The following is a 223,266-nucleotide window of genomic DNA, read 5'->3' on the forward strand; positions in this document are numbered from 1 at the left end:
CAGGACCTAGTGTGGGCATAGATGAGGCACTGGGCAAGGGTTCAGAAGAAGCAGGGACCCCCTGTACCACAGACTGACCTACTGACCTCAGCACAAGGCCTGGCAGTGAGGTACTGGCACCACTTCCCTGTGCCAGCAGAGCCTGGCATGGATGCCAAGCACGGGGTGCCAGACATGGGGGTGGGCAGAGTGGGGGCCCATAGGGCCACACACAGACACAGACCTTCATACACACAGGCAAGGAAAGGCACCCACACTCACTCACTTTATACCCTGGGGGATCCAGGGAGCAGGGCAGAAATCACCCTGTCCTAGAGGCTGCCCTCACTGACTCCCCGGGTGTCCCCATTGGCCTGGCTCTTGGGGTCCCTGGGGCTGGAGAGTGGGCTGGAGTTAATGGGAGGCCTAAATGCTTCCACAGAACTTCCTCTCCACACACCCGCGCCCACACACGTACACTTGTGTGGCAGGAGGACGGGGGCGGTGGCGGGGGGGAGGGATTGTGTGTGGGGGTAGATTGTGGGGAAGGGGTTTGCTGCAAACCCAGGGCTGGAAAGTGGAAGGAAGAGGGGAATTGCGGGGCAGAGACTCCCAAGAATCTGGTCTGTCACCCTGCTCCACCTAGCCCCCAGCCCCAAATCGGTCGGTGGCCGCAGGTAGCTTAGGTGTGAGCGTGTGTGCTAGGCACCTGCGGCCGCTCAAGGCATGGTGCTTACGCCGGCGTTGGCCTAGGCTGCCGGGTGAGGGCGGGCTGGTTCCCCGAGGTGTTCTGGCAAGCACGGCTGGCCGCGGAGGTGCGGTCAATGTGAGGATGGAGGTTGCGTGTGTACTCAGGTGTCCCGAGCAAGTGTGAGCTGTGGATGTGCTCACCTGGCAGTCGTGGCTCAGCGGACCAGCGCAGGAGTGAGCGCATGGGGGGCACTAGGGCTAGACCTACCGCAGCTCTCCTGGGAACGGCCAGCGGCGAGTTGAGCAGTTGAGCAGCAACTTTGGGACTTGGTTCCGGCTTCTTCGAAAGCGGATCTGACCGCGGGGGCGGGGCAGAGGGCGGGAGGTAGAGGTGGGGGCACCTGCCCGGCAAGGGGTGCGGGCAGAGAAGTAAAGGAAAGCCCCGCCCCTTCCCCGCCTCCGTTCCGCCCTCGCCCCCGCCCCCGGGGCTCTTTAAAAGCTCGGCCCGAGGGCGAACAGAGAAAGCGAGTATCCCCTCCCGCCCCTGGCTGGTGTCCTGCTGCACCCCGCGTCCCAGCCCCGAGTCCCAGTCCCTGCTCTCCAGCCCGGTCCCTGCCCCGCCCCGCCCCGGCCGCCATGGAAAGCTGGCCCTGGCCGTCGGGCGGCGCCTGGCTGCTCGTGGCGGCCCGTGCGCTGCTGCAGCTGCTGCGCGCAGACCTACGTCTGGGCCGCCCGCTGCTGGCTGCGCTGGCGCTGCTGGCCGCGCTCGACTGGCTGTGCCAGCGCCTGCTACCCCCGCTGGCCGCACTTGCCGTGTTGGCCGCCACCGGCTGGATCGTGTTGTCCCGCCTGGCGCGCCCGCAGCGCCTGCCCGTGGCGACTCGCGCGGTGCTCATCACCGGTGAGTGCGCGGGGCGCGGAGCGCGGCGACTCCCGGTTCGAGGGCGGGACCGGACACCCAGAGGGCTCCTTGTGGGCATGCCAAGGCAACGCGGGACCCCCAGCCGAGAAGTGGGGAAGCCCCTCTTCCCTGGGTTCAGGGAGCTAGCCAAGTAGGAAGCGCAGGGCACCTCCCCAAGTCCGGGTTGACTACCTACAGCTTTGGGGAGTGTTGAAGGGAAAAGGAGGAAGGGAGTGGGCAGGTGCGCAGGGGAGACTGCTAAAGGAGCCTCCTGGAGCTTGGGGTTTATGCTATGTCCCTCTCCAAGACAGCAGTCTTCCGACAGAGGACACTGCTCTGAGGGACTTCAGAAAATCCTCACCCCTTGAACTCTGCCTAACATCCCCACGTGGGAGGTCTTGTCTCTTCCCTGGGACCAGGAGGAATAGGCTTAAATGGAGAGTTGGGACCCCCTTCTCCCAATTGACTGGGCTCCTTGGAGTTCAGAAAAGCTTGGGGTCATCATGAGGAACAGCTGGACATTCAGCCACCTCTCAGATCCCACCACCCAGACCCAAACTGTGAAGGAGTTGTCTGGAGTCTGCACTCATTATGCCACCACCATTCCTCCTGGTCCTCTGTGCCTGGGAAGGAGGTGAGGTCTTAGAGAGCTGGGCTCAGGTGCCTCTGGCCACCTTGTTGAGCTCTCTTTGTCTGGAACAAGGAATAAATATATCATCAGAAGGAGGGAAGGAGGAGCTGAGACCCAGAGTGGAGAGGGAGAGAAAGTGGGCACTACTGTATAGGACACTATTGGCTCTAGTGTCGGGGAAGGGGAGCCTGGGCTCTCCCCTAACCCCCATGGCTTTGGACAGGTGCTCAGGGTTCTCTCTCTTGCACTGGTGAGTGGCTTCTCAGAGACCTCGGTCCAGTAGGGGGCCCTGCATGATCAGAGGAAGCTGGGAAGACTTCCCAGAGGAGGCCATCCTTGAGCTGGGCCTCAGAAGATAAGTGGAGATAGGTAAGAGTGTGGAAGGTGTTTTGGATCAGACAAAGGGTGTGCAACAGAGGCTTGAAGCAGGAAAGAGCATGGCCTGAGAGGGAGGGGGCCAGCCAGTAAGCAGTCTAGCTGCTGAGATGAGGTGAGACAAGCATTTGTTTCCTTGGAAGGGGCCTTGAATGCCCAGCAAGAAGTCAGAATGTACTCAGGTGAAGGTAGCAGGAGGGTTTGAGCTTCAGTAAAGATGGTGGAGATAGAGGATGGCTCAGGTTGGGTGGGAGAGATGTGAGTTCAGGGTAGAGTGAGAAGTTTCAAGGGTCCCCAGTTTTAGTGGTCTGAGGAAGGAGAGATGACAGACCTCCTAGTATAAAAGCAAAGAGTTTCTGCCCCCAGGGACCGGACAGCTCCCTTCCTGCCTTCTGATTAGTGAGTTCCGCCTCCTCAGGATCCAGGTCATCTTCAGATACTAGTGACCCAGGCAATCTTTCCTGGGATCTCACCTCAGGTCCTTGTGCCGCTACTGTTAGACCTCCTACCCTTGATCTTGAGAGTGAGGTAAGACTGAGTCTTCCCTCAGTTCTGGTTGCAAAGTCCCGCAATGGAGGAGGGGAAGCAGACTGCCCAACCCACCCCATCTAAACATCGAGAGCTGACCTCCAAGCTTCCCAATGCCCCTAAACTCTGGGGTTTCTTCACTCACTACTGACTGCAGTACAAGTAGGTGACCAGACCCTGCCTCACTTGCTAGGAACACAGTGCCTTGAGCCTGCCAGAACTGCCACACACCCCTCCCTGGGAATGCTCCTGAGAACCCCTAGCCGAGGCTACTTGGGAAGCTCAGCCCTGGGGTCAGGGTTTGGGTGGAGTGACTGGGTGCTTTGTGTGCACATCTGTGCATTGCTGGGCAGTATGGGTCTCATGGAAGTGAGCCATTGTTGTTCACACCTCTCTGCAGGTAGGTTGGAGGTATGTGTAGGTTTCTGAGTGTGTACAGGTGAGCAAGAGGGTATGAAAGGAAAGGTGGGGGTGATTGTGTTGGGACCTCAGAGCTGAGGTTCTGGGAGGCCTTAGTTTCCCTGTGAAGGGCTTGTCTGCTCTGGAAGGGAGCTTAGGCAAGTGGGGACACACACACACACACACACGTGCGTGCGCACACACACACACACACACACACACACACACGCTCATTCCCCTCCTCCAGCCAGACTTGCCCAGGAAGTACCCCTCAGCTTGGGCTGGCTAGTGGGCTCCCAGCTACACAAAGCCCAGCTTGCAGTCCCCCAGCTTTGTTTTCTCCCTCAACAGAGAGAAGGGGGGAGCTGGTTGCGCAGAACCACTTTGTAACCTCTGATCAGCAGGACCACCATGGGGGCAGGCTCTAAAGAGCTTCCTTCCTCACTGGTCACCCCCCTCTCCACACCCCCTCTTGTTGACCACCCAAGGAGCTGGATTGGAATGGGAACAATCAAAGGAGCCGGGGTTTATTAGACCCCTACACTGGCTCTGCCTCGTGGTTTATCTCTCTGCATACCAAAACCAGGAAATTAAGCCTCCAAGAGTGGTAACTGACCTCAGATCACATTTGATGGATGTGGGAAGGGATTCTAATGCAGATCTGTTCTTGTCTTCATCCACTGTGACCCTGTCCTGGGGGCAAGTTATTTGAGGCTCAGAGAATGTCCCAGTGTTGCCATTCTCTGGAATTCCAAGGGTCAAGCATGAGGTGGGGATGGGCCTCCAGCTTGCCTCGAGCCTGGAATAGTAGAGGGTGCTGAGCTGGAAAGGAAGGTGGAGCTCAGGTGGTACAGGGCCTAGATGATGGGGACAGAGCACATTGGCTTTATCCTAAGGGCTGTGGGGAGCCTTGGAGAAGTTTCCAGAAGCAGAGGGTATTGTTATTTTGGGAAGGATCCCTTGGGCTACTTAGGCAGAGAATGGATTCAAGGAGACAAGGTGGGACAGAACGAAAAAAGGGGGCTGCTTCAGTGTCCAGGTAAGAGGAAGAACGCTGGGCAAGGGCAGTGAGAAAGGAAGGGAGGCTAGGGAGTAATATCTGCATATGCGAGCTGAGGCCTGATCTCAAGCAGACAGAAGGACATCAGGGCTGGGGCTGGTCTCAGCTGACCTACCAACAGGGTCCTGACCTTACTGTGTGCCAGCTGAGTGACTTTGGGGGAAGCAACTTAGCATTACTAGATCTCAGTTTCCTCATCTGTAAAGTGGGGATCATAAGCCACGTTTGATAGGGTCGCTATGAGGGGTCAGGGAGATGACAGCTGTGAAAGAGTTGGACCTCAGGAGCTCAGCCAGAGGGTCCAAGCCTCCCAGAGATGAGCCTAGGAAGGGAGGGCTGCTGATGCTGTGAAGTCAGGAGTCAGGAGCCTGGATCTCATCCAGGCCATGGTGACCCTGGGTTGTCTCAGGCTGAACTGGGCCATGGTGGCATTTACTGGCTGTCCATCCTTCCCTGACCAGGCTGTGACTCTGGTTTTGGCAACGCGACGGCCAAGAAGCTTGACGCCATGGGCTTCACAGTGTTGGCCACCGTGTTGGATCTGAATAGCCCTGGCGCCCTAGAGCTGCGTGCCTGCTGTTCTTCTCGTCTGCAGCTGCTGCAGATGGACCTGACCAAGCCAGCAGACATTAGCCGTGTGCTGGAGTTCACCAAGGTCCACACCGCCAGCACTGGTCAGTAAGCTCAACTTCGCCAGGAAAGGGCATGGCTGGGCAGATGTGAGGGGGCCAGGATTGGAGGTGTGCTGTGGGACTGACCCGCAGCTTCCCTCCTGGCTCCATGCCCTCAGGTCTGTGGGGCCTGGTCAACAATGCGGGCCAGAACATCTTCGTGGCGGATGCAGAGCTGTGTCCGGTGGCCACTTTCCGCACCTGCATGGAGGTGAACTTCTTTGGTGCACTAGAGATGACCAAAGGCCTCTTGCCACTGCTGCGTCGTTCGAGTGGTCGCATTGTGACCGTAAGCAGCCCAGCAGGTGAGGGTCCTCCCGCACTGGAGCAGAAAAGATGCCTCTGCTGGGCAGGGAGAGATACTGGAGTCCCTGGCCCAGGCTGAGGCATCCGCCACTCCCAATCCATCCCCAGGAGACATGCCGTTTCCATGCTTGGCTGCCTATGGGACCTCCAAAGCGGCCTTGGCATTGCTCATGGGCAATTTTAGCTGTGAACTTCTGCCCTGGGGTGTCAAGGTCAGCATCATCCAGCCTGCCTGCTTCAAGACAGGTGAGGCTCAGGGATTTGGGGGTGGGGCCTGTCGGGGGAGAGGAGGAAGGCAGGGTGGGTGTGGTCTTCTCTGGAGTGGGATTGGGTCTGAGGAATGGGCCCGACTTTGGCTGGGGGCGGGTCTCAGGTTGTGAGTTAGAGACCTGGGTCTGGGTTTGGCTTCCCTCACTGACCCCTTTCTGGCCTTGGCACTCCTTCCGCAGAGTCAGTGAAGGACGTGCACCAGTGGGAAGAGCGCAAGCAGCAGCTGCTGGCCACCCTGCCACAAGAGCTGCTGCAGGCCTATGGTGAGGACTACATCGAGCACTTGAATGGGCAGTTCCTGCACTCTCTGAGCCAGGCCCTGCCAGACCTCAGCCCGGTGGTAGATGCCATCACCGACGCACTGCTGGCGGCCCAGCCACGCCGCCGCTATTACCCAGGTCATGGCCTGGGGCTCATATACTTCATCCACTACTACCTGCCTGAGGGCCTGCGGCAGCGTTTCCTGCAGTCCTTCTTCATCAGTCCCTATGTGCCAAGAGCACTACAGGCTGGCCAGCCTGGCCTTACCTCTGCCCGGGACATAGCCCAGGACCAAGGCCCCAGACTGGACCCCTCTCCCACTGCCCAGTGAGCAGGGCACATGTAGAGCAGCTCCAGCAGAGGAGGTTCCTTGTGCCCTTGCTCCTCTTCCAGGTATTCTGACCCCCAAGGTCTGCCCTAGAGCCTGGCCCAAAGGACCCCAACCCCATGCACTGCCGATGCCACAGGCCAGGCCTGGTGAGGTGAAGGCTTTCCAGTGAACCTCTGGGCCTCTCCTGCTTCATGAGCCCAAACAGACCCTCCTGGGCACAAGGCTCCACCATGCAGCTTGCAGAACCCAGCTGGATGGGAAGTTTAGTTCAAGGCTTAACTAGAGCCTTAGCTAGGATCCTACAGACAGTGCCTCTGCTAACTAAGGCGAGATTAGGTAGGTTGGGGACCCCCTCAGGATTATTTCTTGGCACCAGTGCCTCAGTGCTGTGATTTGAAGGGTGAATCCTTTTTCTTGACTGGCTCAAGGATTAGGGCCCTGACCACCCACCCCAAACCCCCCAAGCCACAGGGAGGCTACATACTCACCTGATTGACACTTTTTGAATAAAGACAAATTTTTATTTCTCCTAGAATGGGGGAAATGCTCTGTTTGCCTAGTGACAGGCTGTGGCCGTGTGACAGACCAGAAACTGCCTGGGCAACCCCCATGGCTCAGCATGGGGGCCTGGGCACAGGACCTGGTTTACATCCAACCCCCTTCAGTGACCTTGGGCAGATCACGTATCCATAGGTTTCCTCAGCGTGAAACGGGGGTAATGACCCCAGCCCAGGGAGTTGTGGTGCTCAATGAAGCAAACAGGGAGCCCTAGGGGCCCTCTAGAGTCAGAAGCCCACTCCATGGGCCTGTTGGAGCCTCCAGCAGAGAAAGGGGCCATTTGCCACCAACCTCCCGCCCCGAGGAGCCTGGCTGCACAGGGACAAGGCCAGCCAAGGGCTGCCACCCGAGGAAGGGAGGTAGAAGGCTTAGGTGGGGGTGGGCTCAGGAGGCCTGAGGCAAGTTGGGGATCTGGGAGAGGGGCCAGGGCCCAAAGGAGACAGAAGACAGCTGGGCTTAGAGAAGTTTTTATTATCTTGGAAGGGCAGAGCTACTCCCCCATTTCCCAAGAACACACATACTTTATCCTGGCCATGGCTCTGGGGGGCCCACTGAGGGAAGAGAAGGTTCACACTCCCCCCAGGGGTTCTTGGGTTAGGGAGGGACACAAAAATGACCACATGCTTCTCAGACACGTCAGCGGCTGTAAACACAGGGCTGAGGGGGCCTCCTTGCTCTGGAGGTGGGGGCTTGGTCCATCCTTGGTGTGGGAGCAGGTGCCCAGCCCCCCTGCAGGCCCAAGAACAGTCTCGGAGAGGGTCAGGGAGGCGGGGCAGCCACGGGGACAGCATGCTCCCCCAGGGCAGGTGGGTGAGCCGTGAGCTTTGTCACAGCACACAGACACACATGTACACACGCACTAGGGAGCCTTGGTCCAGGGTGCTAGAAGATAGGGATGTAGTTATCAATCTTGGCCCGATGGCGCTGGGCGATGCACTCGGCAATCCACACAATGTTGCGACATTCCTGCTCTTTGAGCTTCACAAAGGCATAGAAAACACCAAAGTGGAACTGGTTCAGAAAGGCCAACTTGTTCAGTTTCACCTGCAGACACAGGAAGGAGTGGTGTGCAAGGGGCTGGGACCGGAGTCAGGCCTGGGCCACCAACCCCTCCCTTCGACAAGCAGGCCCAGCACTCACCTCGTGCTCGAAGAATCGGTCCTCCAGGGTCTTGTCTCCAGGGTTGCTGCCCGCACCTTCGAAAAGCAGCTTGTACTCCTGACTCAGGAGAACGGGGGCGGGGCGTGGGGGAAAGGGAAGCATGAGCACGAGGGCGCTGTTGGGTGCGGGGTGGGGATGTGGGTGCCAACAGGCCTGCCCCCGTCCCACAGTCAGGGCACTCACCGGGTAGTAGTCGGCCACGTTCTTGACCTGTTCATAGTCGTCAGCTCGAGCCAGCTGGGCCAGGCCCTCTGGGTAGAGCCGTCCACAGTGCGGGAAGAGCTTGGCACGGTCCTCCTTGGACAGCTCTGTGCCGAAGGAGTTAATGGTGATGATGAAAGCGCGGCGGTCTGCTTCAAACTGTGGGGTGCCGGAGAGAGAGAATGGGAGGGAGGCAGTAGCCAGTCAGTTATCAGGGCTTCCCCATGCCAGGCCCAGGGCACCAGCAGGTGGGACGGAGGCAGGTACTCACCTCCAGGATGGGGCACATGGCGTCGGCCGTGGTCCCACCCAGCAGGGTGCAGAACTTGTAGAAGGATTCCAGGTAGGCCTATGCAGGGCATGGAGCTCAATCAGCCTAGGCAGGGAGACTCGAGGGGGGCCTGCCAGGCTTCCCCCTCACAGTTCCTTTCTTCCCTCCCCAGCTCCTTTCATGGTTAATCCAAATATACCCATGGACTGGCCAGGGCAGCCCCCATGTCAGAGCCCCCTAAACAGCCACAGATTTTCACTGTGCATCAGCCAAGCAGCAGTAGCCTGCTGCCTCCCCCACCCAGCAGTGAGAGAGCAATTTCTGACCCACTGTCTGCCTCGTGGTGCAGTGCCCCTCACACCCTCATCCCACAGAGGATCGGGCTCAGAGAGGGGCCCTGTCTTGCCCCGGCTTCTCTGCCTGTCTTTTCTCCAAACCTCCCCTCAGCCTCAGAAAATCACATGTTGATGGGCTAGTGAAGCATGGTGACTCTTGAGAGTTTATGGAGATAGCCTGGACTGGGTGCCCCAGCCCCTCTCAGCACCCCACCTTAAAGAGCACCTCCTCCTCTTCCCATCCCCTAGGCAGTCACACAGCAGGAACCAGACTGTCAACCTAGCTCCTGCTGAGGGATGGTTATTGCCTGCGCGGACGTCAGCCCTGCAGTGTGATGGCTGAACACTTGGGCTGCCAGCGGGAACAAGCACTTGCTGCCCAGGCAAATTGGATCTGCCAGGCGTAAGCAGAAGCCAGGTCAGCCCAGGCCTCGGGTCCCTCCAAGGACTAGCTCCTGAGACCAGCCAGGCCCAGGCTTCCTTCCCTGAACCTCTTCCTGTCAAGGAAGAGGGGCAGAGTCTCATGACCTCTGGGAAGCTTCCTCTACTCAGATGCTCCGGGGTCCTAGCTGGTGGCACAGCCACAGGGACTCTGGCTCTACAGGCTTCTGAGCTGGGGGTGAGAGCTGGGGAGGCAGGGGAAGCTTTCTGTGTGGAGGTCTGCCCTCCAAGCTGCAGAGAACATTCCGCCCACTGTGTGATGTGGGCACGGGTTCCACTGGCCTAAGAGAGGAGGTGAGATGAGACCCAGGAGTCCACGAGCCCAGGCCAAGCCTGGCCAGCAGCGCTGGGCAAGCTGGGCTCAGGGGAAGACCCGAGGGGACAGAGTCACAGGAAACAAGTCTAGAACCAGTCAGGGAGTAAGCAGCTTGGAAGGGAGAGTGGACCCCAGCATACCAGAGGACTTGGGTGACAGAAACAGCTGCCAATCCTACCATGGATTAGTGGCACTAGTCTCCCCTGGGACCATCCCCAGCCATCTCCTTTCCTATGACCAGCCAACTTGGGTGTGTCCAATCTCAGGCCTGTCCCAGAGGGGACTGCAGTTCCTCTCTGTGGGGGAAGCCACCAGCTTTTGCCAAGCTGGGCTGACCCTGAAAAGACACCCCAGGGTGGTGGAGGCTGGTGGAATAGGCCCAGACTTTCTTCTGGAGGCTGAGCAGCTGAAGAAACTGGCAAGACCCCAAAGGCCCAAGTACCAAGGTCACCTTCCCACCTCCACCCTGTCCCCTGGCATCTGCCAGCCCATGTCTGCTGCACCAGCTGCCTACGGTTCCCACCCGCTACTGGGGGTCTGCCTAATCTCCCATCTGTGGCTACTGGGCTGGGACATGACCTGACGGGCGGGCCTGGCATGGCGCCCACAGCATTGGGTCGGTGTTTACAAGCGGGAGCCCAGGCAGCCCTCGCGAGTGACTCCAGCTAGAACCAGTCAGGCCCGGTGAGGGCATGGGTGAGGCCGAGGGGACAGCCTCACCCACCCCTCACCCTGCCTCAGGGCAGGGAACCCGGCAAGGAGCCAGGAGCACCGCAGGGGGGGTGAGTTGTGAACACTAACACACGAGAGCCAGCTCTCACTGCCTGCCCCCACCACCCCCCTTGCCCCATGCTCCCCATCTCCCTATTAGCAGAGGAGAGCACTTGCTTTGCAGGCAGGCTGAGCCAGGTGCAATGCGCAAGTGCTGCCCAGGGTCTAGCAAGTGACTGTGGCTTCAGGCAGCCCACTCCACTTTTCTGAGCCCTCAATCTCCTCTTACAACTGGCATACTGATGCCTACCTAGCTCCCAGAGCAGGCCCAAGGAGTACAGAAGCCAACAGCCTTCCTGCCTCTCATCTCATTCCCTCTAGTCTGTCCGCCAAACTCTGATGATACTCTGCCCTGCTGAAAATCCTTGCTGGCTGACCCTGCCCTACAGGGTAAAAGTCAAACTTCTGGCCTGGCATTCAAGGCCCTGGGCACCTGATCCTGTGCCTGACTTGATCCTTTCTTTCCAGGTCTATCTCCCACTGTCCAGCTGGAACCGGCACTTCCACAGCGAACTGCCTGCCACCTCGCTCGTGTTCCACACTGGCTTCTGCATGTGCTGGCCCTGTGCCTCCACTACTACAACCTCCAGGTGGGCCCTTCACCCACCTGCACACCCCCCTGCCCTCTGGCCCAGACCCCTGCAGCGAGACTGGAGGGCGTGGGCTCAGGCCACCACTGTCTTGGCCACCTAGTTCCAAGTAGGGAAGGAGAAGGGCCTCATTGTAAAGATCTAAGAGACAGATGTTCTCAGGTTAGGTCAGCAGGGCTGTCAGCAAGTGTTATCTACCTTCCGGGCCTGCCCACTGCTGACCCCTCAGAGGTCCTCACTATGGCCAGAGCCCAGTCTGCCCCGAACAGTCCTCACTGGTCCCTGGCCAGCACCCTTCCCTAGCTCCCAAGCCTGCTCCTAACCTCTTTGAGCCGGGGCAGTGCTGACCCAGGAATCCCAAGCCCATTCTGTTTTCAGTGGTCATCAGCTAGTGCACAGCCTGATGGGAAGCAGAAGGTGGGTAGGGTTGAAGATGGTGGCACGTGGCACCAGCCCTAGACCCGGGAAACTGAGAGGGACACAGGGACCTGGCCACACCTGGCTGGGTCCCTCTCCCACCGTGCTCAGGTGCTCCTTGCTGGCAACAGTCCAGGTGGGGTGAGCCTGAGAGTTATGGCCTGGGTGGTGGCCAGTGACCCTCCTGGATGCAGGGGGAGTGGCAATCCAGGAGCCCTAGCCATTCCTGCTGATTTTATCTGGGCCCGAGGGGTGGAAAACCTGTTCCATGCAGTCTTGCGCCAGTCACGGAAGCCAGAAAGTGAGCAGATAAGCCCCTGGGAAAGGAGCCCACGGAACTGCGTCCTGTCCCAGCACCCCAGTAAATCACCAGCCCACCATGCCCATGGCCCCACCAACCCACTTCACCACCACCACTGGGCCTGGGGGCGCTACCTTGTAGAGCGTGTTGCGGATGATCTCGATGTTCATCTCATCGAGGTCCTGCTCTGAGATGCAGTCCTGGAAAAACGCCGCTGGGGAGGAAAGACATGGTGTGAGGGGTGGGCTAGCGGACTCTCAGCCTAGGCAAGAATCCTGCTGATGTTCAACTCCCCCTGCAGGGCACAGAGGACCCCTGCCACAAGGCCCATCTGGCTGGGAAGTGGGGGATGGGGGGGCACCAACCTGGCCTAGACTATTGCCTTAGAAGTGACCGAAGCCATACTCCAGGCCGTGTATACTGACCTGAGCTTCTCTTGCCTTCTTGCTACTAAAATTGATTCACAAAGGAGGCGGCCAGCCATAACATGATCTAATCGCCTCTGGGGCAGACCCAAGCTCAGATCATGCCAAAGACAGGCTTGCATAAGAGGCTGTGACATCCTCCCTTCTCCAGGGGCAGCTGTGGATTCAGGGCCTGGCGCCCACTTCTCTGCATCTCCCAGGAGGGCCTGGGGCCCACATGTGGAAAACTCCTTTTCCTCAGAACAAGACCTGAGTACGACAGCTGGGTGAGCAGGGACCAGGGACCCAGGGAACCATTTTAGGGCTGGCATTAGAGGCCAAAGCAGAAGAGAGCCCTTTGATCCCCAGGGAGCTCATGGACTCACTGGTCTGTTTCTTCTTTAGAGATGGAGAACCTGAAGAAGCCACCGACAGCCTAGAACTAGCTCAGAGTTACCATGAGAGGTTAAGATATTGTGTAGATAAGGCCAAGCAGGTAAGGCCTATGCCTCTTACTGCAGGACCAAAGCAGCTTTGGGCCCAGTTGTACAATCCTGGCAGCTTCCTGGAGGTGGTGTCCTGGGGACTAGCGTGCTGGCTATGAGGACACTAGCTGGCGATAGCCTTAGTGCCTCTCTCCAGCCCCCATCCAAGGCAGGCAGGGGCCAATGCTGCCTAGGCGAGGCCCTTTAGGAAGCTCCCGGTTCCCCTTCCTTCCTTGGCTTCTGACACGAACTCTGCATCCTGCTGGACACTGCCTGACTTGGCCCCTGGGACCTGCTTGGTGGAGCAAGTGAAGCTGTTTGCGTCCCTCCTCTGCTTCATGGGCAGCAAGTCACTACAGCCCAGCTTAGGGCCATGGTCTGTCAGAGCTCCCAAGACTCCGAGGGACCCAGGCCCCCTGAGCTCTGCCTTCCTCTGCATTCTGAAAAATCAGCCAGATTCACGAAGTTAGATGTCTGAGTCAGGACCTGGGGGTAGTCTGCCTGGCCCAGTGAAAGCAGCAGGAAGGGAGCAGAAGGCAGGACGAAGAAAAGAGAATGGGAGGCGAATCTGACAGGAAGAAAAAGGTAAGCAGCCATGGGTGGGCCTCACCTTCTGGCTCCGGGCTGCCCCCAGGGTCCAAAAAACCCCACCCGGAGGCACTGACATTGATGCCACTGCCCGCCTCTCCCTCCTCCGCCAGGGCCGCTCACCCAGGGGCGTGTCCACCAGAATAGCATTGTAGAGCTCGGCAGGTGTCTGTGCGATGTTCACGGCTTCCATCTGCTCGAAACTGCCGAGCGGGTGGCACTTAGGCACAAGCTCGGCGATAGAGCGCTGGTGCAGCGTGCCCGTGATGAGCAGGATTACGTTGTCGATCATGTAGCTGTAACTGCGGGAGGCACACAACAGCACGGAGCCCCTGAAGTCTGGACACAATGCCATGCCCCATCCCCCACTTGGGCAGGCCGTCAACCCCTCAACTGCAAGCACCGCCTCAGGCTCCTCTCCCTGTCCAAGGGTGCTCCCTCCTTCAGCACCAGAAGCACAGGACAGACATGGCCCCTCCCTGAGGGATGTGTGTCGGGGGTACTTCATGCCCTTATGAGCGAGCAAGTGATGGGGAAGCAGGTCATTAACGACCCCCAGGGTTTTAACCAGTGTTTTGGCAGGACGTGGGAAGCATGGGTGTATGGAGGTGGGACACACAGGCCAGCTTGGGGGATGAAAGAACTGAGAGATGAAAGCATGTTCTAGGAAGAGGGAACAATGTGTGCAAAGACCTGGAGGCATTTGCTGAGTGGCAGACGCATTCGAGGAACTGAACTCTGTCAGGGCTGGCAGAGGGAGGGGAACCAGGGCGGTGCTACCAGCGCCTGGAGCCTGGAGGCGGGTCCCACGGCCCGGCTGAGGGTCCTGACTTCATCTGGAGCTTAACGGGTCATGAGCAGGATGCAAGCAAGAGCAGCACAGTCACTCTGGCTGCTGTGGGGAGATGGGGGTGGGGCGGCGGGGGGAGATGGCCAGAGAAGGGGAAGGTTGGGGAGTTGGGTAGGAAGAGGCGTGTCTAGGGAAAATCAGACAGTGGGAGGCTCCCTCTAGAGTAAGGCCGCAGGTCAGGCTGAGATGGACAGGAGCTGTCCTGTGCAGCCCACTGGGAGAACAGGGCGCTGCTTCCTCCCTTAGGGCCTGAGGCCAGCGCGAGGGATCCACCCAGATGGCCTGGAGGGGGCCCAGAGACCTGGAAGGAGCTGGGGCTCAGGTCAGTGCCCTCCGGCCCAGAAGACCGGCTCTGGACAGCACACGGGCAGCAGAGGGGGCTGGAGAGCTGGGGCCTCCCACTTCAGACTTGGCAAGGGGCTCTGCCTCCGCCCATTAAGACAAGGCCACAAAGGGGCCATGGCCCAGAGCTCTATGTAGTCACCTGCATGAGGAATGCGGTGAAGAGGAACAGAGGGCCCCAGTCAGGCTGCAGGAGCCACAACTCTCCTATGGCTTGTCATCAGTGATGAGCTTGGGGCATGAGGGGGACCGCTCCAAGGCCAGAGAGGGGCTCCCACTGAAGGGTGGAAGCTGGCCTAGAGGCTGCTGCCCTGAACGATGAGCACAGACCCCACCTAGCTGTCAGGTGGGCCACCAGCTGTCCTGTGACAGTACCTTGAGCACCCAGTGTTGAGACTGTCCAAGGTAGGAAGTGCCCCCAATTCCAAGGGAAGAAAAGGAGGAAGGTGGTGGCCTAGGCCTCAGCTCAGGGCTGGCTACTGGGGGAGCTCCCACAGGGCCTGCCAGGAAGGCGGCAGGAGGAGAAAACCACAGTTCCTGTCCCGACCTGACCCCCACCCCCCTGCTTGCTACACACTCCCCCAGCTCCCACCCAGCCCAGCGCCCTGCTATGACCTCTGCTCTCCTGGGCTTCGGGCCAGGCAGCTGCCCTCTCTCCACCCCAACCCGGCTGGGTCAGCTGCAGGATGTGTGCTGAGAAGAGACAGGCCTGCCTCCTCAAACCGGGGGCGGCAGACAGAGGCTATTCGCAGCCGCAAGGCCCAAACGGCCAGCCTTTTGTCCCTGACCTGACCCAGCTGGCAGCATGGAAGGACTTCGAAGAGAACCCGCTAGGGTTCTGTGCTGTGGTCTCCAGTCCTAGCCCGCATCGTCCCCTACCCTGCACAGCACACCTATCCTGCTGCTGCTGCCTCCAGAATCGCATGCACCCCAGGACCCACAACACTCCACTTGTGACCCATCCAGCCCCACTGATGTTCCCTAAGAGAGCCACAGAGACCCCATGCCGAACCTGACGATGCTCTTTCATGCTCTCACCAGATTTTGGACAGGCAGGTGGGGAACTCTGTACCTCTTCGAGCTGTACTATCCAACTGATCCCACACCACCAGCATCAGCAGCCCCACTGTCAGAGGATGTAAGGTGCAGAGACTGGAGGCCCCAGGCCCTGTCACCCCACGAAGCGGATGAGCACGATGTCCCTTGGCCAGTGTCTACATACCTCCTCTCATGTCCAGGTCCCCATGCCCTGACTCTACACTCCCCATCTTACCGTGTCTTCTTAGAGGACTCTCCACAAGTCAGTTTCCTTTCTCTAAACCTCCCCACTCCTTGTACCACAGGGAATTCATGTATGTTGAGCATGGGACTGGCATCAGGGCCCTCCTGACCTGGCTCGGAGGTGAGCCCCGTGGGAAGACTCCACTGTCTGGCTTTGTGGCTGTCCCTCCAGTGATGTGGAACAGGCCAGCTATGATTCACCGACAGCAGATGTGGGGGCTGGAGATATCCCACCGCCGGCTGCCCGCAGACTCCTGCTAGAAGTCCTGGCTGGGCACCAAGGGAAATGCTAAGCCAACTAAAGCCCCCTACTTCCTTCCAAAGCCCCCCTTCTATCTAGGTTAGGCCAGCCTTGGACGACCCTGCTCTGGGCCCAGCAGCTCCCTCCCCTAGGTCAATGACAAAGTTGCTATGGCAGCAGACCCTGCTTCTCTCCCCTGCCCAGTGAGAGCCAGGATCTCCTTTTCTGGGATGAAAGGAGGCAGGGCAAGGCAGAGATGCTGCTGGCCCAGCTGTCTGCTCTTCCCCCAAGGTGAAGGCTTTCAGCAAGCAGGGAAATCCTCCTCCTTGTCATAGTCTGGCTTTAGCAGCTGCGTCCCTGCTCCCAGAAAGTCACTCCCCCAGCCCTCCCCTTACTCGGCCTTAATAGGAGTGAGTGAGGTTCCAGCTGGTCAGCGTCTCCCTCCAGAGAAAGACAGCTGGGGAGTGGACAGGCGTCTGTCCGCCAGGCCAAAGAGGCCCTCTTGGGGTGGGAGTGGGGCAGTCTGTATTCTTCTGCCCAGAGGCCTTCCTTCACCCTGTGCCTTCAAAGAGTCAGCTTGGGCTGACAGAAGTCTTGGGATGGAGTTCAGAAAGCCACTTCCTCCAAGAAGTCTTCAGAGCCCCCAGCCAAGCCCTGTCCCTCTGGCGCCACCTGCTGGAGCATGATGGCTTACTCCCACGGTCTCATCACCTTGGCCTCCGGGCCAGGTCTGATGCTGGTGAGGAGGCCATGATGACTATGCACCCCAGCCAGCTCAGCCAGTTGCCCCATCTACCGCTCCGAACAGAGGCTGCTAGTAATCGTACTTGTGCTCAATCACATCTGGGTCCTATCAAGCCCTGCCCCAGTGGAAAGTGAAGCGATATCAAGCTATGGCTTCAAGCTTGGAAAGGAGACAGGCCTTACCTGTCAGGCCTGTTTCCCCTCTGCAATCAGGATGACTGTAATACAGCCCCCAGCAGAGTTGGTGAGACCCTGACCCTCAACTTATTAAAATCCTGCCCTATCCCAAGGTCCACTTGGGTCCTTCCACTCAACCTGAGCCTTCTGGGCATCACAGAGCACTTGTACCCTCTCCATCAGGCTCAGAAGAACAGTGTCAGCACTAGCTGTTGCTCAGGGCAGGAGCGAGGCCTAGTCCAGCACCCCAGCCTACAGAGACCCTGCCGTCAACTCAGGTGGTAGCTGTGGACAGTGAAGGCTGGGGGGCCAGAAGTGGGAAGCCTAGGGATACCTGATGCCTGCTGTGACCCAGCAGAGCCCAAGGCTTGAGCAATGTGACCTGGGGAGAGTGGCACGTGTGTTGACAGGCACACTGGGCATCTGAGGTCACAGTTCTGAGACAAAACTTTCCAGCTGCCCACACCTGGCTGGTGACATTGAAGCCTCTGGCACACCAGAATATGAGACCTCTCCTCCCCAAGATGGTGTGGGTCATCTAGGCTCTGCCAGTGGATGCCCTGGGCTGTAGGCAGGTGCTACCCACTGGGGATAGCCCCCTCCAGGGAGGCTCAGTTATCTAAGGTCAGAGAACTTTGAGGCCACCTGCAACTCCCCAGAGACCAAACTCCTCCCACAAGCCCCTCTTCTAGCTCCCCTTCTGGGGCCTACTCTCCTCTGGGAAGCCATCATCAGATGGCCCAGATTAAGGTCCCCTCCAAAGCTAAGAAGCCCTAATAGAGGCTCTGTCCCATGTCAGACATGCAAGTGAATGGCTGGGCCTGGAAGGAGCTGTTGGTGCAGTATCACATGTTTTCACCATGAAATTGAGCTGAATCATCTCAAAACCACACGACTGGTGATGGCATACTTCAGTGGGATGTCTCTCACTCAGGGCCTTTCCACTGAACATGAGGCAGCTGCCCCCACTCTGGCCACCCACTCTCTGAATGGCCTCTCGAACCCCATCTGTCCCTGGAGTCTTCTCAATGAGGAAGCCTCCTGTGACCCCTGGTTCCATCTGTGGCAACTGCCCACCAGCATCCCCAGAAGCTATCTGCACCACCACGGGCACCCATCCCATTGCATCCATATATCTCCCTCCCTCCTGGCACCGGCTCAGAGCTCACACTGGTCATGTGTGCTGGCTGAAGGCTGGCTGGGGTCTACAAAAGCACTGGATATTGTCTCTCATTATGGGAGGACAGAGGAAGCCTTGCCCAGCTTCTACCTGCACATCCCCAGTGACAAGGAACTCACCTGCAGAAGCCTGCCCACCATCCTGGGGCAGCTCCAAAGGCAACTAAAAGACTCTGAAGGCTGGAGTGAAGATTAACCTCTGTGCAGGTCCCAACCTCCACCCTAGCTGGGCCAGCTTTGTCTGTGGACGGCAGTGGCATTGCTCCTGCAAGCCTCTACACCCATGATGGGGTGTCTAGCTGATGCTCCCTTTTCTGGACATGTCTAGGGTATCCCTTTCCTACAAGGTAACAGAGCCAGGGGCTTCAGGCTCTAGCTGCTCGGGATGTGTACGGTTCCCTCAGCCTCCCCTCAACTCTTCTTTCAAATGCCCTTCGCCTCAGCCAAACAGCCATCTCCTCAGGGAAGCCAGTGGTGAGTCCCCAGGGTGGGGGAAGGTCCCCTGGACAGGGGAAGGCTTCTCTGTCGAAGGCTTCACCCCCTTCTGCAACACTCCTTACTCCTGGGGTGACTCAGGGTTGAGGAGGTTAAGAAGGTGGAAAGGAGGAAGAAGAGGAGGTGGAGGAGCAGCCCAGGGATGCAGGAGTTAAATCAAAGAGACACCGTGAGAGGGAGGAGACTGCTGGAAGGAGGTAAGGCGGATGTGGCTCCTAATTAAGCCTGGAGACCTTGGCCACATGAAGGTCAGTGGTGACCTTAGCCAGGGCCTTGTGGTGGAATGATGGGATGGCTGGAAGCAGGCTGGAGGCTCAGGATGGAGGAGGTGAGAGAACAGAGAGTGAATGTAAAGATTTAGGCTACACGAGATGGGCTTTTAATGGTGTGAGAGATCTGAGCTTGTTTTAGATGCTGTTGGGAAGAATTTGGAAGTGAAGAGGTGGGCCATCTACCCAGAGAGAAGGCTGAAGGCAGGAGATAGATGGTGTTTAAGATGGGGAGGTGGTCACCCCACCTTGAGGGAAGCTTGGGGAGCTACAGGGTGCTGAGTGGGGAGAGCAAGCAGCCAGCTGGGCAGGGACAGGCCAGGCCAGCTGAACTAGTGAGCGTGCCTGTCTGGCAGCAGGGAAAATCCACCAACACTGGCTTCCCCGGCTCTGCTCCCGGCAGCGGAGGTGGGGGCGGGCGCCTGCAGGCTGGAGGCTGCTGGGCTTCCTCCAGGGCTGGGGAGCTGCCAGCCGGGCGGGACCATGAGCTGGGCGGCCAAGAGAGCTGCGGATGTTGGCAGAAGAGCGCTCAAATGATGGATCAGGGAACCTCAGCTGGGGAGCGAGGACAACCAAGACAGAAGGGGTGGCGGGGAAGGAAGCGAGGTCCAGACCCTGCTGAGTCCGGAACCCATGTCCCTCAAGGGACTGAGAGTGGGCCGGAGGGCCTGAAGGCCATGGATAGAGAGGGGGTGCCTGACTCAGTGGTTTCAGGGGTGGAGCGGTTCCAGGTGGTGACATGGTCTTGGGCAGCCATCGCGGGGGTGGCTGAAATGGAGACCAGACGAGTGGGTCACTGGAGATGACGAGGTCATGAAGCGAGCAGCCATAGGCTCAAGGGGACTGACACGTGGCTGCTGAGTCCTTCCTAGGAGAGAGCAGGAGCGAGGGGATGGGACGCTGTGAGCCACAATCACCTATGAATGGAAGGGGCAGGGAAGTGACGGTCTGCCCTAGGACAGCGCTTGGCCGCTTTAAGCAAGCTCGTTGCCTGCAGCCAACCTCCAGCAAAGAGCTGGCGGCTGTGAGGCCTCAGTCACGCTCAGAGTTGTCTCCAGTTTCATGGCATGGCAGGCTGAGATCAAGTCTCTGAGGGCACCAAGACAAGCCAGGCGGCACAGGCAGGGGGCCAAGCCGGCAGCAAGATGGATGACATGTGCCCTCCGACTGCTGGCAGGAGGTCAGCCTCCTCTGGCCGGCCTAGCTGGCAAGGCCAGAACTTCACCAGGAAGCTGAGGGAGCCCTGTGCAAACAAGGCGAAGGCTGGGCTCTGGTAATAAACGCACTGCTTCCTGGTACGTCCTTTGGCCTTGGCCTTGGGGTGAAGGCCACACAGGCCCAGGCTAGGGGTTGACTGACAGGCACTGCAGTATAAGCCCCAACGCAGCAGCACGAGATCCACCCCTTCTCTGGCCTTCTGCCCAGTAGGACCATATCGGCTGTACACTGACAGAGGCAAGGGCAGTGTGATCACAGACCCAGCCAGGACAGCAGGGTGGGCCCCCGGAAGGAGGCCAGAGGCCAGGAGAGAGTCTGAGCTTGGGTGTCCCAGGCTGTGACCCCTACTGCAGGACAGGGCCCTTGCGGCAACAGCCCCTACTTGAGCAACGCATCTTGAGTAAACGGCTGCTCCTGGCTGGCGGTGGGCAGCAGACTTCCAGCCCTGTTCCTGCAAATGTAGGTGTGGCAGGTGTACAGATCCACGGGTCTGGGGGCACCACCATCAGGGAATGGTTAACTAGACAGTACACAGAAGAGTACCTGAAAGGCTTCCCACAACACAAGCATATACTCCGACGACGTGGAGTGCGCTCCTGGATGCCAGCCACCCACGCCTCTGTCCACCACCTGCGCTGGGCAACCACCTGGCATGAGCCATCTCTTTGTCCACCAGGCCCTGGCTCCTGGGCCGTGCTGGCAGAGGGGCCTCTCTACCTCCCTGTTCCTACAGGCGCACCTGGCAAGCAGAAGCTGCCTCATCCAAGGCCTCCCCAGCCTGAAGGACCCAGGGTCCTTTCCTGTCAGCTTCTCCAGGAGCTTCATGGATGTAGGCCCGCACCCAAGGGTTAGACCACAGGAAATCTTGGCAGCCAAGAAATGTCAGGACAGGGGCCTGGGCCAGAGCTCAGAAAGGCGGCCAGGTGCTCAGCACCCCCCTCACCCTGCCCCCTGCTCCCTGAGACCCAGGGCCATGGGCAGAGACGACAGATGAGCCACAGCCCAGACAGGGTCACAGGGCCTAAACGGTCCCTCCTCAAAACCTGACTCTTCAGAGCTCTGCCCATTCCCTGATCCCATCCTGGTGGGTGGGAGGTGGGACCTGTGAGTGTTCAAGGTGAATGAGAGAAAAGGCTCCTGTCACCCCTTGTCTCCATGACACCAGGGGTGCAGGGAAAGCAGCTTCACCCAGTGCGACCACATGGGACACTTGTACCACCTGACTCCCAGACAGCAGGAAGTGGCTGGTGACCCATTTTATAGGTGATGGCCTGGGCCCGGGGCTGTTGAACGACCAGCCTGGCCACTCAACCTGGGAGGACCCTGCAGGCAGAAGAAAGGCACTATAGAGGATGCTCACGTAATGAAGTCCAGGAAGCTGGCAAGCGGCTCATATGCATGGTTCCTCATGTGACGGAACTCCACCACCATCTTCTCCTTGAGCCGGTCATCGATGACGGACACTGTCAGCGGCGAAGCCTCATTGGCCAGAAAGTTGCCATAGTCAGTGCTCTGCAGGTGCAGCTTCAGGTCTGAAACCCAAGGGTGGAGGGTGAGAGCTGGCCGTTCTGAGCCTCCCCAGGATCCCAAGTCCTCGTCCCCACCCCAACTCTGGGCCCCAGCCCCTCCCCTGCTGTTGTGTCCTGCTGCTACCCTGAGCTCCCATCCCCACCTCCGCCTCCCTGTTGGCTCAGAGCCTACTCCAGGGCAGTCAGGCCAAGGCTCTGAGATGCTCCAGACCCTTGGGCCCCAAGCCAGTACACTGGGGCCCAGAGTCCAAGCACAAGTAGAAGCATTGTTCCTCCAAACAAGAAGGCCTGGGAAACCCCAACCCAAGGTGCCATTCACAACCTGCAGCCTTTGAGGCTCTCCTGCCTGGTGGGTTCCAGGGGGCCTAATTTAGTGCAGAATGAGACATGGGCCCTACCCTCCAAAGCTTCAGAGAAGCAAGCCAACATACCCTATGGCAGAAATGATGCATACGAAATTACGGACATGCCCCATGCCACGGGTAAAGTGGAGAGGGAACCAAGGCAGGGCAGAGGATGAGGGAGCACTCCAGGCTGGGCCAGGTAAAATGCAGGGACAGGAAAATGCAGAGGTAACAGCTGCAGGATGGCATGAGCAAGGAGCAGCCTAGAGGGCAAATGAGGGGTGTGAGCAGGAGGCGAGCTGGGAAGACAGACTGGCTGTGCCCGAGAAGCAGCTGGAGGCAGGCAGCCAAGCCCACAGGCTCTCCTGAGCTCTTCTGAACAGAGGTGAGGGAACAGGGACAAAGGTCAGAAGACAGGGCAGAAGGGCCCTGGGGAAGCAGACAGGTGAGTCCCAGGGGACTGTGGCAACAACCAGTCTCCCAGCTTCTGCTCGTGCCTCCCACACTGCAGTCTCTTCTCCATCCCACAGCCAGGGTGCTCTTAAAACACCAGGCAGAACCTCCCACCGCATCTGCACACCCTAACCTCAGGGCCTCTCCCTGTCCGCCTGCTAGAAAGTGAGGAGCTCTCCTCCAGTGGCCCTCTCCAGAAGCCACTCCTGCAGCCCTACCACTCTATCCCTTCACTTGGGCCACTTCTCTTTGTTAACACATCACATCCCACCTGGCACGGGGCACACAAACCACGATCGCAGGGACTCTGGGCCACTGCAGTATCGCAGAGCCAAGAACTCAGTCTGTTCTGGTGCATCTTCCCGTTCAGTAAATTACTGTGGAACAAACGGAAGACTGGGAAGAGCAGTGGTGAAGACAGCAGGAGGGTTTGCTCCTGAACGCGCAGATGCAGGACACTGCGGAGGCCACGGCAGCACCAAGGACAGTGGCTGTGTGGGCACGTGCAGGGGAGTGTGCATTAAGGCTGGACGACAGAGGCGGGCTTCTGCACGCTTTCTGTCCTCGGAGGAGACTGCCCAGAGGCATGAGAGGAAGGGCCGCGCCTGGGAACACTTCCACAAGCGCCCCTGACATGGGTCCAGCGGCCTACAGGGCCGTGCTATCCTGGGACGCTTAGTGAGGAAGGGCGAGTGGGACACATCATCACTCCACGGACTGAGGGGACCCCATCGGGAGAAGAATGCTCCCGGCCCGGAGTCAGGTGTATCAGAGGAGATGGAAGAATGCCTACGAGGGAGGTGTGGAGGTGTGGAGGGAGGGGTGCTCGCCACTGGGGTGGACTCTTGACACCTGCGTCTCTCGGTGGCCCCTGGGTGACACGCAGCACTTGTGTTCCTTTGCGGTTCCTGGGCGCGCAGAGTGAACTTTAACCTTGTGAGGCCTGCAGGGGGCCTTCCTCTGCTGCTTTTACCACTGCTTTACTAGTCACACTTTTTTCCCATGCCACCCAAAAGGGGGACAGAACTGAGGACAAGTCAGGGAAGGGAGAAGCCACCAGTCTCTGCTCTGCCCCCAAGGACCCCACACCCCTCCATCCTCGCCCCAGGCCATCTGCCTTGGCTCCACTCTTCCCGCTCCTCACTAGTCTGGCCAAGGCCCACCTATGCCTGAAAAAGGCACAGGTGAGAAGATGCTTCGCTCAGTAACACTCGACTTGTTGAGCATTAACCATCTGACTGTTACAGAAAAACTCTTAACTGAGGGGTTTCACTGTATTAGCAAAAGCCTGTATTTCTATCTCTAGTAATAGGTTTTATATGCTAGATTTCAATATGTTTGGCTCTGGATAAGTGTAGAACTTTTTTTTTTTTAAAGAAACATGGTTTACTTGCACAAAATTGGTTGGTTTTAAGAGCCTGTTAATACTCGCAAAGTGGTTTTGGTTGTTGTGAAACAAATGGTGAGTATGAACTGGTCCCTCTTACTTTCATACTGAAATGAACTCCATTTAACTTATCAAGTCATTTGCCATACGCCCTGCTTTTATCTATCAGTAAATACTATAATACTTGAAAAAACTAGTGGGCAGGGATTTCTGGCCCGAGCACAGCAGGTGCTCCAGTCCCCACTTGGGGAAGCCACAGCGTGGAGAGCGGCTGGAAGCCCAGTCCAGCATATGGTGTTCTGGGTCAGATGGTCTGGCACCACAGCTGGCGGCTAAACCTGTCCATTTATCCATGTTTATCCATCCAGCCACTGCAGCCAGCAAAGTCCTTCTCGGGCGGTTAGGGCCCCTCGTGCCAGTGGCCCCACTGTTCTCTGGGACAGTGAGTTTGGGTGCTGGAACCCAGCCCAGTCTCCTGATTCCTACCCTCCACAGCACCCAGGGGCTAGGCCTCCCACCCACACCCGCCCTGCCCCCGGGATCCCTGCTGCTGGAAGGCTTCCCCACGTGCTGTGCTGCCCCTCCACGAGAGCTGCGCAAGCTCTCTGGCAGCCTGAAACCTCTCTGCTCCAGCCTCAACTCCGCGGGGCTGCTCTGCTCCCCCACCAAGCACCCTCTCTCCTCTCCAGCTCCCACCAACTCCATTTAATGACTGGCACTGATCAGGTGGGAGGCAGTACCCCAACCCAAAGTGGGAAACAAGACCCTACCTGGAGACAGATGGGGCCCTGCTGAGTACTCAGCCCCAGGCCAGCAGCGACCTGTGTGCTGGATCTCCCAGCCATGCCCATTTATTTCGCTGTTTCGGAAAAAGGCAATCAGAGGGAACGTGACAGGTGTCCAGAATCCCAAACAAGTATAGTGGGGCGGGGGACTGGGATCAGGCCTGCTGGGTTCTCTCCACCCTGAACTCCAGTCTCCATTCCTTCCCCAACCCTTACACTTTTTACCCTTCTACCATGGCCCTTGGCCCAGATGGGCCTTTCGGATATGGACCCAGCTGCTCAGGCAGACCTTCGTTCCAGAAGAGCTGGGAGCCCCCAACTCTTACATTTTTGACCCTTCTGCAACCCACTCCAGTACTCTTGCCTGGAAAATTCCATGGACGGAGGAGCCTGATAAGATACAGTCCATGGAATCACAAAGAGTCACACATGACTGAGCAACTTCACTTCCCATTGGGAAGTGGCCCAGGATGGGCCTTTCGGATATGGACCCAGTCACTCAGGCAGACTTTTGTTCCAGAAGAGCTGGCAGGTGACAGAGAGGTGAGAAGAGCCTGGGCACGCCCCTGGAGAACCTCGGAGGCCACTTGGACACTCACTGCCCACCTGACAAAGGCCCTGCACTGGCATGACTCAAGGACAACCCCTCTGACATCACCTGTGGTGCTGGTGGTTCCCAGAGAAGACAGGGCTCTCCTCTGCACGCCCCCCGCCCCTGGGGCTTCCCGTGGTCGTTAAAGCAAACATCCTTGTGCCTTGGCTGCTGCGTTTTGCTGACACTGCACCTAGGGACTTGGCTGCTGGAAAGCAGACGGCCGGGTGGTTTCTGCTGGTGTTTGTCAGATGAGAGCAAACCCGGGAGATTCTACTGAGACTCCTGCCCAAGGCCTGAGGAATCTTCCTTACCAGGAAACTCATGTTTAAAAGCCCCCAGTGACGCTGTCAAAGGGCCACTCCAGACCACTTTCCCCAGCCAAGCCCCACTTTTCCCTGTGATCCAGGGTGAGGGGACAGCCCACCAGCCAAGGCAGCGACTTGGAGGCTGGCAAGCTAGCTGATCTTTCAGCTTGGACCACACAGGGCTCTTGAACCAGCTCTAACCCTGCTGGAGAAACCTGGCACCCAGGCCTAGTGGCTGGCAGCCCCAAGCCCCAGTCCTCAGGGCTGAGACAAGCCCATTAGAAACCATCCCCCTTGGCCCTCCGGCTTCCTGCTTTCTCTGAGGGATGTGGAGGAGGTATGACTGGGGGTGGGATCAGAGCACAGGAGGAGAGGCCTGGAACTTGTTGAGAGCTTCGTGGGAGACTCGGCCACCCAGCCCTGGCCCAGCCCCCGAGGGCAGACAAGGACGCCAGGGGCTCTGGGAAGGCCGGGGCTAACTCTGCTCTGCGCCCTGAGCTCCGCAGCCTGAAAGCCTCGGTGACAGGCCCTGAGAGCCCCAGACATGCCTGGGCTGAGGCTAGAGCAGTGTTCTGGTTAGCACAGACTCGGGGGACCACTCTGGTCTACCCACAAGCCCAGCTGTCTACCCCAAATCCTCCCATCCATGGCCCAGAACCAGGAATGTCTGGCCAGCTTGGGATCTCTCACAGCAAAAGACTTCCTCAGAGGCTGAGTTCTCATGTCCAAGAAGATGCTGCTGCTGCTGCTGCTGTCAGGAAGTTCTCTCTGAAGTCTGACTTGAAGACCTCCTCAGAGGAGGCTTATCAGCTCGGTTTCCCAGTGCCTCCAGTCTCCCTTGAAGGTCTGGGACTTGCTCCTCAGGACCCCTCAAACCCGCCCAAGACCCCCCAGACCTCCTCTGCTTCCCAGTGTTGCTGTCCCAATGTTCTGTGACCGTTCTTCCAACTCTGCCTCCCGGGGCCACCGAGGCCTCCTCACTGCTGCAGGGCTCTCTTGCTGGCCTCCTGTTCCACATCTTCACTCCCTGTTCCCAAGCCCACTCTCCACACCATCACCGGAGGGCAGTCTTCCCACTCCAACGTGTCGCTGTCACCTCTGCGAGCAGCCCCCGTGGCCCCCGAGTCTGACCTCCTCCCCCAGCCCTTGAGGCCCCACAGCTCCGGCCCAGCACTGCCTCCGCCTCCAGTGCTATTCTCCAGTGAGGGTGACCCGCCTGTGAGCTCTGCTCCAAGGAAGTGCTCCAGGGAAGTGCACAGGGTACCCGAGGGAAGCCCTGAAGTGCGGGAAACAGGGCCGCTTCCTCGGGCCCAGAGGGAGAGGCTGGGCTGGGAGGGCACACCCCCAGCATACTGAGTTGAGAGTCCTGTCCTCCCTCCTCCACAGGGCTCCCCATTCTCCCTGAGGTTGCCTGTATCAAAGACCACCATCCTTGCTCCAGCAGGGTCAGCCAAGCTCTCAGAAGGCATCCAGGCGGGCTGTAGCCCAACACCCACCTGGTGTGGTGGTTCCTCCCAGGGTCCTGCCAGACTCCTGGAGGCCCCACAGCTGCCACCTGTCCCTCCACTTCCTGCCTATTCCAACCCAGGTCCGCCAGGCCAGGACCCCTCAGAGCAGAGCCCTGGCCCCAGCTACCACCTCTGATTACCATTCTCACCCTGATTAGCAGGAGAGCATGGGGACCCCTAGCCTGTCCAAGGCTCTCTTCTCTCTGAAGGACCAAGCACGGGTTTGGCAGCCAGCTCCAGCCAGGCCTTGAGAGGTGGCAGCTGGGCAGCCCTGCCTCCCACCCGCTTCCTGAAATCTTTCCTAGATCCTGCCAGCCCTGAAAGTCATCTTTTGGCCTCACCAGGGCTTCCAGGCATGGGCAGTACATGGTGTCTCCAGTCCCTAACCTCTGCAGCTTCTCCCCACGAGCCTCAGAGAGGCAGGAAGGGAGGGTCTTGGCCCAGGCCAGTGGTTGGTCTCAGGCTGCCCCAGGGGCCCAGCAGGCACAGAGGCGGCCCTGGCACAGTCCGCAAGGCGGGGCAGCCCCCGACTCTCGACTCACCCATGGCCTCATGGCCCATGAAGGGGCCCTGCTGGCCAGCTGGCCATGGCTGAGTGTGAGAGGACAGTGTGTTCCCAGACTTCACTTCTGCTTTTCCAGAGGTCACTCAACGATGCTCTCCTGGGGAGCTCAGGGGTTTTCAGGAATTGAGGTCCGCTGAGTGAAACCAGATGTACAAATACACTCCCTAGAGCCCAGCGTGCCCATCCTGCCACTCCCTGCGAGAATGGCGGAGCCCTGGAGCCTGTTCCACCACTTCCCTGGGCCCAGGTGAAGCAGCTGTTTTGAAGGAACTGGCTCTGGGTTCTTCCTCCAGTGCTCGTTTGGCCGAGCCCTGGAGCCTGTTCCACCACTTCCCTGGGCCCAGGTGAAGCAGCTGTTTTGAAGGAACTGGCTCTGGGTTCTTCCTCCAGTGCTCGTTTGGCCCTATGAGCTCACTAATGCTGCAACTTCCAGGAGCTCAAAGCAGCGAAACTCAGACAGAAGGACAGATGTGGACAGATGGCCAGGCTGGTGGCTCAACAGAACTGTAACTCCCCCTGAGCAAATGGACTGTGTTTGGGTCTCCTCTCCAGGCTCTGGGTGTGGGGGGAGAGGGGGGAACCTCTCTTCTTCGCCTCAGCTCCAAAGCAGATGCGTGCGCTGGCTGGCTGGCTGCGCAGGGTCAGAGTGCCTCATCCGGTGCTCCCAGCGTGGGAGCCACGGCACACAAACTGTTAACCCTGCGTTTACCTGCAGCGCAGACTAAGCATTCTCTCACGCCCAGGCTCTGCCCGGGCCCATCCCAGGTTCCCTGCCAACCCCGTGAAAGTGACCAGCCCTGCATCCCAACCCTTCCTATCAAAGGCCACCTTTTCCCCCTCCTCCCTCAGATGTCAACTGGCATTCCCTATCCACTGAGGTGCCCACGGCCTCTTGCTGGCCCAGGAAAAGGTCCATAGACAACTACAGCCCCACTTCGCCAGGTCACAGGTTTCAGGACATAGTTCCTTAGGTGCCTCAGTGGGACGACGGGGAGAGACCCCAGGCTTTCAGGCCACAGTGACCTGAGTTTAAATCTTGCCCCACAGCTTGACCCTGAGCAGCTTGTAGAATCTCTGGACCCAGGCTCCTGGCTGTCACCTGGTGAAAGGTCCTGCAGTGCCAGCTTCCCAGGGTAGCCACAGAAATGGTGGCCCAGAAATGGTGTTGCCCAGAGTAAACCAAGCCCTGCACAGCAGTCTCTCTCTCTCTCTCCTGGCGGAGGTTCTCACCCAGGGCTCCCCAGCTGACGGGCCTGGCCCCAATCAGGTGGCCTGTGTTCTGACTCTGGGCCATTGCTCAGGCTGTCCCCTTTGGCATTCCACAGGGTACCCCTGCTCTTCCTTCCCATGGCCCTGACCTTTCCTGGGGGCTCTGGTGTGTCCTCTCCCCGGGGGTCCTCGGGTAACGTGGGCATGCACGCACACAGGCCCCTCTCTGCTCTCTCCTGGGGAAAGACGAACAAAGTGGGCTCAAAATCTGGGACTCCGGTCCCTAAGCCCACGTCCCACCTCGTCTATGAGTAGGATCACACAGAGCTTTGGGCAGCCCAGCCCCAGGCCCCTGGACAGAGGCTAGGACCCAGGTCTGCACCCCCGACAATATGGTGAGCTACTGCCCTGCTGCCCTCGGGAGCTGGTGCAGCCAAGGACAGCTCTTGCTCCATGGGAAGCCCCTGGGCCGGCGTGCCAGCAGTCTTGGGAAGAACCTGGAGACTACTGCTGGCACGGTCACATGCAAGTTACTGGGTTTCAGCTGGCAGGAGGCAAAGACCCTGCAGGAAAAGGACAGTGAGTCCTCCTTCCCAGGTCCCTAGACTAGCATTCTGTCTCATGCTTGGAGGCCTTTCAGTGAGGTGCAGCATTCCCAGAGGGGGGATGGGACTGAGCTGTAGCCATGGCCCAGCTGACTCTGGGGTTGCTGACACCGCCCACCCGCATATCAGATACGGAGATCTGATAAGCAGGAGTGTCACTCCCTGGTCTAGGAGGCAGCAGGATGTCTGACTCGGGTTCACCACCCTTCTCCCCGCTCCGAGACAGGTGGCAGGTGCTGGCAGAGCACATTTAATTACCCTCATGCTCTCAGGAACACCTCGTCCCTGCGGCTGGGAGAATGAAAGCATCACTCACAACTCATGAGGAAGTCAACCCATCCGACAGTCAGGAGGGTGCCAGGCGGGCGACGGTCCCACGTGCCAAAGGGAGGGGCAGAACTGGTTACGGCTGCACCCAGGGCAAGTTCCAAGAAGCTCTCCACTGACTGAGTGGAGATCCGGCTGGACAGCCCCTCACCAGGACATCCCCACCCAGGGCTCCCTGGAACTGGCACGTCCCAGGAGACACAGAGCTTGGAGGGTGGCTTCCCCTGTTGCCCTCCCCTGAGAATTAGCCAGCCCGCCTCACCCTGGGAGGCAGGGGCCACACCTCTGCTGCTGCCTGTACTTTGACCCTGAGCAGGCTCTTTCTTTTCCAGGCTCACCACCTCAGTTACAGAGCCTGCAGGCTGGAGTGGACCTGGGGCTTCTTGGCAACAGATTCTTTTTGCACCTTCCCTAAAATGTAAGTCTGCCTGGGTGCTGAATGAGAAGAGGGATAGAGGTCCGGTGTGGCCAGGTGCCAGGCAGCCCAGGAAAGGCCAGCTGTGACAGGGAGCTTCTCAAAAGCTGGCCTGTGCCCATGACAGGCTCCTGGGTCCGCTGGTCCACACCACCTGAGCAATCCTCTCTGCCCTTAGTGCTTGGCTTCTGTTCTACATGCACTGTCCTCTAGAAGAAGGACCCAAAGAAAAATTGGAGCTCACTTCAACTAGGGAAAAGCAGTTTTAAGACCCCCAGGGGCTGCTTTTCCCAGTAAAATTTAAGCCAAGTCAGGCTGGATCCTGGAGGAGCATCTTGCCAGCTCCACAGTACTTAAGAGTCCAAGTTACAGAAATACTCATGGTGCTGAGACCTAGGTCCTGTGGATGGGCTCACAGGATCAGGCCTCATCTGGGGCTGTGAGCCAGGCAGCTCTCAGCATGAAGTCTCATTCCCTGAAGCTCACAGAAACAAGACCAAGCAACCTGGGCCAGAAGCAGAGTTCACCCACTCCACACCCACATCCAGCTGAGTCAAGAAGCCTGGGCCAGGCACAAAGTGGCAGGAAGTAGCATCCACGCTGGTCCTGTCCTGCACCATGGACTCCTCACACACCTTGCTCTAGCGGCTGAGAGGACACACGCAGGAGAAACAGTAAGACACCAGACTGAGCCTGTCAGTACTCAGGCCCTGAGAGAGAGGCAATTGCCCGCTCAGGGAATCTCATAGCAGAAGTTAGGTTCAAATGATGGAAGTTGGTGGAGAAGTGGGGGTGACAGGGAGGCATGGAGCCTGGGCCAGGCCTGAGGGATAACACTCCAGGACCCTTACTTTCCCTAGGCTTTGCCACATAGCATCTGGCTTAGAGGTTAAAGTATTGAGGGTGGGGAGAAATGAGTGAGCTACAACCCATGACCAGCAGCCTTGGGCGCTGTGTGTCAGGTCATAGGTTATAGCTCACCTGTATTCCTCAACTCCCAAACCTTAATTTCCACACTGGATACCACATGGTAAGACACCTGGGGGGATGGAAAGCACCCCAGAATGAGGGTCTTTTTCACCTGACCACCCCTTCCCAAGTTGGAGGCTGGGCACCAAGAGGCACAGTACAGGTAGCCTTCAGTGAATAAGTGAAAAACTATCAAAAAATCTAGAGAGATGGGACTGGAGGAGCCAAGATAGATGTCAGGAGGCCATAAGCAAGGCCTTGAGCCTCACCTGGACCCAGTTTCCCTGGGAAGCTATGAGGGTTGGATAAGGTTACTTGCAGGGGCCCAGTCAGCTCTGATACTCTACTCTGATCAAGCCTGGATCTCAGTGACTCTCTGCAGCTCCAGTCCCTGAGGGCCACGCAGGAGCTCAGAGTGAGCCCAGTGGCCTGGCTACCCCCTGAAACAGCCCTTGCAGAGCTTACAACAGGTGTGGGGAAGGCCCGGGGCTGTGGAGCAGCGGCAGACAGGAGAGGCCAAGCTGAAGCAGCAAAGATACCACAGACGACTCCTTGGAGGGGAAAGCCCCATCCATCAGCCAAACACAAAGCCTCAGCTGAAGTCAAAGCCTAAAAACCATTGCCTGAGCGGCCAAAGGCGGGGACAAGCCTGGTCCAGCGCCAGGCCAGGGTTGGCCAGGAAAGTGGGGCCTGGTCCTCAGTGGGGGCTGTTCCTCCATACATCCCTTTACCTGCCTTAAGTCTGCCCACCCCCAGGACCACCCACACTCACATGGTGGTAGGGGGAGGGTGGGCAGCTGCACCCTAGGCCCTGGAGCTGCAGAGTGAGCTACAGGGTGCTGGGTGCAGATAGGCAGAGCAGGCGCCAGGCCCAGCCCACGTGGCCCTTCAGGGCCTTGATTTTCCTGCCTCTAAAAGAGGAGGAAGGCCATTATTCCCATGCAGAGTAGATTTTTTTTTTTTTAATCATCTAAGGAGTGGGTATTGGCTGAGGCAGAAGCCACAGAGGCCAATGGAAAGACTACTCCAAACTGGGGTGCAAGGTGGAAAGTTGTCGACTACCTGACAACCTGACTGTGTGTACCTATACCCTATAGAGCCTGGGGTGCCTGATTTGGTCTCTCCCAGAGTCACCCTACACACATGTCTCTGTATGTAGCACATGCATCCCGACATGCCCCGCCCCTCAAAGTGCTGAAGAAGGCTGGGAGGAGAGGAGTCTGTCCTGAGGATGTATTTTCCATCTCCTGGAGGGAAGAGAGTAGCGGAACCAGAGTGGAGGCCACCCAGGGAAGGATGGTGCTTCTGGGAGCCTGGGGAGCATGGCCTTGACTCCTGGCAAGCTCAAGCTCCTACCTGGTGCCCCCAAGACCCTTGGTTCATAGCTGGCACACTGCACTGAAGCTGCTGCTCCAACTCTGAGGACTGCCAGTGTGACCCAGGTGGAGGTAAATGAAGACAACTTGGAGATCAAGCCTGCAGCAGTCTGCACTGGGCACTATGGTGAACAGCATCCCAGGAGAATTCCCTGGCCTTCCTCTTCCTTACCCAGGAAGCAGGGGTACAGGGAGGTGAGGGTGGGAAGAGATGGACAGACAGGAGACACTGAGCCACAAGCCCTGTATAACCTGGGAAGGCTGACTGGGAACTTGGGTGAGGGATGTAGGGCCCAGGGCAGAGTCCCAAGGGACAGTGGCTTAAGGCAGATGCTACACAGAGAAGCAGAGGAGATGCACCAGTGGGTCCAGCCACACCCCCTTCCCTGGCCCTCAGACAGCTGAATGGTCCTGGTGCACCCCCTTGTGGCCAAAGGGAGGATGGTACTGTCAGCAGTCCAGAGCTCGGCTCTGGCTCCCTGGATTGTAACAGCCTTGGACTCCAGGTACGTATTTCCCTTGGGTTAAATGGGGGAAAAGGCTGCAGGCACCTGCAGAGCCAAATGGAACAAGAATAGGACTGGGGTGGACGTAAGTCAAGAAAGCCAGAATGTGCCTGAATCTGATCATGAGGGACTAGTCTGGTTTGCATCAGTGAAATAAGTGACCTTCTGAGGGGTAAGAGTGAAGAGGGTGCAGAGGAAGCCTGGGCATGTTCAGCCCTCTACACGCTTGTCCTCCAGTTCCCCTAGACCCTCCCAAGGCTCCAAATCCCTTAATTCAGCTCTCTGCTCCCTGTATCTAATGCCTAATAATATATCCCTTTTCAAAAAGTGCTTAATGACACAAAAGCAGAACAATCTACAACATGGTGTGCTCCTCCCCCATACCTCACATCCTAGCCCCCTGCCAAAACCAATAAACAGTGGTCTCTCAACCAACCACACAAATACCTACTGAGCACTCTGGCTAGGCACTGTGCTGTCGAGAACTAACAACATGCAAGTGATTTGTTTCATTTTACAGATGAGCAAACCAGCTTCAAGGCATTAAATCACAATGGACAGGGTCACATGGTTGGCCAGAAAGGGAGCCACAGTCTCCTGCTGCCTGGCCTCACACACAACTTAAGAAAGGTCCTGGTGACCCAGAGAGGGCCTAGGGTCCTAACCCTGAGCAGGCACAGGTGATTTACAAGAGAGACCATTACATCATGTGCTCACACCTGTTCATTCTTGATGTCAACCCTCCTAACAAGCTGGAGCGTGTCTGAAAGCTGAGCCCAAAGCACAAGAACAGCTACAAGTAGGAAAAGATGTCTAGTGTGCTATAGTCTACACCGCTGACCACATGGGGCCAGGGGCAAACCACTGGAGGCAGACCTGGGCCCTCAGAGACTGTGGCTTGGTCCCATTTCATTTAACGTCTAATGGCCGTAATTCGAGAGAAGCTCTGCTATGTTCAGTGCAGGCTGCTACGAAAGCAAGAAAGCAAGACTAATACATTCCAGAAGGGGGTTATGCAAGATGTTTAAAATCTGGATCTTTACTTCTCTGCCATCCAGAAACCTTGGTCACCCTGGAAGTCTCATCTTCAAGGGTCCTGAATGGCTGACATTTGCTTGTGCTGAGGTCACTTCAAAAGGCCCTGAGGTTCAGACACTGGCTCCACCTCAGAAACCAGGCCCAAGAAATCAGTGAGAAAACTGAGGGACAAGAGTGTTATCACCCACCAGAGCAAGTTCTAACATGAACTCCCAGGGCAGGGCTTCTGAAACAAAGGTTATCAGTTCCTGTGTGGACTGTCCTGACCATAAACAGCTTCCCAGATAAAATCAAGCTACAGTATACACCAGTACAAGGTATAATCAGTGAAGAGAAAACAAGAAGTGTATGGGGGGTTGGGGGAAGGCGACAAGGGGAAAAGAGAAAAATGGACAGGTGAGAGGTGAGCTGAATATGGACAGGGCTCTGAGGCTCTGTTCTGAGTGACATGAGGCTCTGGGCCTCATGCATCCCTTGAACTCTAAGTCTTCTTGTGTAAAGAGAAAGGAAGGGGCTTGATGGGGGCTCCCTAAGAGTCAGACCAGCCCTACAATGCCGTAAACAAAAATCTGGAAGAATGCCCTAGCATCACCAGCAGGAGACTCGGCTTGGATGGCTGATGGGTTAAGTGCCTTCTCTTTGTTCACCTATATGTTCTAATTTCTCTTATTTTAGATATCTTCAGTGGATATTTTAAACGATAAAACGTTTGTTCACTACAACACATCTGAATGATAGAAGAGTACTTAAAATTAAAGACTGACGTATTTCCCCTCCCAGTCCCTCCAACCCTTCCTCTGCAGAGGCTGCCACTCCAGGTTGGTTGTCTATGCTTCCAAATACATTTTCATGTGCACACTACCTGGTATTCTACTAAAATGGGACTATGTTACACACAACACTTTGCAGCTTCTCACTTAACAAGATATTTCTAAATCAATCTTCATGGAACATCACACTTTTGAGCACCTGAATAGTATTCCACTGTGAGCACAGACCATGGTTTATTTAACCATTCCCCTGTCAACAGCAATCCCTCTGGTTCTGACAGGTTGCTGTTAGTTACCTACAAGGCTGGTGTGGACACCTCTGTGCATGCCATCCTGTGCTCACCTATGGGATGCGACCCTGTAGGTGGGTGTGCAGGGTCACACAGTACCTGCATGTGCAGTATTTAAACAAGGCAGTAAAAGCTTGTTCCTCAAGGATCTATATCAAGTTACCCTTCCACCAACTCCCCTTTTAGAATTTTTTAAAAAAAATTATGTTTAGGACTTCCCCGGCAGTCCAATGGTTAAGAACCCATGCTGGTATGATCATCGCTGGTATGATCATCACTGGTATAATCTCTGGTCGGCAGGAGAAACTGAGATCCCACATGCCACGAGGCACAGCCAGAAATAAATAAGTAAAAATTGTTTAGTTAAAAAGAAGATCAAAAAAGAAAAACAGAAGGGACTTCCGTGGCAATCCAGGGGTTGAGACTCTCGGCTTCCACCGTTGGAGGCACGGGTTCAATCCCTGGTCAGGGAACTAGGATCCCACTAATCGTGTAGCAAGGCCAAAATTAATTAATTAACTTTTTTTTAAAGACACCTACATTAAAAAAAAAAAAAAAGAAAGAAAAGAAAGAAACCACCCTGCCCCGTCATGCAGGAAGGATGCACGGCAGGGGTGTGAAGGGGAACCCCTGGCTGTGGCTCTCTGCTCTGTTCACCAAATTAGGTTCCATGCCAGGTATGCTCCTCAGGGCAAGCTTGTGTCCCCTTGGCCCACTGTGAAGGCTGCTCTCCAGCCTCCTGGCAGGACTTATGGGCAGGACAAGGCTTCTAAAGGAGTTTGCCCTGGTGGCAGGCCAACAGATGGCGTAGGCTGAGCTGCCACCGGCCAACATGCTGATGACTTCCAGACTGGAATCTTCAGTGCTGCTTCCCTGGAGCTCCAGATCCACACAGCCACCTCCCTCAGACACACAGACAGTGCTTCTGAGACAGAGCACCTCCTCCTCCACCTGTCCATGCTCCAGACCTTCTCCTCTCCTGGTGGGCCCTGTCTCAGAAGCAGTTCTAGCACCCACCCAGACATCTGAGGTCAAAAGCCTGATCTCTAACCCCTCTCACCTCTACACCTAAAGCGAACTAGCCCAATCTTGCCGGTCTCCTGCCCTAAGCTGGTCTCTGACCCAGTTCTTCTTCTGCCCACATGCCACTCCTGCCCCAGTTCAGCCTTATTCTCTCACCTGGAGAGCTGGAATAGCGTATCCTCTAACCTGGCTCCTCCTAAACCAAACCTCCAGAGCCCCGTATCCTGTTTCTAATCACATCACACCACCAACCCTCACCCCCTTCACAGTCCTTCCCTCCTCCATGTACTGAGGGATCAAGTCCAAGCTGGCTCATGGCAGCAAGACCTCCCTCCTGGCCACCCCTGGCCTCCGTCTCTGCTCTGGGGCCTCATCCTCTTGCAGCAGCAATCAGCTGGAGAGGAACAGTCTAGTCGCCACCACGGATCCGTGCCAGCTCATAAGTCATTGGGCACGGGGGGAAGGGGTCTCTTCACACAGCAATGCCACTGGCCAGGGCAGCTGGGACAACACAGGCCATCAGACACTGAGGGGAAAACTGCAGGTGCGTGTGGCTTTGGTCCATGTGCTAACCCTCTCCATGTGTACACGCCTCCCCTGAGGGCCCCCCTCCCAGAGCTGCTCCCTCGTGCTTGTGGTCATCGGGTTGCCAGAACTGTGTCCTCTCTCCCTCTGGATCACATCTGGCTGAGGAGTTCTGGGCTGAGCTAAGTTTGTCTTGCTGTCTAAGCCATGGTCACCCAATTTCATCAAACCAATATATTCTCCTCTGACAAACAAAACGGAACATACAAAATGTTTCCAGGCAAGAAAATAAACAGAAACTCTTGAGCAAGACACTTCCCACACACTGACCCTGACCTAAGTGAAGGATCTCCCTCTTGCTCTCTCTATTACAACTTTCATCCCTCCTAAGCCACATATCTTCCCAAGGCACCCAAGGCCTTCGATGAACCAGCCTGAGGCAACTATCCACCCTCAGCCCTGCATACCCCTGACACGTGCTCTATTCTCTTGCTGGTTCCCAGTTTCTCCTGATCTTCTATGCGGTTTGATGTTTCTGAAACTGCAAATGCCTTCTTCCTACCTCCCCGATGTGGCTACTTTTTTGTGTGACAGTTTTACTGAGATATAGTTCACATGCCATACAATTTTCCCATTTAAAATGTACAATTCAATGGCTTTTAGTATATTCAGAGTTGTACAACCATCACAATTAATTTTACAACATTTTCATTGCCCCAAAAAGAAGCCCTGTAAGTTGTTGCTCCTCACATGCTCCCACTGTCCCAAGTTATGCCTCATGCCTACTGGACATTCAGCACTGTCTTTTTTAAAAGTCTCTACTGAATTTTTTATAATATTGCTTCTTTTGTTTATGTTCTGTTGTTTTGGGCCATAAGCCATGTGGGATCTTAAGCTTCCTGACCAGGGATCAAACCCGCACCCCGTGCATTGGAAGGTGAAGTCTTAACAACTGGACCGCCAGGGAAGCCCTCAATTCTGTTTTGATCTCTGCCAGTCTGTCCATTAGGTGCACGTGCCCCCCAGGCAAGGCCTGTGTGATAGGTTTTCATTGCCCACTCGGGGCCCAGCGTGGCACCCGCCTCCCAGGAGTGACGAGAAGGAATGATCATAGTGGGAGCAGCTGGCTTCCCTGATTGCTCACTTGGCACCAGGCCCTGTACTTACATACCGTTAACATCTCATAGCGATTCTATTAATGCTCTCATTGTGCAGCTGAGGATAAACCACTTGCCCAGGGTTACAAAGCCAGTAAGAGGCTGAGCTGAGACTCCTCAGTGAGCCGAGCTCATCTGTGAGCTCCGCTCTGTCCATCCACTCTGTGCCTGGCCATCAGTTTCCAGCCCTGCTCTTCTCTGTTCTCATCAAGGTCACCATGACCTCTGAACAGCAAACCAAATGGAGAGCTGTCTGACTTTATTTCAATATCCAGGACACCTCTGTCAGTCACCACCCCTTTCTTTCTCTCCTACCCACCTCTCAGGGGATGCCTTTGGCCTTTCTGGCAGGACCATCTTTTGCCCCATTCTTGCTTAATGGAAGCTCTTCCTGAGGGAGGGTCTCACCATCTAGGGTGTCTACTCTTCTGACTCAATTCTCTCCTGAGGTCAGTGGCCACACTTCTACCCTGATTCCCCAAGCTCACACCTGAGCCGCAAAAATAGCCTCCACCTCTTCACTCAAATGGCTCACAGATCCCTCAATCCCATCTTCTTGCTCTTTCTCCAAACTGTTCCTTCCACATTCTTCTGTCATTTCACTGGCCACCTACATAGGTGCCTAAGCCAGGGTGGAGACATCAGTCTTGACTCTTCATTCTTCCTCAGCCTCCTTATCCAACCCTCATATCCTATTAATTCCTCTCCCTATAAATTCCCCCACTACGCTCCCTGCCAATGCCTGAAGACATCTTCTTTGCCCCCAGGTTACTTCTGAGACCCTGCAGACTGTTCTTCCCACCTCCAGTGTGGCCCCAACCCCTTGGAAACACACTTTTCAGACTGCAGGTACATTCTACAGTACAAAGCAAGTAGTCTTACCGTCCCATCTCCTGCGTTCAGGACAAAGCCCTTCCTGTGGTTTTTGCAGTTCTTCAAAGTTAATCTCTTGGGACTTCCCTGGTGGCCCGTAGCCAAGACTCCATGCTTCCACTGCCGGGGGTGTGGGTTCAGCCCCTTGTCAGGAAACTAAGATCCTGCATGCCACAAGGTACGGCCAAAAATTTTTAAAAAGCAGCAACAACAAAGATAAACTATTTCCAGCCACATTCCTGGCCACATCACAATTAGTGCTGAAACCAAACTGTGCCACTAATAACTCATTAGTGCCACTCCTGGAGACACCATCTGTGTTTGCATCTGCAGTTTGATGTGGCCAAGACCAGCCTGGAGTCTCACTTTCCTCTTCCTATAGAAGACTGCCTCTTGTGAAATAATGTTGAAATGCAGAAGAAAATGCTGTAATGAACAGAAGGCAAGTGACTCACGACAGAGAGGGATAAAGTGCTCTGGAAGACAACCAGCAAATCAAGCATGTGAGCTCTTCAACCATGACCCCTGAGCATCTAATTCACTGGCTGAGGAAAACCATCCTTGGGACCACCGAGCTCACATGGAAGCAGAGAAAATCACAGAGCTCCTCCTCCTGAATGTTAATATATTTCTTTACAACAGGAAGGAGATGCGCTGAATGGTCCAAGTGTCAGGGAGAGACCCCTTCCAAATTAGGAACTCACATCTGGTACCCATCAGCTGAGTTACAGCTGCATAATCCAGCAAGTCACATGCTTTTTCAGTATTTTCCAAGTTTCTGAGTAAGAGGAGAGCTAATTCATTGCAAAATCCTGGAAATAATGACCAACTCAGCAACAATGAGAAACCCCTGGACTCAGATTATGGTCCCTAAACATCTTTTCTTCCTATAAAAAGAACCAGGTTGCCTAAGAGAAATGATGACTCTAGGTCTGGATCAAAAAATGTACAAGATAACATTAGAATATACTGTCATCTCAGCAGTAAAGAAGATTACAGGGTTATGTCAAAAAACTTATACAATAGGCAGCATATTGTATCAGCTCCCATTGGCCAAAGGACAATTTGAGCATCGATAAAGTTAAAAGATTGAAGCATAACAAATATATTAAAAGCCTAAGTGTGTTATGATACTAAACAAACAAAAAGAAGAGTAAACAAACCTCATTAGTCATCTTTGGAAGATGTTGGAAAACCAACTCATTATTTTGGAAGCTAGTAAATAAGGGAAAGAATCCAGTATTTATCTTGCCTCTCCTATACAGATGGTATGTCAAGGTAATCAAGTACTAGATTTAGAGTACTAGAGGGGTCAAAGTACTAGAACTTTCTAGCTTCAGAAGGAATTCTGCTAGCAATTCCAGAAGGAAAGATAAAATTAAAATATCGCCATTCTGCAACCCCACATGAAATCACGGTTCTAGGCAATAAACATCAATGATTCCTTTGTCATTAAAAGAGAAACAACTAAACAGAAACAACTCTCAATAGAAACACAAACATTACCTATTAAATATTGCTTTTAACAAATAACCAGATTCTAATTAAGTTTCTTGATCTAACTACCAGTTAACAAGGGACACGTTAAACTATACAGCAGAGAGAAAACCAGCAAAACTGAGATGAAGGAAAATCTATAGGGTGGTCGGAGCGGGGTTCAGGATGGGGAACAGACGTACACCCATGGCTGATTCATGTCAATGTATGGCAAAAACCACTATAATATTGTAAAGTAACTAGCCTCCAATTAAATTAATTTTAAAAAAGGAAAATCTATAAATTAAGTGACCCAGCTTCTTCAACAAATAAAAGGAAAAGTGAAAGAGAAAACCTACATACTAAAAGACTTGTGACAGCATCAATTGCTTGATTGATGGATCATAACCGGACTCCAAGTGAAACAAATTGTATTAAAAAATCATTTGAGACAATCAGACAAATTTAAACCCTAAGTGAATATTTGATGACACCCAAAATTAATGTTTCTTTTAAAGGAGGAATAATAGGGTTGTGGTTATGTTAACAAAAAAAGTCATGATCTTTTTTCAGAAACACCAAAATATTTACAGCTGAAATGATATACTGTTTGGGACTGACTTCAAAATAACTGGCGTGGGGTGATAAATGCAGCTATTATCAACACAAGATTGATAAAGGTAACAAGAACTGAACAAGTTGTAATTAGCTGTCTATAACTCACAGGTTCATTATACTATTCCCTCCAGTTTATATATGTTTAATGATTTCCATAATAAATGAAAGTGAATAATAAGCAGTTTTTAAAAGGAAAGGGGAGATTTTGGGGGGCACAGCCAGAGCCTCACTCATACTTATATTCCCAGCAGCCAGTCAAATTAATAGCAATGCTTTTAGGCTGAACCAAGGTCAAAGCTGAGGGTTCAAGCTCAGAACTGTTACTACCTGGGACACCTACTTGGCTCTTTTATTTGGCCCAGAAGCTTGCACAGAGTAAGCCTTCAGGAAGTGTGTTTTTGAATGAACAAATGAAGACTTGAACATAGAAATAGTACTACACATATTCCTCACGATCGGAAATATGTTCACTTAGTCACATACAACCACCTCGAATTTAGCCAGCCTCTGCAGAAGGTGGTGCCCCAAGCCACCACTCTCTCTGCCCCCACGTCCAGTGCTGAGGGGCCAGGGGCTTCCCCACCTGGGCTCACCTCAATTAAAAAATTTTTTTTAATTTTATTCATTGGCTGCAACAGGTATTAGTTGCAGCATAAAGGCTTCCATAGTTGTGTTGCGGGGGCTTAGCTGCTCCAAGGCACGTGGGATCTTAGTTCCCTGATCAGGGATTGAACCCATGTCCCCTGCACTGTAAGGCAGATTCTTAACCACTGGACTACCAGGAAAGTCCCTCACCCCAATTATTTTAAATGAAGGGTCTGAATTCCCAGATTTGTGCTCTCATACCCCAAACCCCACCAGCCAGGACTCCGTTTGGTCCCGCTGAAGGCCCAACTATTTCTCCCCAACATGCTGGTCTCTCTGCCTGAAATGCTCCCGCCCAGCGCACCCCACCTCACCCCCACCCCAGCTCTTGCTCAGCTGGCTCCTCATGGTTCACACTTCAGCTGGAAAATCCTTTTCTCAGCAGGGCCTTAATCAGCCCTCTTTAAAAAGAGTTCACCTCTGATTCTCTATCACTTCTCCACTGTCCTTTTCACACACATCACCCTCAATATTCCTTTGCTTTACCACAACAGTAATAGCAGTTAACACACTGACTGAGTACTTACCATGTGCCAAGTTCATGCCAAGTGATTATCTTTTTTTTTTTTTTCCCCTAAACAGTTCTCTTTATTAATTTGGCCGCACTGTGAGGCATGTGGGATCTTAGCTCCCCATCAGGGATCAAATCCATGCCCCCTGCATTGGAATGCAGAGTCTTAACCACTGGGCTGCCAGAGAAGTCCCTAAAAGAATTATTTTGTTTAGCCTTCACAATCGCTCCATCAGTATATATATGTATATACAATTTTATTTATTATTATTACCCTTTTGCAAATGATGAAGCTCAAGACAGAGCAGTTACACGGCCACAGAGCCATGAAATAGTAAGCCCACGTTTGTAACCACTATGCTACACTGATTGCTTAATGTCTTTTCCTGGCCCCTTATAGTCTCCACTCTCAGACTTTAAGGGAACAGAGAACATTATTCAACAAAGTATTTCAAACCCTACCACAGTGCCTGGCATAAAACAGGTGCTCCCTAAGTATACGTGGAATGGATGAAAGCATTCAAAGTAATACTGTGTTAAAAGGGGGAAAAAAAAGTAACACTATGTGGTTTCTCTATCTTTGACCCACCTCCTCTTCCCCACAAGTCCCCAGGCTTCCAGGAGGTATTGAGCACATGCAGACATACTTAGAGCTGGAAACAGCTTTTGTGACCACCCAGCTCTGTCCCCTCGGTTCACCAAGAGGTAGGACTTTCTCCTACCTCTGAGAAGAGACAAGCAAGGTGCACAATGGAGGATGCATAGACTTCAGAGGTCCTGAGAGACTGAGTTTTAGCAAAAGAAGCTAGTAGCAGATGCTCTGACGAAGTGGAATGCAGGAAGGAGGGCGAGGGTGTGTGGAGGATCAAGAAGTACTGGCCCTACCTTGCAGAACAAACACCCACTCACCACCCAATGCCCAAGCCTTCTGGAAACTGTCCCATTTCTAAACATATTCTTTGGAAGCCTCATCTTCCCAAGATACACCTACAGATCTCACCAGGGACCACAGGCTTCCTTGGTTTCTCCTTCCCACCTTCCTCCCCACTCTTCCCCTTTTCCCTGGAGATAAGGAGGCAAAAGCATCCAGCAACAAAGGGCTGGAGGCCAGGCCTCTAATGTGACCTTCAGAAGGCCTTCTTGTAGAGGACAAGAGGAATTTCTGGGCACTTCTTCCTGCCTCTGGTTATCACCAGACCCTGAAATTCCTGAGCATATCCAACAGAGTCCCAAGAATCTCAAACTCTGTGTTAAGTGATTTCTAGGAAAGCAGCACAGACACCACAAGAGCTGCAACTGGATGGAGGGGGCCAAAATTCTAGCCTAGCATGGCCACAAAGGGGTTCTCAGATGGTATGGTACAAGGTCTGGGCCTTAAAGAGTAAGAATCACTGGGCTTCACCAGGATAAGAAAGAAACAGAGGAAGTGGCGTACGCAAATAATCCTGAAAGGAGCTAATATTTATCTATCTCAGTGCTTGGTGCTGAGCTAAGCGTTTTACACATAATAACTTGTTGTTATCTAAGGATTTGGTGAGACATGCACTATTAATGTGTCAGATGAAGGATCCAAGGCCTAGAGGTGTTGAATAACTTGGTTAAATTAGGTGATTCAGTAACTGGTGGGGCTGGGATTCAGTCAGATTTCAAAGTCCAAACTCCACCACAAAATGTGCACCAAAAGTTGGGAGTGGCTTACAGAAGGGAAAGGAACATATGTGAAAGAGTGAGGGAATCACTGAATGTCATACTGAAGGACTGGATGGTGATCCACAAGGGGGACCATGTGTGAGGAGTGCTGTACGAAGAATGGCCTAATGTGTTTATGGAGGATGATGAAAGATCTTCTGGGTATTCTGTGCCCCCAGAAACTCTACAGGGGTGGGGCAGGAGGGAAGCAGCAGGAGTGAGGAAAGCCTAAAAAAGAAATTTACCAAATGCCAGTTGGTAATCTATGCTGTCCACATTCATATTTAAGCCAATAAAGATCTTCCTCCAGTCCCAGTCAGTCCACAAAATTCCCATTAAATACCACTGTGTGCCAAGCCCTGCCCTGTGCAGCCTCCCTGTTTCTCCTGTTTGCCACAGTGAGGACAATGAGGCTGCTGGCAAGTTCCTACAGCCCAGCACAACCACTCTCATCACGGAGGTGAAAGACATTTTTTGCACATTTATGTTAAAACCATAATGCCTACAATTGTATTTGAACTTCAGTAAGTTTTAAAATTTTAAAGGATTTATTTTCACATCACTGGCCTAGTTTGCAAGGTCCATAACAACTGTTTGTGTGTGTTTTTTAAATTGGGCTCACTTTTAACCTCAGTAAATGTATAATGAGAAAATTTTCTCCCGAAGGTGAACATCCGGCCATCTTCCCGCTCCAGCTACCAACCAGAAGGCTAGCAGTACCTCTGTTCAAGGCATATCACCTGGAGGTCAGGGATGGGAGCTCACAGCCCAGCCACTGCGCCCTTCACTACCACCTAGGGGGCAGGGGTGGGAAAGGAGAGGAACAAGAGAAGGCTGGACTCAGGGAAGTCGCTACCTCAGTAAATCTGATACTGTGCCTCAGGGAGTCAATCCCACTTCGGAGCTGTGCGTCCTGAGAAGAAAGGGAAACTTCACTTCTCACCACTCCTGTGCTAAGCAACCCTATCTGAACACGCATCCCCATGGTGGGAATTATTGCCAGATACACGTGTATGAACTTCCAGACTTTCAGGGCTCTCCCAAATACTGCCTTCAGGAGTGAAGTGCCTTCAAGATCCCCAGCCAGTGGATCGGCGACGGAAGGAAACTAGCTAAGCTGGCCCAGCAATTCTCCCGAAAGGCTCACTCCGCAGGAAAACACAATTATGCCAAAGGCCTTGGTGTACGTGTTGGGAGGGAAAGCAGGGGACTTTTCCGATTAGCTTCCCTAAGCGCTGCCAGGAGACAGCTCTCTCGTTACGTCAGCGTAAAGAGACTTGTAAGAGCACATCTCGCAGCAACTAACCACTCCCAAGAGGCCCTCTCTTCCAAACTACACGTCCGGCAAAACCGGGAAAGAAGTGGCCCCAGCAGAGGCGAACCACTGCGATTCTTAATTAAAGCTTCGTTTGCGTTTGGGCCTTCACGGAGCTGCAACTGGAGGTACATTCCCTTCCGGCGCACCCATCAGCTCCCGGATTCCCAGCAGGCCTTTCAGGCCCAGATCCGGCTCCCCGACCTCTCAGGCCCTTCGAGCACCCCCAGATTCCCCTCCCAGACCTCAGAACTTTCAGGCCCGGTTCGATCTCCTTGCCGGCCTTTCGAGGCCCAACAGCCCGGCCCCGCGGCTCACCCTCGAGCGTCTCGCACTGCACCAGGTTGAGGTAGTCCGCCTGGCTGAGCACCCCAGCCTTCAGGCCGCGCACCAGTCCCTCCAAATAGCCATTGTCCACGTTGAAGTAAAGCTCCGGGAAGAAAGACATGGCTGCGGCGGGTCGGCTGGACCTTAGGGCCCGGACCGGCCGGCACGCAGCACAACTCTTAAGATCAGCTGACGCGGCGCCCGCAGCGGGCTGTCAAGCGCGTCAGGTGACTCGCAAGCGGCTCACGTGACCACGACGGGGCGGGGCTCCGCTTCCAGACGATTTCGGCGCAGAACGCTTGCGCAGGTGTAGGCTGGGGCCTGCCCTCCGGCGCCTGCGCGCTGAGGGGAGGCGGCGGCGGCCCTCCTGCTCCCTGGAGGGAGAGGCTTGGAATGTTCCAGGCCCGCCGCTTGGTGGCGCCCGTGAAGAGGGGGATTCGATTGGGTCTACGCTCTAGATTTCCTGAGTCTGGTACACCCTGGTGCTGTGGCCGCCCGAGAAGTAAAGATGGGAGTGGGCGGCCCCTCTTTTGCTTGGAAATATTCCAGACTGTTGAGCCATCATTCCTCTGAGAGGGACTGAGGTCCGGTGAGGGCCAGGCTTCGCTAGGGGTCACGGGTCGAGTTAGCCGCAAGCAGGCCCTGGAGCCTGAGACTTGTTAGCATGCTGAGAAGTACAACCCCTCTGCCGCCCTGTGCCCCCCTTTCCCGCATTTATCATCAAAGATTCTCAAGAGCAGGAGCGCGGCCCTCCTGTTTCTCCCAGCGGTGCCTGGTGCTCTAAGAGCTCACATGTAAGTGACTCGTGATGGGATAACGCAGGCCCTGGAGTAAGGGGGGGTGTGTGTGGTGTCGTGGCTTAGAGGAACCTTCGCCCCTGCCGTGACCTCCCCCACCTCCGACAGCGGTCACGTTCGAAATAACGCCACAACCCTGGGATTGGTTCCATCCTTTTATTGGCGCCCCCCAACCCCGACCCTGACGTCGACCAGCTAGGTGCGGCTGCAGGGGTTCGTGGTGGTACCCAGCTTGCGGCAGTAGCAGAAGGCGTTGAAGAAACGGCAATAGCACGTGGCACACGGGTCGCAGCAGGGTACCTGGTGTCCCAGACAGGATTCGTGCAGCCTTACGCAGCGACGTGGGGAGCGTGGCTTGCGTCCTTCCGGATCTAGCACCTGCAGGGTTTGGGGAAGATGGGCCTCCAAAGGCAGGTTCAGGGACCTGCCCTGATCAAGTTAGGAGATGAGTGGAGCATGGGGAGGGATGGTCTGCAGTGTTGCCCCAGGTGAGAGGGTCAAGTAGAGATAGAGGTTGACGCCCCCCATTTAAAGACTGTGGCCACAACCCTTGCCCTGAGCAGTTACCTCTGCTAAGGCTTTGGCCTCTGCCTCCTGCAGCAGTGCCTCTTCGGCCTGTTCCTCCGTTGTCCGCTTCAGCGACGGCTGCAGGCTTAGGCCTGGGACAGGTAATGTGAGGGCAGAAACCCCCCATGCACAAGACACTGCCTCCCAGGCCTGGGATTGGGGAGGGGGAAAGAGGCTAATACAAGGCAGAACAATTTGTGACCAGAGGGTGTCCAGGCCCCACCTAGCCCCATCACTGCCCACACTGACCTTGGAGCTCTAGGAATAAGGCTTCGTCAGGCCTTCTGATGCCCTCCAGGGGAGCGGGGCCCATTTGGGCCCCCTGCATGGTGGGCATTGCCAGCAGCAGGGCACAGCTCAGCAGTACTGCAGTCAGCATGGCCTGGCTCAGCGGGAAAACCCACCACTTAGTCCCTCTTCATCCCTGGAGCACCCTTTAGGTGCCCTATCCCAGACCTCTAGAGAGTCTCAGCCCAGCCTGAGGACTTACCTCTGCTTGCTGGATCCTCGCTACAGGAATTGCTGACCATTCCATGTCCCCTGTTTATATGGCAGGATCTAATGAAGGGCCCACACGTGACTGCTTCCTGCAGCCAGGGTATGAGGGGCCCTCCCCAGAGGGTGGGAGCACAATTTAGGCCTCTCTCACTGGAACCAGGGCTCTACAAGAGGGGTGCCCATCTCCAATTTGAAGTGAGGTTTCCGGGAGCCCATCAAAATTTGGGAACAAGATAGGGTGCCCAGGGCCCCCAAATTTCTGCAGGACAGGGACCTGGGGGATGGGTAGGCTGGAGTCATTAGCAGTAACAAGGCAGGCAGCCCTGAAGGCTTAATTTAATTTGTGGCCCCGGAGATGGTCATTCAGACCCTATGCATGGCATGTTTCCTTTGCTTCCAGGAACTTGGGTCAAGGGCATTGAAAGGGGGGTGATGGGCCAGTGGCCAAAGCCGGGTGGGGTTGGGGTGCAGACCCAGACCCTGGGTTTTGGAGAGGAGTAAGGAGGGGAAAAGACCACTTAGCCGAAAGCAGGCCCTCTACCTCCCTCTCTGGATCTATCTCTGCTCCCTCTTCTTCCTCCAGGCTGCTCCAGGATCCCACCCCTGCTCCTACCCCCACACCATTTTCTGCCTGCGGTTCCTGGAAACCAAGGTGACTGAACGGACTGTTCCTCCCCAGGTGGGCGAGCAGCTTCAAAGTAAAAAGCTTTCAGACCGCCTGCTTCATTAGTGCTAATGGCTGCTCCTTTCCGCCCTGTGTTGTCAGACTTTTGCCCACGCCTGGTCGCATCAGCATGAGGCGAGTGTGAGGCCTGCCCTTTCATAGAGATGGTGGGACACACAGGACTTCCTGCCTCAGGCTCCCGTCACCACCACCTCCCCAAAGGGCGCTTTATCACACACTTGCCAGTTGGGGAAAGGGATGCAGGCTGAATCAGCTTCCAGGACTTGATGTACAACCTGAGCTGACCTAAGACAGCTGTTGGGGCTTGCAGCCCAGGTTCACATGGGCTATTTTGACTAGGGCGAGGCCTAAGGAAGTCCTTGTAGAAAGTGGTTGAAAACCATAGGTTATCATCTGGAGCTCAGTGGCTGTCTTCACTTGGGTATGTGGACACAGGGTATTGGCCTCAGGGACTGCCCAGGTCCCTGGTTAGGTCCGATAGGGAAGACAGTCAAGAAGAATAACCATCGAAACATAGTGGAGGGACTTCCCTGGTGGTCCAGTGGTTAAGACTCCATGCTCCCAGGGCAGGGGACTTGGGTTTGATCTCTGGTCAGGGAACTAAAATACCACATGCCACACAGCATGAAAGTGAAAGTGAAGTGGCTCAGTCATGTCCAACTCTTTGCTTCCCAATGGGCTGTAGTCTACCAGTTTCCTCCGTCCAGGGGATTTTCCAGGCAAGAGTACTGGAGTGGGTTGCCATTTCCTTCTCTAGGGGGTCTTCCCAACCCAAGGATCGAACCCAGGTCTCCCACATTCCAGGCAGACGCTTTACCGTCTGAGCCACCAGGGAAGCCATACCACACAGCATCTCCCCTCCACCAAAAAAAATACAAAAACAGAATGCCCGGAGAAATATAAACACTGGATATTTAAAGATACTAAAGAATAATTGTTAACTTTTTTACTTGTGATGATGGTACTGTACTCATTATTTAAAGCATTGTTCTGTTTTAAAGAAAAATAATGTTTTTAATGATAAAATGATATGAAATATGAGGTTTGCTTCAAAATAATCTGAGATGGGGGAATAGCAGGAGGTGATATAGATGAAACAAAATTTTTAGTGGAGTTGGTAATTGTTGAAGGTGGCTGATGAGTACATAGGCTTAATTATCCTGATACTGCTACTTTTGTACATATTTCATATTTTCCATAATAAACATTTGCTGATGCCCTTTCCCACCCCATCCTCTTCCTGGCCTCAGCTCAGTTTCACCCAGCCACCCTCCTACCACTGAATTGGCTCAAAGCATGATCTGTGGGTTTCTTGTTACAGCTCTATATCTCCATTTATATCTATGTGTATCTATGACTTGTGCATCAGTATTTAAAGTTAATATTCCATTGGCTTATCAAATTTTGTAAGTTTTACAAATAATCGTTCTTTGGTTTGATCTTTCAAATTTTGTTACAATTAAGTTCCTGCCTTTCTACCATTTTCTATTTTCATAGTGTTTGTTGATCCTTACATTTGTCTTTCTTCCTGATGAACAGCGTTGCCTACACCTAGTAGTCTACAAAGGCTCCTTGGAAGCCCTTTCCATCTGCTGAATACCAACACTGCATGAGTGATTTTTCAGGTCTGGAATTGGCCAGATGTTCCCAAGACAAGGCTTTCTGGCAGAAAGACTTTTAGAAATGTGTGACATGTCCCGGATGGAGGATTTGGGAGACCTGGGGAGATACAGAGCCTGCTTCGTGAGGCTGGGGACGGACCCCAGGCATCGGGACCCTGGCTTCAAGGAGGAGGAAGGGGAGGATGTGAATGCGCTGTGCCAGATATCAAGTGTGGAGACAAAGAGGGATGCTTGAACCCTGCATGCCTCCTCTTTTTCCTCCAGGAATTTAGTCCTCAGCCCAGGGGTGCTGTTCCTGCATTATCCTGCAGGGAGCAGCAGAGCATCCACTGGCACTCCATATCCAGCTTTATCCAGATCCCCAGATCCCCAACTGGAACACTTCCCCCGCTCCCGCCCCTGAAGTATAGTTGACATGATATGTTAGTTTCTGGAGTACAGCAAAATGGGTCAGTTATACCTACATACCTTATTTTTCATATTCTTTTCCATTATGGTTCATTACCCGATATTGACTATAATTCCCTATGCTGTACAATACAATAGGACCGTGTTGTCTATCCATTCTATATATCATGGTCTGTATCTACTGGTCCCAGACTCACAATCTAACCCCTCCTGCCCCCGACTCAGCAACCACAAGTCTGCTCTCTGTGTCTGGGAGTCTGCTCCTATTCTGCAGATGCATTCATTTGTGTCATATTTTAGATTCCACATTTAAGTGATGTTTATATGGTATTGTTTTTTCTCTTTCTGACTTTCTTCATTTAGTGTGATAATCTCTAGGTCTATCCATGTAGCTGCAAATGGCATTATTTTGTTCTTTTTTACAACTGAGTAATATTTCATTCTGTATGTATGCTACATCTTTATCTCATTTTTCAGTGGACATTTAGGTTGTTTCCATGTCTTAGTTATTAGGAATCAGTTCAGTTCATTTCAGTCGCTCAGTCGTGTCCGACTCTTTGCGACCCCATGAATCGCAGCACGCCAGGCCTCCTTGTCCATCACCAACTCCCGGAGTTCACTCAGACTCACGTCCATCGAGTCAGTGATGCCATCCAGCCATCTCATCCTCTGTCGTCCCCTTCTCCTCCTGCCCCCAATCCCTCCCAGCATCAGAGTCTTTGCCAATGACTCTTCGCTTGAGGTGGCCAAAGTACTGGAGTTTCAGCTTTAGCATCATTCCTTCCAAAGAAATCCCAGGGCTGATCTCCTTCAGAATGGACTGGTTGGATCTCCTTGGAGTCCAAGGGACTCTCAAGAGTCTTCACCAACACCACAGTTCAAAAGCATCATTCTTCGGCGCTCAGCCTTCTTCACAGTCCAACTCTCACATCCACACTTGACCACTGGAAAAACCATAGCCTTGACTAGACGGACCTTTGTTGGCAAAGTAATGTTTCTGCTTTTCAATATACTATCTAGGTTGGTCATAACTTTTCTTCCAAGGAGTAAGCGTCTTTTAATTTCATGGCTGCAATCACCATCTGCAGTGATTTTGAAGCCCCCCCCCCAAAATAAAGTCTGACACTGTTTCCATTATTTCCCCATCTATTTCCCTTGAAGTGATGGGACCGGATGCCATGATCTTCGTTTTCTGAATGTTGAGTTTTAGGCCAACTTTTTCACTCTCCACTTTCACTTTCATCAAGAGGCTTTTTAGTTCCCCTTCATTTTCTGCCATAAGGGTGGTGTCATCTGCATAGCTGAGGTTATTGGTATTTCTCCCGGCAGTCTTGATTCCAGCTTGTGTTTCTTCCAGTCCAGCATTTCTCATGATGTACTCTGCATATAAGTTAAATAAGCAGGGTGACAGTATACAGCCTTGACGTACTCCTTTTCCTATTTGGAACCAGTCTGTTGTTCCATGTCCAGTTCTAACTGCTGCTTCCTGACCTGCATACAGATTTCTCAGGAGGCAGGTCAGGTGGTCTGGTATTCCCATCTCTTTCAGAATTTTCCACAGTTTATTGTGGTACCTCACTATAATTTTGATTTGCATTTCTCTTATAATTAGCAGTGTTGAGCATCTTTTCATGTGTGTGTTGGCCACCTGTATGTCTTTGGAGAGACGTATATTTAGATATTCCAGGCTGGTGTCTCTTGAGCCCTCACCTGAGGGGTGTCCCACTGTGATCAGGCGCCCTAGGTGGGAGAGTTGTGTTTGTTGCGCAGAAACCAGTGCTTGCCATTCTCCCATTCATTTGCGAACTGTTTGAGTGCATGCTTCATGACCAGCACTGTGCCAAGGCATCTAGACTTCAAGTCTAGGTCAGACACTGTGATGACCTGAAGCTCCTGATTCTGGGGTCAATCAAACTTCATGGAATTTCCTATTGCCATGAGAGTGTAGGCTGAGGTCAAGCCAGGGAGAGCAGGGCATGGTGCAGGGCCAGCTTTTGGATAGAACACCCCTTTCCTTGACTGTAAGAGGGCTCAGGCCCAGAGACACTCCTTCCCCCTCAGACCTTGCTCTAACTCCCTCTTCCTTTCCCCACACAGGCCTCCCCTTCCATGCAAATGGTGGGGTCTTAATTGGAGGCCCGCAGAACAGCTGAGCTGTGGCTGGAGTACTCAGATGAAACTTCCGAAAAAGCCCAAGGAAGACAAATAGGACCAGCCAATCTGACTCACAGCATGTGACTTGCAATTTGGACGCATGGGCCCCTCCAAGGTGGCAAAGGGCATTCTCAACTCCAGTTTCAGCCCCTTCTGAAGACATCTGCAAACCCCAGTATCCAAATATTCAGACACCCAGAGAGGTAACCAGTCCCTCCTCCTCCCTGCCAGTTCCTACTTTTCTGGGTGAAATCTTCAGTCTCTGGAGATGTTGCAGAACCCTACCTTCTGCCTCAGATTATCCCTGCCCTCAGTGTGTCCAAAGCAGTACACCAGCCCCCACACTCCCAAGAAATCTACCAAAATGGTGGAGAGCTTGTTCCGTTCCAGGTGATAAGAGGACCCCTGAGTACAGCAAAGTTTCTGGGGAGTGAAACTGAATCCCCAGCAACCCTCCTCAGTGGCATGGCACTATTGGACTAGGGAGGGGGCACTTGGGATGTCTCCTGAATTGTTTCTATTTCACCCCCATAGAATGGAGCACCCTGACTCTGTGAGGATGTTTAGTGGCTCAGCTGCAGCCCTAGGAGCAAAGGTGATTGCACAACAGGAACCGCTGGACTGTCTGGAAATGATTCTCGACCTAGCAACTGCTGTTTCTGCTCAAGACCCAGGGATCCACCTACCTGCTCACCTCTGCCACTCATGTTCTATGCAGGTAAGAGCAGAGGCTGCAGGAAATCTGGGCATAGGCAGAAAGATGTAGCCTAGGGTAATGGGCACAGAGGCATGACAGTACCTGGCTTGACAGGTTCAAAGTGAGCCCAAGATCAGCTCAAGAAAGCAGAGAGAGCTGCAGCCGCTCCCAGAGTTCCGTGGACTCACTCTTTTCTGCAATTACCTCTCCTCATCCCCTCTGCCTCCAGCTACAAAGAAGGTCTAGGAGGTATAGGTATGGGAGCTGGGAGGGGATTGAGTCCTGTTGGGGAGCAGTCCTCTGGGGCTGTTGGATGGAAAGGATAACCTTCCAGCTGAAACCAGACCCCCCAGGGCACATCTCACCCAGGCAGCAAGCCGTTGCCTGGTATGGGGGGAAGAGCTCATAGGCTGGCCCCCACGAGCAGCCCCACTGGTCACCACTTCCAAATTTTGCCTCTGTAGGCCCTGCATTAACTGTCTCCACAAAGCCCTGGGTAGGGGTCCTCCTCCCAGCTCTGGCCAAAGGCAGACATTGTGTCAGAACCTGTCATAGAGGCAAGTTTTCCTCCTGGCCTCATCCATTTAACTGCTAAGGTTTCTCTAATGTCCCATAGCAAGACTCCCATTCCATGTACTCTCAGTGGAATATGGAACTTCCCAGGTGGCACTAGTGGTAAAGAACCTGTCTGCCAGTGCAGGAGACAGAGGAAACACAGTTTTGATCCCTGGCCTGGGAAGATCCCCTGGAGAAGGGCATGGCAACCCACTCCAGTATTCTTGCCTGGAGAATTCCATGGACAGAGGAGCCTGGCGGGCTACAGTCCGTGAGGTCACAAAGAATGGGACACAACTGAAGCGACTTAGCATGCACGGAGAACATGGAACTAAACGTTATCATCCCTGTTTTACAGATCAGAAAGCTTTAAGTGACTTAGCTTTGATTACTCAGCTAAAGAAGGGCTAGCCTGCCTTTCCTTCTTTCTCTCATGGCCCAGGGTATGTTTTAGAGCTAGAGAAGAGGCCTGGTTATTCCGTGTGTGTGCTTGTGCCAGGGCAGGCTCAACCCTAAGGTGTCTCTCCACACACATCTGCTTGTGGGAACTTTCACTCCCCTACCGAACTGCCAGAAGTGCAAAGACGAAAGCAAGCCAGCCACTGCAGTGGGCTAGGTTGGCTGCCAGAGCTGTGCTGAGTGTCCTTTACTCTCAGTCACATTTCTAAGTAACTCATGAATCAAAGGAGAAATCACAAAAGAAACTAGAAATGTTTCAAATTGAATGATAATGAAAAACAGTGTATCAAAACTTATGGGAATGGACTACCCTGGCGATCCAGGGGCTAAGACTCGCTGCCCCCGAAGCAGGAGGCCTAGGTTCGATCCCTGGTCAGAGAACTAGATCCCACATGCCGCAACTAAAGATCAAAGATACTGCATGCCACAACTAAGACCTGGCACAGCCAAATAAAAAATACTAAAAATTTCTTAAAAAACTTATGGGAAGCATCTAAAGCAATGCATATTTAAGTAGATTTACTAGAAAAGAAGACTGGTTGAAAATTAATTACATAAGCTTCATCAAGTGGGGGAAAGATACTCTCAATAAACAGTGTGGGAGCAAATGTTTTACCTGTACCTTTACCTGCCTTCACAAAAATTAATTTGAGATAGATCATCAATATAATTGTGAAGGTAAAACAAATAAAGATTCTAGAAAAAAATAGAATACCTTCATAACCTTGGAGTAGGCAAAGATTTCTTAAACAGGACTAAGTACTAACCATCAAAAGCTAATAAATTCTACTTCATAAAAACTAAGAACTTCGGTCATTAATTAAAGATAATTAAGAAAGTAAAAAGATAAGCCACAAACTGGGAAAAGATCATTACAATGAATGCATATACTCAAAATATGACTCAAAGAATTCCATAGTCATTAAAGAAAAAGGACTTGAACAGACCCTTCACAATAGAGGATTTCCAAATGGCCGACAACCATATGGAAAGGTGCTCAACATCACTAGAGAAATGTAATTCATAGAGAAATCAGAATTAAAACCACAGTGAGATACTGCTATATACTGACTCAGTTCAGTTCAGTTCAGTCGCTCAGTCGTGTCCGACTCTTTGCGACCCCATGAATTGCAGCACACCAGGCCTCCCTGTCCATCACCAACTCCCGGAGTTCACTCAAACTCATGTCCATTGAGTTGGTGATGCCATCCAGCCATCTCATCCTCTGTCGTCCCCTTCTCCTCCTGTCCCTAGTCCCTCCCAGCATCAGAGTCTTTTCCAATGAGTCAACTCTTCACATGAGGTGGCCAAAGTATTGGAGTTTCAGCTTTAGCATGAGTCCTTCCATTGAACACCCAGGGCTGATCTCCTTTAGAATGGACTGGTTGGATCTCCTTGCAGTCCAAGGGACTCTTCAAGAGTTTTCTCCAACACCGCAGTTCAAAAGCATCAATTCTTTGGCACTCAGCTTTCTTCACAGTCCAACTCTCACATCCATACATGACCACTAGAAAAACCATAGCCTTGACTAGACGGACCTTTGTTGGCAAAGTAATGTCTCTGCTTTTGAATATGCTGTCTAGGTTGGTCATAACTTTCCTTCCAAGGGGTAAGCGTCTTTAAATTTCATGGCTGCAATCACCATCTGCAGTGATTTTGGAGCTCCCCAAAATAAAGTCTAACACTGTTTCCACTGTTTCCCCATCTAGTGATGGGACCAGATGCCATGATCTTAGTTTTCTGAATGTTGAGCTTTAAGCCAACCTTTCACTCTCCTCTTTCACTTTCACGAAGAGACTCTTTAGTTCCTCTTCACTTTCTGCCATAAGGGTGGTGTCATCTGCATATCTGAGGTTATTGATGTTTCTCCCGGCAATCTTGATTCCAGCTTGTGCTTCTTCCAGATTGGCTAAAATTTAAAAGATTGACAGTACCAGGCATTGGCAAGGATATGAAATAACTAGAACTGGTAAGAGGCAAATAAGAAAACTGTCATATAGCACAGAGAATATAGCCAATATTTTATAATAACTTTAAATTGAGTGTAATATATAAAAATATTGAATTACTATGTTGTACACCTGAAATGAATATAACATTGTAAATCAACTATACTTTAATTTTTAAAAATCTATTATAAGCCACTCCCTACCTGTGGGAATATAAACTTCCTGAGACAAGTACTGAATTCTTGACAAATCTGTTATTACAGGTTACAAGTTGAGTTTTCTGATCATGCAGGTAGCTACTAGGAAGGCTTAGCAGGCCATGCATGGGTACTAATTCTCCTAGCCAGTATTGCTTGTCAGTGTTAAATACTACTATGTACATGTATATGTGTACAGGATACCATTAGAATTCACTGTATGTGCAACCTTTCAGTTAATACAGTTTGGTTAGCAGCGATCTTAATAACTTAATTCAAAAGGAATCAACATGATCACTGTTTTTTGTGTATGTGAATGCGCTCAGTGGTGTCTAACTCTTTGCGACCCCATGGACTATATCCCACCAGGCCGCTCTGTCCTTGGAACTTTCCAGGCAAGAATATTAGAGTGGGTTGCCATGCCCTCCTCCAGGGGATCTTCCCGAACCAGGGATCAAACCTGCCTCTCTTGTGTCTCCTGCATTGGCAGGCAGATTCTTTACCACTGAACCACCTGGGAAGCTCCAGTATCACTGTTGGGGAACCATAACTCCCAACACCAAACTTTCTCAACTGTTCTATTTAAAAATCTCAGAGGGAGAGGATACTGAACATGCTTTTATTTAATCAGGATTAATGAAATTACACCTTTTAATTAAGCTAAATTGGTAGTTTAAAATTCTATATTAAATTTGTTAACCATAAACTATATTGTGAAATAGAGTCATATTTTGTTTCATATTTAATGGCATTTGTTTGACATAATAGGATTTAATATTTGTAAGGTCTGATATGAATTACTTTTCTGCCTGCACCCTTTAGAAAAAATTGTGAAAGCCACAATATCAGTAATCTCCATAAGGTTCACTTCAGTTCAGTTCAGTCTCTCAGTCGTGTCTGACTCTTTGTGACCTCATGGACTGCAGCAAGCCAGGCTTCCTTGTCCATCACCAACTCCTGGAGTTTACTCAAACTCATGTCCATCGAGTTGGTGATGCCATCCAACCATCTCATCCTCTGTTGTTCCCTTCTCCTCCTGCCTTCAATCTTGCCCAGTATCAGGATCTTTTCCAAGGAGTCGGTTCTTCATATCAGGTGACCAAAGTATTGGACCTTCAACTTCTGCATCAGTCCTTCCAATGAATATTCAGGACTGATTTCCTTTAGAATGGACTGGATGGATCTCCTTGCAGTCCAAGGGACTCTCAAGAGTCTTCCCCAACACCACAGTTCAAAAACATCAGTTCTTTGGCACTCAGCTTTCTTCACGGTCCAGCTGTCACATCCATCCATGACTACTGGAAAAAACATAGCTTTGACTAGATGGACCTTTGTTGGCAAAGTAATATCTCTGCTTTTTAATATGCTATCTAGATTGGTCATAGCTTTTCTTCCAAGGAGCAAGTGTCTGTTAATTTCATGACTGCAGTCACCATCTGCAGTGATTTTGGAGCCCGAAAAAGTAGTCTCTCACTGTTTGCATTATTTCCCCATCTATTTGCCATGAAATGATGGGACCAGATGCCATGATCTTAGTTTTTTGAATGTTGAGTTTTAAGCCACCTTTTTCACTCTCCTCTTTGACTTTCATCAAGAGGCTCTTTAGTTCTTCTTTGCTTTCTGCTGTAAAGGTGGTGTCATCTGTGTATCTGAGGTTACTGATATTTCTCCTGGCAATATTGATTTCAGCTTGTGCTTGATCCAGCCTGGCATTTCTCATGATGTACTCTGCATATAAGTTAAATAAGCAGGGTGACAGTATACAGCCTTGATGTACTTGTTTCCCTATTTGGAACCAGTCTGTTCCATGTCCAGTTCCAAACTGGAACCATGTTTGGTTGCTTCTTGACCTGCATACAGATTTCTCAGGAGGCAGGTCAGGTGGTCTGGTATTCCCATCTCTTGAAGAATTTTCCAGTTTGTTGTGATCCACACCATCAAAGGCTTTGGTGTAGTCGATAAAGCAGAAATAGATGTTTTTCTGAAACTCTCTTGGTTTCTCAAGATCCAACAGATGTTCGCAATTTGATCTCTGGTTCCTCTGCCTTTTCTAAATCCAGCTTGAACATCTGGAAGTTCACAGTTCATGTACTGTTGAAGCCTGGCTTGGAGAATTTTGAGCATTACTTTGCTAGCATGTGAGATAAGGGCAATTGTGCAATAGTTTGAACATTCTTTGGCATTGCCTTTCTTTGGGATGGGAATGAAAACTGACCTTTTCCAGTCCTGTGGCCACTGCTGAATTTTCCAAATTTGCTGGCATATTGAGTGCAGCACTTTCACAGCAATATCTTTTAAGATTTGAAATAGCTCAATTGGAATTCCATCACCTCCACTAGCTTTGTTTGTAGTGATGCTTCCTAAGGCTCACTTGACTTCGCATTCCAGGATGTGGCTCTGGGTGAGTGATCACACCATCGTGGTTATCTGGATCATGAAGAACTTTTTTGTATAGTTCTTCTGTGTATTCTTGCCACCTCTTCTTAATATCTTCTGCCTCTGTTTAGTCCACACCATTTCTGTCCTTACCTCCGTAAGGTTATCTTCACTTAATGCTGGGCAGAGAACATGAAAAAAGAAAACTGTGGTGTTTACTACAGCTGACCTTCCACCTAGCAAGTTTACTGCTTGATACACGCCCAAGAGAAATCAGTGTAATGTTTACTAGAAGATATGTATATACAGTGTTCTTAGCAACTTTATTCACAATAGATTAAAAACAAAGAACAATCCAAATATCCATCAACAGGAAAATGGATAAATAATGGTCTGTTCATACATCTGAAAACTACACAGCAATAAAAGTGAATGAACTGGTGTACACAACACAGAGGAATCTCACATACATAAGGCTGAATGAAAGGTGTCAGCCACAGAAGAGTGAATATGGTATGATTCTACTTACAGTCATTCAAAGCCATAAACCATAATAAATGGTGATATGGCTCCATAGTGGTTAACTTGGGGCATTTTGGACGGAGCGAGGGAAACTAGGAAGACTTCCACAGTGCTGGAAATGTTTTCTGTCTGGGTGGTAGTCACATGGGTTTCCTTTTCACTGTGGGTTCTTCCCACACTTTGGACTTTCACATGATTCTTACTCATACTTGAACCTCTCTCATTGCACCTCTCCTCAAAGCAGCTTGTGTTGTTTGAGAAGTTCTTCACACCTTAGACCAAATATCACCCCATGGAGGTGGTAGCAGTGGGTGCCAGGAGAAAAAGGGTACCTAGTGTGTGGGTCAGTGCTGAAAACTGTTTCCCCAGCTTGTCCTTATGTGTGTTTGTCTTATCTCTTGTGACACTTGTTTTCTTCCCTGTCCCTGGGGAAATCTTCAAGTTATAGACTTGTAGGATTTGCAGATTTTACAGTGTGGTTCTACTTCTAGTTTTGTCTATAGCTTATTTCTCCTGGGGAAAAGATAATAATTTCCTAAAATCTATACGAATGTGAAGAAAAGCAGTATTTTCCTGGTTATCACTGATTTTTTTTTATAGTATAGAAAAAAAATGATATCAATGAGATGACAGGAGTTGTAATGAACAGAAAGCTTGGTTCAAACTGTCTTAAGTTATAAACATAATGTATTGGCTTATGTAATTGAACACTCCAGAAATGGAGCTGGTTTCAGTTGAATGTTGACACAGTGCCTTTTGATGATTTTTTTTAATGGGTCATTTTATTTATTTATTTGGCTTCACGAGGTCTTAGTTCTGGCATGCAGAATCTTCAGTCTTTATTGCAGCATGTGGGATCTTATTTGCAGTATGTGAACTCTGCATCCTGAAAGGAAGAAGGTAAAGAGTAACCTCAGTACAGCTTTTGCAGTTGTTTATCACAGGAATGCTAATGGGCCCTGGAGTTTCCAGCTTCACAACCCCCGGCCTCCTCTGAGGCATACCCTCAGCTTCCTGCCTCCAGCCTCGAGGGGCTCAGCTCATGCCTGCCCTTCAGTTTTCTTCTTCCTGGAAACTAAGGCCTCTCAGTGACCTCAGCTAGGGCCTGCTTCCTGGGGTTAGCAAGGGGAACTGCTGGCTCTCGGGGCCTTCCCCTTGTCCAGGGGAGACGGGAAGAGGGCCTGAGGATTCTCTATTGGGTGGGAGTCAGCCTCCCCAGGCCATCACTGCTCTTCAGAAAGGTTAAGCCAACTTGCGCCGCTGCCTGGACACCATGCTTGGGTAGGTGGGGTGTGGAGCGCAGCACCTTCTATCTTGTGAGCTACATCATCATCCAATTTCAGTATCATAAATAGCACAGCAACCTCATCTTATGAGCCCCCTGATATGATGCAGTAATCGTCACACTAGTATTCTTACCAGCATGGTTTACCACGAATCTGATCTTGAGGAAGCAATCAGTTAAATCCAGAATACTATATCCAGTGCTAAAGCTGGCTTCGACTCTTACAAAAAGTAATCAGACAAAAAGGCCAAGTGTAGGGCAGAGAATACTCTTCTATATTAAAAGAGACTAAAGAGACTTCACCACCAAATATGTAAACCTTGCCTCCTGAACTGAAATAAAAATGCTACAAGGGACATTCTTGAGACCAGTGACTGAATGGCTGTTGATTTCCTTGAATGTAATGGTGGTGCTCTGTTAGCCTCAACATTTTGGGGCCAAATAATTCTCTCTTCTGGGAGTTTAGCAGCATTTCTGGTCCCTGGCCACTAGGTGTCAGGAGCACCAAACCCGTTCAGGTGCAACAGGCTGAAAAGTCAGAGATGTTTTAGGATTAGCTAGGAATAAAATTTCCCCAGGTGGTGCAGTGGTGAACAATCTAGCTGCCAGTGCAGAAGACTTGGGTTCCATCCCTGGGTTGGGAAGATTTCGGAGGAGGAAATGGCAGCCTACTCCAGTGTCCTTGCCTGGGAAATTCCATGGACAGAGGAACCTGGCGGGCCTACATTTCATGGGGTCACAAAGATCAGACACAGCTGAGCACACAGGCATGAAGGTTGCCTCTCATCATGAGAAATACTTTAAGATGGTTAAATGGGGAATTTTAAGTTACGTGAATTTTTTTCTTAGTTAAAAAAAATGTAAATCAAAAAATGCCTCTGGTCCAGTGGTTAAGACTCTATGCTCCCAGTGCAGGGGGCACAGGTTCAGTCCCTGGTTGGGGGACTAAGATCCCACATCCCACATGCCTCCTGGTACAGCCAACAGCCAAAAGAAAGGTCTCCATTTGACTTTGTCAGCTATCCCCTGGGGGACAGAATCACCCCTGGCTGAAACCACTGGTGCAGAGAGTACACTGCTGGAGGGGGCGGGGGTGGGGCAGGAGGGAATGCAGGCCAAAGGACTGGGTAGGGAAATACCTTATTTGTAACTAACTTTCAAATTGCAAATGCAGTAAAATGTTAACCATTGGCGACACTAGGTGACAGGTGTATGTGTTGTTCATTTGACTATTCTGTCAACTTTCTATAGACTGATTTAAAAAAAAAGAAAAGAATTCAACTTGAAATTTTTTGTTTACAACATCCCAAGGGAGCCCTGACAGGTGTCAGCTGCACAGCTTTCTTTCAGGTCCCGTTCTTACGAGTGCCTGCATTGGGTGAGCTGCTTCATGTTCTTCATCCTCCAAGGGAGGACTCTTTCCTTATCTCTCTCACTGCCTTGCTCGCTCCCTCCACCTTTCCTGCTCTATCTCACTCCCAGATTCGTTGAACACACTGACCTGTCTGTGCTGCACACTCACCCATGGAAGGAATAGTATCCTGTGACCCGTTACACACTCAGCCCGGTGCTGAGGCTGGGCTCTGTCAGTTCCTTGGTAGTGAGTGTTCTCTCCTGCGGTCACTTTAAAACACAGTCATGAAATTCTTTAGTATTGTTCCATCTAGAGATGGGGGTCTATGACCCGTCTCCTTGAATATGGACTCCACAGCTGCTTAACCAATAGAATATGGTGGAAATGACACTGTATTAGTTTCCAGATCTAGACCTTAGAAAACTAGCATCTGCCCTTTCCTGTCTCCTCTGAGATGTTGCTGCTGGAACCCAGCTGCCGTGCTGTAAGGAAACCCAGGCCACCCCATGGAGAGGCACATGTGGAGGGGAGCAGCATAGAGCGCGCACGTGAAGGCCCTGTGAGGGAGTCCTCGTGGACATGGATCCTCCTGCCCCAGCTGTGTGCGTGTTGGGAGGAGGGGGTGCAGGACGCAGAGATGAACTGTCCCCACTGAGTTCGGCTCATTTTGTAGATTCATGAGCAAACTACATGCTTGCGGTGTTTTGAAGTTACTAATGTCAGGAGTGGTTTGTTTGCAGTGATAGGTAACTAATGCATCCCCTACTGGGGGTGGAGGGGGCAGAAGGGGCCAGCTCGCTCTCCCCACAGCTGGGTCCTAGATCAGTGCTTGTTCCTTCAACAAGTACCTATTGAGTGGCCACCAAGTACTGGACACTGTACCAGAGGGTGAGGAGTTAGCAGTGAATGAGGTGGGCCTCATACCAGGCCACCTACCCTGCCTGGTGGGCACAGCTCAGGCACAGAAATGAGACGACTGTAGGCTCAGCCTGAGAAAGGGGGAGGGAGAACTGTCTGTCGGGGTGAGGGGGTGGCGGGTATGTTATTTTTAAGCTGAGACCTGACTCTGGAAAAGGAGTCACCCATGCAGAGAAGCAGAGAAAGGGCAGATGGAGTACCATGTACCTGTTCTGGCTAAGGTCGCCAGATGTGGCAAATAAATAAAAATTTAACATCCAGTTAAATTTGAATTTCATATAAACAGCGAATCGTTTTTTAGTGTATATATACGTGTGTGCGCACCCCATGCAATATTGGGGACATTCTGAAAAGTTGTTAATTATTTATTTGAAATTCAGGTTTAACTGGGAGTCCTGTATTTTATCTGGCAACCGTAGTTCTAGGCTAAAAGGAGAGGAGGAAAAAAAACGCTCCTGATTTCAAGGGACAGTTCCGAAAGCCGGATGTAGCACACCGGCAAACAGCACCCAGAGGCATGAGAGAGAAAGGTGAGTAGGAGCAAAGTCACGAAAGCTCAGCCTGCTGAGGTCCGTTGTGAGTTGCTCCCTGAAGCAGCAGGGAGCGGTGGGAGGGTTTAGCGCAGGGGAGACACAGTGGGCTTGCAGGCTGCTGTGTGAGGGGTGGGAGCCTGTAGCGGGAAACCAAGAGAAGGGGTCTCTTGCCCCGCAGCCCCTCCTCTGCGTTGCTGCCATGAAGCCATGAGCACTGGGGGACGAGTCTCCCCACTTTATTTTTTTTTTCCTACAATGTGTTTTGAGCCATAAATTTCCCTTAACCACTGCCCCAGGATATTCCACAAGTTTTGATATGTTTAGGTTTTATATCGCTTCATTCAGCATATTTTCTAATTTCCCTTAATATGCCTCTGATCTATGGATTCTTTATGTGTGTTGTATGATTTCCAAGTATTTGAGATTTTTCCATGTATCTCATTGTCATTTATTTTCATTCCCTTCCACTGTGGGCAGAGGACATACTTGGCACATTCTTTGAATTTTATCAGTATGGTTTGGTGGGTGAACATATGGTCTATCATGGTGAAGGTAGCACGTTTGCTGGAAAAGAAAGTGACTGCTGCAGCTGTTGAGTTTCGTGCTTGTAAATGTCACTTCCAGTCAGGGTGGTTGACAATGTTCTTCTGCTCTTCTATGTGTTTCCTTATTATTTAGTCCAGAGCTATTCTGTGCTTTGATGGCGGGGGTTGTAGAAAGCTTCAATGATTGTTATAGTTTAGCCTAGTCCTTCCTTGTTTTGGTCAGTTTTTTTCTTCGAATGTTTCGAAGCTCTGTTGCTGCACACACATGCATGTATGATTTTTATGATTGTATCCATAGGGAGTTCCCTGTGTAGCTTGGGTAACACTTACCCCCTTAAAGTCCACCGTGTCTGATAGCATTACCACCACCACAGCTTTCCTAGGCTCACTGCCAGCTTAGCATATCTTTATCCATTCTTAACTTTCACCTGATTTGTGTCTTTGTATATAAAGTGAGTATTATAGACAGCATATATTAATAGTTGGGTCTTTTCTGTTCACTGGAGGAGCTCTGCCCTTTAATTGGTATTTTAGTACATTTACATCTAATCATTACACACTTTATTGATATGGTTGACTTAGTTCCAGGATTTTACTACTTGCTTTCTGGTTTTCCTCTGTTTTTATGCCTCTGTTCCTGTTTGGATTGTGGAGGAAGAATATACCATTTTTGGCACTCTATTCCAATCATTTATCAGGTGATGTGCTAATTTTGTGTGATTTTTTTAAATTTATGTATTTATTTACTTTTAAACATTTATTTATTTGACTGTGCCAGGTCTTAGTTGTGGCATGTGGTATCTAGTTCCCTGACCTGGGATCAAAGCTGGGTCCTCTGCATTGAGAGCATAGAGTCTTAGCCACTAGTCCACCAGAGAAGTCCCTTTGAGTGATTTTTAGAACTGGAACGAACTCTGCAGCAGGTCCAAGGCTACAGTATGAGCAGTCCTGCCACTTCGTCAAACAATCCGGTAGAGTCCATTGAAGAGGAAGATGCTGTAGGGAGCCTTGGGCAAGCCCCAGCAGCATTAGAAGAGTAATTGCTGACCTTGGAATTGACTGAGTTCACAACTGTGGGTGGTCATGTGACCATGTGGCTAGAATGGCCTGTCATGAACCGGGTGCTGGCAGACCCACAGAATCATTAGGTTGCTCAGGCCAGGCATCCAGTCCATCATTATTTAGATGTTGTATATCCCAGATCAAGCTTAGGCAGATCCAAATAGTATAACTGATCTCTATAAACAGATGGCTCAAACACCAGTGTTGCCTATGCCCTGCTGCCTCTTGCATCATCCCACACCCATGCATTATATGGGGTGTCCAGAAAATGGCTAATAGAAGGGGAGAAGCCCCAAACTTGGTTCAAGGACACATTATCTTGGTATGAAGGAGACAAACTGAAAATGAACTGCTCTTCCATTATACCCCCAAGCTGTGAGAGGAAGTGTCCCTGGTGGAGAAAATTTTGAGCAGTGCACATAGCCAGAGGTGAAAGCAAGAGCTGCTTCATGGGCCTGAGAGCTGTTTTGTCACAGCCTGCTTGAAAGGGTCCCACAGTTGTTTAATGCTCTGCTATCGCCATCTTGAAATTCATAATTGTTCTGAGCAATGTGCTCTGCACTTTTATTTTGCCCTGAATCCCACAAAATAGGTCCTGGGTGAAAGGTTCCAAGACAAGCGCAGAACAGAGGACCCATAGAAGATAAGACTGCCTGGATCTGTATGTACCATGATACCCGTGTGTGTGTGTGTGTATGCACAGCAGAATGCTACTTGTTAGGTCCTCAAAAATGGTGACTGTTGTTACCCTCTGTTGTTGATGATGACTATGATGAAGATGATAAGAGTTATTGGACTCCTCCAGCATTGTTCTTCAGACTTCATTTAAGCCTGATTAATTTACTATCCATGAGCCATCCCTCTGTTTTGCTTCACTGAAATGAAAACAGTGAAAAAATGCAAAGCATTTTTTATTCAAGCGGTGCCTTTGACCCTCAGGAACTTAACACGAACACATACCTAGGCTTTCAAACACCCACTAAGGTTTTTACACACTCTTCATTTAACCCGCATCCAAACAGTTGCATCAACAGTCCCTAAAATCCCATCCCACCCCCCACCCTGCTGCCACAGAGTCTCTCAGAATTCACATAGACAGGCACCCACATATCCCCAGGTCATCTGGGTGAGTGTGGGTGATTTCTGTACGATTCCGGCAGTTCAGTCTGAAAATTCCTGCCAGGGACAGCTGATGAGCAACCCTATCATTTTTATTTGAAAATTTCTATCACAAATTAGAAATTATGCCTGTGTATGATTTCTAGTGCCTAAGAAAGATGAGAAGGCTTGGCATCTTGAAAGGGCACTAGATATATTTCTGTAGTTTTTTAGATTTCCAGGGAGAGCCAGAGGTTGTGATTATGTGAAAGCTTAGCAAGGAAACAGAGGTGATTCTGTGCCGTTGTGGAGTTTAGGGATCCGAAAACTCTGAAAACGCCTTAAGGTGAGCCACTGGGGATACAAGGGCCCTGGTTTAAGGAGGGCTGCCTGTGTCAAGGGGAAAACCAGCAATTCCACCACCACTCATGATACAACATATCTGGGGGTTTAGAGTTTAAAAGCCAGGGCCAAGAGAGGGTGGGCAGAAAGGACAGTGTCACCTGCTCCTTTCACATTTCCTACAAGAAAGAAAGCCCGGTGGAGACTCCGGGCTCAGTAAATGAGTCACTGGCTTTATAAGCCAAGAGAGATGGAAGACAGACTCCAGGAAACAAGCAAGGAGGAGGCTTGGAGAAGGTTTTCAGCTTCAGTATGAAGCTGTCAAGTCCCTATGCTCTTGTGGGAACTGGAGAAAAACAACAGTGAGACAGTGAGAAAGACTAGAGAAATAGCAAGGGACCAGACAGGGCTCAAATGAGAGCCTGTGCATTGGGGCAGTTTAGAATGACTGATGAAAGGAACTGGGCAAATTATCCAGGCAGCTTTAGAGAGGGAGAAAATCCCCCAGTGTTTCAAGGCCCCGCAGCCAGTCCTAATCCAACAACTCACAGCCACTGAGCAAGTCATCGCACTTGTGCCAGGCGACAGGAGGAAGATTCAAAGTGTGAGCCACTGTGCCGAGCCTCGAAGGCTTCTTGACACCTAGGATAGGACTGTTCAGACACATTGAAGGTCAGGCTAAATTTCAGGCAGAGGCCTGGATCGGAGAGAGCAGGACTCCTTGGAAGAAATGAATGGAGAGCAGTTTGGAGAACAGAAGCACAAGAAAAGACTGGATGGATCCTTTCTCTTTTCTCATTTTGCATAATTTGTTTGCTTAGCCAATTTAGGGAGGTACATCTCCTAAGTGCCAAGCAGTATATTTGACACTTTGTTTATTTTCTGAGAGATTCAATTTGCCAGTGTTTACTGAGCTCCCTGAGGAAGTGAGCTGGGCCCAGGCACGGAGCAGGCAGAGGGCACAGCAAGAGCGAAGGCCCAGAGATGGAACCCACAGAAAAGTCTCAGGGAAGAGTCAGGAGTCCCTAGGGGGCCAGAGTGGGATGAGAGAGCTGAGGCCTTAGGGAAGACTGAGCTGATCTTCAGACTCCAGCCTGGTGGGGAGCCGGATGAGTCCTGGAGAGATTCTGGCCCCAAGAAGCCGAGGCCAGGTGGGGGAGGTCCTCCTCAGCACATTCTCTTCCATGTGACTCTGGGGATATTAATAATTAACCCAGGGGCCCACACAGCTGCCACCACTGCCCTCAGGCCCTCCCTGTATGACATCCAGGCCACACTCCCGCTGCACAGCTCTGTGGGAGAAAGATGTCTTATTAGACACTTTTATCAGATGTGCTGGCCTGGAGTCCCCCTCACACCAGTCTGCCTCCTGAGATAGCCTCTGCCAGCTCTCTGGGCTTCCAAAGAGCCTGGGCTGATGGCCGCCTTCCCCCCAGACCAGAGACTTGCCAACTCTCTGCTGGTCAGAGTCCTTTGGCCCCTCCAGAATCCTGACTCAATTCAACAATGACATCTCGAGTAGCAGGGCAGTCCTGGGAGAGAAGGTAAGCATCTTGGTTCCCATCCCAGCCTGGCCACAGATTCACTGGCCTCAGGCCTGGCCTTGCTCTCGCTGCAGCTTGATGACTTTGGAGATCTAGGGCCTCTGAGTGTGGGAACTGGGCAGAGTCTGGTGACCTGATCTAGAACCAGCCTTGGTGTCAGATCCCTGGAGAGGAGCATGTGGCCCTTTGGGAAGAGGAAGCAGACAAGGGCTGTGGCGGGAGAAGCACAGGGCATTGTGAGACCAAAGAAGAGGTTGCTGACCTGTCTTGGGATCCAGAGGAAGTAGTGTCTGAGCTGAGACCTGAGGGGTGGACAGGAGGCACCAGGTGAAGGAAAGAGAAAAAAGATGCTAGAACAGCTTGTGCAAGGACACAGGGACATAGGAAAGCAGGATGTATTCAGGGAACAAAGAAGTTCAGTTTGGCTGGAGCTGGGACCTCATGGGGAGGAACTGGCCAGAGAGTAAGGCCCAGCAGGGAAGCGAGAAGGGACAGGGTCTGATAATGCCGGAGCCATCCAGCGGCTCTGTGGGGAATGGACCAGGCTGGGTGAAACCAAGGAAAGGACTGCAGGTGGTGCCTTGGCCAAGGGGCAGGGAGGATGGGGCAGACCTAATGGCTGAAGAGGTGTCAGAGGAAAGCCCCCCCCCCCCCCAAGACTGATCCGAGAACCTGGGAGGGAGAGCAGTTCTGAGGAGAAGAGATGGGGTCAACTTTACACAGTGAGTTTGGGATGCCCAAGGGTCATCTTCAGTGGGGAAACAGCACAAGAGATGGGGAGCCAAGGCTCAAGGCATCACTGTGGAACAGAAACAAAGGCCTGGACATTGTCAGGATGGGCTGGGGAAAAGAATCAAGGATGAGGGGAGGGGGCCCGGCACCCTGTGAAGCCCATCGTGGGGCATCAGAGCAGCAGCTAGCAACCCAAGAGGAGCAGTCACAGCAGCCAGAGAAGTTTCAGAAGAGGGGGGTGGATCATCCATGCTCAGCACCGGTCAAGTCAAAGGCAGAGAGGACTGAGACCTTTCTACAAAGAGGCTCAAGCAGTGAAAGGGGGTTTAATGGTGGTAGTGGGCTTCCCAGTGACCATGATATGTAATCAGGTCTGAGTGTGAGCAGGACCGCTGCATAGGGCTGAAGAACTTGTGCACTGCACACTCCAGTGCGCGCACCTTTCCCCAAAAATGTAACTTGGGGTAAGTGGGCACCCCCTGGAGTTTGGTGGTGTTTTGTGAAGCCTGTTTGTTACTGCAGTGTGGAGACTTCCCACATGGTGGCGCCAAAGACCAACACCGTATGTCTTGGGCTTGGCTTGAGCAGGGCAGGGGGTCGGTTTGATGAAGATGGTTGGCCTCCAGATTGTCATCCCACGTGTGATGGGTATTACCTTGGGTATTGCCGGATGCCCAGTGGCTAGGACCTTGCCCACCTCGATGCCCTCCAAATCTCTGTCAGAACAGTTCTAGCAGTAGGAACTCAGAAATAAACTACGCCCCCCACACTTTAGCCTTTGCCAGGGAGGCTGGCCTGAAAGGGTCCCAGGGGAGCAACTCATCCCATGATCTGGGAGAGGCATGGTCATCTCTCGCACTTGTCCCTTAGGAGAAGGGAGTCTCAGGAAGGAAGGAAGAGTGCTTTGCCCAGCCTGAGGGACACAGTCACCCCACCCCACCAAGGCCCTGCTCACAGGTCCCCTTGGAGGCCAAAGCTGGCTCAGCAGGAACAGTGGCAGAGATAGCCCCGCCTGGGAGAGAGAACCCAGGGAAGTCGCCTAATGTGCCTGGGGTAGAAGCTTACCCCACCTGTGTAGTGGCGGGCCTGGAAATGCCTGAATGCATGGCCTAAGCGGCCATGGCATCTTTGAAAACGATGACATGTTTATTGCAAACCATTCTTTGAATAAGTAAATACAAAGAAGAAAATAAAGCCGGGTGAAATTATGCCCAGAGATGATGGCCACTGCTGGCATGAAAACTGGACCTCTCCACATCATTGAAAAATACCATCATCCACCCATCACCCAGACCCAAAACTCTGGCATGGTCTAGAATGCTGGCCTCTCTAGACCTCACATCCCATCAGCCCCCAGCCCTCCATTCTACCTCCTGAGCCTCTCTTAAATGTCTCTATCTCTACTGCCCCCATTCTGGCTCAGGCCACCGTGACTTTAGCAGGGAGATGATAGCAGCCACCTTGCTGCCTCTACCTGTCCCCCCTGAGCACTGCCTGAGCAACCTTTGCACACCAAAGGCACGACCACAGAATTCCCCAGCTTAAAGCCCAGGCTATCTATCACCCTCCATACTCTTTAGCTAGTGCCCAAAGCCCGTCACCAGGTGCCCACATCCCCCAACACATACACAATTCTCCCACCACACTTTCTGCTTCTTGCCAGCAAAGGAGGCTGCTCCTCCCTACTGCACCTTGAACTCTGCTGTGCTCTCTCCCCAGACACTCCTCTGAAGACCTGCCCATTCTCCTACATAGACTAATGTGCACACAGACACAGTCACAATCACGCACATCGGTGACATAAGAGTTGTAGAGACTCAGGGATGATCTGTCCTCATTGACAGCCCCTGAGCTCAGGAACTGGGGGCCCTGACCTCTGTCCCCTTACTTCTGGTACCCCTGGGGCTAAGCATATACCGGGTTCCACGAAAGCTTCCTGAGTGAGTATCTGGTGAATGAATGAATGAATGAACGTGTACTGAGGTGTGTGACCACAGGCACCTTGGGGGGCAAACTTTTTATTCTGTCCCCTCACAGCCATGGTGGGGGTGGGGCAGGGTGAGGGAAGCTTCCATTTTTCTGGGTTTTGGGACTTGAACTGCATTACTTTCAAAAGTGGAACTAGCTGTGCCATATGTGAGGAACCGGGATTCACCATGGTTCTCACCACCCTCTGTGATCTATTAGAGGGATTTTTTTCTCAGAGCAGAGCCCATCCTTCTGAGTGAAGATGATGATTCGGGGCTCTGCCCTAGCTCCCAGCCAGCGCCAGGAGAGCACCATTCAGGGAATGAGCCCAACTCAGAGCCGAACAGATTAGGATTCAGTGAGCTGAGCTGAAGCTCAAACTCCACCCCTTCCTCTGACCACAGAAAGAGGCCTCTGTGAAATGGGTTTCAGCTGAGGCCTTCCTCCCCTGGTTCACTGGTTACTGGAAAGAGGCCTCTAGCACCCCCTGATTCTCAGATGCTGTCCCTCCCTCAGGACCCCTGAACAGAATGGCGGAGGGCCAGGTGAAGCCTCGGGGGTCCTGTCTGCTGGAGGTCCCCCATCCATCCCTGGCCTTGGTGGGAAAAGGGCGGGGAACCAGGACTGGTCATGGACAAGGACAATAGGTGGTGATGGGTCCTCAGAAGGGGTGAGTGGGAAGCCAGAGGACACGGGTTTCTGGGAGGAGGTGACGTTTGAGCTGTTTTTCAAGTGAATAAGGGAGAGGAGCATCCACGGAGAAGGGAAGCTGGGAGAGGAGGCCAAGGCCAGAGAGGAGGGAGCATGTCCAGGGAGTCTCAGGAAGGCTGATGTGATGGAAACAGAGCAGGAAGGGCTGGCAGGACAGGTGGGAGATGAGGTCATCTAGGCCACATCTCTTGTGTCTTGGAGGCTCCACCACAGTCTGGATTTACCCTGAGGACATTGGGGAACCAATATGACCTGACTTATGATTTAAAAGATTATTCAAGGAAATTCCTTGGCAGTGCAGTGGTTAGGACTCCATGCTTCCACTTCAGGGGGCCTGGGTTTGATCCCTGGTTGGAGAACTAAGATCCCATAAGTAGCACGGCACAGCCAAAAAAAAAAAAATCACTCGAGTTGTTAGGTACAAAGGAGGAGGCAGGTAGGCCAGAAAAGGGCACACACAGAAATGTGGCCAGACACTGGACAGAGACTGACTGACTGTGAAGAGCAAGGGCATCGTCTGTTAAAAGTGGGAATTTTCTGAAAGTGGAATTCCAGACCAAGAAAGAATTCCTCAGACAGTGCCCTGGTAAGCCCCTACAATCACTGCTGCCTCATCAGTGTGTGCGTGCATGCGTGCTAAGTCACTTCAGTCATGTCTGACTCTTTGCGACCCCATGAATGGTAGCCCGCCAGGCTCCTCTGTCCATGGGATTTTCCAAGCAAGGATACTGGAGTGGGTTGCCATTTCCTTCTCCAGTGAATCTTCTCAACCCAGGGATCGAACTGTTCTCCTATGTCTCTTGAATTGGCAGGCTTAAAACTAAACATTCAAAAAACTAAGATCATGGCATCCGGTCCCATCTATTTACTTCAAGGCAAATAGATGGGGAAACAATGGAAACAGTGACATACTTTATTTTTTTGGGCTCCAGAATCACTGCAGATGGTGACTGCAGCCATGAAATTAAAAGATGCTTGCTCCTTGGAAGAACAGCTATGACAAACTTAGCATATTAAAAAGCAGAAACATTACGTTGCTGACAAAGGTCCATCTAGTCAAAGCTATGGCTTTTCCAGTAGTTGTGTAAGGATGTAAGAGTTGGACCATGAAGAAAGTTGAGTGCCAAAGAATTGATGCTTTTGAACTGTGAGGTTGGAGAAGACTCTTGAGAGTCCCTTGGACTGCAAGGAGATCAAACCAGTTAATCCTAAAGGAAATCAGTCCTGAATATTCATTGGAAGGACAGAGGCTGAAGGTGAAGCTCACATACTTTGGTCACCTGATGTGAAGAACTGACTCACTGGAAAAGACCCTGACGCTGGGCAAGATTGAAGGCAGGAGGAGAAGGGGACAAGAGAGGATGAGATGGTTGGATGGCATCACCGACTCAATGGACATGAGTTTGAGCAAGCTCCAGGAGTTGGTGATGGACAGGGAGGCCTGGCCTGCTGCAGTCCATGGGGTCACAAAGAGTTGGACCTAACTGAACTGAACTGACTGAGCACTACCTGGGAAGCCCCAAACAATGGCACCAGGACAACTGTATACCACTGCTGCCCCATGGGCCAACATGCTACCCAGCCCTGAGTCCTCAGTGTGTGAGTGTCCAGTGAATTAATAAACAACAGAACAATATCTGGTAGCAGGAGGATGGGTACAGGGAAGGAGTGAATGTGAGACATGTTAAGGGGGTAGGATCTACAGGACTAGGAGGCTGAATTGAAGTGGGGTGAGAGAGAGGGACGCCAGGGGTTCATGTATTTACTCATGCATTCACTCTCGTTCAACAATGGGAATTTTTGAATTCGTGAGCCAGGGACACTGGTGATGAGGAGAGCTGTATCGCCTACAGATCTTAGAGCCTCACAGTGAGCACACATGAGCACATGCGCTTCCTGGTGGTGACACAAAGGCATGAGTCCATAGGACGTGGGGACAGAGAGTACCAAGGAGAGTTTTCAGAGGTGATCAGAGTTTGCCTTGCTGTGGCGATGACTTTACACGTGGGCAGGGACAAACTGGTGCCAGTTTTGAGAGCTCCAGAGAGGCCCAGCCTCACTCAGGTGGGAGCCTGGGTGGACAGTGGTGCTTTGCAGAAATGAGATTCAGGGAAGAAAAGTCTCTCTGGGAAGGTCATGAGATCTGGTGGGTCATCCAGGGGCTCAGAACAAGAGAGGGCTCCGCACAGAGGAAGGCTCTGGGTGTTCGTCAGTGGATGGATGAAGTCCTGTGACTGGATGATATTGTAGGGTGGGGGAAACAGAAAGAAGAACCCAGTCTCTGGAAGCAGTCCCCAGGTCTGCTGATACAGAAAAAAAAAAAAAGGGTGCTGCAAAGGAAGGCAAAGAGGAGCTGGAGAGGGGGGAGAATGGGGTGACTTGTGTCTCTGGTAAGAGAGGGTGAGGGAAAGGATGTCAGTGCCCCTGAGGGCCCCTGCCGCCCTCACCCCGAACCTCTGGATAGTCAAAACCAACCCTCAGGAGGAGGGGAGACAGATATTTAGAAATCTTTTAAAATCCCTCAAACCACTTTTGGGTATGTCTGTGCAGCCTCTAAAGATGATGGACTACAGAGTGAAGCCTGACAGGTGGGAGAGCTTTCAGGGTTGGAGAAGACCAGTGTTATTTTACTGAGGGGAAGAGTGGGGGAGTGGAGCTGACCCTTTGAGTTCAGTGTGAGGTCAGCCATGAGCTCCACCTCAGCCCACTCCAGCGGGGAGAGCCAGCATTGTAGCCCCTTACTGAAAAGACTGGGTTCTGGCCCCCTTGGCCAGCAGGTACCCAGATCTTGCCAGGGTCCTCACCCATGCTCCCAGAGTGAGCCTGAGACTCCACAGATGCTGGTACTCAAGGAGTGGTGAACATGTGGCCTAGCTAAGAGGTCAGACTTACTAGTCAGATAGTGGCAGGAAGGGCAGCCTTCCCCCCAGAGCAGGGAAACTGAGGCTGGCAGAGGGGCAGGGCTGAGGAGCAGTGTCCAGACCCAGAAGGTGTCTGTCTGATGAGCAGGCTTCAGGCCTTCCTGTTCTGCTCCCTGAAACTGGCCCTGATCCTTTCCTCCAGCCAACCCACCCAGCAGTGGCCGCTCCAGGACCTGTTTCAGATACAGGGGCCTGAAAGGTCCCTGGAGCCCACGGGATCTGTGAAGATACCAGGCAAGTCAGGCTCTCTGGTGCACTAGATTTGGAGGTCTGCGTAGGAAGGAATGTCTCCTTCCTGCCTTTGCTAATGGTTCTCCGAAAGCCGCCCAATTCCCGTGGATCCCGACCCAAGCGCTGAGAACTCCCACCGCCTGCGTATCCTCCAGGATGCCTCTCATCTCCACCCTGCCCGGTCAAGCCGGTGGACGCCGCGGGCCACCCCCCTGCCGGGTTAGCGGAGAGGGCGGAGCGAGTCGCGGGCGCCTCCAGGGGTGCTAGAGCCTCCGGCGCGCAGGGGGTGGGGCCCAGCCGGCCAGGGGAGGAGCGGGGCGTCTCGGCGGCAGGCGGCGGAGCAGAGGGAGGGGCGGGCACCGGCGGCGGCGACAGCGGCAGCTGCGGCGCGACCTGACCCGGCAGCGACGAGTGCACGGAGAGAGCGAGGTCCGCTCAGCCAGCGCAGCCATGTGAGTGTCCCCGCCGTTTCCGGGGCCCGCGGCCCGGGAGAGGCTCGAGCGAGGCGGTTCTGGTGCCTCCCCCCGTCTTGGGAGTCCCGGATCTGCTGCCCCCGCTGCGGCCCTGTCCCGTGTCGCCCCATCCCCGGGACCCAGGCCCCACGGTGTCGTTCCTACCCTCCCCTCGGGCGCGGAACACGGCCACAAAGGCTGCCGCCTTGGGGCCTGCCGCACCCGGCGCTGCCGCCTCCTCTCCCACGGCCAGGCCCAGGCGGCCCGTGCCCTGGGGCTCTGGGGTGGGGGCCAGGCCTGAGGGTGGGCCCTAGGCGTCAGCCTGGGTGCTGGCACAGACGCTCACCGGGAGCTCCGCTGCCCTCGCCTCGGGAGAAACTGAGCTGGGAATGGGGAGAGGGCCCCGAGGGGCGCAGGCCCGCCTACTAGATGAGCTAATCTCTCTGGCCCCACCGGCTGGACTAAGCCGCTTTGGGGCCCGACCCGAGGTAGCCAATCTGGCCTTGGACTGGACTCTTCGCCCAAATCTGGCGGAGGCTGGAGAGGATCGCCTGGCTCCGTGGGGGAACAGACCCTGTACCTGTAAATGAAAGGCTGGTGTGGGAACTCTGCAAGCAGCCAGGCCTGGGCACCCTGCAGAACCGGTTTGGGGAAGGGGCTGCTCACCAGGGCTAGGGGTCTGGGTAAGCCTGGGTTTAGCACCCTCTATTCTCCTCTCCTGGAGACCGGAGTCTGGCCTAAGAGATTGACTCATTTCAGCTTCTGGGTAGCTTTCTAACACAAGTCCAGGTTGGCTGGCCAAGCACCTACTGTGTGCAGTCTAGTGTAACAATAAAGATGGATCTGTGGGGCTTGCCCCGGGCCTGTATTGCCCAATTGTCGGCACAGCCTTCTGAGGACGGCTAACAGACAATCTAGCAGATGCAGAAACTGGCCCAGAGACGTTAAGTAATATTCTGAAGGTCACACAGCTGGTTTGGAGAGAAGTGGGAATTAGACCCAGATCTTAAGTACTGCCACTGTACTAACCACTTCCCTGGCATGGAGGGTAGAGATGGGGTTGGGGGAGAGATGAGAACTGGGGTGTGAGGTACAAAATAATCCAGGGAGATAGGAGGCTCATTTCCCACTTCAGCCTGCCCTCCTTGTCCTGGGTCCTGTGGGGCAGCAGTTGCAGAGGGGTACCTGGAAATGGGTGGGGGTGAGGGGAGCACACAGGGCACTGGGCTGGGTCCTCCCTGGGTGGAAAAGCAGGCAAGGAGGACGTGGCTGAGTCACTGCGGGCCCCTCGCTGGCTGCAGCTCCGACTAGCGCCTCTGCTAGGCCCAGCCCGGGGGAGGCCACAAGTCTTCCAGTGCGCCGCCGTCCGGGGAATGTGACCAGCTGACCAGGGAGGGGGCCGGCAGGAAGTGAGGCCACCCGGCCGCCTCCGCCCGGTTCCGGGGTGGGGGGTCCCAGGCCGCACCGCGGCCCCTCTCCCTCCCTGCTCCCCGCAGCTGCGGCATGACGTCAGCAGTCGGGTTTGGGGCAGTTGCCATGGAGACAGGGGCAGGCTCGGGAGGGACCCCATTCTTCCTCGTAGCCTTCCCTGGCCGGGTTATTTTTAGCGTCTGTTTACCTCTGTCCTGGGCGGCCCTGCGTTAGGGTGGGGCGGGCTGGGGGAGTCCCGCGAAAGTGGCTGGCCTGGCATTCCTCTGAGCTAGGCAGACAGGTGGCAAGACCTTCTGCCCCACATAAGTGCAGCAGTTTCGGCCTGAAGAGGGGATTGAAGGCTGTGGGATCTGGGGCCATGCAGATGACCAGTGTTCCTTTCTTAGCTGCTCCAGCTGGCCATGCCACAGGACCCAACACCCTTGAGACCTGGGTTCTTTGCTATGTGCAGAACATACTTAAGGGCTGGTGAGTCCAGAGAGTCCCCTGACTGTTTATCAGCCAGCCCCTCCTCTAGCTGAGGTGGACCCTCTCTCTTAGCTCAAGGAGTTCAGCTTTTCTCCCCGCCCCTGGCAGAGGAGATCCTTCCTAGTTCCCCCCTGGAATTTTCAGTTAGATTAATATTCTGATGGTCATTTGGACCCTCTGATGGCCATCTGGTCCCTGTGGCAGAAGCCCAGTCAGAGAAAGAAAATTGATGGGAAGGTCAGCCTCCTCTGAGTCCAGCCCACCCACTCAGTTCCAGGCTCCCAGGGATCCCCTACCATGCCCCGTCCTGGGGAGAGGGGCGCGGTGGGGGGGGGGAGGTGCTGAACTCCACTTGCTGATACACTCAGAAAGGAGGGAAGGGAAAAGGAAACTGACCATGAGGTAGGAGAGTTGGGGGGACAGAGACTGGAAATGTACCCCCTGCAGCAGCTCCGAGCATCCCAGTTCCATTAGCCTCCAGTGCAGTCTCAGCTCCTGCCCGCCTCCACTGCTTTGGTGCAGGGCACGGAGGACACCGCAGTGAGCAGAGCAGGCAGGCCTCAGCCCCCAGAGCTCACAGTCTGGTTAGAAGACAGACCCTAAAGGAGAACTGACAACAGAGTTATGTGACCTCAGGGATCAGAGAGAGGAAGCTATGAGGTGCCTACAAGGGGGAACCAATTGAGGGCGGGCTTCCTGAAGGAAGAGGTAGTAGGGTAAAAGAAAAAAGAGAGGGAGCTGGTCAGGCTGAGAGTAGTGGGAAAGGGGTATAGGGTCAATGAGAGCTGCTGCTTGTAGGCCTGGAGAGAATTCATGGTAGCTGGAACAGAATGACCTTGGGGGAGCAGAGGACTGTGAGGGGAGGAGGAAGGCATGTGAGGGTAGGAACAGAGCCTGAAGGTCTTATGGGTCATGTTAGAGAGTCTGGACTTTATCCTTGGGGTAGGGGGATGCCCATGGATGTTTCACAAGCGTTCAAATAGAGGGATGTGAAAGATATAGAGTCCTGGCCCTACTACTTAACAGCTGGGTCATCTCGGGCAGATTAATAATTGTTAATAACAGCAGTTAATATTTGCCATGTGCTTACAATGAGGTATTGTGTCCACCCCAACTTCCCTACCCCATATGCAATTCTCCCTTCCCCAAAAACTCCCAATAGAGGAAGTATCTCATTTCATCCTCTCCCTGAGAGATAGTTGTTATTATTACTGTTGTTATCCTCATTTAACAGATGGATATCTGCAGCCCAGAAAGGTTAGGAAATGTCTTTCCTGAAGTCACACAGCCAGTTAGCCTCAGGTTTCTCATCTGTGAAGTGGGGCTAATAGGACTCACCCCATAGGGTTGTTGCCAGAATTAAATGAGATGATGTTTATTAATTAAGTACAATGCCTGGCATAGAAAGCACTTGATAAAGGACAGTTTTTTGTAGTAGTAGTATTGGACAGTAGTATGGTCAGGTGACTGAAGTTTCAAGAGGGGTAATGCTGTTACTGAATGAAGAATAGATCATGGGACTTCCCTGGTGGTCCAGTGGCTAAGATGACACGCTCCCAATGCAGGGGGCCCAGGTTCGATCCCTGGTCAGGGAACTAAGATCCCACAGGTCGCAACTAAAGATCCTGAGTGCCGCAGCTAAGACCCAGGGCAGCCAAATAAATAAACTGAAAAAAAACCCAAAAACAGATCATTGTGGGTTAGCATGGAGACAGGGAATCCATTAGGAAGCTGTTATAGGATTCCAGGTGAGAACCGGTGATGGCTTGAACTTGAGTTCTAGGTGAGGGGGTGGATGTGACGGGACAGATGCCAGAGATGGCAGGAGTGGGTGACTGAGTAGATGTGTGGGTGGGTAACAGAGACTGAGGCATCCAGGATGATTCTTAGTTTCTGTCTTGAACAACTGGATACATAGACTATGGGCCTGTCATGGAGAGAGAAGGGAGAGTCAGGTTTGAGGAGCAAAGTGGTGACTTTAGTTTGGGGACTTCAAATTCAGCACATCCCTAGTAACCCACTCCAGTTTGTTACTCAGCTTTCGGGATGCATCAGGCAGGCAGCTGAATGAACAGGCCTGGTGCTCAGAAGAACGGTTTGGGCAAGGAAGAGAGAAGGAAGCTGGGAACCTTTGGACAGCATTGAGCTGTGGGAGAGGTGCCCAGTCCGTGAGTGGGGAGTAGGATGAGGACAATTCGGCGATGGGGAGAGAGACAGATCCCCTGTGGGAAAATAAGACGTGCAGGCAGAGGGAGAGGTAGAAAGCCAGGGGCGTGTTGCCTCTTGAAATCCAAAAAAGGAAAGGCTTGAGGAAGAGGAAAAGAACTGCCCAATGAAAAGCTTTGCTCAGATCAAGCAGGATAAGGACTAAACATTGAACACGCAATTCAGCGACAGGGAAGTCACTGGCAACCTTGTCATCCAGACCAGTCGGGAGTGCTGGGTACAGAAACTGGACAGGGTAGGAAGAGGAGTGGGTGGATGGGAAGAGGAGGTGGAGGTGGACACACCTCTTCAAGAAACTTGGCTCTGAAAGAGCAAAATAGGGTGAGGGGTGGGGTAGCTGAAAGAGACTGGGAGTCCACAAGAGGGGTCATTTCTTTTTATAGTTGATTTATTTAAAGTTAGCTTTGTATTGAAATAGAATATTCACATAGAAAGGGTACATGCCCTAAGTGGACAGCTCACAATACATTTTCACAAAGGAACACGCCCATCTAGGATCAGGAAACAGAACCCAGATTAGGAAGCAGAACATAATCAGTGCCCTGTCAGCCCCCTGGGGCTCCCTTCCAGTCACTGCTCCCAAGGGCTAGTGTCGCTGCTATTAATAGTCACTGCTGTTGTGACTTCTGCCGCCGTAGGTTACCTGGTCTTGAACGTCATATCAGCTCATACGTATATCCTCTCTTGTGGTCTTGCTTCTTTCGCTCAACATTATGTCTGTAGGATTCATCCCTGTTGTTGCATGTAGTTGTGTATTGTTCATTCTTTTCATTGTATAGCACTCTATTATATCTACTGGTGGGCATTTGGGTATTTCCAGGGTTGTTTTCACCTTTTATGTGGGAATGACTGGAACTTGTTTGAGGTTTGTGGCGAAAGACTGAAACATCTTCCATGGGAAGAGGGATGGCTAGGGCCACACATGAGCATTTCCAGCATGGGAAACAAGAGCCTGGCTGAGGTTGAGACTTGCTCTTTTCCAGCCCAGCTGCTGTGTCAAGACCTCTGGTGGCTCCCGCTAGCCTGTGTGCAGGTGCAGAGAAGGCAGGGGGTTGGGTTGCCCAGGGTTGGTTTCTGTCAGGTAAGGGAGTAGCCCAGAGTGCCGGGGATATTGGTAGCAGGCGGGTAAGCTGGAGCGGTGGCTGCAGATCCAGGCTGGGGAGAAGGCTGTGCCGGGATTGTGGGAGGGAGGTGGCAGGGAGAAAGGAAGCAGAGGCAGGTTGTGAGCTTTGTGCAGGGCGATGTCTGTGCAATAACTGCTGCCTCTCCAGCGACTAGAATAAGATTGTTACTTAGTAAATAGTTGAATAAATGAGCTGAGAGCTTCAGGAGGTCTCAGGTAGAAGGCAGGTGAGGTGGGGGTGATGGAGAGAGCCTGAAAGTTGTGGTCAGTGTGGTTCTGATTTAGGAAGGGGTGCATTCCAGAGCCAGGTGATGAGGCTGGGGTGTTCCCATGGAGGGTGGCTGCAGGGAGCAGAGAGTGGTGGGCAATCCACAGGAATGGATAGCTGCCAGAGTAGGGGGTCACAGCACTGTCTTCAAGGAGGGAGGGGGAGATAGCACTTCTCATACTAGGATCCTAGGACATGTTGCATCTGAATCTGTTTCCCGGGGTGTGGGTGGGGCTGTCTGGAAATGCAGATGCCTGGGCCCACCTCAATCTTTCGTGGAGAAAGTAAGCCCAGGACGGCTGAATGGAGCATCAGGGAGCAGGACTGTTTACGGGGTGGGGGAGCACCTAGCCCCTCTGAGGGGATGAGATGCCCAGTGGACCCTGGGCATGGTGGCCTCTATCCAGGCAAGAGTTGGATGGGGATAGTCAATGGAGAGATACTGGGGGCAAGAAAGGGCCAACACCAAGGGGATTCAGCCCATGCAAGCTGGGAGCCAGAGGATGGGGCCTCTGTCCTAGGAGGCAGTTTCTGCTGGAGAGAAGGGGCTGATCAGCAGTGGGACCTGATCTTCTCCCCATAGCCTTGGGGTGGAGGGAGTCCCCCAGACTCAGCGCTGCTTCTGTGGGTGGAGGGATGGGGTTGTGCACGGTGCTGTAGGACTCTCTGCACCCAGTTCCTTCTCTTCCTTCTGGGGGCAGCAGCACATTATGCGGGGTTGATCCTGGCGCCCACTTGAAGGTTTGCCCTTCTCAGCCTCAGGGCCACCTCATGCTCTGTGCCTCTCTGCCATCCTTCCGCACACTCCCTCCACTCAGAACCCGCAGCCCTTACTTCTGCTCTCTCAGAAGACCTCACACACTCAGAACCCCATCTCTCAGCCCTCTGTACTCAGCCTCTCTCAGCACCCTCCAACAGGCGCTCTATGAGCCCCCTGGGTTAACTACACTCAGTCAGCCCCCCACCCCTCATTGTCTTCACTCTGTTTATCCCTCCATATACACCGCCACGCTGACTCCCTTTACCCGCGCTCCACACCCAGCTGAGAGGATCCCCACCAGTGCCCAGCCTGAGGGGAACCCCCAGTCACCCCTCCCAGAGGCCAGGGGGGCCGAGGGCTCAGTGCCCCCCTGATCGGACTGGTCCCGCCCCATCCCGGCGGGCTGAGTCAGGCGGCAGGAACTGGGCGGGGGGCGGCGCCGGGAGGAGCTGAAGCCGGAGCCAGAGTCTCTGGGAGCGAGCACGGAGTCCAGCCGGGCCGGCACCGAGGGGCCCTGGGCCGGCGTGGACTCGGGGTGGGCCAGCGCGGGGGTTAGGGAACTGTCCCGGACCTATCATGAGCGCCAATAAGAGAGGTAGGACCCGGTCTGGGGCTGCGGAGGCTCCGGGGCTGTCCCAGGGGCGTGCGGGCCGAGTTCTGGGGGCCCGGGGCGCGGGGTTTGCCGGATCTGTGTGGGGCTTTGCCGAGGATCTCTTCCCTCTAAGGTCCGGGCGAAGGCGGCAGTTTGTGACTCAGTTTCCCGGTCAGAGTCTCAGGGAAGAGGAGGGGGCGGGGCCCTTCTCGGCACTGCCCCCCACCCTGGGAATCCCCGGGCTCTGGGCGTCTCGGGGCGGGTGGCGGGTAGAGGGGAGCAGCTTCCGCGGGGCGGGCGGGTCTGGGGATCCCATCCTGCGCAGGCCGGGCCTGCCAGACCGCTCCGCTGGGCTCCAAGCATGCACCCCGCCCCGCCCCGTGACCTCCCGCGGCCTCTCGGGGTGCGGGCGTGGGAGCTCCTGGCCCCACTTGGGGGAGGAGGTCAGGGGCAGGGCTGGGGAGCCCGCCCCACGCTCGGGTAAACAGACGCTTCCGCACATTCTTTGCGTGCCCCTCCCCTTTCCTGCCTCTTCCCAGCCCAGGGAGGGTCCCACCGCGACCCCCCTTCCTGCCCCGCGTGGCAGGCGGAGCCTGCACCTCTGCAGGAAATGGGGGCCGAGCCGAGGCCACGCTGAGTCCGAGACCGAGTCACCCGCGGCCGCCCTGTCATTAGGGCCCCGGCCAGTGCGTTTTGGACTGCCGGCGGCAAGCGGTGGTGTCCGGAGGGACTGAGAAACAGAGGCTGGGCTGCAGGGACGGGGCTTCAAGGGCCTGACTGGCGCTGGACACCCGCCCTCGCCACCCACAGGGAGCCCCGCGCGGACTCATTCCATGATGTCCCTGTCGGTGCGGCCGCAGCGCCGCCTGCTCAGCGCCCGGGTCAGTAGGAGCCAGTCCTTCGCAGGCGTCCTCGGAAGCCAGGAGCGGGGGCCCAGGTATGCAGTAGAGGGTGGCTGACCGGGTCCAGGGGCTGACCGGGTCCAGAGGCTGACCGGGTTGGAGTGTGCTAGTGAGGGTGTGGGGGAGAACTTCTTGCCTCTTTCTGAGTGCAGTCTCTTCTTCAGGAGCTTCCCGGCCTTCAGTCCCCCGGGGCCCCCTCGGAAGCCCCCGGCGCTCTCCCGAGTGTCCAAGATGTTTTCAGTGGCGCACCCTGCCCCCAAGGTCCCGCAGCCTGAGCGCCTGGACCTGGTGTACACTGCGCTCAAGCGAGGCCTGACGTAAGCAGTGCCCTCCCAATCCCTTGTCCCAGGATCCCTCCCTAAGGCCTCTACCCTTCCTGCTAATGGGAACCTTCCCCAGCTTCACTCCCTCTCCTCACTGCCCCTTGCTTGGGCAGATAGAGACTGGAGAAGTAAGAGAACTCTGTGGTCACCGTTTACCCAGGGCCTATTTGGAAGTGCACCAGCAGGAGCAGGAGAAACTCCAAGGACAGATAAGGGAGTCCAAGAGGAATTCCCGCCTGGTGAGTGAAGAGTTGACATCCTGTATGTCCTGGATTAATGCTCTTTGCTCTTGTGGTGTTGGGGGGCGGGGCAGGGGCAGTGCTGGCTAACATCAGGGGTGTTTTCTGGGGTGACTCAGTCCAGGTGTGACTAGAAAAGGGGTATCAGGCAAAACTGATAGGAGGTTTCTCTCTAATGCCTTCCCAGGCTGTGTGCACTTTCTCCCTGTGACCTAGTGCCTGCCCCCTGGGAACTTCCAATGGGGTGGGTCAAACCCCACTGACACGGACAGCAGGAGATTATGTTGAGATTAGGTTTTGGTGGTCCTCAGCGAGAGCTGTGGTTTTTTCCGGGGCAGAGTTCAGGGCTTCGCAGAGAAAGAACCATTTCTGCTGGGTCTAACAGGAGTTCCCTGTTAGGGGGAACCAAGCATGAGGAGGCGCAGAGCTCTTGTCCTGGGGATAGTTGCAATGGCAATGGGCCAGGGGAGGGAGCTCACAGAAGAGGCAGGGGGAAGAGTACTGGAGTGGTCCTGGAGACCAGATCTCTGACACCAGCAGAGACCAGGCACGTGAGAAGGTAGGCCAGTCCCTGCTTTGACTGGAATGGCTGCAGACTGTGGTGTGAGAGGAGAAAGCCTGGGAGGGAAAGGCGCTGGATGGTCTGGCCAAGCCGGTGCCCCTGCTGGAGTTCTTCTCCTACGTCCTAATGTGCGCCCCCCACCCCAACCTCTCCCTGCAGGGCTTCCTGTATGACCTGGACAAGGTGAGTGTATAGAGAATGGTGTTGGAAGAGGTTGACTCAGAGGTAGGTAAAGAGCCCTGGGCCTCAGGCTTCTAACACACCTTTCCCCCAGCAAGTCAAGTCCATTGAACGCTTCCTGCGGCGGCTGGAGTTCCATGCCAGCAAGGTACTAGTGCGGCATACCTGTGTGTGCTTGCAGCCTGGGGTGGGGGGTCGGGTGTCACAGGGAGAATGGGTGATGGTAGGCCCTGGGGAGGCCCTGGGGAGCAACCCCAGCAGTGAGTCTCAGCCCCCCTCTGCCACCCAACTCCTCTGCCCAGATTGATGAACTGTATGAGTCATACTGTGTGCAGCGGCGTCTCCGGGATGGCGCCTACAACATGGTCCGTGCCTACAGCACTGGCTCCCCGGGGAGCCGCGAAGCCCGGGACAGCCTGGCTGAGGCTACTCGAGGGCATCGCGAGTACACAGAGGTGAGGGATGTGTGCCCCTGAGGCCGAGGCACAGGGTACAGTAGGGTTAGTGAGAGGGGACTGGCTTTTGACCTCTTCCTGTCGTTCCCCCTGCCCCCATCTCTCTGTCCAGAGCATGTGTCTGCTGGAGAGTGAGCTGGAAGCACAGCTGGGCGAGTTCCACCTCCGGATGAAAGGTACCAAGCAGTGAGGTGTCAGCCGGTTGGGGGAAGTGTGTGCCTGAGACCCCTCGACCCAGCTCATCTCCTTCTCCCCCACTCCCAGGGCTGGCCGGCTTCGCCAGGCTGTGTGTTGGTGACCAGTATGAGGTAGAAGGATGGGAAGGGAGGGGCTGGGGTGGCAGGGTCACAACATGGAAGTCTGCTTCATTCTTCTTCTTCCCCTAGATCTATATGAAATATGGGCGTCAGCGCTGGAAACTACGGGGCCGCATAGAGAGTAGTGGAAAGCAAGTGTGGGACAGCGAGGAAACCGTCTTTCTGCCTCTGCTCACGGAATTCCTGTCCATCAAGGTGATGGCTCTGCCCAGGACCATAGGATACCAAGATGCTATAACTCTGACCTGTGAACCCCTTTGGACCTTCATGACCTTGAGACCCTTAATGCCTGTGACCCCCACCTGGCTCCTTGTCCCTGTGAATGTGTGACCCCCTTGACCTTCATGACCCTGTGACTTCCCCATGATCTTCTGACCTGGTGAATATTTGCCCCCTGAACTCCCATGAGGCTGTGACTCCATGACCATAGTGACTACAGATTTGGACCTCTGTGATCCCCATGCTCCCAGAATGCTTCAAGCCTGCATGGCCCCATGACCCTGTGACTGTGCAGGTTCAGACCTCTGATCCCCCACAATCTCATGATCCCTACACCCTTGTGACCCTACCATGCATTCTTGGCTACAGGTGACAGAACTGAAGGGCCTGGCCAACCATGTGGTTGTAGGAAGCGTCTCCTGTGAGACCAAGGACCTGTTCGCTGCCTTGCCCCAGGTTGTAGCAGTGGACATTAATGACCTCGGCACCATCAAGCTCAGCTTGGAAGTGACATGGAGGTTGGTAGGGGTGAGGGACTTGGAGACAGGGCTGGGGTTTGTGGCGTCTGCTAACAGATTCTTTCCTCTCCAGTCCCTTTGACAAGGACGACCAGCCCTCAGCTGCTTCTACTGTCAACAAGTCCTCTACAGTCACCAAGCGCTTCTCCACCTATAGCCAGAGCCCACCAGACACACCCTCGCTTCGGGAACAGGCCTTTTATGTGAGTCACATCCCAGGCTCAGCACCACCTTCCCCAAGAAGAGGTGGTCCTGAAACGTCCTTTCCTCTCTCCCAGAATATGCTGCGGCGGCAGGAGGAGCTGGAGAATGGGACAGCATGGTCCCTGTCATCTGAATCTTCTGATGACTCATCCAGCCCACAGCTCTCAGGCACTGCCCGCCACTCCTCAGCCCCCAGGCCCCTGGTACAGCAGCCTGAGCCTCTGCCCATCCAAGTTGCCTTCCGTAGGGCTGAGACCTCCACTTCTGGGCCCATGGATGAGGAGGGGGCTGTAGCCCCAGCCCTGGCCAATGGGCATGCCCCCTACAGCCGGACTCTGAGCCATATCAGTGAGGCCAGTGTGGACGCTGCCCTGGCTGAGGCTTCAGTGGAGGCTGCAGACCTAGAAAGTCTAGTCCGGGGACCTAGCCCACCTGCGTGCCCAGATCCCACCCATGGGGAGCACCCTGCTCCTGTCCCTCCTGCCCTGGTTGCTGGCTGTTCTGCCACAAGCCCCACTCTCAGTACAACAGGCCCTGCCCCATCTGCTCACCTAGGCTCGGCTAACAAGACCATAAATTCTAGCTCTCCTGAACTGCCCACCCAGACCACTACAGGCTCCACCTCTAGTGCCATAAGCCCTACCCATAGTGCTCCAAGCCTCACTCACTCTACCACAGCTTCTACCCACAAGACCGTGGTCTCTGTCCTCACTGCCACAGGTCCTACCCCCAGTACCACAGGGCCAGTCCAGACCACCACAAGTCCCACCCACAAACCAGTGCTTTCTCCCCCGACTCCTGCAGCTCCTACCCCCAATACTACAGACCCAGTCCAGACCACCGCAAGCCTCAGCCACACTGTCACAAACTTGACACACACTGTCACAAGCGCTATCAACAAGCCCATGGTCTCTACTCTCATTACCGCAGTCCCTACAGCCAGTGCCACAGGTCCACTGCAGACTACCACTAGCCCCACCCACACCACCACAAGCCCCACCCACACCACCACAAGCCCCACCCATACCACCACAAGCCCAGCCCACACTACTGCAAGCCCCACCCATACCACCACAAGCCATACCCATACTACTGCAAGCCCCACCCACACCACCACAAGCCCCACCCATACTACTGCAAGCCCCACCTATGCCACCACAGGCCCTACCCACACTACTGCCAGCCCCACCTACACCACCACAGGCCCTACCCACACTACTGCAAGCCCCACCTACACCACCACAGGCCCCACCCACACTACTGCAACTACTACTCCCAAAGCCAAGATGTCAACTAACACCACTACAGCCAATGCTAAGGACCCAGTCCAGACCACCAGTAGTCCCACTCATTGTGTCACAAGCCCCACTCTTACAACTGTAAGCCCCTCCACTTTTCTAGGCTTTGCCAAGCTCTCCAGCCCCTCTGCAAATACAGACCCTCCCCACCTAGGCACTGACCCCCTGTCTGGTAGTTACCTAGCCTCCACTCCTTGCACTCAGGCAGACCCCATATCCCCCAGCACCTCCCATCCAAGTCCTGCTTGTTCCAGTTGGGAGCACCTCACAAGCCCTTCCCCAGACCCCCCAGAAGCCATCTGTCAGAGCCCAAGTCTCCTTCCCTCACCCCTAGCCCCTGTGCCCCAGCATCCAGACCCTAAAGTGGCCAGGGCTGCTCCTGCCCCAGTTCCAGGGGCAGCTGGAGGGGCTGGGGACAGGAGGCTGGAAGAGGCTCTGGGGGCCCTGATGGCTGCCCTGGATGACTATCGTGGCCAGTTTCCCGAGCTGCAGGGTCTGGAGCAGGAGGTGACCCGGCTAGAGAGTCTGCTTATGGTGAGGAGGGCCGGACTGGGCTGTGGTGGTACAGGGAGGGCAGCCAGGCAGGGGCAGCAGCTCTGACGCCCTTCAAAACCCCAGCAGAGACAAGGCCTGACTCGGAGCCGGGCCTCCAGTCTCAGCATCACTGTGGAGCATGCCCTAGAAAGCTTCAGCTTCCTCAATGAGGATGAAGATGAAGACAATGACAGTCCTGGGGACAGGTGAGAAGGGTGAGGGGAGGGGTAAGAGGGGAGGTGAGTACCAGGTGAAGGAGAGAGGTGAGAAAGGGGAACAGGTGAGGTGAGGCCAGGTGGACCACGTAGAGAGAGCAGCAAGATGAGAGGTGGGCAGGAGGAGCGGGGTTGCTGGTGGGAGCCTCCATGTTCACCCCACCCGTGTACTACTTTTGTGTCCTTGGTGCCCATGTTTTCAACCCCATCTGTATCCCCAGTGCTTCTGGCCACCTTCCTCCTCATCCCTGCAGTGTCTGCCTCCCCCGTCGGTCCCTGTCAGCTCCTGAGTCTCCAGCTCCTCCTCTCTTCCTTGGCCTCACCTTGAACCCACGCTATGAACGAGCCCTTTCTGTGCCTCCCTGTGCATCCTGGGTCCCTCAGCATCAACCTCCTCTGTCTGGATCCCGATCTGCCCAGAGACCCGGGCCCCTTGGCTCTCTGTCCCAGAGTGGCCTTTGCCAACTCGCAGTTGAAGATCTTGCGCAGCCCCTCCTCTCTCTGATGCTGCCCAGGTTACAACCCGGTGCCCGGCGCCCCTTGGGCCACAACCTCTCGCAGTCCACTGTGCATAGGCCATCCCGCCTGCAGCCCTACTCCCGCCCGTCCTGGCCCCAGCGGTGCTGGCGGTCGTAGCTGGAGGTGGCCCTGGGCAGATGGGCTCTGGGCAGACCCCTGCTACCACCTGTTGGTCCCAGCCCTTTCCTTCTTCTGGAAGTCTTCCGTGAACTTGCCCAGTGTCTGTTCGTGTGTCACCTGTTCTGTTCTGGGATGGCGGGGGGGAGCTTAATAAAAATTCATTGGTGACCAAATGATGATGTCTGCTCCTGGGGCGGTTGACCCCATCTTTCTCTCAGGCCCCCAAACAGCCTAGCACCTGGGGCTGAGGACAGCCTTGACTCGCCCAGTGCCCGACCCCTCAGCACAGAGTGTCCAGCTCTGGATGCTGCCTTGGTTCAGCACCTGTATCACTGCAGCCGCCTCCTGCTGGTGAGGCTATTGGTGTTCTCCCCACCCTCCCCTGGCAGCCGCTTCCCCCAGGGAGCCCTGCACCTCATTCCTGGCCCTTCACCCCTCCTCTGAGTTCCACTCCCCAATGTCCCAGGGCCTGGCTTTTGCTGAATGGAACACCTCCCACACTCTGGCTCCCCCAAGCCTCTCCCGATGCATGCTGGGACTTGCAGTCCCCGGTCTCCATCCTCTCTAAGCTCTACCTTGAGGTCTGAGCTACTTGGCCACCCCTGTTCTCCAGAAACTGGGCACATTTGGGCCCCTGCGCTGCCAGGAGGCATGGGCCCTGGAGCGGCTACTGCGGGAGGCCCGAGTGCTCGAAGCAGTATGCGAGCTCAGCAGGCGATGGGAAATGCCTGCCACCTCTGCCCAGGAAGGTAAAGGCTGTGTGGGCCCTGGCGCGTGTGTCCCGGAGCTCCTGCCTTGCCCTGCCCCACGTGCACACCTGTCTCACCACCTGCCTGCTCTGTTGCTGACAGTTTCCTGTATCTCCTCACAGTGGTGCAGTTCTCGGCCTCTCGGCCCGGCTTCCTGACCTTCTGGGACCAATGCACAGAGGGACTCAGCCCTTTCATCTGCCCTGTGGAGCGGGTGCTCCTCACCTTCTGCAATCAGTACAGCGCCCGTCTCTCCCTGCGCCAGACAGGCTTAGCCGAGGCTGGTGAGTGGGCTGCTGGCCTGCCCCTTCTACCCTCCTTCCTCAGATCCCCAGTGATGGGACCTTAGGGAAAGCCAGGTCAGCCCACACAGACATGCTGAGTTGAGCACTGGGAAGAAATAGTAAAGGCACATGCCTCAGCACAAAAGGGCCCAGATTGGACAGGGACTTCCCGGACGTGCACCAGGGATGGGGCACCCTTCCCTCTAATGACCCAGGTCCCTCCACTCCCTGAGACCTGCAACCCTGCCTCCCACAGTGTGCATCAAGTTCCTGGAGGATGCCCTGGGCCAGAAGCTGCCCCGGAGCCAGGCAGGCCCTGGAGAGCAGCTCACCGTCTTCCAGTTCTGGAGTTACGTCGAAGCCTTGGACTGCTCCTCCATGGAGGCCTATGTAACCGAGACAGCTGAGGAGGGTGAGGCAGTGGCCCTGGTCACAAAGTGGCCTGACCCTGTGGGTGGGTCTGAAGGTGTAGATTCAGGACACGAGGGTACAAAAGACCCTACCCCCGGAGGCTCTTTGCCCTGCCACCTTGTTCCAACTGACACCCCCTCCCCTACTGCCCAACTTCCTTTTCAGTGTTACTGGTGCGGAATCTGAACTCAGATGACCAGGCTATTGTGCTGAAGGCCCTGAGGTTGGCACCTGAGGGGCGGCTCCAAAGGGACGGGCTCCGGGCCCTCAGCTCTCTGCTTGTCCATGGGAACAACAAGGTCATGGCTGCTGTCAGCACTCAGCTCCGGAGCCTTTCGCTGGGCCCTGCCTTCAGGGAAAGGGTGAGAGTTGGGCAGGCCTCCCTGGAGGGTAGAGGCTGGGGTCCCAGGCTGAGTCCCAGGCTGAGTTTACCCTCCCAACCCTACCCAGGCCCTGCTGTGCTTCCTGGACCAGCTGGAGGATGAGGATGTGCAGACCAGAGTGGCCGGCTGCCTGGCTCTGGGCTGCATCAAGGTGACCCCTGCTGATCTTCCCACCCTCTGTTTCCCCTCCCAGCTCCCCGAGCCCTGGGTCCTGAGCCTGCTCCCCTGGGCCCACCTCAGTGCTCTCTCCCCTGGTAGGCTCCAGAAGGCATTGAGCCCTTGGTGTACCTCTGCCAGACGGACACAGAAGCCGTTAGGGAAGCAGCTCGGCAGAGCCTGCAGCAGTGTGGTGAGGCTGGGGATCAGGAGGCATGGTTCTAGTTGAGTTCTAGGACATTTGGCTGCTGGGAGTAAGGGTGAGATGGGGTTGGGGTGGGAGGGAAGGGTGGAGCTAGGACCACTCCTAACCCCATCCTTATCCATTCCAGGAGAAGAGGGACAGTCTGCCCACCGAAGGCTGGAGGAGTCACTGGATGCCCTGCCCCGCATCTTTGGGCCCGGCAGCATGGCTAGCACGGCATTCTAAACTCCTCACCCAGCGGCCCCCAGTGCCCCTTCCCCGCACCTTCAGGGCTTACCAGGCACTGCCAGGGAGGATGAGGGCTGGCTCCAGGCATCCTTCCCTCACAGATTCCTATCAATGAAAATCTAATATATTCTCCTGTTGTCCTTGGGGTTGGTGGAGTCAGTGCCACAGTCAAGTGCCTCCCAGCCTTGGCTCAGCACACTTGCCATAGATCGGTGTCCTGGGCCTGGCCGTCCTGCCTCTGCCCTGCCCTTGGTTTTGTATTTTATTTACAGAGTTTTACAGAAAATAAAAAAAAAAAAAAAAAAAAGCAGAAATGCCTTTCCTACATAGCCTGGACTGGTGCACTTCTAACCTCCTGCTCCAGCATCTTCTGGCTGTGGCCCTGACACTAGTGTGTACACACTCCAACTGTGACAGTACCATGTGCTTTTTTTGCCCTGAAAATCCAGATGGAAGAAGCTCAGAGGCGGAAATGGGCTTGGAAAAGAGGGCAGAGGAAGAGGGTGGTGGAGTGTTGCCGAGGAGGCCCGGCCTGCAGGTGGGTGTACCCTGGGCCTGGAAGCTATAGGACTAGTCTGGAGCTAAACTCTGGAGCTGGCCTAGAGAAGGCCCAAAGGGTGCCAGTCCTGGGAATGGCTCCCTAGCAGCAGCTGGCTTGGCTGGGAGGCAAAGAGGAAGCAGGCAGGAACAGAAGGTGTGGTGGTGGCTGGAGCTTCTGGCCACCAGGGGGCAGCAGAACCCCATCAGGGAATGCCAGGCTTCTGGGTCTTTACTTCAGCAAAGGCAGCTTCCTACAGAAGGGGCTGTGCCCAAGGAGGTGAGTGGGTTGAGAGGAGGTTCTTGCAGAGGGGAGAGCTGGAGCTGGGGAGGCAGGTGACGTGGGTGGCTGCCCTATGACTCTCTTAACAGTAAGTCCCTCCTATCTCTGAGCCGCCTCCCCTCTGTAATAACAAACCTGACTAAACCTTGTGACCTTGCCACAGCTGGCAGACTTGTGCTCCTCCAGGGAGAGGGCTCACGTGAGTTTATTAACCCCAGAAAGTTTAACGAGTTCAGTGGGAGGGACCTGAGGGTAGGGTGGGACTGCAGGACGGCAGGTCTGTTCTTAGGAGGGCCGGAGGGAAGCCCACACTCGAGGCTGGAGAAACAGGTCTTGCACCTTCCCCGTCCTGCCAGAGCTTTCAGTGGCGACAGCGCAGGGGAGGGCATTCCCCGGTCCCTGAGCCCACTCTGGCGTCCCCGTAGCACAGCAGCGTGACACCCTGGGGACAGTCTGTGTGCTTGCACTCAGGAAGAGCCAATGAGGTGCCAACAGTACCCCCCCTCCCGAAGGGGTGACCCAGATCCCCAGAGAGCTCTGCCCCCCTGTGTTTTAGAGCTGTGTATGAAGAGGTTCGGCTGGGCCTTTAACCACCTGCTGGGGAAGCCAAGCTGAGGAGAAAAAAAACGGTAACAGGAAGGAGCACAGGAAACACCTGTGTGTGGATGCAGGCGGCCCATTCCCGTTGGGTGGGGGTGGGCGCGGGGGTGGGGGCAGGCCGACCGCCCTCAGCACATGGGCTGTGTGTTCCCTCTGTGACTGTGAAGGGCGGTACGGGAGAGATGATCAGCTCAGTTTTGGGGGGATGATCGGCCGCGGTGGTAGGGGAAGGCAAACAACTGATAGAGACTGAGCCAGCACCCAAAGCTGGCCACAGCCTGGGCTTGCTGTAAGGGCCCCTGAAGCAGGGTTGCAGGCCCAGAACCACCCCTAGAGTCCCTTAGGCCTGCAGCCCCACAAGAGCCCCACTGGGAGGACAGGACTGTCCACTGACATCCACAGCATGGCCTGTGTGGTGGGGAAAGAGGAAGTGAACACAGGCCTAGCAGGTCCTGGGAAAGTGCAGCGGGGTGACTGGACCAGCAGTAGCTCATGGCTCAACCCACAGGAGAGGACAGGGCCTGGGCAAGAAATGGAGGGTGGAAAAACACCCCTGCCAGGGGTCAACAGGTCACTGGAAATTTGAGTGGCCCTACATCTCTGCTTTCCTACTCTGGGAAGGGACAGGGTACCTAACTCTGTCCTCTACAAGGAGAGCCCTGAATCCTGAGCCTCATATTCAGTTCTAGGTTGAGGGTGGATTGGAAGGTCAGGATGAGTAGGAGCTAGAATTAGGGTGCTGTGAGGTGCAGCGGAAGCACTGTCAAGGCCGAGACACAAAGAGCCTCGGGCCTTTGCCCCGTCGAGCCTACCCAGTTCAGAGCAGTGGATCAACCCCAGAACAGCCACCCAACCCCTCTCCATCAATTACTTAAAGTCAGGCTGTATGGCCTCCTATGCTCAGGCCCACGTCTATGAGGTGGCAGGGAATGGGGGGGCGGGCAGGGGAAGCCCTTGTCTGCCCTTCTGCACACCCTGCCCTCCCCCAGCACACGCAAACCCTCACAGGTGCTCCCATAGGTCTTCGCACAAGGCAAAGCTGCTCCCAGCACACCTCCTCCTCTGCTGTCACACAGGTTCGGAGAGGCTCTCACTCTGGCAACTCTGGACAGTTTTGAGCCTGCTACCTCCGGTGACGGGAGGCTGATGACACCACCAGGAGTCAGATGCACCAGAGCAGGGAAAGTCTGTGCCCAGATGTCCTGTGGAGCCTGTGCCAGCCTCTGTGAGGGGACAGAAGGAAGTGGGCCTCCAAGGTCTGTGACACCCTGAGAAACGCCCCACCGATCAAGTCCATCTAGGCTGCAGCCATGCCCTGGCCACTATTGCTGGGGCTCTCCACGCTGTGGAAAAAGGGACCAGGCTGAGGTAGTCCAGCATACAGTTTATTGGGTAGGGGGGCACTGGATCCCCCCACCCCACCTCCTTTCCTTTTGCCCTCTTCCAACCTTACCTTTCCTCCAGTCTCTGCTCTCCTTCCTCATGTATTCAGAGCTGCAGAGAACCAAAAAAAGAAGAAAGAAAAAAACATGGTAAAGGCAAAGAGGCAGATGGGTTGGCATGTGGGAAGAGAACTGCTTCTTTGTCTTGCCCACAGAGTGGGGGTGCCTTCCTTGTGTGCTTCTGCCTGGTGTGTGGGTACAATTTGCTGAACCCTGGACATATGACATGTTCCCCCCACCCCTGGCATCTCTGGAGGACCCTATTTAGGCCATCTCTCAGCCATGGACAGAAGGCTGTTGGCCTGGCTGCTGGACCTGGCTCTCCTGGGCCGACGTAATACAGAGGGTGAGCTTGGGAAGGACTCCCAGACCTAAATGAACTGCTACGGAAAAACATCTATCATTTGGAAAATAAGACTGTCATTGACCTGCAGGAAGAGGCCTCTTGTTTCAGAAGGCTGCAGTGGGGTGATGGTCATAGTTTGAGTTTGATATCAATGGTCAAGTCTCATTTTCCTCTGAAGACACCCAGAGCATATTGGATCTGCCAATAGTATTGACTTGGAGAAGCTGAATAAGCAACCGAATTGCCATGTTAACACTGACGTTTCTAGCTGTTTCCTCTGAATCTCTCTACAGCTTTCTCCTCCTCCTCCTCCTCCTCAAGCATCCTCTTACAAACATCACTCCACAGCATTCCATTCTAGGCCCCTTGCTCCTCTCTTTTGAAACACACTCCTTGAAGCACCTTATCCATTTCTCTGGCTTCCATCTATATGCTGAGGCTGTATGCCTCATGGCTGTAATTCACATGGCTCTCTCCTCATCTCCTGACCCTCATATCCAACTGCTGACTGGACACCTTTTGAAAAGCATGCTCAAAATCAAACATCTCAAAACCTGCTTCTCCTCTCAGACTCTCGGGGTTACCATCTACCCAGTTTATTGGTACTCAAGCCAGGTACTCAAGCCACACAACTGGGCCTCACCCTTGATTCTTGCCCCTGTGCCCTCATCCGAACCATCACAATCTTTGCAATTAAATACCCTAAATATTGCTAAGTTCTGTTTCTCTTCATCCCCATTGGCACCACTGTTTCCAGACACATTGACCTCTCTCCTAAACACTAAAACTGCCCCCTCACAGGCTCCCTGACTCTGGTCTTGCCCTTCTTCCATCCAGTCTCCAAAGTGCAAAGTGATTTCTAAAAACAGACCCATCACTACAGTCTGTTTCTCTTAGGGAAAATTCCAGCCCCCTCAGCCTGGCTCACAAAGGCTTTTACGTGGGTTCCTCCCTCCAGCCCCACTTCTGCCACCTAACTTCTCAGTCTGCATGGGACCTCACTGAACCATCCTTGGCGCTTACTTGCCTCTGTGGTACACTCCTCATCTTCCCTTGCTAATGCCTGGTTACCTGATAGGCTTCAACCTGAACATCACAGATTTCCTCAGGAAGCTTCCCTTCCACTGTGCTCCTATCATGCTGCTGCTGCTGCTGCTAAGTTGCTTCAGTCGTGCCCGACTTTTAGCGACCCCAATGGACGGCAGCCCACCAGGCTCCTCCATCCATGGGATTTTCCAGGCAAGAGTACTGGAGTGGGGTGCCATTGCCTTCTCCGGTGCTCCTATCATAGAAGTATGCGTTTCCCCTAGTACAGTTTTAGGGGAATCACACCCCATTGCAATCACTTGTTTATACCTCCAATATATACATCTGTAAGTATTTGCTGACTAGTCAGCTAGGTAACGCATACCACCCAAGTCTGGGAAAGACGATTGCTGCCTTCCTTGTAGAGCTTGGTCCAAGTTTTTTGTTTTGTTTTTAAACAGCTTTATTAAGATTTAGTCTGCATACCATACAATTCATCCGTTTAAAATGTACAATTCAGTAGTGGCTTTTAGTGTATTTAGGGTTGTACAATCATCACCAAATCAATTTTAGAAATTTCATCAACCTCAAAAGAAACTCAGCACTCCTTAAGTATCATTCCCAGGACCTCTGCATCCACTTCCCTTTCCTGCCCCCCAGCCCTCAAGGCAACCACTAACCTACTGAAACCACAGATTCTATAGATTTGCCTATTCTGGGTCTTTCTTCTTCTTCTTTTTTTTTTTTTTTTTTGGCTGAATCACCTGGCATATGGGATCTTAGTTCCCTAATTAGGGATTGAACCCGCATCCCCAGCAGTGGAAGTGGGAATCTTAGCCACTGGGAGGTCCCTGGATATTTCTTATAAATGAAATCAGGTTAGGTCTTTCCAACCTACTCAGTTCTAAGATTCACTTGAGAACTTCCCTGGAGATTCAAATTCAGAGACCAAGGAATCTTTATTTTAAATATGTGCTCCAGGCAATTCTCTGTTTAAGCAGGCTGCATCTGCCTTTACTGTTCCCACCAACTAAGGCCAAATATATAGTAAGTGGTCAAGAAATAGCTTTTGATGCATATCTCTAAAACTTAACACAATCTGAAAACATTGTGAATATGAAAGAACAGTATACGTTTAGTGCAGAAAAAGTCTGGATTAAAAAAAACTCCTCAGAGTCCCCTATGAAACGTAGCTCCTTAGAATGCACTTTTACCACGGGGTTCTCAAATAAGGAATGGAATGGAAGCCTGAGCAGAGAGAACTGAGGTCAGATGAGTAGAGGAGGCAAATTGAATCCACAGGGGCCAGAGGGGGCAGTTAGAAAGGGGCTTGTGGAGTGGCTGAGGAGTTGGGATTTACTCCTAGAACACTGGGGACTCATGCATGGACTTGAAGCGGGGGAATTTTGTGATCCCGTCTGTGGTTTGGAAAGGTCGCTTTGTGTTGAGAGAGGAGGCAGGGAGCAGTGAGGAGCCTGATGCTGTGGTCAGAATAAGCCTGATGCTAAGCCAGGTAGGGATAGAGAGGAGGTTAGAGTGAAGGGTTCAGAAGGTAGAACAGACGGGATTTGGAGACTGATGGGATGTGGGAGATGAAAGAATGAAGCTTAGGTTTCTGGCCGCTGTGGTGGATGGATTGGGGGTATCTTTCACTGTAAAGGGGGAGCCCTAGCGAAGCAAATGAGGAGGAGAGTGACAAGGCTCCTAAGGGTAGCCTGGGAGCCATCCAGGAGAAGTGTCCAGAAAGAAGCTAGACGTGTAGATCTGGGCAAGAAGAGAAGTATGTAGGCTAGAGGGAGAAGTTTGAGAGTCATCCTTGCTTCATTGTGAAGTCTCATATGACCACAGTGATATCCGGTGACCAATCTGTTCCTCCCACACCTGCTACCCATACCCTCCTTTTACTTGCTTCTCCATCCTTAACTTTCACCTACTAATACTCATGAGGGTTTAGTGTCTCCAGATTAATACAAGACAAAACATGAGGCCTTTGAAGGCTAGGGGCATCATCTCTCTCCAGTAGCACCTTGAACATAGACCGGGGCACAGAGCAGTTGATTCAGGACTTGCATGCACGCATGCTCAGCTGTTTCATCGTTTCTGACTCGTTGTGACCCCATGGACTGCCAGGCTCCTGAGTCTGATGACCATGGTCTTTAATTAATTAATAGGGCTCCTGAGCCACCTGGGAAGCCCTATTCAAGGTTTACTTACAGATTAGTAAATCGTGATTCCAAATAGCTCTTCTATTTACTAACAGCCTGAAATTTCCACCATTAAAGCCCTCCCTTTGGGTTAAGGCACTGTCCGACTTGCATGGAGGGGACGAAACCTTTTTACCTCTAAACAAATCACATAAAAATCAGAGGGGAGAAAATGAGGGAGCAGAGAGGTCCAGAGCTCACCTGATAGACCTCCCTTCCTTTTCCCCCTCCCAAGCAGTCCCTGAGCTAAAGCATCAAGTACAGAGGATCCCTATAAAAATGGAAATGTTACCTAACAGAGTGAGGAGCGCAGAGTGGCCAGTGAAAGAACAGGAAGAGAGAGGGTGGGGCTGGAAGATCTGAGTACTCATTCTGGTTTTGTCAACAAGTTACTGGATGACTCTGAGCAAGTCACTTCACTTCTAGAGTTAAGGACAAAACTGTGGCTGGCTCTTCAAAAAGAACTGTGAACATCAATTAAGAGGGCAGGCATGAAGGTGTTTTTTAAAATGAAAGTGAACAGATGAGGTGGATTATTTAAGGGTGATCAATGCATATCTGAAAAATGCAGGTAAGAGCACAGAGAACAAAAGTAACCTACTGCTCAAACGTGAGATGTAGGCCCAGGCAAAATCCTTTAGACTGTAGAGAGCAGTAGTTTGAGCTGGGAGGTAAAATAGACTTTTCATAGGGATCTGAAGAAAGCAGATATCAATAAGGAAACAAATTCCTGTGGTCTGGGTAGGAGATGATATAGAAGGGCAGGTCTTTAAAATTTTGGAAAAAGTGGTTGGCCTTGGCAGTTGAGATTGAAAACTTTCCAAATATCTTAGAAGATTTAGTATCACTCACTACACCCTCATCCAAAAGAATGGGAAGACTTACCGTCCCCCTAACACTCTTATACCCTTTTATGCCTTTGATTATGGCTCTTCACCTTACGTGCCTTGCCTTGTTAATGCCTTCTGAGCTTTTGTGTGCCTGTGTGCTTAGTCACGTCTGACTCTGCGACCCCATGGAAGAAGACTGGAGTAGGTTACCATTTCCTCCTCCAGGGGATCTTCCCGACCCAGGGATCAAACCCACGTCTCCTGCATTGGAAAGGTGGATTCTTTACCACTGAGCCATAGGGGAAGCCCTTCAGATCCTATTAACACCAAGCTGAAATGAGATACCCCTGGGAAATGATTTGCTCCTTTATGAGTCCATTTCTTCCCATTATCACAGTTATGCATTAATGTGTCTTGGTTTTGTTTTCTAAACTTTAAGAGCGGGAAACACATCTTGGGTCATCTTTGTATCCCCAGTGCCTAGAAAGGGAGCTGAAGACAGCAGTATTCTGTAAACCTTTGCTGCACTGGATTATACCTCACACACATCCTCAGTAGACACAGCGCAATGGAGTGCTCAGGTGTATCTTTACGTCTCACCCTGCAAAGTGGGCAGGAAGTCTTGCCCATTGTTCCTCAGAAAATCAGCACATCTCTCCACAGTTCATTGAGACTCTTGCTTAATGAGTTCCCAAAAAACATATAAATGATCACGATTATCGCAAGCTTTACCTGGGGGCAACAGTGGGAGCTAAGGAAGATTTGGAAATAGAATTGTTCTTCTAAGAATAATAGACAAAATACACTTTCCTCAGAAAGAATGGCTTCCAGGCCAAGGAAAGCCTAGTCAGTAAGTAATTCAATTAATTAATCCTATTAATTAATTAAAGACCATGGCCATCAGAAGGCAGATTTGGGAGTGAGGGTAGGTTAATAAGCATAGAAATTTAAAAAAAATTATAGTTTACATTTATTGTATGATTATCAGTGCCTCAAACTATGCCTAAAGTTTTATTTGGATTGTCTCATTCAGTCCTTACCACTTTGTGAAGAAGTGTTATAGAGAAGAAACCTGCAGTTGAGTTGTTACTAATTCACCCAAGATCACACAGCTAATAAGAAACCAAGACAAGATTCAAATGCCAGACAATATGACTCCAGCATATTAAGCATTTACATTATATAAATTAACTGCTTACCAAAGCTTCCTGGTAATATGGCTTCCCAGGAGGCTCTCCTACAGGGAGAGAACATACCTTTTGCCGGCATGTGAGCACCAGTCCACCTCTCAGTTAGTAAAATGTCACTTGGCTTATGCATCAAGCTCCTGTGAACCTGATGAGTCTCTAAGGAAGGAATCCACTCTGGAGGCTGAGGGCCAGGTCTTAGAACCTGGTGATTGCACTACTGCCACGAGATAAGCTGACAGCCTTCTGCTGATAATGCCTCGAACTCCTGTGGACTACAAACCTGAGACAGTCCATGGGAAGAACACTTTCTTAAATTACTGCTGCTGCTGCTGCTGCTAAGTCACTTCAGTTGTGTCCGACTCCGTGCGACCCCACAGACGGCAGCCCACCAGGCTCCCCTGTCCCTGGGATTCTCCAGGCAAGAACACTGGAGTGGTTGCCATTTCCTTCTCCAATGCATCAAAGTGAAAAGTGAAAGTGAAGTTGCTCAGTTGTGTCCCACTCTTAGCGACCCCATGGACTGTAGCCCACCAGGCTCCTCCGTCTATGGGATTTTCCAAGCAAGAGTACTGGAGTGGGGTGCCATTGCCTTCTCCATCTTAAATCACTAGGCGGTTTTAAATCATCACAGTTCTCTCTGGGTGACGTAGTCTGGGATAGTACTACAGGCAACAAACTTGTCCTTATTTTTATCATCCCAACTGTTCCACAGGCTCTCACCATATTACTCTTTTCAGCCTGTTTCTGTCCGGCCTGAAACAGACTATCCTTTTGGACTGGCTTTCTGTCCCTTGATCTTTAGAGCCAACTTCATGCACAGAGTAGGACACATCACCATTTCCTGCAAGAAGAAAACATTTCCTTTTGTTCCTTCCTAGTGATTCTCAGCATTTTCTCAGCCATGTCAGAGCAGCACATGGGATCTTTGTCTTCAGAGAGCAGGCTGCAAGGCCACTTGGACCTCATTCTGGTTTCTAATTGATGCCTCAGAGGTCCTATAGTTGTAATGATAGTTGATACAGTATAATTATAGTAGTTGTCTTAGTCTGTTCAGGCTGCTATAACAAAATACCACCAACTGGGTGCTTATAAACAGCAGATGTCTACTGTTCACAGTTCTGGAGGCTGGAAAATCTGAGGTCAAAGCACCAACATGGTCACATTCTGGTGAAAGCCCTTTTCTTGGTTCACAGCTGGTGCCTTCTGGCTGTGCCCTCACGCGGTGGCAGGGGCTGGGATCTCTGTGAAGCTTCCTTTATAAGGCACTAGTTCCATTTCTGAGGGACGTAAGCACCTCCCAAAGGTCCCACTTACTAATACCATCATATCTAATATTAGGATTTCCACATATGAGTTTTGGAGAGGACACAAAGATTTAGACCATAGCAGCTGTAAAGATAATTCTAAGTACAGCTGAGGTTTTTTTTGTCATCTAAATATATTGCTTTACATTTACCTACATTAAAGCTTTAGATGACATTCTTGAAGCTTAAAGATAAGATGGTATGAGGCAAGGTCTTAGAGAAAGTGAATTAGATTATTACAAATACTAGAAAAAAAGAATCTAAGAATTGAAGTGTAAATCAGCTTTGTTTCCAGTACGCAGTTCCTAAGTATACCAGGAGCTTTTTGGAGTGGCAGGCTGAAAAAAATACAGAATGCGAATATGCCAGAGATGTCTGGTAATTTTTCTCAAAAAAAGTTTGCCTTTATGCCTGAGTCCTCAAGTATACATGAGGTTAACGGGAATAATTTGATTTCTAGAAAAAGGAGTCACATGTAAATTTTCCAAATATTTCACACATTTCTAGAATAGTTAAATCACATAAGGCAAGTACCTAAGACTAGGTATCAGAAAACTTGGGTCTTGGTTGTGAGAAATCTAATTATCCCTTTTCTTCACATCTGTACCCAAGCAGTTAAATGTTGCTGGAGGAAAATCACACACTGGGCCAACTGGTTTAACTTTAAACTCATGGTCAGGACTTCCCTGGTAAGTCCAGTGGTTAAGAGTTCCCACTCCCACTGCAGGGGGTGTCGGTTTGATCCCTCTTAGGGAACTGAGATCCTGAATGCTATGTGACCAAAATAATAACAATGAACTTATGACCGCAAACTTCAAATGGGCACCAATACCGCCAAGGCAGTCCCACTAGGGAAACTGCAAGCTTGTTTTACCTCTCCCCTGCATCTGCATCCATGTTCACCCGTTACTCTAACTTCCACAGTGGAAGCATCCTGTTCCTATCCAGGGTCAAACCTCCCAGTTTCCTTATATTCTTTCATGAACTTCACCCTGATTTAAGTCAAACAAGGGAATTTCGTGGCGGTCCAGTGGTTAAGACTCAGTGCTTTCACTCCTGTGGGTCTGGGTTCGATCCTGTAAGATCCTGCAAGCCCTGCAGTCGCCAAAAGAAATAAAAAAAAACAAAAGTCTAGCAAGACTTTGTTCTCCAGTATCACTCCCAATGACAAATAAACATGCTATAATCTTTTCATCTTGTCATTCTCCCTTGACCCCATATCCTTCCACATCTATCCCTGAATTTCTTTGCTCCCTTTGTGGCTAAACTTATTTCATGTTGCTTATGTGTGCTGTCTCTATTTCCTTACTTTCCTGATCATGCTTCAACCCATTCTGCTGCCTGCTCAGTCACTTCAGGTGTGTAGGACTCTTTACAACCCTACAGACTGTAGCCAGTTATGCTCTTCTGTCCATGGGATCCTCCAGCAAGAACACTGAAGTGGGTTGCCATTTCCTTCTCAGGTCAACCCATTCTAGTCAGGTCCACATATCTGATTAAGCAACATAAATCAAGCCAAACTCACCAGTGATAATTACCACTGACTTCCAAGGTAGCCAATTCAATATAGCCATGTTTCTGGCCCAAGATTACCTCTCAGCAGCACTAAACACAGTTGACCATTCCTCTCCTACCCGAATCCTTCTCTGCCCTTGGATTCCAAATTTAACACTCAGTGGATTTCCTTCTGTCTTCCTGGCTGTTCTCTCTCAAGTCTCCTCCACTACACTGTCTTAAATGCTGGGGTGCCTAGGATTTGGCCGTGGAACTTCTCTTCACTCTTTCCTTCAAGTCAGAGGTCATATAAACTGACAGGGCTTGTGTGTGGCTTAATCAGCTTATGCAGTTTTAAAACATCTGATACAGTTGCCCACACCTAGAGATTTTACGGTAAAAAAAAAAAAAAAACCACCCAGATTTCCTTTAAAAAGAAAAAACCAAAATAGGTGTCAGTATTGGGCTAACATTTTCATAATGGAACAATCAGCTCAACGGAGCAGCAGCTGTTCCCTTGACGCTGGGTCCGTTTGTTCCCCCTTGATCTAAGGTAACGGAATTAAAGATACAGTCCTGAGCCAGATTCTCGTAAGTATCAAAGGTTCTCCTCCTGAGCCACCAGAACATCTTCCAGTTAGTCTTCAGGGAGCTTTACTGCTGGTTGGGTAGAAGAGTCTGCAGGTGCATGCTCGGGAGGGGGAGGGGCGACCGCACAGTGAGGGGCTTAAGGATTCCGCCTACGAGAGCTTAACAGTTCTCAGGCAAAAACAAGAAACTTACATTTTGAAATACACAATCACACTGCGCCAAATAGAGAACATCCTTTTGGCAAAAGACCGGTACGATCGTTCGTGTAAAAGCATTAAGTCTGGCCTTCCGTTGGCCTCTCCCGGCCAAAGTGGCCTGGGCACACCAGGAAAAAGCCTTCTTCTCGAACACCCAGTATTAGGAGCAGAGGGATCCCCAGGACAGCCCTGCCTGTCTTGGCTCGCGGGGGAAGGATTGTTTCTGAGGACTTGGGAGTGAGAGGAGACCCGCCCGGCCTTACCCGTGGCGGGCTGCCGTGCGGCGCTCGGAGGGCGGGTCCGGCCCGGCTAGGGCGGAGACTAGGACTGGGCTCCGCCCAAGAACCGCCTCAGCCCCACGGCCTAGTCCCGCGCGCGCTTCCTCCAAACAGCCTCCCCCCCGCCCCACGTCCGCCCTTTCGGATTCAGGGCGGGAGACTGCAGCTGAGCAGGTCAACTGGGCCGGAATCCTGGGCCGCCCAGAAGGGACTGCCTCCGCCCAGGAAGCCCCACCCAGCGGGAGCCCGGACGTCGGGCTCCCTAAGAGCCCACGCGCGACCAGTTGATGGCGCGTGCGGCGTGACGCGACCCGCAGCGCGTCCCGTGACGCCATCGCGCCCGCTTTTGAAAGTTGGCGCCCGGGGCCGCCTCCCATGCTGCCCTGCGCCAACCCCTCCCCTCACCTTTCCTCCCCCGCCCTTCACTCGTCGCCCGGCCGGCCCCCCCACCCGTCCCTTCCCTTATCAGCACCCGCGGCCCCGGCAGCGCCGACGCAGGCGCACTGCACCGCGCCGCCGCCATTTTGTGTCCGAGCCTGTGGAGCGATTAAACCGTGCGCGGAGCTGCTTCTTTGGCGGCAGCGGCGGCGGCGGAAGCCGGTGCGGGTGCGCGGAGCTGGCTGGGGACGCCGGGTGGCCGGAGCGGTGGAGCGGCGGCGGAGCGAGCGCTGCGGGGGGTGTGGCGCGGAGGTAAGGGGGCCCCGGGTGGAGGAGGTTTCGCGGGCCGCCTCTAGGTGTCACGATGGGGCCGCTCCGGTCGGCGCTGGCTGCAGCCCGGCGCCAGCGCCGCCGCCGGGGGGTGTTTGTCTCCCTCTACCGTCCCTGCTGCGGCGCGGCCGCCGCCATTGCCCGTCTCCGCCGCGGCCGGGCCGGGCCCCCCTCCCCCCCCCGACCCGCCCGCTAGGCCTCCCTCCTACGGCGCGCTAGGCCTCCGGCGGTGGCAGCTACAGAGGCCCGCGCGCTGGCGACTCCATTTTCCTTCCTTTGTCTCTGCCCTCGAGGCCGGCTCTTGGCCCGGCCGCGGCCCGCCCTCTGCCCTCCACCCCTCCCGCGGCGGGTGGCCTCAGCCGAGAGGCGATCTCTGTGCCCCGTTTTCCGCGACCTCCTCGCTCAAGGGTCCAGACACAGCCACCGCGCGCGCAGCCGAATCTCCGTGCGGTATGGGTGTCAGGTCCTTGCCTACGCCTCTCTGGCTGCCCATCCTCCAGCCTGCCCGGTCTCCGGAACCTACCCGGCGGCCTGGCGAGCGTCCCCCGCCGCCCGGCTGCTCCGCGGTCGCTCCCAGTCCGCGCGTCGCCGCCGCTGGTCTCCGTCTCCACCGAGTGGCGCAGGCGGCGCTGCTGCGGCTGCGAGTAGAGGGACCCCAGAGCTGCCGAGAGCTCCCTCTGCAAGGCTGGCTGAGCTGCTCGCGCCTCGACGCCGCCTGAGCGGGCGGGGGGACGCGCGCTCGCCGCCCCCGCCGGGCCCCACTGCGCCCCCAAACTAGCGCCGGGCTCCTTGCGTGATCTGACCGATGCGGCCCCCCACGGCGGGCGGAAAGGACACAAGTTCCCCAACAAGTATTTTTTTTCTCGAGCTAGGGTCGGATTCTCGTTGCATTGATAGCAGCATGACTTCATGCACTAAGAGACCGCAAAGGGATCAAGACTTAATTTCATTCTGATCTCAAGTGGCGTGACAAATTCCTGAATTCGGGATTATAGGTTGGCTAAATTGATTGAGGCAACTCTTGAGTTTCTGTCTCGCTTTGAAACTTCCTGACGATGACTTACTACTGCACTTAGTACCTGATGCTTCAGGGCTAGGCGAAGGCAGTTCTGTCGCGGGATTGTGCAACCCGATCTAAAGCGCCAGTAGGGCAGAATGAATTTGTTCTTGACTCCACTGGTAATTTGCCCATATGCTGAAATATGAGGGTTGGTGTTGTAATTGAATCCTGGGTCACTAGTTGCAGTTGGTTTATAAATATCTACGCCTAATGTAACTACTCTAGTAGCTGACTTCCTGTAGCTCTGAGTTCAGCAGTAAGTAAACATTCGCATATGGAGCGTCTTCAAGCTTTCTTTGAGTTTAGATCAACTAGAAAAGTTAAAATTCCAGGTTCCCCTTAGGCAGTAAAAGAAGTTAAACAGGGCACGTATGTTAAATTAACTCTGTCTTTAAGTCCTCTTGCATCATTAAAAAGCTTCCTGTTGAATTGCCAGGTTTCCCCCCTCCCCCAGTATGCTAACTAGTACCTTAATACAATATCATGCAGCAGTTGCTTTGGAGAGAGGAAAGAGAGGCTTGATGAACTGACGGGCAGGGAGTGGGGAAGGAGAGCAGGGAGGCTGTGTTAAATTTATAAGAACATTAAAACAGCCTGGTGCTAAGCGAAATTGACCGATCTACTGTGTGTAATCTCTGTAGAATTTTGCGGCAACTGCCTCCATAGGGGAATCTTTTCAACATTACTTTTTCGAACCCTATAAAATGTTCCTTCTCCCTCTCCAAAATAAGATTGCACTAACTATATGCAGCAGTGTTGATGGAGGGTCAGTCTTGAGAATAGAACCACACTTAAATGCCTAATACATTAGTCCATTTGTATAATTTTTGGCATTCTTGTAATTTTCGGTTTTGCTTTCCTTTTGAAACTGTGGATGGCAGGTGGCATGTTTTACTTAAAATAAGCTCCACACAGGATAAATCCAGCAGGTCTGTGATTGAGTCAGCAGGAAAGCTTGTTTTCCCAGGTTAGCATTGTGCTCCATAGACCATATTTTGCTTCTTGATTTCAGTTGCGCTATATAGAGTCACCAGCTTCTTGGTTTTACACATCATTTATTTTGTTCTAAAGGTATAGCTCTTGTCCACAGGGTTGCTATCCTTTGAGATTTCCTGTATGCCAAGATTCATACTTTGTTGTTTATTTGCTTTTGTGCTTTTTTTTTTTTTTCCCCATGCCATGAGGCATGCAAGGATCTTAGTTATATCTTTTAACCCATGTCCCCTGCAATGGGAGTGAGGAGTCTTAACCACTGGACTGCTGGAAGTCTCCTTTGTTTTTATTGGAAAACAAAGTCTACAGAGAGAATAAATTGAGGACCTAAGATTACCCAAAGAAACGTATTGCTAGTATGGGAAAGATTACAATAGAAATGTTTACCTGCATAGGAAAATACTGCTTATTTAAGAGTAGCTGTAAAAGTTATCCTTAATATGTGTTAAACTCCTAAGAGCTTTAGGATTTTGCTTTAAAGAACATACAGAAATGAGGGCACCCACCAGGGACTTCTCTGAATGGCTTGGGGAGTTCCTTACAAGTGGCAGAAGCCACCTGTGGCTGACTAGGGTTCTGAGGAATCCTGTGGCAGAGCTTTGCGGAGTGGTGCCTGCTGGCAGAATGTATCTCTGGAGACTGGTTTTTTGCTTCAAGGATGCTGCTGCTGCTGCTAAGTCGCTTCAGTCGTGTCCGACTCTGTGCGATCCCGTAGACCGCAGCCCACCAGGCTCCCCCGTCCCTGGGATTCTCCAGGCAAGAACACTGGAGTGGGTTGCCATTTCCTTCTCCAATGCGTGAAAGTGAAAAGTGAAAGTCAAGTCGCTCAGTCATATCCGACTCTTAGTGACCCCATGGACTGCAGCCTACCAGGCTCCTCCACACATGGGATTTTCCAGGCAAGCGTACTGGAGTGGGGTGTCATTGCCTTCTCCTTCAGGGGTGCTACTGGCATCAAATCCACTCCACATTATCTACTTTATAGGCTCAATGTCATTTTTTAAAACCAGATACCTAGTTGACCATCTGTCTAACTTATTTATCGATCTTGGTTTCAGATGACTAGAAACGCTTTTGCAAAAAATTAGGTCCCCCTTCAAACAAGTAAGGTCTATCATGATTTAATGCATTGAGAAAGAACATACAGGTTTAGAAAGAATAGTAATAACAATACATAACTTTGAGGTACATGGTTCACAAATGTGTGAATTTGGCACACCGTACTTATTTTTTTAAACATCCCCAAACTCTCTCTAGTTGCTGTGTTCAGTTCTTCCCTGGCTGTACCTTTGCATTTTCTCAGTGTTTAGTATTTGAATGCAAAGATGTGGCTATTGAATATAGACTGCTAATATATACCCCAAGAATAATGGTTTTTTTTCCTCAGTTGATCTTATTTTTAGTCACCCTTCCAATTTTTAGGGGCATAAAATTTCATTCCTTTTGAGGCACCTTAGTGACAATATATGAATCCAATATAAAAGTTTCTTGGATTTAAATACACTAATTATTTACTTATGTTGTTATAAATTGCCTTTTCAGCAGCAAAGACTTTTCTTTAGCTTCATCTGATAAAGTATCATATTAGTTTCATGAGATGAATTCCTCTTAATTGTATCTCACATGCCAGATTCTTTGGAAATGGTTAAGTTTAGCTCTTTCATTTAAGAGTAATGTCCATCCCCACCCCTGCCGTGGAGTTAAGTATGACTCTACCATTGCCTGAAGCTTGACAGTCTATTTATTTGTATTTTACGGACAGAATTGTTAAGTAGCAATTTGACTTTAAAAAAGTGTTTTGTTATTTGTCTAAGAAAAGGTATTTCATTGCTGTGCTTTTAGGACTGTCAAAGGTCAGTGACAGCTCCCTCCATAGTTATCTTATTACACTGAAAAATATAGTCTTAAGGTTTAAACTAACTTAATCAGTAAAACCACTACTTAAATAGTAACAGTAATGTGACATTTTAGCAAGTATACTGTTTTTTCCCAATTTTATCTGTCTTCCTCTTGCTTTCATCTTGCTTTTCATACTGTGTCTGCCTTTGTGTGTATTTGGTGTCCATAAAATGATGTGTGCTCCTGTTTCAGAATGATTACAGCCCTGGGTCCAGAGAGCAAGATGCAGTAGCGGACAGATTGCTGACCAGAGGCTTGAGAGCTGAGCTCCGTTTTCCCTGCTCAAACTGACTGCAGCCACGGAGAGGTAAATGCTATTTCCACTTCTTGGTCTTACAAATAGGAGTAATAAACCTTTCTGGGGTTGGAGGGTTTGCTGGATCATTCTTGAGTATAGGAGGTACAGGACAGTGGATAATTGAGAGCATATAAGCTTTATATTCAAGGAATACTCCGTTTGAAATTCTCTTTGTACTGCCATACACTAGCTGGCTGACACTGGGTAGATTACTTAACCTTTCTACTCCTACAGTTCTTATTTGTGAGAATAACACCAGTCAATGAGGTTATTATCGGAGTTATGCGAATGTGTATAAAGCATTAAGTACCATTCTGAGTATGTACGTAGGAAGACCCCAGGTTATGGTGGCTGCCATTCTGTAGAAACCCTTGAACTGTAGATTTTGACTCTTGGCAAGTGATCTCAAAAGTCCATGGCTTGTGGCAATTTGTAATTTTGGTGAGGAACAGATGGAATCCTGTGCTTGGAGAAGCTGATATCCTAGGTAAAAATTGTCTCACTAAATTTGAGTTAACCTAGCTAATGACCCATGTTTATATCATAGTGTTGCAGTCCTTATAAATAATTTTTTGGGGAAACATTTGCAAGGGTCACTTATAATTTACAGTTTCTGCTGTGAAATATAATGAACAGTACAGGATACTTGAAACAGGCTTCTCATAAATGTCAGTGTCTACTAGACTTGGGATCTCATTAACAACAAAGAAGGGTTCCGGGTGTGAAAAATCTCTCTTCTCAGGCTACTGGGAAGAAGATCTTTCTTACCCTAGAAAATGTGAAAATAGTTTAATTGCGCTTGTGCAATGGTGAAAAGGGTATAGAGGTGAGAATTACAAATGCCGAGATTAGATTAGCTTATATGAATGAATCATCTAAGTGACTACTAAGATTTTTCTTACAAGCTATGCCTGGAGCAGATAGAGAGGAGGAAGGAAACAGGAGTGAAAGCTGTTCTTCTAATCACTGTTTTCTGTATGGGCAGCTTGGTACCTTGTAGATGGGAGGGACAAGCTCTATGTGCTAGTGTTCTGTTGCTCCAGAAATAACCTGTGCCCTGCAGGTTCTTTAGTGTTGACAGGTAGTGCATACTAATGAGCTGCTTGAAAAGAGAAACAATACTGATTTGAAAAGCTATTGAGAAAACTAGCCTTAAGAGTTTGGGGAATGGGATTATAAGAATATTTTGATCACTTTTAAGTATTATAGCTAGTTTAATTATTGAGATCCCTGGTTCTCAAACTGGGATATGAATACCCTTAGGGTACAAAGTGGTATGATTCCGGGGTACTTGAAGCCACAAGATAAACATGACTCATCTTCTTGGAGCTTCAGTTGTGCTCACTGAGGGGGCGGTGAGTTAAGTAATTTAACTGGTAAGTAATGATAAATACTTTTACATTAAAACAAATATATATTTTAAGAGAAGAATGTGAACTCTTTGACTATCTAAGATAACATAGATCTTGAACAAAATGGGGCATGAGTGCCTGGAGTGGGAAACCCTGTTTGTAGTGAAAACATTTGAGAAGCAGTACTTTTGAGCTATGTAACAGCTTTACCATCCAGCTCCTTACTTTGTCCCCTGTAGCATCTATTGTAGAATATAGAAGTTAAACTGTATTAAATGGAGCTTGTTTATTTGTATGCACATTCCTATATGTGCCCAGCATGCCCAGCAGTTCTGTGCATACTGGTCGACAATTCTAGATGGCTGGACCAGGTCATGAAGACCATTCTGATGATAAAAGAATTATGATTTAAAAGAAAAGCAGCAATGAGCAAAATCAGGTCTGAAACCATAAATTTTATAAAACAATTTTGAAAATATATTAACTCCAAAAAAAAAAAGAAAGAAAATATATTAACTCCAACATAGTCATTTTTACTGATTTTTGGCCCTCCTCCATTCAGTTATTTAGAGTCATAATAAAAATGGCTAAATTCTAAGCTATGGACATTATGACTTCTAATTTTTCAAAAGCATCTATTCTTAACTGTCTTGTGTGTTTTACAGTTTCTAAGTATTGTTACTGGTATTCTTAATGTAAATGGCACTTAAAAATTACATTTTCTCTATTGATGATGCCTGCTCTTTGAATATAGGTTTTATATTTGAACTTTAATGGTTCCACATATACTGAAGTGTGACTTTTCTCTGCAATGATATAAATTGGATCAACCTAGATATTTAGATGTGTCTATCTGTAGTGTTTATTTATTGAACACTTGTAATGTGCTTATTCCATTCTTTGAACACTTATACCTTTCTACTTTGTGCCAGCATGCATTAGGTAATGGGGATTTCAAGAAGAGTAAGAAAAAAATCCTTTTCTTGAGGGGCTTAAGTAGAATATGGGGCAAGAGATCTATAAATGTGTTGTTGGTGCTGTGATAAAAGTGTGTTCAGCATGCAGGGAGGGATGGCCAGTTACAGAAGTTAGTGAAAGATGTTAGGATAGGCTTTCTGCAGGAGAGACCTTGATCTAAGTGTATCAGGAAATACAAAAGAAGCATAAAATTAGATTTTAATCTTACTAGGGTACCAAGGCTTAACCAGCATGCAGCTTAGTAGCTGTATGGCCTTGGGCAAGTTCATTAAGGGTGAATTCTTTGTCCCTTCCTTTCCCTATTTGTAAAATGACTTATCTACTTTATTAGAGGCTTCTGACAGTTAAATGAAGGGGGAAATATGTACAGTTGACCCTTGAACAGTGTGAGCTTGAACTGCTAAGTCCACTTATATGTGAATTTTTTTCCCATAGTAAATAACTACAACCCACAGTTGGCTGAATCCACTGATGAGGGAATGGTATATATGGAGGGGTAACTATAGATTATATTGAATTTTAAACTGTGTGGAGGGTCAGCATGCTGAAACCCCCATTCACTGAGAGTCAGCTATATATTTGTAATATAATGTGCTACACAGAGGTAAAGCAGGGATATTTAGACTTTAGCGGTAGTTGGTCATTGTATATATTTTACATTAAATTGACTACTGATGACTACCAGACAAGAGAAGACTCTTGAGTCCCTTGGACTGCAAGGAGATCCAACCAGTCCATCCTAAAGGAGATCAGTCCTGGGTGTTCATTGGAAGGACTGATGTTGAAGCTGAAACCCCAATACTTTGGCCACCTGATGCGAAGAGCTGACTCATTTGAAAAGACCCTGATGCTGGGAGGAGAAGGGGATGACAGAGGATGAGATGGTTGGATGGCATCACTGACTCAATGGACATGAGTTTGGGTAAACTCCGGTAGTTGGTGATGGACATGGAAGCCTGGCCTGCTGTGTTTCATGGGGTTGCAAAGGGTTGGACACAACTGAACGACTGAACTGAACTAAACCACTTAAGTGGGACTTATCAAAAAATTAATTAGAAAATAAATAGAGCAGTAGACAAATGGGTAAATAAACAGGATCAAATTCCATGTTGGGAGTGATGTTTGACAACTGCTGAAAAAAGCTAATTGGAAAGATTATTAACTAGCAAAGTGCTTATGAGAAGTTTGAGGTGTTTTGAGTTTTGTTTTTTTGTCTTAATGTAGTACATGGTGAGGGGAAGAGTAGGCAGGGATGTAATGCAGTGTGATAAGTATAGTTAACACTGCTGTATGTTACATATGAAACCTGAGTATGAGTGTTTGCTAAACTTTATCTGGGAAATCCATATATCATGAAATATTATATGTAAGTCAAATCTTATGCTTTATGCCTCAAACTTACACAGTGCTACACAAGAAGGAAATGGCAACTCACTCCAGTATTCTTGCCTGGGAAGTCCCATGAACAGAGGATCCTGGTGGGCTACAGTCCATAGGGTTGCTAAAGAGTCGGACACGACTTAGCAACTAAACAACAACAAACAACAGATACATCAATTATGTCTAAATAAAACTGGGAGAAAAAAATTACAGTACAAAAAATAAATTTTTGTATGGAGGAAAAGTAAAGAAAAACCCAGACAGTAATAACCTGTAGAATATAGGTTATATTATATATATATACACACACATATATATATTACTGTTATTACTGTATATATATGTATATAATATAACCTGGTACATAGCAAGAGCTCAATAAGTAATTGGATGAATGAATGCCCAGGGTAAAAGACTAAATGGATAGGCATCAAACACTGGTCAAAACAAACTGCAAAATAAACTGGTAGTGTGAGGGTGGTTAGGTTTGGTTTTCTGTAGTTTTATCACATAGTTATTTTATAATGTAAATAGTTTTTTTCCCCCCCCTCAGAATTAGCCAAAGTTTGGGAGTAGCAACATTCAGTAATAGGGAAATTAATTAAATTCTGATACACCTCCTCTGTATCTGCAGATTCAACTAGTTGCAATAAAGCATGACTGCTGTCTAGTGCTATTTTATATAAGGGACTTGAGCATCCACAGACCTGGGTATCTGGCCAGCGACTGGGGTGGGGGTGGTGTGCTGGAACCAATCCCCTGTGGATACCCAGGGACAACTGTAATAGAATGCCATGCAACTATTTTATTATGTATAGAAATATATTGAAATGGAGAGGGATTTGAGACACACTGCATAAAGCATATTATCAAATAGTGTGCACAGTGCAACAGCAATGCACAGTGTGATCTCATGTAAGAGTAGATATGTGTATAAATGGGGAGGAGACTATGGATATAAACCAGCATGTTTATGTAAAATGTATAAGTTTATATATTCTTACTTAACAGAATTTTCTTTTATCTGTATTTCATAATTTTTAAAGGGAAAAAGGAATAGGAAGTAGTACTGAAGCTTTCTGATAAATATAATGAAGTAATAAAAAGTAGTTTTTGCCTAGTAAAGGTAGGCTCCAGAGCCTTGCTGTAACAGTTGCAGAAGTGCGGGCAGGAGTGGGGCACTTTTGTATCATTCGAGTAATATTTAGTTTCATTCTTTGATAGAGTAATAATGATATACCAGCTTCCCCAACAGGGAAGAAGGAGAGAGCCCTGAAATGTCCTCGTTTAGGGAGGGCCTTTGAAGAAAAGAGCAGATAGGTATCTTGATGCTTTGTGTCCAGTGGAGAGGGAGAAGGGGGATTATGCCCTGACTTAGAGCAGCCTTTCTAGTTTAAAACTTTACCCTAATGGAGGTGAGGGAAGAGCCAGTCTAGTAGACTGAATCTTGTAGATCACTTTTTTGCCTGATACAGGGATTCCTCTTTTAATTTCCTGGACTTCAGATGTAAAAGCCACTCAGAATGGTGTATGTTTATTATTAATTATTAGCCATTTCCATCTAAAGAGGTTTCAGAGACTTCTGCCTGATTGCTCGGTTACAGAAAAGGGGACTGCAAAGCTAGAGAACCGACTGTTGTACAGCTTTGCTATATGTAGTTGTTAAAATTTTCTGATTTTTTTTTTTTTTAAAGCTGAGACATGGTGATATTTGTTCCCTTCTTAGCTTTGAGAATGAATCTAATTGATAACCTAGTAGTCTAGCATTTAAAGCCAGGAGAGATTTTAAGTCACTATACAGTTCTCAGGGCTTCCCTGATAGCTCAGTTGGTAAAGAATCTTCCTGCAATACAGGAGACCCCGGTTCCATTCCTAGGTCAGGAAGATTTCGCTGGACAAAGGATAGGCTAACCACTTCAGTATTCTTGGGCTTCCCTTGTGGCTCACCCAGGAAAGAATCCGCCTGCAATGTGGGAGGCCTGGGTTCAATCCCTGGGTCGTAAAGATCCCCTGGAGAAGGGAAAGGCTGCCCACTCCGGTGTTCTGGCCTGGAGAATTCCATGGACTGTATAGTCCATGGGGTTGCAAAGAGCTGGACACGCTGAGAGACTTTCACTTTCATACAGTTCGCTCATAATACAGATAACAACCCTAACCGGGAAAGTGATTTACCCAAGGTCATGAATGTAGGACAAGTACATCTGCCTTTTTTTTATTTTTCAGACTGACTCTGAATAGTCTCTGGGTTTCATGGAATATCCTGCTGCATTTGGTTCTCTAACTGATGTACTTGATGTATGTACATTTGGTTTTTTAGATCTCTTTTTAAGAGAAACACATCAGTGTATGTCACTAGAAAAATAAATTTTAAGAGACTACCTTACTGCTCTCTAGTGTCGTACACCTGTGCACTGGCATACCTTAAGTTTTCAGTGTATATTTGTCAGAATTTTAAAAAATATTGCCCCGAACCTTAACGTTTGTTCAATGTGCACAGTGTATCACTAGGCTCTGGTGTTTCTAATATTCAAGTTTGGTATCTAATACCAGGGGTGTTAGGATTTTGAGCTCATTCACCTCTTTCTTTATAATCCAGGACTTTTTCAGAATCCTTCAGTTTATTTCTCTGTGATAAGAACAGACTGTCCTTAGAGACAGATTTTTGTCTGTCTGTTTTGCTTTTTGGCTGGACTGTGCAGCATGCAGGATCCTCGTTCCCTGAAAGTGAAAGCGTTAGTGGCTCAGTCGTGTCCGACTCTTCACGACCCCATGGACTGTATAGCCCACCAGGCTCCTCTGTCCATGGGGTTCTCCAGGCAAGAATACTGGAATGGGTTGTCATGTCCTTTTCTAGGGGATCATCCCGATCCAGGTGTCAAACCTGGGCCTCCCACATTGCAGGCAGATTGTTTACCATCTGAGCCACCAGGGAAGCCCCCTGCCCTAGTTCCCTGACCAGGAATCAAACCTGCACCTTCTATAGTGGAGCTTGGAGTCCCAACCCCTGGACCACCAGGTAAGTTCAGCATCTCTATTTTAGTATAGCTCAGTTGGACCACTGAAAGTTCGGAATTATTTCAGCCCACTGCTTTTTAGATAAACTCTAGTATAAGAAAAACTCTGTCACATATTGGAAAGTATGCAAGGTACTATATACATTCACAGATTATGATACAGAGCTGTAGTAATAGAGGACACACTAATTGTTTTTAGCATTTCTGTTTTATCTTACAGTTTTCTACTTGTTTAAATTTTTTTTGTTACAGGTATATTTTGAAACTATAAAGTAATAGTGACTTTGTATTCTGTTGCAAGTAAATTTTATCTTTTAGTACATTTCTTTTTCTTTTTGGCTTCTTGGTAGACAAGGCCTTTGATCCTTCTTCTATTTCTTGTTTTCCTCTGTTTCCATATTTCTCAGGAGTAACCAAGTTAGCAGATTACTTCTTTTTATAACCTAATAGTAGTTCAAAGTAGTATTTTGTTTCTTTTATTGTTTAAACTTCTCTCTCTGTTTCTATAGGTATATATGTATATATCCTTTTTCTGTTTTTTAGATTTCTTTTATTCTGTTGAGTAGCCCTTTATTATTCATATTTTGTGTTATACTGTTTAGTCACTAAGAATATCTTATTTTTTCATGTAACTTTCTTGATCTTTGTTCAAAGATGGCATATTGCCATTTATTAATATTACTATTACTATACCTTTGGTACAGACATTGCTGAGTTTAAGCTGTTGACTTATTTAATCTTGGCCTTATAGGAGACACCATTTACCAGATAAAAGTGGTCTTAATTTCTACTGAGCAGCCTTCATGAGTGAGTTTTGGGTTATAGAGATCCTAGAGCATTGGCCATATGGTCACCAAGACACCCTACAAAACCATGAGTTCACTCTGCTATGTATGTCCATGTCTCTCCTTCCCCACCCCTTTTTTCCTTTTGTCATACGTTGAGTTTTTCCATACCACCTAGAGTGATTGTTTTATATTGTTGCTACCCACGATAGAGGTGAAATTTTAGAACGTTCTTCTCGAGTCATGCAACAAAAATGAACCAGAAATTCTAATAGTAGAAAAATATGGGTATTTGAATAGTTTTGATTTATGTCAACCTGCATTTAGGGTGAATAGCGATTGTATTGTAGGTCAGACGCTTTAAAGTGAAAGCAAATATGCTATGTCAGAATCACCTGGGGGCCTTTTGAAATAAGGTCTCTGTCTCCCGAGACCTACTGAAAGTCTCTGGGATCTGTGCATTTTAAATCTCATCAGGTGATTTTAATGCCAACCAAGTTTTTGGGAACTACTGCTCAGGTAGAACAGCCCCCAAATCCATAGGTGTACTTATTAGATGTTTTGTATATTTTACACTGTGTATAATTTATTCCTTTTTATAACATAATTATTTGTTCAAAGTGATAGACTTGCTGTACATCCCCAGCCTTTCTTATATTTTCAGTGATGAAACACTGTAGGACCACTGTAAACAGTCTTAATTCTGAGCTGCTTTTAGGAATATGGGCCTGGAGCAGGGCAAGGAGAGTCTTTGGGGCCCCTGACATAGTCACCCTTGGGAGACTAGAGAAATGAGAGAACAAAGAGAAGTGAGGCATTAGGTTGCTGTATGCCAGCAAAGTATTCAGGCTGTGGAAGGCAGAGAGGGATAGCTCCTGCTTCGGAGGCTGCCTCCAGTGTGGCACTAGGATGCTGACAGCCAGAAAAGCCTTGTGTTCTATTTCGTGTATAAATGTCCAATGAGTGAAATAGACAGACTACTCTTAATGAGGGGCTTAAATTTTCTCCATTTACTATTTTCCTTTGCTAGAATGTTCCTCTCTACTATAGTTTGTCTGGCAAGGTCCATCTCATCCTTTCAGATCTAGCTTTAGCAATTTCTCCTTAAAGCCCACGTTCACCAGCTTAACCATCCTTTTTGCCACGAGGTGGAAAGTATGTGTTAACCTCTGTTATAGCACACACTGTATAGCTAGCTATTTGTTCTCTTTGTCTCCCTGTCAGATGAGGAGCTCTCTGAGAAGAGCTATGCACTTAGGACTTTTTTTTTATTTTTAAGTAATTAAAAGAGAAGTTCATTTCTGTGTACCCAGCATCAGTGCCTTTTGATAAAACAATTATTATTGGTTTAGCACTTATTGTTCTTTGTAACAAAAGAACTCTTTCACCTCCTATAGTTGTTTTGCTGCTGTCATTACAAATATTTTATTATGTATGTATTTCCTACATTTGAAGCTCTCAGTTTTTTTTTTTCCAAGTAGCTATTAGAATAATTGTTTTGACTATATCTTTTAATATTAACAAATGGGAAGAAGGATTGTTAAAAACTGGGGTGCTTTTAACCTTTATTACTTAAGAGATACAATTTTGTTTCCCTTTTAATTTCCTCTCTCTCCTCCCCTAAATGCCCCAGCTGTTCTTTTTAAAGTTAACAGGACATAACAGGGAAGAGAAAGGTATATATGTGACTGAGTAGGTGAGTGCTACTTCAGGTAAAGGCTGCTTCTGACCGTCCTGAAATAAATGGTCACTGATATTTTTCTGTTTCTTAGATTGAGTCATCCTTTCCACCTAGCTCCTTCCCATTCTTTCCTGTAGTCTGCAGCTTTCCCGGTACTCAGTATTTATGGGCATGATACTTCACTTTATCTTCAGCTGTCAGACAAAATGATGATGTATATATTTCTAGGAACAGTAAAATAGTTATTTTACTCACCTGTTTTAATTTTTCAACTTTAACTTTTGTTCCAAAGGGGTAAATTATTTTTGGCTAGTGTTATGCATCCAATAAGTCAGCTTTTCCTTTCACTCTCAGGAGAGTCTGGTTACTTATTTGTAATTCATTTTTTCCGCTTGTCATAATGGCACTTAGTATCCTCTGCAGTCAGAATGGCTACACTCCAAGGGGTCGCAAAGAGTAACTGAGCAGGTACACCCATGCCCCATAGTGCAGATACTGGACTAGGTTTTTCATTCTCCTGGTATGAAAACGTTCTTGTGATTTAGAGATCTAGAAAAGAGAAAGCTACGAAGTGTCTCTTTTCTTCTCTGTCTTCTAATGATGTTGATGTTTTCTTTTGAGCACTCTGAAGGCAAGTTGTTAGGTGACCTCCATGTTAAATTGTCTCAAATTGCTGTGGCTTCTGGAAGTTCAGTGGGGAGTTGGGGCTGCTGTTTCCTGCCAAGAGTGTAGGTGGTCTTCTGATCTGCTCCAAGAAATAAATTGGGGTTTTTAGCAGTCAGTTGTCCCTTGTAGAAAACAGTAGTGTATTAAACAAAAGTTTTGGTGATTTTATTTGTTAAGTAGACTTGTGGAAATTATCCTTCTCTACTGTCTTATTCTCAGTGCACATGTCTTAGTCTTAGTACATGTATATGTTATAATAATAACCAGTCTACCCAAATGACTTTGCAGTGGTATGAGTATGAAAGATTATTTTGGTAGTTTCCCTTTGAGAAATAACCTGACACATTTGCTATAAAGTCACATTATCAGGTGATAAATTACTAAGCCTTAACATCTTCAAAAATTAGTGTATTCACAATTAGCTTTTATTTTTGTGGCAGTATTTTTAAAATCTAAACCTATGCTTGTATTGTCAGGGCTTACTTTTTTCTTTTTGAGAAATGACATAAACATAGCAATGAAGGATATAAATTCATATAGTTAAGCTTCCACTTAGCACATAAACAGTGTTTTGTTTTTTATGTTCTCTTCCTGCTTTTGTCGTGTGCAGGAGCCATTTATACATGTTTCAGATGACAGTGACACTAGTATTGAATGTCTGCTGCTTACCTAACACTGTTTTGTGTTCATTGCTATAGAGTATTCAGAAGTGAAAGGCGTAGTTCCTGCCCTTGACAAGCTAATAATCTATTAGGGGAAAGACAGGTACACAGAACAGTATATTCAAATAAATAAACAAAATAACAAAAGCAAAATAAATTAGAGTCAGTCTGCACTAGTCACGGTTGAGAAATCTTTGAATAGAGGATGACTAGACCTGGAGGAGAGAGGACAGTAGGCAGTTGTGTGGAAGATGCACCAAAGGTGAGGTTGGATGGTTTGAAAGGATGGTGACAGATCTTACAGAGTTCTGGGAGCGAAGCCAAAGAGATTGGAGTTGATTCAGTAACCCTCAGTCCTCATGAATTTCTGTGCGTGTATTTTTCAGGAAGATTTAGTCTGGCAGCAATATGCTAGACAGACTAGTAAGAGACCACCCTGGGAGGCTGTTCTGTTCTTTTGACTCTTTCTCTTTCATTCCTAGATTTGATCAGTCACCAGATTTCTGTCAACTACCTTGATTCTAAAGGTAATTGGTAGTTTATCAGAGAAGTAATTTTTGTGGGGAAAATTTATCTAAGGTTTGTGATTAGAATTCTAAGAAACTGAAAGGTCATGTATTCAGCTAACGTGTTTGTTTGCCTTCTGGGGTGACCTATAAAGATATAGAAGAGCACAGTAGCCAGGTTTTGCCCACGTTGTTTTATTTCATCTTTACAACAGCCAGTGAAGTGGATACCATTATTCTCTTTGTTTTGTAGGAAGGGAAATAAGGCACGGAAGGGTAGCATGTTTCACTCCAGGTCACACTCCTAGTAGGTGGAAGAACCAGAAATGGGATTCAGGTCTCTGGCAGGAAAGCCTAGCTCTTAATGACTATTCCATTCTATTTTTCTCCCCGCCCCCCCTTTTTTAGTATGGAACAAGCATTTTCCTCATATGAGGATTATATTAAAACATGATTTTTAATATCTATGTGATAACTGTTTTATGGATGTGTCATCATTTACCAAATTAAACTTTCCCCTATGGTTGTAATTTTAGGTTGTTTATAATTATTCACTCTGATTAACAATGTCCTTATAATCTCTGATTATTTCTGATGATAAAATCTGAAGCTAAATTATTGGATCACAATTTGAATATTAAAAATTCTTGACTCATATCACTAGTTACCTTGCTGATTTTTTTTTTTTTGGTGGTTTGCTTAGAATATGACATTAGTTTCAGGTGTGCAGCATAGTGATTTGATTTTTTTTTAGATTGCACACCATACAAAGTTAATATTTTTTATTCTTTGTAACATTTATTTTATAACTGGTAGTTTGTGCCTCTTCGTCTTGTTCACCGCTGTCACCCACCCCCAGCTTGCCTCCTCTCTGGCAACCACTAGATTGTTTGCTGTATCTGTGAGTTACCTTGCTGTTTCCACTGGGTTGAGTTATCCTTAAAAATAGTCTTAAGGTTTAATAGAGGGACAGTGCTGTCACATTGTTTTAATTTGTATTCTTCTTAATGTTTAGACTTAGTTGTTTCTTTGGGTTTTTTATTCATCTACCATTTGTATTTCTTTGAGTGATCTACTTGTGTCCTTTTCCCAGCCTTCTTTTTTGGTATTTGTCTTTTTCTTATAAAATTTGTAACTACTAATATAATAAGGATATTATTATTAATCTTTTGTCATATATGCTGCAGATATGTTCTTTTTGGCCATTTTATTTGACATGTTTTTGTTTTTACAGTTTTGGGGGTGTTTTTTTAAGCTTCAAGGTGATCAAAATTTCAACAGTTTCCTCTATGCGCTCCTGTTATTTAGGAATCTTAAACATAAAGCCTTCCTCATTCTGAGATCGGAAGGCCATTTACCTATATCTTTTTCAAGTTTGGTTTTCAGATTTGGCTTCTGGGATCTCAGATCCCCAGCCAGGGATCAAACCTGAGACCTTGGCAGTGAGAGCATGGAGTCCTAACCACTGGACCACCATGAAATTACCATTTCTTTTTTGTTTTTGTGAATGTCTCCTTATCTCTTAAAACAGAATATATTCCAGATGGATCAAAGGTGTAACTTACTGTAACTTAAATACTCCACTCATTTATAGTTTTTCTGGCACCTTTTATCAAAATAATCCTCTTTCCTTCCTGATTTAATTTTTTAAATATTTATTTGGCTCTGTTAGGTTGTAGTTGTGGTACTCAGATCTTTGTTGTGGCGAAACTCTCAGTGTGGCACATGGGATCTAGTCTCCTGACCAGGGATGGAACCTGGGCCCCTGCCTTGGGAGTTCTGATTGTTAACCCCTGGGCCACCAGGGAAGTCCTCCCCAAGTAATTTTAAACTGACAACTTTATATATGCTATGAATTGTTTCTGGATTCTCTATTCTATTTATCTTGGCTGGCTGTGATAGTGGCACTACTACACTGTATTACTTATTGTGGCTTTATACTATGCTACTATTTGGAAATAAAGGGTGGCCTTCATTTTTCAAAAATTTTATCACTATCCTCAATATCTTGTTTATTTTTCAGTCAGATTTTGAAAATTATATGAACTAGAAGTAATTAACATCTTTATGATGTTTGGCCTTTCGGATCATGGATATAGGATAGCAGTGTGCCTATTGAGTGAGGTCTTTTATGTCTCCTAGAAGAGTTTTGTGATCTTCAAAAAGGTCTGCAAATTTTGAATTGAGGTTGTGTTAAGAATGTTGTAAGTTTGTATTTCTATATGTTTTTCTGAATTTCCTATTTATTAAATAATAGGTATATATCATTTTGTTTATTTATAGCTCATCTTGTTCCACAAAGAAGTTGAAAAAATGTATAGAAAATATAAATGGTAAATGATACAAATTCAAAACCCCAGAAAATACAAATTAGAATAAAAAGTTATTATATAGTTTGAGAGGGAAAAGATTCATAAAGGTGTGGCCAGCTAAAATAATGGTAACATGATCCTGTTACATAGGTCTCAGAATGTAAGAAAAAAAAAAAAAAAAGCTTTGTTTCCTTACTTGAAACAAAGCTTTTCCAAGCAGGTAACTCGAAATTTCTTACATGTATACTTTAGTGTAAGTCAAGGGCATAATGTCAAAATAAAACTTGGTGAGAGCAGTTCTATAAGGAATAAGACCAAGTGACCCAAGTATACCCAGCTTTATGGTGGTCTGGCATAATTTGGGTGAAAGCCTAGAGTAGAATGCTGAATTCCACAAAGAGGTCAAGTCAGATAAGGACAGAAAAGTCTCCTTTGGGTTTACCAGTTAAGGGCCATTACTGGCTTCAGAGCAGTTCAATTGAGTATTGGGGAACAGAAACCAAACTGGTGAACTGAAGCGTGGAAGAGATATAAAGGAATAGAGACCGCTACTGTGGGGTTGATCAAGGGGGAATACAGAGACAGCAGATGCTAAATTGTCAAATGGGGTTAAGGGGAATTTTAGGAGAAAAAGATTTGAGCAATAGAGAGCTGATCCAGCACTGACAGGCAAGAGGGGAAGAGCTGATCCAGCAGATTCCCTTAGGATGCAGGTCAGGTTGGTGATGTACGAGTATAGGCACACTTCTGGATACTTTGTGGAGAGTCTAGGCCTGCGAACCCTCCCACTCAACCAGTCAGCGTGTGTGTTTTTTTCACAGTGAGAGAATAGTGTTGAGCCAAGAGGTACTCAGATACCAGTTTTCCTCTCTTGCAGGTTCCTCACCCTCATATGCAGGTTCACCCTGCCTCAGTCTAAGGGAACCCCATCTTGTCCCATCTTCTACCCATAAGTTGATCTGATCAAATGTTTTTTTTAAAATATACTCCCAAGCTTCAGTTTTTCACCAAGATGGTTGAGGGTACAGGATCTGTTCCATTTTTTTGTATGCTACTGCAACCCAGAGGACTAACCCATTTTGCCAAGCTCATTTGGTTGGTTAGGGATGATGAGGGTTTAGAGTCTGGGTTTCTTTCTTTTATTTTAGCTGCGCCACACAGCTTGCAGGATCTTAGTTCCCCAACCAGGGATTGAACCTGGGCCATAGCAGTGAGAGCACTGAGTCCTAACCCCTGGACTGCCAGGGAATTCCCCAGGTTTCTTTATTCCTTATCCAGTGCCACTGAGTTGAAGGTGATAGCCAGACACCCACAGAAGAGAGATCATTTAGGCGTTGAAACTGAGAAATTGCACATGTGGATTTAGAAGACCTCTGGGTTGAGACAACATGAACTGAATGGCTACAGAGAAAGGAACAGAGTCTTGATGTTGCTCAGAGCGGCTGAGGGAAGAGCTCTCAGAAACAAGGGAGAGACCTAGGAAAGCAGGAGCCAAGAGAGAAGAGAGACTGATGAAGGAGGAATCAGAGAGAGGGCTGAGTTGGGAGTGGAGTCCTTTTTAATAAGTTATTTAGTAAGGTATTTAAAACACCACAAAGCATTATACAAATATATGTAAATTTTATGTATATAGTCTCATCTATATTTAAAAATACATCTCTAAGAGAGGGAAAAAAAATAGCATCAAAGTACTAGGTGATTAGGTGTAGAAATTGTGAACAATTTTTTAAAAGTCCTGTTTGTGCTTCATTTTTCAGACTTCTATAAATAAGCTAATATACTTTGATAATGTAAAAGAGTTTCATCCAGAGGTTAATGTAAACCTGTTCTTAATGACGTTGGTCCACTAAAAGATTTGACAGAACCTAGAAAGCACACCTGACTCAAGTAAGCAGAGAGGCCAAGAATATGGCAGACTCAATAGAAACTGAGTGGAAAGCGAGAAGGCACAGCTGAGCCAGTAGGAGGAGGGAAAGGATGGATCCAGACCACTAATGGGGTGAAACAGCTGGGATAGCACAGTCTCCAGGGAGTGGGGAGAGAGACCCTCTGCCGGCCTGTTAGGTTAGTTACTGACTGGTAGACTTCTTCCCTTCCCCCCCACCTCCCCACCCCCAGTGGAAGTAGAGGATCCATTCCTGGAAGGCATGCCCTGAGACTTCCAAGCGGTGAATGGGAGAAGTTGGTGGCTTGCTACTTTGTGTCTGATTTTTCTCTGTAAAAATAGAACCTACTGCTATAAGACCCTGAATAGATGGTGATGTTCATGGACCTTATGCCATGTGTTTTTTCATGATGAGAGGGTACTCTTGTCAGCTCAACTCCCAGGCAGCATAATTGGTTTCAGTTTGATTGCTTTGCACTAATTCTTTTTCTGCCTGGTTTATCATTCCACAATCTCTTTTGGGTTGGACTTGGTTATTTACAAGCTATTTCTAGTATTTTAAGTTCTCAAATTCATGGCAGAGACAAGATGGATTTTTCAGTGTTCTTCAAATTGTTATGTGCCACAAAATCTCACCGAGCTCAGAGATTAAATGCTTTTCCTCCACCAGTTTTATTATTGAGGATATCTGAATAGCCTGGGTTATGTAGTGATTCTGTGGCTGGGCCGATATTAGCATTTACAGCGCGTGAAATTTTTTGTTTTTTGATACTTTTCCAAGAATGTTTCCATCATCGGTGTGGGGGGCATTCTTTTCTCTGTTCGTAACTCCAGCATTGAAGTTACCATCGTCTGTTGGGGTATTGATTTCAGACCATCATGGCCTGGGAAGGTTTTTGGTTTTTTTTGGAAAAAATAAGGAAAGTAATAGTATAAAGTAGTGCATCTCAGACTTTAATATATGACACCATTCGGGGATCTGTTAAATTGCAAGTTGTAATTTTGTGAGTCAAGGATAGAGCCTGAAATTCTGTTTTTAGAAGTTCCGAGGTTAAGCCAGTGTTCCTGGTCCTCAATAGCACCTACCCACTTGTGGCTGTTGAGAATTTCCCATGTGACTGGTTCAAATTGAGATTTACTATAAATTTATACCAGATTTCAAAGGCTTATTATAAAAAAGAAGGTGCAGTATCTCAACTTTTTAAAATTGATTTCATCTTGAAATGATACTATTTTGGATATATTTGGGTTAGATTACTAAAGTTGACTTTGTTTTTTTTTTTTACTTTTAAATATGGCTACTGGAAAAATCTGAATTATATGTATGTAGCTCACGTTTCTATTGGATGGTTCTAGTATAGAACATTCTTATCCCAAGAATGATATGTCTGCAGTAGTGGTTATATAAAAGAAGTGGTTATATAGCTAGGATCATACCTAAAGTAGTTTTTCACTATCAGAAATATAAATAAAATCATATAAAAATGCTAGCACATTGATGCTAAGACATTTTTCATTTATAGGCAAATTATAAAGCGCTTCACAAATGGCCCTTGACCCTCACGTTCTGTGGTAGCATTTTGTTATATTCGTCCTGTTAACGGAACAGATAGTAAGAGGTCTTTGCATTGAGCATTGTAGTATACTCTTGGTTGTTGAATACAAGGGGCTAAGGAAAGTTGGTAATGGCAGAACAAATCAGGAAAACCCAGCAACCCACAAGGTTTTGCATTAGGCTTGGTTTTGTTGTATGCAGATAGTGAGGTTTGCTGAATCGGTCCAAATACGTAGGATTGCTTCAACCCTGGCTTTTTCCCTCAGAGTTTTAACAAGCCCACTGGGGAAACAGATTATTTTGAGAAAAATTTAAGTGCATAATAGTGTGGTTGTTTTATCAGCAGATACATTCAAGGAAAAATAATGGCTTAAAGACCAACCAGTCATGACTCTGAATTATCTGGGGTCAGTACATCTCTCCTCTTTGCAAATATACAGATACACTTTGTTGAAGAAATCAAGCACTGTTCTTTATGAATCAAGTAAGTCTCAATTTTCAGTGCTTAGAAAGCATATGTGATTGACAACCAAATGAGTATAGTCTTAATATTTTGTCATTCAAGACCATCCAGTCTATGGCCAGAACCAACACATCTTTCTCCTATCTCTTTCTATTCTTTCCTCTATTGTATGCTTTTTAAGCATGTGTGTGCACACATGTACGCATGCACCATGTTGCCTTTAAAAGTCCTGCCCATGTTGATCTCACACCTGACCAAACCTCCCTTCTTTTACCTTGAGCCATTGTACCTATTCTCTGTTTTGTTAGACAATAACTCCTAAAACGCAGAATCAGGTCTGCATAATCTTGGTCTTTGTACTACCTTGCAGGTGGTCCTGACTTAAGGAGCCTTCTCTGACTGCTATTCAGATAGTGTTAAGGTACCTGAATTGAAGAGATGGGTCTCTGATAGATGTGGCAGAAGCTTTGTTTGAGATGAGAGCAAGAATACAAAACACTTTAAATTTTAATTTAAAATTAACCTTTTATATACTTATTAGTTTTGTTAAGTCAGTTTATTGATAGGAATTGGACATTGCGCAGACTCATTTTACTCTTAGATACCTAGGTATTCTCAGCACTCACAAGATGTAAGAGCCAGAAACTATAAATCAGAGAGAAACTGATTTTTCTATTTTCTATTATGTATTCAGTTAGCATTTATTGTGTTCTTACTAACCTAGGCACAGTGCTAAAGGGTAAAAACTACTAGTTATATACATGCTCTCTGTCCTCAACAAACTTATGGCCTTATAGAGAAAAGAAATACATGAATGTATTTCAGGTATGAGATGATGGTATGAGTCAGGAGGTGGAGGTGTGTGGTAGCGGCCATTGGACTCTGGATTCAAGTTCTGATTCTGGCTCAAAGAAAAAGAAAAGCATGGTGAAAAGGCATTCCAATGACTTGTTTTCTAAGGGAGAATTTAGCTAAAAACAAGTCATCTGCCAGATGTAAGAAATGTGTAAGATTTAAACTAGTTTTGTCAATAACTTTAATATCAAATATCCAGACAGAGTTGAATCCCATTGTCTCATGGCATTTTAAAATAACATTTGTCGGTTTGAATCAATACAAACAAGATCCATAGATTGTGGTTGCTGTATCTCTTAAAAGCTTCCTTTGTCTGTATCAGGGTTTCTCAACCTCTGCCCTTACTGACATTTGGGGACCAATAATTATTTGTTCTGAAAGACTCACCTGTGCAGAGCAGGATGCTTAGTAACATCTCTGGCCTCTATTCACTAGATAGCACTAGATACTGGTAGCTTACCTGCACAAGTAGTGACAACCGGAAACATGTCCAAGTCAAGTTGGGTCGCTCAGTCATGTCTGACTCTTTGCGAACCCATGGACTGCAGGATGCCAGGCTTCCCTGTCCATCACCAACTCCCAGAGCTTGCTCAAACTCATTTCCATCGAGTCGGTGATGCCATCCAACCATCTCATCCTTTCTCGTCCCCTTCTCCTGCCTTCAATCTTGCCTAGCATCAGGGTCTTTTGCAGTGAGTCAGTTTTTCCCATCAGGTGGCCAAAGTATTGGAGCTTCAGCATCAGTCCTTCCAGTGAATAGTCAGTACTGATATCCTTTAGGATGGACTGGTTGGATCTCCTTGCAGTCCAGGGGACTCTCGAGTCTTCCAACACCACAGTTCAAAAGCATCAATTCTTCAGCACTCAGGTTTCTTTATAGTCCAACTCTCACATCCATACATGACTATTGGAAAAACCATAGCCTTGACTAGATGGACCTTTGGTGGCAAAGTAATGTCTTTGCTTTTTAATATGCTGTCTAGGTTGGCCAAACTTTTCTTCCAAGGAACAAGTGTCTTTTTAATTTCATGACTGCAGTCACCATCTGCAGTAATTTTGGAGCCCAAGATAGGAAAATCTGTTACTGTTCCCACTGTTTCCCCATCTATTTGCCATGAAGTGATGGGACTGGATGCCATGATCTTCATTTTTTGAATGTTGAGTTTTAAGCCAGCTTTTTCACTCTCTCTCTAACTTTCATCAAGAGGCTCTTCAGTTGCTCTTCACTTTCTGCCGTAAAGGTGGTGGTGTTTGCATATCTGAGGTTATTTGATATTTCTCCCGGCAGTCTTGATTCCAGTTTGTGCTTCATTCAGCCTGGCATTTCACATGATGTACTCTGCATGTAAGTTAAATAAGCAGGGTGATAGTATGCAGCCTTGACGTACTTCTTTCACAATTTGGAATCAGTCCATTGTTCCATGTCTAGTTATAACTGCTTCTCGACCTGCATACAGATTTTTCAGGAGGCAGGTCAGGTGGTCTGGTCTCCCATCTCTTTGAGAATTTTCCACAGTTTGTTGTGATCCACACAGTCAGAAACATGTCCAGGCCTTGCCAAATGTCTCCTGGCATAAGAATCACTGATCTGTAGTTTGTCCCTGTACCCTTCACATTTTTTTTTTCTTCCTGGTGATTTCTTTACAGAAGACATGAGTAGTTATTCCTGTAGTTTCCTTTAGTCTGGGTTTCATGAATTTCATTCCTGGAGTTTAAATTAATATCTTCTGTCACCAATTTCCTATTAATTGGTAGTTGGATCTAGAGGCTTGATTTAAGATTTTTTTGTTTTGTCTTAAAAGACTACTTCATAGATAGTATTCCCTTCTTCCACCAGGAGGTGCATAATATCTGTTGTGTCTATTTGTAATATTAACAAACATTGGTGGTCCTTTTTTGTTTTAAAATGTATATGTTTTCGTTTAGATAAATTTTATTTTAAATAACAATCTGTGTTCTCCCTTAATAAAGGAAGGGGAAATGGAAGGTGAGGCGGTTGAAGCCATTGTGGAAGAGTCTGAAACTTTCATTAAAGGAAAGGAGAGAAAGACTTACCAGAGACGCCGGGAAGGGGGCCAGGAAGAGGACGCTTGCCACCTTCCCCAGAACCAGACTGATGGTGGTGAGGTGGTCCAGGATGTCAATAGCAGTGTACAGATGGTGATGATGGAACAGCTGGATCCTACCCTTCTTCAGATGAAGACTGAAGTCATGGAGGGTGCAGTTGCTCCAGAAGCAGAGGCTGCCGTGGACGATACCCAGATTATAACCTTGCAGGTTGTAAATATGGAGGAACAGCCTATCAACATAGGAGAGCTTCAGCTTGTACAAGTACCTGTTCCTGTGACTGTACCTGTTGCTACCACTTCAGTAGAAGAACTTCAGGGGGCTTATGAGAATGAAGTGTCTAAAGAGGGCCTTGCAGAAAGTGAACCTGTGATATGTCACACCTTACCTTTGCCTGAAGGGTTTCAAGTGGTAAAAGTGGGGGCCAATGGAGAGGTGGAGACCCTAGAGCAAGGGGAACTTCCACCTCAGGAAGATCCTAGTTGGCAAAAAGACCCAGACTATCAGCCACCAGCCAAAAAAACAAAGAAAACCAAAAAGAGCAAACTGCGTTACACAGAGGAGGGCAAAGATGTGGATGTGTCTGTGTATGATTTTGAGGAAGAGCAGCAGGAGGGTCTGCTGTCAGAGGTTAATGCAGAGAAAGTGGTTGGTAACATGAAGCCTCCAAAGCCAACAAAAATTAAAAAGAAAGGTAAAATAAGTTTATCCATTATATTCTCAAAACCATTTTGGGATAAAGCACGTAACAGTACATATGCAGATTATTTTATATTAAATGGATTTATTTTTTAAAGACTGTGATGCGGGTATTAATTTTTTTAGCCAGTCTAAAAGAAGTGTTTTCAGATTGAGTACTTTAAGTCCTGAAAAGAAAGAAATCTATTGGTAGCATGAGATAATTATGACTAAATATGACTTAATTGGGTTTAGTTATAAAAAGCTAACAAAATACATCTGTAGAAGTTTAAGCTTAGGATTAATCTTAAAAATTTTGAAACTCTGCAACAAGTAAGTGTTTTATTTTGCATATAGGTGTAAAGAAGACATTCCAGTGTGAGCTTTGCAGTTATACATGTCCACGGCGTTCAAATTTGGATCGGCATATGAAAAGTCACACTGATGAGAGACCACATAAGTGCCATCTCTGTGGCAGGGCATTCAGAACAGTCACCCTTCTGAGGAATCACCTTAATACACACACAGGTAGGTGCTGGATAAACATGTTGGGGACTACAGCTTAGCAAAGGCTTAAGCTTGAGTTTTAAATATCTTCTAAGCTGATTCCAGTGGGAGCAAAAGTGGTAAGACTTCTTTGTTCTTTCTTATGATACCCTTTTTGTAATCTTGATTTATTGTAAGCAAGTGGACTTATGGGCAAATATATAGAAAATTTATGGGAAATAATCCAAATTATATAAGGATGGTGATTCAGATAAAGATTTTCTGTGGTAGTTAACCAACCTATAATATTTCTAATCTATATTATTTCTTGAGGACATCACCATTGTGTTGCTAAAGTTTTAACAACAATGACAAAAACTAACCTTACAAAATCCCAGGCAGCAGTTGCCAGGCACTATGAGGAAGAACATTAGAAATGTCCTCCTCTGTAAAATCCGTGGCTTCTGGTTGTTTTACCTCAAAGAATAAGCTACAGTTCATAAACCCAGAATGAAAAATTTAAGACACTGTTCCAGCATTTCAAACATTTGTTCATTCATGGTCCACACATACTTAATATTCTAATATTAAGCTTCATGTAGACCGTGGTCAGGTTCTGGGGTCACTAAAGTGGAGAACTGTGGGCTGAAGCTCTTCTGAGACTCTCTTCTGGGCTCTTACACACTTATGGTGTTGATAGTTGGCTCCAAGGGCAAATAGAAACTTCTCTTACCTGATTCTTCATGCAGAATAGCTTTCTTCTATCCAGATTCTCCACCTCATTTTACATGACGACTCTGGTTTTCTCTGATGTGTTGGTTGTCTGATGAACATGATCAAGTAGGGGTTGGCCTATAAGCAGTATGCTGTGCAGTAGTGTGTTTGTTAATGTGACTTAGTCACTTTTCACCAACTCCCTAGTTTCTACCCAGACTCGTGACGATGATAATATGTTTTATTTGGTAAAACTATTTGGTAGTTTGAAAATCCTAGGGAAAAGGCTAGGGAAAAGGCTGGATAAAAGCAGCTGAACACATTATAGGACTGCCAGAATGGAAGTGCCTTGATGTGGGCACTGTGTCATGGTCAAATCCTCAGCTTTGAAAATAAGAAATTTGGCTATTAAGGAGTGATTTGGCAGGACTAATACTAACCAAACCCTCAAGAGTCAGGAGCATAACAGAACATCAGTTTATGGGGAAGAATGCACCTTTATTTTGTAGATGCAATAGTATTGCATCCTAGGGGGCACCCTTGCCTATGTCCAGATGCTGTAGCAATTGAACAGTGTCCTGGTGAGCGTGGACCTTGAGCAGAGGGACATAGTCGGTCATGTGGTACAACCTGATGAAAATTCATGTCCCACAGCGGTGTCCACTTGTTTCCTAATTGCCATGCTTAGGTCTATCAGAGGCAGGCCTCTTTCTCCCCCTTCAGTAATGCTAGGTAAACATTGGAAATTCTTTGTTTTCAGCTTACCGTGTCCTAATAGAAATTGATGTTGCTTTCCTTCTCTTGTTAATTGTTGTTTTACTTACCTATCTGTACCTCCAGACTGTACATTTTTCATACATAAGAACTCTATCCTTCACTCTTAATCCTCAGTGGAACTAAAGAAGCAAACTGAATAAATGAACATTCTTTGGAATTTTCTAATAATTGCTGTCATATCCAAACACATTGCCCTCTCCAGTATTCTCAATCTCTGGGAAAATCATTTCTGCAGAAGGCTGGTCCTGTTCATAACATTGTGAGTCTTCCTGATTCCATTCTCAAAGGTAGCCTGCCTTTGACTTTGGTGTTTGAGATGACCTTGCTGTTCACTTCTTCCCACGATTACAGATGGCCATAATAATAACCTGTGAAAACAGTGCTGTGTTCTGCTGTCAGCTTTATCTCCTTATTGTGAATATTACTTGGTCAGAATATTTCCAGTGCAGTGTTCAGAATATAAAGTGGCTAGAGAAGATCTACTAAAGTCATGTTACATTATGAGGCTACTATGGGAAGACATATTAAAAACAGTAAGATTATCTCAGTGAAAGGAAAAATAAAACAAGAAAAAAAACAAGAAATATAGAAGATATAAGTGAAAGTGAAGTCTTGCTCAGTCGTGTCTGACTTCTTTGTGACCCCATGGACTGTAGCCTACCAGGCTTTTCCGTCTGTGGGATTTTCCAGGCAAGAATACTGGAGTGGGTTGCCATTTCCTTCTCCAGGAGATCTTCCCAACCCAGGGATTAAACCCGGGTCTCCCGCATTGTAGGCAGATGCTTTGCCGTCTGAGCCACCAGGGAAGTCCATAGAAGATATAGTATTAGTTCAAAAAATATTTAAATATTCCATGATTTAACATTCAGATCACAGAATATTAGATATGGATATTTGAAAACAGTCTGTTTAAATCACATAACATAAAAGGCAATACTACTTTTAAAGCCTTTGGTAAATCTCTAGAATACCTTATGAAACCAAATTAAAATAGAAAACTTTTTTTTTTTTTAGAAAATATGTTATTGTATTTCTTTTTTTTTTTAAGAAAAAGTTGGTCAATATGGACAGCCCACTGGTTCTGTATATATAATTTCAATACAGTAAGTTTTGATATGTAGAAGGATCTTGAGTCAAATAACTATTAATTCTGTGATCTCTACTTGATAGACATTGAGGTTTAAAAGATGTGTTGTGTTTTTTTAGATGGGTTGAAACAGGTATTTCTATTAACCTTTAATCCATAGTGATCAGAATATTCACAAAATAGGGATAAAAAAGATTTTGTATTCAAAGACAGCAGACTCAAAATGGTAATTAAGAGAAACTGAACGTTTGGCATGTGTTTTTAATATTTTGAGATTGGTGTTATAAAGTCAGCTGGGCTTACCCATAGCTTTTGGAGCTACTCTCAGGCATGGTCGGTAAGATAACCAGGGTCCAGCCTCATGCTGCAGTTGTGCCACACATTGAACTCTGTAATTAACCATGTCCTGTCTTTCTGTTATGTCCTCCTTTGTCTAGGTACTCGTCCTCACAAGTGCCCAGACTGTGATATGGCCTTTGTGACTAGTGGAGAATTGGTGCGGCATCGTCGTTACAAACACACCCATGAGAAGCCATTTAAGTGTTCCATGTGCGATTATGCCAGTGTAGAAGTAAGTTCAGTGTAGAAGCTCAGCTCCTTGTTGGTTCCTTGTCTTAAGAATATCCTGATTCCTGTGTGAGGATAGTTTATATCCTCATAATACAAGACAGAATACCTTACTAGATTACTACCACTCCTCCTCCCCACCACTAGAAAAGAAATTCCCTAATGAGTGTGAAAGGTTTACCCATTGAAAAGAGAGTACTAATCCACATGTTATTAATGTTACAGGCAAATTCTACCAAACTTCAAAGAAACAAGTCACTATACCAAGAGTATTTTTAAAATGGAAGATTTTATCACCATAATTATTTGAGGTTACCTTGTTACCAAAACTGGATTCAGTTCAGTTCAGTCGCTCAGTCGTGTCCGACTCTTTGCGACCCCATGAATTGCAGCACGCCAGGCCTGCCTGTCCATCACCAACTCCCGGAGTTCACTCAAACTCACGTCCGAGTTGGTGATGCCATCCAGCCATCTCATCCTCTGTCGTCCCCTTCTCCTCCTGCCCCCAATCCCTCCCAGCATCAGAGTCTTTTCCAATGAGTCAACTTTTCACATAAGGTGGCCAAAGTGTTGGAGTTACAGCTTTAGCATCATTCCCTCCAAAGAACACCCAGGACTGATCTCCTTTAAAATGGACTGGTTGGATTAGGATACTTCTAAAAAGAAAACTATATCTTTTTCTCACAGAAAAGCCAAAATTTTAAATAAATTAACAGACCAGATTTAGTAATAGAGTATTACTAAAATGTGATTATTAAATAGAATGTATCTAAAATGCAAGAGTAATTGAACAGTAAGAGATTATTGGTGTGTACTACATTGAGAGATTAAAGAAAAACCACATGATCATTTCTGTAATTGAAAAACTACAGTATTTGATACTTAATACTATTGAAAGTTCTAGCAAAGTCAAGTGTAGAAGAAAATGTCTTTATTATGAGAAGTATCTACTGGCAGCCTATAGTAAACCCAGCCTAAGTAACTTTGGAACAAGATACCACTCTCACAGTTAGAATTTCAACATTGTATTTGAAATCCTAGATAATAGCATAAAATAAGTAATGAATTATAAATGGAAAGACAAAACTCATTTCTTACAGACATATTTTCTTACATAGAAAATCCAAGAGTACTGACTGAAAAACCTAGAGCATCTGAGTTCAGCCGAGTGGTCAGATCCAAGGTGAATGCCCAGGAGTCAGTGACTTATGTAATACCAATACTAGAAAACAGGTTCAAATTCTGACAGCAGTAAAAATGACCTGGGGGTAAACTGAACAGCAAAAACACCTAAAACTTATAAGAAGAAAATGTCTCAGAATTTTCCAAAGGAGACTAATAAATATACACTTCAAGTTGATTCTGAATTTCAACTGGAAGTGTATATATGAAAAATTTTTGAAAAAGGAAAGAAGGGCTTTTGCTATTGGCTATCATAAAACTATATGATAAATGAAGACAGTGTGATGTTGGAGCAAGAAAAAAGAGTTGGCTGAAAAAGAATAGGTCTGTAGTGTACAGGAATTTAATATGTGATAAATCCTAGAACTGAACTGAACTATAGTCCTAGAAAGAGAATTATTCAGTAATATTGTTGGAACCATTCTTTAGCCTTAGACAGTGTGTGAAATTTTTACTGTTTATTAAGAAGTACAGGGGGATTTTAGTGTAAAAATTGGAACACTTTTGAAAATTTTCAAGTCAAATGTTAGTATTTGAAACCCTCCTTAGAGTCACTTTTGTTGGAAAGATACCCAATTGAAGATGAAAAGCATAAGTCCATAGGGAGGAAGGTGAGAGGCCGCTGGTGCCTGGCCTGTCTGGGAAGTGCTGTTGAAAGAAAGAGAGACTGAGGGGAATTAAAATGCACTTACAAACTTGGATTCAAGTTTGTTAGCAACTTGATCCATAAATAAGCTTGAATTATTTTAAAACTATTCTGGAGAATTTCAGACATACAAAGGACAGGGATATTAGAGGCAACAGTCACAGAGGAAGAAATACTGTCCTTTAGACTTTTTCTGTTACGAACTTCAGTTTCCAAAACCAAAGCTTTGGGGCTTGACCCAAGGTGTTCGTGTCACAACCTATGTTAATACAGGTTTAAGAGGTTTTGTTGCTTTTGTATTTCAGGTCAGCAAATTAAAACGTCACATTCGCTCTCACACTGGGGAGCGTCCTTTCCAGTGCAGCTTGTGCAGTTATGCCAGCAGGGACACATACAAGCTGAAAAGGCACATGCGAACCCATTCAGGTAGGGCTTCTCCCTTGCTTGCATTAATGAACCACTTTTTAGTGGATCCCATGGCACCCTATGAGCCACCGCATACTCTTATTAGCTACCCAAATGGAAACAGGCATGAGAATAGTATATAATTGACAGATGTTCTCTGGCATACCTTCAGAATTCATTGCTCTGAGTATACACTGGAGAATGGAAATTTTTTACTGTTAGAAGTCTGGGTAGATTACCTAACCCAGCCTGTCAGTTTTTCAAAGTATAGTCTTTTTCTAAAAAGAAACTTTCAGGTCCTCCTGCCATCATCCCATCTGCTCTCCTCCAAAGGTAAGTACTGCTGTAGAAACTACTCTTATTAACATGAAGGACTCTGTGGCAGAGCTGGGCAGAGCAGAGGTGGTAGCCACAGTTTGGGACTTCTTATTCATCTCTCAAGATAGGCCTGAGCCAGGCAGTGGGCCTGAGCCTCATCCTTCCTGAGTTAAGAACTGTAGGTCCTCTGTGGCTTGGCATATCTGCCACCTGGTATCCTTCCAGTTAAATAGCAGTTACTTAGTCATTTCATCTAATTTGTTCATTCTGTATTTTTTTCTTTGAAGGGGAAAAACCTTATGAATGTTATATTTGTCATGCACGGTTTACCCAGAGTGGTACCATGAAGATGCACATTCTACAGAAGCACACAGAAAATGTGGCCAAATTTCACTGTCCCCACTGTGACACTGTCATAGCCCGGAAAAGTGATCTGGGTAAGTCAACTAGTGGTAAATGAAAAATAAATTTTGACAAGTCTATGAAGATAATGATCACAGGTTACTTCCTTTTCTGACTTCGTGAGTTTTGTGTGTTGTGAATGGCCTGCTGTTTAATAAACGTCATTGCTTATGCTATTTTCTTCTGTCTCTTTTTTCTCTTACTGAAGCTACACTACAAAATTTTTTCTTGACTATAGCTCATCTATAAATAAATGGCAGCTATAATGAGAGAAAAGTGTATTTTTAATTAGTAGCCTTCACTGGTAATGTTAAAAGTCCCCCAATAGAAAAGTAACATAGTATGGTTCAAACTAAGGTCAGTCCACTTCAGTTTTTGGGTGTTTTTTTTCCCCAGAATATTTGTACTTTCTTTAGGTAATTAGACTGTTGTGTTGATTTGGTGATAGCTATAATTCTGTACATAATTAAGCTACAGTTAATATAAAGGCAGAGTTTAGTGGTAGAAATTTTAGGATAACTCATATGCTTAAAGATAAGGTCACCTGAATTTATCCCTTTGTGTTTCTTACTTAAAATAGTTAAAAATACTGCCCCAGTCTGTTCTCTGTCCAAAATACATTGCTCCCTACAAAACAATAATAATAATGCATTTAGATAAATTGTATCTTGCAGGTTGTCTTTATACTTTTATTTTACTTTTTTACTTATTTGATCTTCACAGCAACCATATGAAGTCATCAAGGCGTATTTATTTGAGCTTTGTTGGTGATAACCAAGTGTCTTGACCAAAGTGATACAACACAGCTTATGAGTGGCAAAGCTGGACTTGAGTCTCCTGGAACCCTCTAGAGCTGTTTCTCACACTGGGGCGTGTATAAGTACCCAGGTCATATCAGGAGCATACCAAACCATATCATAAACCTGGCCTGTCTTTCTGCACCATTGGTTTTACTCAAAAGGTTTTGAGTAAAGTTATACAATTGAACTAGTATCTTAAAACATTTTTACATTAATATGACTATATTGAACAAACTGCAGACTGACATAGAACATTTTTAAGATGAAACTGTGAACTTGAAGTAGAGGACATTGGATTCCACGTAAGATCCAGCAGGTCATGTGTTCATCCTACTCTGGTGTGGAAAGGATTTCAGAAAAATTTAAGAAGTACTGTTCTCAGATAAATGAAAGAGTTTTACTGTTCTTACCATATAGAAACTAAAACCTAAACCAGTAATATCTCATGGCACCGTGTGAACTGTTAGGCCACTGTTTGGATTATTTGATTTTTTTAAGTTATTCACTATCCTGATGCAAATGAAAACCTTGAGTGTTTTATACTTGCATGATAACCTCTTAGACCTTACATAATGAACTCTTTATGAGGTAGTTAAGGAGCTGTCAAATAATAGTTATCTCCCCAAACCATTCCCAAACAAGTTTGTGTTCCTTCTTTTAAAGCAGGTCTGATTTCACATTAATAATTAAGATTCATCACCTTGGGATACAGGAAGGCATGGGCTTTGGAGGCAGACCTACCAGAGTCAAGATTCACCTCCAAATACTTACTATTCTAATAAGGTGTTTGTTTTTTTTTTAACTGATAATATAGGGATAATTCCAACCTTACAGAATTATTATTGTAAATATTTAATAAAAACATAAGAAAGTCTTTGACATTAACTGTTAGGTCTCTCTGTCTGAGGAGCAGAAGTTGAGTCTAAGAATTACTTGAAATGATATATTTATGTATGAAAAGTCTTCATATAGTGAACATGTGTAGGGAGTAAAAAAGTGAGCCATCCCTTTCTCTTACCTTATTTCCATTCCCCAGAATTGGCCCTCTTTAAGTTTGATATGAGGCTTCCCTTGTGGCTCAGTGGTAAAGAATCCACCTGCCAATGCCTGGAGGAGGAAATGGCAACCCACTCCAGTATTCTTGCCTGGGAAATACCATGGACAGAAGTGCCTGGTGGCTATAGTCCATGGGGTCGAAAAAAGTCACTGTTTAGCAACTAAACAACAACAAAAGTTGGAAGTGATAGCACCTTGATTGAGCAGATGGTTAGCACCATAAATTCTTGATCCTAAATGCAGCTGGGCTCCTCAGTTTTCCAGCTGTTTGTCCTCATCAATTGTGTTCCCATTCTCCTCAGTGAGTGTGTCCCATTAATTCATTCCACAGATGTTTGAGCACCTGCTATGTAGGAAGTACTATGACAGTAGGGTAAATCATTAACTTTGTTTAAACCTCTAATCTTCTTTCCCTTTTCTCCTTGCCTCAGTATGTAACGTCTTTTCTTACTTTAGACACACAGAAAGTGCAGCAGGTTGAAACTTCAAATTTCCTCTTTCCAGATGTGTAACTTATCTGCATTCATCCTCTTTCCCTATCGGCTTCTAGAGACCTTGTGTCACTCTTCGTGTCTGTGGCCTGTCCCTTTGCCTTGATTCCATTCTTCTGTGTTCCTGGAAACCTTTACATGATCAAGTATTGCTTCTTTACCTTCATTTTCATGTTCTCACTCCGTGATCTTTCCCCTCAACTCTAAATGTCCTTGCCCCAAAGACAGACACACAGCTCAGGCTTCAGCCCTGTTCCACTTACTCCTTGTCTCAGTAAGTGGCTCCACCGTCTGCTCAGTTTTCCAAGCCAGAAACCTAGAGGTCATTCCTGATACCCACCTTTCTCTTCCTGACTCTGGTCAGTCACTAAGTCCTGTTAATTCAGCTTCTTAGGTCTCTCATCAGGTCCCCTTTCCCTCCATACCCACTGCTATCTCCAGACCGCCACCTCCTGTCACCTGTCCAGTTTTAACATCTCAGCTCGTCTCTCCATGTCTGTTTTTCCTCCTTTCCATTTTCTGTATAGCAGCCAGAGTAACTATATTCAGAAGCAGAAAGAAATGTGTTCTTAACTGTTCGAGATGTTTGTGTTTTCGCAAGTTGGACTGGGCTTTGTGTTTCGCTTTCAGGTGTCCACTTGCGAAAGCAGCATTCCTACATTGAGCAGGGCAAGAAATGCCGATACTGTGATGCTGTGTTTCATGAGCGCTATGCCCTTATCCAGCACCAGAAGTCACACAAGAACGAGAAGCGCTTTAAGTGTGATCAGTGTGATTACGCTTGTAGACAGGTAGGAACCTTCATAGTTAGAAAACAATTAATGTCTCATCAGTGTTGGGTTTTATCAGAGGGTTTTTATATATACCTTATATGAAATTAAGTCCAGGACTTGAGAGAAGGGAAGAATTTGGTACTGGGGCCTGATGCTTGGGAGTGATCTACAGAAGCAGCCCAGCAGAAGCGAGTGTATCTGCTAGGATTTGGGGAAGCAGCTTTGTACCGCAATAAGGTTTACGTTATCCTCTCAATAACCAGTTCTGGGCCTGGACCCTTGGAAGAGAAAGGTCTTTAGAGTTACGCATGCAGGTGGTAGGGGATAGCAGCCCAACGACAGGATCTGAGCCCTTCCTTCACCGCGTTCTCTTTCAGGAGAGGCACATGATCATGCACAAGCGCACCCACACTGGGGAGAAGCCTTACGCCTGCAGCCACTGCGACAAGACCTTCCGCCAGAAACAGCTCCTCGACATGCACTTCAAACGCTATCATGACCCCAACTTTGTCCCTGCGGCCTTTGTCTGTTCTAAGTGTGGGAAAACATTTACACGCCGGGTAAGAGTCAGAACTTGACTTCCTCCCTTACAGTTCTGGATACCATCTATGTTCTTGATCTTCTGTTGCAAAGCAGGGCAGTTTTCTCCACTGAGATTATAGAGATGAACTATCATTTGGAAAGGGTCAGTCATTTCCACCCCACCACATCACCCCTGTCCATGTGTGAACCTTTCCACTGATGGGGAACTCAGTATTTTTAACAGGTCTGTCTTCACTTAGGGTCATGTTAGTCAGGTCTGCACAGGACAGGGAGCCTGGTCTGATTCTCCCTTGCTCAGAGGACCTATCCCCATCTTCTGAGCAGCTCTCCTCTCCCACCCACCCTTTTCTCTCTCTCCACCCACCCCAGATGGAGACCATTTTCCCTGAATGGGAAGAGTATGTTCAGGACACATTTAGCAGGCACAAGAACATTGAGACTTAATATGGATAACCACCGCCCAGTTGTTGTTTTTTTTATTAAACTGAAAGAGAACTTCCAATTTTAATCTTACCTTTTTTAGTAATGTGAACAAGGATTTTGTTCCTTTTGTTAGAATACTATGGCAAGACATGCGGATAATTGTGCTGGTCCAGATGGTGTAGAAGGGGAAAATGGAGGAGAAACGAAGAAGAGTAAACGTGGAAGAAAGAGAAAGATGCGTTCTAAAAAGGAGGACTCCTCTGACAGTGGTAAGTGACTTTTGTTTCTTGAGTTAGTTGAAAGTGGCAGGTTTTGATGCAGAGTTTACAGTGTATTTACGTAAGGACGTGCTGGAATACAGATAGGCCATTCTCTCATGCTTCCTTTAAACCTCTAATATATTTACAACAGCAGTTAGCTTATTCCCAGAGCAATTTTTTTTTTTCTTACAGTGTTCCATTGCTTGATAAGAAATGTTATGTTCAGTTAAAGCTGAAGCAAAATTAGTATCTTTATACTCAGTTTACTCAGATTAGTGATATTCTAAGGCCAGCAGAGTTTCTTTTCTATGTTCATAGCTTTTACATTTAGGAAGCTGGTCTAGATTTGAGCAGTGAATCTAATGGACATGAAGAAGGTTGCTTAAGCATCCTGACCAACTTCTGGTTTGACTGCCTGTGTCAGCCTAGCCTTGAGATGTGTTGATCAAATCCATGAAGGTCAGCCTTTCTCTTCCTACCTTAATCTCCCCATTTATAATTTAAAACTTTGCCTATTTTCCTACCACTGATGTTCTTTGGGGTGTTAGTCATGAAATCCAGGCAGAAGGTATATGTGTTGAGGTGCTAGACTCATGAAGTGGGGTGGAGAACAAGAGTGTTGGTAATGTAGGAGTCACATTTGATGATACAAACTCATTCCAAAGTGTGAGGTTTTATAATGTGGGTGCTTGGGCTACTGGCACCTAGTTGAGAAGGCACATCCGTGGCTTCAGTGTTTGAGACTTTTGGAAAAGGGTGTAGAGGAGTTCTGTTTTGGGGAAACTGCTTACAGATAACGCCTGATAGATTTCTGAGAAGCTCTAAGTTTGTCTTCTATGTTGCTTGTCAGAAATAGTGGGAAAGGAAATGAAATTTCTGAAAACTGAATATATCCATCACTTTATTGGTTTTATTATAAAAGTTGTTCGTGAAAATACTAGGTCTTTTATATTTAAATATATAAGAAAGTCCTTTTTGGTTTTTTATCTTAATAAAGCCTTCACTTTTCTATTCAGAACTTTTTATGGGAGAATATTTGTCTAAGCATAGAGTAATTTAATTTTTGCTGCCTTCTTTAGTGGAAAATCTTGGGTTTTAAGTGAATGCCTCCTTTAAAATGTCACTTTGCTTAATTTTCTTTTTTCACTTTGTTTAATTTTTATAAAAGCACATCACACTCTACTGAGAATCATTGTGGAATCCCTTTGTTTGGTAAAGAAATTGAGTAGACTATTGGGAGGTGCCAAGGAATGTCAGTGGGCTTCAAGAACCAGCAGAGCTGCCCAGATAAACTTGAGCTTCAGGACACCTGTATCAGCTCTTGGCTGCCGAGCCTTCTCCGGCCACAGACATTCCTTTTTTCTCATGGTACTGCCGTGGTCACTTCCATGGCTCATCTCCCAGCAAGACTAGCTCCACTCTCCTGATTGCACTTTTACCAGAATCAGCTGCACAGTTTAATGACAGTTCCTAATAGGTTTCTATGATTCCTCCTTTAGTCTTCGGCACTGGAGAAGACAGGAGGAGGAGTTGCATAGCTTTGTTTGGGGCCTGTTGTCTCTTCATCCCAGGATGTTTGGACTGGTGAAGGCCAGAATCAAATTTGTTCCCTCCCAGAAGTTCTGTCTGTTGGTCATCAACAGAAATTGACCCCCAGAGTCTAATGCTGTTTTCAAGGCTTTTAACCAAAATCTCTGCAATCCAATAAGCTTTTGACCCTATTGACTTTGTGTGCTTCTCCCCCTGCCCCCCCTCAGTTCTGACTGAATTTGTTTAGCTTTCTAGGCGTTGGGCCAACCTAGGCAGTAGGGGGCTTGAATAAGTTCAGCAGGGAAGCATGTCGTTCTTGACACGCTGCCACGGACCAGTACGTTCCCCACATTTTCACTTAGGATTTCAGTCACTTGACAAGGCATTTTGTCCCGACGATCAGGCGTTTACCCACAGATTTCTAAATTTAAACATTGGGTGTGAGTGAAAAAGAATGTGCTTGTAACCTGTGCTTCCTGGAGGAAGGCAGGCAGGATATCTTTGTGCCATGGCAGTGGGGGAGGGGTAGGAAGAGCTCTCCAGTTGCCTCAGGTGTGGGTGGCAGAACATCCCCAAACTGCGGTTAGTTGTGTCTTATAAATCACTTCAGTTTCTCTCTGTTTTTATAAAAGGAGGGTAATGCCTCTTACTTAATGAAGCCTATATGGAATAATGGAGAATTTTTATAAACTCTGATGTCTAGTGCAAAAAGCATCTGTGATGATGTGGTAGAATGTAAGTTGCAGAGCACAATTACAGGCATTAGCTCTTTGTGATCCTTGAGAGTGCTTTAGAGATTACACAAGGAAACTGAGGTTCAATGTGGTTATCATCCCAGGTCACACACTTAGGAGATCTGAGACTCAAAACTGAATTATCAGACTCTTCATCAGTGTTCTTTCTACAATAAGTCCCTCTCCTTTTATGTGGTAATTGCTTTAGAGAGAAGGTCAGGGAGTTAGGAGGACCCACTGGGTTTGGGACAGCAGGGAATTAAATCCCCAAATTTGACCTCAACACTTTTCCTAGTAAATGGGACCTCATGGTGCTTCAAGAACTTTATACACACACACATGCAGCTTCCACTACTCTTTAGGGGTCCATCTCAGGCTTAGTGTCCTGTTTTATCCGTGTATAGTAGGTAGAGGGAACATTTGTTTCATTTTGAGCTTAAAACACCACTTGGCAGGGGTGTTTATATAACTGGCATAAGTTGGAGTTGCCTTTAAGAATTTGAAACTCAATATTCTGATATCTAAGCCAAAAGACTATCCAGTCCACATAAAATATGAATAATGGTATTCAAGTTGATTTGCTTATTAATTTAGTATTAATACCAGCTTACTTTCTTTAGTGCTGAAAACAAAAATTCCAGTGAAATGTAATTTTTAAATGGGCTATTAACAAGGAAAATAAACATTTAACCAGACTTCACAGAATACGTGATTATTTGTGTGTTGCTTTTCCTTCCACCACTCGTCTCCTTGCCCCACCACCTCTTCTTCCTGATTTCATGAGAAGAAAATGCTGAGCCAGACTTGGATGACAATGAGGATGAGGAGGAGCCTGCCGTGGAGATTGAACCCGAGCCAGAGCCCCAGCCAGTGACCCCAGCCCCACCACCTGCCAAGAAACGGAGAGGACGCCCCCCTGGCAGAACCAACCAGCCCAAACAGACCCAGCGTAAGTTGCTTGTCTCAGCTCAGTAGGCTGGCGTCCTCTCCTAACGTGGGGAAGCCAGACAGGTCCTTGTTCTCTGGATAGATGGGAACCGAGCCATGAGAACAAGTTAAGGTCACACTGGGAACAAATTGTCAGGAAGCGATTTTTTAGTTTTTTATTGGGGAACATCTGAGAAAATCTCTAGAGGATTGTTAAGTTTCAGCAAGATAAAGTCCAGAGTCAAAGGGTACTTACTATGAGATGGGTATTGTCAGTGTCAGAGGGTTTTACAAAACAATTAAGAGTCTTAGTTAGCTGGCAAAATTGACATGGTAATGAATGTAATGTATAAGAGCCAAATTTTAAAGGATGGAGGAATAAAGGGATTTCCATGATGACAGTGTCCCTCCTAAGAAACCCAGACCCATGGATTCTGTTGCTGCCTTCCTGATTTATGAGAAGACATTGGGGAGCAGTCCTGTACTGGACATGGCCCTTGTAATTGCAGGCTCTAGGGAGTCTCAGGTGTCTGTTCTATTCATGAATCTCCCAAAAGCTGGCAATACTTTTTCTTTCTTCAACAAATGCAGTGTTTCATCTGTTTTTTTAATATGTTCCTTGAGCCCCATGTCAAAATGTCTTATTACATAGGGGTGGTGGGGGAACTATTTGACCTACAAAGATTTGAGTGAACAAACTGGTGGTAGAACCCTCGGTGTTGGACAGCTTCAGACGCAAATATATCAGGTTCTGGAACTTCTCTGGAGGTTCATGGCTAAGACTGCACTCCCAATGCAGGGGCCCCCAGGTTCAATCCCTGATCAGGGAACTAGGTCCTGCAGGCCACAGCTAAGCTCGTGTGCTGCAACTAAGACCTGGCGCAGATAAGTTTGTTAAAAGTGTCAGGCTCTTGCGCTGCAGGTGGGGTATCTCTGAGACAGGCCTGCCCGCGCCCTCCACTCTGAGGCCTTCCTTGACTCGTGCGCCCTGCATGTTTTGCCTGTGTCACACTGACTGTTGTGAAGCCCTAATCTATGAGATACAGGAAAGCTTAAGGTTTTTAACACATGATTTGGGAGGCATATGAAGAGGAATGTCAGTACTTTGTTTTTTGGTACTATCTATAGAGTATTTGGGCTTTGTGTATGGCCACATTATAGGTTAAGTCTTTTTTATTGATGTTCTCTATATCAAAACTGAGGCTTTCCTGTGTTGCTGACTTTCATTTAGTGTCAAGTCTGAAAAGATCCTTGCAATTCTTGGGGGCTTTAATGGAGCATTTGTTTTCTTCATGCTCTTCTTTGCCAGCAACAGCCATCATTCAGGTCGAAGACCAGAATACAGGTGCAATTGAGAACATTATAGTTGAAGTCAAAAAAGAGCCAGATGCAGAGCCTGCGGAGGGGGAGGAAGAGGAGGCCCAGCCAGCTGCCACAGATGCCCCCAACGGAGACCTCACGCCTGAGATGATCCTCAGCATGATGGACCGGTGATGGCAGGGCCTTGCTCCTTGCCAGGACTGCTCTGGGCTGTGTTTAAACGGCCTGCATCTTAGTTTTTCTCCCTTCTTTCTTCTTTTGGCTTTGGGAAAAGCATCATTTTACCAAACATACTGAGAACTAAAACTTCAAGGATGATGTTAGAAAATGTGATTTAACTAGAACTTGCTGTTTGATGTTAGCAAATCATGGAATGTTCTGAGTCCCTGAGGGTTTACTGTGAAGTGCTGAGGACAGTGTTCACGCCTCCCTGGTTTTCTTAGCTGGAAACAGAGACATTGAACCCTCTCTCTCGCAATGGTAAACCACTCCAGAAACCACCACCGGGTTTCCCAGAGTTCTTACAGTCTTCTTCCCAGGAGAGTTTTTAATTGTAAATGCAGACTTGGGAAGGACTTAAACTTTTAAACTGGTTTTTGCTTTTGCTTTTCCCTGACTCCCTTTGCTTGGAGTCAGCTGCACACCAGTAGTATGGCATGCTACGATTGGTTTCTGTCCTGAAGACTTTGCCTCTTTCTTGGCAAAGTTTCTGGTATGGTCAAGCTTGTAAATAACTTTTTTTACATTTTAATCTTTTCCATTAATTACGAGGTTGAAAAGAAGTGCAGTGTAAGAAAACCCAGCATTTTAATTACTTGCAAATTAAGTTACTACAGATGGTAGTTTGTAAACGTTGACGAAGAATTGGATCACAATCATGTCGCAGAACGGCACCGAGACTGCTGCCCGCTAGTGACGGACACCCACATGGAACATCACGATTCCAACCCATGGAGCCAGCATTTGAACCTTGTACAATTAACTTTCAGTTATGATTTCCCATCTACATTTTCTTTGCTTTGTTCGTAGCTGAGTTTCGTGTTTTATAAATCCTCTGTTGAAGCAGAAGGGTGATTATGAGTGGGTCACAGCAGCTCTTAAAAGCTGGGCCAGGAAATTTCACTAGGTCAGTAATTTAAACTTCGGATCTTCAAAAAAATAATGTGAAGCAAAACCAACTCAAACTGATTCTTGCACATGAACTGTCACATGTTTAAAATGTGTTTTTTAGAGAGCCTCAGTCTTGCTGATTTCAACACTTTTTTCTTCTGTGTATTGCTTTTAAGAAAGCCATCAGTTAGCTATCAGACTCTAGGTTGATGCATTTTGTACTTAGCTGTACTGTGTGATATTTTTCATTATTTTAGGACGCCAACATGAGACCTGTAATAAAATATGTAATGGGGTTGAAAGCTGGGGAGGAGGATCTACTGCTGTACAGCTAATAAATCATAACGGATTAACAAGCGCTCCGAACACCCCCACTTGTGTGATTCCTGCCTAACCAGGGTCCCAGAGGGGTCTGTGTACATAATCTCAGAAAGTGCAGGCCTCTTTCAGAAGCAAGCTGTGCTTCCAGGATGACCACTTCTGTCTAGCAGATGGGCGATCATCTTGGCAAGTGATGGAATATTGAGGGCATCCTGCTACAAGTTTTAATGCCCCAAAAGTGTATGAGTAGAGATGTGAGTCTATACAGCTGCCAGCCCCCATGATCCACATAAAGAGTGGATTCCCTGTGGTAGAGCAGGTGGACCACAGAGCTTAAAGAAAAAGGGGCCAGTGGGGAGCTCTGGCCTCAAGATCTCAACTCAAGATTTCCCTGGTGGTAAAGTGGATAAGAATCTGCCTGCCAATTCAGGGGACATGAGTTTGATCCCTGGTCCAGGAAGATTCCACATGCTGCATGGCAACTAAGCCCAGCACCACAGCTACCAAAGCCCACGCACCTGGAACCTGTGCTCCACAGCAAAAGAAGCCATTGCAGTGGGAAGCCGGTGAACCTCAGCGAAGAGTAGTCCCCGCTCAGCACCACTAGAGAATGCATTCACGCAGCAGCAGAGACCCAGCAGAACCCAGATGTAAACAGATTAATAATAACTTTTTTAAAAATTGGCTCACAGAGAATTGGGATCAATGCATCAAGCTTTGCTAAATGGCAGGGGAACAGAGAGAAGCTGGACCCTGGGGAAGTTCTTCTCTTGTCTGCCCTAGAGAAACTCACTTGAAAGGGGAGACCGATGTGCCACTACCAGACTGCGGGGAGAGACCTAGAGAGCATAGCTCCCTGTTAGCACCTGGGAAGCAGGCTGGGAAGGGAATGCGTTAGGAAGTTTCTGTGTTGATGAATTACCATCTTGCTGTTGGCCATTTCTGAGCAGATTGCTCTGGCAGACCCATTGTAGGTGAAAGCTTTGGCCACAAATTACAGGGTTTTTTGGTTACTGAAGTATAGTTGATTTATAATGTTGTGTTGCTTACTGCTGTCCAGCAGTGTGATTCAGTTATATATACATTCTTTTTTTTTAATACTCCTTTCCATTTTTGTTTATCATAGACTATTGAATATAGTTCTCTGTGCCATACAGTAGGACCTTTTTTTTTTTAATCCATTCTATATATAAAAGCTTAACATCTGCTGATCTCAGCCTCTCTCTCTGTCCTTCCCTCTTGGCAACCACCAGTCTGTTCTCCATGTCTGTGATTCATAGATAAGCTCATTTGTGTCATATTTGAGATTCCACATATAAGTGATAGCATATGGCATTTGTCTTTTTCTGATTTACTTCATTTAACATAATTTCTAGTTGCATCCATGTTGCTGCGAGTAGCGCTTTTCCTTCTGTTTCGTGGCTGAGTAGTAGTCCATTGTGTATACATACCACGTCTGTATCTGCTGATGGGCATCTAGGTGGCTTCCATGTCTTGGCTGTTGTAAATAGTGCAGGTAGGAACATAGGGTGTGTGTATGTGTTTGAATTATAGTGTTGCCCAGATATGTGCACAGGAGTGGGATTGCTGGAGCAAATGGTTTTTTATGATGGCCATTCTGACTGTTAAGAAGTGGTACCTCACTATAGTTTTGATTTGCATTTCTCTAATAATTAGTGATGTTGAATATCATCATGTGCATATTGGCCATCTGTGCTTCTTTGGAGGAATGACTTAAGTCTTCTGCCCATTTTTGGGTTGGATTGTTTAATTTTTCATTGAGTTGTATGAACTCTTCATGTATTTTGGAGATGAAGCCCTTGTCAGTTGCATTATTTGCAAATATTTTTTCCATTCCATATGTTGTCTCTTAGATTTTTTATGGTTTTCTTTTCTATGCAAAAGCTTGTAAGTTTGATAAGGTCCCATTTGTTTAATTTTGTTTCTGTTTCTATTGCTTTGGGACACTTGACTTAAAACATTGGTACGATTTATGACAGAATGTTTTGTCTATGTTTTCTAGGAGTTATATGGTGTCTTGTTCTGTTTAAGTCTTTCAGTCATTTGTGTTTTTTTTTTTGCGTATGGTGAGGGTGTGTTCTAATTTCATTGATTTACATGCAGCTGTTCAACTTCCCCAGCACCACTTGCTATAAAGACTTTTTCTCATTGCATATTCTTGCCTCCTTTGTCAAAGATTAATTGACTGTAGGTGTGGGCTTATTTCTGAGCTGTCTCCTCTGTTCCATTGATCCATGTGTTTGCTTTTGTGCCAGTTCTGATTATTGTAGCTTATAGTCTGTCTCAAGTCTAGGAGGGTTATGCCTTCTGCTTTGTTTTTCTTTAGGACTGCTTTGGCAATTCTGGGTCTTTTATGATTCCATATGAATATTAGGATTCTGTGTCCTAGTTCTGTGAAAAATGTCATTGGTAATTTGATAGGGATCGCATTAAAACTGTAGATTGCTTTGGGTGGTATGGACATTTTGACACCATTACTTTTTCCAATCCAAGAGCAGGGGATATGTATTTCTTTGAATTATCTTCAGTTTTCTTTATTAATGTTTTATAGTTCTCATCATATTTAAGTCTTTCACTTCCTTGGTGAAGTTTATTCATAAGTGTGTTGTTTTTGGGGGTTATGATTCTAAGAGGTATTGATTTTTGTACATACCCTTTCTGATGTTTCATTGTTGGTGTAAAGAAATAACAGCCAATTTCTCTATGTAATCTTGTATCCTGCTACCTTGCTGAATTCATTTATCAGTTCTAGTAGCTTTTGTGTGGAGTCTTTAAGGTTTTCTATATATAGTATTATTTCATCTGCATATAATGATAATTTTACCTCTTCCTTCCAATTTGGATACCTTTTATTTTTCTTGTCTGGTTATTGTGGCTGGGACTTGCAATGCTGTGTTGAATAGAAGAGGTGAAAGGGGGCATTGTTGTCTTATTCCAGGTTTTCATGGGAAGGCTTTTAGCTTTTCACCATTGAGTATTATATTGGCTGTGGGTTTGTCATAAATAGCTTTTATTATCTCAAGGTAATTATATATAGGGTGCTTTTCTTTTTTTGGCCACACCTCATGGCATGAGGCACTTCCCTGACCAGGGATCGAAGCTGTTGTCCCCCTGCATTGGAAGCATGGAATCTTAGCCACTGGACCACTAAGGAAATCCAGGGGGTTTTAAGCAGAATTTGAACTTACCGGTTTTCAGTGAAAAGTAAGTAACAGAAGCCTAGATGTGTGAAGCCTTTGGCTGGTTGGTAGTGTTCATGCAGTGAGATCTCCCAGGAAAATTGGCATCATCTGGGACTATGAACCAGGCAGTCAACAACTTGGATTGACTGTTAGTGGCCTGAGGCTGTCAGGGCATTTGGTCTCTATCCCATGCATGGGCTAACCCCTGCTGCCACCAGGGAGCAGAGTGCCTGCTGCCGGAGTTGTTTCAGTCGGCAGGCAGCTTTTTAAAAATTTTTTAATAATTGGTTTACAGTGTTGTGTTTCTGCTGTACAGTGAAGTGAATCAGCTATATGTATACATATCCCCTCCCTCTGGGACCTACCCCCACCTCACCTCCATCCCACCCATCTAGGTCATCACAGAGCACCGAGCTGAGCTTCTTGTGTTTTATAGTAGCTTCCCACTAGCTAGCTATTTTTATAAAATTTTTTAATTATAGAGAATTCCCTGGTGGTCCAGTAGTTGGGATTCCATGTTTCCCCTACAAGGAGCCCAAGTTCGATCCCTGGTTGGAATACTAAGATATTGCAAGCCATGTGTCATGTCCCCCCACCCCAAATAAATTTTTTTAATATAATAGAAAATCTTTTAATAGAACAGCAAGCAGTTTACCTGCCTTTTCAACATAGCTTTTCTATTATTGTGTGTGTTCAAATTGTTTACAAGCAGATTGGTTTTGCTTGGGGAGGGGGTAAGAAAAATGACATTCTGATGCAGATAAGGGATTCCCTACCTACCTCCCTACCCCTCCTCACCATTGGCATATCCCCATGATACATCCTGTGTGACTCCATTAAATGTAAAACCTCCCAGTGCTCCACACCAGAGAGCTTTTGACAGGAACCTTGTGGCACTTCTGGGAGCTGCAGCCTGGCCTTTCATCCTGTACTGCTGGAACAGGCGGGGCTTATTCCTCATTATGAGATTTTAGCATTTCTTGAGTGCCTACAGGGTGTCATGCTGTCTAGAACACACAGACAGTCTTGAACAAATTGAAGGCTTCTCTGCTTGAGTCACTCGCTTGAGGGAGCTGAGTCCCATGTGTTCACTGGGCCTCTGATGGCAGTCAGGTTTGTTTTGTCACTGCCACCCTGACAGCAAGCAGTTACGGAGATGTGTGGCTAGCCTAGCACCCCTGTGGTAATCTCCAGCTGGTCCTGATTTCCTCCTCCACAGCCCTCTGCTTGTTCCCATAGCACTCACTAGACTAGGGCTGATGCTACCAGTGTGGCTGTTGGTCTTGAGAATCCCGCCACCTAGGAGCAGCTCGAAGCCTTTGGCATTTATTCCCTCTTGTATTTCTCATTCGAATCATTCTGAACAGAAAAATCCCAGGGAGGGAGGTTTTCTGTCCTTCTGTTCTGGAGTCTTAAGTTTGTCCCAGTAAGACTTGGCAACTGTGAGTGTTCACTGAGTTCCAGATACTATTGTGAGCACTTCTCTTAATAAGCATTTAATCTTGACACTCCGAGGTAAGTTTAAAGTTCCAGCTTAGAAAACAGGAACTGGAAGCCCTAAACAGAAAGATGAGGTGATTTACTCAGTGTCAGACAGCTGTTAAGCAGAGTCAGGACTTAAATTCAGGCAACGTACCTTCAGAACTTTCATTCCTGACCACTTGGCCATACTGTGTGTGAGCTCACGCCTTAGAAGCAGTTGATAGCTTCTGTGGTCTTCCAAGAGTCTTAACTTGAACTCCCTCCTTTCAGATTGGGAGGCAGCAGAGCAGGACTTCCTCTTGCCTCTGTTGGCAGGAACTTAGCTCCCTCTCCAACTGAGTCCATCCCTGTGGCCCCTGGGCTGCCACACCTGGGCCTGTTGCTTTAAGGGAGGTGGCTTCCTGCAGTTTTTTACAATTCAATCTCTACTTTCCACTTTGTCCTAGTCATTGGTGGTCCTCAGCAAAGGGAGATGAGATTTGGGCAGGGGGAGATGCTGCTGATGGTCAGATGACTGAAAAATGCTCTCATTGTCTCCAGGCCTCAAGGTGAGGAGGGGTAGCAGGAGGTGGGAAGAAATCAAGGGACTGCCCAGTGTCTCACTTCTCAGGTTATTTCACCCTGCCTGGCTGAGCTATGGGCAAGGCAGAGGGTTGTTTCTCTTCTCATAGAGTTTAATTAGATTGTAATGGAAGAAAAAGGTTAAATCCCCTCCTGTGAACTCTCCAGAATCTAGGTCCCTGGTCTTCTATAGGGCATCATGCATCCCATGACCTGATGGCCGCCTAGTCTTGCAGAGAGTAGCTTTCCTCTCTGCTAGTGGTTCCCCTTGCCCAAGCTCTCTCCAGCTCAGGGAGAAGGCAGACATGGGAGGACCCCTACATCCATTGCCTTTGCTCACGAGTCACTCCACCCCTCCCTGCAGTGGCACCTTCTGGCCCTGACCCAGCTTGAACCTAGTGAAAGCTAAGGACCTCTGCTGCAGAGAAGGGCATCTGGGCCCATCTGGTGTTTTTCCCACCCTTTCAACAGTTTGTGTCTCTCCGACGCGGTGAGGGACTCCAGGTTAGGAGCAACAGATGGGGTCCTCAAGGTTAGGAGGAATCCGATGCTGTGTTCTGAACAGATGCCCTGTGTATCCTGCCTGCGGTCCACCTCCCTCGCTGGGCTTTGGAGGGCACTGGCCAAGGTGGGCCGCAGATTCCCCGAGCGGGCAGCGCCCCCTGGTGCTCTCAGAAGGGACTGTAGCAGGGTGGAAGTTAGGGGGCTAGGAACCGAAAGAAGCACGCGACGTGCGAGACCCTCCCGGGCACACTTCTCCCTTCCCTCCTCAGATCTACCCTTACAGAGTAGCGACGGCGCAGGCGGGCAGCTGGCATCTGCCCACCTCCTTCGTACGACCCGCCTGACATCTGGCCCGCGGAGGCCGGGTGGGGAGGAGCCGGGCCGGGGGCAGGAAGCGGTGCGTACCTTCCGCTGCAGGAGGAGCAGGTGGCTGCTATGCTGCCGGGGCCCCAGGCTTCCTGTGCTCGCCCGCCGCCGCTACCGTTTCTCGCCTGAGCTCCTTGGGCCAGCTCCGGCCGCTGGGCCGGCCGCATGGCCCAGACCCCCGACGGCATATCCTGCGAGCTGCGAGGTAAGCACCGGTCCTTCTCTCCTACTTGGCTGGGAGGAAGCCGTGCGGCCCCGGAACGAATGGCCCACCCAGAGTACGGGGGCACCCGGCAAGTGGTTCCCTCTGGTCCTCAGGAGGGCTTGGCGGCCCAGATCCACTCCACTCCTTCCTCACTGGCCCCGTAGATGAGCCCAGGCCCCCTAGCCCCATACAGACCACAGACCGTGGGCACGAATTGACCTCCATGGCAGGACCCGTCTCCCAGCAGGCTGCCCTTCCACAGGCGAGATCACCAAGTTCCTGTGGCCCAAGGAGGCAGAACTGCTGCTGAAAACCTGGCTGCCAGAGCGGGAGGGTGCGGAGCAAGGTCATGTCCTGGTATGGCTGGGGCAGAGCCTGCCTGGGAGGGCCACTGGGACCCAAGCAGAAGGAGCCTCTTGCCCTGCCCAAGGTGTGAGACACTCTCTCCCCTCAGGTGCTGCTCCGATGGAGAGCCTACCTGCTCCACACCTGCCTCCCTCTGAGGGTGAGTCCCAACGGCCCAGCCACTGCCCCCCTGCCCTCCAGCAGCTTTCCTGATGAGGGCTGCATCTGTAACGTTGTCCATCTTGTCCTTGTGGACTCTGCCCTCCCAACAGCACTAGGCTGCCGACATCAGGCAGAACTGGAGTCTAGGCAGGTCTGGCTCTGAGATCCAGGCTGCACAAAGGACTGGGCTCCCAAGAGGGTGGGGCTCGCGCTTTGGTCCGAGCTCACCCAGGCACTCCATAGGTGGACTGCACATTCAGCTACCTGGAGGTCCAGGCCATGGTGCTGCAGGAGACACCCCCTCAGGTGAGACCCCTAGTACCCCACCAGGGCCTGCAGTCTGATCTTGTCCTCTGTTCCCCACCCCCGGCCCCACATGGAGCTCATCCCTCATCCCACCCCCAGATCACCTTTGAGCTGGAGTCCCTGCCTGAACTGGTCCTGGAGTTTACTGGTGTGGCTGCTCTGGAACAGCTGGCCCAGCACATTGCTGCTGCCATCAGGAAGGTCTTCCCTCGCTCAACCCTTGGGTGAGGCCCATCAGCTGACAGGGCTGGCAGGGAAGAGAGGCAGCGAGGGGTGCCCTGGATGTCGCTGTGGGGGGGCCTCACTCCCAGGGCCTAGAACTTCCTTGCCCCCCTTCTCCTTCATCCCCCTCTTCAGGAAGCTCTTCCGGAGGCCCACACCCCCCTCCATGCTGGCTCGACTGGAGAAAAGCAGCTCCTCAGAAGCCACCTCACCCAGCAGCCCCTGTGGTAAGGGCCAAGGTGGGGGCCACTCAGGGCTTCCAGCTGACCCCCCTCCTGCATGACCCCTGGATTTGAAGGGCTCAGCAAACTGAAGAGAGGCACTCAGCCACTACCCAACCTGGGGCTGATCATTCTCCATCTCTGACCTTTTGTCTCTCTCTTGCCGCATTTCCTGCCCCATCACGCCTTTGGCGCCAACCCAGGGGGCTTCTCGGAGACATACGAGGCCCTGTGTGACTACAATGGCTTCCCTTTCCGAGAGGAGATTCAGTGGGTGAGAGCAGGGCCCTCTCTGGGGGCTCTGGAGACATCTAATTCCCCTGGTGCTTTGAGAAGTCCCCCCTACCTCTTGTGGTCCCAAGCAAGTTGGAGGTATTTTCTTCCCACCCAGGATGTGGACACCATCTACCATCGTCAGGGCTGCCGCCATTTCAGCCTAGGAGACTTCAGCCATCTGGGAAGTCGGTGAGTGTCCCTCCAGGGCTGTGAGGAGAGGAAGACTGTATGAGCCACATTCCTGGCCTTAGCTTCTCCATGGAGAGAGGGGATACTGGACTTAGGATCTGGCTGGGGGATCCTGAGCTCTGCTCCTGCCCCTTCTTCCGCCCAGGGACCTGGCCTTGAGTGTGGCTGCCCTGTCCTACAATCTCTGGTTCCGGTGCCTCTCCTGCGTGGACATGAAGCTGGTGAGAAGCACAGGGGAGGATGGGGAGGGTGGGTCAGTGGGCAGCCTGCTGAGCTCTCTCTCCCACTCTGGTTCTCAGAGCCTTGAGGTCTCAGAACAGATTCTGCACATGATGAATCAGTCATCCCACCTGGAGGAGCTGGTGCTGGAGACCTGTGGCCTGAGAGGGTAGGGGGGACAGGGCTTGGGTTGGAGAGACTAGTGGCCTGGGGAAGAGCTGGGAATCCAGGCTCAAAGCTTCACACCTGGGGTGTGGTCTGGTCCCCAGAGACTTTGTCCGGCGACTGGCCCAGGCATTGGCGGGACACACCAGCTCGGGACTGCGGGAGCTCAGCCTGGCTGGGAACCTGCTGGATGACCGAGGTACATCTGAGCCTAGGGAAGCCCTGGGGGCTGGTGCTAGAGGTGGTGAGACCCACACGGCTACTACCCCCATCCCGCAGGTGTGGCTGCCCTTAGCAGACACCTAGAGAAGCATCCTGGAGCCCTGAGGAGACTCAGCCTAGCGCAGACTGGGTTGACGCCGCGAGGTAGGCAGGCCTGAGGATGGTGTGGGGTGGTGGAGCTTGGAGGTGGGGTCTCCTGATGGTGAGCCCCCCTCCTCCATCACCAGGAATGAGGGCTCTAGGCCGGGCACTGGCTTCCAATTCAGCCTTTGACTCTGCCCTGACCCACTTGGACCTTTCCGGGAACCCCGGGGCACTGGGGGCTTCGGAGGACCGTGGGGTGAGTGGCTGTCTTTAGGAAGGTGATTGGGGACGCCGCCGCAGGCAGTGGGGTGTCGGGAAGCTCTTGCTGGAGTGATTCCTGACTCCTTCCCATCTCCATCCTCCCGCCAGGGCCTCTATAGTTTCCTGAGCCGTCCTAACGTTCTGACGTTCCTGAATCTCGCAGGCACCGACACCGCCCTGGACACTGTGAGTGGGGGGTGATCTGTAGGGCTGGGCGGGCCTTTATCCCAAGGGGCGACTGGAGGCGGGGCGCTCAGTCCTTCGGCCAGTGTAGCCCACACGCTCCTCTCGCAGCTCTTCGCGGCGCTGTCCCGCGGCGGCTGCTCCAGCCTGGCTCACCTAGACGCCTCGAGGAACGTCTTCTCCCGCACGTAAGGGGGCGGGGCGGGAGGGGCGGGACTCTGCCGGACCCCGCCTCCCCGCGCCGGGACGCCCACTCCGCCCACTCCCCCACCCCAGGAAGTCCAGGGCTGCGCCCGACGCCCTGCAACTCTTCCTCAGCCGCGCCGGGACGCTTCGGCACCTGGGCCTGGCGGGCTGCAAACTGCCACCCGACGCACTCAGGTCAGTGTCCCATGCCCTCGCCTGTCGGCCAACACGCAGGCTTCGTCACCCCGCTCTTATCGCACCCTTGACCTCCGGGGCATCCTTCCTTCTTGCTCTTCGCGCTCTGCTCTGAGGACGCTTCTCCCAGCTTCCGCTACCCCCTGTGACACCCTCTCCCAGGGCGCTTCTGGAAGGCCTGGCGCTCAATACGCACCTGAATGACCTACACCTGGACCTCAGCGCGTGTGAGGTGAGCAGCCCGTCCGGAGCCGCGGGACTTGCCCTTGGGGCTGGGGGCTGCGAGCGGGAGCGCTGGACCATTGGGCTCCTGATCCTCCCCACCTGTGGCCTGTTGGCCTGAGCATGTTCCACTTCCCACCTTCAGCTGCGCTCGGCGGGTGCTCAAGTGATACAAGACTTGGTGTGTGATGCTGGCGCAGTGAGCTCCCTGGATCTGGCAGATAATGGTGAGGCCGCCCAGAAACCCATCTTCCCACCACCCACCAATTCCCACCCCTCGCAGCCTCGCCTTGTGTGTGACCCGAGCCACCCCCCCAGGCTTTGGCTCAGACATGGTGACTCTGGTGCTGGCCATTGGGAGGAGCCGGTCCCTGCGACACGTGGCGCTTGGAAGGAACTTCAACGTCCGGTGCAAGTGAGACCCCATCCGCCTCCTGGGTCTCCCAACTGCACCCCACCACCCGGGTCTTCTCCCAACTGCTGCCTCCTCCCACAGGGAGACCCTGGACGACGTCCTACACCGGATTGTTCAGCTCATGCAGGATGACGACTGTGTGAGTTCACGGGACCATGCGGGATCCTCAGGCAATGGACCCTGAGACCCGTCCTCCTTGCTGGCCCCTGACTCCAACTTCAAATGGCTTTCTCTTAACCCTAGCCCCTGCAGTCTCTGTCTGTGGCTGAGTCACGGCTGAAGCTGGGCGCCGGCGTCCTGCTCCGGGCCTTGGGCACCAATCCTAACCTGACAACCCTGGATATCAGCGGCAACGCCATGGGGGACACGGGTGCCAAGATGCTGGCCAAGGCGCTTCGGGTTAACACGAGGCTCAGGTGGGCGGGGTCACAGGGATGGGACCAACAGGGGAAGAGGGCATGTATGGAGGGGCTTACTGGGGTAGGGCTGAATGAAGCAGAGCAGGTGGAGCTCAGGGGTGCTAATGGAAAGGCCAGAGGGGTTGGGAGCTCCTTGCAGAGCTCCGTCCCCGACTAAAGCCCCACCTGGCCCAGGTCTGTGGTCTGGGACCGAAACCACACATCTGCTCTGGGCCTTCTGGACGTGGCACAGGCCCTGGAACAGAACCGCAGCCTGAAGGCCATGCCTCTGCCACTGAACGATGTGGCCCAGGCTCAGCGCAGCCGTCCTGAACTGACAGCACGGGCCGTGCATCAGGTGGGGGTCCCCCCTCTTCCCCTGCCTTGCCCTGCGCCTTGTCCTGCCCTGCCACTTCTCAGCCTCTCTTGTGCCCAGATCCAAGCCTGTCTTCTGAGGAACAATCGCACAGACCACACCTCTGCTGACTGCACCTCCCGCCCGAAGCCCCTGGGTCTGGGGTCAGACCCCTCCGAACAGGTCAGAGTTCCCCTACTCAGCCTTGAGCACCAACAGACTGTAGAGAATGGGGAGGGTTGTGGCTGCCGAGACTCCATGAGTCTGAGGGCAGCCAGTGTGCCTGAATCCTGCTGTCCCAGACAAGTCCTTCTCCTTGATCTGCCGTGGAACTGATAGCTCTTGAAATAGCTCCCCCGGATAACGCTGCTAGCTGCCTTTTGAAAGCATTTTTTCTTTTTCAATTTAAAGAAACGGCATGGGGAGGCTACTGCACACAGCTGATTTGCGAGATCTTATTTCTCTAACTAAGGAATGAACCTAGGCCCCTGCAGTGAAAGCATGGAGTCTTAACCATTGGACCACAGGAAATTCCCTTAAATCATTTAAATAGGTTCCCTAGTTAAAGACAGGAAGTATTTTAAATCCTCAATCAGTTCTCCCCATCCCCAACGGTAGCCCCACCTGTGAATTCCCATTCACAGGGCCTTCCCTCTCTGTTGTGGCCCAACCCAATGACCCTTCTTCTGACTTCATCTCCCTCCACTACTTGGTGAAATGTTCCCCATCCACTTGTTCCCAAATCCCACTTCGCTCCCAAGCTCCAGAGCCCAGGCATTTTGACAACTTCAGAGCTTCACATTCTACAAGTGATCTCGTCATTTCCCACAAAACTCTTCTACCCTGGAGCCCAGTCTCACTGGCGCCCACACCCACCAAGTGCTGTGGACAGAGCTTCAGTCCAGGTCTCTCTTGGCCGCACTGCAGCCCCCACAGGCCTCCTTGGTTCTGCATCTTGACCCATTCTCAAACACCGCTCCTTACTCCCACCCAACTATCCTTTGCTTCCCCCTTGTCTCTCCTCCACAGCTCTTCACTCGCATTTCTCTCCATCCCTCAATCTGTCCTCTAGGTCGATGATGAACAGATTGAGCTCACTGACATGACTAGCCACTCTTTTCCTTCCTGTTCTGGATGTTTAGGAAGTATATATAAAGTCCCTGCAATGAACCAAAGGAGACACTGCTCTCCCTTCTTGAACAGATAAGGTTCCCAAGTGACTGTCCCGATGATGTCAGCTTCAGGACCTCACCCACCCTGCGGAGACCTTGGGAAGGGGGCAATCAGGATCTGGGGGACAGGGAGGGGACCAGGCTACAGTTGAGTCCTCTTGCCCCCCAGGAAGTGAATGAACTGTGTCAGTCGGTGCAGGAGCACGTGGAGTTGCTGGGCTGTGGGGCTGGACCCCAGGGTGAAGCTGCTGTGCACCAGGCTGAGGATGCCATCCAAAATGCCAACTTCTCTCTCAGCGTGAGCACTCCCTCCAATTACGAGGATGCCTCCCTCTTAGTTAGGGGTCATCTTGCAACTCCTTTTCTTCCTTGGCCTCCAGATTCTCCCCATTCTTTATGAGGCTGGAAGTTCCCCAAGCCACCAATGGCAGCTGCGGCAGAAGCTGGAGGGCCTGCTGGGACAGGTGGGAGAGGTGTGCCGCCGGGACATTCAGGTGAGATAGTGCCCTGGCCCCAGCTGCCCCCCACCATATGCAGCCTTGACCCCCATCCAGAGGTGTGACTGTGGTATCCCGAGTCTGTGTGTTCTTTGGGGGTTTGGAGCCCCAATCCAGTGAGGCTAGGCCCGGGCCACATGCTCACTGTGCTCTGACCTTCGACCAGGACTTCACTCAGGCCACACTGGACACAACAAGGAGTCTCTGCCCACAGACATTGCAGGGTCCCAGGTGGAGGGAGCAGCTAGAGGGGGTCCTCGGGGGCTCAAGGGGTCTCCCAGAGCTGCTCCCAGAGCATCTGCTGCAAGATGCCTTCACTCGGCTCAGGTAGGCTGGATTGGGCTGGGCAGGACCAGGGTAGACTGGATAAAGACAGCACACTAACCCCTGTTCTCTGTTGCCATCAGGGACATGCGCCTGTCAGTCACAGGGACCTTGGCAGAGAGCATTGTGGCTCAGGCTGTGGCAGGTCTGAGTGCAGCCCGGGATCGGCTGGTGAGGAGGAACTGTGGGCTTACACACACACAGACACACACACCTGGTCACTGCCTTGCAGAGGGTCTGTAATGTCGAGCAGGGATTGTGTGCTTACACACACACATGGCCACTGCCTTGCAGAGGTTCTGTAATGTCTTTTGGGGTCATGTAGCCCAGTATTTGGGGCTTCTCTTAGCCCTGATAGAACTATGGCTGAGGCCCTGCCTCCCCATCTTTGGGGTGCCTGGTATTGCAGGTGGAGAGTCTGGCTCAACAGGCAACAGAGGCAATGCCCCCTGTCATACTGACACTAGACGGAGATGAGTCCAGCCCCCTTGGACCTGGGGAATTGGAAGGTCTTTTCTTCCCTGAGGAGAAAGGAAAGGAGGATGAAGAGGAGCAGAAGGTAGGTGGTCGCAGAACTCTGGGCCTAGAACCCTAGATCTTCCCATCTTGTTCTGGGGTATGGACCCCAGGCTGAGTTTGTGCCCTCCTCACCAGGATGAAAGTCCTCCACAGAAATGGGCTGAATCCCTCCACTGTCTTCACCTGGACTCCTCCACTCACAGTAAGTCAGGGCCCCAGGGGAAGAGTTACTCAGGTTGGACTAAAGTTCCATTAGATAGACCTGGCCACCTTGACACAATATATTCATCTCTGCCCTGGGAACTCCCTGACCGTTGAGTGGGCCAGCAACTATAAAGTTGGGGTCAGTTAGCATAGGGTGGGACCTGAGACCAGGGCCGGGACACAGTCTTCTCTCGGTTTGTTCCCTACTCTACCGCCCCTTCCATTCCCAACCCGCGGGATGCGCATGCCTGGCGGCGTCGCGGGGCCGCGCGCCGCTCGGGGCCGCGCTCAGCACCACGGACAGCGGCAGCGGGGGAGGGGCGGGCGGGGGGCGGGCGGCGTAGCCCAGCCCCTCCCCACGCCCTGGGCGGGTCCCCCGCCACCCTAACGCCGCTGCTGCCGCCGCCGCCACCTCCCCGGGCTTGGCGCTCGGTGCTCTTCTGGTGCGTTCTGCTCAGGTGCTGCTGAGGAGCTAGAGCCGGAGCCCGAGCTGGCGGCTCCGGGGGAAGATGCAGAGCCGCAGGCGGGGCCATCCGCTCGTGGCTCTCCGAGCCCCGCCGCCCCAGGGCCCCCGGCCGGCCCGTTGCCTCGCATGGACCTGCCGCCCTCCGGGCAGCCCCTGCGCCATCCTACCCGGACCCGACCACGGCCGCGGCGCCAGCACCACCACCGCCCGCCGCCGGGGGGCCCCCAGGTGAGCGCCCTCCCCCCACTCCAGAGCTCGTGGAATTGGGGGTCTCAAGCGGCCCGTTCGCTCTTACGGGTGATGGCCGGCAGGGAGGTGGGTGGTGGGGTCACGCAGCCGAGTTCTGGCGTCTTCCTGGCCACCCCCTTCCTCATGCCATGTTCATGCGGGGTCACGAGTGTGTGGATTTCGTTTGGGGAGCGCCTGGGGTAGGACTCTGCCTCCGGTTGGCTGCTGCACGGGTAGATGTGTGAGAGGGGCTGTCTGTCTTACCCTCCTTCCCCCAGGGTTACTGAAAGATGCTGCCCCCTCCTCCCGTGGGGACAGTCCTGCGTCTACCGCACGTCCAGCACGGGTGTATGTGTGGGCTGGGTACTGGCGCGGGTCGTGGGCACAGGGCCGGAGGTGGGGAGGAGCCCGCTTGAGGCCCCCCAGAGGGTCTGACGCAGCAGCAGGCGCCGCTGAGCCGGCAGCAGGCCGAGTGGGGTGGGGGTGGAGGGTACTGCAGGGACTGTTTGGAGCAGAGAGGGTGGCAAGTGAGAACGTGCGACCCAGGGGACACCTGGGTTCTAGTCTGCTGGTGACCAGGTGGTTTGGGATACTCAGTGGGACGAGAATGGGTGTGAGCTGTGTATGTCCAGGGCCAAGTACAGGTGGGGGGGAGTACGTGAAACCAGCATCTCTGCCCAGCCGCTGGACGGGGGGGAGCTCGTAACAGCAGCTCCAAAGGGTCACTGCAGCTCCCAGGTCCTGGAGTTGCCCAGAGCCTGCCGCTGGACAAGGAAGGTGGGAAGAAGTCACGATTGAACTCAGCCCTTTAACCCTGTGGTGTCTCTCAGGTGCCCCCAGCCCTGCCGCAGGAAGGGAATGGGCTCAGTGCCCGCGTGGATGAGGGCGTGGAGGAATTCTTCTCCAAAAGGCTGATCCACCAGGATCGCCTGTGAGTAAGGGGCGGTTGCAAGGGTGGGGGAGAGGGTGGGCTGCTCCATGGGCTTTCCCACTCACTGCTGGCTGTTCCCACAGCTGGGCCCCTGAGGAGGACCCGGCAGCTGAGGGGGGTACCACCCCTGTCCCCCGTACACTTCGCAAGAAGCTGGGCACCCTCTTTGCCTTCAAGAAGCCTCGTTCAACACGTGGGTCACGACCTGATCTTGAGACCAGCCCTGGAGCAGCTCCCCGCTCTCGAAAAACCACACTCGGGGACTTGCTTCGGCCACCGGCCCGTCCTGGCCGTGGTGAGGAGCCTGCTGGGGCCGAGGGGGGCACCGGCAGCCCAGACCCAACCCGCAGGAGTCGGCCTCGATACACCCGTGAAAGCAAGGCCTACTCCCTGATACTGCTCCCTGCTGAGGAGGAGGAGACAGTGGGAGCCAGGCCCGACAAGGTGAGGCCTGGTGACCAGGAGCGAGGGCTCCCCTGGAACGGTGGGGGCAGCGGGCTCCCTCACCACTCGGTGTCTCTGTCCCCAGCGGCGGCCCCTGGAGCGGGGAGACACAGAGCTGGCCCCATCCTTTGAGCAGCGAGTACAAGTGATGCTGCAGAGGATCGGTGTGAGCAGAGGCAGTGGGAGTGCCGACGGCAAGAGGAAGCAGGTGAGTTGGAAAGGGGTGCTGTGGGGAACGAGGCGAGTAGCACGTGGCTGGCTTTACATGGGTGATATATGTGACCAGGAGACTCCTGACAGATCTGTCAGATTCACCCTTTCTTCCTTCTTGGTTTCCGCTCTGAACCAGGCCATCAGTATCTCCTTGCAGTGGGGACAGTCCCATTCTATGCAGATCTAACAGAAATCTGGGAAACAGCGAATCTTTTAGGGGACTTGACTCCTCATCCTGCTTCAGGGCCCAAAGGGGCCTCAGCCCTGGTCACTGCCTTCATCTCACTGCTGTCAACCCCAGTTGCATCTCAGGACCTTCATATAGGCTCCGTTGCCTGGAACTCCTCTCTGCCCCACTTCCAGCCTCTCACCACCATCCAAGGGCTACACAAGGTCCTTCCCTCTTCCTCCATCTCTGTTTCCCTATGGGCCTTCCTTGACTCTTCCATGCCCCCTGCTAATGCCACTCTCTGATCACAGTTCCTAGTAAGAATCACCACCCTATGGACTATCTCTATAATAACTTTGCAGGAAAATTTTAAAAAACACATGTGAAGTGAGACTCAGCTTGAATTTAGAAACACTAAGTTACAGAAAGTGAGTCACAGAGCTGAGAGGTCACTTTGTGTGTTTGTGCCCGCATGTGCTTCTATGTGTTAACTGTCCGCCACCACAGACTGAGCTCCAAGACCAGGACTGGGTCTGCCATGTTCTTGCCCAACCCATGGTGGCTGTTAGTGGCAGTTACAACAACAATAATAAATAAAGAAAACAAGGCTAGCGTGAGGGTGGGAGAGGACTAAGCTTGACTTCCCTGTTTCCCACAGAGCAAAGATGGAGAAATCAAGAAGGCTGGCTCGGATGGTAAGTGGGACCCTGGGCTGGTGCATACATTTTGGGAGAGGAAGAGACAGTCCACAAGGGATTTTCTCTCCTGGGGGAAGGAGGAGTAGAAGCCACGTTTTTTCTTCCCCTCACCAAGGTCTGGTGCCTAAGCCCCCGACCCTGCCTTTGCAGGTGACATTATGGACAGTTCCACAGAGGCTCCTCCCATCTCGATCAAGTCCCGCACCCACTCTGTGTCTGCTGGTGAGTGACAGCCACAGTGCTGGGGAGCATCTGGGACAGACAAGCTGCAGGGGATCAGACCATTGCCTGACCCAGGTCTTGGCTGACACCCTCTCCCTACAGACCCTTCATGCAGACCTGGGCCAGGGGGCCAAGGGCCTGAGTCTGCCACCTGGAAGACACTGGGGCAACAGTTGAATGCAGAGCTCAGGGGCCGTGGTTGGGGCCAACAGGATGGTCCAGGTCCCCCGTCCCCATGTCCCAGCCCAAGCCCCCGAAGATCCAGCCCCTCCCCAGACAGCCTGGGCCTCCCAGAGGATCCCTGCTTAGGCTCCAGGAACGAAGGTAAGCAAATACCCCAGCTTCCACTTGATACTGGGCTAGGGACTGAGGAGTCCCCTCTGGGAACTGAGACCCTGAAGGTGGGAGGCAAGGGCTGGAACAAGGGTGGCTGTCGGACCCACACCCTGACCCCCTGGCCTCCCCCAGATGGCCGGCTGAGGCCGCAGCCCCGCTTGGCAGGGCGACGAGCAGTGTCTATGCATGAGGACCAGCTCCAGGCCCCTGCTGGTGAGGGGGGACGCCTCCCTGTGGGCTGGAGTACAGAAGGCGATGGGGAAGAGTGGGCTCCCTTCGTGGCTCTGGTCCTTAAAGGGCCACCAGTGTCCTGAGGGGTTGAAAAATTGGAGCCAGAAGGCTAGGAGCCACCACTGCCAGGGATGGGAGGGTGAGGGGAAGGCGGAGGCTCCAAAGGCAAGTAAGTGTTGGGAGGGGGGGCGGTGAGGACAGGCGGCCAGCCCTTAGCATCCCTCCCCAGGTCTGTCTGTATCCCACAGAACGGCCCCTGCGGCTACAGCGCTCCCCTGTCCTCAAGCGCAGGCCAAAGCTTGAGGCGCCTCCATCTCCAAGCATAGGTAAGGGGGGGCCAGGGCCAGCTGGGAGGGAGGCAGGACTGCTTGGTTCAGTCCTAACCCTTCCTCTCTCCCTCTCTTTCTGTGCAGGATCTGGCCTTGAAGCCGAGCCTCTACCCACCCAGTCTACAGAGCCCTCCAGCCCACCCTCCCCAACCACAAACCAAAGAGGCGGCGGCCCCAACCCCTGACCTCTTCCTTTCTGCCGCATGAGATTATTTTATTAAAAAACTCAAAGGAAGCTAGTGTGGAGCTCTGTTTATCCACCCCCAGGCCTGGACCTGTGCACACATCCTCCCACGAGTCCTCACGTCTGGGTCAGTTCAGAGTCCGGTTGTGGCTCCATCAAAAAGTGCAAGGCCCAGGCCACGAGCTGGGGAGGGAGCCTGAGAAGAGAACCAACGTTTTAGGTCAGGGGGACGGGGACAGGCAACTAAGACAGCAGGGGCAGCCCCAGGCACTCACCTGGCAGCCTGGACCTGGGCACACAGGGAGGGGCAAGGTGGCTTGTACGCATACTGGAAGGCAGAACCATCACGATGCCTCTCTGGGGGGTCCTGAAGGGGACATGATGTCTGGAAAGGGGCCAAAAAGGCCTCTAACCTCATCCAAGGCTGCCCCAGCCCCCAGCCCAGCTCTACCCAAGGTCCACCCCCTTCTACTCTCCAGCTGTGGGGGCTGTGCTCACCCAGACACAGCTGGACTCCAGGGCTCCCTTGGTGGTTCTTGTCCTTGGAGAATGCTGCCAGGTCTTGGGGGGTAACCCAAGCTCTTTGAACTCCAGGCTAGGTTTCTGGGCACTGCTTACATGGGCCTGGTGTATACTGGGGGCATGGCCAAGGCGTGACAGGCTTGGGGTGCAGCTCAGGAGTGGGGCGTTGGGTACACTGCTGGGGTGTGGGGACACAGTGGGCAGGGAGCCATGGGTTGAGCAGATGGTTGACAGGGGCTGGGAGCTGCCCTTCTGTACTGGGTCTGGAGCAGCCAAGGGCAGAGGAGGCAGAAGGCTGACGCTGGCACTGTTCTCCTTTGACAGCAGGTGGCTGGGTAAGGCAGGGGTTCCTGAGGAGGAGGGGGACTCACTTATGGGCACAGTCCCCTCAGCTCAGATCAGCTGAAGGACCTGTGAGCAGAGGCTTGCAGGAACTGTGTTCACCCCCACCCAGCTGGGTACCCTTTCAGAGCCCAGGCACCTAATTGATTGACAGCAGCAAGAACACGGGGCCTAAGCATCACCTTACCTGAGGAACTGGGTGAGGAAGGAGAGGAGGAGATCAGACTCAGCGACAGGTCCTGCAGAGCCAGGTGTGATGGGGATCGCTCAGGGCCTGGGGGTGGGGGAGGCTTATCAGCACTGGGGGCACTGGGCAGGCTTACCTCCCTCTTGACCTCTCCAGTCTTCCTTACCCTGTGCCCTCTGACTTGGGCCCAGAGAGCTCAGGATTTGCTGGTCATTCTCAGGGATGTGCAGCCGTAGGCTGGAGACAGTGTACACAGCTTCTCCCTGTGGGATGAGAACGTTCAGTCTGGGCCTTCGCCCAACTTCCCACGCTGACATTTCCCAAGAGAAGCCCCAGACTGACCGTGGCTCTGCAGCGAGAGGCAGCCCAGGGGGTGATGGGGGCTGCCGTGTCAGGACCTGCCAGCATCAGACAGCTCTCAGCCAGGCACACTAGCGCCTTCTGATGCTCCTGGTCCACCTCTACCTCATTCAGAAGCTGGGACAGTGGAAGACCTAGGGCAGGGGACCAGAGGATGGGCTGAAGCTCAGAGGAGGAGGGGAGGCTTTACTAAGGAAGCAGTGGGGTTGCCAGTTACCTGCATTGGATGAGGTGGACTCTGAAAGGTGCTCCCTAGAGAAACAGAGGGGACAAGTCTGAGGAACAATCCTGAAGCCTACCTGCACAGATCTGTCACCCCTGACTGAACCACAGCTGACCCAAGGAGCAAGCCCCACACTCACTCCAAGCAGTCATCGAGCTTTTTCCGCACATCTGGGTCCTCGTTGCTGGAAAAGAGGAGTGGTAGGCAGTCACTGTTCTTTATGAGTCACAGCTTGGTCATGGTGAAGGGGCCTAACTCTGTGAAGCTAGAGCCATGCTGTGAAGGGCCACCCAAGACAGACGGGTCACAGTGAAGACTTCGGACAAAACTTGGTCCACTGGAGGAGAAAATGGCAACCCACTCCAGTATTCTTGCCTGGAGAACTCCATGGACAGTATGAAAAGGCAAAAAGGTATGACACTGGAAGATGAGTGCCCCCTCCCCCCACAAGGTTGGAAGGTGTCCTGTATGCTACTGGGAAAGACCAGAGAGCAATTACTAAAAGTTTCAGAAAGAATAAAGTGATTGGGTCAAGGTGGAAATGATGTTCAGCTGTACCTGGTGATGAAAGTAAAGTCCAGTGCTGTAAAGAAAACTGCACAGGAACCTGGAACGTTATGTCCATGAATCAAGGTGAATTGGATGTGGCCAAGTAGGAGATGGCAAGAGTGACATCAAATCTTAGGTAGGAATCAGTGAACTAAAATGGATGGGAATGGGCGAATTTAATTCAGATGACCATTATATCTACTACTGTGGGCAAGAATCCCTTAGAAGAAATGCAGTAGCCCTCATAGTCAACAAGAGAATCTGAAATGCAGTACTTGAGTGCAATCTCAAAAATGACAGAATGATCTTGGTTCATTTCCAAGGCAAACCATTCAACATCACGGTCACTGATGCCGAAGAAGCTGAAGTTGACTGGTTCTATGAAGATCTTCTGGACGTAACACCAAAAAAAGATGTCCTTTGCATCACAGGCGATTGGAATGCAAAAGCAGGGAATCAAGAAATAACCAGAATAACAGGCAGGTTTGGCCTTAGGGTACAAAATGAAGCAGAGCAAAGGTTAACAGAGTTTTGTCAAGAGAACACACTGATCATGGCAAACATCCTTTTCCAACGACCCAAGAGACAACTCTACACATGACATCACCAAATGGTCAATACTGAAATCAGATTGTGTTCTTTGCAGCCAAAGATGGAGAAGCTCCATAGAGTTAGCGAGAACAAGACCTGGAGCTGACTATGGTTCAGATCATGAGCTCCATATTGCAAAATTCAGGCTTAAATTGAAGAAAGTAGGGAAAACCACTAGGTCATTCAGGTATGACCTAAATCAAATCCCTTATGCTTATACAGGGGAGGTAAAAAGCTCAAGGGATTAGATTTAATAGAGTGCCCAAAGAACTATGGACAAAAGTTGGTAACACTGTATAGGAAGTGGTGACCAAAACTATCCCAAAGAAAAAAAATGCAAGAAGGCAAAGTGGTTGTCTGAGGAGGCCTTACAGATAGCTGAGGAAAGAAGAGAAGCAAAAGGCAAGAGAGAAAGGGAAAGATACACCCAAATGAATGCGGAGATCCAAAGAACAGCAAGGAGAGGTTAAAAAAAAAAAAGCCTTCTTAAGTGAACAATGCAAAGAAACAAAGGAAAACCGAATGGGAAAGACTAGAGGTCTCTTTAAGAAAACTGGAGATTTCTAGGAAACATTTCATCTAAGGATGGGCAAGATAAAGGACAGGAACAGTAAGAACCTAACAGAAACAAGAGATTAAGAGGGGACGGCCAAGAACACACAGAGAAACCATACAAGAAAGGCCGTAATTCTCCAATAACCATGGTGATGTGGCCACTCACCTAGAAGTGAACATCCTGGAGTGTGAAGTCAAGTGGGCCTTAGGAAGCATTACTACAAACAAAACTAGTGGGGATGATGGAATCCTAGCTGAACTACGTAAAATCCTAAATGGTGATGCTGTTAAAGTGCTGCATTCAATATGTCAGCAAACTTGGAAAACTCAGCAGTGACCACAGAAATGGAAAAGGCCAGTTTTCTTTTCAGTCCCGAAGAAGGACAATGCCAAAAACGCTCAAAATTACTGGACAACTACACTCATTTCACATGCTAGCAAGGTAATGCTCAGAAATCCTTCAAGTTAGGCTTCAGCAATAGGTGAACTAAGAACTTCCAGATGTACAAGTTGAGTTTCAAAGAGTCAGAGGAACCGGATATCAAACTGCCAACACTGGATTATGGAGAAAGCAGGAGAGTTCCAGAAAAACATTTACTTCTGTTCATTGACTATGCTAAAGCATTTGTGTGGATCACAACAAACTGGAAAATTATTAAAAAGATGGGACTACCAGACCACCTTACCTACCTTCTAAGAAATCTGTATATAAGTCAAGAAGCAGGAGTTAGAACTGGACATGAACAACTGGTTGGTTCAAAATTGGGAAAAGAGTACAACTGATATGCAGAGTACGTCATGTGAAATGCCAGGCTGGATGAATCACAGCTGGAATCAAGTTTGTTGGGAGAAAAATCAATAACCTCAGATACACAGATACCACTCTAATGGCAGAAAGTGAAAAGGAACTAAAGAGCTTGTGATGAGGGTGAAAGAGGAGGGTGAAAAAGCTGGCTTGAAACTCAACATTCAAAAATCTAAGATCATTAACATCCAGTCCCATCACTTCCTGGCAAATAGAAGGGGAAAAGTGGAAGCAGTGACAGTGTTTATTTTCTTCAGCTCCAAAATCACTGCGGACAGTGACTGCAGCCATGAAATTAAAAGGCACTTGTTCCTTGGAAGGAAAGCTATGATCAATGTAGACAGTGTATTAAAAGCAAAAACATTACTTGCTGACAAATGTCCATATATTCAAAGCTATGGTTTTTCCAGTAGTCATGTATGGACGTGAAAGCTGGACCATAAAGAAGGCTGAGTGCTGAAGAACTGATGCTTTGGAATTGTGGTGTTGGAGAAGACTCTCTTGGAATGCAAAGAGATCAAACCAGTCAACCCTAAAGGAAATAAACCCTAAATATCTATTGCAAGGACTGTTGCTGAAGCTGAAGCTCCAATACTTTGGCCACCTGAGGCGAAGAACTGACTCACTGGAAAAGACCCTGATGCTGGGTAAAACTAAAGGCAGGAGACGGGGATAGCAGAGGATGAGATGATTAAATAGCATCACCAACTCAATGAACATGAATTTGAGCAAACTCCGAGACATAGTGGAGGACAGAGGAGCCTGATGTGCTGGTGTCCATGGGGTCACAGAGTCAGACACGACTTAGCAACTGAACAAAAACAACAAGCGCTCAATGTTACTAAAGCCCCAAGCCCTCAAACCCACAAGGCCTATGCCAACGCCAGCCTGGCCTGGGTGAAGAGTACAGCTGAACAGTGGAGGCATCACTTACCAAGCTGTCACCTGCTCCCGGGGTTGTTCTGTGGGCAGCAGAGCGAAACGGTCCACCTGGAGGAAGAACTCCGCGGGCTGGAGGAGTGAGTTCAGGGACCGGGTCTCAGGAGTTTTCAGGAAATCAGGCCCAGTAATCCACCCAAGCCAGCTTCACCACTCACCGTGTCTCCCTCGGAGACCTGGACGCGGACCTTGCAGTCCCGCAGCAGCAGTATTCGGCCTTCTGTCCCTCTGAAGCCGAACTCCTTCTCCTCCCTGCGGCAAGCGCGGGCCTCACTGCAGCGCTCGCCAGAACGCAGCCCTGCCCGCCTGGGAACCGCCCACCTCGGGCTCAGGGCTCAAGGCTCGTGCTGTCTCACCCGAGCCCAAAGTTCCCAAGCTCCGCGGAGCCTCTCTCACCAGTCTGAGGCGTTCAGGGCCTCCCCCGTCACTAAGCATCGGATACTGTGGGTCCCGTCGGATACAAGCAGCGCGGCCTCCGCTTCGGGTGGGTCAGGGGCACCGGACGGGCTCTGGGCCTTGGCCTCCTGCAGTACCTGAGGGCGGCGACCGGCGTCAAACCCACCGCCTTGGGGCCCCGCCCAGGTCTCTGGGCTCTGAGAAGGGTGTGTGTGGGGGGGGGAACTCACCTTGAGCAGCTGCCCCGCCCGCGGGCTTGAGAGTGCCTCTGATCCTAGGACCAGCTCTCGGATCCAGGGTCGCAGGACCAGGCCCCCAAAGCTTGCCATTCTCGCCGCTGGGGCCCGCGGGGAGCCTCTAGCCCGCGTTTTTCCCGTGCGACGCGGCCCCGCCTCGCCGCGAGAGAGGAAACGCCGGACGTTTGGGCGGGACCAGAGGTCGAGGCCCCGCCCAGGAGCGTGCCCGCGCGTGCGCACGAGGGCGTCTTGGTCGGGAACTTGGTTCAATTGGATTCCGTCGTGTTTACGCTTACCCGAGCATCTCTCCAAGCAGCGGCGAGGTGTTCTTCAAGTCTCCTGTGACGCTGGGCAAGAAGGGGCCAAGAACTGGCTCCGATGGGGAGGGAGAGCTCTGGAACCCGAGGCTGCAGTCAAGCATGGTCACTTCAACGCCTGTGACCTCAAGGAGTTCAGCAAGTATTTGTTGTGACTCCACTTTCTTCATCTACAAAATGCGCAGTCTTGTTGCTGCTGCTTCTGCTAAGTCACTTAAGTCGTGTCCGACTCTGTGCGACCCCACAGACAGCAGCCCACGAGGCTCCCCGGTCCCTGGGATTCTCCAGGCAAGAACACCGGAGTGGGTTGCCATTTCCTTCTCCAGTGCATGAAAGTGAAAAGTGAAAGTGAAAGTGAAGTCGTGTCCGACGTTTAGCGACCCCATGGACTGCAGCCCACCAGGCTCGTTCAGTTCAGTTCAGTTCAGTCGCTCAGTCGTGTCCGACTCTTTGCGACCCCATGAATCGCAGCACGCCAGGCCTCCCTGTCCATCACCAACTCCCGGAGTTCACTCAGATTCATGTCCATCGAGTCAGTGATGCTATCCAGCCATCTCATCCTCGGTCGTCCCCTTCTCCTCCTGCCCCCAATCCCTCCCAGCATCAAAGTCTTTTCCAATGAGTCAACTCTTCGCATGAGGTGGCCAAAGTACTGGAGTTTCAGCTTTAGCATCATTCCTTCCAAAGAAATCCCAGGGTTGATCTCCTTCAGAATGGACTTGTTGGATCTCCTTGCAGTCCAAGGGACTGGAAATAAAAGTACACAGTATTCGATAATCACTTCTCTCATTCTCCCCTCGGATTGGCCAAGCCCCTCCCCTAGACTCCGGGAACGCTCGGACCGTAGCGTAATGACGTAAGAAGACGCAAAGACTCCTCCACCCCATCTCCGTTTCCTAGGAAACGTGGACTCCGCTTTCCTTTCTGCGTCGCTGCCCCCTTGACGTCACGGTTCGGAGAGGAGGGCGGGGCGGCGCGGGCGACTGGAGGGGCTGTGCACCTGCGCCTCGGCGGGCCGTCTGGGGCATCGTTCCCGTCCCGCCCGGCCCTGCCATGGCCAGGCCACAGAGGACTCCGGCACGCAGTCCCGACAGCATCGTCGAGGTGAAGAGCAAAGTAAGGGCCCCTCCAGCCCTGGCTCCGGCCTCGGCCCTAGCTAGGCGCTTCCAATTCCCTCATTCTCCCCTTCCTGGCTCCTTGGTCCCCACCACCTTTTCCTCTTCTCCATCCTCCCCGTCCCATTTTCAGGCTTTTCTTCTCACTTTCCCCCACCCATCCTCCTTCCTCTACTGCCGGCCTCTGGAGTCCCTCTGTGGCCTGGGTACATGGAGGGCGGGGAGTAGACCTTGGACAGCGTCCCTTGTCCTGGAGCTGAGGTCTGTGTGCAAGGCTACAGCTGTTGTGAACCCGTCTTTCCCACCTCTGCCACCTTCGGACCTGTGGCGAGAAAGGGCACGGAGTCCATTCTTACCTCTCCTCTTCTCCCACCCCCTGCCTCCAGTTTGATGCTGAGTTCCGACGCTTTGCTCTGCCTCGCGCTTCAGTGAGCGGCTTCCAGGAGTTTTCTCGGTTGCTGTGTGCAGTACACCAGATCTCGGGCCTGGACGTGCTGCTTGGCTATACTGATGCTCACGGCGACCTACTACCCCTCACCAACGACGATAGCCTGCACCGGGCCCTGTCCAGCGGGCCCCCACCACTGCGCCTGCTAGTGCAGAAGCGGGGTGAGGAGGATGGGGTACAATGGGCAGCCTCTGTGGGGCAGGGTGACAGGGCAGGTCTATCAGGGTTAGTCTATGCCCAAGGTATCCAGGCTTCACCCTCTGCGGTCCCTGCCCTTGGCCTGACCTCCAGGTGTCAAGAAATAGCTACAGTGCCCCCTTCCTCAAGGAGTCCTGGGCCTGATGGAAAAGGGCCCAAATGGGAGAGCAGGGTTTCTGATCTCAGCGCCTCCCTTTCCTGCAGCAGAAGCTGATTCCAGTGGCCTGGCCTTTGGCTCCAACTCTCTGCAACGGCGCAAGAAAGGGCTCCTACTTCGGCCAGTGGCACCTCTGCGCACCCGGCCACCGCTACTGATCAGCCTGCCACAAGATTTCCGCCAGGTTTCTTCAGTCATAGATGTGGACCTACTGCCTGAGACCCACCGACGGGTGCGGCTGCATAAGCATGGTTCTGACCGCCCCCTGGGTTTCTACATCCGAGATGGCATGAGTGTGCGAGTAGCTCCCCAGGGCCTGGAACGGGTTCCAGGCATCTTTATCTCCCGCCTGGTACGAGGGGGCCTGGCTGAGAGTACAGGGCTGCTGGCAGTCAGTGATGAGATCCTCGAGGTCAATGGCATTGAGGTAGCTGGGAAGACCTTGGACCAAGTGACGGACATGATGGTCGCCAACAGCCACAACCTCATTGTCACTGTCAAGCCAGCCAATCAGCGCAATAATGTGGTGCGTGGGGCATCTGGGCGTCTGGCAGGGCCTCCTTCTGCTGGGCCTGCTGAGCCTGACAGCGATGATGACAGCAACGATCTAATCATTGAGAACCGCCAGCCTCCCTGTTCCAATGGGCTGTCTCAAGGGCCTCCATGCTGGGACCTGCACACAAGCCGCCTACTTCCTGCTGCCCGCAGCTCTCTGCCCTCCCTGGATGATCGGGAGCAGGCCAGCTCTGGTTGGGGGAGTAGCATTCGAGGAGATGGTAGTGGCTTCAGCCTCTGATAGGGAAGGATGCAGCCCCTTGCCACTCCAGGCTCTGGGACACTCCAAGAACTTTCCCAGTGGGAGGTTTCAGCGTGCTTATGGGCCCTCTCAGTCCGGGGAACATTAAAGGTTTTCTACAAATGCAGTTATGGTCATTCTGCTTCCCAGCCCTAGCCTCCTCCCTGATCCAACAATTTTGCCTTCTTCTCTGGACATGTGGCAGGAGTGAGTGTGATAAGGGCACCAGAGAAGTCTTCCTGTAGTCACGCTGTGGGAGGAACACCAGGTTTGGCATTTCTAGGGTAAGAAAAGCACTTATGGAAACAAACCCCACTGTGTACAAAAGGTTTAATTTTGATAAAGGGTTATGAGGCTGGGATGGCCCTTCCACAGCCACCAGTGGCTGGGAAGAGGGCTCTGGGGACACTGCCCCCTCTCCACTGCTCCTGTCTTCGAACTCCACTCTATGATGGGGCCCAATCCTGCCCTTCGCAACCATGCTGTGACCTTCAGTAAGACCCAGTCACTGTCCCCATAAAAGGGCTCAGGAATCCATCTTCACAAAGACTTTGGGGCGGGAAAAGATCTTGATGGCCTCCTCTACCTGCACCAGCTTCCGGTCCAGCTCAGCACGGTGGCTCTGGGCCCTCAGTGAATCCGCCCTCGCAGGCAGCAGCACCAGCTCGCGCAGCAGCTGGCTCTGGCCTACAGGGGCCCCAGGAACAGTAAATGCTGGGCAGGGGTGCACAGTACCTGGTGGGTTCCCCAGCCAGCTCCCCTTGCCCACGTACTCACTCTGGAGCAGACTGCTCAGTGTCTCCAGCCGCTGGTTCTCAGGCATGCGAGTGTGGCCAGGGGGCATGGCCGGGTCTGGTTGGCTGTGCTGACGGGCCTCAGCCTCCCGCCGCCAGAGGTCCCTGCGCTCCAACAAGCTGTGATGCACAGACCCAGGGTAGATGACCCTAGGCAGATGTGGGCTTCCACCCTCCATAAGTGCCCCTTCCCAGGAGTGGGGGGAGCGGTAGGACCTACTAATGGGGCACGTGACCCTTCTGCGTGGCGTTGTAGTGCTCCTGGGCTTGCCGTTGCTGCTCCAGCACCTGTGCCAGGACTTGCAGCGAGCGAGAATGCCGCCGGGGGGCCCTCTTGGCAGTGCGGGCATTGTGCATAATGAAGTCCACACCCAGGCCTGGGGCCTGCGGGACATGGCCAGCATGATGAAACAGCACTGTGTGGTGCCCCGGAATCCCTGCCCCACCTCCCAGCCCCCATATATCCTCTCACCTTAGCATTGGGACCTGGTAGGGTTAGCTGGGGACTGGGGACACGGGGTGGTGGGAGCCCGGGGCCACAACGGGAATGGGCCCGCAGAAAGTGGGCTGGCTCAGTTCTAGAGGCAGGGCCGGGCTCCTGGAGGCCAAGGCAGAGCGGGGGGTCAGTCAGGCTGAAGTCAGGGTCTCAAGCTGTAAGACCATGCCTCTGTCCCTCCTGTCTTTCAGGATCTTTCTCTATCACCAGTCCTCTGGACCTGGCCTCCTTCCTCTTGAATGTACTTCCATCACATCAGCATTTAAACCTGTGTGTTTTTCACATCTCTCAGAAAACATATATCCCTCCCTCTACCTCAGTCCTGGCTTCAGTCATCGTTCTCTTTTTCTCTCCTTCCTAGTCAAGCTTTCTGGCTCTGTCCCTACCAAGGCCACCAACAGTTGGTCTCCAAGCCCCCAAATCCAGGGTCACTTCCCTGGTTTCGCTGTCCTCAGCCTCGTCCTCAATAGCTCCTGGGTCTCACTTCTGAGATCCAGACCTGATTCTCTATCTGCCTCTTGGACACATTCCCACTCCCTGGAAGCCCCACAAAAGCTTCAGCTTCAACACACCCACATATGACCTTATCTTTTTTTCTGTCCTGCTGCTTCTTCTCAGACCCCTGGAAAGAGAAGTGGCACCACTAGCTACCCCAGATAGAATCTTACCACCATACATACCCCTGCCCTTCCCATTGTCCTTAGAAATAAAGGTTTAAAAAAATGGATTTATGTGGCCCTTTATGTGGGTCCAGCTGACTTCTTAGCCTAACCTCATGCTCTTCCTCCCTCATAGTGAACTGAACACAGCATCCCCACTGCCCACACTCCTAAGTCCCTGGTGTTAGGACCAGGGACCCTGGAACCACGAGGTTCCATTTCTACAAAATGTTCTCCTCTATTCTCCCCTTGCCTAATTCCGACTTGCCCCTCAGAATCACCCAGCCGTCATCACTTCGGAGAAAGGCCACAGCCCCACTCTGCAGCAGGACCAGCTCTTCATCCCCTGTGACCTCAACCCGCTGTGGGTTTCCTCCCTCCTCCTAACTCAGGTCAGAGTATAATGTCCTGTTGGCCAACAAGACGGGCAGCACTTGGGGCTCCCTGAGGCAGGTACCTGCAGCTGAGCCTTGACACGCGACTCCACTTTGTCATACTTGGGTGAGCGCCACAGGGCCTTCAGGGGCCTGGATTGGGCCTGCTCCCGGCTGTGCTCCTGCTCACGGAAGCGCCTCTGGATTTCCCTGATCCGCCTCATGTTCTCCTTCTCATGGTCTTTAGGGTCCTTCCCTGGAGAAAAGATGTTGCCCTACATACAGCCCATACAATTCAACTTACCCCAGTGGACACACAAGCCCACACCCTGCCTCCCTGACATACTCTAAAGTCCACCACATAACCTTGTTCCCTTCCTCACACCACAATTATCTTCTGTTTCTGATGATTTTATACATATTTGATTATGAAGTATACTAGTAATCACCTTGCATATCCTATTCACCTCTTCACTTGTTTTACTGTCTCCCACCTTGATTCAATGATGCGCTTCTTCGACCTTGTTCTCCTAGCACCTATAGGTCCTGGAGCACAGCAGACACTCAACAAACCACCATGCATAAATCCATGAAGCTGAGCTACGGGCTTTTCCGGGGTATACCTCATTTAGTCCTCTCCTGCGAAGAAGTCGTGCATTTCCCGCTCCTTCTACAGTTGGGGAAACAGACACTCTAAGAGGTAAAGCCTGAGCCCAGAGCAGGGAAGGGGAAGCAGCCGTCTTTTGATCTGTTTTGACTTCAGAGCCGCCTCGCTGTCCGTTCTGACCAGAACTTACTCTTGGGAGAGGCCTCTGGGCCTAGGGAGATACCCCCGAGCTGCAGCAGCACACCACCCACGCCGCGACGGCCACGCTCCAGGATTTCTAGGCCTCCCGGACGGATGCGAGGGGCGCGGGGAGGGGTGGCGTCTAGGTCCGGGTCCGTATCCGTCGTCAGCAGGTCCAACTTCGGCGCGTTTCCCTCAAGGCGCCCTTGGGCTGAGAGGCCAGACGGGGCGGAGTGCGGAGTCAGTGGTGGAGCTGGGCCCGACCCTTGCCAGGCCGCTTTCACTCCCTAACTCACCCGAAGACGGCCTCCGGTAGTAGTCCGGACAGAGCGTAGGGTCTGGGGGGATGGGCCCCGAGATGCGGGACGGACCCTCACACATACCGCCGCCGCCGTCCTGCAAACGTTGCACCTGAGGCCTGCCGGGCTACGCGTCTCTGGCGCCAAACCCCGCTTCTCAGCCCAGTGCCTCCTCCCTGGGCCCGGGTCCTAACCTCAGCCGTGCCCTACCTGCGTTCCCGGCCCCCACCCCGCCTCCCGGCCCCGGCCTGCGCTCGCCACCTCTGCTCTCAGCCCACCTCTCAGTACCGTTGGCAGGCTTCTCACTCGGGCAAGGGGCTCGCCAGAGCGGTTTTGCCGCCCACTGCCGCCACCCGACGGGTTTGCTGTTGCCAGGCAACAATGGTTTCCGTCCGTGAGGTCAGGGGCCAATGGCCTTGGCGCAAAGCCTTCTGGGGCCTGTAGTTCCAGCTGAGGGGGGAGCAGAACGACTGTCAGTTGCCGTTCCCAATCCGGTCCTCTCCCGGGTCCGCTCAGGGTCTACCAGTCTGGCCCCTCAGGATCCGCCCTCCATCCCCAATGCCCCTCAAGCAACCGTCGAGGAAGTGCTGATCCGCCGCAGCTATGGACTCCGCAGGGACTGAGAAGCGGCCAGGGGCCCAAGAAGGGGCAGCCATGGGGCAGTCACAGCTTACAGAGATGCCCGGTGGCCATGCTCAGAATTCTGAGGTGACCATCGGGCTGTCTAACCTTCAAACACTTGGTCATAGCGCTTTAATAGACCAAAACTGCCAGGCCAGGTTCCACAGGCTGGGAGGGGCATGGGCTGGTGCCCTTCATCCAGAGTATTTAGAGTCTAATGGCTGGTCCCTGTATCCTTTGCCTGGCCATGGTGACCAGTTACCTGTGTGTCACCACTAGTGTCCAGTGATGGGAGACCAGGGCCTGGTGCCAGCCCATGAGGCCTGCCAAACCCAGGATGAAGATAAATGTCCAATAAGATCCACCTCAGAGCCAAAGATCCAGGAGAGACTCAAGCTCGAGGAAGACAGGCACAAACCAGAGGTGGAGGACCTGGAGGAGAGAGGTCCCAGGCCTACGGCCTCCACTGTGAGGCCCAGTCATGGTCCTAAGAGGAAGCCGATCAAGTGAGGGGGGCTTTCAGAGGGAAGAGACTGGGGACTGGGGAGGTGGTGTGGGGGTGGCTCATACCGCAAATGGATTCGTAAATGGGGCCTTACAGCAGTGTCCATCCTTATCCCCTGACACCACCATCATTCCTCACCTCTGCTGACCCTTCAGAGCCCTGATGTAGGGAACATGCAGAGCGAAAGTCTCAAGGCCTGGTAGGGGACTGAACTCCCATGATCTCTGGGTCCCTGTCCAGTCCAGGGCCTCACTGACCAGGAAAAGGACAAGGATCACGGCCTGGGGAGGTAGGCAGGCAGGACTGTTCCCTAGGACAGGGCACAGGAGCCAAGGCTGCAGGCTGGCTCCTCAGGCCTCCTTGTTCCCCAGCCTCACAGGCCCGAGCCACCAAGCCCATCCTAAGGCAGAGAGTGAGTTGCCACAGGGGCTGTCGCTGCAGAGGGAAGAGCCGGAGAATAATCAGAATGAGCCCTCACCATCTGCCAAACAGCACAAAAAGGCCAAGAAGCGCAAGAGTCTGGGAACCCCAGTGCTCCCAGTGGTGGCCAGCACGGTGTCGGCACCCTCAGTGACCTTGGGGCCTGAGCGTGAGTGGCATTTCCTGAGCCTTCCCTTTTGTCCCAGCCAGCTGGACCCAACACAGCCCAGCTTGGCACTCCAGCCATTGCCCTGCCCTGGGTTCTTGTAGGAAAGGCCCAGCGCCTGCGGCCCCTGTACCAGTACATCAACTATTGCAACCCTGAACTGAACCAGGCAGGGGAGGGGGACAGGGAGACTGAGGCTGAGGTGGAGCCTGAGTCGGAGCCGACAGTGGTCCCCGAGGAGGCGGGTGTGGAGCAACTGCAGGCATTGCTGCCAGTGGCAGGTGAGCTGGGCTGCGACCTCACTCTGCCCTGCCCCAGTATGTTTGTGCCCCCGACCCACACTCTGGTTCCCCTGGGGGAGGAAGCCAGTGAGGAGCCTGGGGGTCTGCCCAGCTTGGGGGTCAGCGGTTGCCTCAAGGCTGAGATGGACAAGTCAACTCAGGTGGACATCAACAAGATGCTAAGTGTCTGCAATGCCCCGCTTGTCCCCCCACTCTCTCCTCAGTACAAGTGATTATCCTGACCCCCACCCCATGACTCCCTGCCCTCCCAAGCCTGAGCCAGAGCAGCAGTCTAAGGCCTGAGGCTCTCAGGTGGAGGAGGGGACTCAGCCCCTGCCCCTCCCTGGGATCCCACGTTTGATAAAAATAAACATTCTTCCTTTTCTCAGACTGTGATTCCCCAAATAAGATGCCTGAAGAGGGAGAAGCTGGGAAAAAGGGTGATGGATTCCCCAGTGCAGTCACTGGATTGCCTGGGAATTTGCAAAAATATAGATTCCTGGGCACCACCTCAGACCTAGGCTTCCCTGGTGGCTCAGCTGGTAAAGAATCTGCCTGCAATGCAGGAGACCCCAGTTCAATCCCTGGGTCGGGAAGATCCCCTGGTGTAGGGATAGACTATCCACTCCAGTATTCTTGGGTTCCCCTGGTGGCTCAGTTGGTAAAGAATCCACCTGCAATGCAGGAGACCTGGGTTTGATCCCTGGAGGACAGCATGGCAACCCATTCCAGTATTCTTGCCTGGAGAACCCCAGCCTGGCAGGCTGCAGTCCATGGGGTTGCAAAGAGTTGGACCTGACTGATCGACTAAGCACAGCACAGCACCCCAGACCTAACTGAATCAGAATCTGTAAGGGTGGGGCCTAGTCCGAGCATTTAAAGTCTCCTCAGATGAGCCTGAAGGTCAGACAAGGTAACACCTGGGATGGAGAAGGGTGGTAAGGAGGAGCCTGGGGAAGAGAAAGGAAAGGGGCTGTCAGGTCATAGGAAGCGGGCGCGTGGCCTTGCTCCCTGTCTCCCAGGGAATGGGCCACAGGTGCTGGGGTGACTGCCACTTTGCCTGGAGGAGTGAAGAGGCAGCTCTCCACCAGACTCCTGAAGGAGAGGGCGGCGTGGCCTTCCAGGCAGAAGGTTTGCCAGGGATGAAGCCTCACTAGTGTGGAAGACATCAGCTCCCTGGAGGAGGGTCTGCTGAAGGAGATGCATGGCCATCAGACCAGGCTGAGTGAGTCTGGGAGGGATAAGGAGGGATGTAGGCAACAAGGGATCCTGGTCTGCTATTCTGGAGAGGTTGCCTGGGCAGCAGCATCAAGGGCAGAATAAAGAAGAGAAAGCCTAAGGACAGAGAGGTGAGGAGACTGCTGCCATTGTCTGCATAAATGTGAGTCCTAGCTTTGGTTGGTGGTTGGAAAACAAGCAAGAGGTATTCTGGAAGTTCTCTTCTGCTTGCTGTAACAGAGGAAACATGAGCTGCATTTTCACTGGCTCGGAAAAACTCTACTTTGAGTAACATTCTGAGATTTGAGTAATAGACCCTGGTAGGTGATGCTAGCCTCCTCCAGGAGGGGGCGCAGTAGGACAAGTCTGGAACCAGTTGGGGACTCCTGTCACTTCTGGGAACCAGAACCCTGCTGGCTTCCTTGGCCACAGGCGTCTAGGCCACTTCCAGGTACATCTCCTCCCTGGGACCAAGCCAAGAGATACATGATGGTAGAGCTGTCTGAAGGATGGCCATGGACCTGGGCTCTGGGGAGACCAACAGAGGACCTGGGGTCTCATAAAAATGACTGCCCTAAGCCCATGTTCAGTCTGCACCAGGACTTCTCAGAACACACCACTGTAAACAAGGTTTTGCTGCAGAGTCCTATAAAACTTAAGTGCCACTGTGGGTCAACAGCATGGCCCTTTCTTAATAAGGGCATCTCAGTCAGATGCAATGGATGAATGTGCTTTCTTGGGTCAGTTCTCAAACTTAGAGGGGGATAGCAACATCCTATTAACACAGAGAAGGATGACCTGGAGCTGAGCTGAGAGGAAGGGGGCAGCTTCTCCTTCACTTCTCCCAGCATGGTGGGGTTCTCTCTACAGTCCTAGCTCAGGCCAGGCTGAGATGCCTGTTGTAGAGACGTGGTAACCTGGATGGGTCCCACACAGGGAGGGACAGTGCCTGGCACTAGAGTCTGAGGAGCCACAGGAGGAGTAGTTCAGAGTCAGGCTCTGTAGTCAGAGGACCCTGACCAGTTCATGTACCTCTGTCCCTCTCTGCTCTGGATAATGGGAATATTAATAGTAGTACCTCGTTGACTGGTTTGGATATTAAATGGAATAATATATGTGAAGTGTCTCTCCGGGGGGCCCAGCACACAGTAAGTACACCCCAACACTAGTAACTGTTATTTTATCTCACAAGGTCTGAAACCAGGACAATATAGGAAAACAGGCCTGGTGACTCCTCTAAAGAGTAGGAGGAAGAGGGAGCATCCTCTCTGAGCCTTTCTCTTTCTGGCGAGGAGTCCAGGGCAGGGCAGAAGGAGGGAAGATTAGAGAAGGGTAAACAGTTTGGTCCGGGTTTAGTCCTGGCAAAGGAAAGGAGGAGAGGTATTCTTTCCAGCCTGACTGACACGGTGAGGAGGCTCTTCCTGTGGCGAGAACAGGATCCGAAATACAGAGCTGGACACTGGCTGGCCTAGCCACAGGGCAGCACCTTCACCGAGTTCATGCCGTCCAGACTCCCTGGCCCCCACCCCACCTCTCCTCTCCCAGGGCTCCCCTGGAGACAACCCCTTGGTTTCAAGATCAGAATCCCTTCTGACCTCCAGCCCAGGGAGACCTGACTCTCCCACTGTCTCTTAAATATCAGGCTAGATCAGCCCTCTGCAGTCGTGAGTCCTGTGTAAAGACTTGAGCACTGAGGAAAGACTTCTTGCAGGGATTCAGCCACAGGGAATAAGCCAGGAGGGGAGGGAAGGCAGTGGTAGGAACCTGGGTGGCCTGCTAGACAGTGATGGATCCAGTTGGTTGGAGCTGCCATGGAGCCATGAGGAAAAAGAAAAATACAAACCATCTACAGCAACAACAAGCCTTTCATTATTAAAGAAACCCAACCTACCAAACAGACAACAACCGCATGCCATAGTGTCAGACCTTCTGATTTATTAACATTTCTCGTATGTCCCAGAGCTCTCCCCCTTGGCTCCTCTCTGCCAAAGCAGGGGCCCTCTGCCTGGGGAAACTTCAGCCCCTGAAAGCTCACCTGCTAAAGAAACCCCCTCCCAGCCAGGGAAGGGGTACCGCCTGGAGGCCGGAAGGGCCTGATCAGGCAGATGTGGATCCCCGAGGGATGAGCTGCCGCCCTCACCATTCCTGAGGTGCCCCAGCCCAGGAAGGCATGGCAACAAGGCCCCGCATCACTTCTCAGGCCTGCGGCATCTGCCAGGCTGGCTCGTTACTGTGCTTTCTCATCCGGCTAAAACCAAACAGGCTGCCGAAGCGCCCCAGTCAAGCTTCTGCCGGCCCTGCTCACAGACCGGGGGGCACTTCTGCCTTGCGCGGTGTACTGGCCTCTCAGCCCTGGCAACAGAAGGCCACCCCCTCACCAGCCCTCAGAGTGGGCACTGGGGTGGGGGGTTCCCCGGGGCCACCTTCGAATTCACTGGAATTCAACTCTGCCCAAGCGGACCTATCAAATGAAAGATACCATCTGTGCTACCGCGAAGCCCTCCCATCACAGCTCCTGGTCCTGCCCTGTCCTCTGCCCCACGGCAGGGAGCCCATGCGCAGGCTCACAGGTTGTTTCGCTGGAGCGCCTCGCACAGGTTCTGGTTGGCGTCGGGCTCCTCTGCCAGCACCTCTACCGCCTCCCACTCCCCGGATCGGCTCGACCGTTTGATGGCATCCACGACACTCTGCATGTAGAGCCCGTCCTCGAACGAGGCAGCCATGGAGACCGGGCTGTGGTCCCACGTGCGGCGGTCCGCCTGCCCCTGGAAGGACTGGCGCAGGGCCTGCACCATGTAGACCATGCCCTTCAGGTAGAGCAGCGGGACGTCCTGGGCGCCCTGCTCGGGCAGCCCCGCACCCACGGCCAGCGAGTCCCTCAGCAGCAGCTCCTCGTGCGGGGAAGAGTTTTTCTGCCCGTAAAGGTCCGCACCCCGGGCGACCAGGCGTCCCGCAGAGCCCACCACCATGACCTCGTGCACAAAGGCGCCTGGCATGTTGAAGTTCAGAGTTACTGTGCTGCACACGCCCCCACCCATGAGCATCTGGAAGAAACAGAAGTCATCGCTGGTGACGTGCCGGATGCCACGGATGGCCGCATTCTGCCTCACAAAGGTCTTGAGCAGCCCGTGGACCTTCTCGGCTCTCTGGCCGGTCAGGTGGGTCAGCAGGTCCACAATGTAGGTGCCCATGGTGTGCAGGCCCCCGCCGCCCATGAGCTCATCACAGATCCAGCCATAGTTGGGGCTGAGCAGGCTGCCCGAGTAGACGCGGGCGTCACAAATCATCACGGCGCCCACGTAGCGCTCGGCGATCAGCTGCTTCATGCGCACAAAGGCGGGCAGGAAGCGCAACACGTTCCCCACAAGGCTCATCAGCTGAGGGTAGTAGCGCGAGGCTGTCACCATCCGGAAAGCATCCACTGAGGTTGCCGCCTTCTCACAAACCACATTCTTCCCAATACCTGAGAAGAAAACAACAGGAAATCTCAAAGATCCAGGGGGTTCACACTGGGAAAAGAAAACCCACTTCTGGAAGGCAGATGACTCAGGAAAGCTGGCTCTGAGGCTAGGCAGTGGCCTAGGACAAGAGGGAGGTGACTGGCCTGGAAGAAAATGGTACCCAGGGACAGCCTGGAAAAAGAGTTATGGGTTTGAGAAAGAGAAGTTCTTAAAGGGAAATGAAAGGAGTAGAGGCAGAAGGTGCAAAGCAGGAGTGGGAGGTACAGAGAGGTGGTACCATGGTTAATATTATATGTCAACCTGGTTAGGTTATGGTGCCCATCAAATACTAGCCTAGACATTGCTGAGAAGATCCCTTTAGATCTAATTAACATTTAAAGCAGAAGATCTTGAATAGAGCAGATTGCCCTCCACAATGTGGGTGGGCCTCAACTCATCAGATGAAGGCCTTGGGGGAAAAAAAAAACCAATTGAAGTTCCCCATAGAGGAAGAAATTCTACCTCCATATTGCCTTTGGAGTCAAGTCTGCAGCATCAACTCTTGCTAGAATTCACATTTGCTCTGTGGATTTTGGATCGACCAGCTCCTACAACCAGATGAGCCAATACTTTAAAATAAATCTCTACCCTCTCTCTCAATATACATCCTGTTGGTTCTGTTTCTCTGGAAAATACTGCCTAATACAAGTGGGCTGGAGAGGTGGATATGCTTATCTTATGTTCATGCATTTATTAGATCACCAGGTTGGGGTAAGAAAATAAAATCTATATTCTAGGGGATGGGCTTGACATTCTCAGCTGTAATTGCAGAAAGGACTCTAACAGTCCCTGCAGACTGTCCTCGAAAACACTGGTCCAACATATTAGTGTAGCCAAAAGGCCAGAAAATGCTTGGCTATAGTCAGAGGGGAAAAGGAGAGAAAACATCCTTTCTGTCTCAAGCCTGTTCTGAGTACACCACAGCTGGAAGGCACCCAGGGAGCAAAACAAAGCTAGACAAAGCCCTGAAGAGAGAGAGCAAGAGGACTTGAGCAGCTCCCACACGAGGAAATGGAAAGGATGAACACTCTTCCACATCACAAGATGAAAAGCTCATAAGGGCACAAGACACCAATTCCTGGAGCATTCCTGTCAACTTGGTGTGGTTCAAGTGGAAGAAAGTCTTATGCTTGTATCTTCAATAGAAAAATTTAAAAGCCCAAAAAGTGGTATGGACGGGACACACACATGGTTTTGGGGTACAGCAAGCTGGGAAGGGTGAAGACATCCAGTTATTCCATTACTCATTCCACAGACACTATCCTTGGGGTGTGACTCAAACCCTTCCTCCTCAATTACTCCAAGAAGTCATGGGCTTCTTGAGGGAATAAGCTCAAGGGTCTGGTACAAATCGCAGGATAAGGGAAGGGGTTATCCTTAAGGATGCAGATGTTCCATGGAGATGCTCCCCTAAGGAGGAAAGGACACCCAGGCAGGGAACTGCATGTGCAAAGGCACTGAGGCAGTAAAGGCCCAGGAGCCGGGATTCCTAAAGCCCTGAGTGCATACCAGGAAACCGGCTGGAGGGGTTACACAGGGTCTATAAGCAATGGAGGAAATGGGATAGAGAGCTGGTAGGATCTCTCACAAAGACAAGGGCAGGGGTAGGAGTGGGGATGGAATCCTGTCCGAGTTTCTCCATCTCAGACAATGACGACACTGTTCTCTGTTTTTCAAGCCAAAATCACTGAAATCACTCTCACATCCCATTTTCAATCATCAATAAATCCTGTTGGCTTGGCTTTCAAACTACTTCCAGGATCTCACCAGTTCTCACTACCAGCACTGCCACCTGCCTCATCCAAGTCACCACTCTTTTCCACCTGGATTGTTGCCATGGCAACGTAACTGGTTTCCCTCAGTTTTTTCTTAACACAGAAGCCAGGGGAACTCTGTTGAAATTTAAGATGGATCAGATCATATCTCTGTGCTGCATCAAACCCTCTGCTGGCTTCTCACCTTATTCAGAATGAGCCAGAGTCCTTACAGTTGCCTACCCACAAGGTCATACATACATGCTTTGTACGCCCCTCTAAAGTTTTTGTTTGATCCCTTTGCCTCCCGTGGTCCCTCTCCTGTTCATTCTGCTTGAGCCACTGAATGTGAGAAGAGGGCTGCTTCTTACACGAAGACCTGGTGGCTGGGGAGAGGCGCTGATTGCTAAACAGAGACGATGGACAGGCAGGGGCAGGCCTAGCCACTGTGCTCAGGACACAGAGTCTCGGGCTGGGATCTCTGTTGCTGCTTACTCTCCTCGAACAATGTTCACATTCAGGCTTCCCCTCCAGTGCCATCCAGGCTCCACTCTCCCACTGCGTAGGCACTTACCGGTTGGCAGAGCAGTCTCCAAGCCTGGACACCTGTATCTCGGGGCAGCCAGGGCAAGATTATGCTTTCTCCGGGTATGTGTATCTCCAGTAACTCTGGTGTCATTCCCTTGGTCCCCTGAAAGTTTTCTCAGTGTTTTCAGAGGGGGAATGGCTGGGACACAGATAATTTCTGGTGGCCCACTGCAAGGTGTACCTTCTGCTGGATCTGGATTCCATTCACACAGGCTCGAGGGGAACTCAGCTGGTCAGCTTGCAGTGGAAACAATGGGGACCCAGGACAGCTGACTGCCCAGAAAGGGCATTCACTGGTGCTGAACTCACGCTCCGGACCCAGACACTGGGGTTCAAAGTCTGGTTCTCTCACTTAATTGCTGCATGACCTGGGACATTTCTAAACCTCTCTGGGTTCCGGTTTACTACGCTGTAGGAGAGTCACATTTACCATGCAGGGTAGGAGAGAAGACTAAGTCAAATGAGGCGGTATATGTAAATACCCAGCCCAGCTCTGTCCTCGGTAGTTTATAACCATCACCATGGGAGACTCAGCAGATGTCATAAATACAGGAAAAAAGGGCCCACTGTGACCTAGATCTTATGACTCACACAGAAGCTACATTTTCTAGGCCAATAATACTGATGTTCAATATTTTGAAATTTTAATTTTTAAAAGGTATTTAAACATCAACATGAACACAGACAAGTTTTCTTATTCAATGTACTGTGTATCAGGCCTCTCAGAGAGCTAAGTCCAGCCCAGCCCTTCAGAAGCTCACGTCCTGACAAAGCCCACAGTGGATAATCTCGTGCCTTTGGCCAGTCCTTCCAAGCTCCCCTCACTTCCTGCCCTCTCCCCACCACCCTGACCCTTGAGAACCCCACATGGCCTTCGCCATCTGCACAGACAGAATTCTCGGGTGTGAACTCCCAGTGCTGTGAACCTCAGTGCTGTGGCAAGGAGGAGCGCATGCAGATCAGGCGCCTGTGACATAATTCCATCTCCTCACTTCACAGAGCTCTTGAAATCTCTTGTTCTTCTCCAAATAATAACAAAAGCTTTACAACAGGTACTGGCAGGACCACCAGGAGAATGGCTAGCCAAGTGCCACATGCCCAAGGCAGGGAGCCGTGTGCACAGAGCAGGGGGCCTGGGCAAGGGGACAGGCCCTTGTACTGGGGTCTGGAGCTGGAGGGGGCCCCCTGCGGAGAGAGTCGCCCCCAACTGCTATCACTGTCTGCTCCTGGAGGGTCTCCGATCCCTCCCCACACTTGAGGGGTTTTAGGATTAGGGACAGGAGAATCACAATACCGGGCGAGAACCTGGTCACTTGGCTGCTGAACACGCGGCTGATGAGGGAAGTAATGAGAAATTAGGTTCTCAGATCCCCCATGTGAGAGCTGCCTCTCAGAGCAGTTCTCAGTTGCTTCTGGCCAACCCAGAGGCTTCCTGCTTTGACTGTGCACAGCCGGAGGTGGGGGTGGACGCTGGGGAGGAAAGGGGGTGGGCTGGGAGGAAAAGGACTCATGTGGCTGCTGAGAGTCTGGTGGTGATAAAACCAGAATCTAAAGGCATCTCTGGTTTCATGCCACAAGCAGTCAGGGAAGGAGGAGAGGCCTTCCTGAGGCTGAACGACAGGAGAGTTTCTGAACTTGGGACCCAGCAGTGCAATCAGTGTGGGGGCTAAAGGCCATCTTGAGTGAAACAGGCCCCTGCTGGCCACAGGGTGTGTACCTTGAGGAAGATATTGAGGGTGCCTCCAGAGACATATTTACTTAAGTTTATTGAGCTTTCCTGTTAGAAAGTCAAAAGAGAGGTTAGAGAAGCTGAAAGTCACTTTCTGTCTCCACGGAATGGGGAAGCATGGATGCTGAGTGCAATTAGCTCAGATGAAATTTGAAGGTTGAACAAGCCTCTCCCAGTTCACACTCCCCAGATGACCCAGGAGTGAAGCACCCCCGAGAAGCTGTCCCAGACCACCTTTTTGTTTCTCAGTAATGTATGACAGCTCTGAGACAACACCACTGCGACTCTCTCTAGAGGTGTAGGCCTAGATACGTGATGTCAAACAGCAGGGGAGAGGAGCAGCCCCCAAAAAAGCACCACTTTCATGCTTTACAAAATCCATGGATTCTGCCTTTAAAAACAAACAAACAAAACAAAAAAGGTTCTGCTACTTAGAAAAATATATGAGAGTTGGACTACAAAAAAAGCTGAGCGCAAAAGAATTGATGCTTTTGAACTGTGGTGTTGGAGAAGACTCTTGAGAGTCCCTTGGACTGCAAGGAGATCCAACCAGTCCATCCTAAAAGGAGATCAGTCCTGGGTGTTCATTGGAAGGACTGATGTTGAAGCTGAAACTCCAATACTTTGGCCACCTCATGCGAAGAGCTGACTGATTGGAAAAGACCTTGATGCTGGGAAAGGTTGAGGGCAGGAGGAAAAGGGGACAACAGAGGATGAGATGGTTGGATGGCATTACCAACTCAATGGACATGGGTTTGGGTGGACTCTGGGAGTTGGGTGATGGACAGGGAGACCTGGTGTGCTGCAGTTCATGGGGTCACAAAGAGTCGGACATGACTGAGTGACTGAACTGAACTGAACTTAGAAAAATAAGTTTGAAAGCCACCAGACAGAATCACTGTTGTCCACAGCCCACTCTCTCTTGGGTTACAGGCCCCTGTCAGCTCCCTGGGTCACACCAGCAGGCTGGTCTTGTACAGCCAACTTTCAACCAGTTGTGCTGGGCCTTGTGCCAAGCTCTGGGATACATCAGGCATGATGGCTACCTTCAGACAACCTACACTTTAGTGGCAGAGAGTGCCGTGAATCAAATTATCACATGAATACATGCAGAACTGCACTTGTGATCAAGGCAGTAGAGATGATATAAATGTTAACATGAGAATCCACAGCAGGGACATGATCTGGACTGGGGGCCAGAGAAGGTACCCCAAGGGGCTGGTGTTCTTGGGAGTAAATTATCTGGGTCAGGCTGCTTGAGGAATGGTCCTTTGTTATCTCCACAGCCTATGGGGAAAGGAGTGGCACACCCAGTGTTTTTCTAATGAAGCCACAAGTGCTAAGAAGTGGGCACAGAAAGTTACCTTCCAGCAATGGACTTAGGAAAACATTCAACTGTAGCAAAAATGCTAGGGCACTTTGTACATTAAAATTGTTTGGAACTACTTCTAAACTGAGAAAGGAAACATATAGAGTCCCTTCTCCTCTAAGGAATTCATGGGAAAGCCATAAGGATGCAATCTAAGGTGGAAGAAAGTGAAAAGTCAAATAAAGGTGGAAAGTAAGATGCCACAGGGGATTCCCAGGTGGCACTAGTGGTAAAGAACCCGCTTGCCAATGCAGGAGACATAAGAGACATGGGTTCGATCCCTGGGTCGGAGAAGACCCCTTGGAGGAGGGCATGGCAACCCACTCCAGTATGCTTGCTTGGAGAATCCCACGGACAAAGGAGCCTGGTGGGCTACTGTCCACTGGGGGGCAAAGAGTTGGATACGACTGAAGCCACTTAGCAAGCATGCATGCAAAAGGCTATAGAAGAGCTGTGAAGTGAAAAGTACATCTCTAGAGGATAAGTCCAAGGATTAGTTTTAGGAAAAAACTTATTAGAAAAAAACTAATAAGAATGAGGGAAGAAACACTCTTTATGGCCTCAGAAATGACATAAGAACACAGTGATCTAAGAAGCTGAGGAAAATGTGATTTTGCCTACAGCACTAAGGCTAAGTGAGATGCTGTGACCTTAAATGTTTCTGGGCGTGGGTTTCTGTAACTGGAAATGAAGGTGTTGGATGAGATCAGTGGCTCTCAATCCTTACTGTGGATCAGAATCACCCAGAATGCTTGTTCAAAAATTGGTAGGCCTCACCCGCTGAGAAGGTCTGGGAAGGGGCCCAGAATTTGGATTCATAACCATTTCCCAGGTGATGCTGCTGCTGCCGGCCCAGCATCTCTGAGAAAGGCTGGACTAGATACTCTCTTCATTGTCCCTGCAGGTCCAACATTTTTGACTTTATGCCTATGGATTTCAAAAGAAGAAAATGCGGTACTCTGACTGGCATCAAAAGTTTTAGAAGAAGAAAAGTCTAAGTCACAGATTTGCTTTATAGCTACAAATGTGGACAGATGCGGCATGCCTCACTTAACTGCTTCTCATCTCTCTGACTTAACCTTTCACCATGCTGGGCAATGCAAGAAGGATCCTTCACTCAATAGACTTGAGACAACTATGATTTACCTTCTTATGGGTTCAAAATCTGGAAGAGCTTATCTAAAATTAGAGTACTTCAACAGCCATCCTGTTAAGTAAACATGTCTTTTTTTTTTTTCCTGGTTCTAAAAAGATTGAGGATCTAAAGCTTATATCCTTTAAATTAATTAATTAATAGGCCATGCAGGGACCTTAGTTCCCCAGACCAGGGACCAAACTCATGCCCCCTGCAGTAGAAGCGTGGAGCCCTGACCACTGGACTGTCAGCAAAGTCCCTAAAGCTTATATCCTTAATGAAACATAAGAGACATAGCACCTGAAACAGAAAGGGTAACAAAGAAAAAAGATACTTAAGTGGGGAAAACAGGAAAATATCCTTTCATGCATACATAGCGGGACCCATACACGGGAACACACAGGTGGAACAGCGGTGGGCGTGTTCTGGAATGCTGACTCTGAGCCCTTTCAAATGCACTGCATTTTTGTAACTATCAGTGTGTCTATTCTGTTCTTCATCTAAACGATGTACAAGAACTAGATAGTGCCAGAGCTTTACATTACAGGAAGAAAGAACAGTTAATTCCTTTTGAGGAATTAACTTAAATATAGTCCCCTAACCCACAGAAGTTTTTCACGTTTGAGATGACTTAGAATGCTTAGTTTCATTTCTGAGCTACATTCAACTCAGTGAACATCTGAACATTTATCTAGTGAACATCCAGAGGAGACTCCTACTATTTATTTTTGATGTGAATTTAACTTAAACAAATCTGTCCTTCCACTTGGGACAACAGGAAAGCCAGGCTTTCCCCTGTAACGCGATGCCAGTATCTTTCTTGGTTAGTATACGGAGGCAGTCATATCATGCTGGAAAGACTGAATGATACCTTCATTTCACAGGGGCCCCCAGGGGTTGACAGGGACAGAAACAGGACCAGAAGCGGGGCCTGATGTCAAGGTCAGTTTGGTATTCTGCCTACAGCCGTTTCTGCACTCATATCCAGTCATTTGGGAAAACTAGAGCAGTTCTCATGGCCTCTTCCGTATGAGTGAAAGTTAAGTCAGAATTCTCACAAAGCAAGCAAGCAAGCACACAGGGAGTTAACCTCATGGCTGCAATAGGCTCAGTGACTCCTTTGGGGCCTCAGTGGGCAGTGCCTGATGGCACATGCAGCCGACATGGCTCCCTCAGCCCAACCAGCTTGGCCCTGAGATCATGCGCCTGCAAGAACAGACCAAGGACCTGCATGCACACCCTCCTCCCTGCTGACAGCAGAGGTGTGGAGACAGGGCTGATGGCTTTACTTCACTGAGGGCTGGTATACAAGACTCCAGAAGCTGTCCTTCCTGTTTACAGTAAATGGCCCAAAGTCCAGTGTTGTCCTGTATGAGGAAAACACCAGCAGCTTGTGCCCCAAGAACTCTGGGTCTCCTCCTCCTCCTTACATAGCTAGGAAATGGCCTCTGTGGGAACCCTAAAGTTCAAGAAGCTGACTGAGAGCCTCTAGAACTCTGCCTCTGCACACACCCTCACCAACCTGCACTCATGCCACAAGGAACGGTGACAAGTCAAGAGACCACGGTAGCTTGATTCCCTTGAACCAGCCCTCTGTTAAAGTGCTGACTTAAGTCTACTTCTAAACTCAATCTGGGAGCATGATCTGCTCTAAAAATCTAGGGCCAGTGAATAGCTCCAATGTCACAACACCCTCAGAGAGAGCCCTCTGGAAAAGACAAACCATCTATAATTTTTGGTCAAAACTTATATGCCCCAAATCAACAACCAGACAGACGCCTGTTGAGGTGACAGACACTCTCTTATCTTCAGACTACAGGAAAGAGAAGCAGTCTTGGATTCTGCACCATGGTGGTGGCCAGGAGGAGTGGCGGTCAGCCTCATGGCATGGCAGTTCCTGGACCCAGAGATCTCTGGGCCAGAGATGGACACCTGGCTCCTGTCACCGTATATACAATTACTTTGTCAATTAATTATATGCTACCCGAATTGTTACTTAAGTCTTTTCTCATTTACTTGGCCAGTAAATGTTACTGTTACTTCCAGTCTCTTTGATCTTACTGTGAAATCTGAAAGCAGAGACAGCTCTATTTCAACACTGTTCTGAATGTCAAGAATGATACTGTGCCAGTGTCTAGCACACAGGAGTTTTTTTTTTTTTTTTTTTTTTTTTTTAAGAATTGCTGGATGAATGTCAACTGGTTTGTTTCCCTATTACATTAGATTCTGATTCATGTAAGACAAAGGAGAATTTTTCCTACTGTCGACAGGAAAGAGCAGCCCAACAGGAACTGCAGGAGAACAGTTCACCAAACCACGCCCAGCTGGGGCAGGAGGTGGCTAGGCCCAGTGCTTCCCGAGGGAGCAGGGATGTGAGCAGGCTAACCTATGGGTCCTGCTGGGGAGACAGCGCGTTTGGACAGCCTTCCTGCCTCTGGCGTACACAATTGCAAAGTATGACAGGAAGGCTGTATGCTCAGTCTAGTCAAGGACTGACAAAATATGGGAAATGGCAGCCTTGATACACACCCTCTTCTCCCCTCTGTGGTCCTGTATGCCACGGAAATGAAGAACAAACGCATCAATCACAGCCAATTTCCCCGGGCCCAGGTCTTTAGATTCCGATTTCACAGAGGCAAACTTTACAATGCCTGAATGTAATCATCGCTAGCCCCTGTGACAGGCCAGCTCTAAAGGCATCTGCTGAATTTTTGCTTGGGGATTTACTCATGGGAGGTGGGGAAGGCTGTGTCTTTCCCAGATATTGGGGCATTTCCTCCCACAGCTATAAGGCCTCCCACAGTGCCCTCCCTCAGCACTGCTTCAGGGACGAGAGCTGTCCCAGACCCAAGCCCAAGAGGGCCTACCCAGGCCCAGAGGAGAGCAGGGATGTTCAAGGACCCCCGAGAGGGAGACGCCATCTGCCCGTACCTAGAGCCTTCACAGATATCTGCCGGGTGAGTGGAGGGGGCATGTTGATGCACACCAGATCCACGTCTTGATGCAGCAAGACGTCGTCAGTCCGGCTGGTGTAGAAAGCGATGTTCATCTCCTCAGCAAGCCGCTTGGCCTCCTCCTCGGTCCTCCCCCACAGGGCCTGCACCGTGAACCCCTCTGCCCGCAGCAGTGGGACCAGAACACGGGCGGAGCTGCCGGTCCCAAACACACCCACGCCAGGAAGCATCTTCATGCCGCCTTCTCCGTTCACCAACTCATCTCCTCACCAGAGTCTCCGGCATGAGCACGACTATCTCGCAGTCTCGGTCACACATGGCTCCTGGAACAGCAAGCAGGACGTTGGCGATTAGGGGAAGGCACACTCAGCAGAGGCAATTTCCTGGGCTGATCTGGAAGCAACAAGTTCTCTGCCACACAGGACAAAAGACACACTGCACCAGAGGGGAACGTTGCAGAAGCTTCTCCCGTGGAGACTAAGGATATTAGCAGTATCTATCTACTAGGAGGAGGAGAGATGAAATATGAGTACAGCTGTGTTCAAATTCCTGTCCTGCTATACTTAATTTTCTGTGTGACTCTGCTCAAACCATGAACCTTCAGGGCCTTAACTGTTCATGGTTCTCTGATACTATATTACAGAAAGAAAAAGATGAGTGTTTTATATTACAGTTAAAAGACAAAAGAGGACTACCTAGGTGCTATGAAAGTGGGAAGTGTTAGTCTCCCAGTCGCGTCTGACTCTTCGCGACCCCATGGACTACAGCCTGCCAGGTTCCTCTGTCCGTGGAATTCTCCATGCAAGAATACTGTAGTGGGTTGCCATGCCCTCCTCCAGGGGATCTTTCCAACCCAGGTCTCCCTCATTGCAGGCAGACTGTTTACCATTTGAGCTACCCAGGAAGCCCAGGTACTATACATGTTATGATTTAAAAGTTTATGGTAGCAAGCATAGGAAAATGTTCACTAGAAACCAAAATACCAACAAAAAACTACCAAACGGGCAGCAGCAGTAGTGATAACAAGGATATTTACAAGGATATTTTTATATAAAAATGTCCATGCCAATGTTGACTATGATAGTGAAAAATTGGAAAATGAGATACATGTTCAATAACAGTAGTGAGTTAGATCAACAACACTATGGAGTCACTGAAAATCATGAGTAGAAGGCCCTCAACGACTTGAAAGACATCACCATGTATTCCTTGAAAAGGGGAAAACAATATGTGAAGCACAACATCAATATTCTTTAAAACAAACCAAAAAAAGCACAAAAAACTATATATGTATGAGAATATACAAGGATATCTACATCAATAACCATACTCCACAGAGAGGACATAACTGAAGGACCTAACTTAACAATGATTATAACTTGATAGAATTATGAATGATTTTTGTTTTCTGAACTTTGCCATATTTTCAACAATGAATGTGTCTTACTTTTTGTAGCATTTTCCCTTCTGATCACAAGGGTTGTAAAATGAAACAATGAAGTACTGTACTATGTGGACGCAATGCAGTACTTGGGTGCAGTCTCAAAAATGACAGAATGATCTGTTTGTTTCCAAGGCAAATCGTTCAATATCACAGTAATCCAAGTAATCCTGAGTGGAAGACCATGGACATTACCAGATGGTCAACACTGAAATCAGACTGATTATATTCTTTGCAGCAGAAGAGGAGAAGCTCTACACAATCAGCAAAAACAAGACTGGGAGCTGACTGTGGCTCAGATCATGAACTCCTTATTGCCAACTTCAGACTTAAATCAAAGAAAGTAGGGAAACCCACTAGACCATTCGTGTATGACCTAAATCAAATCCCTTACGATTACACAGTGGAAGTGACAAATAGAGTCAAGGGATTAGACCTGATAGACAGAGTGCCTGAAGAACTATGGACAGAGGTTAGTGACACTGTATAGGAGGCAGTGATCAAGATCATCCCCAAGAAAAAGAAATGCAAAAAGGCAAAATGGTTGTCTGAAGAGGCCTTACAAATAGCTGAGAAAAGAAGAGAAACTAAAGGCAAAGGAGAAAAAGAAAGATATACCCATCTGAATCCAGAGTTCCAAAGAATAGCAAGGAGAGATAAGAAAGTCTTCCTCAGTGATCGATGTAAAGAAATAGAGGAAAATTATAGAATGGAAAAGACTAGAGAGCTCTTCAAGAAAATTAGATATACCAAGGGAACATTTCATGCAAAGATGGGTACAATAAAAGACAGAAACGGTATGCACCTAACAGAAGCAGAAGATATTAAGAGGAGGTGGCAAGAATACACGGAAGAACTATACAAAAGAGATCTTAATGACCCAGATAACCATGATGGTGTGATCACTCACCTAGAGCCAGACATCCTGGAATGCAAAGTCAAGTGGGCCTTAGGAAGCATCATCACAAACAAAGCTAGTGGAGGTGATGGAATTACAGTTGAGCTATTTCAAATCCTAAAAGATGATGCTGTGAAAGTGCTGCGCTCAATATGCCAGCAAATTTGGACAACTCGGCAGGGGCCACAGGACTGGAAAAGGTCAGTTTTCATTCCAATCCCAAAGAAAGGCAATGCCAAAGAATGTTCAAACTACTGTACAATTGCACTCATCTCACACACTAGCAAAGTAATGCTCAAAATTCTCCAAGCCAGGCTTCAGCAATACGTGAACCATGAACTTCCAGATGTTCAAGCTGGATTTAGAAAAGGCAGAGGAACCAGAGATCAAACTGACAACATCCGCTGGATCATGGAAAAAGCAAGAGAGTTCCAGAAAAACATCTACTTCTGCTTTATTGACTATGCCAAAGCCTTTGACTGTGTGGATCACAATAGACTGTGGAAAATTCTGAGAGAGATGGGAATACCAGACCACCTGACCTGCCTCCTAAGAAATCTGTATGCAGGTCAAGAAGCAACAGTTAGAACTGGAGATGGAACATCGGACTGGTTCCAGATTGGGAAAGGAGTATGTCAAAGCTGCATGTTGTCACTTTGCTTATTTAACCTATATGCAGAGTACATCTTGCAAAATGCCAGGGTGGATGAAGCATAAGCTGGAATCAAGATTGCAGGAGAAATATCAATAACCTCAGCTATGCAGATGATACCACCCTTATGGCAGAAAGCGAAGAAGAACTAAAGAGCCTCTTGATGAAAGTGAAAGAGGAGAGCAAAAAAGCTGGCTTAAAAACATTCAAAAAACTAAGATCATGGCATCCAGTCCCATCACTTCATGGGAAATAGATGGGGAAACAATGGAAACAGTGAGAGACTTTTATTTTGGGGGGGCTCCAAAATCACTGCAGATGGTGACTGCAGCCATGAAATTAAAAGATGGAAGAAAAGCTATGACCAACCTAGACAGCATATTAAAAAGCAGAGACATTGCTTTGCCAACAAAGGTCCGTATAGTCAAGGCTATGGTTTTTCCAGTATTAATGTATGGGTGTGAAAGTTGGACTATAAAGAAAGCTGAGCATCAAAGAATTGATGTTTCTGAACTGTGGTGTTGGAGAAGACTCTTGAAAGTTCCTTGGACTGCAAGGAGATCAAACCAGTCAATCCCGAAGGAAATCAGTCCTGAATATTCACTAGAAGGACTGATGCTGAAACTCCAATACTTTGGCCACCTGATGCGAAGAACTGACTCATTGGAAAAGACCCTGATACTGGGAAAATTTTGAAGGCAGGAGAAGAAGGGGACAACAGAGGATGAGACGGTTGGATGGCATCACCGTCTCAATGGACATCAGTTTGAGCAAGCTCTGGGAGTTGATGATGGACAGGGAAGCCTGGTGTGCTACAGGCCATGGGGTCGCAAAGAGCTGGACACAACTGAGCGACTGAACTAAAGTCTGCTTGGAAATTACAGTGAGATTTTGATGTGAGCAGGGAATAGGTTCCCCTCTGAGGCAATCCCTCAGGTAAACCAGTGGTCCCACTCTAGCTGTGTGTGGGGTCACTGGTGACCCGAGACCCACTGAATCAGACTGTGGGGATGGGGCTATGCCACATAACTTTCTTTTTTCTTTTGGTTCTTATTTTATTTTGATAAAATACTCATACTATTTACTATGTTAGCCATTTTTAAGTGTACAGTTCAGTGGAATTAAGTACCTTCATACTACTGTGTAACCATCACCATCACCCACTTCCAAAACTCTTTCACCTTGCAAAATCGAAACTCTGTCTTAACAGAGAGTGACTTCTTATTTCAACCTTTCCCTGCAGCCCCTGGCAACCACCATGTTTCTATGAATCTGACTGCTGTGCATAGATGCCTCATAAAGTGGAATCACAAAGCATTGGTCTTTCTGTGACTGGCTTACTTCACTTAGCACATTCTCAAGGTTCATCCATGGTATACCTTATGTCAGAATTTCTTCCTTTTTTGAGGTTGAAAACACTCCATTTTATGCATATACCACATTTTGCTTATCTATTCACCTGTCCATGGACACCTGGGTAGCACACTGTGAATAACGCTGCTGTGAACCTGGGTATGCAGATATCTCTTCCAGGCTCGGCTTCCGATTCTTTTGGGTATATACTCAGAGGTGGAATTGCTGGATCATATGGTAAATCTGTTTTTAATTTTCTGAGAAACTGGCATACTGTTTCCCACAGGTCCTGCACCATTTAATTTATTTTTTAGTATTATTTTTAAATTTTGCTTATTAATTTAGGCTGTGTTGCGTGGCTTGCAGGATCTTAGTTTCTCAACCAGGGACTGAACTGGGGCCTGCAGCAATACAAGCACCAAGTCCTAACCACTGGACCACCAAGGAACTCCCAAAGTCCTGTATCATTTTAAATAATAATTTTATAAATACCTAACAATCCTTTAGTCTACCTAATATCTTTTTAAAAAAAATAAATCTGACTACTTTTTGACCTTCGATGCTGCAAATCACAATCTTCGAAAAGTTGTATCCAAATGCTGACTATCCAAATGCTGTTCTCCTTTTATCTACATAACATTGCTTCACTTGCTCCTCCTCATAGATCAGAGTCACGGCATTCCTTTTGTAAATCCATAGTAATTAACTACTTCACTCCCCAACTGTGAGCACTAGGGATACATACAGCTCTTCCTTCCCCATCCATGATGCCCTCCCACCTTCCTGGTCATTTCTGGGTGCAGCTTTCAGGCTCCCCTGCCCCTTCAATGCTAAGGTTCTTGAGATCCTGTCAGAGTCGCCCTCTTCTCTTCTTGCTCTACATGTTCTTTTACTACTCATGTCCCAGGCTTTAATCAGTATACCAGTGACTTCCAAACCTGAAGCACAACCCCAGCTTTCTCTCCAGGGCTGCACATACCCATGTATTCTAAGCTCCACAAAACCCACGTGACTAAACCTGAACAGAAGCAGTAAAGTAAGACAGTGAGAACACACGGTGAATGCATCAATGGGTCCAAATCCTGGCCTCACCAGTTCTGAGCTGAATGAAACGTTTTTCTTGGGAAAAGCAGGTCTAATGCTGTTTAGCTCAAGGGGTCTTTTGAAGATGAAATGAGATCTGGTTAAAAGTGCCTAACAAAGTGTCTGGTGTATGCTGCTACTGCTAAGTCACTTCAGTCGTGTCCGACTCTGTGCGACCCCATAGAAGGCAGCCCACCAGGCTCCCCCGTCCATGGGATTTTCCAGGCAAGAGTACTGGAGTGGGTTGCCATTGCCTTCTCTGGTGTATAGTCAGCATTTAATAATTATCATAAACCTTCCCTCAAATATTTTCTTCCTCTATTTTCTATTTCATGGCATGTCACCATCACCAATTTGGTTCTTCAGCCCATCTGCAACCTGTTTATTCCCTCACCTGTACAGGTAACTCATCATCAAGCCTTGATGATCCTCCCTCTTTATTATCTCTTAAATCCACCCCACCTGCTCCTGACAGCCCTTGCGCCACTGCCCTAGGCTAGCCCCCGGCACCACTCATCTGGATGATGCAACAACCTTCTACTTGACCTCTCCTGCTCCCATCCTTTCCTTCCTTCATCCACTCCTCATTTTGCAAAGGGATTTTTCTAAAATGCAAATGGAATCACATCACTCCCTTCCTGTTTGAACACTTCAGTGACTTCCCAATGGACTCAGTATGAAGTCCAGATGCTTCAGTATGACTTACAAAGCCCTGCAAGATCCAGAAATCTCAAGACAGGTCTAGTTTTGTGTAGGGTCACTTTCAAGGGTTATCTCCAAATAAGATGAATCTCAAAACACATACCTAGAAAACCTAATAGGAAGAATGATCTGTGAAATTACTAGCTATAAACCAGGGAAAAATTGTGGAGATAGTTACTCAAAATGAAAACAATCGCTTCAGGGTAACAGATGATTAGTGTAATTTTTCTTTCTGGGAAAATTAAACAGTGGGGAACAGTTGTTTATTGAGCTGCTTTTAGATCTTATTAACATGGTAAATTTGTACATGAATGTTCACAGGAGAATTAATCATAACAGCCAAAAAGTAGACACAACCCAAATGTCCATCAACTGATCTGATAAAGTAGTACTATTCAGCCACAACAATTAATGAAGTACTGATACAAGCTACAACACAGATGACCTGTGAAAACATTATGCTGAGTCAAAGCAGCTAGTCACAGAAGACCATATGCTGCTGCTGCTGCTGCTAAGTCACGTCAGTCGTGTCCAACTCTGTGTGACCCTACAGACGGCACCCAACAGGGTCCTCTATCCCTGGGATTCTCCAGACCATATGCTCTATGACTCCATTTATGTACAATGTTCAGAATCGGCAAATCCATGGAGACAAAGTAAATTAGGGGAAGGAAGGAACTGGGAGGTACAGAGGCCTAACTATTCTTTGACTTGTGGTTATCTACTTGTTCCAGCCCCAATTGTTGAAGAAAGTATTTTTTTCCACCAGAATGACCTTGGTACCTTTACTGAAAATAAGTTGATCATAAATATATGGGTTTATTTGTGGACTCTCAATTTTATTCTGATATGCAGATTATATCAGATATGCAGATGTCACCACCCTTATGGCAGAAAGCAAAGAACTAAAGAGCTTCTTGATGAAAGTGAAAGATGAGAGTGAAAATGTTGGCTTAAAACTCAATATTCAGAAAACTAAGATCAATGCAACCAGTCCTATCACTTCATGGCAAATAGATGGAGAAACAGTGGAAACAGTGACAGACTTTGGTTTTGGGGTTCCAAAATCACTGCAGATGGTGACTGCAGCCATGAAATTAAAAGATGTTTACTCCTTGGAAGAAAAGCTATGACCAACCTAGACAGCATATTAAAAAGCAGAGACATTACTTTACCAACAAAGGTCTGTCTAGTCAAAGCTATGGTTTTTCCAATGGTCATGTATGGATGTGAGAGTTGGACTATAAAGATAGCTGAGGGCTGAAGAATTGATGCTTTTGAACTGTGGTGTTGGAGAAGACTCCTGAAAGTCCCTTGGACTGCAAGGAGATCAAATCAATCAATCCTGAAGGAAATCAGTACTGAATATTCATTGGAAGGACTGATGTTGAAGCTAAAACTCCAATACTTTGCCCCCGATACGAAGAACTGACTCATTGGGAAAGACTCTGATGCTGGGAAAGGTTGAAGGCAGGAGGAGAAGAGGACAACAGAGGATGAGATGATTGGATGGCATCACTGACTCAATGGACATGAGTTTGAGCAAGCTCTGGGAGTTGGTAATGGACAGGAAAGATCATGCTGCAGTCCATGGGGTCACAGAGTCAGACATGACTGAGTGACTGCACTGAACTTTATTCCACTGGTCTGTAGTCTGTCCTTACTCCAGTACCTTGTCTTGATTACTTCAGTAAGTTCTGAAATCACTAACTGTGAATCTTCTTTTTCTTTTGAAATATTATTTTGGCTATTCTGGAACCCCTGCACATTCCTACAAATTTTATGACCAATTTATCAATCTGGGATTTTGAAAGAGATTGCTTTGAATCTGCAGATCAATTTGGGAACTGTTTTCATTATAACAATCTTAAGATCTCTGATTCATGAACATGGTGTGTCTAATTTATTTAAGCAATATTTTATAGTTTTCACGGTATGTTACACGCTTTTTTTTATTAAATTTACTTGTTATTTTATTTGATGCTATAGTAAATGAATTGTTTTAATTTCATTTTCAGATCTAGCTTTTCTTTTGCTTCTACTGTAGATGTAAGTGGACAGTGTCAAGTATCATCTCTGTTAGGGCTTGTTTTGCCCGAATAGCCCACAGTACAGCATTCTGTACTGCTTGATCCTACCTGAAGACAACTACGCCTTTGTGAACCACGGAAATAAGCAAGATTTGAGCTGCCTGTAACCCCAAACCCCTGTCAGCTTCCTGCCTCCTCCTGTCTCTAACTTTCTGGGCTGTAGAGTTTTGTCTCGTTCCCTGAACTCTACTATTTCTACTACTATGTCCGTGGTCTCCCAGCCACCTCTGTTTCATCTTTGCTGATAATTCTCTTGCCCTTACAGGCTTCCTTTCTAGTTAGAAAACAGGTCAGTCACATACTACCTTCCATTATTTTCATGTCCTCAATTCCCTTTAGCTATTTTTGTCACTTTCTGTATTTACAGGTTTTGGGGGGAGGGGTTACTTACAGGTCACGGATATTCTGGGACCTTGAAAGTGTAAACTTTGTAGTGCTACATAAGTAAGATTCTGCTTAAGTTCTGCGGGTCATTCATTACAATAGCTCTAAGGGGCAGGGAGTGAGACAGAGCCACCAAAAGCAACCATGTCCATGTCCTTTCTAAATTCACGCCCAGGGCACACTTCCTCCTCTCTCACATTTCATTTCTTCATGTTCTAATTATATTTGGGCGTATATTTGCACTGGTGGCTTAAAACAACAAAATGGATTAGAAGAATTGTTAATAACCTCTGTTTTAGTGACACTGACTCAAAGGGCAGTTTCATCAACACCAATAAATAAAAGGGCAAGAGCTGGCCTCTGAGGAAGCCAGATGGCATGAAGCTAGGCAGGCTTGACTAGGTGTTTTCCTGCTCCAGTAGACAGAGCTGGTTTTCCACATTTATTTCAGTGATTACCCTTTCTTACTCATAACATACCCTTACTGCTTGCCCCTAACATCCGGCGGAGCCTGGTGGGCTGCCGTCTATGGGGTCGCACAGAGTCAGACACGACTGAAGCGACTTAGCAGCAGCAACATCCTTGTACATACCTTTCATGTGCCTCCAAAGATCTCCATAAACCCAGCCCTGCCGAGCTCACATGCATTGCAGTCACCACAGCCTGGTCAGGAACGAAGCAGGGAAAGCGCCTTGACAGGACTGATCATACACACTCCAATGAGGCCACAGGTTATAGGGAAGGCAGCACAGAGGTCAGGGGCGTGAACCTGCGGCTAGCCTTGCCTGGGCTCAAATCCTGGCTCCACCTCCTACCAGCCGGGTGATGTCAGGTGAGTTTCTCAATCATTCTGTAAAAGGGGGTTAACTGTATCTACCTCACAGGGGACTTAAGGATTAAATCTGTATTAAGTCAGTATTCATGAAGCATTTAAAACAGGGCTTAGCCATCATCAAAAAACCTACAAACAATAAATGCTGGAGAGGATGTGGAGAAAAGGAACCCTCTTGCACTGTTGGTGGAGATGTAAATTGATACAGACACTATGGAGAACAGTGTGGAGATTCTTAAAAAAAAAAACTAGAAATAAAACTACCATATGATTTAGCAACTCCACTACTAGGCATATACCCTGGGAAAACCACAATTCTAAAAGACACATGTCCCCTAATGTTTACTGCAGCATTATTTACAACAGCCAGGACATGGAAATAACCTAATGTCAACAGACAGGTGAATGGATAAGCTCAATGGAATATTACTAAGCCAGAAAAAGTGCAAATTTGAGTCACTTCTAGTCACGTGGATGAACCTAGAGTCTGTTATACAGTGAAGTAAGTCAAAAAGAGAATGACAAATATCGTATATTAACGCATATATATGGAATCTAGAAAAATGGTACTGATGAACCTATTCACAGGGCAGCAACAGAGACACGGACAAAGACAGCAGACTTGTAGACAGAGCAGGGAGGAAGAAGAGGGCGGGACGAGATAGTAGCAGTGAAACACACACTACCCCATGTAAAACAGACAGCTAGTGGGAAGGCGCTAGGTAACACAGGGAGCTCAACCTGCCGCTCTGTGACAACCGAGTGGGTAAGATGGGGTGGGGATAAGAGGGATGCTCAGAGGGATGGAACACATGTATACCTATGGCTCAACCATGCTATTGCACAGCAGAAACCAACACACTGTAAAGCAATTATCCTCCACTAAAAAGAAACAAATAACATCTTTGTGAAAATAAATAAATAAAATAGGACCTGGCACATAGGAAGTCACTACATGGATTTTTTTTTTAAGCTATATATGACTGACTTAGATATCTCCTCTTCAAAAGCATATAGGAATATGAAGATAATATTCTAAGCTAGTATGTAGTGACTGCAATAGGCCAGTCAGTGTTTAGTGTAAAATACACAGTATTTAGTGTAATATATAGTATCATCCCTTCAAGTCCACGCCACCCTGTCTTACAGATGAGGAACACAGAATCTTGGGGAGGCAAGGTAACTTTTCCAGAGCTCCACATCTGGCTTTGTGTAACAGACCTGCCACAACCCGCTGTGAGACCTGGAGCAGGTTACTGAACTTCTCTCAGTTCAGTTCAGTCACTCAGTCGTGTCTGACTCTTTGCGACCCAAAGAATCGCAGCACGCCAGGCCTCCCTGTTCATCACCAACTCCCGGAGTTCACTCAGACTTATGCCCATCGAGTCAGTGATGCCATCCAACCATCTCATCCTGTCATCCCCTTCTCCTCCAGCCCTCAATTTTTCCCAGCATCAGGGTCTTTTCCAACGAGTCAGCTCTTCGCTAAGCCTCCATAAAAGTGGAGGCTTATGTATGTGGAACAGCTCTTGCATCCTTAGCGACAAGTATGAACCAGGAAAGTTCGTTCTGCTCCCTGGCTTGGCGACTGCTTGCCTCAGCTCCATCACTCAAACCAATACTGCTCTGTTCACACATCACACCTTTACTGAGGGCCCTAACAGGAAGACTGTAATGAATACAAGATGAAAGGACACAGTCTTCATTATTTCAGGAGCAACCAGTCAGAAAGGGAGTAGGAGCGAGAGCTTGTGGCACAAGTGCTCATCAGCAGTGTGGAGGGTGACACGTGGGTGTGCTCGGTACTTCTGGTCTGACCCGCCTTTGCCACCTCATCTCCCTCTGCTCTGCTCTGCCTCCCATGGATGAGAAGGTCAGTCTCTAGGGACTACAGCATGTGGGCTCCAGGCCCTCTGGCTTCCATCTGGGTTCAGCCAATCTCAGGAGGAGATCAGAGCACAGCCGAAAGGTCACAGTACTTGCCTCTCTCCTACCAGGATGCGGCTCTGGCAGGGGCTGTGTTCCTTGACCAAGGTCACGTGCCTCAGGAGGAGCCCTCTTCCCACAGTCACAGACTTTTCTGGGTTCTGGTACCCCTCCCTCCCTGGTGCACCACCATCCCTTGCAGCTTTCCCTTACCCGTCACCACTGTAAATGATCCCTCCCTTAAAGGCATGTCAGTAACTCTCCAAATGTGCTGGCTGTTTCCTGCCTGGACCCTAACTAATAACAGTAAGCAATGAGAACCACTGAATTTATTTTTAACTTGAGGTAAGTGGAATAGAGTTCAGAAGACAGACACCGAGAACCAGTTAAGATAAAAAATAAGAGGTAAGGAGGGTCTGATGGAAGGAATGAAATGGAGAAGAAAGCTATCAATAGGACTTGGGGTTATGAGGGGAGGGGAAAAAGCCAAAAATGGCATCCAATTATAGACCAACATCCCTCATGAACACAGGATCAAAATCCTTAATAAGCTATTAGCATCATCGATATATGATGACCAAGAGAATGTAAGACTGGTTCAATATTCTTATAATTCAACGTATCAAGGAAGAAGGCAATGGCACCCCACTCCAGTACTCTTGCCTGGAAAATCCCATGGATGGAGGAGGCTGGTGGGCTGCAGTCCATGGGATCGCTAAGAGTCGGACACGACTGAGCGACTTCACTTTCACTTTTCACTTTCATGCATTAGAGAAGGAAATGGTAACTCACTCCAGTGTTCTTGCCTGGAGAATCCCAGGGATGGGGAAGCCTGGTGGGCTGCCATCTCTGGGGTCGCAGAGTAAGACACGACTGAAGCAACTTAGCAGCAGCAGCAACATATCAAGCCATTAGATTAGTTATTAAACTGCATTAATTAGGAATGCAAATTAAAACTTACCACAACTACACACCTATTGGAATGGGTGAAATTCAGAAAATCTGATATCAAATACTGATGAGGATATAAAGTTCATGAAAATGAGAAACGGTATCACCTCATCCATCTTCTTTCATCTCTCTCTGCTCCACAATGCCTCAAAGTTTGACAGGATATGGGGCCACAGCAATGGTTACCTGCTAGTTTTCTCCACCCCTTGGGACGTCATTCAAATGGACCAGAGGTAAAAACTCACCAAGAAAGAGGCAGTCTCCCTTCCCCATGCCTGCTCTTCTAGCGAGGTCTTTGATGAGAGAATTATAACAGAAGAACCGAGTAGTGATGTGTTCTCTGTCATGTTATCCTTTATTCCGAAACAACTCGCAGTATATCCTTAAGAATGCTTTTGACTGACTAGGTTTTTTTCAAGGGTCATTACTGGTTCTGGGATTTTGTCTTCCTGATGCCATTAGAATTATCAAGCCATTGACAAGCTTACGCATGGTGGAGCCTCGGTAGTTCATCCAAGCTACGTGGAAACCTATTATAGTTTTCCCTGTAACTACATATTTTTTCATCACAAATTGTGCTTTCTCTTTTTCCGTGCCAGGTTTCAAAAAGAGCCATTAGAGACTTCTAGATAGTTACTGCCTTGCAACAGTATACTTACGCTGCAAGGCACACCAATGCAGTCAACTGATTTTCAGCCCAGGTATTCTATCAATTCATGGGGAAAGAAAACTCTTTTTAAAAAATGGTGTAACAACTGGATATCCATATGGGCTTCCCTGGTAGCTCAGCTGGTAAAGAATCCACCTGCAATGCAGGAGACTCAGGTTTGATTCCTGGGTCAGGAAGATCCCCTGGAGAAGGGGTAGGCTACCCACTCCAGTATTCTTGAGCTTCCCTGGTGGCTCAGATGGTAAGGAATCCGCCCGCAATGCAGGAGACTGGGGTTCTATCCCTGGGGTGGGAAGATCCCCTGGAGGAGGGCATGGCAACCCACTCCAATATTCTTGCCTGGAGAAGCCCCGTGGACAGAGGAGCCTGGCAGGCTACAGCCCATGGGGCCACGAAGAGTTGGACATGACTGAGCGACTAAGCGCAGCACATGGCAAACAAAAACCCTTGACCCTTCTTTTCGCACTGTGTACACAAAAATTAATCCAAAATGAATCAAAGACCTCAATGTAAAAGCCAGAACCACAGTGTTTCCGGGCTTCTCAGGTGGTGCTAGTGGTACAGAATCCACCTGTCAATGCAGAAGACGCCAGAGAAGAGAGTTCTATGCCTGGGTCAGGAAAAGCCCCTGGAGTAGGAAATGGCAACCCACTCCGGTATTCTTGCCTGGAAAATTACATGGAGAGAGGAGACTGGCGGGCTACAGTTCATGGGGTGGCAAAAAGTCAGACACAACCGAGTACGCACCCACCACACACAAAAGCTTCTAGAAAAACATGTCAGAGAATATTTTCAAGATCATATGATACGAAAAGATTTCTTGGACAGAACACACAGAGCCCTAACCCACCGATAAACTGTATTTCAAAATGTTAAAAGAATTTCTGCTCATTACAAAAACACATATATATGGAATCTAGAAAAATGGCACTGAATAATTTATTTTCAGGGCAGTAATGGAGAAAAAGACATAGAGAACAGACTTATGGACTTGGGGAGAGGGGAGGAGAGGGCGAGATGTATGGAAAGAGTAACGTGGAAACTTACATTACCATATGTAAAATAGCCAGTGGGAATTTGCTGTTACGTCTCAGGAAACTCAAACAGGGACTCTGAATCAACCTAGAGGGGTGGGATGGGGAGGGAGATGAGAGGGAGGTTCAAAAGGGAGGGGATAAATATACACCTACGGCTGATTCATATTGAGGTTTGACAGAAAACAACAAAATTCTGTAAAGCAATTCTCCTTCAATTAAAAAAGAAATTTTAAAACATATATATATATATAAACCCTCTTAAAAAATAAAGTAAAAGATGTTTTCCCTTTCAGGCATATAAATGTAACATTAAAATCATGAAAGTAGGAACTACAAATTTGAGCTTTCTATGCTCAAACTTTTATTAAAACTTCTAAATAATTTTCACTATCCCTCTATTTTTACTGTTGTGATCTTTTGGTAAAATATTATAAAAATATAAATTAATAAAGAGAGTACACTGGGTCCAGGATAAAAAAGACCCACCGGGACTTCCCTGGTGGTCAGGTAGTTAGGACTCCATGGTTTCACTGCAGGGCGCATGGGTTCGATCCTTGGTCAGGGAACTAAGATCCCACATTCCTGTGGCAGTCACCAAAAAAAAAAAAGAAGAAGAAGAAGAAGAAGACACACAGACACACACAAAAGAAGAACCTGATTTTCTAAAATGTCAAAAGATTAGATCGAGTCACACCAAAGATACAAAAACAGCCAACACACATGTGAAAAGGTGCTCCATATCACTAGTCATCAGGGACATGCAAACTAAAACCAAACCTTGCTAGAATGGAAAAGGTGAAAAAAGAGAGAGGGAGAGACTAACAATCCCAAAGTCTGGAGAGGATATGGAGCAACAGAACTCTCACACGTTGCTGGTGGCAGTGTGAAATAGTACAGTCACTTTGGAAAATTGACATTTTCTTATAAAGATGTATCAACTCAATGACACAACAACTCCTTTCGTAGATATTTACCCAAGAAAATGAAAATATATGTCCACAAAAAACTTGCACAAAATATTCCCACCACCTTATTCATCTTAGCCCTAAATTGGAAATAAACCCAAATGCTTAGGAATAGGAAATTAGATAAATAATTTATGGTATAATCTAGAGCCAGACATCTTGCAATGTGAAGTCAAGTGGGCCTTACAAAGCATCACTACAAACAAAGCTAGTGGAGGTGATGGAATTCCAGTTGAGCTGTTTCAAATCCTGAAAGATGATGCTGTGAAAGTGCTGCACTCAATATGCCAGCAAGTTTGGAAAACTCAGCAGTGGCCACAGGACTGGAAAAGGTCAGTTTTCATTCCAATCCCAAAGAAAGGCAATGCCAAAGAATGCTCAAACTACCGCATAATTGCACTCATCTCACATGCTAGTAAAGTAATGCTCAAAATTCTCCAAGCCAGGCTTTAGCAATACGTGAACCGTGAACTCCCTGATGTTCAAGCTGGTTTTAGAAAAGGCAGAGGAACCAGAGATCAAATTGACAACATCCGCTGGATCATCGAAAAAGCAAGAGAGTTCCAGAAAAACATCTACTTCTGCTTTATTGACTATGCCAAAGCCTTTGACTATGTGGATCACAATAAACTGTGGAAAATTCTGAAAGAGATGGGAATACCAGACCACCTAACCTGCCTCTTGAGAAATCTGTATGCAGGTCAGGAAGCAACAGTTAGAACTGGACATGGAACAACAGACTGGTTCCAAACAGGAAAAGGAGGACGTCAAGGCTGTATATTGTCACCCTGCTTATTTAACTTCTATGCAGAGTACATCATGAGAAACGCTGGACTGGAAGAAACACAAGCTGGAATCAAGATTGCCGGGAGAAATATCAACCTCAGCTATGCAGATGACACCACCCTTACGGCAGAAAGTGAATAGGAGCTAAAAAGCCTCTTGATGAAAGTGAGAGAGGAGAGTGAAAAAGTTGGCTTAAAGCTCAACATTCAGAAAACGAAGATCATGGCATCCGGTCCCATCACTTCATGGCAAATAGATGGGGAAACAGTGGAAAGTGTCAGACTTTATTTGGGGGGGCTCCAAAATCACTGCAGATGGTGACTGCAGCCATGAAATTAAAAGACGCTTACTCCTTGGAAGAAAAGTTATGACCAACCTAGACAGTATATTCAAAAGCAGAGACATTACTTTGTCAACTAAGGTCCGTCTAGTCAAGGCTATGGTTTTTCCTGTGGTCACGTATGGATGTGAGAGTTGGACTGTGAAGAAAGCTGAGCACCAAAGAATTGATCCTTTTGAACTGTGGTGTTGGAGAAGACTCTTGAGAGTCCCTTGGACTGCAAGGAGATCCAACCCGTCCATTCTGAAGGAGATCAACCCTGGGATTTCTTTGGAAGGAATGATGCTAAAGCTGAAGCTCCAGTACTTTGGCCACCTCACGTGAAGAGTTGACTCAGTGGAAAAGACTCTGATGCTGGGAGAGATTGGGGGCAGGAGGAAAAGGGGACGACCGAGGATGAGATGGCTGGATGGCATCACGGACTCGATGGACATGAGTCTGAGTGAACTCCGGGAGATGGTGATGGACAGGGCGGCCTGGCGTGCTGCGATTCATGGGGTCGCAAAGAGTTGGACACGACTGAGCGACTGAACTGAACTGAACTGAACTGATGGTCATACAGTGAAATACAGAAAAAAAGCAGCAAAAATTAATGAGCTACTAATGCATGCAACCACATGCATGAACCTTAAAAATATTACTTTGTATGAAAGCCGCTAGGCACACACACCAAAAAAAACATTCCTTACTGTAGGATCTCATTTACTTGAAGTACAGGCAAAGTTACTTATTAGCAACAGGAGTCAAAAGTGATAGCAGGATGGTTGGTGGGTCAGGAGGTGGGGCAAGGAGGTGTGGAACTGACTGGAAAAGGGCACAAGGAAACGAGTGAGGATGGAAATATTCTATATCTTGTGTTGCATTGTGGTTACATGGGGATATATTTGCCACAATTCATCAAGCTGAATACTTAGGATCTGTGTATTTAATTGTATGTAAATTATACATCAATTTTTAATCACTAAGTTATGGCTGAGGGCACAGAACAACCTATTTGCACCATGTGGATTTACATCTATAATCAAATTAAATGGACATGTGTGAATTAAGTCTCTTTCCTTTAAACACAAAACTTGAAGTTGTTTGCACACCAGAGACTATTCACATAGCTTTACATTGTATTTACAACTATTTACATTGTATTAGATATTGTAAGTAATTTAGAGATGACAAAGTATACAAGAGGATAAGCGTATGTCATATGCCATTTTATGAGGGGCTTGAGCATCCATTGAGCACTTTTTCTATGTTCTGGTGGCTCAGAAAGTCAAGAATCGGCCTACATTGATGCAGGAGACCCGGGTTTGATCCCTGGGTCAAAAGAGAATGGCAACCCCCTCCAGTATTCTGGTCTGGAGAATCCCATGGACAGAAGAGCCTATTGGGCTACGGACCATGGGGTTGCAAAGAGTTGGACACAACTGAATGACTAACACTGAGCATCTGTGGATTTTGGGATCCCAGGGGGTCTTGGAACCAACCCCACCCCCCTAGATACCAAGGGAGGACTGTAAAAGACAATGGCTGAAGCCAAGCAGAGCCCAATGATCTAGTGAGTGTGGGCACTTGCTGAGGATCAGAAAGTTGCCCTTTCCCATAGCCAACATCACATTAGGCAAGCTGCTGAGCTGCTGGGGCTAGGCAAGCCCTCACTACTCACGAACAACTCGTACTCAGGAAGTGAGGGCTGAAAGAGGGGTTCTTCTCTGGTATTGCTGTAGGCAAGCCAAGGAAGGATGTAAGTGAGAAATAATGTGTAACAGGTTGTGGCTGCAGCTGGACAGGTTGGGCAACAGGTTGGCACACCACATGGGTAGGAAGCCTAAGCTCAGCTTCCACCCCCACCACACCCCAGAACCAGCCCATGGCTGGAATTCCCCAGCGGGGCACCCTCAGGGCACCCTCGACAGACTTGGCAGTGGGCCTCTGCCCTCTCAGACACATTCCCAGGTGCCAGCGTCAAGGGGCTTGTTTGGGAATTAGACTTTTCTGTGGATGAATTTCCTCAGTAATTGTATCTTAATATAAAATACTCTAAAATAAAGCACTGTGGCCAGTGATGAGGCTGGACCCTAATTATTAAGTGAGTTGGGGCCTCCATCAAACTTTGTTTGTTTGTTGGGCCACACAGCTCGCAGGATCTTACCTCCCCAACCATGGATTGAACCCATGCCCTCAGCACTGAAAGCACAGAGTCCTAACCACTGGACCACCAAGGAAATCCCCAATCTAATTTTGAAGTAGCTTGTGACACTGGCTGTGCTTCTTCCTACCTCTCTGGCCATTTCTCTGCTGCTTCTCCTGACGATGACTGTGGTAACTGTGGCTCTTGCCTCAAGACTGAAAGTCTATTCGTATTCACTCTCATGGCTTTAAATACTATCTATTCTCTGATGACTTTCAAAGCTGCCAGCCAGGTCCTCTTCCTTGAGCTTAAGACTAGTATAAACAACCACCTATCCGATGTACATTTCGACTTGGTGTCCAGAACTAAACTCCTGATGTTTCTCCCTACCAAACTCACTTTTCCCCACAGAAACTGCTAACACAGATTTTCCAGCTGTTTAAATCAAAAGCTTGGAGTAATCTTTGATCCTTCTTTTTCTCATACTTCTCATCCGACCCATAAAAACAGGTCTTAGTGGCTGTCTCTCTTCAAAACACACCCTGAATCTGAGCACTTCGCACTACTGTGGCCACCACCGTGATTCCAGTCACCGTCTTCTCTCCTGCGCTACTGTGAGAGCCCACCTGGCCTCCCAGATTCTACCCTGCCCCTTCTCGTACTGTACCCCCAGTCTACTCTCATCTAGCACTGAGGGTGACGCCATTAAAACCTAAGTCAGATCACGCCACTCCTCTGCCCAAAGGCTGCGCAGGCTTTGCATCTCTTCCTGGGTCAGGAAGATCCGCTGGAGAAGGGACAGGCTACCCACTCCAGTATTCTTGGGCTTCTCTTGTGATTCTGCTGGTAAAGAATTTGCCTGCACTGCAGGAGACCTGGGTTGGATCCCTGGGTTGGGAAGATCCCCTGGAGAAGGCAGAGGCTACCCACTCCAGTATTCTGGCCTGGAGAATTCCATGGAATGTATAGTCCATCGGGTCACAGAGTCGGACACGACTGAGTGACTTTCACTTTCACTTTAGCATAAAAGCCAAGGTTCTTCCTCTGACCTACAAAAGGCCTGTCTGACCCCTATCCTCTTTCTGACTTTACATCCTATTTCTCTTTCCCTTACTCACTCTACCCCGGTTACCATGGTTCACTGCTGTGTGTATCGCAAACATTCCAGGTATGTCTCTGTTTCAAGGTTTCTGTGCTGGCGGTTCCCTCTACTGTACAGACGGGATCAACTGGGTCTACATAATCCCTCACTTCCTTCAGGTCTCTACTCAAATGCTGTCTCATTAGAAACAGGTTTATCCTCCCATTGTTGGCCTCCTCCCACCATGCCTCCTAGAATGCTCCTTGAAAAAAGGGAATTTTTTGTCTGTTTTGTGCACTGTCTAGAGAATCCCAGGGACGGGAGAGGCTGACGGGCTGCCGTCTATGGGGTCGCACAGAGTCGGACACAACTGAAGCAACTTAGCAGCAGCAGCAGCAGCAGTACCCTCAAGTTCCTAGAACAAGGCCTAATATGCAGTGGGTGCTCAATAAATAATTGCTAGAAAAAGGTGAAAAGATTCCAGACCTTGCTCCTGTATAGTTAAGCAATAAACCAAGATATATATATATACTGAACTCATCAAAACTGTAAATAATTCCGTACAATCTTGGGGTATGTTCACAAATGTAATAAAGAGAGTACTTATGCTGATAATTACATAGTTTGAGGCAGAATCTGGTATCATGGTTTAGGAAAGAAAGCATCATAGTATAGCTCTGCCTGCCAACTGGGATTACGACAATGAGCCGAGGCTCTCAGTCTTAAGCTACAACTTGACCTGTCAAGAGGGTGCCTGCAACCAGAACTGTCTCTCCAGCTACCTCACCTCCTCACATAATGTGACTCATGCTTATCTGTTAGCTCAGTCCCCTTGTAGTCACGCTTCCTAACAGAAGCATACTGTATGTCAAGCTTTGTAGGATCCCAATGACCTAGCATGTAGGGGCTATGTTCAGCCAAATGCCAACAGACAATCTTGAAGGGAAAGGAAGTGATAGTGGACTCAAGTGATGGTGATTCCAACCTGACCATCTGATAAGGAATCACTCTAGCTGCAGTGAAGCTTTCCTGCCCCCATGGCCAGTCTATCCCTATGGCCCACCAACTGGACATCCGAATGTCCATTGATTTCCATCCACTGCTCTGGTTCCATGAACCAGAAGGTTTTCCTGAACTGGCCATTTCTTCCCCTAGCCTCTCTAGGAATCTGGAAAAGCCCAGATTCCCTGATGGGCTCTCCCCAGCGTGGGTTGGACCTTTCCCCGTCTCTCCACCTCACCACCTTCCCCTTACACTGCGCTCAGCTCAGTATGCTGGCAGCTACCACATCTAACTCCTTCAGTTTTGCTCTGAGGTTCTGGTCCAAACTATTTGCTCTGCCTGCAATAATTTTTTCTTTTTCTTTATTTCCTCAGGATAACTCCTTCTCAGATCTGTTACGTCTCCACTTAACACCACTTCTTCAGAGAAGCTGTGCCTGAGCTCTGTCTTTCACAGTGCCCATCACAGTCCACCAGGATCTGTCATGAGGTCAAGAGGCTGCCTGTCTCACACACTGCTGTCACCAGGACAGAGCAGCACCCGACACTGAGTAGGTGCTGAGTGATGACTGAGGAATGAGTAAGTGTGAGAATGCAGAAATCAAGAAGTCAGGTCAAAGCCTGTGTGGCAGCTGCACCAACTAGAAGGCAACAGCTTTTCCTGCTCAAGTCCTTCTTTTCCTTCCTATTTTAAATAAAATACGTTTTAAAATCTTAAAGAGTATAAGCTTGGTTTTTTTGGCAATGCTGGGGCCTTGTGGAGTTCCCCAACCAAGGATTGAACCTGGGCCTTGGAAGTGAAAGCAACAAGTTCTAACCACTGGACTGCCACGGAATTCCCTGAATATAAGCTTCTTTGAATGATGCTCTGGAATTGATACGATAGCCATCACCCGGGGGCGGGGGTGGGGGGGGGGTGCCATGATGTTAACATCCAGTTGCAAAGATACCTAGATTTAGATTTATAACATAAAAGCATAATTTATGAGCACACTAAAAGGAGACAAAATTAAAATGTAAAGGTAAATGTTAAGTTTAATTCTCATTTTGCAAAACCCAGGAATCTGGTAGGGGAAATAAGTAGCCTTTCATGTGGTCATCAACATCAACCATGTACTAAGAACCAAGAGCCCACCTTCTGGGCCACCCCCCCAACACCTGGAACTGAGCCACTCTGGTAGACAGACTGTCGTTGCATGGTCAGTAGAGCTGGACCCGAAGAGGAAAGACAACCACACCTCAGCACTGGAGCTCAGGCAGGAGCCAGGGGGAGTCTGCAGCCTGAGTTCTGAGCTGCGTTTTCACAGCCGAGGGACTACCTGCAATACAGTTAGAGCTCCCCATGAACCAGCCTGTACTCCCAGTCTGAAAGGGTAACATGCTTTCTGCAGTTTTCAGATAAAAGAGAAAGCATGTCTTTATCTACATTTATGTTTCCACTGAAAAATAAAAGTCTAACTAAACAAACAGGTATTGAATTTTACAAAAGAGTTATGATAACTGTCCCTGGATCTCAAAAAATTCAAAGATCCTGCGGGGAAGGTTTCATTTGCCTACAATTTGTTTAGGTGTCTTACACGGACTCAGTGACACAGACGTCGCTGCCTTCTCACTGACTGCAAAAACGCGACAAAGGAAGAAAGAAAGACTATCCCTCCAACTCTGCAAGCCAACGTGGAGGTAAACTGTTAAGCGGCCACCGGATATCGAGAGAGCACACCCAGGCCCAGCCAAAGATGCCGGCTCCCAGTCTCTGCGCTGCCCTCACAGTGTCCTAGGAGGGACATTAACGAAAGGCCTAACGACCTGTCTAATGAGGCATAACTACCCAGTGGACAAAAAGGTCAGCTAAAATTGAGTCATGAAGGAGACGTAAATTTAACTAACACCCACAGAGGTATCTGGATCATGACTTGGTCTGACAGTTAGTTTCAGCTGATGGTTACAGTAAGAAAAAGTACTTTGCTACCAGTTATATTAAATATTGCTTCTGAAAGTCTGGCAATAACAAGATGACTATTTTTCTGAGACTGCTTAAACAGCAGGTTCTAGACTGACATTGACCTGAAAATTCCGTCCTCATCCCTACTCTCACAGAGCAATGTTATCTAATCCTTCAATTTCACTCTGACCTCCAGGCAAACGTTCTCAATTGGCTCTGTACCAACCTATCAGCTTCTTCCAACCCAGATTTATCTTTCCTTTCCTTCCCCTGTGTGCCCTCACCCCCATTTAATGACATGATACCCAGTCACCAGAGTTCTTTCCTCATTCATTCCCCAGTATCTGTGAGGTCAACGATGGGTCAGGCATTGTGCCATAAGGTGGGGCACAGGGCAGTGATCCAGACAGGCCAGGTCCCTGGAGCTTAGTTCCCATTTCTTGCTACACCCACAGCTGAACACCAATGGGTGATTTGACAGAGGGAACACAATGACAAAGGCATGTGGCAAAGACCCTGCCTTTGCTGAGGTAAAGTACACTTGGCCACGATGCCTGTCAAGTACCCGGCCCTAGAGAGAGGTGTATTTTACATGTAATCATGAGAAGACAATGAATTTTTAATTATACCCATAAAACATTTTTCAACATGAAAACCTAACTTACCAAAGTTTTGTGTTTTCTACCTTCTATCTGGATACAAGTATCCTGTTGCTGTGAAAATGGCTATTTCTATGGCAGCAAGAGACACTTCAGAGTTTCCTAATCTGCCTTCCTTCAGATTTCGGGTATAGGGTGTTCTTGGGGCACCCCAGAGCACAACAACCCTGACCGGTGTTCTCTAACTCTGTTACATGGCTTCTGGTCACCAGGAAGGTTAAGCAGGTCTCCTGTGAGTGGAAATGCCCTGTGTCCTTCACAAACATCGCCTGCTTGGATGCAGAAAACTGCTTACCAACTAGGCCATGATTATGCTCAGCTGTAGTTTAACAATGTTCTAGCTATTAAATGTGACATGTAAAATAATCTAATCAGGACAGTCTTTGCCACACCAACCCCCTTTTCCTGTTTTCCTTTTGGTTAATGTGTAATGAAGGAGGCTGGTTATAAAATACAGAATGTATCTGGGATATGCCCACCTGAAAATAGCCATTCATTTTAGTATTTTATAATTTTCTGATTATTGTTTAAATGATGTTCAGTGTCTTACTATTGAGACTCTTAGGTCTTTCAGGACCAAGACTGTGTAATTAAGGAGATCACAGGTCCCTGAAACACTTCAAGGTATTTTGCTAACATTCCTATAATATTTGAAGGCATTTAAATGTTCTTTGCATAACAATCTTAGCATATTAGGGATATTAAGCAGTGAAGGGGCTTCCCAGGTGGCTCAGTGGTTAAGAATCTGCCTGCCAGTGCAGGAGACACAGGTTCCGTCCCTGGTCTGGGAAGACTCCACATGCAAGGAGCAACTACGCCCGGGCACCACAACTGCTGAACCACACGCCACAACTACTAAAGCCTGGGTGCCCAGAGCCTGTGCTCCGCAACTGGAGACGCCAGCACAATGAGAAGCCCGTGTGCCACAACTCGAGAGTAGCCCTCACTCACCACAACTAGAGAAAGCCCAAGCAGCAACGAAGACTCAGCACAGCCTTTAAAAAAAAGAAAAAAAAAGCAGCGAAGCAAGGAGAAACAAAGACAGTAATTTTAAAAGAATAACCCCATGACCAGGAGCAAGCCCTGGGCTGGGGTAATCAAATCAGCCATTTGAGCACAATAATTTAATTTTGAAAATAAGATCTGATGAGAAATACTATATTCAACCATTGCCCCCATTGCTTAAAAAAACAACAATAAGCTTCGTCCCCTTTGTCCCTGGCACAGGAATATGAGTGCAAAAGGCTGACAAGTAACAGGAAGTACAGCTGATCTCTCCACCATCCCCCATCTCCCTGACAATGAGAGGATGCCTGGATGACAAATGTATATCTCACACGCTTCCAGAGCCACCCCCAGAGAGGCCCCTCTGAGACATAACCATTTCCTAGCAGGAACCACCACTGGGCTGCAGAAGCCATTAACCACGTGGAACATCCTCCAATATGCTGTGGGATGCAGAAACACAAAACCATCCGTCAGCAAGCACCCAAAGAGACCCTGAGGGTCAAAACTATCCATCAACAAGCACCAAAGAAACAGTCTTGGAAAGCAGTCTAAGAGCTCTACGGTCACCTTTCAAATACACACAAGCAAATTCATTATCCTAGGGAACAGCACTGCTGTTTGGTTCACGACACCTGACTTAAGAAACATCGGTGCTTCCTGGTCCCTGCCATCATTCTCCCTCCACTTTAAAAAAAATAAAATTTACTGGGCTGTGCCAGGCCTTAGGTGCAGCATGCAAACTCTTAGTTGTGGTATGTGGGATCTAGGGGCTTCCCAGGTGGCTCAGATGGTAAAGTGGGATCTAGTTCCCACACCAGGGATTTAACCTGGGCCCCTATATCGGGAGTGTAGAGTCTAACCATTGGACCACCTGGGGAGTCCCCCCTCCTCACTTTTAATTCAGTCAGAGAGCAAGAAGAGGCTGAAGGCCTGCAGAGAGAAAACAAGTTCAGTATCATTCTTTACATAAGCAAGAAACTTTTAGGAGGGTTTGTTTTTTTTTAATATTCACTCACTATAGAAAATTACCATGTGTTCTTCTCATACTCTTTTTGCTAAGTTTTACACCTGTTTAATGTAATCAAATTATACTCACAACTTTGTTCCTGATTTTTTTCACTTACTATTTTGACATAAGCATTTTTCATGTTATCACAGTAAAGGGTTACTAATTATGTGAACCAGCTCTTCCTTTCTCTAATGTTAGACATTTCTGTCATTTTTAAATTGTTTTCCGTTATAAATTACACAGATTAAGAAACTAGGGCCCAGTAATTATATGATTTGGGCTTCCCCGGTGGCTCAGTGGTAAAGAATCCGACTGCAATGCAGGAGACGCAGGTTCAATACCTGGGTCAGGAAGACCCCTGGAGAGGGAAATGGCAACCCATTCTAGTATTCTTGCCTTGGAAAGCCCATGGACTGAGGAGCCTGGTGGTCTACAGTCCATGGGGTCGCAAGAGAGTTGGACATGACTTAGCAACTAAAGCAACAATTACATGATTTGCCTATAGCATTAGCATTCTAAGCAAAAATATAATTCTGAAAGAAATAATAAAGATTTTGAGATTGTAAAGCGATAGGGTAAATCTCAAAGCCAAGTAGGAAGTATTTCCGGTTATATTTTGGAATTATCTATTCTCATGAGAAACTGAAAGTTGACAGTTGGGAGGAGCACAGTTATCCCAGGCCAGAAAGGAAGACCGTGCTCAGTACTTCGTTTCCACTCCTCCAAGCCTTCATTCCCAATCTTTCACGGCAGAAGACAGACAGGAACCCTTACAGATGCTTCTGGGAATGGCTCTGAGAGGTAGTGGGGAGACTGAGCTGTCGCCACGGCAATCCTGGATCACAAAGAGATGCGGCGTTTTGTCACTGGGAACCTTGAAAACCAACAGTACCTAGGACAAAGGCATTGCTCGCAGCTCCTCTTCTAGGAACAGGAACTAAAGAGCACACGTTAAGGGCAGGGTTTGAGTGTATTTAAGTAATGCAGGAATCCTCACTTCTTTCTTCTTCATGTTTATTCCTACTTCCTAAGTGTTCATTGCCATCATCATGCAACTGAAATATTTACTCCATTTGTCACTTCCTTTGTCTGGATTTAAAGAGATGGTACATTAACGAGCTATTCCTGACCTGACGGCTAATTCATGAGTGAATGTTAGTGTGCTAGAAAGTCTTACTGTTTTCATGTTTTTCTCAGTTTCTTTTTTCCACTTTGATTTTCACGAGCCCAACCTTATTTGAATTATCTTTCAGTCCCCACTTTTAAAAACACCTGACATCTAAATTTCCAAGTAATTTGGACTCTTAGGCTCTCTTGAAGCTTACTTATACAAAGCTGCTTTTTTGGTATGTATGTCCTGGGACTTGTACACAGCATACTGGGACTTCCCTGGTGATACAGTGCATGGGAGTCTGCCTGCCAGTGCAGAGGACATGGGTTCGATCCCTGGTTCAGGAGGATTCCACATGCCTCAGAGCACCTGGGCCCGTGCGCCACTGCTTCTAAGCCTGTGTGCTGAAACTGCAGAAGCCCGCACATCTAGAGCCTGTGCTCTGCAACAAGGGAGCCACAGCAACGAGCAGCCCGTGCACCACAACAAGGAGCAGCCCTCGCTCACCCTGACTAGAGAAAGCCCATGGGTAGCCGTGAGGACCCAGCACAACCAAAAATAGACTAACTAAAAAGAGAGAAATACGAAAGGTCCTCCCCCCCAAAAAGAAAAATAATGTCCTACTACTATACTGTATATGAACTCTCAAAAACAGCAAAACCTCCTGTTTTTTTCTAGACACTGTCTGATTTCAATAGTGGATTTATCCTAGATTGAAACTCCTATTATAGATACACATAAGTGACTTACTAGGCATCAAAAGGACACCTCTCCTGCATCTAAGTGACTGGTCACTGATTCTTGTGTTCTGTGAACACCAACTTTATATTACAACCTCCCATATCAGATCACACTGTGCCCCCATTTCATTTCTCCTCTTATTGTATAAACAAAGAATCAGTTCAGAGAAAGTAAATCCTGTTAGCATTAGTAGTTTATCTGGTAAGTTAGCCTGTTAAATACTGTTGATTACTTTATTACAGGCCAGATTTGATAACTGCCCTCAGCTGCCCCAGAAGATGGAATGGATGTTAAGTAATTATTTGTCAAAGGTTCACTGCCATAGTGATGAAGAAACACTTTGAAAGTCTGTATGCCCATCTTTCTTATCTGAAAATTAGTCTCTTTCTGATTATAGGGGCTAAAATAATGCACACACATCCACAGGGCACACTCACCACATTTAAGCCATATCTTCTCCAAATGCTCATTCAAGGAAGTATTTGTACTGACATTCAAAGCACCTCCCACACCCTCTCCAGCACTACAGATGGTAATTGCTCCCTTCCATCCTACTTGGATTTTGGCCTACTTGTCTGTCTTCTATGTGGGCCAATGCTAAAGTAATGAGGGTTTCTACACAGAATACAATGATTTTCACAAAGCTTTTCTGACAGGATTTGGTTAACAGTGCCAATGTTTCCCCCAGATCACATACCCTTCTCTCTTGAGTTATTTATACAAGTATTTCCAAAGATAGAAGAAAAGTCAATAAAATGCACAGCCATAATATCCACAGTTAAGGGCCAGCACTGATTTATGAACAAGAGAACAACAAAGCTTTCTTAAAAAACTAATTTGATCTATTATCATAGTTTCAATGCATCTTCTCTTATCACTCTGAGGGGGGGAAAAAACCTGCTGCCATTTCAAATATACAGTGAAAATCAGTTTTATCAAGTGCCAAACTGACTTTGATGATTAGAAGCATGGACCACCTTTTAAAAATCACACATTTCTTTTCCCCATATTACAAATCTTTATGTTTTGGGGGAGAGTACTTTTTTCCCTTTTTAAAATTTAAATTTATTTTTTACCGAAGTACAGTTGATTTACAATGTTGTGCCAGTCTCTGCTGTACAGCAAAGTGACTCAGTTTCACACATATACAAATTCTTTAATATTCTTTTCCATTACAATTTATTCCAGGAGATTGGATATAGCTCCCTGTGCTATGCAGTGGGGCCTTGTAGTTTATCCATTCTAAATATAACAGTTTGCCTCTACCAACCCCAAATTCCCAGTCCATCTCTCCTTTTTCCCCTCCCCCATGCCAACCACAAGTCTGATCTCTATGAGAAGCTGTTTCTATTTTGCAGATAGGTTCATTTGTGCCATATTTTAGGTTCTGATTGCTAATTCTACTTCTAGTGGGTTCCAGTATTACTATAGAAATCACATATTTGAATTTTTCCAGCAAGTAAAAATAACAGATCAGATCCAAAGTACTCATTCTATAGGAAAAGTAGAACAACCAGGTGGTATGGGGAAAGTCTCTCACAACAGAAGCTTTAAACTGTAAAAAGTGTGTGTGTGTGCATGGGTTGGGGGGGGGGGGGTCCTTCCACAAAAAAAAAAAAAAAAGGTGAAAGTGTTAGTTTCACAGTTGTATCTGACCCTTTGCAACCCCATGGACTGTAGCCCACCAGACTCCACTGTCCATGGAGCTCTCCAGGCAAGAATACAGAAGTGGATAGCATTCTCTTCTCCAGGGGGATCTTCACCACCCAGGGATTGAAGTTGTGTCTCCCACACTGCAGGTAGATTCTTTAAGGTCTGAGTCACCAGGGAAGCCCATTCATCCAAAAGAACTGTCTGCTAAAAACCCTAGTCCAAAAGCAGTAACTTTTGCACATTTTCTGTAAAATGGATGGCCTTAAAACTCTTGATCCCTGGTGTAGCTTTTCAGAAGGAAAGGAGTTTCCTTATCAAGAATGTATTCAGATTCTCTAACTTTCATCTTCTCCATATCACAATAACACATGAAGTGTCTTTCCTAATTTAAACAGCTGTTCCTTTCAACTGAAGGGTCACAGATTCAGGGCTCTTCCATCTCCAACCTTTGTGTCCCATAGCTTCAAAAGGTCCTCTGTGCCCTGCGCCACCAGGCTCTGGATATTCAAATGTCACCACTTCCTTCCTCCCATGTCCTGCCCTCAGCAATGACACCGTGGGAACACTGAAGATAAATAACATTTATAACCTTCCTTGGTGTTTCTCCAAGGCAGCTTTAAACTTTTCTATTCCTGTCTGGTTCTTTAGATTCTGCAGTAAACGCTTCACACAACCATTCACAAGTCCTGATCTCCCGGACCCCCCTTTCTCCCTCACCATTCATGTGATAATTCCTTGAGAATGCTTCACCTCACCTTCCGTCTCCGCAAGTTCCTCTGCTTCCTTCTTGAGCTTCAGAGGTAAGCCAGGCCCAGAGATGTGGCCAGCGGACACTCCGGGACTGGCTGAGCCACTCGCACCTTCTGGAGTGTCCCTTCTCCCACCTGGCACCTGAACTCTCTTTCCCTAAAGATATGTCCCCTCAGGTCCCTTCTCACTGTGAAAGACGATGGACCAGCTACGCCACGGGCCCTTTGTCTGAGGTTCCCACACCTCACATCCTTAGCCACAAAGCGGCGGTCCTCACACAGGTAAGGGGTGCTGGTGGGCAATGGACATGGGAGCCTAGGTTTTCGCGCCCAGTAAAGGGATGGGTTATGGCCAAGGTCCTTCCAGGAGCCAAAATTCTACAATTCTACGACGAAACTTGCAGGTCCTATCTCTGAGGTGAGAGGACCAACTCCGGGGCGACTCCCGAACTCCGAGCCCGCGCTGGCAGTTAGAACGGCCCCCTCCAGCTCCGCGCTGCGTATCCCCGCCTCCGACCTCGGGCGCCGGGCCGCCGAGGAGGCCCGGCCAGCGCCCGCTCGCCGCCGCGCCATGCCCTTCTACATCCTCACCCGCCGTCGCGGGCCGCCTCTCACCTGGCACGCTGGCATCCCCCGCCCTGCGCCGCCCTGGAGACCATGGGCCCGGACGGGTCTCGGCAGCCACTGGTGCTGCGTGAGGGAGGCTTGCAGGGACGCTCGGGCCCCGGAATCTAGCGCGCCGCCACGGGGAACGCGCCGCCTGGTTTCTAAGGAACCGGGGTCTCTGGAAAAGCAGGGGCGGGACGGCGGGAAGTCTGCGCATGCTCCATGACTGGGGAGGACCAGCGCTGGGAGGGGCCGTGTCCAGGAGCTACGCATGCTCACTGGCTCCGGGCGGAGGTAAAGCCTTCTGGCTGGAAGCCCTGGTCATTCGTTTCCGGCGGTGGAGCCGACGGTTTCTCAGCCTAGGCTCTTTTCCGGTCGGTTGCCTGGCTGGAAAAGCAAGGAGATTCTGAGTACTGTGGTGGGCCTTGGTTGTCTCGGAATGAATGAAGGTCGGCTGCTGGATGACTAATCTATCTTTGCAGAACATTTCTCTCGAACTCGCCGGACTTCCCGGCTTTCTGACTCCTAAAGACTCGCTTTTTCGTGCCTATCTGGGCTCCTCTTCTTCTGGGTGTTCTTTGGTTGTGCTTACATGTCAGTGCTTTTCAAGACTGTGGCCTCAGTCCCCCTTGATCTCTTTACTGGCACCGGTTTTTCCCCCAATAAATACGACTTTGTAACGAGACTACCCTTTGTTTCACCAGACTGTCCGCTAGAGCAGCGAAAATAACCTATAAACCTTAGTATAAAACAAGCTATGCTGGAAATGTGTCTGGAGGGAAATGAATTTACTGTGGCTTTACTTATGGAACCAGGACATTTGTGCTTAATCTAATACTCCACTCTTCCTTCTACACTAGCTTTCCCCTAGCTCAGTCGTTCAGTGGTGTCTGACTCTGCAACCCCATGGACTCTAGCCCACCAGGCTCCTCTGTCCAAGGAATTCTTCAGGCAAGAGTATTGGAACGGTTTGCCATTTCCTAATCTAGGGGAATCTTCCCGACCCAGGGATCAAAATTGCAGTCTCCCGCATCCCCTGCATTAGCAGGCGGGTTCTTTACCACTCTGCCGCCTGGGAAACCCCCATACTACACTTGATCTTAGCCAAAAGGCTGGGAAACAAGGTTTTCCCTGAGAGTCCTGTAAAATGGCCTTGAGTGAAACATTCTGTAGTAATGCAAGTTTGGAAAATGCTGGATTAAGCTACACATCTTAAGACAGAATTTTTAGAGCTTTTAATTAGCAGGTGATGTTTACTCTGAGCATCCACGACAGTTTTTGCTGTTTACTAGGGCACAGAATCCTTTTCCAGTCCCAGGAAACATGTCTCTCTGAAAGACGGATTTACATGCTCTCCAGCAAACCTCCTGACCCCTGTGACTTCGCCACCACTGACCAGTTTCCTGTATTATCTTGCATGCAACTGCCTTCTCTCTTGCTAATCTCCCTCACATCGGGTCACTCATCCTGTGGTGCTAACATCCATTAAATATTTCTCAAAACTACCTTCTTGTGTTTCACCTTGGCCTTTTCTTTGCTTCTAGTCTTACCTCCAGGTGAACAGAAGCATCTATTTTATCCCTCCTCTGCATAAAACCCTGGTGCCTTGGGGGCAGACCAGGCAGCTTGAGGCAGGAGCAGGACTGTCACACCAGGGGACATCCTCATGGAGGCAGGGCAGTCATATGTTCTTTCTCTGAAAGATATGTTCTTTCTTACTGCCCAAGCCCTGCTCTAT

The 223,266-nt window shown here is 49.6% G+C and overlaps 11 protein-coding genes and 2 long non-coding RNA genes across 24 annotated transcripts; 7 read left to right on the forward strand and 6 right to left on the reverse strand.

Annotated features, from left to right (window-relative positions):
- The first annotated feature begins 1,305 nt into the window (after nt 1–1,305).
- Nucleotides 1,306–6,868, forward strand: HSD11B2 (hydroxysteroid 11-beta dehydrogenase 2). The gene is made up of 5 exons (XM_052656536.1): nt 1,306–1,570; nt 5,025–5,237; nt 5,354–5,539; nt 5,649–5,786; nt 5,990–6,868. Exons 1-5 carry the CDS (start codon nt 1,306–1,308, stop codon nt 6,400–6,402), a joined length of 1,215 nt encoding a protein of 404 aa, XP_052512496.1. The 3' UTR covers nt 6,403–6,868.
- Nucleotides 6,869–7,411: 543 nt separating this feature from the next.
- Nucleotides 7,412–45,380, reverse strand: ATP6V0D1 (ATPase H+ transporting V0 subunit d1). The gene is made up of 8 exons (XM_052655832.1): nt 45,164–45,380; nt 21,398–21,569; nt 13,365–13,543; nt 11,899–11,978; nt 8,594–8,671; nt 8,305–8,481; nt 8,101–8,178; nt 7,412–8,004 (listed from the first exon to the last, which is right to left on the reverse strand). Exons 1-8 carry the CDS (start codon nt 45,291–45,293, stop codon nt 7,843–7,845), a joined length of 1,056 nt encoding a protein of 351 aa, XP_052511792.1. The 5' UTR covers nt 45,294–45,380; the 3' UTR covers nt 7,412–7,842.
- Nucleotides 45,381–46,164: 784 nt separating this feature from the next.
- AGRP (agouti related neuropeptide) lies at nt 46,165–46,915 on the reverse strand. Its single transcript, XM_052656699.1, has 3 exons — nt 46,786–46,915; nt 46,537–46,628; nt 46,165–46,347 (listed from the first exon to the last, which is right to left on the reverse strand). Exons 1-3 carry the CDS (start codon nt 46,913–46,915, stop codon nt 46,165–46,167), a joined length of 405 nt encoding a protein of 134 aa, XP_052512659.1.
- Nucleotides 46,916–51,877: 4,962 nt separating this feature from the next.
- LOC128063399 (uncharacterized) lies at nt 51,878–65,045 on the forward strand. The gene is made up of 3 exons (XR_008200897.1): nt 51,878–52,106; nt 52,438–52,621; nt 64,948–65,045. It is a non-coding gene; the product is annotated as an uncharacterized LOC128063399 (long non-coding RNA).
- On the reverse strand, nt 59,447–103,810 carry LOC128063400 (uncharacterized). The gene is made up of 3 exons (XR_008200898.1): nt 103,797–103,810; nt 93,117–93,157; nt 59,447–59,544 (listed from the first exon to the last, which is right to left on the reverse strand). It is a non-coding gene; the product is annotated as an uncharacterized LOC128063400 (long non-coding RNA).
- On the forward strand, nt 81,102–94,154 carry RIPOR1 (RHO family interacting cell polarization regulator 1). 2 transcript variants are annotated; one of them, XM_052656138.1, is made up of 24 exons: nt 81,102–81,225; nt 82,033–82,159; nt 82,289–82,441; nt 82,608–82,686; nt 83,408–83,431; nt 83,523–83,576; nt 83,731–83,883; nt 83,996–84,059; nt 84,148–84,191; nt 84,270–84,395; nt 84,789–84,937; nt 85,011–85,140; nt 85,216–86,973; nt 87,058–87,179; nt 88,046–88,178; nt 88,441–88,576; nt 88,699–88,860; nt 89,117–89,272; nt 89,437–89,633; nt 89,722–89,805; nt 89,913–90,003; nt 90,143–90,781; nt 91,620–91,692; nt 92,740–94,154. In XM_052656138.1, exons 1-22 carry the CDS (start codon nt 81,207–81,209, stop codon nt 90,238–90,240), a joined length of 4,059 nt encoding a protein of 1,352 aa, XP_052512098.1. In that variant the 5' UTR covers nt 81,102–81,206; the 3' UTR covers nt 90,241–90,781; nt 91,620–91,692; nt 92,740–94,154. The 2 variants fall into 2 exon arrangements, with proteins under 2 accessions (XP_052512098.1, XP_052512097.1); XM_052656137.1 differs by lacking the exon at nt 91,620–91,692.
- CTCF (CCCTC-binding factor) lies at nt 103,152–145,277 on the forward strand. Of its 5 annotated transcripts, XM_052656141.1 has the most exons (14): nt 103,152–103,255; nt 107,418–107,532; nt 108,787–108,899; nt 118,524–118,568; nt 127,589–128,378; nt 128,720–128,890; nt 131,864–131,997; nt 134,127–134,247; nt 134,832–134,981; nt 137,924–138,084; nt 138,444–138,626; nt 139,166–139,301; nt 142,344–142,505; nt 143,793–145,277. In XM_052656141.1, the coding sequence occupies exons 5-14, from the start codon at nt 127,598–127,600 to the stop codon at nt 143,975–143,977; spliced, it is 2,184 nt and encodes a 727-aa protein (XP_052512101.1). In that variant the 5' UTR covers nt 103,152–103,255; nt 107,418–107,532; nt 108,787–108,899; nt 118,524–118,568; nt 127,589–127,597; the 3' UTR covers nt 143,978–145,277. The 5 variants fall into 5 exon arrangements, with proteins under 5 accessions (XP_052512101.1, XP_052512099.1, XP_052512103.1 ...); XM_052656139.1 differs by lacking the exon at nt 118,524–118,568; XM_052656143.1 differs by lacking the exon at nt 118,524–118,568 and having other exon boundaries at nt 143,799–145,277.
- Nucleotides 145,278–151,515: 6,238 nt separating this feature from the next.
- Nucleotides 151,516–163,349, forward strand: CARMIL2 (capping protein regulator and myosin 1 linker 2). The gene is made up of 38 exons (XM_052656037.1): nt 151,516–151,555; nt 151,818–151,912; nt 152,010–152,060; nt 152,306–152,368; nt 152,468–152,592; nt 152,726–152,817; nt 153,015–153,085; nt 153,203–153,276; nt 153,422–153,497; nt 153,576–153,664; nt 153,765–153,859; nt 153,940–154,026; nt 154,110–154,222; nt 154,336–154,413; nt 154,522–154,598; nt 154,687–154,791; nt 154,954–155,023; nt 155,159–155,240; nt 155,332–155,428; nt 155,510–155,567; nt 155,672–155,844; nt 156,022–156,364; nt 157,523–157,651; nt 157,734–157,847; nt 158,017–158,177; nt 158,258–158,345; nt 158,584–158,733; nt 158,829–158,895; nt 159,356–159,591; nt 160,422–160,522; nt 160,606–160,966; nt 161,052–161,174; nt 162,007–162,043; nt 162,197–162,268; nt 162,371–162,592; nt 162,737–162,817; nt 163,084–163,161; nt 163,249–163,349. The coding sequence occupies exons 1-38, from the start codon at nt 151,516–151,518 to the stop codon at nt 163,347–163,349; spliced, it is 4,275 nt and encodes a 1,424-aa protein (XP_052511997.1).
- Nucleotides 163,350–163,373: 24 nt separating this feature from the next.
- Nucleotides 163,374–169,319, reverse strand: ACD (ACD shelterin complex subunit and telomerase recruitment factor). Of its 4 annotated transcripts, none has more exons than XM_052656206.1 (12): nt 169,048–169,319; nt 168,818–168,954; nt 168,580–168,673; nt 168,417–168,493; nt 165,122–165,166; nt 164,977–165,011; nt 164,742–164,893; nt 164,566–164,662; nt 164,400–164,486; nt 163,847–164,220; nt 163,624–163,715; nt 163,374–163,544 (listed from the first exon to the last, which is right to left on the reverse strand). In XM_052656206.1, the coding sequence occupies exons 1-12, from the start codon at nt 169,144–169,146 to the stop codon at nt 163,466–163,468; spliced, it is 1,368 nt and encodes a 455-aa protein (XP_052512166.1). In that variant the 5' UTR covers nt 169,147–169,319; the 3' UTR covers nt 163,374–163,465. The 4 variants fall into 4 exon arrangements, with proteins under 4 accessions (XP_052512166.1, XP_052512165.1, XP_052512162.1 ...); XM_052656205.1 differs by having other exon boundaries at nt 163,624–163,733; XM_052656204.1 differs by having other exon boundaries at nt 163,406–163,544; nt 163,624–163,705; nt 169,048–169,256.
- Nucleotides 169,320–170,423: 1,104 nt separating this feature from the next.
- On the forward strand, nt 170,424–172,084 carry PARD6A (par-6 family cell polarity regulator alpha). Its single transcript, XM_052656427.1, has 3 exons — nt 170,424–170,486; nt 170,872–171,094; nt 171,336–172,084. Exons 1-3 carry the CDS (start codon nt 170,424–170,426, stop codon nt 172,082–172,084), a joined length of 1,035 nt encoding a protein of 344 aa, XP_052512387.1.
- A 359-nt stretch (nt 172,085–172,443) lies between these two features.
- On the reverse strand, nt 172,444–175,788 carry ENKD1 (enkurin domain containing 1). Of its 2 annotated transcripts, XM_052656575.1 has the most exons (8): nt 175,772–175,788; nt 175,491–175,590; nt 175,205–175,405; nt 174,491–174,663; nt 173,351–173,476; nt 173,099–173,262; nt 172,862–172,998; nt 172,444–172,771 (listed from the first exon to the last, which is right to left on the reverse strand). In XM_052656575.1, the coding sequence occupies exons 2-8, from the start codon at nt 175,573–175,575 to the stop codon at nt 172,611–172,613; spliced, it is 1,047 nt and encodes a 348-aa protein (XP_052512535.1). In that variant the 5' UTR covers nt 175,576–175,590; nt 175,772–175,788; the 3' UTR covers nt 172,444–172,610. The 2 variants fall into 2 exon arrangements, with proteins under 2 accessions (XP_052512535.1, XP_052512536.1); XM_052656576.1 differs by lacking the exon at nt 173,351–173,476.
- Nucleotides 175,789–176,096: 308 nt separating this feature from the next.
- On the forward strand, nt 176,097–177,719 carry C18H16orf86 (chromosome 18 C16orf86 homolog). Its single transcript, XM_052656971.1, has 4 exons — nt 176,097–176,201; nt 176,394–176,620; nt 176,961–177,208; nt 177,310–177,719. Exons 1-4 carry the CDS (start codon nt 176,097–176,099, stop codon nt 177,717–177,719), a joined length of 990 nt encoding a protein of 329 aa, XP_052512931.1.
- Nucleotides 177,720–180,893: 3,174 nt separating this feature from the next.
- GFOD2 (glucose-fructose oxidoreductase domain containing 2) lies at nt 180,894–221,663 on the reverse strand. 3 transcript variants are annotated; one of them, XM_052656364.1, is made up of 3 exons: nt 221,538–221,663; nt 191,711–192,056; nt 180,894–182,167 (listed from the first exon to the last, which is right to left on the reverse strand). In XM_052656364.1, exons 2-3 carry the CDS (start codon nt 191,967–191,969, stop codon nt 181,269–181,271), a joined length of 1,158 nt encoding a protein of 385 aa, XP_052512324.1. In that variant the 5' UTR covers nt 191,970–192,056; nt 221,538–221,663; the 3' UTR covers nt 180,894–181,268. The 3 variants fall into 3 exon arrangements, with proteins under 3 accessions (XP_052512324.1, XP_052512323.1, XP_052512325.1); XM_052656363.1 differs by lacking the exon at nt 221,538–221,663 and adding an exon at nt 220,929–221,048; XM_052656365.1 differs by lacking the exon at nt 221,538–221,663 and adding an exon at nt 220,891–220,973.
- Nucleotides 221,664–223,266: the final 1,603 nt, after the last annotated feature.

Source organism: Budorcas taxicolor, chromosome 18 (genome assembly GCF_023091745.1).
Source record: "Budorcas taxicolor isolate Tak-1 chromosome 18, Takin1.1, whole genome shotgun sequence".
NCBI classification, from domain to species: Eukaryota; Metazoa; Chordata; class Mammalia; order Artiodactyla; family Bovidae; genus Budorcas; species Budorcas taxicolor.

What these genes read in the sequence shown, in the direction of transcription:
- C18H16orf86 (XM_052656971.1), top strand. Translation starts at nt 176,097, where the DNA reads ATGGACTCCGCAGGGACTGAGAAGCGGCCAGGGGCCCAAGAAGGGGCA. An exon ending in GCCATGCTCAGAATTCTGAG is followed by an intron (nt 176,202 to 176,393) that starts GTGACCATCGGG and finishes TGTCACCACTAG; the next exon opens with TGTCCAGTGATGGGAGACCA. An exon ending in CCTAAGAGGAAGCCGATCAA is followed by an intron (nt 176,621 to 176,960) that starts GTGAGGGGGGCT and finishes CCAAGGCTGCAG; the next exon opens with GCTGGCTCCTCAGGCCTCCT.
- CTCF (XM_052656141.1), top strand. Translation starts at nt 127,598, where the DNA reads ATGGAAGGTGAGGCGGTTGAAGCCATTGTGGAAGAGTCTGAAACTTTC. An exon ending in GCGATTATGCCAGTGTAGAA is followed by an intron (nt 131,998 to 134,126) that starts GTAAGTTCAGTG and finishes TTTGTATTTCAG; the next exon opens with GTCAGCAAATTAAAACGTCA. An exon ending in CCAGCCCAAACAGACCCAGC is followed by an intron (nt 142,506 to 143,792) that starts GTAAGTTGCTTG and finishes CTTCTTTGCCAG; the next exon opens with CAACAGCCATCATTCAGGTC.
- AGRP (XM_052656699.1), bottom strand. Translation starts at nt 46,915, where the DNA reads ATGCTGACTGCAGTACTGCTGAGCTGTGCCCTGCTGCTGGCAATGCCC. An exon ending in CTTATTCCTAGAGCTCCAAG is followed by an intron (nt 46,629 to 46,785) that starts GTCAGTGTGGGC and finishes TACCTGTCCCAG; the next exon opens with GCCTAAGCCTGCAGCCGTCG. An exon ending in AGGCCAAAGCCTTAGCAGAG is followed by an intron (nt 46,348 to 46,536) that starts GTAACTGCTCAG and finishes CAAACCCTGCAG; the next exon opens with GTGCTAGATCCGGAAGGACG.
- ACD (XM_052656205.1), bottom strand. Translation starts at nt 169,146, where the DNA reads ATGGCAAGCTTTGGGGGCCTGGTCCTGCGACCCTGGATCCGAGAGCTG. An exon ending in CCTCTCGCTGCAGAGCCACG is followed by an intron (nt 164,663 to 164,741) that starts GTCAGTCTGGGG and finishes CTCATCCCACAG; the next exon opens with GGAGAAGCTGTGTACACTGT. An exon ending in CCCAAGTCAGAGGGCACAGG is followed by an intron (nt 164,487 to 164,565) that starts GTAAGGAAGACT and finishes CCCCACCCCCAG; the next exon opens with GCCCTGAGCGATCCCCATCA.
- PARD6A (XM_052656427.1), top strand. Translation starts at nt 170,424, where the DNA reads ATGGCCAGGCCACAGAGGACTCCGGCACGCAGTCCCGACAGCATCGTC. An exon ending in TCGTCGAGGTGAAGAGCAAA is followed by an intron (nt 170,487 to 170,871) that starts GTAAGGGCCCCT and finishes CCCTGCCTCCAG; the next exon opens with TTTGATGCTGAGTTCCGACG. An exon ending in CCTGCTAGTGCAGAAGCGGG is followed by an intron (nt 171,095 to 171,335) that starts GTGAGGAGGATG and finishes CCTTTCCTGCAG; the next exon opens with CAGAAGCTGATTCCAGTGGC.
- RIPOR1 (XM_052656138.1), top strand. An exon ending in TGGAGTTCCATGCCAGCAAG is followed by an intron (nt 83,577 to 83,730) that starts GTACTAGTGCGG and finishes TCCTCTGCCCAG; the next exon opens with ATTGATGAACTGTATGAGTC. An exon ending in GACAGGCTTAGCCGAGGCTG is followed by an intron (nt 88,861 to 89,116) that starts GTGAGTGGGCTG and finishes TGCCTCCCACAG; the next exon opens with TGTGCATCAAGTTCCTGGAG.
- ATP6V0D1 (XM_052655832.1), bottom strand. Translation starts at nt 45,293, where the DNA reads ATGTCTTTCTTCCCGGAGCTTTACTTCAACGTGGACAATGGCTATTTG. An exon ending in TCTGGTGGACACGCCCCTGG is followed by an intron (nt 11,979 to 13,364) that starts GTGAGCGGCCCT and finishes TTTCCTCCCCAG; the next exon opens with CGGCGTTTTTCCAGGACTGC. An exon ending in ACGTGGCCGACTACTACCCG is followed by an intron (nt 8,179 to 8,304) that starts GTGAGTGCCCTG and finishes CTCCTGAGTCAG; the next exon opens with GAGTACAAGCTGCTTTTCGA.
- ENKD1 (XM_052656575.1), bottom strand. Translation starts at nt 175,575, where the DNA reads ATGTGTGAGGGTCCGTCCCGCATCTCGGGGCCCATCCCCCCAGACCCT. An exon ending in TACCAGGTCCCAATGCTAAG is followed by an intron (nt 173,263 to 173,350) that starts GTGAGAGGATAT and finishes CATGTCCCGCAG; the next exon opens with GCCCCAGGCCTGGGTGTGGA. An exon ending in ACTGAGCAGTCTGCTCCAGA is followed by an intron (nt 172,772 to 172,861) that starts GTGAGTACGTGG and finishes GGGCCCCTGTAG; the next exon opens with GCCAGAGCCAGCTGCTGCGC.
- HSD11B2 (XM_052656536.1), top strand. Translation starts at nt 1,306, where the DNA reads ATGGAAAGCTGGCCCTGGCCGTCGGGCGGCGCCTGGCTGCTCGTGGCG. An exon ending in GGTCCACACCGCCAGCACTG is followed by an intron (nt 5,238 to 5,353) that starts GTCAGTAAGCTC and finishes CCATGCCCTCAG; the next exon opens with GTCTGTGGGGCCTGGTCAAC. An exon ending in GCCTGCCTGCTTCAAGACAG is followed by an intron (nt 5,787 to 5,989) that starts GTGAGGCTCAGG and finishes CTCCTTCCGCAG; the next exon opens with AGTCAGTGAAGGACGTGCAC.
- CARMIL2 (XM_052656037.1), top strand. Translation starts at nt 151,516, where the DNA reads ATGGCCCAGACCCCCGACGGCATATCCTGCGAGCTGCGAG. An exon ending in CTGATCCACCAGGATCGCCT is followed by an intron (nt 160,523 to 160,605) that starts GTGAGTAAGGGG and finishes CTGTTCCCACAG; the next exon opens with CTGGGCCCCTGAGGAGGACC. An exon ending in CTTAGGCTCCAGGAACGAAG is followed by an intron (nt 162,593 to 162,736) that starts GTAAGCAAATAC and finishes GGCCTCCCCCAG; the next exon opens with ATGGCCGGCTGAGGCCGCAG.
- GFOD2 (XM_052656364.1), bottom strand. Translation starts at nt 191,969, where the DNA reads ATGAAGATGCTTCCTGGCGTGGGTGTGTTTGGGACCGGCAGCTCCGCC. An exon ending in GATATCTGTGAAGGCTCTAG is followed by an intron (nt 182,168 to 191,710) that starts GTACGGGCAGAT and finishes TTTTCTTCTCAG; the next exon opens with GTATTGGGAAGAATGTGGTT.